Below are 274,224 nucleotides of genomic sequence, written 5' to 3' on the forward strand. Positions count from 1 at the left end.
AAATGTTCCAGTAGCGCAAGCGGAATGGAAGAGCATTCAGATCCTCACAAAGCTTGTCCCAGGTGGGCGCGCCATGTGCGATATCATCAATGTACGAGCTCCGACCCAAAACTGGACCCATCCTGTCTGGAGCAGGGATGTTCCTCTGGAACACCGTCGCCGTATCCGTCAATGCCAACACTTGGCCTTCGGAGTCACTCCTGGACGGGTCCAAACTCAGGAAGTCCAGAACATCTTGGTCCACCTCCACTTCTTCTTCCGGGGACAGTCTCATGAAACCCCACAGGCAGTTATTAATCACTGCCTGGTAGACGAGAGGGGCATTCTTGAGTCCAAACGGCATCTGAACCCACTGGAAGTGCCCGAACGGACAGACGAAGGCCGAGATCAGCTTCGCACGCTCAGTCATCCGGATGGCCCAGAATCCACTCGCCATGTCCAGACTCATAAACCACATTGCACGCTCAAAGCCAATCAATAGATCGTCAATCAAAGGCAGAGGATAATTGGACAGTTGAATGAATCCATTCACCACTCGGTAGTCGATACACATCCGGATGTCCACACCGTTCTTCTTCAGGACGATGACGATCGGGGAAGCCCACGGCGATTCGGAGTGTTATATCAGTCCTGTCTCCAAAAGCTTCTTCAGCAACTCGTAGACCTTGATCGCTAAGTGTGGGGCGATTGACCTTGGACGCTGAGCAACTGGTTTAGCATCACCGACATCTAGATCACACCACACCCCACGAGCCGGCGCGGGGGCAGCATTCCCGCCTACCAAGAATATCTTGTGGTGATACCTCAGGTGCATTCGAAGTTTCTCCTCTTCGGCCGAAGTAGTCCATCCAGGTTCTCCAACGTCAGCCTTCTCGATATCACACCTTGGACTATGCTCTTTGAGTTCCGGAAGCATGGCCAGTTCGTCGCGCAGCTGAGCCAGTAACTCACTACCTTCGTGGATGTACACGGCTGGTTCCAGGCTCAGCTCTTCCGCACTCATCTGCATGCATCGTTCGTACTCCACTTCGAGCCTTCGGACCGGAATAGACAATCGTTCAGGACTCCGTTCAACATTCGACTCGACCCCAACGGGGATTTCCGGAACGCACTTGGTCAGACACTCATCGTCAAAACTGATCGCGTCATAAAAGTCGTCCAAGTCCGAACCAGAGTCCTCATCCGGGTTCCTTTCAGGATCTTCGATCGTCTCCGGCTGAATCTTTGCGACTTCAGACACCGAGCTCGCATTCTCAACGTTCTCGCCTGGTCCGGTCACCTTACCTGAAGCAGCCTCAGGAACCGTGCGTTCTCTTTCGGACGCTCCGGAACTCTCAGTTTCCGAAGGTCGAGGAGTCTGACCCGGGCAACGACCTTCCGCCTTCACGCCAGGTTTAGGCTGCAGGCGCACCATGTGCACCTGCGCCGAATCAACTGGTGACCGAGTGAGTAACTTCGTGGGCCACGGGTAATCGGGAGTCTGGACACACGGTGGTTCAGAACTCTGATGCGCTCGAGCGAGTCGTTCCTCACGCTCTCTGAGCTCCCTCGAGTTGGTACTTTCATAGATCATCACTTGCCATTCTCGATACCTCCGTAATCCTGGACCTTTCCACCATCCGTACCTTTGGCCGGGCCCCAGTCGGAATTCAGGAGGGTCGTCCTAATTATTATCCCCCAGACGACCTTCTTCCAACCGAGACCGCTCCAAACGCTGTTGATCGGATAGGTACTTGTCGCTTCCCTCTGAAATCACAGTCATGCATTGATGGTTATCTTGGTGCTTGCTCCTCAACTCTGGTCCAATATACACTAGGACACACAATACCGGAGTAGTCTTGAGCCCGACGCGTTCTGGATCCCCATCCAGCGGGCTTGCTAGTTCAACTGTTGTTCCCCAGAATCGACGTCCCCATCCAGTAGTTGATTCCGGATAGCGGACGGGAGGTCCAGTGTACCTTGACGAGCGAGAGTCTTCACAGCTTGGAACTTCTTCCACTCTTCACAATGGTCTTCATGAAACTTCTTGCAGAATAGGCAGGGTCGAACTCTGCACAGGCGGGCGGGGTGCCCTTTCCGGCCGCAGCGATCACACTTGAGGTCGGTCCAGCAGCTCTCCGTAGAATGTCCAAAATCGTTGCAGCGCTCACAGAACTTGGTGCGGTTCGCAGTATCGAAACGAGGAGACCAAGGTGGTGTTCGGAAATCTCCGCCCGAATGAGGTCTCCAACCTGAGTTCCCCATAATCCGGAAGACAGTGCTTGAAATATCTTGCACGCGTTCTTCGTCTCGCCTGGAATCACCTCCGGTTGGCGCACTTCCAACAGCCCAGCTTGCCGTCGACGGAGTGGCAGGAACTTCTTCCACCGCATCTTGGAACCGCGCTTCCCGATCATCTTCACCTTCGGCCGACACATCTTCGTCCTGAACCACACACGCGCGTCCGGCACGCTTCGACTGGAACCGTCCGTGCTGAACATTGTCCGCCCGGAAGTCCCGCTTGGCCGGAAGAGCATCGTAGTCGTCGCCTTGGGTCATCTCTTCGTGCTGCTTTAGGACGTACTCCAAGTCACGTAATCTCCGGATGCGTTGGCCTTGCAACGTCGATCGAAGGCGTGAGTCCAAGAGCTTCTTCGTGAATACCTTCAGATGACGTTCCCGCTGCTTGGACGACGAGTCGAAGTCAATACCCGCCTTATCTGCCACCTTGTTCAGGCGATAGTAAAAGTCTAGCGGGCTTTCGGACTTCCTTTGAACCATCGTGTAGTAGCGTTCGGAGTCTGAGGTCTTTGCTTTGCAATACATCTCACGGAACTCCTTCAGGAACTTCTTCCAGTCTCGTCTCACCTTCGGACGAAGGTTCGCGCGCCAGTTCCGGACGGCGGCGGACAACTTGAGCTTCATCTCGTATATCTTGACCTTGTCCGTCCATCCGCCCTGAGCCGCGATGCTCTGGAATCTCTCCAGCCACCTTGTCCGAACCGCCAGCGACGCCTTCTCGTCGAAGTCCTCCAGGCTGTTCGCATTCACATACGGCCGGAACGTGAATAGCGTCCCTCCAGGTCCTGCAACAGTCGGTGTGTTCGGGGTGACATCTTTAAACGACGAGCTATCGGAGCTGTCGGAGTCCGAAGAACTCCCGTCGGAGCTTGAGCCAGAATCGGAACTATCCGGGTCACCACGGTGCTTGGGGGTTTCTTCGATTTCTCTCCACGGGACGAGGCGTCCCTTCCCCCTCGAACTGTCGACTTGCCACTCGCAGACCTCGCCGAACCAGCTTGCGCCTTGCGCTGCGGCACGCCCTCCGCCTGCGCCTTTCGTTCAGGGCGCGCGTCGGCGTGTCCACGTGCGGAGGCGTCGGGGGCGCTCTCGGTTTTGACGCGCGGCGGCGCGGCGTCGGCCTTGGTGGCGGCGCTGAGGGTCGCCCGAAGCTGGGCCGCCAGGAATTCGTCGAGGTTCGTCGAGGTACGTGTGACATCTCCTCTGATTACGTCATCACTGATTACGCCACTGGATTCTGGACGCCTGACCTGACGACTGGTCGCCACTGGATTTTCCGTTGTCGCATGAGGGTCCCGAGTTGCCGAATCAGGTCTGAATGCGAATGGTCGCGGAGGCGTCTGGGCGGATGTTGCACGAAGGTCGCGCAACTGTCCAGTCAGAAACTTCTGGACATTCTTGGCCGCCTCTTGCTCCTGGGCCCGCCCCGCGCACATGTCTTCTAGCTCGCGCTGCAAGGACTCCATCATGGCCGCCATGCGCTGCGCTTCTTCGGCCTGACATGCCTCCGTCTGGGCGCGATACTGTGCCAGGAGTGCGTCCGCTCACGTTCCAGACGCGCGGCTTCCAGCCGAGCGGCTTCCCGGGTCTCCGCCTCGCGGCGTGTCCAAGTGTCGTCGACCGGGCTCCGGGTGGACTCCACCTTCGTAGGTGGGTCCCGAGCCGGGGGTCCGAACCTCCGAGCGACTTCCAAGTCCAGCTTGGTGTTCAGCTTCTCGAGCGCGGAGTCTTGGTGCCTCTCCATCCGGGCGACCGCCTCCTGCACCTGGAACATGGCGTTCAAGGCGACTTGCGTGCTTCCAGAACTGGCTGAATCATGTGATCGTCCCGAGCGGTACGAACGTTCAGCCTGGGAGCGTCGGCTGGACCTGCGGCGTCGGCTACCATCGTCGCTGCTAGAACGCTCGGATGGCGACGGACTTCGACGCTTGGAGCGACGCCGGAATTCCTTCGACCCCCGTCCCCGGGCGTGCGATCGTTCGGACTCCGACATAACGACATCGTCCTGATCCACGCGCACCGGGTTCGGAGGGAGAGCTTCCTGGGTGACGTACATGGCCATCGCGGATTCGACCGGGGCCACACCACCAAGCGTTTGGGCAGTCATCGCCATCGGAACTGCCGGCATGTGTGATCCAGCGTCCTGACCCCAGCTCAGTCCCGAAGATCCGGACGAGCTGTCCCTCGAGGCTCGCGATCCTGACGTGGCACTAGCAAGCAACTCGTCCGAGCCACCTGACGTCCCGAAGAGGCTTGACGATGCTCGAGACTCCGACTTGACCGAGGCATCCAGACCGGACGTCACACTGCCAGGTCGAGCGCCTTCCAGACTTCGGAAAGCAGACGACGACAAAGACTGCGGAGACTCAGGCGTCGGGATGGCCGACGGAGGTGCGAACGCCGGCACACGTTGGACGCGCTTGGGGCCAGGCTCGCTCACCGCGGGGCTTCTTGGACTTCGCGGCGTCTGAAGTCCAGACACCTTGAGCATCTGGATGTAGCCACGTCCCAGCAACTCGACTTCGTGGTCGGTCATCTCCGCGTCATCCTCCGGCACAGCCAAGTCTGGACGCGGTCGTTCGGGGTGAGCCGTCTGCGCTTGGACTTCGGATGGCTTGGTCATCAGCTGCTTCAGCTTGGCCATCTCGATGGACAGCAGCAGGAGCACCTCTTCGACGACGTGGCGGACCAAGTCCGGGTGCGCCTTGTTAGCTCGTGTCCGGAACCAACCAGGAACCAAGTTCAGAAAACTGAAGCCGGACTCGAACAGTTGCGTCTGAAGGACCGCAACACACTCGCGTGGGGAGAAGGGTCCGACCGGAATCGTCGCAGCCGTCCAGTCTCGGGTGACTCCCAATGTCTGACGTGTCAGCTCCATCTCGGCAATCCAAGCGTCCGCCTACACGGCCATCGACGACCGCTTCCGTAAGTACTCAGAGGTAGTCAGGATAGCAGACATGTAAGCCGTTGAATTCAAATGAGCTTGAGGCCATTCATACTTGATGTTCGGAGGAACACTTCTTTCAGAGACGTCCCTCTCCCATCGTCGCACTTGGTCAGCTACATACGCTTTCACCTGAACTTCCGATGGAGACACCGGTGTCGATCGGACTTGAGTCGGCGGTCGGGCAGAAGCCGTTGCGGAGGACTTTGGCGAAGACACTTCCGTGTCCTCGAGCACTTGGTCTTCCTGAACCGTAGACAGGTGGGCTTCCTTCTTGACCGCCGGTTCGACCTTCACCAGCTGCACTTCGCCGTCCGGCTCGGAGTCAATTTCGACAACTTCGACGTCGTCAGCCGGACCCTCCAAAGGCTTCTTCGTCCCAACATATTGGACTTCGTTGCACACGTTGGACGCGCTTGGGTCCAGGCTCGCTCACCGCGGGGCTTCTTGGACTTCGCGGCGTCTGAAGTCCAGACACCTTGAGCATCTGGATGTAGCCACGTCCCAGCAACTCGACTTCGTGGTCGGTCATCTCCGCGTCATCCTCCGGCACAGCCAAGTCTGGACGCGGTCGTTCGGGGTGAGCCGTCTGCGCTTGGACTTCGGATGGCTTGGTCATCAGCTGCTTCAGCTTGGCCATCTCGATGGACAGCAGCAGGAGCACCTCTTCGACGACGTGGCGGACCAAGTCCGGGTGCGCCTTGTTAGCTCGTGTCCGGAACCAACCAGGAACCAAGTTCAGAAAACTGAAGCCGGACTCGAACAGTTGCGTCTGAAGGACCGCAACACACTCGCGTGGGGAGAAGAGTCCGACCGGAATCGTCGCAGCCGTCCAGTCTCGGGTGACTCCAAACGTCCGACGTGCCAGCTCCATCTCAGCGATCCAAGCGTCCGCCTCCACGGCCATCGACGTCCGCTTCCGTAAGTACTCAGAGGTAGTCAGGATAGCAGACATGTAAGCCGTTGAATCCAAATGAACTTGAGGCCATTCGTACTTGATGTTCGGAGGAACACTTCTTTCGGAGACGTCCCTCTCCCATCGTCGCACTTGGTCAGCTACATACGCCTTCTCTTGAACTTCCGATGGAGACACCGGTGTCGGTCGGACTTGAGTCGGCGGTCGGGCAGAAGCCGTTGCGGAGGACTTTGGCGAAGACACTTCCGTGTCCTCGAGCACTTGGTCTTCCTGAACCGTAGACAGGTGGGCTTCCTTCTTGACCGCCGGTTCGACCTTCACCAGCTGCACTTCGCCGTCCGGCTCGGAGTCAATTTCGACAACTTCGACGTCGTCAGCCGGACCCTCCAAAGGCTTCTTCGTCCCAACATATTGGACTTCGTCGTCGACGTCCGAAGCCTCGACGTCATGTTCCGGTTGAGGGGAGTCCGAAACTCGACCACCCACCGGGGGCTCAACCACATCGGCGCTTCCCGCAGACGCCTTGGCGGACATGTCCGGAGCGGACTTGTCCTCGTCGTCCGGACCCAGCTTCGAGTCCGCCGACATGGAATTGTCAGCATCTTCCAGAGCCGTCTCCTGGTCGCCGTTCTTGGACACTTGGTGCGCGTCTGGAACAGCGGGTCCAGAAGTCGTATCGCTTGGAGCCGACGCTTCCTTCGCTTCCTTGGCAGCCTTGCGTTTTGCCGCGTTGGCCTTCCGGGCGTCACGTTCGACGTCTTCCAGAGGTCGATGCGGCTCGACTCCCAAGTTCGCGACTCGGCGCGACTGCCGGCTTGGTTCAGACTCCGCCGGCTGCCGTCGCCCTTCCTTCTTCCTGCTTCCACTTCCAGCCATATCAACCACGGTTAGAAGATCGTTAGCAGTCAACACCCTAGATCTCAATCAATATAATATAAAAAACAACTCGGTGAAATTCCACGGACTACCAAATCCGGGCACGCACACCAGCTGTGGCGAGGCGGGTGAGCGCCTTTTGCCGCCCAGGTGTATAGCACGATGCCACGGGGCCGCCCGTCCGGAGAATTACTCCTCCTTACGGATTTTCCCAATGGGGTTAGACTCCGATAGCAGCACTAGGTGCTCCCAACGGAGGTGCCGTGTGACCTTGTGAATCCCTGTAGGTGTCGTTAATCTTCGATAGTACGAACTTCACCTGGTGAGTTGTCTTCACAATGATAAGGTCTTGGGTGTGGAGCGCTTACGTTACTTCAAACGTAGGTCTCCACGACTGGGGTTGAGATCACAAGCAGATCCTTCCAGCCAAACCTTCAAAATCAGAGAGTTAATATGCAAATATACAAATATACAGCCGCTACTTATTCTTTGGGGGGCCCTTGAGCGGGGGGCCCGTACACCGGTCTAGTGGGGTTTCTTCCGGGCCACCGGTCGAGTCCGAAAGCACCCTTCACTCACGCGCACTAGCTCCCGCAAGGAGATAATTAGCTCCAGGCGGAAGACTTTCCAAACGTTCAACTCCCAAAAGGAGAGCAACCTCCGGTCAGACAATATACAATCCTATCACACAGTAGTCAATCAATCGGATCTAGGGGTGACTACACACAACTTCCTAGAAACGCAGTTAATATGAAATGGGACCTCCGAACGAAGGACCAACAACTGGAATATGAAATAGGACAGGTCACCTCGGAGCGCGCGTCGCCCGATCACCGCCTAACTTGGTCTTAGCCTTTGGGAGAGTTCCACGGCGGTATTCGCGGTCACGACGCGTCCAAACGCAGGTCTTGTAGCTTAGGGCCGCCGGCAGGGTTAATCCCTCCGGTCGAGGCTTGTTCCTCTCGCTTACTTGACAGCACACCTCGGGACGGGGAAGCACTTGCGCCCTTCTTGGCAAATTGAACTCTCTGATTACCTTTTCTTAGGCTTCTGTATCCACTGTTCTCTCTGGAATCAGCTCTTTTATCTTGGTTTCACTATAGTCGGGGCGTGGCGTAATCACGTCGCATATCGAGCAGGTCATGGATAGGGCAGGAATCTGGTCAGTGCATAACATATCATGGTCGGTCGTTAACATCTTGGTCGGAGTATACTTGAAACTTGGAAGGCCTTTCTGGGTACAAATCAGGCTGGGACAGGGCGCGACCGGTCGCCCATCGAAGATCTTCGTCCGGAGCCTGGTGTCTGGAATCCTGCGTCCGGGGTCCGGAGACCAATGAGTCTGGAGTTTGACTTGACTTCACTATGGCGGGAGTCTGGACGATCTTGAGCAATATTCTTCGGCTCTCTGTCTGGACTTGCTTGAGCCTTCTTTCTCGCTTGTGTCTTCGCTCTTCTCTTGTGCTCTTCCGTCGCATGTTTTACGGGCCTGTCGCTGGCCGGGTCACTGAGCAGAGACTTGGGCAAATTTTCTGGAGCCGCTTCGTGTCATGAGCCAGAACTCGCTCAGACTGTTCGAGGTAGTGTCCGGTGCTAACGCAATATTTCGAACAGAAAGGTCTAATTCCTCGTGGACCACGCCGATACAATTCTATTGTGCCAAGATGCGCATTTGAATGCTTAGAGCGCTGTGCGAATGTAAACTTGTACTGGGCGTTGGGCTCATTCTGCACAAACCGCACTGTCTCGCTGGTTAGGCGTGTTCGCACCCTGAGTCAAGTGCCCAATAATCTTGTGGTTAGATACGTTTCACAATCTAACGGAAATAGATACAAGTTCCGCATTTTTTTTCTCGAGCTCAGTCAACATGCCGGCGAAAGCCTTCGTCGTTTCAGCATTCTCTTGATTGCTGTCCTCACCATGCTCTCCCATGTCCATGTCGCCGTCCGGTTTCTTACCCCCGGCTTGAGCCTTGACCGTGGAGTCAGCATTCACTGCGTTGACGACGGTATCCATTGGCTCGTATTCGTCGCTGACGGGCAGTGTGCCCTTTCCGAGGGTCACGGGCACCTCGAAGTTGCTCGGAGGCTGTCGAGCCATTAGGGCTGAGGTAGGAAAAGAGAGAGAACCGGAGAGGAGATCACAAGAAGGAAAGCTGGAAAGTGAGTGTATTTGTGTACATGTTAAAGGAGAAAGACAGTTGTACTGGGGCTTTGGAGATCGAAGCCTCGGACGCGTGGCAGCTCTAGGAACCACCAATTCCAATATATGTATTCCTAGAGTTTTGTACCCACGTCCGTAAAACGTCAATTATGCTTTGTGATGGTTTTACAATTTACTGCTTTGCATGGTGGGACTGATAACTGACAGCCTCTCTCGGGCTCAATTATGCTAAATTGAAGGACCGTAAATACAAATCAAAATAATTTTCTGAGAGTAACTGCCGCCCCGCCGGCCCGTAGCTGTGAGTTCGAGCCTGACAGAACAGCTTGCGGACAGGTCTCCGACTCATTGAGTGCCTTTTAAGGTTAAGGACATTATCACAACCTCTGTTTGCACAATGATGACTCGTAGTGGTGGTCGGACAATCGTATGCCAGAACCAGAGCGAAACGTCTGAAAAATATGCACTTTGTGTTTTATATGCTGCCAATGATTGTATGCAAATATATGGTTTTTTTACACTACTCTGGGCAGAATCCGTGAAAGTCGATGGAACCATGACAACGTTCGATTCGGCGGGTACAGAATCAACGCAGTACAGCCTGCGCTCCGGTTCCGATGTTTTAACCTCATCAATCTTGTGCGACCGGGGCGTGGGCCCCAAGGACTAAGGTCACTTCTCTTCGGCCGCGTCGCAAGCTCGGAGCGCCAGTGTCTTTTGCTCGTTGGCCTCCCGCTAGGCCACGCCGGTAACACTCGGCACACAGTGAGCCACGTGAGAATCAACGGAATATACTATATGTGTCGCCGAGGCTGCACTGCTTCTCCACGAGCCGCCAAATCACGTGCACAGACTCGTTCATTCGCGTGGTCGCGATTCCCTTGAAATCGCTCGGCAGCGTTCACATAGCAGCCGCTTGATGCACGGCGACTGTTGACTTAGCAGCGTCTCGTGCAAGTTGTGCTGCCACATCGCGTCTTTATCCTCTGTTGGAGGACGCGGCGGCTGGACCTCGAGCAAATCCTCGAACCGGGTCAGCGGCTTTGCACGCTTGTGCTGCAGCTCGTCCAGCGCGCGTTGCTCGCTCAGCGCGTTGAGGTGGATGATCAGCTTGCTCTTCCGTGAAGCGAAGCGCAGGGGCTTTCCGTTGAACCACAGCGAGTCGACCGAGCTCTTGTCAACTTGGGTCTTGCTCATTTTACTTGATATATTGAAATGAACCGAACACACAGTGCAAGTAACCCACTGCAATGTATTTCTCTTTGTCCCCTGTTCATATGCCTACTACTCTAGACCCGTGCTCGGTACCTAGAGGTAAAGAGGAAGTGCGCACGTCTTCGGGCTGTCCTCGACGGGCTCGCTCCTCGACCTCTAGTCGTCATCCCACTATGAATGGCAGGCAGCGCTCTGTCTGTATTATCCAGATCGCAGCAGGCGATCTGAACATTTTCCCTCGTAATTGCTAATGTAATATTAACGCCTTAAAAAATTCTCGACTGGCAGACAGACGTTGCTCTGCGAGTGGGGCGCGCTGCGCGTCTCCACGTTCAACACCGTGGTCGCGAAAATATCTTTCTCTTTGGCGACCGCGTTGAAATCAGGCTCTGGTAAATCACACTTCGCTCGAACACGGCCATATATACTAACGAAAAAGATGCTATGTGCCTGTTGCTTTTCCGTCTCGCTCTCTCTACTGTCTCCGAAGGCATCAAGTGCGGGTCCCGATGAAAATTCTTCACGGGAGGTGGTCCTACGCTGCCCGTATTTCCCTGACTACGGCAGCGTGACCTAGGCCATAGTGACCTCCGGGTGAACAGGCTTCTAACAGTCGAACTGGGGGCAATGCGGTGGGGAAAGTCTGGCGATACTACCATCTACTCGCATCCACCTAGTAGTCTTTGAATTTGCGCTTGTCGTCGACGGCAGGAGAGAGCGTCAAACTTGACAATTAACTTGAAGTTGCGTGAAAACCACCCGAGGCTTGCAACCCAGACCATTCATAATCGCAACTTAACTCTAGGTGACACATAGAAGTGCGATTCTAGCCATAATCTGATTTTAATTCGTAATTGATAGCTTTCGCGACAAAGACTAATTCGTTTTCAAAAAGCACAATTTTGTACTCGCCAGTTAGGGATCCCAATATTGGTACTCACCGCGCCTGAGCCAGAACTCGCTCAGACTGTTCGAGGTAGTGTCCGGTGCTAACGCAATATTTCGAACAGAAAGGTCTAATTCCTCGTGGACCACGCCGATACAATTCTATTGTGCCAAGATGCGCATTTGAATGCTTAGAGCGCTGTGCGAATGTAAACTTGTACTGGGCGTTGGGCTCATTCTGCACAAACCGCACTGTCTCGCTGGTTAGGCGTGTTCGCACCCTGAGTCAAGTGCCCAATAATCTTGTGGTTAGATACGTTTCACAATCTAACGGAAATAGATACAAGTTCCGCATTTTTTCTCGAGCTCAGTCAACATGCCGGCGAAAGCCTTCGTCGTTTCAGCATTCTCTTGATTGCTGTCCTCACCATGCTCTCCCATGTCCATGTCGCCGTCCGGTTTCTTACCCCCGGCTTGAGCCTTGACCGTGGAGTCAGCATTCACTGCGTTGACGACGGTATCCATTGGCTCGTATTCGTCGCTGACGGGCAGTGTGTCCTTTCCGAGGGTCACGGGCACCTCGAAGTTGCTCGGAGGCTGTCGAGCCATTAGGGCTGAGGTAGGAAAAGAGAGAGAGAACCGGAGAGGAGATCACAAGAAGGAAAGCTGGAAAGTGAGTGTATTTGTGTACATGTTAAAGGAGAAAGACAGTTGTACTGGGGCTTTGGAGATCGAAGCCTCGGACGCGTGGCAGCTCTAGGAACCACCAATTCCAATATATGTATTCCTAGAGTTTTGTACCCACGTCCGTAAAACGTCAATTATGCTTTGTGATGGTTTTACAATTTACTGCTTTGCATGGTGGGACTGATAACTGACAGCCTCTCTCGGGCTCAATTATGCTAAATTGAAGGACCGTAAATACAAATCAAAAATAATTTTCTGAGAGAGTAACTGCCGCCCCCCCCCGCCGGCCCGTAGCTGTGAGTTCGAGCCTGACAGAACAGCTTGCGGACAGGTCTCCGACTCATTGAGTGCCTTTTAAGGTTAAGGACATTATCACAACCTCTGTTTGCACAATGATGACTCGTAGTGGTGGTCGGACAATCGTATGCCAGAACCAGAGCGAAACGTCTGAAAAATATGCACTTTGTGTTTTATATGCTGCCAATGATTGTATGCAAATATATGGTTTTTTTTTTACACTACTCTGGGCAGAATCCGTGAAAGTCGATGGAACCATGACAACGTTCGATTCGGCGGGTACAGAATCAACGCAGTACAGCCTGCGCTCCGGTTCCGATGTTTTAACCTCATCAATCTTGTGCGACCGGGGCGTGGGCCCCAAGGACTAAGGTCACTTCTCTTCGGCCGCGTCGCAAGCTCGGAGCGCCAGTGTCTTTTGCTCGTTGGCCTCCCGCTAGGCCACGCCGGTAACACTCGGCACACAGTGAGCCACGTGAGAATCAACGGAATATACTATATGTGTCGCCGAGGCTGCACTGCTTCTCCACGAGCCGCCAAATCACGTGCACAGACTCGTTCATTCGCGTGGTCGCGATTCCCTTGAAATCGCTCGGCAGCGTTCACATAGCAGCCGCTTGATGCACGGCGACTGTTGACTTAGCAGCGTCTCGTGCAAGTTGTGCTGCCACATCGCGTCTTTATCCTCTGTTGGAGGACGCGGCGGCTGGACCTCGAGCAAATCCTCGAACCGGGTCAGCGGCTTTGCACGCTTGTGCTGCAGCTCGTCCAGCGCGCGTTGCTCGCTCAGCGCGTTGAGGTGGATGATCAGCTTGCTCTTCCGTGAAGCGAAGCGCAGGGGCTTTCCGTTGAACCACAGCGAGTCGACCGAGCTCTTGTCAACTTGGGTCTTGCTCATTTTACTTGATATATTGAAATGAACCGAACACACAGTGCAAGTAACCCACTGCAATGTATTTCTCTTTGTCCCCTGTTCATATGCCTACTACTCTAGACCCGTGCTCGGTACCTAGAGGTAAAAGAGGAAGTGCGCACGTCTTCGGGCTGTCCTCGACGGGCTCGCTCCTCGACCTCTAGTCGTCATCCCACTATGAATGGCAGGCAGCGCTCTGTCTGTATTATCCAGATCGCAGCAGGCGATCTGAACATTTTCCTCTCGTAATTGCTAATGTAATATTAACGCCTTAAAAAATTCTCGACTGGCAGACAGACGTTGCTCTGCGAGTGGGGCGCGCGCTGCGCGTCTCCACGTTCAACACCGTGGTCGCGAAAATATCTTTCTCTTTGGCGACCGCGTTGAAATCAGGCTCTGGTAAATCACACTTCGCTCGAACACGGCCATATATACTAACGAAAAAGATGCTATGTGCCTGTTGCTTTTCCGTCTCGCTCTCTCTACTGTCTCCGAAGGCATCAAGTGCGGGTCCCGATGAAAATTCTTCACGGGAGGTGGTCCTACGCTGCCCGTATTTCCCTGACTACGGCAGCGTGACCTAGGCCATAGTGACCTCCGGGTGAACAGGCTTCTAACAGTCGAACTGGGGGCAATGCGGTGGGGAAAGTCTGGCGATACTACCATCTACTCGCATCCACCTAGTAGTCTTTGAATTTGCGCTTGTCGTCGACGGCAGGAGAGAGCGTCAAACTTGACAATTAACTTGAAGTTGCGTGAAAACCACCCGAGGCTTGCAACCCAGACCATTCATAATCGCAACTTAACTCTAGGTGACACATAGAAGTGCGATTCTAGCCATAATCTGATTTTAATTCGTAATTGATAGCTTTCGCGACAAAGACTAATTCGTTTTCAAAAAGCACAATTTTGTACTCGCCAGTTAGGGATCCCAATATTGGTACTCACCGCGCCTGAGCCAGAACTCGCTCAGACTGTTCGAGGTAGTGTCCGGTGCTAACGCAATATTTCGAACAGAAAGGTCTAATTCCTCGTGGACCACGCCGATACAATTCTATTGTGCCAAGATGCGCATTTGAATGCTTAGAGCGCTGTGCGAATGTAAACTTGTACTGGGCGTTGGGCTCATTCTGCACAAACCGCACTGTCTCGCTGGTTAGGCGTGTTCGCACCCTGAGTCAAGTGCCCAATAATCTTGTGGTTAGATACGTTTCACAATCTAACGGAAATAGATACAAGTTCCGCATTTTTTTTCTCGAGCTCAGTCAACATGCCGGCGAAAGCCTTCGTCGTTTCAGCATTCTCTTGATTGCTGTCCTCACCATGCTCTCCCATGTCCATGTCGCCGTCCGGTTTCTTACCCCCGGCTTGAGCCTTGACCGTGGAGTCAGCATTCACTGCGTTGACGACGGTATCCATTGGCTCGTATTCGTCGCTGACGGGCAGTGTGTCCTTTCCGAGGGTCACGGGCACCTCGAAGTTGCTCGGAGGCTGTCGAGCCATTAGGGCTGAGGTAGGAAAAGAGAGAGAGAACCGGAGAGGAGATCACAAGAAGGAAAGCTGGAAAGTGAGTGTATTTGTGTACATGTTAAAGGAGAAAGACAGTTGTACTGGGGCTTTGGAGATCGAAGCCTCGGACGCGTGGCAGCTCTAGGAACCACCAATTCCAATATATGTATTCCTAGAGTTTTGTACCCACGTCCGTAAAACGTCAATTATGCTTTGTGATGGTTTTACAATTTACTGCTTTGCATGGTGGGACTGATAACTGACAGCCTCTCTCGGGCTCAATTATGCTAAATTGAAGGACCGTAAATACAAATCAAAATAATTTTCTGAGAGGTAACTGCCGCCCCCCCCCCCGCCGGCCCGTAGCTGTGAGTTCGAGCCTGACAGAACAGCTTGCGGACAGGTCTCCGACTCATTGAGTGCCTTTTAAGGTTAAGGACATTATCACAACCTCTGTTTGCACAATGATGACTCGTAGTGGTGGTCGGACAATCGTATGCCAGAACCAGAGCGAAACGTCTGAAAAATATGCACTTTGTGTTTTATATGCTGCCAATGATTGTATGCAAATATATGGGTTTTTTTTTACACTACTCTGGGCAGAATCCGTGAAAGTCGATGGAACCATGACAACGTTCGATTCGGCGGGTACAGAATCAACGCAGTACAGCCTGCGCTCCGGTTCCGATGTTTTAACCTCATCAATCTTGTGCGACCGGGGCGTGGGCCCCAAGGACTAAGGTCACTTCTCTTCGGCCGCGTCGCAAGCTCGGAGCGCCAGTGTCTTTTGCTCGTTGGCCTCCCGCTAGGCCACGCCGGTAACACTCGGCACACAGTGAGCCACGTGAGAATCAACGGAATATACTATATGTGTCGCCGAGGCTGCACTGCTTCTCCACGAGCCGCCAAATCACGTGCACAGACTCGTTCATTCGCGTGGTCGCGATTCCCTTGAAATCGCTCGGCAGCGTTCACATAGCAGCCGCTTGATGCACGGCGACTGTTGACTTAGCAGCGTCTCGTGCAAGTTGTGCTGCCACATCGCGTCTTTATCCTCTGTTGGAGGACGCGGCGGCTGGACCTCGAGCAAATCCTCGAACCGGGTCAGCGGCTTTGCACGCTTGTGCTGCAGCTCGTCCAGCGCGCGTTGCTCGCTCAGCGCGTTGAGGTGGATGATCAGCTTGCTCTTCCGTGAAGCGAAGCGCAGGGGCTTTCCGTTGAACCACAGCGAGTCGACCGAGCTCTTGTCAACTTGGGTCTTGCTCATTTTACTTGATATATTGAAATGAACCGAACACACAGTGCAAGTAACCCACTGCAATGTATTTCTCTTTGTCCCCTGTTCATATGCCTACTACTCTAGACCCCTTAACCAGCTAGGCCGTTGAGTCAGCGATGAGCGCATTTACAGGAAGGAAGCTCGTCTTGGGGGAGGGCGCGCGAAAGGAAGAGTGCCGCCCCCGCAGTTCAGACGGATGGAAGCTTCTAGAAGCTTCCACAGCCGCTCTACGACTGCCGTATGTATTTTAACTTGGTTTCACTATACCTACCGTAAGGTGAGTCATTCCTATATCTGCCTTCTGTTGGCTACTGTTTCTACGAACAGATACACTCACCCCTTCCTGGCTTGCGCGTCCCTTCAGAATTGTCATTCCCGAAAGAGATCGAGAGCCGCGAGGTGTCCCGCTGCTGCCTCAGGGATTCATCCGACGTCTCGTCTCCCACGCTGCGGTCTGGTTGGTGGAGGCTTGGGTAGGTCTCTGATTGTGATGGTGGTGCCTCCCGTAGCTGTTCCTGTTGCCGGCATGTCACCGCTTGCTCCTGATCGGTCCTCGTCGCCTCCGGCGACGCCCCCACCTGATGTTTCGGCGCGCCGCCTCCCTCGCCTGGTGCTGCTTCGCCGGTAGCATCCGCTGATTCCTTGGGCGTCGCTCCGGCTGCGCCGACTGTGGGACCTGCAAGTCCTTCCCGTGCCTCCAGTGATCTCGATTCCGTGTTTGGTGAAGAAGACGAGCGGGTGTGGGAAGACGTCGCTCCCGGCAGTCGACAGCCTGACTTCGCTGTTTCAACCCCGGTCCCATCAAACCCGGCTTCGTCACCTACTGCGTCTCCTCCAGCGTCGCATGTGGTTCCTGATAGTGCTGTAGCTGCGGTTCCTGCTGCTTCAGGTAGCTTCTCTCCGGTGTCGCGCCTTCAGGAGCTGATCTTCGAACTGGATGTTGAAGGATGGAGCGGTGACGAGATGACGGCTGCTGCTACCACTCGGCTTTCGCCGCTGAACCTGTGACTGACGATCAGGCTTCTCCTGAGGCTTATACGGGTCTCTTCCATGACAGTGATGATAAAGTGGACAAACCGACGATGTAACGCTCGCGTTTGCGTCGTGGTGACGAGACGTCTAGCTGGCACCCACCGCTTCCTCCAACGACTGACCGACATCCGTCGAGTAATCAAAAGAATCACTACGATCCGATTGCGCCGTGGGACTACAGCAAGATCGTCGACATCGTACGTTCGCTTGATTCTCACGGAGATCCTCCGCATCGCTGTTACTTAGTTCACTGAAGGGTCGTCCACTCCAGTTGCGCTCGATTTGGATGGAACAGCTCGATAAGCCGTGGCTACGTCGCATGGTGGATCAAGTTGACGCTTGGAAACGTGTGGGATCGCCAAGGACCCTCATGAGTTGGGCCAAAGAGCGTGACGAAGCGTCTGAAGCTGGAACCTGTTTCATGGACGCTTTCCTGACTGCGCTGTACTATCTTGGTCAGCCGGACTTGGTTAACATGGCGATGTGGGATGCCTTTGAAGACACGCGTCCCTCATCTATCCAGTTGGGTGTGTCGCGTGAGGATGTGACGGAGTTCATCAAGGTACTTCAGCGGCAGAGTGTGCCTTTGATCTACGACCACCTTCTCCAGAATGTTCTCTCAAGCTCGGGTTCTAATGTCGCAACGCTTGATGACTTTTGAAGCGATCTTCCCGCTGGTGTTTACATGGTGGGCACGGGTCAGGATGGCACTGCTTCGTCGTGGTGAAACGACGTCCTGAGAGTCGCGTCATTGCCCTCGATAACTTCAATGCTGGTAAAGACCCACCGATGGACGTGCTTCCTCTGAGCGACCAGCAATGGATTAAGCATGTGAAGTGGATGACTCGAGTGGAGATGCAGCCTGGATACAAGTGTCGTCACGCCAAGCGCAAGTCAAAAACGCAGCGAAAGCGGGAGAAGCACATGAAACAACAGGATCAACAACAGTAGGGGATGTAGTACGGGAATACATGTAGGCCTTTGAGCCCCCCCCCCTCAATTGCTCGCGCTTCACCGTTTTTGGCGTTTCATCTGTGGTGCTGCTTCAAACTCCGCGACGAGATCAGGGACTTGCGACAAGTTCTCAACTGGTACCCAGGTTTGCTTCTCCTCACTCACCCACTCCTCAAGATATTGGGTCCGTCGTTTACGAGTGCGTTTTCCCCGTAAATCCTTGATGATTTGGCCAATGCTACTGTCCGCTAATATTACGTCACTTGGCCCTGACAACCGAGTCGGCTCCTTGTACGGCTTCAATGACGCAGTGTTAAAAACAGGATGCAGATTGTTCTCACTTGGAGATTGAGTTCATATGCGTGGTTGTGTATCTGTCACACCACTGTGTGGGGTCCAATCCATTTCGGTCCGAACATGGTGGAGTTTGGCAAGCCTGAGAGCTTCGGGTCCAGGTTCTGCGTGCTCAAGTTCACTTTGTCGCCAACATGAAGACTTGTTCAACACGGTTTCGGTCGTAGACGTGTACATTCGTTCTTGGGCCTGGGCTAACGCTTCACGACAGTGTAAGAGGATGGCTGTTTGTCGCTCGTGAAACTCTGCTCCGCGTCGACTCTTTGGAACAGTTTTTCATATGCAAGTCGAAGCGGGTTCAGCGGGATGTAGACCAGATCAGCTTCGACCGGCGTGAGCTTCGTGCTGGAGTTAACTGTAGAGTTGACTGTAAACTCAGCATTGACGAGGTGGCTGTCCCAGTCATCTTGAAGTGGACCCACGAAACACCGGAGATACTATTCCAAGGTTTGGGTTTTGCGCTCTGTTTGTCCGTCGCCTTGCGCTCGGTGTGCTACGGTCATGCTCAGTTTCGTCCCGATGGATTTGAATACATGTTGCTAGAAGGCAGACATGAACTTCCGGTCGCGGTCAGAGACGATATTTGTCGGTATGCCGTGTAACTTCCAGATGTTGTCGATGAAGAGTCGAGCAACACCTTCAGCGTTCACCTTCTTGGTAGTTGGCACGAAATGGCAATGCTTGGTCAACCGATCGACGATAAATGGAGTCGACGCCCCGCTTCGTTCGCGGAAGATCGGTAATGAAATCCATGGAGATCGACCTCTGACGTTCGTCTGGGATGTTCAATGGTTCGATCAAGCCAAGAGGCTTCGTCAACCGCGGCTTGTTTCTCCGACAAGGTTCACAGTCGGCGATAAACCTCGAGATGGACTTCAACATCTTCGACCACGTGCTAGCGTCAAGTATGTGCGCTCCACACCGGGATGTCCGCCGTAGGTGTCATGACACTCGCTGATAATTGTCTGGTGCAACTTCACATCGTTGGGCACAACCATACGTGGAGCGTCATCTACAGGTATCTGGTACCAGACCAAATCATTTGCTTCGGAGTAGCATCGGTACTTTTTGTGATGTTGGTGCTCGCGCTTCGATCTCGAGTTGGACTTGCGTCGCTTGATGCTGTTAAGATTGTTTGAGCGTCACGATCTTTATTGTACGACTTCTTGATTCGAGCAACCAACTCGGAGTCACCAGTTACCTCGCTGACTGCCAAGCTGAAGCACGTGTCGTCAAAACTCGTAACACTCAAGTCGTGAAAGAACTCCGTATCTGGCTGCAAGTCTGGCCTCCGATTCAAAGCGTCGGTGATGCCGTTCTTCGCGCCGGGGAGATACGAGAACGTCGGCTAGCACTCCTCAAGGATATCATACCAGCGTGCAAGCCTTCGGTTCGCCATCTTCTGCGTGAATAGTCCTTCGAGACTTTTGTGGTCTGTCTCAACAATCGGTGGCTTGTCCAGGCAGTAGATTCTAAATTCTGCCAACGCGTGGATGATTGCTAGCAACTCCTGCTGATGGATTGGGTAGTTGAGCTCCGCTGACTTCATTTTGCGATTGGTATACGCGATCGGTCGCTCAACTCCGTCCACAACCTGGAGCAGGACTCCACCAACGGCGAACTTGCTTACATCAGTACGCAAATACATGGGTCGGCTGAAGTCCGGCAGGTGTAGTACTGGCAGGTTGCAGAGTTGCCGCTTCAGCTCCTTGAAGTTCTTCGGTTGTTGGTCGCTGAGATGGATCTTGGCATTCCACTTGTTCTTCTTCTTCAAGAGTGTAAACATGGATATGCATACCCTGGGCAGAATCGCAGAACGTAACCAGTCAAACAGAGAAGGCTCTTGCGTCCGCGCTGAAGCCAGTCCTTGATGGTCTGCACCTTGTTTGGATCCATTCGGACTCCATTTCGCCCTACGAAATCTCCGAGACACGGGATCTCGTTGGCGCAGAAGACACACATGGACAGCTTGACATACACCTTGTTGTTGCGCACGATGTCCAGCGTTTTACGCAGTACGTCCAGATGTCCTCGACGTTCGGTGACTTGGTGAAGATGTAAATGTCGTCGTAGAACAACTTCGTGTTCTTCAAGTCTCGCAACCGCTTCGATGTCAATCTGTGCATCGTTGCTGGTGCGTTGCAGATTCCCATTGGAAAACGAGATACTCCCAGAGTTCGTTTGGCGCTTGAAACGCAGTAAACTTGATGTCTTCCTCTCACATGCGCACTTGGAAGTATGCGAACATCATGTCTATCGTGGAGAACCAGTACACTCCGGATATGGCGTCCAAGATGTCCTCCTTCCTGGTCACTAAAATACTTGTCGTGCTGTGTTCAAGTTCGAGTAGCGGTAGTCGTGTACGATACGCCAACCGACAGGCTTCCGGACACAAAATGTTGGAGCAGCGTTAGGACTGATGCTCCGTCGTATGAGCTTCTTCTGCGCCATGTCTTCATCCCATCTCACGATCTCACATTGCTGCTCCGGTGACTGTCGCCACTGTATCCGATGCATGACCAGATTTGGATCCTTCACGTCAAGCCGGTGTTCGATTTCGCTCTTCTCTGGTAAACCTTCAGGTAGTTCGGGACGGAACACGTTGTCCTTGTACTCCGTTAAAAGATTAAAGCTGGGTTCTCTTGGAAGGTGTCTCAGTCTGTTTCCAGATAGCGATATGCTTTCGCACCCCAGCGTTGTCGGGTTCATCGCGCCGTTGCAGTGAACGTGCGACTTGCTTGATCGTCTCGTTCGATAGCACCAACATGAAGTCGGTCTCGTCGATCTTCTTGGTCTTGATTCTCAGGAACTTCCGTAGTGTAGTGTAGCGGGATCCGCGAAATCTGGGAGATAGCTAGATCCAACTTCCGAACAGCGCCCGGACACCGACTAACGGAGGGGGTCCCCCGATGATCCGTGATCTGTGCTGAACTGCTCAGCTTGTGTACCCGTTGGTAGGGCTGGATCTTGCTCCTCTGGTGTCTTCCGAAGAGTCCAAGCGGTGGAGAAGGAATGTCTTGGCGAGACGCGGGGATCCGGGTGGAGCAGTGCGGAAATCCTCACTCTGCTCACGGTATACGCTCCAGATCCAATACCCGTGTACTTGGATCCGGCCGAAGGGTTGCCTTGGGTGTGCTTGTGGCGCCTTCTCTTGCCTTCGCAGGTCTTCCTTTGTCGTACTTGCTGTCTCCTATGACGGGATCTTGGGTTGTGAGAGCTGAGTGGATCCGCCGGCCAAGTAGATAAATCCGGTGGATCTTGGATCTAGGCTTAGGATGGATCTCTAGGAAGTTGGATCTGGCCAATATACTATCCAGAATTAATTACTAACACTAGATCTCCTACCGCTAACCTCTCTACGCCGTGTCGGGCCAGTGTAGTTCCCGGATCCAGGTAAGGGAGGGAGGTCTTGCGATGTCCAAAGCAAATTCAGGTCTGATTACCGTTAAGTTCGGTCCAATCCCAAAGTCCTATCATCCCTATGGATCTTATCTTCCCATCACTGTCTACCGGCTCTACATGACCTGTCTACCTTCCTTGCGTGTCCCTTGAGTTCTTCCGCCAGGCCACAGATGTAGATCCAGCTCTGTCCGTCTTGCGGTTTTATGACGTGGTCCGGATCCCTCATTATCACATTTCCAAATTCTTCGAGAACCACTTCACCACAGTAGTTTCTTGCGCGTGATGTATTTAGTCTGCACATCAATTTCGTCAACAATACCCACTTCCACGGCGGTATCTTTGCCCCTGGTATCACTGCTTTCGTCAGCAGCTCGTGTGGTACTCTCGCGCTTTGACGTCGCAACGCTGTCTTCTCCAGCGGAACCCTTACCAGCCTGCGCATTTTCTTGTTGTCCGCGGACAACACTTGGAGCCTTCTCCTTCTGCACTGCGTCGCCAACAGCTTCAACCGTAAGCTTCACATCCGTTTCCAGCGCGGCACCTCGACAGGAATCGGGTCTTTTCGCAGACAGACCTTTCGCCTCGACGGATCTCCGAAGCCCGAAGGCAATCACCGGCCCACCATCCTCAATCGGCTTATAGGCCTCTCATGCTCGCTTCCAGTGCAGGGTCTTCGTTCTCGTTCCTTCGATTCGTCGACTTCTCCAGTCAAGCTGTGGTTGCATGTCCTCGAAGAATGGTATCCCAAGGATGCAGTCGAATTCGTATGGGATCTCGTAGACTACAACCACGCATCGGTAGGCATCATCTAGTCCAGAAACCCGAATCTCCATCGGCAGAACTTCCTGCTCTGCCTCGACGATTTGATTGCCTCCCAACTTGACACGGATTCTCTTGTCACAGAATTTCGTTGTCCAAAACTGATGTGCCTCGACCCAACATTTTGACACGTAGATTGCGGTGGCTCCGCAGTCCAATAACATGATTCGTGTGGCGAGACGTTTGTCACCGGCACTGATCTCACCAGTTACTGAAAACAGCGGCCGTGACTAGTACACCAGATGGTTTTCACTCAGAACGTTAAGGCTGATATTCTCAAACTTAAGTGTTCCGGTTACGCCCCCAGCCACGCCAGGACCCTCCTTCACTGACGTGGTTGCCCGTTTCCCTGCTTCTCTTGCTCCTTCTTCCAGATGAAGCAGTTGACTTTGACGTGACCAGACTTCTTGCAGAGAAAGCAGGTGTGACCTTCGGTGCGCTTGGAATCAAATGTCAGCTTGAAGCGCCATTGGTTACGGAAGGGTATCCCCTTCAATGGCATGTGTGGTGTAGGAAACGGAGCACCCAAGAGGAACAGCGTACCAAAGCCGCCTAAAAGCGGAATTGACGGTACTACTCGGCTGGATTGTTACATTGTACCAGTCAGCTGGGTTCACCAGGCTAGCGCGAGCCAGAGGGCCCGCCAACTCGGCTATGTGGACGAGAGAGTACCAAGACCAAAGGGCTAATCCGCGGCGACCGGAGGACGCGCACGGAGTCCACAGTCGAGTCCAGGAGGAAGCTCAGCCAAGATCAAGGCAGGTGTCAGCCGCCAGACTTGGCTCGTGTGGTGTAGAGAACATCAGATTTCGTGGAACAAGGTACCAAGACAGCCAGAAAAGCAGAATCGACGGAACTGTACGGCTGGATGGGTACACGGTGCCAGTCAGCCGAGCTCGCCGAGCTAGCAGTCTTCAGGGACGGACCACGCCCGGCTGACGAGGCCCAACAACCACCGGAGATCAAGGACGGGTGGCGCCACGCAAGGAGCGAACACAAGTACTGCGGGCGATGACTGGAAGCGCTAGGAGACGCTCAGCCGAGTCTAAGGCAAGTTCCAAGCCTCGAGCTCGGCTATCAGGGTTACCAGCCGTCCAGACGGGGCAAAGCACGGCCGAAGGTGGCACGGGTGGACCAAGCGTGAGTCCGGCGAGCCGGGCAGCGCTCAGCCGAGTCGGGGAAACTCCTCCTGGAGCTCGCCGGGTTATCCGGACAGCGTATCCGGCCCAGTCGAGTTCGAAGCGTCGTAGCGAGGGTGAAGCGTCGGCCGAGATCTGGAACCACTCCATTTCACTTGATATTTGTATAGGACCCTAGGAATAGTGGAGGCGCCCTTTCAGGGCGCCGGGAAACTTAAGAACAAAGTGAGCAGAATTTTCTAGGCCCACAACACGTGCACACTTTCCGGTAAGTCTCTGTACGGGGTCGGATAATACCTGCCGTCGGTACCCGAGAGGCATAGCTTGTAGGGTACTCGACTGGCAACGCCAAGAGATTAGGTCGGCCCGGGTTGGGCGTGGGTCTCGCCAAGTGCGAACGAAAGGTCTCGCTAACTCAGCGAGCCGGTACGCCGGCAAGCCCGGGTTCCGTTACTCTTTAAGTCGGGTTGCTTCTGCCCCGGCGGCTTGCAACAGCTCTCGCGCGCCGCTGTTCATCCTTTGGTGGAGGGCATAGGAGTTTGTGAACGGAGTCCGCTAGCTCGGCGGATCTCCGGAAGAGTGGACCTCGGTTGGCAGGTGTCGGCGAAGGGCAAGACACCCGCAGTCCCGGTTGGGCCGAACCGCGAGAGGACATCCCTGCGTAGGCCAACAAACGCCGGCCTAACTCGGCGATTGTTGTGATTTGAGCTAAGGAATTCACATCTGACGGTATTTGTGTGTTCTGCAACACCACGCTTGTCTCCTTTTGGGAGCTTGACCAGCTGAGATCTTCCTCTTGTCTTGACGAGACTGTCGATCGCGCACGTCTTCGACGAAGTGAGTATCTTCGTACTTGATGGCCAGGTCCGTGGCTTCACTCAGAGTCTCGGGGTTCTCGAGCTTAACGTAGCTACGAGTACGAGGCTTGAGACCGTTCGCGTAGCACAGGACTTGGTCGAGAACGCTCATGCCTTCAACCCGAAATATGGGAGCAGAGTACTCGCCGTTGTAGGTCTCCATGTCCACCGTCTGCTTGAGTCGCTGAAGCTTCTCACGCAAGACGGCCTGGTAGTTCGACGCTTCGAAGTGTTGGAGCACATTCTCACGGAAAATCCCCCCACGTGTGCTCTTCGCTTCTCGTCGTCGAAGACCAGTGCAGGAACCACCTGGAAGCCGGCTTCTCCATAGCCGACCCGGCGATTCCCGGCAGACGCACTCTTGCGTCGTCGATCTGGATGCCGTTGATGCGGCAGGCGTTCTCGATCTGGAACAGCCATTCGCGAACGTCCTCTCCCCTCTTGCCGGTGAACTTGGACAGATTGCTCGGCACTCGCGTGCGCTCTGCCATCGCTTGATTCAGCCGGTCGATCTCAGCATGTAGCTGGGCGTTCGTCGGCATGGGCTCCTTGTGGTCAGGTTGCTGGGACCAACAAGTGCTACCAGCTTTACAGGAAGGAAGCTCGGCGTGGGGGAGGGCATGCGAAACGAAGAGTGCCGCCCCCACAGTTCAGACGGATGGAAGCTTCCACAGCCGCCTTACGTCTGCCGTATGTATGTTAACTTGGTTTTACTATACCTACCGTAAAGGTGAGTCATTCCTATATCTGCCTTCTATTGGCTAATGTGTCTACCAATCAGATACAAGCGTTCCTCGAATCTTAGTGCTGAACAGTTTTGACCAATCATGCATCCTCTGTAACAATTATTGCCAATCGGATTTTCATTCAACCAGAACACGCCACCTCACTCTTTCGACCAATCAAACTCCTTACCCTTATGCACTCGCTAATTGGTCGTAAAGCTTTCTTGTGGTTCATCACGTAGGTAACTCGCAAAGCCCAGCTCGCGCTCTGTATCACTCAGCCCCCGCGTCCCAACCGCTCGAGGCGCTCTCTCCGTCGAGCGCAGTGGCTGTCGCGACCGCGTGCGCAGCCATGCAGAAGGAGGAGGCCAAGATGTCGCGCTCGCTGCCGGGCGGCTGGCTGGAGAGCGGCCACGGGGCCGTGGTGGTGTTCGTCAAGGACTTCCGCGACCCGCTGGAGCGCCGCAAGAAGCTCATGCTGCGTCCGTGGGCCAGCATCAAGGACATCAAGGACCAGCTGCAGGTGGTGTTCAACGTGCCGTCCAACGCCCAGAAGCTCTTCTACCAGGGCCGGGAGCTCAAGAACGCGCACAACTTGCAGCAGTGCGGCATCTACCAGGACAACGCCGTGGTGGACTTCGTGGCGCGACGACCGCAGAACCTGGCCATGGCCTACACGCGCGAGTGCGACGAGGAGCGCGTCAGCAACGCGAGTAGCGGCAGAAGTAGCGCCGATGGCAGCACTTCAAAAGGTGCTGTGCCCGGTCGAGTGGGTGGCAAGGCATCCCAGAACCTGCGGCCTGAGCAGATGCCCGTCGTCAACATTCACCCGTACGGCGCGCACTTGCTGCCCGTGGCCCTCATGAAGATCACGCACCAGGTACGTTCCCATTGGGCTGTGCTGTCTTGACGCTGCTGTGTGTGGTGACGAGTTGTGGTCGATCCGTGGCGTGAAGGCACTTCAAGGTCTCGCACTCGGGCTAGCACCGGTTTTGGCTATGGATGGCACCGGAGGGACGTATTTTTTCAAGGATCCATCCCACAGAAACGTGGGTTGCTTTAAGCCTCAAGACGAGGAACCGTTCGGGCCTAACAATCCGCGCGGGCTTGTCGGGCAATTGGGCCAGGTTTGTCACAAGCGCCATAAAGTTTTGAGCTATGTTTCATGCCTGGTCGAATTTATTTGATACTGACTCCTCCATATGTGCACTTATTCAACAGAGTGGACTTCGGCGAGGCATTCTTTCTGGAGAGGCCTGCGAACGCGAATTGGCTGCGTACATACTAGACAAGGTAACGACAACACAAAACTTGCTCGCACGGCAATTAATTTGATGATACCCATAGTCTACAGCTCCAATTTTCTCGTGGAGACAACGGCACTAACGAACGGCTTACGTATTGTCACCAACAGGACCACTTCGCTGGAGTTCCAGCTACGTCGCTCGTGGAGTCCCGGCATCCAGTGTTTAACTATACAGGTAGTGCGGGGGCTTTGCATTTCAAGGTTGGCTCGCTCCAGGAGTTTGTCCGGCACGATGATGTGGTGAGTGACCTGGCACCTAATCAGTTTTCGACTCATCAAGTGCACAAGATTGTGCTTCTGGACATGCGGCTCCTAAACACAGACCGCAACGACGCCAATATTCTCGTACGCAAGCGGCGGTCGCCAACCACAGGCCACGCCGAGTACGAATTAATACCGATTGACCACGGTTACTGCTTACCGCAGTTTCTGGAGATCGCTTGGTGCGATTGGTGCTGGTACAACTGGCCACAGCTTCAGCAGCCACTGAGCGCAGAAGACCGAGCGTATGTGCTGTCATTATCTGCGCAGGAGGACGCAGATCGTTTGTCAAAAAGGATCCCGTTGCGACGCGCATGTCGACGAAACATGATTATCGCAAGCATGGTAATGCAGAAGGGTGTGCGCGCAGACCTTGTACTATTCGAGATTGCTCGGATCATGTGCCGCGAGGACCTGGACGCGCCTTCCACCTTAGAGCAGATGTGCATCGAGGCTTTCCATCAGCTGCAGACTGTCAAGCAACGCAAGCAAAATGACGCACTCTTTCACCACGCACATTTGCAACCGACTATCACACCAGTCATCAAGGTAAATGAGCCAATTGAAGCAGAAGACGAGCAAGGCACTGCACCGATAGCGATACCATCGTCTCCTCGAGCAACATTCCGGAATTTGCGGGTGTCAATTGACCCTCCGTCACTTCGAGAATCTTCGTCCTTTGGACGTTCTCCTGTTGCAAGTGGTGCACGATCTCCTCCTGGATTCTGGGCAAGTTATGCTCCGTTCAGCTCGGACGAAGAAGATGAAGATGGGGCTTACTGTCCGAAGGATTCCTCGTCGAATGGGATCGGAAGACATTCCGAGATAAATGGGAGCAACAAGCCACGATTCTCACTTAATTGGGACGATATGGCGTCAAATGCTCTCTTCGACGCTGTTCAACATGTAGAGAATGGGTACTCTGGTTCGATCGCTACCCCTGTTAGTGCCCCCTCGAATGGCCACAAGATCTCAACAGAGCATAACGGTGCTCGATCTCCTACATCATCATTCATCGGCGCCGAGGAGGACAAGGATGAGTTTGAAATCCTGAACGACGCACTGGATGATGACGTGCAAGACGAAAATCTCTTCCTAAGCATCTTGGGTCGATTGCTTGATGAGAAGATTGAGGCAGCTAAAAGGCGGCAATTACAGGAGCAGAAGCGGAGGCAGCATGCGGAATGTCACAGCCGCAGCAGATGAGCTGACAGGACCCAACCAGGACTAACAAACAGAAACATCTTCCGCTAGTTTCCAGCCTTCCTGTATGGTGCCTCCGTGCTTGCTCATGCCTCACTTGGCTTCAAGCGCTGCAGCAAGAGCAGGCGTCGGCTACCCGTGTCGTGGTTGCTCCAGGTCTTCTGCCATATCGTCGAAGGGTTCTGGGAGATTGTGTACAGCAAAAAAATCTAACCACTCCTCGTGGTTAATGTGCAATGCATTGCGAAGGAAGGCGAGAACTTGTTGCACCTGCAGCAGTTCCAGATCATCGTGGTGCAAGTGTAATATTACCTGGAAAAGTTGTGTCGCCTGAACATCGCATCCATCGTTGGCGAATCGACGTACGGCTTGAATGATGAAGAGCTCTGCGGCATGTAGAGGCATGACTATTCCCCCAGTATTCGCAGTTGTTGTCCCAGTGCCAGAAGCACTCGCAACCTCTCGGGCAAGCAAGCGCCGCAGTAGTTCCGGATACCAATCTGCTGTTTTGGATAGCACCGCAAGTACTCGCTGCCCCCTATAACGCTCAGAACGCTCCCGCATCCGTCGTAGGTCCTCGACAGCATCGCAGCGCACGTGTAGGCTACGGAATTTCCCGGCCAGACACTCGTTGCGATCCTGCTCAAGTACTTCCAGAGCAGTGACCAGCCGAGCCGATTGCTGGTACTTGGTGGCCTCCAGAGCGTCCACTGCAGCTTGCAGCTTTTCAATGCTGTGCAATGGTGCTGACGGTGCCGGTGAGGGACATGCAGTAGTCATCGCAAACGGAGAGGACCCCTTGCTGCCAGCACCTGGGGATACTGTCATGTTGAATTCTTGGGTGTAGCTATCAAAACCCTCCACATTATTGAGCGTTCCACCAGCAGGACCCACGGAACTCCGCCTTGGTGTCGAAGATGTATGGTTGGATCTTGTCGTGCCAACTTGTAACTTGCTAGGAACCGGGCTTGGCTTGAGATTGCCTGATGCTCGATAGGGTCTTGAGGGTTGTTTTTCGTCACGTGCCCGAACTCGGAACTCCTCTAGTGACGGTAGACGCCGATGCGGAGAGCGCTGCAGTTGCCGAGTCGTGTATGGCAAGTACCAAGGGGCTTTACCGTCCTCAATTTCGCTGCATCGTTGAGAGACCTCTTCATCTCGGCTGAATTGGCCTTTATGCCTCGGCGTGACCTCAACATGCGTCTTGGCCCCGAGTAGCACTCGAGGACTCGTTCTGGTCCCGTGACCATTCCCACGGCTCATTAGTTGTGGTGTCTTCGTTCTAGCGAGGAGGTATTGCTCTTGTAGCTCCTGAAGTCCGTGAGGATCAGCCGGATGCAACTTTTGCAGAAAGCTCGTTCCGTTACGGGTGGAACGCAGCCTACTTGTGCCTTCGTCGATTGCTTCGCGCAAGAGTTGAAAGGATGTATCGCCGCGTGGACTCTGGTAACTATGCTCGCCACCGGTGAGTTCTTGGTCGTGCTCTTGAATTGGGGGCTTGCGTCGTTGAAGTCCGCGGACTTTCTCGGGCGAGAAGCCGCCCACGTTTGCTTGAAGCCGATGCGCGAGTTTGACTTGTCGGTCATCCAGCGGCCGCTTTCGGCTACTTAGCGACGTGACAAATTGGTCCACCAGCGTCGTGAGGGACGTCCCAGCGCCACCAGTGGACGAACAGGACGACGGCTCACGCAGTTCCTTGTCCTTTTCCGAGCCGGCGTTGGCTGCTGCCCCCGCGGCGCTAACTGATCCCCCAGACGCTTCGATGGCGCGTATTCGATGCGCATTCTGCATCATGGGGCTGACTCCGTACACGAGTTGCGGCGAGAACTTGAGATTGAGCTCGGGGCGACCCAACGGCCGGTAAGGCTCGCCGTTCGGGCTGCTCCACCCTCGCAGGTCCGCCTCGCCCCCCGCCGCCGCTCTGCCTGCCCCAGACGGCGACTGGGGCGACGGCAGCGTGATGTGGAACCGCGTGCGTGAGACTACGGCGCGTTCGAACGGCGGCGGCTCTCGAGGCCGGGAGTGACGGGGCGCGGACGCGGACAACGAGCTTGGTGCCGAGAAGGCAGAGATCTCCTCCTCTCCTCCGCGCGCGTTGATCGTGCCTCCATCAGCCGCTCGCGCGGGCTTCGACGCTGAGATGCGCTGCGCCTGGTGGGTCATGGCTGCGTCTGGCAAAAAAGGCAACTATTTTTTCCACTTCAACATGCTCTCCCTTAAGTACGAAGCGTACCTTATCGCACACCCCAGCCACAAACTATTGCGTCCTAACCGCCGGACGCCGTCAGTGGCAGAAATCCTGAGCATGGTGACCACGATGGCGGCCTAAGCGGCGCAGCGGAGGAGAGGGGAGAGGAGGGAAGAGGAGATCGCCAACCAACACCTGCAACCAGACCATACGGTGAGTCGAGACATGCAACCTGCAGCAACGCGCGACGACGAGCGGGCGGACCTGTGGGCCTGCGCGCGGACGCCCGAGGCGGCGCCGGCCCTTGCGCGGCTGCTGCGAGACGCGGCGCCCCCCGACGACCGCAACGACCTGGGCGAGACGGCGCTGCACGTGGCTGCGGCGTGCGGCAACGACGAAGCGGTGCAGCTGCTGCTGCGCCACGGGGCGGACCTGCTGGCGGCGGACTGGGTGCGTTAGGCAGCGCGCGACTGGGGACTCGAGGGGCGAGGGCGCTGACCTCTCTTTCTCTCTCTCTCTCCCTTGCGTTTCGAGCAGGAGTCTGGCTGGACGCCCTTGCACCGCAGCTTGTACCACCAGCATCTGTCCAGTGAGTGTGCGCTTGGCTTCTTTTCGAGTCGCTGTGTCTACTGGTGTGCTGACACGTTGTCGTGCGTCTCCAAGCAACGCTGCTGCTCCTGCGCCACGTGCAGACCCGCTTCGGCAAGACGTTTGTGCGTAAATACTTGCATGAAACACGAGATCATGCCCAGCAGAGCCCCATGCAGCTGCTGTCTACGAGGCTGCAGCGCCAGAGACACGTAAGTGGAGAGGTTGAGGCCACTGAGGAGGCGTGCGATGGTGGCCTTGTGTACACTTTCGGAAAGCGAGACTACCAGGTGCGCGTTGCAGGTGCTTTGCTTGCCCCGTCGCTTTGTGTCGCTCACCCTCGCTACTTGCTGCTCGATAACCTCTAGCTGGGCTATCATCTGCCTAATGCGGACGTTCAAGTCTCGCCGCGGCTTGTGGAACTTCCCACGATGTCACCGATTGTTCAACTGAGTGCCAGCAAGTACCATACGATCGCGCTCAATGCGGCGGGTGAGTGCTTTGTGTGGGGCTTCGGCAAGGGCGGACGACTAGGTACCGGAAATGAATTCGAGTAAGTATGCTGTCTGCAGCGTTGCCCGCCGAGTGTGTAGCTAACAACCACTTTGATCGTTGCCTCTGGACTATCGATAGTCGAATTGAGCCGACGCGATTGAGGTCATTGGAAACCACACCCATGAAGAAGGTGGCTGCGGGCGAGAACCATAGCATGGCTCTATCTCGTTCAGGTCAAGTGTTCACTTGGGGATCCAACAGCTTTGGTCAGCTTGGACATCCAGGGAAGTCAAGTTCTTCGCTGAGTCGCCTGACACCGAAACGTGTTGACGCCTTCCGCTTTCACGTGGTTGAAGACATCGCAGCCTCTGGTTGCCACTCTGCTGCGATTGACGCTGCTGATGGTGCTGTATACACATGGGGCAGCAATCGCCGAGGTCAGCTCGGGCGCAAAGAAGGATGTGGCACGGACCAGGCTGACGCAACTCCGCGCAGTGTTGATGCGTTGCGACCTCGGCATCCGATGTGTGTCGTGTACGGTGACTATGATTCCGTGCGCGCTGAGAAGGTGGCGCTCTCGGATTGGCACACGTGCGTTGTGCTGCGCTGCTCCCACAATGGCCACAGTTTTGGCCAAGTGTGGCAGTTTGGCTATGGATCGTATCGTCCTAGCCGTGTGAACATCCCGTTTGGTGTTGCTACTGGTAGTAGCGGCGCTGGTGCAATCATGTGTGATACGTGGGTGCCTACATGCAAGCAGCGCGGTATGGACATTGTGGAAGTATCGTGCGCGCCTAATCACTCGATCGCGTTGAGTGCCAGTGGCTCTGTGTATACGTGGGGACACAATGCTCCAGCACTCTCGCACCAGTCCAGTGCTACCTTACATGATCGACAAGCTGCTGTTACTCCGGGAAGCCATGCAACACCGTCGCCTAGTGCTCCACAGAAAGTGGAGCTAAGCTACTACGGCCCTGTGGCAAGTGTTTGTGCTTCCCAGGACCATTGCGCCGTGGTCACGCGAGAAGGCAATCTCGTGACTTGGGGCTGTGGCCAACAAGGTGTTCTGGGCCATGGGCGTGGCAACACCTGGCAACCGAGTCCGAAGCGTGTGTCTGGTGTAAAGAAGGCAGTGGCGGTGGCAGCAGGCCATCAGCACACGGCAGTGCTGGTAGCGCCCGTTCTCCCGGACTTCAGCTCTGCAGAAGATGTCGCGGCCCAGGATGCGGTGCCCTCTTTGCTGGAGCTCGTGGAGCGCAAGATCGCAGCGCATGTAGACGTGGCTAATTGTATGCTAGTGTGGCAGTATGCGGAACGCTACGCCGCGTTTCGACTGCAAAAGTACTGTGTTGGCTACATGCGGAACAATTGGGACGCTGTGCTGGATGTCGTGGGGCGAGACCGCTTGGATACACTATTTGAGATCATGTTGCCACCAATGGAGGAACCTGAACCAGAAGAGAAGGCACGTCTTATCAATCCGATCGAAGTGATGCAAAAGCCTACCAAGGATAGGCGAATTGGGAAGCAACCGTCTTCGACCAAGAGTACGAAAACAACTATGGTAACTGGGGCTCAGGATGAATGTGTGGTAGGTGGAAATGTGCTGGCAGCGGCTCGCGCAGATAACTCTGTCGGCAAGTCTCCCATTACTCCGAGTAAACCAAGTGGACGGCGCAAGAGCAAGAACAGCAAGTTCGTCCCGTTGAATTCGTTTGTGGAGAGCAAGTCTGTGACAACGCCCACACGTGATGCTAGTACCCCATGGGGGATCCAAGCCACTCACGCACACTTTGACGAGCAGAAGCCTTTAGCGTCCGAGGGCAAGTGTGCACCTCCCGCATCACCAGCCATCACCCCCAGTCCAGTCGCTGCGAGTGCATTCCCCGAGGCATTTCCCTTACCATCGTCATCGTTGCGTAAGAGCAGCTTCGACGGAGTTTCGCAGAGGCAGCGTAAGACGAGCATCGGAAGCCATCCATCCGCGAGCCCGCGACTGTCCTTTTCGCCGCTGCCGGTGTCGGGCAAGCACATGTTTGGCTACGACGGCGTCGAACACGAGCAAGTGACAGCATTCTCGCTGGATGCGTTCCTCAAACAGCCCGCGCGTCGTGGCGCTCGTGGGAAGGCAGCAGCCCCTGCTCCTCCTACTTGGAGCAGCCCCGCGGCAGAAGCAGGAGTCGCTACTGAGCAGAAGTCGAAAACGCTGAAGGAGATCCAGCAAGAAGAAGAGGCTGCGGCCGCGCGGGAGCGTGAGGCCAAGGCGCGTCTTGGAGGCGGCGTGGCTCCTGTTCGACAATCGCAGTCGACGGTGAATAGCTGGGGGCTGTTCCGGCCGCCCGACCATGTCTCCCTGGCGGATGTCCAGAAGCTGCAGGAGGAGCAGGAGTTCCTGGAGCAGCAGCGCCAGATTCTGGCGGAGATCGAGCGAGAGCAAGCGGCCAAGGCCCGGACTGCTGCTGCAGCAGCGGCGGCGTCGGCGGCAGGCACTAGTGGAGGAGGCCGCGGCCAGCGACCCAAAGCGAAGGACAGTAAAAAAGCACCAGGGAGCAGCAGACGAGCGCGGAAGCCAACGGCTGGCGGTGCGTCGGCTGCGACTGCAGCTTCGGATGGCGCCGGCGACAGCCAAAGCAAACAGAACAAGCAGAAGAAGGCGAAGGAGCGCAAGGCCGCGAGGAAAGCGGCGGGCGAGACGTTTGCTGCGGCCCCGGCTGCAACTTGTGCTGCTGCTGGTGTTGGTGTTGGCGGCAGTAGCTCGTCCGCTAGGCCCGCCAATAGGAAGAGAAGCGGGCCGCAGAATTCCGCCACTGCCAGCGACAAGAGCGTGGGCGAGACCTCTCAAGCGAACCCATCGTCGCAGCCGCGCCCCAGGCGGAAGAGCAGCAGGAAGCCTGCCGCCAGCGGCGCTTGACTGTCAGGTTGAGGGCATGTGTTGAGATCGTCCCGCCCCGCTGCGAGCGCTGTGATTGGTCAATGTATTCGTACCTTCCATGGAGCAACTTCAACTTGTCATTCACACTTGGCTTCAGTATGGTTCTGTCAAGCGACACCCCCAAATGGTCAACCTGGCCCAAGCGGCCGTGAGCTCTGCCGTCCATGGTACGAGGCGTTTGACCCGCGCTCCCACCACTACAGTGTATACCACTGGGCAGGGTACACACCTGCAGCCAGGCATCTGGGCTTTCAAACTTGCCGCGATAGCTGTGGTCGTCGCAAACGAAACCCTCTCGTTTTCGTTCTCGCTCATCGGTTTGGACAGGTAATAGAAGTTGTATGGAAGAAAGTATGGACCGCGCGTCCCACTGTCGGCTTCGCATTTCTTTCGCCTTTATCTTGTCTTTGGGGCTCGCCGACCTGCAAGGGCTCAAGCCACACGCGCTTTCGCCGGGTAGGGAGGTCACGACTGCTTCGCGCACCTCGCCAGCCACCATTGAGCTCACTACCGACTTCGAGGAGCTGAACCCGTGGCAGTGGGAGATGTCTCTGCTGAGCTGCTCGCGCCGGCACCGCTCCCTGGTCTGGTACCGGAGCGCACAGCGAGCGGTGGCTCGTCGCCAGCACCACCAGCACCGCCAGAAGCAGCAGCAGCAGAGCCGCTTCCAGCACGCGCCCGCGTCCAGCCGGATGCTCGTCACGCCCACCAGCTCCAACGCCGTCGTGGCGCTCGCTCAGCAGGCCCGGAGCTCGCACTCGCTCTCCAAGACGACGGCCATCCGCTCGGCCAGCGCCGCGCCTGACTCCTCGTCGTCCATGGGTGCGGTGGCTGCTGCCGCCGCCGCTGCAGCCGCGTCTTCGAGCGAGGACAGCGCTAACGCCACCGCGTTGGCGCCACCGCGGCTGACGCAGCCCTCAGCAGACACGCTCATGGCCGTACAAGACCCCGTTACGAGCGCCCTGCCGCCGGAGCACGACACTAACAGATCCGACAAGCCGCAACCGCCAGAGTCGTCGTGGAGCGCCATGCTGATCGCGCTCTTTGCCATGATCCAGCCTGAGTGGGCCAAGGAGAAGATCAATCTCGACGAGATCCCTATAGAGGAAATCCCCATCACGTCTGTGCCGCCGCAGCTTTCCGAAGTGCTCCCCAGCAACGACGACGCTCTCTTTTGGCGCTACGACATGGACAGCTATGCAGCCAACCGCAATAACGAAGACAGGTCGCAGTACGTAGTGGACTCCATCATGCGCCCCGGCAGAAGCTCCGAGACGCCCGTGTTCTTTTGCGGCTGCTACGACGGCCACGGCGGCGAGGAGGCGGTCGACTTTGTTCAGAAGAAGCTTTATGCTAACATTCGCAGCCACCTGACAGAGAATGACGAACCAGTGGCGCACTCGATCATGACAGGATTTAAGGACACAGAGGAGGAGTTCAAGCGCCGCAGCCAGATTAAGTTTGAGCGCGGCTCGTGGTCGTCCTGCTCGGTGGGGGCGTGCGCGGTGATGGCGCTGGTCATCGAGAAGAAGCTTTACGTCGCGAGCTGCGGTGATTGCCGCGCCATTATGGCCTATCGAGAGGCGGACGGATCGCTCAGCGTAGAGCAGATTACTTTCGACCATTCGGCGAACGAGGAGCGCGAGCAGCGGCGCCTGCGCGTGCTGTATCCAGAGGACTACGACATTGTGTGCGAGATTGGACAGAAGAACTTTTACGTCAAGGGTAGACTTCAGCCCACTCGGTCCATCGGCGATACGTACATGAAGGTGAAGGACGTGAACCGCTCCCCGATGCCCCGCGGTCTGCGCATCCGCGGCAGTTTCCGTCGACCTTATATCTCCGGTAAGTTTTGCACTGTTTTGAGTTGCTGGATGTATAAAATGTGTTCTGACTCGTGCATTTGTGATAAATCTGTAGCTGTCCCGGACATTTTCCAGGTCGACCTCAAAGACCGCAAGCCTGAGTTCGTCGTGCTCGGGTCGGACGGCCTCTTCGGTGAGCTGAAGAACGAAGAGATTGTGGAGCTGGTGGGGCGCTTCCGTGACGAGGGGGTGCAGAATGTGAGCCAGGCCCTGCGTGAGGCCGTGCTAGAGCGCATCGCTGAGATTTACGGCACGACCGCGGCGGACCTGGAGAACGTCCTGCCTGGCAACCGGAGGGACTTCCACGACGACATCACCATCGACGTGCTGCACTTCGCGCCACCACGCGCTGCTGCTCGAGCTGAGGCGGCGTGAAGCAGTTGATGGACGAGGCAGATGGATGTTGGATGTCAAGTGTCGTTGCGATGGGGTGCTGCGTCGACGCAGCGCGCAGTCCCCGCCGCCGTCCCATGTATTTATTGATACGAGCCCACAGAGCTAGTGAACGCTATGCAATACAATGTATGTACTTTATCGCTCAAAAAGCTGGTCTTTCGTGTTGTGTCAATCTTCTTGCACTTCCACTTCAACACACGTCGCCTCGACCGATCCCCCCGTCTAATTCCGATTTCCCACCAATCGGCGTCGTCGCTGATTTTTCTCCTTCTCTGGCCAATCGCGTGGTTTGAACATTCAAAAGAGCGCGCAGAGGCGCGAAAGTTAACGCAGGAGGAGCAGCCAGCTCCGTGTCATGATGGCGCCGCCGTTCGCCGCCGCGCCGTCCGCCTCGCTGGTCGTCCGCCGCGACAAGCGGAGGCGGCGGAAGGCCGCAGACCCGAGGTGCGTCTCCTTCATCTCTGTAGACGGCGGACGAGCGCGCTGACTGACTGGCCCTTTGTTCCCGCGTCGCAGCGACACTGGGCGGCGGCCCCGTCGAGGCTTCAAGTTCAGCGACAAGAAGGACGAGGACGCCGCCGAGGCGCCCGTGGAGGCCACGCCCGTGGGCAAGCGCAAGCCTGGCACGCCCGCCAAGGACAACACCTTCGTCTTCCGCGTGCGCAAGGACGACGAGAAGGACGTGGGCAAGCAGCACGCCGTGGACGCGGCCGCGGCGTCGGCGGCGCTGCGGGCCAAGCAGGAGAAGGCGGCGAGGGCCGAGATGCGGCGGCTGGTGCGCCAGAAGAAGCGCGAGGAGGCCACGCGCGAGGCGCTGAACGAGGAGGAGATGAAGCACAAGAAGCTGTCGGCCGACCAGGTCTCGCTCTACCACATGGTGCAGCGCCAGGTGAAGCGCGAGCTCCGCAAGGTGCGGAAGGAGTTCCTCACGTCGGCGGCTCGACGGGACATCATGCAGCTGAGCGAGACCAGCCTGCAGGCCATGAAGCAGGAGCTGATCTCCTTCATGGCGGAGCACCCGCCAGGGAACGTTGCGGTACGACCGAGGCCTCCTTATTGTTCGCAGTATTAACTACATTCTGACGGCTCACTTTGTTGCCGAACTACAGATCAAGGTACCAAACCCGGAAAACGCGCGGATGCGAGCAACGATCGAGACGTACGAGGAGCGGATTAAAGGCCTGGAGGAAGAAGAGAAGAAATGGCTTGACATGAAGGCGACGCTGGAGGCTGACAGATCCTCCGCACAGAGTGAGGCTGAGAGCGACGCCACTCGAGGGGAGAGTGAGACTGGGACCGACGAGCAGCAGGAGAAACTGCCTTGTGAGCTGAAGGTCACACAGAGCGTTGAAGTCCTCCAGCGCTCAGCGCTGCAGCAACTAGGGTCGACCACGGAACAGGTACATGGTGGCACGTTGAGCTTGTTCCCGCACCTGAATGATATGCAACTGACCACGTTTGTTGACCTTGACCTTGTTGCCGTTGCTATGGGTTACTGCCACGCCGATTTGCTCGATGCAGCTGACGCTTCTGGACGCGTCCATGTTGACTGTGAACCGGTTGATCGTGGAGGCAGAGATGAAGAAGGCCAAGCTCTTTGGCGCATACCACGACAGCGCCTTCAAGGGCTACGGAAACGTGGCGCAGCCCAAGGAGAGCCTGCGCGCGTTGCTCACACTACCGCCCAGGGGCGGCGTCCCGTAGGCTACAGTTTTCAGATAATTTTTAAAGATTAAGTGCGTTGGCTACGTTCACACGCGTTTGTCCCTCGGCGGGTTCGCTTCCTCGCAGGCTTTTGATGCTGCAGCTTCGGGTGTTCGCCACTCTTGATCACCGCTGCTTCAAAGCGCGGACTTGATCACTTGGCCCCCTTCTCTGACGACATAACGAGATGGCAGCGCAATTGGCGACGACAGCGCAGAGCTGGTGAAGATGGTGCCGACACTGACGTCGCTCCAGATGCCGCGCCAGATGTGAATGGCGCGAACGCGGCGACACGCCTGGATATTCACCCACGCGTTGTGCGCACGTGCGCCGAAACGGCGGCGGCGACGCCACGTACGCGCTGGAGCGACGACGGTGGGAAGCAAGCGAACTGCAGGCGAGCGAGCGGATTAAAAACGCGAAACGTCTTGATAAATATGACATCTATGGCGGCCGGGAGCGCCGCCAGCCTGCGCCGTCCAGACCTGTCGGGAGCGGCGAGGCTTAAATACTGGCTGCCATCTAAATCTACACGGGCCAGCGCACCCTTCGTCCGCGTGCGCCGGCCTGGCTCAAAGGCGGACGCGGCGCTGTCCTCCTGTCTGTGGTTGCCGCTGTCACTGCTGCTGCTGATGATGACGACGATGACGATGATGCTGTCGGCACCGCCGAGGCTGTGGGCGCGCTGCTCACCGCATCTTGGAGCTGAAGGAGAAGACCTCGTTCTCCTGGATCGTGCCGAGGCGGCCGAAGTGCGTCTTGCGGCTGCTGACCCAGCGGTTCGTGGCGCGCGGCGCGTGCAGCGGCAGCACGCTGGCGCCGAAGTCGTCCTTGTCCATGTCGTCCCAGCCGCGCGCCAGCTTGTACACGAGCACGAGCAGCACGGAGACCACGAAGACCGTGCCGGCCAGCACCATCATCTCCGTCTCGCTCACGTCGCGTCCGAAGGCGTTCGAGCTGCCGAACACCACGATCATGCTGCTGCCGGGCCGGGGGGCGTCTGTCTGCTGTGTGGGGCTCCGTCGTCGCGCGGGGCGAGCCCTTCCTGTCTGTCTGAGTGTCTCTGAGAGTGTGGGCGTCCTCCGTCACACCGGAACGGATCTGCCTGCTGCTGCTGTGGGGCCGCCGCTGAGCTGTTCGTGCGCGCTCCGTCGCCGCCGGCTCCTATTCAATTGTGGTCGCTGGCCCAACCCTGTCGCAATATTCGAGCAAGAGAAGCCAGCGGTTATTAGCCAACCAGCGCGCACCAGCGCAAACCGAGCCGCAAGCAAAGCATCGCGGCGCCCCTAACCGCGCGACTCCTGCGTAAACACCGGTGCAGAAAACGGCCGTCAGCTTCAAGCCGACGCCAAGGGCGTGGCTGCTGCTTGGGGAGGCGCCAGGCTTCCTCTTCCAGCGGCCGCGCCCAGCTCCGTCGCCAGCAAGGCAGAAATCTTCCAGCGTGGAAGACGAGCTCGCCCTCCGACAGGCCACCTTCGTTTCGCGCTCGCCCCGCAGCAACAGCGCTGACCAGCCGCCCGCCAGCTGCGGCGGCGCACTCGATCGGCTGGTCCGCGTAGAGGCGACTGCCACCAGCATTTGGATCCGCGGCGACAGCGATGTCGATAATACAGCAGCAGCTGCCAGGCTCGCGATATACGGGCACGCGGCGGCGGATTTGGGGTCTCGGGGTTGAAGGCGGCAGGAATCAAGCAGACCGCGCGGCGCCGCCGATCCACCAGGCTGGTCGTCTGCTTGATCACTGGAGGGCACTCTCGCTGGGACAGCGGCAGCTCGGTCCGCCCTGGCCCAGCGGGGATCCCAGCTGGCAGATGTCCCACAACGCCCAGCTTCCCTTGGTGCGTGCGCACATGTCCGCCGTGAAGGCGCTGGTCGCCGGTTGCAGTATCCGGGGCCGCGACGCGCGCAGAGCTCGGGCCGCCGCTGTTCGTCTGCCGCGATTACGGTCGCTGCGGAGTCGACCGCGCCGCCGACACCAGCGAAATTGCCGCCGGACTCAGCATCCAGCAGCTGAGCCGAGAGGCCAGACGCTCGCGATGATCACGGTGATCGGGTTTGTCCCGCTTCAACCTGCTCCGGACGCAGTGCTGCACTGCAGCAGCAGTGCCACTGCTGCTCCTTGTCTGCCGCCTTGACTGGACGCGAGAGCGCGCCCAGCAGTCTGCCGGAGCGAGGCCGGAACGCGCGCCTGCAGTGCGGTGGTGTCCCAGCAGTCCACCCACCATTCCGACGGCAGCCTATCCACCAACGCAGCAGCAACTTGCTCTTGCCAGGCTGGCAGCCAGCAAGTCGAGCGCTGTTGTTGCTGCTGCTGCGAGGCCTCAGGCCAGCACTACCGCTGATATATGCGTTCCGACGCGTGCCGCTGATTCTTGCTGAGCCCCTGCTACTGATAGGCAACGCAACCTGCAGGGCGCTCGCAGCCACCCAAGGCACGGGTGCCGGCGTTGCCGGCCAAACGGCTTCTTCTCGCCCGATGCTAGTCGCACGCGGCGTTTCGAGTGACGCACGTTGAGCAGAGGGGGTTGACGTCTATTGTGCGATTTAGCTTAGGTCTACTCACTACGAGCACGCTGCGGCTGCTGCGGCGCGCCGACACTGGGCGCTGTTGCTGCCGACTCACTGGCTGGCGCCCGAGCGCTTGGGCACCGCCTTGCCCTGGTCGTGGCACTGGCGGAACTTCTCCCACTCCTGCAGGAATACACGCAGCAAAAGACGCTGTCTGTCAGTGTACTGGCCGACCCCGTCGATGGCAGTCCGCACACACGCGCGACTCACCTCCGTGCAGGCCGAGACGCGGCCATTGTTGAGCTTCATGCAGGCTGGCAATCACCACGTGAACATGCGTCAGCAGAGAGCGAGTGTCGACCACAGCCACACTGCACTGGCACCGGCAACGGCGGCAAAACGCCCCGCGCAACGGCCACTCACCGTCCACGCGCAGGTAGCTCTGCTCGCAGCCCGTGTTCTCCACGGCGCTCTGGTGGTGCGTGTCGTCGCCGGGCTTGCACGTGAGGCACTCCTTGTTGGGCATGGCGGCGATAGTCAATTGCGGCTTGATCCGGAGGGTCAAGGCAAGTGCGCGCTGTGTGCGGCTGTGATTGCCTTCGTCCGTTATCATGCGGCGCCTTTTCATCCAATCGCGCGCCGGCGCTCTCGGCCAATCCGCTGACGCACGCAGCGCCACATCGTTTTTTTCCGCGCGGAAGAGCAATTCACTTGTCTTTTGTATGTCGGTCGCGGCGTGAATTTTTTTTTCCGACCGACAGAAGCGAGTTCGCACTCGCCAACTTAACAAGTAGCCGACGCGAACCGCAGCGCAGGCGACCATGGCGCAGGTGCACCGCCACGAGGACGAGGACGTGGAGTGGCTGGACAGCGAGCTCGAGGACAGCCCGCGCTCCAACGACGACATCAGCAGCATGTTCAGCAGCAGCCCGAACGCCAAGGCCGGCGCCTGGCGGGCCCAGGACAACCAGCGCCAGCACCAGCGCCCGCCCGCCGTGTCGGCCGCCGAGTCGCTGGACGTGGAGGACGTGGAGGGCGACATGACGTCCTTCTACGGCGCGCAGTTCGCGCCGCAGCCCGAGGCCACGCCGTACCGCCTGCCGGCCAAGTCCGTGGGCCAGCAGCGCTTCCAGGACATGCCCATCGGCCTCGTGGCCGACCACGGCGTGGCCGCCAAGCGCGTGCTCATCCGCCGCATCCACCAGGAGTCCATGACGCAGCTGGCCATGCGCTGCCAGGCCGTGCTCGTGCGCGGCGCCTCGGGCAGCTACTACGTGTACCACCTGGAGATCACGAGCGACTACTACAAGCAGAAGTGGGTCGTGTGCAAGCGCTACTCCGAGTTCTACCGCCTGCGCAAGCGCCTGCTGGCGCGGCTCGCGGCGCACAAGAAGCACCGCGGCTGCTCCGTGTGCGGCGCCGTGCGCGACCAGCTCAAGGACGTGGGCTTCCCTCGTCGCATCGTCATGTTCAAGGACCCCTCGGCGCTCGTGGGCAGGCGCACCGCCGGGCTCGAGGAGTTCATCGTCGCGCTCTGCGAGTACTTGGCTGCGGAGCAGGAGGTGGAGGCGTGCAGCGAGATCGCGTCCACGAGGTTCATGGTCAAGGAGTTCCTGCAGTTCCCGCTCGAGCACGAGCAGCAGCACGTCCGCTCCATCCGCCAGCTCAAGTACGTCGACCCACGCGACGTGCAGGTCGAGTCGGACTCGTGCCCCATCTGCCTCTGTGAGTGGGCCGAGCTCGACGGCAACGAGCTCGTGCTCTCGCCCTGCGGACACTTCTTCCACGAGCACTGCATCAACGAGTGGTACCGCACCCGCTTCGACTGCCCCATTTGCCGTACGATCTCGGGCGAAGAGGAGAACAACAATTACTACTAGTGAAGCAGTCAGGCAGATGAAGACTGAATGTGTACGTGCACCACAACCCGAGGCAAAGCGTGGCGCTGCAACGAAATATATAGTTATGCTTGAAATCGTGTTGTGAAATGTTCAAGCTCTAGTGCTCTAAAGACCATACTTGCGGGCATGGTTCGTCAGCGTCTATTGCTCGGGCGAGGCCATCGATGAGAAGCGCTGTACGTCGAAGCCCTTGTCCGAGAACTCGTGAAGATCGTCGCCGTCCTTGCCGATGATGACGGTGCGCATTTCAGGCGCGTCCTCGCTGAAGTACTTGCGGGCAACGTCCACAAGATCCTGGCGCTTCAACGAGAGGTACTGCTCGCGACGGTGCTGGCGCATATCGTTCGTGATGCCGCGGAGGAAAGTCATACGGCCCTTCATGGACGGAGTCTTCGGTGCGTCGACGCTGGCGAACACAGACAACAGCGCTTCCTGCACGTCACGGTCCGAGAACTCTCCACTAGCCGCCCACTGACGGGCGCCAGCGTAGGCGTTCAGCGTCTTGAATGTGTTCGGGTCGTAGTGAGAGCTCATCGAAAACGAGCCCTCGTTCTGAGAGACGCCCGATCCGTAAGCTCCGCCTTGCTCACGCACCTGCTGGTGCAGGTAGCACGATGACATGATCTGCGCCAAGACAGTAAGCGGCACATGATCCTCGTGCGTAAATGACACAGACTTCTGCGTCTCCACCACGAAGTTCACGGAGACTGGAAAAGCAAAGTAGTTCTTGGACGACACAGCAGGCAGCTTCAGCTCCTCCTTTGCAAGCGTGAGCGACGAAGCGTCTGGCAGCGACCAAGAACCCGCTAGCGGCTCAAGCAGCTTGGATTTGAGGGATTGTTCCACTTGAGACCGTAACTTGTCCTCCGTTACGACAGAGAGACGAAGGTTCTCGGGCGAAAACACAACGCGCGCGATATCCTGCAGCACACGAGCAATCTGACGCAGCTCATCGTCCGAGCACTGTGCCCACTTCTGAAGCTGCTCGATTTGCGTGAGTCCACTGTACAGTTCGTCATACATGCCTGCAGGTGTGAGACCAACGCGCGAGCGTGTTCCAGCAAGACCAGCGCCTGACGAGGAAATGCTGCTACTAGCAGTGGAGGCACTGCTCTGCAAAATGAGACGTAGTTGACGCAAATTCTCCTCGCTCAGGAACTGGGTGTCAGTCAGCAATTCGTGCAGCAAAGCCAGCGTCTCGTCCACCTTGTGCGGCAGGCACATCGTGCCCAGCAGCAGTGACTGCTTGCTGGGCTCACCGTGCACGTCTGTCAGTGATGGAGCCGTCATAGCCGAACACGACACACCACCGCTGCAGTTCGCAATCACCGTGGGCAGCTCATCGTACGCGTAACGCGATGTACCCAGCGATCCAAACACCGTCGTGAACACATTCATGTACTTGTGGTACGCTTGCGGAAGTGCTGCCAGGTCGAAGAGAAGACGCAAGTACGAGATCTCGTTGGTGGACGGCACACGCACAAACTCTGCGGATGTTGAGTTGAGCTGCGTGTTGTCGATGTGGTCAAAGTTACCTTCCTCGACCCTTGGGATGTCGTCCAGCGTCAGTGTAGGCAAGCATTCCACAGGCTGCTCCTTTTGCTGGTGACGTTCGAGTTTCTCCGTGGTGCGAGCAATGCGATCCAGATCGTCGTTGGACTGCTCGATCAGCTTAACAGCCAGATTCTCACGCTCACGACGTTCTTGATCGCGGACAAAGTCTTCGGAAGGCAGCATCAGCATTTGAACCTCGCGCAGATCATCACGCATGAGGTAATCACGGACATAGCTCTCAAGGAACTTCGGGTCCCGCGCCATCTCTTCGTTCAAGCGTTCAAGAAGCGGGTTTAGCTGCAGGTTTTTGATGAGGTCTCCACCATGGGCCCAAGTAGAGCTGATACCGTGCATCATTTGAAGACCAAAGTTTCCGGTTACGTGCTTCAGACTCAGCTCCAACTGGTGGAGAAGTCCTGCCACACGCTCCTTGTCGAAACCCTCCGCAACCACCTTCTCCAGCGCATCATGCACAGCCTTGCGAATAGCAGGCACAGTCGCCTCTCCGCCTTCAATTCCCTCAACACCAACACCAAAAGTAGGGTAGTACGTCGACGTATCAAATCCCGTCCCCACGGAGAAATCTTGCGCGAGGTTGGAGTCGATCAGAGCCTTAAACAGAGGCGACGCCGGACCATTCGTAAGCAGATAGCCTACAATGCGCAGCACGAAGGTCGGGAAAGGATCCGTGGAGCTCACATCCACGAACTTGCTCATGCAGAACTTGGTGTTCGGGTCGGCAGCCTCGCCGCTCATGTTGCTGCTGGGGCCCCGGATAACGATGAGCTCCGGGTCCTCCGACTTGGTCTTGAGCACGCTGAATCCTTCCGTGCTCACGCGCGTGGCCGCCGAGTCAGCACGGTAGTCAAACTTGCTGAGGACCTCATCGTCCAGGTAAGCCAGGTGGTCCGTGAGCGGCAAGTCTCCGTACGAGTAGAAGCAGCAGTTGGACGGGTGGTAGTTCTTGGCGTGGAAGGCGCGCAGGTCCTCGTACGTGAGCGACGGGATGTGCTTGGGGTCGCCACCACTCACGTGCTCGTAGATGGTGCCGCGCATGAGCTCCTGCTGCAGCCTCGTGCCGAAGAGGTTGTTGCTGTCGGAGAGCACGCCCTTCATCTCGTTGAGCACGACGCCCTTGTAGACGAGCTGTCCCTCGCCGTCCTTCTCCTCGTTGATCTCGAGGCGGTGGCCCTCCTGCAGGAAGTCGAGTCTGCTCAGGTTGGGGAAGAAGGCCGCGTCCAGATACACGCTCAGCAGGTTGCGCCAGTCCTTGGCGTTGGTGGTGGAGAACGGGTACATGGTGTGGTCCGCGCCCGTGAGCGCGTTCATGTACGTGTTGAGGCTGCGCTTGATCATGTTGAAGAACGGGTCGCGCACGGGGAAGCGCCTGGAGCCGCACAGCGCCGTGTGCTCCAGGATGTGCGCCACGCCCGTCGAGTCGCTGGGCGGCGTGCGGAACATGACGGCGAAGACGTTGTTGGGGTCCTGCGCGTCCAGGTGCAGGTACTTGGCCTGCGTGGGCGCGTGGCGCAGCTCTAGCGCGTCCACGCCGTACTCGGGCACGGACGCCACCCGCTCCAGCGTGAAGTTGTGGTACGTCTCGCCCACCTGCAGCGCCTTGCAGCTGTCGCCGCGCTCCAGGATCGGCACGCTCGAGAGGCTGCGGCTGCCGGCGAGGCGGAGACGCTGGGCGCGCGCCCGCGCGGACGCCGGCGCAGCGGCCAGCACGTGACGCAGCATCAGGACGAAGAGCTCGAGCCGCACGAAGTGAATGATGCCAATCACCTAACAACCAAAGGTGTAAAATCACAAAACAGATAATAAAACACAAAACAAACGGAAAAGGTACCGAGAGTGTTTTTTTGTGTGCGGGACACCATGCACATCAAGCAAGTTACGGTGGCGACGCAGTTTGAGCCGCCACGCCAAATCTGCACGCGGCGGCATCGTTGCAGTGGCGCGTAAGAACGCAAGATGAAAGATAAGACGCGTGTTATTTTAGTTGTCCACAGCACAGCGGTCGACCGGGGGCGACGGCCACACGCAAATCAGCTACGTCGCTGCCCAACCTGCCAAGGCAAGTAATAACTCGAAGTCTACGACAAATGGCGTGCACACTGCCGCTACACTCGGCTCTGGCCCTGACGGTGTTGATGCTGCTTCATGGGCTACTGCCGTTCGCGGAGGGCTACTTGGACCCTTGCGATGGCGACTGCAACGACGAATACTCACCGGTGTGCGTCACGAACGGCGTCACCTACCTCAATTTTTGCCTGTACATGAACGCCGCCTGCCGCGACCAGACATTGTCGCTGATGTCTACCGATGCCTGCAAAAACTATGTTCCCAAACCTGCAAGCAGTTCTGGCCTCGTCGGTACAGTCGCATCGACTTCCAGCTCCAAGTATGCGTGCAACAACACCTGCAACGACGAGCGATCCCAAGTGTGCGCTTCTGACGGCTTGACGTACACCAATCCGTGCCAATTCAATGCAGCCAGGTGCAAGGCGGGTGGCAGCCTCTGGGTGCTCGACTACAAGCCGTGCTCTCAGATCAGCATGCTGCGTCGGACTTGCGGGCTCGGTACGATCTGCACAAATTCGCAGAAGTGCCTGATGGAGTTGGAATCGGACACCACTAAGTTTTGCGTCGACACGTGCAGCACTGTTAGCTGCAGTAAGGGCAGCATTTGCAAGCTGCTGCGCTCCAAGTGTGCCTCCGAGCCGTGCCCGCCGCAACCAACGTGCGTATCTACCACGTAGGCAACAGCAACTCGACCAACTACTACGTAGTAAAAGAGTGAGCACTACTTTATTGAATATTAGCAACTTACTGAGATGACCTCTCCAATATCCAGTGCTGCTGCGGGACTGCTCTCACTGGAGACCGCGTTGCAGGCATGCCTTTCGCTGCGCGTTCTCTTGCATGACGAAGAGTTGCAGACCATTTTTTCGGTCAAAGTTTGACCCGCGGACACGCCTCTGCAGTCATCTCCATTTCGTCATGCTCAGACACTGCAGCACTGGCTCACCGAGACGAACCCGAGGTGACTGTTTCCAGGGATCCAGCAGGTCAGTCCGCCCGCGTGCGGCTCGTCAAGACGAGACTTGGATTCATGCAGAGACGGCGTGCAAGTACTGGTACATGTACTGTAGCACGGTGCAGCGCAGCATAGGGAGTTTTTCGCGTCCCGTCCTGACACTCTAATGAATACATCCTCAGATGTGCGCGTTGCCAACCCGCGCACACCTGGTGAATTTGGCGCTGTGATAAGGGCGACTTACGCAAATTTCTCCCTGGATGGGGCTGCTGTGGCGACTGCGTGGGTACGAAGCGCGAAGCAATGGGGAAGGTCCACATCCCGATAGGCAGAGGATAGTGTACACTTCACAATGTGTAGACTTGCGGTGGTGCTCGGAGCGCTGCTCGCGCTTGCGGTGCCCTCGCATGCCGTCGAAGTGAGCGTTTGCAGCGACGCCACCTACGACTTGCCAGAGGACCGAGGGGTGATCTGCGCGTCGGCGGATCCGATTCCTCCGGGCACGGCTTGTCCACTGAAGGGCGACAAAGCGAGCGCAGACTGCTTTAAGAACCTACCGTCGTACGCCAGCGGTGCCTGTGTAGCGCCGGAAGACGCGGTGTGTGCACTGGTGACAGGCTCGACATGGGGCTGCGTGTTTCCGTCGGTGGGGTGCGGAGGTAAAGCGCTTACCACGACTGCACCGGCAACGGAAGAGAAGGTTTGCGAGACCTGGGCCTACGACGAAGAAGACTCGGCGTCGAGAATCGACGCTGAATCGCTGTTTGACGGAAACGAAGACTACGACGAGAGCTGGTTTGTGGAAGTAACTAAAGTGACGGAATTGTATTCATGTGGTCGGGACAAACCTACGGCAGCGCCAACGTCAGAGCCCACGCCAGCACCGACTTCCGAGTCTTCCGATGCGTCTGCTACAGAGCCGACGCCAGCGCCGACTTCAGATTATGAAGCATCGACCGATGACGAGACTCCAACACAGACAGACACCTCAGACGCCTCGGCATCGGCATCGGAGCCAACACCAGCGCCATCGGATGCCACAGACGCGTCTTCGCCCGATGCATCCGATTCGTCCACGTTTGATGTACCGATTGACACTACGGACTCGTCGGCATCGCAATCTGACACCGAAGAGAGCTCGGCATCCGGTGCAGCAGATTCATCGGAAGCGGAGCCCACGCCGGCTCCGACAAATATCACGGACACGTCGGCATCAAATCCGACACAATCGGATATCGAGAAGAGCTCAGCATCCGGTACAACCGATTCGTCGGGAGCGGAGCCCACGCCGGCACCGACAGACATCACGCACTCGTCGAGTTCGGTATCCGATGCAACGGAGTCATCGGCAGCAGCACCTAAGCCATCTCCGACGTCCGATTCAGAGGACTCGGTCACTGAGCCATTGCCTTCAGACACCGCCGATACATCATCGGCAGACGGCACCGACGCATCAACGCCAGAAGTTACCCCTGCGGCAACGCAATCCAAGGCAAAACTAGAGGGCACGACTGGTGTTGAAGACACAGACGCAGAGAAATCGGAAGACACGGGACGAATTGCGGGGTCGACCGAGACAGGGGCGGAAAGCTCAACAACGAAGCAGTCGACGGCGTTCACAGATGTCCTGTTGTTATCGGAGCCTTCGAATTTCTTGGTTACACTCAAACCTGCGAGCATACCTGAAGAGCCAAAGGCATATGACAAACCTTCAAGAATCTAAGTAGGACGGATGGTACTAGCGTACGGGTCAGATCGGTGTGATTGTAGTGCTTAGAAGGGAAGCCTGAAGCGTGAAGTCATTAAATATTAGCCAGTCTTCCTTCCCCTGCTCCCAGTTGTCCATCAGCACGTGACGTTGTGCGCAACTTTGAGGTTTTTAGTGTTGTCCTTGCACGCCTCCAATACGAGTTCACACAGGTTGGGGTACTTGTTCCCGTCTGTGCCGCACACCGGGTCGTAGTTGTCGGGGCAGTACATGATCTCGCAGTCGAAGTCGGTCGCATCGCCGAGCTTGTGGGCTGCACTTGCCAGAAGAAACAGCACGAGCAGGTAGTAGCGTTGCATATTGATAACGTTAGTGTGGCAGAGGTGGCGAATGACCAACAGACAGCTCGGTATTTTGAGTGCTGCAAGTTGCAGTTGCTGCCTGTATGTATCTATAGCTCGAAACGTAGCCATTTTTAGACTGTGTGTCACAATGTCACCACCGAATGCCCCTTCGGCCTGTCTTGTGTCACCAGACGTATCTTGAGCTTGAAAGGTCGCGTCACCTGCTTGTCAAGCATATCGCGATCTTCTTGCACTTTGCATCTTCCGACTGTCGACGGCCCCAGCCCTGCCTGCTACCATGACTACACCAAACTCTGGGCGGCGCGGTCCTGTGCGAGCCGCTGCGTTGTTCGGCCTCGTATTCCTCGCTCTTGCTGCTCTCCAGCAGACTGGGGGTGGGCTCGTGCGCGCAGTCGAGCTAAAGGGGACCCATTGCCCTGGCGAAGGAAGCCAATGCTCGCACCACGGCACATGTGCGATCAACCGGCAGGGCGAGCACGTGTGCAATTGTCAGTGGGGGTACAACTTGCCAGACTGCTCGAGAAGTGCGTACGTCTATTGCTGTGCAGTCCTGTACAGATCTACTAACGCGAGTCTGCTGCTCTGTTTGCTTGATTTTACAGAGATGTGCCCGCATGGAATAAACCCGACGTCGTCCCAGCAAAACGACAAGAAGATCCGGCTGCGCATCGCGGCCACAGGAGGCGCTGAGATCACGGGTGGAGCGTTGACGATGACCTTCCAAGCACATACAGTCGAATTTGATATGCCACTCCCGCAGGTGACTAGTGACGTATGCACCTCGTTTTTCCGCCGTTTCCAGAATCTCGGAGACCTGGTAAGTGGTTAGCACTGTTTTCCTCGTTGGGTTCTATTGGCACTAACGCTTGCTTTCACCGCCCAGACGTGTGAAAGAGCGGCTTTAGAAACGACTTCCACGGCCTCCTACGATATCACGTTGCGCACGTTTCCAACATTCCCCATCATGAACAACCTGTTCTACCACGACGGCAATCCGCCGGTGTCCGAGTTCTGGTGCGACACTGCTAATGTTCAGCTTTCGTCTCCATCAGGATCAGTGCAGTGCGTGTTCGAAAGTTTATCGGACGCCAACGTAAAGTCCTACGAAGAGTGCAGTGGTCACGGTGACTGTAACACCGCCACGGGGATCTGCGCTTGCCACGAGGGATTCTACGGGGACCACTGTGGCAACAACAAGGACGACGAAGATGTGCTGGTTGCACCAGCACTGGGGCCGTTTTTCAAGGGGAACGTACTGCGTCTATCAGCAACGCGCGGGTTATCATCCGAGTTTTATGTCATGCGTGCCGACGTGGGTGGTCAAGCTTTATTTACAATGAACGGCCGTGGGGACACTACATGGCACCACGGTTCCCTCCAACTGCGTGAAGGGGGTTTGTATATGAGCGGTGGGGGTGCTTTTCAGATGCAAAAAGACAGCTCATTGGAGATGAAAGGTGGCCGTGCACGACTGGAAGATACACCCCTGCATTTGCAGCTACAAAGCGCCACTGAATCGTCCGCCAAAGGTGCCGCTCTGCTCAATATTGAGCGGCTCAGTCCTGCGTCAACCTCCGAATTGTCGGCTTTACCAGATTTTGTCCGCATCTCGCAGCCCAAAGGCCCCATTTTTCGAGTAAGCGGTGCAGGCCAGACAGTCATTCACGTCGGTGGCCTCGAGATTTTGAAAGGTGGTCTCAGGCTCGAGCGCGGTGGCATCCAGGTGCTTTCTGACGGCATTAAAGTCATGAGTGGAGGACTCGATGTGCAAAGCGGAAATCTAGCTGTACGCTCAGGCACGTTGAGTCTGAAGAACGGTCAGACAACTCTTGCTGCCCCCGCTGGCCCTGTGCTATTGCTTCAGCGTGACAACACCGAAGGTGCATCGCCGTCTAGTGCTCTCATTGAGGCAAGGGGAAGTAGAAATATCGACAGCAAAGTCTTTGAGGTACAGGATACGGGTGCTACACTTGTGCATGGTGGTGGGCTGCACGTGCTTGCAGGTGGCGTGACCATCGCGTCTGGAGGGCAGACAATTACGTCTGGTGGCTTACGTGTGGAGTCCGGTGGAGTGCATATCGAGTCTGGGGTTCTTACAACGCGAGATGGTTTCGCCATCGAGGACGGCGGGCTCGCGGTTCAAACGGACGAGGTCAACGGCAAGGCACTCCAAGTGGCTTCATCCAACACTAACTTCGCTGGGGCCTTGCTGAGCTTCGATCTATCACCCCAACACCGAGAGAGGCCGCCATTCCGCATCATTGAAGCCTTAAAACCCACCGATCCAAAACGATACGAAGCAGAATCGGAGACCATGTTTTCTGTTGACTCGATAGGCAATCTGGAGACTCATGGAGATATCACGACGACAGACGGTGGGCGTATTATTGCTAATGGTGCACTTGTCTTGCAAGCTCAGGCGGTATTTTCCAGTGTACAGCTTCGCGCTACGGAGAACCTCGTAATTCCGAGCACAAACAGCTACGTTCAGATCACAAGCGATGGTGTTGCATCTCCCAACACCGCACGAATTGACCGTGAGCATGCGTACGCCGGACAACTCCTTGTTATCCAGAACGACGACGAGCAACCTCTAGGGGGTGATCTAAACGTAGCGGCCGGTGCAGCAGCGATATTCGTTTTCGATGGCGGTGTGTGGCGCCCATTGACCGCCGCAGCCTTTGACACATCGTCGCTCACAGGGGTGAAAACGTTTGAGGCTGCAAACGATCTTAACTTGGGCGAGGTCACGCTGTCCGTGCAGTCAGTCCAAGTTGCTGGCCAGCGCGCTGGGTTTGTCGCCGTGTACGGCAAAGGAGGTGTTCTTGAACAGCATGATTCACTACGCTTCGAATCTGCTTCCGGTACATTTACTGCTGAAAGAATCGAAGCACAGCGCATGCGCGGCTCCATCGATATGAGCGAGAGCGAACTGCGCGGCGTTGACATCATAGGCGGACACATCAGCAGTGTCAATATGACAGCTATCGAGATGGTCGAAGTACAGGGTGAGCTATTCGTCGAGGACGAGGCGTTCTTCGGTGCCAGTGTGACTGTGGATGGTCAAGTCATGGGCTCCGGGGCTTACGTGGATGCATCGGACGCGCGATTCAAGACCGATATCCACCAGATCAGAAACGCCTCTGAAATTGTTTCACAGCTACGAGGTGTTGAGTACGCCTACAACGTTGAAGTGTTCCCAAGTAAATTCCCACATGACGGTCGGCGTGAATTGGGATTCATCGCACAAGAAGTTGAGAAAGTAGCGCCCCAAGTTGTGTCCACCGCCCCTGACGGATTCAAGTACGTGGCGTATGCGCGGTTGGTACCCGTCGTCGTTGAAGCCCTCAAGCGAGAGCAACAAGCTCGTGACGACATTGAAACTCGGCTTTTGCAGCTCGAGTCCGAGATGATCGAGCTCAAACGAATGCTAAAGAGCCAGCAGGAAAAGCTACTGCGAGAACCAGAGCACTCGCGTGCTTCCTACACTAGCGAAGCAGATAAGCTACTAGAACAACAGTGATTCCAATGCAATAATCATACCGATGTTGCAGCTTAGGCTCCCTTGTAGTCTTCTCCACCTCGGTGTGTATTCCCTCTACTGACTTGACTTACTGTGGCTGCTGCTGCACGGGCGGTGCTTGTAAATATTGACGCTCGGAGCGGATGTAAAGGACGACACCGAGGGCGATCGTCAGTACAAAGATGAGAAAGTTGTCGGACTGCAAAACCTCGCGCCAGTTGCTGAAGATGTCTCGCAACAGCGTCTCCGTGCTCATGTTGGCATCACCAGGCCACCACTTTTCGAGCAGAGATACGAAAGACGATTCCGCGTTCGAAGTCGCCCCAGCAACATCTGACTTGCTACTGGAGGCACTGCCCGACGGAGCAGTAGGCGGAGCAGAACGCTTCTTAGACGGTGGGGCATTGCCCACGAGCTCGTCCCACCATCTTCTCCACGAGCGCAGCGATTTGTGCGCCCGCAGCTTCCACAGTGCAAGCGTTACCGGCACACTAGCGTCGCTATGCGCTACGCGTGCCTTGTCAAAAAACCGCTTCGCCAGGTAAAAGTCCTGCTCCACGCCAATTCCGTGCTCATACATGAGCGCCAGGTTGAACATCGCCTGTGCGTTGGAGCGCTTGCTTGCGAGCGAATAGTGCGCACTAGCCTTGACAAAGTCCACTGGGTGACCACCCTTTCCATAGTAATAGTAGTCGCCAATCTTTAGGTTGGCATCCACATTCCCCTGCTGCGCTGCCAGTCTGTACAGCATGACAGCAGTCGAGGCTACAACGTCTTCGTCGAGCTCCATGCCCGAAGGGGTCAGCGACAGCATGGGCGAAAATGCTGATGGCGTCAAGAAGTCGTAATCCAGCAAGTATGCGGCGTTATGCTGAGCGACCTCATAGCCCTGCTGCGCCATGACAGCGTACTTCATGAAGGCCGCCTCGTAGTCCTGGCGCTTGAAGTCCTTGTACGCCTGGGAGAGAACTCGATCCCACTCGCCACGTTCCGCCACCATCTTGAACGACTCGGCAGCATTTTTGCATGAACGAGTAGTACCGATACCGTGGAGACTCATGTGACCAAGCTTGTGGCTGGAAATCGTGTGGCCCTGGTGCGCTGCAACCTGGAAATACCCGTGAGCGACCTCGTATTCAGGGTGCTCCGAGGCGAGCACAGCGCCCTTCGAGCCTCCGCCGCGCATGTGCAGGACGCCAAGGTTGTAGAAGGCCTCCATGCTTCCCTGCTTCGCTGCCGCCTTGAATAGTGACACGGCCTGCTCCTCGTCCGGCTCCGTGCCTTTTCCCTGCAAGTACATGTGCGCCAGCTCGTTCTGCGCTGCCGTGTTGCCCTCGTTCACCGCCTCCTGCAAGTACTTGAACGCCGTGGCGTTGTTCTGCGGGACGCCAATGCCCAGACTGTAGATGTGTCCGAGGTGGTACGCGCCGCCGCTGGCGCCGAGGTCGTAGGCTTTCTGGAAGAGCGCCGCGGCGCGTTCCACGTCTTGCGCCAGCCCGCGCGCGCCGTAGTAGTAGAGCGTGGCCAGGTTGAGCGTGGCGTCGGGGTCGCCCTTGTCCGCCGAGAACTGGTAGTAGTCCACGATGGCGCTGTCGCCGGGCAGGTTCTTCTTGTGCTGCGTCTCCGCCAGCGTCTTGAGGCGGCGGTGCGGCAGGTCGTAGATGGCCGGGCGGCTGGCGTTCTGCTCGCGCCGCGCGACGGCCTCGTTGGCCGCCACCTCGTAGTAGCGCACGGCCGACTCGCACTTCTTGGGGGCGCCGAGGCCCAGCAGGTGCTTGTGGCCCAGCGCCATGGCGGCGCCCACGTCTCCGCCCAGCGCCGCGAAGTAGAAGAGCGTCATGGCGCCGGCCTCGTCCAGCGGGAGCCCCCAGAGCCCGTAGCTCTTGGCCACGCCCACGTGGAACTGCGCACGCGGCGCGCCCAGAGCCGCCGCCTCGGCGTAGAGGCTCAGCGCCAGCGTGCCGTTCACGCGCGTGGCCAGCGAGCTGTTGCCGTAGAAGTACATGTCGCCCAGCTGCACCAGCGCGTCGCGGCGCTCGGCGCGCGGCACCAGCGGGGACAGCGCGGCGTCGCTCAGGTCGCGCACCGCCGCGTTGTCGGTCTGCACGCGCCGCAGCGCCTCTGCGAGCGGCGAGGGCGGCGCGATGGCGTCTGCAGCAGAGAGAGAAAGACAGAAGAGTCAGAGCGAGCGAGAGAGGGCGAAGCGCAGGGCGACAGCGGCGCGTACCGGTGGCGCGCGCCTCGGAGACGTCGGAGCTCGTCGCGGGGGCGCAGGAGAGCGCGAGCGCCAGGGCCAGCGCGCGGAGGAACGAGCGCCGCATCGGAGGAGCGAGGAGGAAGCCCAAGTGCTCGAGTTGGTTTCTGACGAGCAGCGCGCGGAGAAAGCGATCTGCGTACCCATATCGGTATGCGCAGGTATCGGATTAAACAGATGCCAGAGCATACAATGTGTGATAACCTTGCATTTCGGATTGATCTATGTAACGAGGGTACGTATTCATGAGGTTCCATGCGTAAACGAGGCCACGTCACGCCTTCAAGGCCTTGGCAGCCTTCAACCCGCTGCAAAGCAGCCAGCACGAATATACACACGCAGCCCCAATACACACGCAGCCCCAGGCGCTAAAAGCGGTGAGAATGCTGGCCGATTTGGGCGCTGGTGTAACCGCCGCATCAGACACCGAAATCTGATCCCAGCGCATTTTTGGCAAATCAACCGACAGGAACTGCTACAATGCCGCCCAACCGACAGGTGCAAGGCCTTCATGCCGCCCAAGACGCCCAAGCGGACGTTCCTGACCAACGCGCAGAAGCTGGAGCTCAAGCGGTTCTGGGGCGAGCACCCGGACGTGCAGCTGCTGGCCGTGGTGGACTGGGTGCGCGAGCGCTTCGGCGTGTCCGTGGGCCGCGCCACGCTCTACCGCATCTACCACGCGCCGGCCGAGAGCTTCGCGGCGGGCAACGCGCAGCGGAAGAAGGGCCGGCGCGTCAAGTTCCCCGAGCTGGAGAGGGACATCCTGGCCTTCTACGAGCAGAGCCGGCGGGATCATGAGAGCGGCGGCGGCGCGATGTCCGACGACGCGCTGCTGCGCGCGGCCGCGGAGCTGCGCGCGCGCCACGGCATCTCCGAGGCGGAGCTCAAGCTCAGCAACGGCTGGCTGCATCGCTTCAAGGAGAGGCACGCGCTGCGCGTCGCCCCTCAGGCAGCAGGAGGGGACACTGCGTCTATGGATGATGCAGAGGTGTTAGCACAGGCCGCGCCCGAGCCAGTTGACAAGTCGAGACCCAAGCGGAAGCCCAGAGCTACGCAGCGAGCAATTGACACCAGCGTAGCGGATGCTGACGTCGACACAGCAGATGCCGATGACGCCCCTGGTAGTGACGAATCGGAGCTGAGAACGGAGGCTGCTGGACCAAGCGTCGTCGCTGTCGGCGCCGATATTCAGGAGACTCTCGTGCGTGGCAGCGATACACCGGTTACGACGTTGGAGACGCCCGTGAGCCTTGCAACAGCTAGCACACCTGCTGTCATTCGTCCACTTACCTACGTGTCAGCAACCTCAGCAGACCCGGTGGCGGCGGTGGGGTTTGTGAAATGGAAACTCAACAGCGGGATGGCCCACGCCGACTATTTCTCGGTGGACAGCGACGGCGTTGCCATTCTGACCAGCGCGATCATCCAGCTCAATGTGGAGCTGCAGCATAGCGCACTGTCGGCTGGAACCTCGTCGGTCATTTTCAAAGTGTGGGCTGGAGTCGAGTTGCTGAGCCAGTGTGAATCATCAGCTCGAACTGAAGGCGACCGAGCGCTGAGTGTGCTGCAGCTGGAGTGTACGTTGCCAGCTCAGACAGTGATTCGAGTCGAGTATCATGGAGCGGGTGTCGTGCATAGCGGCAGTCGACTGGTGCTACGGTTATTGAATGAGTAACGGAGTCGCGGACCAGTATGGATGTTTCGTGATGGCTTCACGTAGCAGTTCGCCATCGTCTCCAGCTAATTCGAGGAGATAACATGTCTCCCACAGCGTTCCGAAACGGACCAAGTTTCAGCGAGGATGCAAGCGCTCACAACTTCGGTCGAGTCTGCAGTACTTGGGGGAATTGGAGTGTTGCGCTCTGGTATAATATCTGTTTCAAGAAGATAAGTGTGAGGCGTCCTTGTGGGCAGAGAATCTTAATGAACGTTTTGTGAGTTTATTCCCACGTCAGCTCGGCAAATGTCGATGAACACTGCTGTATGAACTTCTCGGCAGCAAACGGCAAACTCCCACCCCAATTCCGCTTGAGACTTCTCTTCTAGCTCCGATCGATGTCCTAGCTTCACTGTATTCTGCGCCTAAGCACGAGGCTGCTATCGGAGAAGGCGTACCCCGGCGCCAGGAACTCCACCTTCAGACTTTCTTGAGCATCTATAAGCAGGTTGGGGCCCATCCAGATACTGTCGGCCACGTCGCCTTGCTCCTGCGTCGGTGCCTCGCACTGGCCGGCCACACGGTCGCCACAATAGACCTTGAAAATGCAGCCTGCCGGCGATCCAGGCGGCTGAGCGCTGTGCCGCACCCTGACGCTGAGCTCGTACACTCCTGGCTGCAGCAGCAGGACGCCGTCCGCGATGATCGCGACCTGGTCCTGCTGCACGTCGCCGACGGGCTCCCAGTTGAAGAACCCGGGGGCTTGCACCGTCGTCAGCGCCCGCGCCGACAGCGTGACCTCCTCGGCGGCGGCAGCGGTTTCCACGGCAGCTGGGACGTCCACAGCGACACCTTCTCGCGGCGGCGGCGTGCTCGTGAGCTGGTGCCGGATCTTGAAGCGGTAGAGCCAGCCGTTCGAGAGCTTGAGCTCCGCGTCGCTGATGCCGCAGGCGGCGCGGCACTCGGCCGCGTGGCGCAGCAGCTCGTCGTCGGGCACGTCCTCGCGGCGCGCGCGTCTGTCCTCGTAGAAGGCCAGCAGGCGGCGCTCGAAGTCCGGGAACTTGACGCGCCGCAGCTTCTTGCGGCTGAGGTTGCCGGTCGCGAACGCGGCCTCGGGCGTGTGCTGGATGCGGTAGAGCGTCGTGCGCCCAAGTCGCACGTGGAAGTGCTCGCGCACCCAGTCGCCCACGGCGAAGCGCGGCAGCTTGGGGTTGGCCGCCAGGAAGTCGCGCAGCTGGGCCTTCTGCTGCAGCGTCAGGTGCGTGCGGGTGTCCTTGCGCTTGGGCTCCGACATGGCAAAACACTGCAAACCCTAAACAGAAGATGCACGTTGTGCTACAAGGTGTCGTCCAGTTGCTACTGGATGCAAAGTTCACTAGTAGTAGCTACAGCACCCAGCGCAACCTACGTGTGTGCTCTTCTCAATGGATATGCACCGGAACGGGAGATATCTACCGAAGGCCATGCGAGCTAAAGGGCGCGCGCTCCCTGTTCATTCGCAAACCTCCTTTGTCGGAGCACCATCGCATCAGCCGAGCGTCCGTCAAATATGAAGGGGGTGAAGTACGGCGACGACTCCATTCAAGACGATGAAGACGAGCGGAGCGAGCTTCTCGAGGTGTCCGTCGTCGACAATGAAGAAGTCGACCCGGAAGAGGACCCGGTGGAGCTCCAGACCAAGCTGCCGCATTTCGTGGTCGACGCCGACGTCTGGACGAAGCCGTGGATGGGGTGGTGCCTCACCTACGCGCTCGTGCTCCTCCTGTTCTCCATCTACCGGTGGTCCGCACTGGATGATCTCGTTGCAATGTACGCGAATGTCGAGGACGCTACCCTGACTCTGCGGGTCGGAGTGCTGTTTCTTGGCTTCATGGAAGACGTCGTGTGCGCCACCTACTTCGCGTGCGCGCTCTGGGTCTTCGACCTTGTCAAGCAGACTACTAGCGCGCGATGCAAACACCAAGGCGGCATACAGTATGCTGATTTCGAGAAGCGAAGACGCATTGCATGGATAACTTGTATGGTCGCTACGTTTTTGGTGTCGTGGCTCCTTTTTGTGGCCATGATGGCGCCGTTCGTTGCTGACATGCTCCTCGTGAAGCTTCGGCAAATGCGGTTCTCGTTTGATATCGTCACGATGGCTATCAACGAGAGGGAGTACATCAGTGCTGCTCCGATTGCGGCAGATGAAATCAACGCGGGCTATTCAAATGCGGGGGCTGTAGCCGTTGTGGCTACCTTATTCGCAACGGCGCGTGTAAAACTGCAGTGGACTGACTTGGCTTACTGGAACCCAACCCGTGCTGTGGTGTACGCCGTTTTCTCGCGAATATCAACACCACCAGGTCGAGCAAGTGGAGGCAAACCCGACAAATGCTCTGGCCGTGGCTACAAATACGATAAACTGGCCCCCGTTGAAGGCCGAGCTAATTCAAAGGCGTCCGAGTTTCTGAACAGGGACTCGGGCGCCGAGACCACGCTATATCGGCGTATTTCTCAAACTGCCGTCCTGCTCATGGGCCTTGTGGTGTTTCCAATCCTCGTTGTCGGGATAAGTTGCTCGAGCTCCCCGCTTGTTGCATACTCGGCGCTGAATGCAACACTAAATCAGCTGCTCAGCCAGGTGCTGTTGCCTTCTCAAGAAGAATTCACTCGAAAAGACATTGACCCCACAGGTCCTAAAGCTTGGGCGGAGACATACATCCATTACCAAACCGAGGAGCACGAACTATTCGACGACAATTCGCTCTTCCGACGCACTACGGGCTTCCACGGAGATCTCGCCTTCGACGTCACCGTTGACCCCACGAACCCGCCGAACGTTATGATCCTGGCCGTCGAGTCATTTCGGTATCATGATTCACACTATCTCGTGGGCCAAGAGGACCCGTCGAACCTGTTCAAGGGCTCAAACATCACAGTCACGCCAAACTTCGATAGGTGGGCGAAACGCGGAGTAACTTTCCGCAATATGTGGTCGAGTTCTCCAACGAGTCGCTCGCTGGAAAGTCTACTATTTGCGCAGGTCCCCTACGACAGCGTGACGTCGGGTACATCGGGCGGCAAGGAGGATACCGAGCTCTCTGGACTACCACAATTTTTCTCCGCTAAGGGATACGAAACGTACTTCACCACTGGCTGTGCTTTGAATTACGACGGATGGGACGTATTCATCCGTACGCACGGGTACGAGGAGGTATGGGGGCGTGTGAAAATGTGGGATTTGGCGGAGACGGATATGGGAATCACCCCCGATCAATGGGATGGTCCTGAGAAGCGCAGGTTCGGCTGGGGTGTGCATGACGACGTGAGTTTTCAGCTTGTCGGAGATCTGCTGCTGAACAAAACAAAACAGCAAAACGAACGCCTGGATCGAGGAGAACCCAAGCAGCCAATGTTCATCACTCACTATACCATTTCCAGCCACGAACCATTCTACGCTCGTCCAACTTGGTACGCCGAGTCCGTGAAGCCAGACTTTTCTGCTCTTTATGAAGGGCTAGATCGCGCCGATGCCGTCAAAAATTACCTGGAGATGCGGTACTTCACGGATATGGAGTTGGGGAAGTTTATGGACCGCATGCAAGCTGAGGGTGTTCTCAACGACACCATTGTTGTTATCGTGGGTGATCATGGTCGAGGACCCGAGGTTGTTAATAGTGACACTCGCGATATCTCCGTGACGCGAGTACCAGCAACAATCATTGCCGAAGGTCGACTGGGAAGCGCCGTAGGCCTCATGATTGACGATGCTGTCGAGCACTACGACATCCTCAATACATTGGCCGATATTACTGGGGTTCCTGACGGAGGGTTCGTGCAGGATGGCGTTGGACGATCTCTAAAGCGCAAGATCCCGTTTGGAGAACGAGTGATATTCAGCAACAACCCAACTCGCAAAATGTCGGTCGTGCGGGGGCATCAGCGTTTACAGTATGATCGCGTGGGTGACACCGTGCTGCTGCACAATGCTGACACTGACCACGACATGCAGGTCGATCTGTTCCCGAACCTGACAACTGACGAACAGACCGAGTGGCTGGCGTGGCGAGATATCGGCCGCGACGTTAGCCGCTACTACGTGGAGCGGTGGGACGGCAAGTGCCTAGTTGCCGTCAATTGCACAGATAGCTAGCCAAAGGTATACTGTTTGTTGTACAAATTGTACTGAGCTAGGAGGAAGATTTACATGTACAGATGAACCCACAACTCGTGGCGCAGATTTCTTTGAGCTTCTAACCGTGAAAGACGAATCCAAATTTGCCGTTCACCCATGTTGCAATGGGCGTAGTTGCGGTCAATGCTTACTGGGCAAGGCAAACCAGTGGCATGCTGCCAACCCGAGCGCAGCATTTATTGCAGCGTGTCGGATATTGCTAGCCTCGCAGTGCCTGTCACAGTGCCTCGTCAGCGAACTACGCACGCTTTTAACTACGTACGCATTTAACTCCTGTCAGTGCTTGGGCTCCGATTCAACCAGTGTGTCCGAGACCTCTTGAGACGCCCATAGGATAAGCCGGGTTAGCGGATGCCACGCCAGCCTGAGCCCTTCCGCCGACCCAGAATTCGCACCCAGCGCTAATGACCTAGGCCATCGTCTGTCCGGTGGATATGGTCGCGACAGGCAAATGGCGCCTGTAACACCTTACCCGTTACCAACTCTATGGACGACCCTCGGACAGCATGGAAACCATGACGACCCTTTCTGCAAAACGCTCGAGTGTCTGGCCCGCAGGCGAGTCGCCATGCATCAGTTCCCAATTCCCCTCGAGCGAGCTCCATCGATAGGTTGCGGCATGAAGCGGCGTGACTTGATTCAAGATGCCGACGAGCAGTGCAACCTCCTCGAGCTCTCCATCACGGACAGTGAAGAAGTCGAGCCGGAGGAAAAGCACGTCCTGTCCAAGACCAAACTGCCCGTGACAGAATGGGTGAGGCCGTGGTTCGGGTGGGTTTTCGCCTACGCCGTCGTGCTCCTCTTCTTCTCCATCTACCGATACCAAACTGTCGACGCTCTGATCAAGATGTACGGCAGCGCCGCCGATCGCACGCTGGCTGTCAGGGTCGGTGTGCTCGCACTCGGATTCCTCGAAGACTGCGTGTGCGCCACCTACTTCGTGTGTGCGCTATGGCTTTTTGACATTGTGAAGCAAGCTGCCAGCGATCAGTGCCGACACCAGGGCGGCAGGCAGCACGCCACTTTTGTGAAGAGGGAGCGCATGGCACGCGTGGTCAGCAAAATCGCAACGTTCCTGGTGTCGTGGTTCCTCTTCGTGTTCATGATGTCGCCGTTTGTCGCCGACATGCTCCTTGTCCGCCTTCGAGAGCTGCGCTTCACCGTCGAGATTTTCGTTTTGGCCTACAACAACATCGAGTACATTAGTGCTGCACCGATATCGACAGAGGAGTTCCACGAGGGTTACCTGCATGGCGCGATCATGGTTATCGTGGCTGCTGTCTTCGCAACGGTACGCACGAGAGCTCGTTGGGCGGATCTTGCGAGATGGAACCCCACGCACTTAGTGATGAACTTCGCCGTCTCACGAGCCAATGCACCCGGCGGCACAGATGTGGGCAAGGGCAGCTGCGATAAACTCGCCAAGGAAGCTCCAGATTGCTCGGGGGTGTCCAAGCCGATGAAGACAAGTTTTGACGACGAACCCGACGTTTACCTACGGGTCTCGCAAACTGGCGTTGTGCTCACGGCGCTGATTGTCTTCCCCATGTTCGTTCTGGGAGTAAGCAGCTCATGCTCGGCGCTGGTTGCGTACTCAGCACTAAACGCAGCACTCGACCAGCTTTTCGCCCAAGCTTTGGTGCCTGCGCCGGAAGCAATCACACGACAGGAATATGACTCAAAGTTCCTCGAGGCTTGGGCAGAAACGTACGTCCACTACCAAACCGAGGAGCACGAACTCTTCGACGACAACTCGCTTTACCGACTCACGAAGGGGTTCAAAGGAGATCTCGCCTTTGACGTCGACATCGACCCCGACAACCCTCCCAACGTCATTCTCTTCTCGGTGGAGTCGTTTCGATACCACGACTCGCACTATATCGTCGGGGAGGAAGACCCATCGAACCTGTTCAAGGGCACCAACATCACGGTGACGCCAAACTTCGACAGGTGGGCGAAGCGCGGCGTGAGTTTCCGCAATATGTGGTCCAGTAGCCCCTCGAGTCGCTCCCTGGAGAGCGTCTTGTTCGCGCAGGTTCCGTACGACAACGTTGCGAAAACCGGGATTGCTGGGGGCAGGAACGACACCAAGCTGTTCGGAATCCCGCAGCTCTTCTCAGCCAAGGGGTACGAGACGTACTTCCACACGGGGTCCTTGCTCAACTACGACGACTGGGACACGTTCCTCCCCACGCACGGGTTCGACACGGTGTTCAGTTGCTACGACATCATGGACTTGGCAGAGCGCGACTACGGCTATACCCACGACCAATGGTATGACGACGAGCAGCGCAGCTTCCCGTGGGGCGTCCACGACGACCTCAACTTCCACCTTCTGGGCGACCTCATGATCAACCGGACGAGGGACCAGCGCGAGCGCCTGGCTCGGGGCGAGCCCAAGAAGCCCATGTTCCTCATGGAGTACAGCACGTCCAGCCACGAGCCGTTCTACGCGCGCCCGAGATGGTACGACGAGTCCGAGAAGCCCGACTTCTCGCCCCTGTACGAGGGCCTGGACCGCGCCGACCAAGTGAAGAACTACCTCGAGATGCGCTACTTCACGGACATGCAGCTGGGCAAGTTCATGGACCGCATGGAGGCCGAGGGCGTGCTCAACGACACCATCGTCGTCATCTTCGGGGACCACGGGCGCGGGCCCGAGGTGTACAACAGCGACCATCGCGACGTGTCGGTCACGCGGGTGCCCACGACGATCGTGGCCGAGGGGCGCCTCGGCGCCTATGCGGGGCTCATGGTGGACGACGTGGCCGAGCACTACGACCTGCTCAACACGCTGGCCGACATCACGGGCGTGCCCGAGGGCGGCTTCGTGCAGGACGGCGTCGGCCGCTCGCTCAAGCGCAAGGCCGCGCGCGAGCGGCACGTCGTGTTCAGCAACAACCCGTCGCGCAAGATGTCGGTGGTGCGCGGCCACCAGCGGCTGCAGTACGACCGCGTGGCCGACTCGGTGCTGCTGCACCACGTGGACGCCGACCACGACATGCAGGTGGACCTGTTCCCGAACCTCACGGCGGACGAGCAGGCCGAGTGGCTCGCGTGGCGAGACGTCGGCCGCGACATCAGCCGCTACTACCTGCAGCGCTGGGACGGCAAATGTCTGCTCGCGGTCAACTGCACCCAAGTGTGAAAATTACAATACATGTAGCAATATTTCGTTGGATACATTTTTCCTTGATTGGTCGATTTGTTGAATTGGTTTTAGCCAATGGACGCAGCCCTGCGTCGCGCGCGAAGCCACCCACGCATTTTTCCATCACCGAGCCTCTTGCAGCAGGGAGAGCAGCCGCCAGCATGTCGTTCGGCCAGCCCGCGCAGGCCGGCGGGTACCTGAACCCGAACAACGACTACACCATCGGCGAGGCCATCAACGACGGCATCCAGGACCTGGCCTGGAGCCCCACGAGCAACGTGCTGGTGTCGGGCAGCTGGGACAACTACGTGCGCTGCTGGGAGGTGCAGCAGCAAGGCACGCAGTTCAACGCCGTCGCCAAGGCGCAGATCGCGCACGACGGTCCGGTGCTCTGCACGGCGTTCAGCGGGGTGCGCACGGCCGGGATCCACTGCAATAGCATTGTTTCCAGCGACTGACGCAATGCTTTTATTTTATTTTATCTTATTTTATTTTATATTTAATTTTTATTGTGGTAGGATGGCAGCACGGTGTTCTCCGGCTCGTGTGACAAGACGGCCAAGATGTGGACGCTGAACGGACCCGCGCAGGGCCAACAGATCGCGGCGGTACGCAAAGTATTGGGGAGGTGACGAGGATCAGGAGAGATGCTGACGTTGTGGTGCTGTTGCTTGACGCAGCACGACGCGCCGATCCGCAGCATTGCGGCTATTCAGGAGGCCAACTGCGTGGCCACGGGCAGCTGGGACAAGACGCTCAAGTACTGGGACACCCGGTCGCCCACGCCCATGGCGTCCGTGCAGCTCTCGGAGCGCTGCTACGCCATGGACGTCAAACACCCGCTGCTGGTGGTGGCCACAGCCGACCGCCAGGTGCACGTGTTCGACATCCGCAAACCCTCGCAAATCTACAAGTCCATCCAGTCGAACCTCAAGTTCCAGACGCGCACCATTGCGTGCTTCCCGGACGCATCGGGCTTCGCGATCGGCTCGATCGAGGGACGCTGCGCAATTCAGCACGTTGAAGACAAGGACAAGAGGTTCGTAGAGGCGACTTTTTTCATGGCGGAAGGTACTTGGTCGCACTAATGGTGCTTTGCATTGCTTTTCAGGAATGACTTTGCATTTAAGTGCCACCGCGACGGATCGGACATTTACCCGGTGAGCAACATTGCGTTCCACCCGTTCGGAACCTTCGCCACAACGGGCGGAGATGGCACGTTCTGCTTCTGGGACAAGGATGCCCGCCAGAAGCTCAAAACGTTCACCAAATGGTACGGCTGCGATGACTACGAATCGATGTTTTCTTCTGGCCTCGAAGACCCCAATCGCTAACCATAATGCTGTCATGATTGCATTCATCCAGCAACCAGTCCATCACGACGGGAAAATTCAATGCTCGCGGAGATATCTTCGCCTACACGTTGTCTTACGACTGGTCCATGGGCGCGGAGAAGTACAATCAGAGCCAACCGAGCGTCATTCGGCTGCACAGCGTGGCCGAGGCGGAAATCAAGCAGAAGAAAAAGCCAGGTACTGGGTCGCGGAATTCGTTCTAAAAGCGTTAGCCACAAGCCGCGGGCTCGAGCAGCGCTTCCGTTGAGGCGTGGCTTTATCTGTGTGCGTGTGTCTCGCGGCTGCCCTTGCTGCTGGTGTGGCAATGTTCGTCGACTTACTGTTTTGCTTGTCTTGCCATGTTTGTCGTTGCCAGCCTCTAGATAAAGTATTGATCTACCGCCATGTCCTCCGTCCACGCCACCGCCTCAACGCGATCTCTGCTGAGCGCACCTGTAGTCTCGAAGCCTGCTGCATACGACGTCTCGTTAATCGCGCGGGCTTGGTCCTAGCAGTGTTTTTTGCGAGGTATGAAGGAGCCAACAGATCCGGGAGAATGTCACGATTTCGTTCAACCGAAGAGAATTCAACTTCAACAGCAAAGCCAACCTGTGTCTATGTGTGTTGTTGTCAAGCAAGTTTAGCTGCAACGTCCGCGGTTGTTCTGTTCGTACAATGTGCTTGTACGCTCGTGCATGGGACTACCTACTTCTCCGGCTCGTGAGGTGCTCCGAGGCGATCCAGCGCCTGCGTGGCTTCCTGCAGTCCGCCCTGAGCCGCCAACTGGTAGTACTGTACCGCCTTCTCGCGGTCGGCAGGGATTCCCTGGCCATTCTCGAACAACTGCGCCAAGCACAACTGCGCCTGCGGCACGCCGCCCTCGGCAGCAAGGAAGAAGAACTGCGCCGCCTTGGTGTGGTCCTGCTCGATGCCGCGTCCGAGCATGTGGCACGCGCCCAGGTCGAACTGTGCCAGCGCGTTGCCAGCCTCCGCTGCGCGGCGGAAGTGCGTCACAGCCTGCTCCGCGCTCTGCTCCACGCCTCGTCCGTGCAGACACGCGTTGCCCAGCGCGCGGTGAGCTTCGGGCATGTTCTGCGTGGCCGCCTGCCGGAAGAGCAGCACGGCCCTCTCGTCGTCCTGGGCCACGTGCAGCCCCTGCGCGTACATGTAGCCCAGGTCGTAGCTGGCCGCCATGTGGCCGCTGTCCGCCGCCCGCGTCCAGTAGTGTAGCGCGCGCTCCAGGTCCTGCGGCACCTCGGCGCTGCCCTGGAACAGCAGCTTGCCGAGCTCGTGGCAACTGCCGTCGTGGCCGGCGTCGGCCGCCTGCTGCAGGAACTGCATGGCCAGCGCCACGTTACGCGGCACGCCGGCCTGGCCCTTGAGATACAGACTGCCCAGCGCCCCCTGTGCACGCACGTGGCCCATCTCCGCCGCGTTGGTCCAGTGCAGCACGGCGCCGTGCACCGACGCGGCGCTGCCGACGTCGCCGGCGCCGTCGGCTTTTCCCAGCAGGTACTTGACGCCCAGCGCGAACTCGGCGTCACCGCTGGCACCCGAAGAAGCGGAGGACAGTGCACGGCCAGGGGCCAATTGGGTGCGCGCGTGGCGGCGCTGGGCGTGCCGCTGCAGCGCGCGGAGCTGGTGTCGCCACGCACTCGGAAGCATCGTCGGATGTCTGCGGTTGAAATGACTGCACTCCGGTGGTACAGTGTACCTTGCGATGGAGTTTTGCTGGAGTTTGGGCGACCAGCAGTTGGAAGTGCCGCAGAATGAAGCAGCGCGATCCGCTGAAGGTGGCGACGCGTTGGGTGGGCGGTGGATGGATGGAAGCATTGAGTTGACTGTTGCAATGGGGCTGCGTTGCGTCAGGGCCGCGTGAAGCGACTGCTGAAAGAGCAGAAGGACATGGGCCAAGTGGCGGAGGCTGCCGTGCTCAGCTGCAGTGAGTTCCTGTGTAGCCATCTCGGAGAGCGTTAGGAGTGCAGATTGATTTAATCTTCTTGCTTGGCGTGACCAGCGTTGGCGGTGCAAGTTTTCGTGCGGGACTTGGCGAGCAAGATGCAGCAGCAGGCAGTGGGCGGGGTCGGACTCACTCCCGTGGAGCTGTACGTGCTCAAGTGTTGTTGAAATGTGTGATGAGTTAGTTTACTGGTTGATTGGTCGGGCTTACGTGCAACAGGAAGAAGAGCGTGTTGGCGAGTGGAGAACTCAGGTTCTTGCACGAAAAAGTGAATGCTATTGACGAGAGCGACGCGAAGTACCACAAACCCGCTCGCGGCAAGAAGAGGACACAGAAGACGGCAGCCAAAAAGTGAGTCGCGCCAAGTTCTAGTGCAGCATCGAATGCAGTGGGTGGTTGCTGGTATTTACTCATGAATGTGTCTAGGTCAACGACCAAGAAAGCACGGACAACTAAAGCAGCAAAGGCAACAACAGCGACTGCGGCTACAGTGGCTTCTACAACAAAGAAAATGGCCGATAAGGGACGGATACAGGGCGACGGCGCCTTGCTCAAAGATCGCAGTGAAGCTGACAAGCCAACACCAGTGATTCCGACAGCACAGGCAGTGCAGGTTGAAGAGGACGACGACTACGATGAAAGCGACAGCGATGCGTAAATCGCTTGCGAATCGTGCTAGGAAACATCATGCTATTGTGTATGTTTTCTATTGCCATTCGAGTGGTGCTTTCAAGAGCAACGGCCGTCGAGGGCTTCTATCTACATGAAATACAACTGACCAGGTATTTGCGCCACCACGTTTGGGGATCAAACGGTCAGCTTGCTTAAGCAGTTTTGTTGGGCTGCGTAGCATCGAGCAAATGCTGCCACGTGGGGCCGAAGAGCGAGTCACGTGAAGGCGACCGACGGATAGTTGCTTGCTGGAAAACGGTGGTGACCGGTGCAGGCGGCACAGCAGCACTTGTCTCGCCATTTGTTGCGGCAGAACCTGTGGCCGGGTGAGGAGGAAGAGGTGGCAGAGCTCCCGAAGACTTCGCCTCCGTGGGCGCAGCCTTCGCCGCTGTGGGCGACACGTGGTCCTCACCAGGGAAGAAGAAGCCGTGCATGCGAGCAACAACATCGTCTGCCTCCTTCTGCTGCAGCACGAAGGAAAGGTTCAGGTCCTCCGCGGATTCACTCAGCAGCAAAACGTCGTAGTTCTCGAGCACGTTGAAGACGCAGCCGAGCTCCGCCAGTGCCTTACGCAGGCCGCGGCCCACAATCGAGACAACCGAGCAATCCTCGAACACGCGCACCTTCGAGTGCTCGTTCAGCGCCTCGAGCAGCTGCTGGAACGGTGCGCCCTCAACACCTCCGGGGATGTGGTCCAACGTCACCGTCACGGAGAACTGCGACGTCGCGATAAGATCAACAGAAATGCCGCATGCCTCGAACGGGGTGAACACCTTGGCCAGGAAACCCGACGTGTTGTACATGTCGAAGGCCGTGATGCTGAGCGTCGTCATGTTCTGGCGCTTGACCACAGCCAGAATCTTCGGGCTGCCGTGATGGGCCTTGTCCGCCTCGGTAGCGGGGTGAATTACAGTCTTCTCGCCGGTCGGGTCGTTCGTGTTGCGGATCTCAAGCGGCACCTTGCCCCACTGCGCCGGGATAATGCAGCGCGGGTGGAGCACCTTGGCGCCCATCGCGGCCAGCTCCTGCGCCTCGCGGTAGTCCAGGCTCTTGATGAGCCGAGCATTGGGCACGTAGCGCGGATCGGTGGTGAACATGCCGTGCACGTCCGTCCAGATCTCGTACTTCTCTGCACCCAGCAGCGCCGCGAAGAGCGAGCCGGACGTGTCGCTGCCTCCGCGGCCGAGCACGCACGTTGCGCCCGAGCTCGTGCTGGCAATGAATCCCTGTGTGAGCACCACGCGCTTGCCGTGCGCGGCGTTCTCGGCCTGCTCGCGGTCCAGACGGGGGTTCACCTCCGCCTGCAGATAGCGGTCCTCCTCGGACTTGGCGCTGGTCGGGTCGCTGACCAGCAGGTCGCGGGCGTCCACCCTCTCCACGTCCGTGAGGCCGTTGTGGGCCATGATGCAGCGGCCCAGGTGGGTCGACAGCAGCTCTCCGAAGGCCAGCACGCGCGCCTGGATGCGGGGCGACGCCTCCTCCGTCAGCTTGATGCCCTCCAGCACGCGCACGAGGTTCTTGAGCTCCTCCAGCAGCGGGTGCAGCTCCTTGGGCAGCAGCGGGTTGATGGGCGCCGTGGAGAAGGACGAGCCGTCGTCGCCGTGGCTCAGCACGCTGTCCAGCCAGAGCTGCTGCCAGCGGTCGTGCAGCTCCACGCTGCCCTCGACGCCCTCGAGCGCCGGCAGCAGGCCCACCTCGTAGGCCAGCGCGAAGTGCTGCAGCGCGATGTTGGTGGCCAGCTCCGTGTGGCTGCTGCCGCGCTCACTGGCCAACGCCAGCGCCCGCGTGAGCTTGTTGGTGATCTGCGACAGCGCCGAGATGGTGACCCACACGCGCGGCGCGGCCGGCGCCTCCAGGTGCGAGCGGATCTGGTCGCAGATGCAGCGCCAGCGAGCGGCAGTCGACACGCTCGTGCCGCCGAACTTGAGCACCACCCACGGGGACGACGAGGCCATTGCGCGCTTCCGTCTGCTGCTGTGGTGGGGAATCGGGGAATGACGCACTTGGCTCGAGACCCCATCCACTGAAAACCGGGGATTGGCGTGTTGCGGCTGGGGCGGTTGGCATCGGACAGGCTGTCAAGGTGCTGCACGAACAGTGGGAGAAGAGGACACTTGGCGCCGGACAATGATTAGACAGAATTTTCTCATGGCGTGTTGAAATGTTGAAATGGCATCCAAACATAAGATTAGCGCTGCTCCGCTGCGTGCACATGTAACTTGACTCCTTCCCTCGTGTTGGTTGCGGCAAAATACGGTAGTTGCGTTCGTGTGCCAATGCACTGGACAGCCGGGGGAGCTTCAAGCAGGAACTGCGCTCGAAACCGGATTTGAGATCCACGGGATCGACCGTGGTTAATGTTGAGGCTAAATTCACGCGGCAAGTGGCTTCGGAGAGAGATGCAGTTTGGATTTCCGTCGACCGATTTGTCTTTCGTACTCCTGTCACTCGACCAGAACCTGCACGAGTATCCCGGAGCTGATGACGGAGGCGTAAGCCCCGTTCGCACAAGAAGCTGACGTCCGGGCTAAGTAAGAGGCAAGGGCCTACATCGTAGTATTAAAGTATGCACACTACATGAAGTACGTTTTTGCTGGTACTGTAACGCCATCCATCTCGATCTTTGGTACAATATTCGCCTTAGTACATGGTGGTGTCGAAGCTTTCACTTTATCGACAAACCAAGACCAAATTTGACATGCTATGACACCGTCCAGCGCTATCGTTTCGAAACGAGTTTGCGGTCACGCGCATTTGACGTGGCGTCACCCACATCGTAGTCTCACTTGTGCCTTCACGAGCCTATCCTGTTGTATTGTATTTGGTGCACATTTTTATAAGGGTGTCCCGCTGGCTGGCAGAAAGTAGTGCTTCTGCTTTACAGGAGCGAGCTGGAGGGGGTCTCTACCTCTGAGTATGCTATTTTTCTCGTCTGGGAGTGGAATGGGTGGCAGCGGCCATCTCGGGCGGACCGGTGTGAATAAAATATGAAAAGACCAAGCAGGTTGACTGGCTGGTTGGCTGGCTGCGTCCTACGCGCAATGCTCGCTGGTTCGCCTCTTTTCGTAGTGGTAGCGCTCGCACTTGAGCGCAGTATATGTTTCTGCTGGTGGCTAGCGTTCATTGCAGCGGACGGCTTCATCACTCGAAGTGCGCCACCGCTTCAAGGTTCTTGTGCTCTGCCACCTGCACGCCGAAGATGTCAAGCATGAGGAAGTCGCGCAGCACCGGCAGGTTGCAAATACGGCGGTCTAGCTGCAGCAGCAGCGCCTCCAGCGACCGCTCCAGCTGAGCGCGCCGTTCCTCCAGGGCACTGTTCTGGGTCACGCGGAACCACGTCTTGGCCGGCAGCTCCCAGCGGAAGCCGTGGGCGTCCTCCGACATCGCCACCTTGCTCTCCTCGTCGTCTTCCAGCCCCGCGCAGCAGCGTGCTGCAAAGCCACTCGCGAGTTGCGCGTTGACCTCCGCCGCGCACGCCACGAACTCGGAGAAGCGGCGCTCGAGCTGGAACGTGTGGTGGGGTTCGTCACACGTCGTCAGCTCGAGCGTGTAGGTGACGAAGCCCTCGCACGTCTCCTGGAAGGTCGGGACGTGCACCGTGAACGTCCTGCAGTCCGGTTGCAGCTTGCGCGCGCGGCAGTAGGCTGGTTCCTCGCCGCGCGGCAGGAAGACGGAGCAGAAGTCGGGCATCGTGGGGCGGCACACGAACACGAGGCCGGCGTCCTCCTCCTCCTCGTCGTTCTCGCTCTGCGACGTGGCCTTGTCGCTGGAGTTTCCGCCCGAGTCGGACAGCGCCCGGAGCTGCTGGCGCTTGGCGTCTTCGTCGCTGTCGCACTCGGGCGTGGGCGTCGGCGCGCTGGGGTGGCTAACGTTGGCGGCTCGCAGCGCCGCGCGTTTCCTGCGGCTGCGCGCACGTTTGCCGGAGAGGATCGGGCGCTTGTCACTTGCCATGGGGTGGGTCGAGTCCGCGGAAGAAGGTCGATGAGGGAATGACGACGGGGAACGCCCATGCATGCGCGTCCGAGGAGTCAGATGCAGTGACGTGTCGGGTGCAAGTTGAAGCGCCATACTGAAGCCAAGTATAGGAACCGAAAGTATCATCTGAGAATCCCTTCTCTCGGGGTAGGGGCCAAACTGCCGTCGGCGATCGCAATATCGATTTGCCGACGCGGGACGACGTCACCACGACAGCTCCCACAACATGGCTGCACCCAGGCACTGCTGGTCTCAGAGGCCATCGTTTGGTCATCACCTAGTAAGTATTAATACGACCGCCAGCCTCCTGTGTCTAATAGTGAGGCGGGTCTGGCCGAAATTTCGCCTCCCGGCGAATTCAAATGTACCAAACGACAAACGACCGGACGCTTCAACTACAACAAGTCGGCGGAATCTTCTACTCGAGCTAGATTCATAGATTCCGGTCCTCTATCCGCGTCGCAGTTTGCATAGTCGGCCGCTTGAAGCAGCTTGCTTCAACTTCATCCGCGCCCGCTGAGCCCCCACGGGTCACAAGCTCCTCGCCGGCGGTCAGGTGGATCGCGACGCAGTGGTCGAAGTTGGCCTTGGTGGCGCCCATCTTGACTGCCACGCTGAAGCAGAATCTCGTCGGCGACCATGCCGATCATGTGCAGCCCCACGACCTTCTCCTCCTTGCCGGCGCACATGAGCTTCATCGCCATCTTGGGTTTGTCCTTCGGCTCGCCCGTCGCCTCGCCCACCTCGTTGATCAAGTCGTAGTACATGTTCACGCAGCGGCTCGTGTACACCTTGATCTCGTCATATGATACATTCTCCCGTCCGTAGCGTCGCAGCGCCAATTCCTCCTTACAGCTGAGGTCGGCGGACGAGTCCTGCGCACAGGCCTCCTCGCACGTGAACTCGCGGTGCTCGCAGCCGACCTCGCGCACGCGGCGGCGGCCCTCGCACTCGCAGAAGCCCGAGAGGCCGCCGTTTCTTGGGCACGCAGCCGACGTTGACGCAGGTGCCGCCGCGCGTTCCCGGGTAACTGGCGGCTCGACGCGCGCTATCCACGCCCTCGCAGCCGGCACCAATCACCAGGTAGTCGTACTCCGTCTGCAGCGCGCGGGAAGCGCTCAGAGCAGGCGAGGCGTGTGCGAGGTCAGCTTCGTGCTCAGCATCTTGAACTGATGAATTGGGGTGAAGTGGAGGACATTTTCTTCCAATGAGACAGCGAAAAAGGGAATTTTCCAGCCAATGGGCGAGCATTTGACTGTGAAATGTAATTTTTGGCTCGAAATAAATTAGCTGCGCGGGCTCCGTTTAACAGTAAACCATGGGAGACCAGTTCACCCTACCTACCTTACCTTCCTCACATCAACACCAACAGCTTACACTTCTCGTCCCGGGCGCACGGTACTTCAAAATGCCCTTGCATAATTACTTGTCACGCGCAGGAATCTTGGGCGGGCTGCCGCTCGGCGCGAGCTTCGAAGACCCGGGTCGCCGAGCTCCCACTGGCGGCGAAGTTGAAGGCGCTGCAGGTGGTAGTGAGGACCCCGAGGCCATAGCCGCTTGGAACGCCGCCTGCTGCGCTTGGAACGCCCCGAATCCTGCCACCGACAAGTTCAGCAGATACGCAGGGAGTTGCGAGGCTCCCTCGGGGAAGCTGCCGCTGCCGGTCGAGTTGGCCCAGTTGTACGCCTGCATGTGGAGGTGCAGCTCTCGCTCCATCTCCCCCAGCACGATCGTCCGCGCTTCCGAGCGGAGGTCGTCCAAACTGCGCAACCGAGTCTTCTTCTGCATGTGCTGCAACAAGTCTTGGCCTGCGGCGGCAGTCACACGCTTCTCGACACGAGACTTGACCTCTGCGCGGAACGGAGCAGAAGTCTGCTCCAAATACAATGAAAGCGAGTACCCGAAGTGGGGTGGCAGAGCGCCCATGAGTCCCATCGGGTTCGATGCCGTCGGGAGCGGGTTGGGCTGGATAGGCACATGCTTCGTCGATGAGCCAGAGCTACTTGTGGAGCGTCTTGACGGCGAGCGATAGGCGGGCGATCCTGCCAAGCCAGGACTCATGGGTCTTGGCATAAGTGGCGGGGTGCCCATGTGCGGGGAGGGCGACGTTGACACGAACGAAGAAGGCGTGTTCATAGGAGTCTGTCCACTGGAACGCCCGCCGTTGCCGTTGCTAAGCGCTTGGTGGGAATAATCAATCTCCAACAGGTTCCAACACACGGAGCAAGACCGTCCGTGCATACTGCCCTTGCTGTTACAGGAACCGTAATGCAGCAACATAGCCTTGGCATCGTTGCATGGCTGCTTGCACTTGCCCACCATTAGTTCGCATCCCAAGCAGTGGTTCAGCACGCGACGCATGACACTGCAACCCGAAATTTCACATCCACTTTCGCATTGGGCAGCGTGAAGCAACAGCCACAGAGATCCCGCCGTTTCGGGTGCCTTTGCTGGGAAAAACAACGGTGATTGCATCAAGTAGTTACGCTCGTAAGACGACAGCGATGATCCAGCATCAGAGTTTTGCACCGAATGTACCAAAATCTGATGCAAACGTGTTCGCATGGGAACGCACCCCGACGGCGGCATCCCCGCAGGAGGCGCTGAAGAAGACGAGTCCAACGAAAGTGACCGTGGTGCACCATGCGGACTCTTCTTGTGAGATCCAGGATGAAACGGGGGGCTGGCTGTCGTTTTCTTCCCGACCAAAGGCATACCGCTCAGTTCCTTCGTTTCGATCGGCGGCGGGATTTGGTTAGGCTGTTGAGGTGGTTGCTCGGGCGAGGGTTGCGCATCGATGGAGTCCATCGCAGAACCAGGCGATTCGAAGTCACGGATAGCATCAAATAGGTTCGCACGTTCGTTCTCCGACAGCAGCATATCCAACTCGGACACCGGTTCAACCTCCGCCGACGAAGAAACCGAGTTATCGCCACTGGCATCAGTAATCGACGTCATGGAATCTTGTTGAAGCTGTTGCTGGTGACGCTTCTGGTGCGCCTGTTGCATGTAGTTGCCACCAATTGCACCCGGCGCTGATCCATAGGCGACTGGAGGCCAGTTCGGATCATCCGACTGCATGGAAAACTCATCGATAGAGAACCCGATCATATCGCTATCGGGCGGTCTGCAAGCACGCAACCACCGTTAGTAAACCATCCTCACGTCATCCAGAAGAAGGCACATCACACGAACGCACTCTTGCAAAAGCTGGTCTGGTGTGGGGTTAGACGAGCTCAAGGCGGCGCCGAACGTCGAATTCGGGTCGAAGGTGAAAGGCTCGGAAATGGGCGTGGTGGAGTCGAACGACTTATGGCGCTGCAGCTTCATCCAGCGTTCAGTGCCTTTCTTCCTCTTGCTATTAGCTACATAGGCCACACAACACACCTCGTCAGCCCCTGCATCAACATCAACTCAACCAACCTCGACGACAGGGAAACTGGACGCACCGTTCATGCGGTTGTACTCGGACTCCATGCTGGACAGGCTGGTGAACGACTGGGAGCCGTGGAACCCGCGTCGTCCCGCGGGCATGGGCTGCTGCTGCATCAGGTCCATAGGCTGCCCCATCACTTGCTGGTGCGGGAACTGGCGCTGCGAGGCGTTCTGGTAGTCCTGCTGGAACTGCAGCAGCATGTCGTAGCTCTTGTCCCCGGGGAACGGCGAGTCTCCCGCAGGCCCCAGGGCGTCCACGAGCGGCTCCTGCGCGCCGAAGGGGAAGCCCATGAGCCCATTGGCCGCACTCGCGCCGCCCATGAGGTCGTCGGCGTCGTCCAGCCCCGAGAAGGACGGGCAGGACGCGGAGTAGGTGAGTCCAGCCTGCGCGGCGCCCTGGGTGGCGCCCAGGAAGTTGTTGGCGCCGTGCTGCGCGCGCTCGTCGCCGCCGTCCGCCGGGTAGAAGTTGGCGGACTCGAGCAGGTCGGCGTCGGGCCAGTCGCCGCCGCCACTGCCGCCGTTGCGCGGCTGCGGCTCTTCCGGCCAGGCCATCATGGTGGGCGGAGGGGAGGGAGGGGCAGAGGACGCGAGGCGCGGAGGGGCTCACGGAAGCCGGCGCTTGCTGCTCGCCTACGAGTTTCTGAAGTGACAGGGAGGCGAAGTAATTCGCCGAGGAGAAATGGGGCGATTTGTTAGAAGCGGAATCAAGCGGAGAAAGGGTCGCACAGGGCAGGGCCGCGCGACCCAAATGGAGGACCCACTTTCAATGGCGCCCGGCTGGCGACAAGCACCAGCTCCAGCACTCGAGCCAGCACGCTGCTGTGGACCACTAGCTTCCAGTACCTGTCTGCCTGTTCTGCAACCAAAAGCGCTGGTAGGGTGAAATGAGTAACTTAGGCCATTCGAGACTGGCGAATAGCGGAGACCTTCTTTTATTGAAAACTCGCGCCCTCAGACTGTTTGAGACCGGCGGCGAATAACGGGGAGTTCACAAGACGTTCATCTCGGCGGCCAACATATCGTACTTCCTAGTACACACATCTCGTTCACCCCAGGAAATGCGGTCCCCTCAAACGTGGAGCAGTCGTAGCCGCCTACCTAGTAGACTGGACAGCACCACAGTCTACGCTAGCTACTCAACGACGCAACTACTACGAATTCAATGAGGTCGCGCCACCGCTTCTCTTTTTGCCACTGGCGGTTCGGCCTTGCATTTGCTGCGGTACTTACGCTACCATTCTGTTAGTTATTTCACGCAACCTGCCAGGCTCCGATTCAGAGCAGGTCAACTGGAGGCAAGGTGGGCAATCAGAATTTTCAGCCAACGACGAAAAAGAGCAGTGAGTTTAGCCTCTGTGCGATGCCGACTTACCGCTGGCGAACCCAGCTCTGTTGGCGCTCCGGTTGAAGCCCTAACGTTGCGGTCCTAACCGAGGCCCACACCGGAAAAAGGTGCAAAGCGATGCAAGGTCCGGTGACCACATGCACTTTTCAACATGGCTAAAGTGCCCATTTTACATCATATTTGACAGGTAGATACTTCAAAGTATCTATTTCTGAAGGTGTATGCACGTACCGTATAGTACATGGCTTCAGTTTGGGGCTCATCAAGTTGGTTGGTGACACCAAGCCACCATTTGCATTAACCAAACACCTGCCTCTGCTCGAGGCTCACCATGAGGCCTGAGTTGGTTTTAGCCTCGACGACGACAGGCAGGTGCGCTTCTGGGCCGGACTCCAGCTCGCTCAGTCAGTGAGCAACTCGCTCCCACCGTGGTGATGGGGAGGTGGCGGACGGCAAGTCTATGGACCCCTGCAAAACAGCCAGGACTCTTGGCAGGAGGGAACGCTCCATACGAAGGCCAAGTGCGTTTCCGTATTGCTCCCGTGCCAGATGTATCAAAGGAGACCGTCAACGCCCAAACCGTTTGCCCGCGGCTCGCAATTTCTCTCGGGCAGGGCGTGGCGCCCTGCCCGCCGCCGGCGCATGAGCTCGAGACGCCAACACCTCACACAGTGCATTTTTTTCGCAAGTTTTACATTCGTGCGCACAGCCGATCACCAGGGAAGGTTTGCACCGCACTCGGTCTCGGCAGTAACGTGGTGAGGATGGTCTCTGGCCTGCGTGTTTTTCTGGTGATGCAGCGGCCGGTTCCAGTCCTCGACCTGAGAGTCGCGGCATCCTGTACAGCAGCATCACTTGACTGGGCTGATGTGACGCCATGTAGTCCTTACATCATGCAATGGAGAGGGAGCGTACGTCCACGCATCAAGGCTCACGCCAATCAACAAAACTCCTCGCGTAGATTCTTTTACCTCCTGATCCTCTGAATCATCGTCATGAGCTCGGAGGACCGCCCAACCCAGAGCCGGCAACCGGCAGGTTGACCGACACGTGCCAGCGTGCGCCCGATTATCTGATCGACCCCGAGCACGACGCGATTCCCGCTCGAGCGCTTCAATTCTGAAGTTTCTGCGCGTGATCGTACGGTTGAGTCGTGTAAATTGAGTGCATGCAACGGCCGTGCTCAACACTCCCTCGTCCAAGGCAATGTATATTGTACACTATGCTACTGTTCCTATCTCTAAGTTAAATACTAGTATGTTAGTACAGTCAAAAACTCGAATCCGGGCCGGCTGCACCCGTTTCATTGTGGTTGTGCGGCCTCCGTCCGCCTGCCGCTGCTGGGGGAGCTGGAAAGCAGGTAAATGCTGCGCATCAGCTCCACTTCGTCCTCCTCGTCGCCGCGCATGCGTCGCAGCATGACCTCCTCGACGGCGAGCTGTCGCTTGCGGTGACGCCGGTAAAGCATGGTCACCGCGCTTCCAACCAACAAAGCTCCGAGCACACTCGAAACCACGATAAGCGCCACTTTATAGCGATCTCGAGAGCGCTCCAGCGCCGAGATGCATCGGTTTAGGTCACCAAGAGCTGAGCCCGTGGATCCAGCGCTCTCCGAGCCTCCGCCACTACTTCCAGTACTGCCACTGCTGCTTTCGCTGCTATTTGTGACCACGAGAACGCCATCGTATGGATCTGCTACTCCAAGTACCAGCAGACTCGACGTACTAGAGATGGCGAGACTCGGTGTGGGCAGATCGTCCATACAAGACGCGTCATATGCACTCAAGCTTCCCGAAGCCCGAACATAAGATGCCAACACGCGTCTGGCGCATGCAGTACCGTTCGACAGTAGAGCTGTTTGGACCACATTGTGCGTACCATTGGGGACCACAAGTAGCGCTTTGTTGTCTGTTTGAAGTGCACCAAAAAGCGCTGCTGCGGACTTGGGGGGTGAAATGGGATCCAGCCCTCCACTGAGCACAAGTACGCTGGACGAAATCATGATCGCGCTGACGTTAGTCGAGTCCTTCGTCGTGTATGAGAGCGTGCTCTGGACCGCCGAGGCATTCGACGCAGAGGCGTTCGCGCAAGCGTCTGACGAATTGTCACTACTGAACAAACAGTAAGCCTGGAGTTGAGTGTACACCCGACCCGAGCTAATTGTTGCGTCAGTAAACCGCCTGGTGAGCTCCGTTTGGTCCGGTGAAGGCACCTCCCATAGCTCGCTGAAAGCCTGGATGGCATATAGCAGGTCTGGTGTGTCCGCATTGTCGCTGGTCTCAAATGTGCTGTTGACAAACTCCGTAAGCACTGCAAGGTCTTCAGATCCGCAGCGATGAAAGCGGTACGCCACCACTGGGATGAAAGGCCACAAGGTCTCGCTTTTCATCATTAATCCGAGCAATTGGCGCAGCAGAAAAGATGGCGGCGTCGTGGTGTCTATAGCCGAGTTCGTATTCCCGCTCGAGTCGATATCCATTAGAATTCTGGCGCACATGGAGGCGGTGTCAGCGTCAAGTTGAGCGTACACTTCTATAAGTGTCATGTTGAGTGTGCTCACGTCCGAAAACATTATGGAGCAATTTGTGTTCGTCTGGCACCAAGCAAGGAAGTCGGCGGCCACCTCTCCAAAGTCCTCATCACTTTTCGACACCTGGTATGAGGTTGCCTCCAATGCCACGGACATCGAGCTGGTTAAATCCGCAGGTCCTCCTAATGCTCCGTCCAAAGCGTAGCCAACGATCTGTGATACATTGCGCTGCATGAGCTGCTGGGCAACTAGCGTCCCGTAACCGAGGGCGTAGACGACAGCTTGCGAATCGGACTGAAACTGGGTGATGACCTCTTCGACATCCCGAGCAGCGCTGGCAAGTGAAAATGCTCGTAGATCCGTGTATCCCAGCTCCTGTAGCCGGCTTGAACAGCCCTGAACGTCACTAAGATTCAAGACGCCGTCGTTTCTAGCAAAAATGGCATCCTGAAGTGGCGATCCGTCCGATGTATTGCAGGTAAGTGCGGTGCTGTTCCCACTGCCGCGTAGGTATAGTGTGTAGATGTCCACCTCACCGCGAAGCTCCACGAACAAAAGTGTCATCTGCAACTCGGCTTCTTCGCGGGTCTGCACGTCTGGTCGATCGGAGAGGTACCACACGGTCTGCGCACTGATACTGCTGTTGCTCGCCCCGATTGCAGGAATCCGCTTGAACGACACGCTAATGGTGTGGTTGTTGTCGTCCGTCTCGCAGATGCCCTCGTAGCATAGCGGCAGCGTCACGGTTGCGCACTGCGCCGAGAGGTTGTAGGCATTGGCGACGACGTTGTCCAGCTTGCACGCGCTCCAGTGTATCGCGGTCTGGTTGGTGCCGCCAGGCAAATCCGATGAGTCAGCACTGCTATGAGCGTTCGCGAGGTCTTGCACTAGCAGCACCACCAACGCGATGAGCAACGCCGTAGGTGGGACCAACGGCGAGTACCGACGCAAGACGCTGCGGGTGCGACCGGGCCATGGCATGGGCTCCGTCTGAGCGTGCTGGTGTCGCCGTCTCCAGTTCGCGAGCTCCTCGGACGACACGGAGAGCTCGATCACTTGGTCCGCTGTCGCCGGCGGGAGTGCGCTCGACGGTTGGGGCAGCAGCACCTGGCTGTTGGCGGAGCTCGAGTCGCTCTTGTGCTCGCTGGACGAGAAGGACGAGGGCAAGGACGAGGACGAGCTAATACCTGCACTGGCGCCGCTGGGCATGGCATTGGCCTCGGGGGTTGTGGCGCACGGAGCAGGTTGGCAATTGAGTTGAGGGCGGCAAGTAGTCAGTGGCTACCGCTCCGTGCCCTGCTGGCACAACTGCCGCGCCGCGGGGACGGGGTCAATCAGATGTATGTACATCGGCATAGAGCGAGCAGGTGGCGACTCGTTTCTGCTACAATGACTCGCGCTCCGGGCTGGAGCTCGCGGCAGGTAGCTCGGCTACGACATCTAACTTTTGTGGAAGGAAGCGTCGCCTCCAGCGCCGCCAAGCGCCACGCGCGACTCGGCGGTGGACGCCGGCCTGGGCTGCCGGTCCGGCGCCGGCGCTGGGGCACGCCGCGCAGTGCAAACCATTGGTGCTGAACTGTCGCCAGTGGTGATTTGAGTGCGCTGTGCTTGTCGCAGTGTAATTTCCCCACAAAGTCAAGAACGTTCCCACTGCGGCGAGTGGAGGCGGTCTCCTGCTATACGCTGCCACGCTGGCTGCGGCGCTGGGATCCAGCGAAGTCGCATCAGAGGAATCGCCCCGGGCCCACATTGACGTGGATGACTCCGCTGAACCAGCGTGCCACTATGGACACTCGAGGTCGCGCTGTGGACGACATGCACCATCCGGTCTCCAGCCTGCGCAACCATCGCATGGCTGGTTTTCTCAGGCGCCGCTGCGAGCTAATGGGTCAAATGCCCCGGCGTGCCCCCGCACCGAAGTCGACATGCCAGCGCCGAGCACGTTCGGTGCACAGCCTCGCGGATGCAGGTCAACTGCAAGGCGGACCGAGTCGGTCCGCCCTCAGCTGAGCGGCGGTGGTGAAACTTTGCCGAGGGGATCCCGTAGGCTGGACCGCTGGACTGATGCCGGCCAAAATCCATGCCGCGTGTCGGCACGCTGGGCCCACGTAGCGCGCCGAGTTCTGTTGCGTTCGGGGCATGGCTGTTGCTGCAGCATGGGGACGGGGGGCGGACCAAAATCCATCCTTTATCCCCGGCTGGAGCTCTGCGCATGACGCAGGGAGCTCGCCAGCCCGCAGCTGGTTCCAGCGGACCATCGTGAACCGCAGAAGAGGATTTCTCATCTGCGCTGTTCACGGCCGCAACGCGCGGCTCTCGCTTCGGGTGGTGTGCGTCGGCGACTCCGACATCGCCTTTTGACACGACGCCAAGGAAGGTATTGGCCTACGACAAAGCTGTAGCGTGGACAGCAGAGCACAGACAGCGCTGAACGTACGATTCAACGGAGAGAGCCGAGCGTTTCAGAGCTCCAGTCGCCATGGAGCGCTCTAGCTAGTCGTCGTCGGCTTGAAGCCATATACTGTATCGCTGGAGGACAGCCCCGCCGCGCACGATCTATGAACGCGCCCCGAGGCTGCAGATGAAGGCGGCGGCGGCGGCGGTGCCCCGCCCGCCAGCGACGCGGGATGCGGGCTGCGGGCTGCAGCGCAATGGCAGGCTAGCACCGCCAGCGCTCAACTTGAGCCTCAAGCGCAGCAATGAAGCCATCTGCCGTGCTGCGATCTTTGAAAAGATCTCTGGACCGTCGTCGGCCAATCAGCGCGCGCGCTCTGAAGGGTCGCAGGTTCAACCGGTGGCGCAACGCGTGCGGAGTGTGCCTCTAACTGTGCGCGCCGCGTGGCGCCCATTCCTCGATACAACTCTCAAGCCAAAAGCGACCTCTGAAGGGGCGCGACTCCGACGTTCGGTGGCAGCAGCCCCCTCTCGACTGGCGCCACCGAAAGCTGGCAGGAAAAAGATTTTCTTCTATTTTCCCCGCTTTTCTCCTTGCGCAGGTAGCGGCCGATGGACGTGTGCCATTCCCCGCGTCCACTGCTACGAGCGAGATAAACGTGAAGCGCATGGCGGCCCAGATGGAGCAGCAGCGCGCGCCCGAGCTGGCGGCGCCCGAGCCCGAGAGCAGTCTGCGCGTCGAGTCGGCGTCCAAGGCCCCCGAGGAGACCAAGCCCGCGCCCGTGGACGGGTCGAGGGCGGGCCTCGCGTGGCCCGACCCGGGGCTGCAGCCGCTGCGCACCAAGCCCACGACGCCCGGCGGCTCCAGCCTCAAGGTGGAGACGTCCCCCACCGTGGTGCAGACCAGCAGCCTCGGCGCGGGCCTCGAGGACGCCAAGCCCAGCGACGGCCTCCCGGTGCCCAACTTGAGCTGCGACTCGGTCTCGCCCGTGTCGCCCACCGTCATGAAGGACCTGCAGTTCGACTCGCGCTTCATCTCGGACGCCTGGTCCTACGAGGCCCCGCAGAACATGTACGCGCTGCTGACGCAGCCGACCAGCCAGCTGGACCCACTGGGCGGCGGCGCGGGCCTCGTGACGCCGTACATGCAGCTGCAAGCCCAGCAGCAGCAGCACCTCCACCTGCAGCAGCAGCAACAGCTAGAGCAGCAACTGGAGCACGGCCTGCCGCTGCAAATGTCCCCCATCCATGGCTCCGGACTGTCGTCGCTGTACATGTCGGGGGCGCCCATGGCCATGAGTCCCCATCAGATGATGATGCAGCAGCCTCCCAATGGCTACCCCACTACACCCACCGCAGTGAGTCTCAGTGACATCATGATCTCGGGCGATCCGAGCATGTACTTGGCGCCGAGCGGTAGCCCGACGAGCCTGGTCAAGCAGCACATGATGCCGCCGATGCCGCACGCCGGAGGTGCAGTCAACGTGAAGGATCTGACGCTCAACGAGCTTCGCCCGCACTTCAACAAACCCATGGCGGTGGTGGCCAAGGAGCTGGGAGTGTGCATTACCCTGATGAAGAAGATCTGTCGCCGCAACGGACTCGTGCGATGGCCGCACAGACGCATCCGTAGCCTCGTAAACCGCATCACGTCGCTCCAAGTTCTGGCGGGGAACGCAGCAGGTGCTGAGCGCAAGCGCTTCCAAGGACAGATCGCTGGTCTGCGCGAGGAGCTATCGGCGGTAATTCAGAATCCGAACGAGAAGAGTCGCAAGGCTCAGACGGACACCAAGATCCCTATCAAGATGGATCCAATGATGCTCAGCGACGTGAAGGACGAGTTTCCCATTACTCAGATCACGGATGAGATGGTGGGGCCGGCAGAAATACCTTCTGACAACAACAAGAAAGGTGACAATGGCAACGATAATCGTGCCGCTGAAGACATCGCCAACGCCTCCACAACAGAAAGACGGGCCAACACTACGAAAAAGACGAAGTCCAAGAAAACCAAGACGGTTAAGACGGAAACTTCAACCGTAGATGGTGATATGACCGTAGAGCAGCAGAAAGTCAACGAAACCCCTCGGGCTAAGAAGCGCAAGCCATCGTTTGGACTGCATGCGCACCAACCGCCGCCTATCAAGATCCCTCGCCATGAAGAGCTGCCATCCATGAGCCGCCTGCGCAGCCAAAGTGTACCCGAGAGACGTCTGCGCGGCGATCGGCGCTACGGACGGGGACGAGATACTGGCGCCGCATGCGTACGGCCGTCGACCACTACCCACCGCAATGGTAGACGCGGCTCCATCTCGTCTATTTTGAACGATATCCCGGAGTAGCGGAAGTCAGAGCAGCACCTACCAGCCTCTGATGCTCCTCGCCGGACGCTTGACTGCGAGGAAAAAATTGAGCTAGTACCTGTAAGTAGGAGAAGAAGTCGTGCATCTAAGAACACAGACCAGAGTCATATATCGTATATACAGTACGCATCAGCTACGTTTTCTTGGATAGAAAAACAGTTCGAGAACCCGATAGCGATCTTGTTCCGGGATGTACATGTACGTGCAGTTCAAGGTAGAGGCTTAATGTGCGTGCCCGAGTGTTCTTCTTCATCACTCGGGCGTCCTTCGTAAATCATAATTTCCAGAATGACTTGGCTGCAGTATCCTGGTACACCCCATGCGCGCCCGCACCACACTCGCATTGAGTATGCCTGCCGCGCCGCACTCGGAGTTCCGTGCAAAAATACACGAAGGTACACAGCTTCAGTCTACCCCACCAGACCACCTAGCGCCAGATTCTCGGTGGCAGCACCACTGGCCAACCGGTTCCATATACTAGTACATGTACCAGCGCAACAACACCATGCTGTCGGTGCAAAATGAGGTCACACGCGACACGCTCCGTCGTAGGCCCTCATCACATGTCGTTGCAATTGTGTTTTGTGAAATGTATTTTTTTCTCGGCAGTCGGCCCGATACCATGCATACGTACGTCTTACCCCAGCCAGGGGGTTGGAGTCCTAGCAGGGTAGTCGTTGTCGGCTCTTGGGTCTCCGGATGTGATTTTGTTGCAGCCCCCAACAATGCTGCTACAGCTAATAGTGCCGAGCGAATTCAAAAAGAAGTCCCGAAGGAAGACGCGTAGATTCTGTGCGGTTGTCGGTGTTGCCGCCACTTGCCGGCGTGGCGCTGTAAGCAAAGAAGAGACATCACTGTGCTATCGTGACGCATGAGAGCCGCGAATTCAGCCCTTCCCAACAAATTCGGCACGCACGCGATCGAGACAAGGCCGAAAATGACCAACTGTACGTCGTACAAGTCCTGTGACTTGTACGATGCGCTTGAAACTGCCAACTCTATCCAAGACGTCTGCAACTAAATTTCACGTGCGTCTACTGTGTAGCCTGCTGAAACGGTATTGTATTTGTATTAGCATGACACACGCTGAAAATACTTTGCCCCTGTGCATGGACACAAGTGCTTGGCTTTCTCAACGAATAGGCATCTATAATATATCGATACATGGCACTCATATTCTAGGAAACTGTATGGACTGCATGCTTGTTAGTGGAGACCGTCCACGTGATGAGCACATACCACCGACAGATTCGCTTGCGATACATGCCTCCGTCATGAACGACAAGTGCCACGGCCAGAGTTGAAGTTACAGTTCCGCGCCCCAATGGGGGGGCACCATCAGGGATGGCTTTCCAGTTCTTGAAGACTACTTTCACATCGATACATCAAGGAGCCTTGCATCCCCAATTACTGCCGGGTGGAGTTGTCTGTCAGGGCCACTTTGTCCGCCGCGGAGCTAGCCATTCTCATCAAGGCCAGCCATCGTTGTGGTCAAGGCGCCAGCTGGGGGCATGTGTCCCAAAACTCCCATCCAACGTCTCCGGACCGATGCACCCGATCCGAGTCTCAAGTTGGCTGTACTCGTGGGAGCTTGTGGCAGGTACATGTATTGCTATACTTTGTACCCATGGACACTAGTCGGTCATGCCTGTCAAGCGCCGGTCAGTTGATTGACTGATCGGACTGATCATGCTGATGGAACTCAGATATCACACCTGACCGAGCACTTGCTAGATTTCCGTGGCCGACTCAACAAGTGGCGGCGGCTTCCCGGAGCGACCACGTAATTAGCCTGCGGGCAAGCGATCTCCGAGTTGCGAGGCAGCCCAGCATGGAGCTCCGCTTTGACCGCGCTATGTTGCCTCGAAAAGTTTACCACGATACACATAATCGGCGACTCTACATACCCTTTCAGACACGATTCCATCCGCTACATGTACGTCAAGGTATCAAGTCTCGCGCCGCATCGTCCATACTCATGTGCAGTAAACGCCACAACTCAGTAATATCAAGTTTTTGAGACCGAAGTGTTCGAGGGCCCATCCCCCCTTCGCAGTCACCGTCACACTTGCCCACATGGTCGCGAGTGGTGGAAGCATGCCAGTCGCCTTCGACGTCTCGCTCACTTCCCTTTCAGACGAGCTAGCGCTACGCTGGACCTTTTGACCGGCGGCATGCGACTCTCGCTCGTGCTCAGCCTCGTGGCGCTGGGCGCCGCGTGCGCCGCCGCCGCGGACGTGAGCGTGTGCGGCGACGCCACCTATTCGCTGTCCGAGGCCCGGGGCGCACTGTGCTCGGGCGCGGGCGCCGCGCCTGCGGGCACGGCCTGCCCGCTGCGGGGCGACGTGGCGGTGGCCGACTGCCACGACTACCTCCCGTCCTTCGTAGAAGGATCCTCCTGCGTGGCGCCCGAGGACGCCGAGTGCCGCATCGTCACAGGGTCCACCTGGGGTTGCGTGCTGCCATCCGTAGGCTGCGGCAGCAGCGCGCCGGCGGCCACTCCGGCAGCGACGGCGCCGGCAACGACCACCGAGGAGAATCACGTTTGCCCGACCTGGGACTACGACGGAGACGACGTCGTGGAGAGCATCGACACCAGCCCCGCCTTCGACGGCAACGAGGACTACGACGAGAGCTGGTTCACGCAGACCACGACGCTCACGGAGCTCTACGACTGCGGAGAGGTGCCGGCCACGACGGAGGCGCCGACCACCAGCACACCCGAGACCCAGTCGCCGGCGACAGAGTCTCCCGTGACGCAGTCCCCCTCTACGGAATCCCCCACGACGGAGAGTCCGGCGACGGAAAGCCCGGTGACACAGTCGCCAGCAACAGAGAACCCGACTACGGAATCACCTGTGACGAACTCTCCGACGACCGAGTCTCCAGTGACAGAGACCCCGACAACAAAAGCACCAACCACGCCGACTCCGTCGACAGAGACCCCAGAGTCCACAACGCAGACACCGACAGAGACACCTGTGACGACACCGCCAGCAACGACTACTCCGACGACGACAACGCCTGCTACAACGACTCCAGCTACGACGACGCCTGCAACAACTACACCTGCAACGACGACTCCAGCTACGACGACGCCTGCAACAACTACACCTGCAACGACGACGCCTGCAACAACTACGCCTGCAGCGACGACTCCAGCAACGACGACTCCAGCAACGACGACGCCTGCAACGACGACGCCTGCAACAACTACGCCTGCAGCGACGACTCCAGCAACGACGACTCCAGCAACGACGACTCCAGCTACAACGACGCCTGCAACAACTACGCCAGCAACGACGACTCCAGCTACGACGGCGCCTGCAACGACGACGCCTGCAACGACGACGCCTGCAACAACTACGCCTGCAACGACGACTCCAGCAACGACGGCTCCAGCAACGACGACTCCAGCTACGACGACGCCTGCAACGACGACTCCATCTACGACGACGCCTGCAACAACTACACCTGCAACGACGACTCCAGCAACGACGACTCCAGCTACGACGACGCCAGCTACGACAACACCAGCAACGACGACTCCAGCTACGACAACACCAGCTACGACGACGCCTGCAACAACTACACCTGCAACGACAACGCCTGGAACAACTACGCCTGCAACGACGACTCCATCTACGACGACGCCTGCAACAACTACACCTGCAACGACGACTCCAGCAACGACGACTCCAGCTACGACGACGCCTGCAACAACTACGCCTGCAACGACGACTCCAGCTACGACGACGCCTGCAACGACGACGCCTGCAACGACGACTCCAGCAACGACGACTCCAGCAACGACGACTCCAGCTACAACGACGCCTGCAACAACTACGCCTGCAACGACGACTCCAGCAACGACGACTCCAGCAACGACGACGCCTGCAACAACTACGCCTGCAACGACGACTCCAGCAACTACGACTCCAGCAACGACGACTCCAGCAACGACTACGCCTGCAACAACTACGCCTGCAACGACGACTCCAGCAACTACGACTCCAGCAACGACGACTCCAGCTACAACGACGCCTGCAACAACTACGCCTGCAACGACGACTCCAGCTACGACGACACCTGCAACAACTACGCCTGCAACGACGACTCCAGCAACGACGACTCCAGCTACGACGACGCCTGCAACAACTACGCCTGCAACGACGACTCCAGCTACGACGACACCTGCAACAACTACGCCTGCAACGACGACTCCAGCAACGACGACTCCAGCTACGACGACGCCTGCAACAACTACACCTGCAACAACGACTCCAGCAACGACGACGCCTGCAACTCCTGAGCCTACGACCCCGGAGCCAACCACGCCGGAGCCTACGACACCTGAGCCTACGACGCCGGAGCCGACAACTCCTGAGCCAACAACACCTGAGCCTACGACTCCACAACCTACGACCCCGGAGCCTACGACGCCGGAACCTACAACCCCGGAGCCAACCACGCCGGAGCCTACGACGCCGGAGCCGACAACTCCTGAGCCTACGACCCCGGAGCCAACCACGCCGGAGCCTACGACGCCGGAACCTACGACACCGGAGCCTACGACGCCGGAGCCAACCACGCCAGAGCCAACCACGCCGGAGCCAACCACGCCGGAGCCTACGACACCTGAGCCTACGACGCCGGAGCCGACAACTCCTGAGCCAACAACACCTGAGCCTACGACTCCACAACCTACGACCCCGGAGCCTACGACGCCGGAGCCAACCACGCCGGAGCCAACCACGCCGGAGCCTACGACGCCGGAGCCTACAACGCCGGAGCCTACCACGCCGGAGCCTACAACGCCGGAGCCGACAACTCCTGAGCCTACGACCCCGGAGCCGACAACTCCTGAGCCTACGACTCCACAACCTACGACCCCGGAGCCTACGACGCCGGAACCTACAACCCCGGAGCCAACCACGCCGGAGCCTACGACGCCGGAGCCTACGACGCCGGAGCCGACAACTCCTGAGCCTACGACCCCGGAGCCAACCACGCCAGAGCCAACCACGCCGGAGCCAACCACGCCGGAGCCTACGACACCTGAGCCTACGACGCCGGAGCCGACAACTCCTGAGCCTACGACGCCAGAGCCGACAACTCCTGAGCCTACGACTCCACAACCTACGACCCCGGAACCTACGACGCCGGAACCTACGACCCCGGAGCCGACAACTCCTGAGCCAACAACTCCTGAGCCAACAACACCTGAGCCTACGACTCCACAACCTACGACCCCGGAGCCTACGACGCCGGAGCCAACCACGCCGGAGCCAACCACGCCGGAGCCAACCACGCCGGAGCCTACGACACCTGAGCCTACGACGCCGGAGCCGACAACTCCTGAGCCAACAACACCTGAGCCTACGACTCCACAACCTACGACCCCGGAGCCTACGACGCCGGAGCCAACCACGCCGGAGCCAACCACGCCGGAGCCTACGACGCCGGAACCTACAACCCCGGAGCCAACCACGCCGGAGCCTACGACGCCGGAGCCGACAACTCCTGAGCCTACGACCCCGGAGCCGACAACTCCTGAGCCTACGACTCCACAACCTACGACCCCGGAGCCTACGACGCCGGAACCTACAACCGGAGCCGGAGCCGGACCTACGCCGGAGCCTACGACGCCGGAGCCGACAACGCCTGAGCCGACAACTCCTGAGCCTACGACCCCGGAGCCAACCACGCCGGAGCCTACGACGCCGGAGCCTACGACGCCGGAGCCTACGACGCCGGAGCCAACCACGCCAGAGCCAACCACGCCGGAGCCAACCACGCCGGAGCCTACGACGCCGGAGCCTACGACGCCGGAGCCGACAACTCCTGAGCCAACAACACCTGAGCCTACGACTCGACCCCGGAGCCTACGACGCCGGAGCCAACCACGCCGGAGCCAACCACGCCGGAGCCTACGACGCCGGAGCCTACGACGCCGGAGCCAACCACGCCGGAGCCTACGACGCCGGAGCCGACAACTCCTGAGCCTACGACGCCAGAGCCGACAACTCCTGAGCCTACGACTCCACAACCTACGACCCCGGAACCTACGACGCCGGAACCTACGACCCCGGAGCCGACAACTCCTGAGCCAACAACTCCTGAGCCAACAACACCTGAGCCTACGACTCCACAACCTACGACCCCGGAGCCTACGACGCCAGAGCCAACCACGCCGGAGCCTACGACGCCGAAGCCTACGACCCCGGAGCCGACAACTCCTGAGCCTACGACGCCAGAGCCGACAACTCCTGAGCCTACGACTCCACAACCTACGACCCCGGAACCTACGACGCCGGAACCTACGACCCCGGAGCCGACAACTCCTGAGCCAACAACTCCTGAGCCAACAACACCTGAGCCTACGACTCCACAACCTACGACCCCGGAGCCTACGACGCCGGAGCCAACCACGCCGGAGCCAACCACGCCGGAGCCTACGACGCCGGAGCCGACAACTCCTGAGCCTACGACCCCGGAGCCAACCACGCCGGAGCCTACGACCCCGGAGCCGACAACTCCTGAGCCTACGACGCCAGAGCCGACAACTCCTGAGCCTACGACTCCACAACCTACGACCCCGGAGCCTACGACGCCGGAACCTACAACCCCGGAGCCAACCACGCCGGAGCCTACGACGCCGGAGCCGACAACTCCTGAGCCTACGACCCCGGAGCCAACCACGCCGGAGCCTACGACGCCGGAGCCGACAACTCCTGAGCCTACGACCCCGGAGCCAACCACGCCGGAGCCTACGACGCCAGAGCCAACCACGCCGGAGCCTACGACGCCGAAGCCTACGACCCCGGAGCCGACAACTCCTGAGCCTACGACGCCAGAGCCGACAACTCCTGAGCCTACGACTCCACAACCTACGACCCCGGAACCTACGACGCCGGAACCTACGACCCCGGAGCCGACAACTCCTGAGCCAACAACACCTGAGCCTACGACGCCGGAGCCAACCACGCCAGAACCTACGACCCCGGAGCCTACGACGCCGGAGCCTACGACGCCGGAGCCTACGACGCCGGAACCTACAACGCCGTGCCCTACGGAGGAGCCAACACCAGCGCCGATTACGAAGAAGCCGAAGCCACCGACACCTGCGCCCACTACAAAAAGACCCAAGCCGCCGACGCCTGCGCCTACTACGAAGAAGCCTACGCCAACCCCGACGACGAAGAGGCCGAAAACGCCGACGCCGACGCCAACTCCTACTACAAAGAAGCCGACCCCCACGACGAGGCCTCCGTACAGCCAAGACCAGCAAGGACAGTACGGACAAACTCAGCAGACTGTGCAAACTACCGCCGCGGGTACGAGTCAAGCTGGCGTTGAGACGACGTCCTCTAGCGCGGAGGACGACACCAAGTCGGTCTCGTTTGCGAGCTCTCAAACTAATGGGCAGTCTACTGGGACGGAGGGGGTGTTGATCGCAGTCATCGCCTGCATCGTGGCAGTCGTCGGAATCGCCGGGGTGGCGCTGTACGCGAGGAAGAGACACCGTAAGCACGAGAACCGCGCGCCCAGCCCCAGCAACGAGTTCGGCATGCACCCGATCGAGACACCTCCGTGGTACAAGATGGACTGAGCAAACACAACAAAGGCAGCCACGCTTTAAAGTGCCTTATCCTCGGATATATGAAGTAGCTGCAGAAGATAGCCGCACCGAATGCTAGGTAGCGAGCAGAATGACAACCTAACCGTATTGAATGTCAGTCTGCAGCCAAAGTGTTAATATACTACTGTACTACCTCGAAGTGTCCGAAGCACTCAACTTCGACAAATGGCAAGGGCTCACGGTGATCGAATGTTTCTTGGTCCTCTGCGCCATCCAATGCGTCCTAACCCACAAAAGACGTCATTTTATATCGCGGTGGCCCGAGTTAAGACGATGAAAGAACTCGTATCTAATGGAATGACTCACACTGGCTTTGCTACAATACTTCACGAGCAACAGAGAGACTGTGTAACTTAGAAGCAGAACCTACTTCATCATAAATTCCAGAGCTTCTACGTGCTTTAGCACGGCTGCGATAAATACTTCACCACGTTCAAGAAACACAGCATTTTACGGACCGACGTTGCAAGTTCCGTGACGGGCGTTGCAAGTTGGCGACCACCCGAGTTCAACGTATCCAAAGGCGAGCGAGTCTCTTCAAGACGAGCTCTGCGGTCGAGGAGGCGTCATCTTCGCTCGCGTCTCCTGCAGCCGCCAGGCCCCCCTCGTCGTCATGAAGCCCCGCGCGCTGCTGCTCTTGTCCCCGCTGTGTCTGCTGCTGCTGGCGGCCGCGCTCTGCTCCGCAGCGGAGCGGATCGTGGACAACGCGCACGCGACGCGCTGGGAGCGAGGCCCCCGCGCCGCCCCCGAGCTGCTGCTGACCCTACGCGTGGCCCTCACGCCACGCAAGACCGACGGCCAATTGGCGGAACTCGTGGCGGCCGTGGCGGACCCCGCGTCGCCGCTCTACGGCCAGCACGTGACCAGCTCCGAGCAGCTCCGGAAGCACTTTTCGCCGTCGGACGCCAGTCTCCGGAGCTTCCAGCAGGTCGTGCAGGACGCCAACGTGCTGCGGGCCGAGCCTGCAGACGCGGTGCAAGATCTGTGGCGCCTGCAGCTCGCGGTGGCCACGGCGGAGCGCCTGTTCGGCACCACGTTGTTCCACTACACGCACCGCCAACGCTCCGGGCTGTCGGTGGTGCGCCCCGAAGAGAGCTACAGCATCCCAGAGGAGCTGGAGGGCGTCGTGGCCTATGTGGACGGACTGGAGAGCTTCCCGACGGAGATGCAGGCCAGGTTCATGCAGGGCGGAGTCACGGACGACAAAGACCCGTTCGCTGTCAACCACCAGCCCTTCGCGAACGATTTCCTAGTCGGCTCGAGCGGAGCGACGCCGGCGGTGATTCGAGAGCAATACGACATCCCGGAGAAGCTTGCGATTAACGCGAGCGCTTATGGCGTTGCTGAGGAGAGCGCGCCGATGGACCAGGTGGACCGCAACAAGCTCGTGGTGGGCACGTTCCTGCACGAGTTCTACAACGAAATGGATCTGAAACAATTCCTACGCACGATCGACGGACAAAGCCAAGCTGTCAAGCTGCCGAAGACAAGCGGACCGTGCACTTCGCAGTACGGGCCAACGGGCGAGGCCTCGTTGGATGTCCAGGTGACGGCCAGTCTAACGGCGCATGAGACTGGTGACGCCTCAACCATAGAGATGCTGTGCTACACGCAACTTCGGGACCCAACGAGAGAATATGCAGCGGACAACCAGGAACCATTCTTTACTTTCATGCAGGACGTAAACGCGATGTACCCCCCACCCGCCGTCGTGTCCATCAGCTACACGGACGACGAATGCAGTGTGCCGATCGCGTATGCTGAAGCGGTGAATCGTGAACTCATGAAAGCAGCTCTTCGTGGGATCTCTATCCTGGTTTCTGCAGGCGACGCCGGCGTGCGAGGCAGCCACCTTGCTGACGGCTTCTGTCGCGTGCCAACGTGCTCGAAGTTTATGGCTATGTTCCCAGCTTCGTCACCGTACGTGACAGCGGTTGGAGCCACTACCATCGCCTCCGGTTCAGCTAGAGAAGCCAACGGTAAGTGGAAGGAGGCGGTGACGTCTACTGCTCAAGCTCGCGCCCTCATCACATCTGGCGGTGGCTTCAGTGACATCTACGACATGCCCACGTACCAACGCGAAGCGGTGACTCCTTACTTGAATTTTGCCAACTCGTCTGGGCTCTCACCATTCTTCCGAGAGACGGGAAGGGCGCTTCCTGACATTGCAGCCGTCGGGCACGCGTTTCCTGTGGTCGTCAATGGCGAGGTAGGCGCAACGGATGGCACGTCCGTGTCTGCTCCTGTGGTGGCCTCGATGATAGCGCTGCTCAACCGTGCGCTACCCAACCTGCCACCACTCGGTTTTCTAAATCCGCTGCTCTATCGGCTGTACGATGTGTGCCCACAAGTATTCGCCGACATCACACACGGCGACATCTCGTGCGGTTCCAGGGGAATGCAATGCTGCAGCAAAGGACACGTGGCCACTACCGGATGGGACGCAGCCTCAGGTCTCGGGACCCTGCGCTTCTCTACAATGCTGAATGATCTCCCCGACTGCTTGGCACGCATGAAAGCTTCAAACGATTTTGAGGGAGCCGAGCAAATGTCTTTAATGTTGCTGGACGAAGAAGCCGAAGAAGATTCGACCATCTACGCGAAGAGCTGGACAGCCGGTGAGCAGCGAGCGACTCGTTTCCTGGGCCTTATCGGTCTGGTTGGCGCCATCACTCTGATCGGTGTACTGGTGGGTCTGCGAGAAAGACTCTTTTTGGACTCCCGCGATCCCCAAAGAGCAGGCTCAAGGCGGTATGGCTCTTGTGCTGCACATGACTCAGCACGCGAATATTTGCTTTCTCATTAATCCGAAGCAAGAATAAAGGAGCAACATCGCTACTTGAAATTCCATTTTGATCCTTAGAAATTGGTTCGTGATCGCGTACTAATCACTATCCTCTTGTATCTCGATAGCTTCTTCGATCTCGTCGTCCTCGTCGACTTGCTTCGTTTTCATGTCCTTCGCGGCGCGATGAAGTCCGTGGGATCCCTTCGCCTCCGATGCGTCCTCAGCAACGAGATGAAGTTTCTGAAGCCACGTAGCGCATCGCTGCACGCATCGTTCGGTGGTTGTGGCATTGTGTTGCTGCAACCAAGGTGAAGCAAGGAGTTCCTTGACTGATGCACGCTCTGAAGGCTGGGACAAAATACACTGGTTAGTGAGCTGATGTCACTGGAAATGGAAGCTAAACTGCCTAACCTCCTTTTTCAGACACCGGCCAATAAATTCGTGAAACTCGGGTGTGAACGCCTCGCCATCGGCATCAACTTCAGGCAGGCGAGGTTCTGGACTCTCAACGATGCTTTGGACCACCTACAACACCATTCACAACCATTTCGCTCGAGTTAAATCTCTCGACGAGACGCTTACAAGTAACAGCACCACATAGCTCATACGTCGATATAGCTCCGCGCGTTTGCGTACGGGAAAGTTTGCGTCGCACATTCAATGAGCACTAGACCGAGACTCCAAACGTCCGACTTGTAGCTGAAGTCGAAAATCATGGCGTACAAAGCAAGAGTTGAGTTCGACGGCAATCAGACACGACTAATAAGGTTGTAAGACTTACTCGTAGGGCTCGTTTTGCACTCGTTCCGGGGCCATGTACTTGAAGGTGCCCACGAATGTCTGGGCCATGCTGGTCGAGGAGCACAGCTCCCGAGCAAGACCGAAATCTGTGAGCTTCACTGACCCATCTTGCTGAACGAGTATGTTCTGGGGTTTGACATCACGGTGAACGTGGCGAACACGCTTGAGGTGTGCAAGTCCCGTGAGCACTTGCATTGCAATGGCAGCAACAACTCGTTCTGGCACGACGTCCGCAGCTTTGGGCAGCTTCGCCAGCAATTGGTCCAAAGACCCCAACGCACAGAACTCGAGCACGATACTTAACGCGTGGTCCTGGAAGTACGCGCCATAGAACCCCACAAGGTTCTCACTTTCAATGCCGTACAACGTGCGGATTTCCGTGAGAATTTGGTCGCGCCTCGGTTTGTCAAACACGTTGGTCACCACTTTGACTGCGTACAGCGCGCCTGTTTCACAGTGCCGTGCTTTGAAAACTTGGCCGGAACTGCCCCTCCCAATCATGCTGCACGTCTCTAGCTGGCCCAGCGCTACGAGTTTCCGTGTCGAATGGGATGTCACGACATTCTCGCCAACCTCGTCTTCATCGTATTTGTGCCCGGGCTTGCCATCGGCAATTGTGACGCCGGAGCTGTTGATGCGGAGTCCTGCTTTCTGCAATGTCGTCTCGCCGATATCGCATGACGCCTCGAACTTGTCGTCCTCGTCATCCTCTCGGTGCTTGTAGTCAAGGTCTCGGTCAGACGCTACGACCGTCAGAGCTGGCCTTGATTTCATAGCGCCAGTTGTCCAAGTCTGAAGTTTTGCACAATGATCGAAGGGAGTCACTCCCCGTGTAGCTTTCAGATATGTCAAGATGGATGAACACCGAAGTCTAAGTATGTTTCGTTCTGGTCTGCAAAAATAAAGTACCGTACAAGCTAACTGACGAGTGGGGCGATCATTTAACTCCTGGGTGGAATTTCCACCAAGACTGAAGTGCGGTCGGTGCGGTCTTATCTCCTCCTCGTCATGCAGCTCTCGTAGGTCGGAATCATGTACTTCATGTTGACAAAGGCATCGGGCCCGCCGTGATTCTCAAGAATGTTCAGCGTTTCGAGGATGAGGTCGCCCACATTTTCTTGTCGTCGCTGAGCGTAGTCGATCGAGTCGCCGCAGTTCACTCTCTTGGTGATGAAGAGGTTAAAAATCGACAACAATTGTCGGTAGTACGGCACAAGCGCTTCGCCCGTGTACGGACAGCAGAGCACGAGTCTTTGTAACACCTTCATCTGCAGACACAGCACGGCTTGGTTGCGCGTCATGAGGTTCGCCTTTATCGGCGGTATCAATTGCGGCAGACATGGCAACACTCGACTTCCTCCTTTCTCGAGCATATCCAGCGTCCCATTGAGCGCCAAAAAGTGATACGGCTCCTCCAGTTCGCGCAGACCCTCCATGAACACCGGCAAGTAGTGCGCAAAGTCCAACAGCGAGAGATCTACTTGCCACTGCAGCTTTCGCACGGCTCCGGCAAAGTTCACACGCACTGGGAGATCGCCTCGATCATCTGTGAGCGACAAGATACAGCAATCCGAGTTAGTTTCGACTCTTTCTCGAACTTATAGGCATTGATTCGTACGTACAAAAGTAGCGAAAGCGCGTAGGCTCCACCTTTCGGGCCTTGAAGGCGCCGGCCGTGTGCGGCCGCACGATAGGAGGTACTAACACCTTGACAGCCGCTAATGATCCTGGACGAGTGCTCATCGTGAGCGCGGTCTGACTTGTAGACGGCGAGGTTTCGCCGGACTTGGCCGCCGTCGAAAGTTTTGCCATTTGCCGCACGTGGTGGACGGACTGAGGGTGAGCTCGTCGGGTGGGCTTAGCGGACTGGATAGCCCTCGCGTTGATTCTTGCAATGGGCATGGTGCTGCCTTCATTGCTCATGTGCAGCATCCTCAGCTCCGACACCAGCGTGGACGTCGACCCCGTCACCATGGTCACTGGCTGTCGCTCCGTGGGCTTTCTGCGTCTTCAACTAGATGGAAATGACGCCGGCGAGCATATCTTGGTGAAGGTAGACCACCATCTGCCTCGATGTCTTATCTGTGAGGGGGAGCATAGAGGAATAGGAAGTGCTGGACTGTAGATGCCAGCTACTAAAAATTGCTGTGCTTCAGTGGAAGACGCGGCGCCAAAAACTACATGTAGTCGACAGCACCACGAATAGCTCGGATTGATACACATGACATTGAAGTTGTTGGGATCAGAACGAGCACTCGCATACTCAAGTCTGAAAGCAAAGAGGCACCACATTGCTGTCGATATCGTCACAAAAATCGATACTGGCATGACCTACCCCAAGGACCCAACAAATCTTTTAGATCCTCAAACGCGAACCCCCTCCATAATGGCGTCCGTCTCGCAGTCTCTGGCCGATGTAACTATCCGCCCGTACTGCGCTGCCGATCACAAGGCGGTAGTGCAGTTATACGTCGATGGGATGATCTCTTACTCATTCGAGGGCGAGGACGAGGCCAGCAAGGCGCTATGGGCTCGGGTCCGCCAGGCGTCGGTGGACAGCGACCTTGCCGACATCGAGGGGGTCTACTTTGCCAGTGGAGGGCAGTTCTGGGTGGCGGTTGTGCGCACTGACGACGGAGAGGAAGAAGTCATTGGAATGGTAGGTATTCAGCGCCACCGCGACGATGTGGGGGAGCTGCGCCGCATGTCCGTCAAGGACGTCTTTCGACGCATGGGGCTGGGTCGGAAGCTGCTGCACCACCTGCAAGACTGGGCCAAAGCTCGCGGCTTCAAGCGCCTGGAGCTGTCGACGGGGCTGACGATGACGAGAGCCGTCCAGTTCTATAAGTCCCAAGGCTACACACTCACGCACACGAGCGTCTTCACGCCCGGCATGCCGCACCAGGAAGCCCACATGTCCAAGTCTATCTAATCTAGAACACTAGTTTGTGCCGGAACGTCCAGATACATGTATCTAAAATCTAGATCCGCCGCAATCATTGTGATTCCGTAATCATGCCGAAAATGGAATACTGTAATCAGTGATTCCGTAAGCATGGAATAGGAATATTACAGTACACAGTATGCTCTTCGAGAGGTACAGTTGCAGTGACGTCACTTCTCAACTCACGTCAATAATGGCGACCGTCCAGCAGCAACAGCCCGAGCTCCGCATCCGGCAGTATGCGCCGCAGGACCAGGAGGGCGTGAACGCCGTCTTCGTGGACGGCTGCGAGTTCTACCGGGACAGCTTTCCCCCGCACGTGCAGGACCACTGGCAGCACTTCATCCAGGAGGGGCTCGACGGGGACCTGTCCTGCATCCCGAGCGCGTACATCGCGCCCGGCGGCAACTTCTGGGTCGTCACCACACCGGACGCTGACGCTGGCGGTGAGAAGGTCGTGGGCATGGTGGGACTGCAGGCCCAGGACGATGGCGTGGGCGAGCTACGGCGCATGGCCGTCTCGAGCGCCTTCCGTCGCCACGGCCTCGGCCGCCGCCTCGTGGCGGAGCTGGAGGCCTGGGCTAAGGCCAGCGGCTTCTCCAAGGTCATCCTCCGCAACGGCGGCCCCAAGGAAGACGCGCGCGCCTTCTACCGGGCAATCGGCTACCGGGATGTCGGCACGAAGGTGGTGTCGGTAGAGCCGCACGTGGAAGTCTTCGAACTTGCCAAGCAGCTGTGACCTTCGACTCCTGCGGTCCGGTGTTGCAAGGACACGAGGGCGGGCAGAGGATGTGCAGCGCTCGAATCGACTCGCCCTTGCAGCACCGGCACGATCTCTTACAGTATAGCAAAATGCACGTGTCTCGCTTTCACCAGTCAGTCCCGATTTTACAGTCGTCTGCACAGGGCCTCTGCATTACAGACCACACAACGCCAAGTAGACCATGGCCCCAACAGCCTCCGCCGAGGTGGTGTCGCCGCCGGCGCCATTGCCAGCCCACGAAACCAAAATCGTCCTCCGCCAGTTCCGCAAGGAAGACCTGGACCAAGTGATTCAGCTCTTCAAGGACGGCATGCTTACCTACCCCAAGAACCAGCAGGATCCGCACCTCCACGAGTACATCGACAACAGCCTCAAGACGGATTTGAGCGACATCAAGGGCACGTACATCACGCCCGGCGGGAACTTCTGGATTGCCACTCCCCGCAACGAGCCATCGCTCGTGGTGGGCATGGTGGGCCTTGAGGCCAAACCCAACGCTGAAGGCGAGCTGCGGCGCATGTCGGTGAAGAGTACCCACCGACGCTACGGCATCGGGCGCCTGCTGATCTCAACGCTGGAGAAGTGGGCAGTGGAGCACCAATTTCGCAAGGTCTGGCTCACAACGGGCGGCGTCATGAATAAGGCGAGGGCCTTCTACACGTCCACGGGCTACACGGAGACCGAAGTCATCATCGTTCGGGAGGATCCGCCCTTCGAGGTCATCAAAATCGAGAAGATGCTGACCCCCGCAAGCTATGCCTGAGTGGTGCGTGGAGAAGCAGAATATAACCATATAATATTCACGCAAACCGTTATCCACAGTTGACAAGTTGCGTTTGTTCTGCACAAACTCGGCTCATCTAATCAAAGTCATCTAATCCTCATCTCATTGCGGCGCGATGTTTCGCGGAGACGCTGGTATATGTAGTATACTCATCAACACTTGGATGGTAACGTGCTGGCTGCGCTGGTGTGGACTCCTCTAGCGCATTCCGACTTTGCCTTTCGACTGCTCACGGCACGACTGGTAGACAGACCGCCCCGCTATGGCTCCGACCGTCTCCTCCATGATGGCGTCTCCCCCGACTGCAGCACCAATTCACGACTCGACCAAAATCCTCCTTCGCCAGTTCGAAAAGGAAGACCTGGACCAAGTGATTCAGCTGTTCAAAGAAGGCATGCTCTTCTACCCTGGCCAGCGGAACAACGGTCGCCTGCATCAGTTCATCGCTGAAAGCCTCGAGACAGACCTCAGCGACATCGAGAGCACCTATATCACACCCGGAGGCAATTTCTGGATCGCCACGCCTCGCAACGAACCTTCGCTCGTCGTGGGCATGGTGGGGTTGGAACTGAAGCCCAACTGCGAGGCCGAGCTTCGCCGCATGTCGGTGAAAAGCTCGCACCGGCGTTACGGCATCGGCCGACTGCTCCTCTCGACACTGGAGCAGTGGGCTGCGGAGCACCAGCTCCAGAAGATCTGGCTCACCACGGGGGCCGTGATGGATAAGGCGAGGAACTTCTACGTCTCCGAGGGCTACGTTGAGACCGACACGTACTTCATGAGCGTGGACCCTCCCTACGAAGTGGTGAGGATCGAGAAGGTATTGGCACCAACAGCGGACAAGAGCGCATTGTAAGGCGGTGACCCTTATCGTGCCGAGTACTTATCCTGTCACACGGGTTGTTGCCACTTGCAATGAAAAGACCCACTGTGCACCTGTCAACTTTAGTTATGCTAACAAGCTGAGACATCGAAGTCAGTCACGTGTGCAACACTTCTGCTTCATGGGATGTGCATTACAGTAATACACATGACGGGTGCATAATGAATGATGGCGCTTGGATCTGGGTCTGTAGATGATAGCGCAGTACGAGTACTGTACAAGTGCGGGATTACGAAAGCAACCATGCCGCTGGTGGAGCTGCGCGAGCTTCTGGACTAGTCTGCTCTGCTCTGCCAGCCCGCCACTTTAAAATTCGATCTCCCCCGCGCTCTCGAGCCATCGAAAACAGCCATGGGCGTCTCCGACGACGTCGTTGTGCGCCCGTTCCGGGCCGAAGACCTGCCCCAAGTGAGGGAGATTTTCAAGGCCGGCATGCAGTCGTACGCGGCGTTCCAAGCGATGCCCGAGCACACGGAGGAGTACCTCCGAGAGAGTTTAAGCAGCGACCTGAGCGATATCGAGGGCACCTACATCGTTCCCGGCGGCAACTTCTGGGTTGCAACCCCCAAGACGGCCCCTGCGCAAGTGGTGGGCATGGTCGGCCTCGAGCCCAAGGACAACAAGGAAGGCGAGTTGCGGCGCATGTCGGTAAAATACACTCACCGACGCCTCGGAGTCGGCGGGAAGCTCATCGCTGCTCTCGAGCAATGGGCCCAAGAGAACGGGTTCCGGAAGGTGTGGCTTACAACGGTCGGAGTCATGGACAAGGCTCGAGCTTTCTACCCGTCGATGGGGTACGTCCAGACCGCCATCACCGTGATGAGCGAGGACCCGCTCTTCGAGATCTACACGTTTGAGAAGCACCTTAGTGCATCCGCAACGGAAGACATCGCGATTCGCCCGTTCCGTGCAGAAGACATGGAACAGGTCGTCAGGGAGGGCATGCTGCATTACCCCGCGCACAAGACGAACGCTGAAGTGTTAGAGCAACAGATGACTGAAGCAGTGACGACGGGCGATTTGAGCTGCATCGAAGCAACATCCATCGCACCCGGAGGTAACTTTTCGGTGGCTATGGCTCGATCAGAGCCAACCGAAATCGTGGGGATGGTCGCTCTCGAAGCCCAGGCCAACACTGTTGGGGAGTTGCGTCGCATGTCTGTGAAGGAGAGTCGTCGACACCATGGGGTACTGGCGCCGTAATGGACAAGGCACGAGCGTTCTACTCGTCCATGGGCTACGCACAGACGAAGACAATTGTTGTCAACAAGGATCCCTATGTCGAAGGCATCGACTGTGAAAAGAAGTTGGCTGACGCAGGGTCTGTGTGATGTTTTGCTGGTCGGTGACATCACATCACCGCTTGCAGAAGTACATGTGAACGCTAGGCAAAAGTGTTTGGGAGCGCAAGCTTTGACGCGACATTGCATTCATGAAGCGACACCAGCTCCTGGTGTTCATAAACCAATATATAACTTACAACTACTATCTAATTCTTTACGCTGGCCATGTCAACCATGGCCTTGAGGTTGACAACCATGGCGTAGACAAAGAACACGACGAAGATAATCCAGATCGCGATGTTGGCGAGATTGCTGTATCCACCGTAGACGCGCATCTGTTGGGCGTCAAGCTTCTGACGAGGCAGCAACAGAACCGAGAAGAAGGCCATGGCGTGCACAATGTACGTGATGATCAGCAGCAACAGGAGGCGGCTCGTTCCGTCGCTGAGACTCACGGGGGCCAGGTCGGACATCCAGTCCGAGCTGAACGTGCGCAAGGCAATAGCGATCGTACTGCGGAATGACAGCAGCATGCCCTGGGTGGCACCTTCCGAGCCGTTCTCGGCGATCTCAGTGGCAGGGATCAGGGAGAAAATTGTGATGATACCGTCCGTGAAGCCCATGATGCAGCCGATGGTGTCGTAGAATGCCTGGGTACGCATCGAAGGATCGTAAAGCATGACGACCGCGCGGATGGTCTCGGGGATAACCATGACCGCGATACCCAGGCACACACAGCGCCGCCAAGACGAGTTGGACCAGAAGATCTTCCACAGAACCATGGAGGCCATGGTGGTCAGGTATTTGAGCGCGTTGGTCACGAGCGTGATGTTCGGGTTAAGACTTGCCAGCCGGACGAAGACCGAATTGGCCGAGCCAATGTAGAATCGGGTGGTGGCCAGCAGAACGCACAGGAACAACACGAGCTGCCACACGGCGCGCTGCTGGCACATACGGAAGAAGGCACCGACGCGGGCACTGACCGTGGAAGGCGCCGTGGTGATCATGGCGACGCTGCCCTCCTCCGCGACAATCTCGTTCATGAAGCCAGCCTCCGACTGCTCCACCGTGCGCTCGTGGCAGTTGCGTAGCACGAACGGCACCGGCAGGAGGCTCAGCAGCGCCAGCACGGCGTAGGCCCAGAACGGGTCCACGCGCAGCGCGTAGTTGCGCTTCTCGTCGTCGAAGCGGGTGAGCGCGGCGGTGAGCCACAGACCGATCCACTCGATGCCCGTGCGGAAGAGCAGGTAGTTGATCTGTAGCTTGCCGCGTGTGGTGAGCGGCTCGCGCTGGGACAGCTCGATGATGCGCGCGTCCGTGGCGATCTTGCTGAGCATAGTGCCGAAAGTGGCGCCCATGATGAGGATCATGTAGTAGATGATGTAGTTGCTGAGCTCGTTCTCGGTCGAGTGGTTGACGTCCACGGTGGCGGAGAGGATCATCAGGCCCATGCACATCAAGAAGCTCATGAGCGTGCCGGTGATCATGTAGGACTTGCGGCGGTACCCGCCGATGGGCAGCACGTCCGAGAGCAGACCCAGGAAGAAGCTGAGCGTGGTCGGGATGCTCAGCAGACACTCGATCACGACGGAGCTCTCGGAGCGCTGCAGCAGCAGCGAGTGCATGAGCGTCGGGCGCATGCAGTACCTGAGCGCGGCGTAGATGAGGCTGCTCTGCGCCGTGGCGAACAGCAGGCCGCAGTACGAGGACGAGAAGAGACTCACGCCGCCGCCCTCGCGCAGCGCGCCGAACTGCTGGTAGTTGAAGAACTTGTTGCCGGCCACGAAGCGGTTGTTGCCGCCCAGCATGGCGGACGGCTCGAAGCTGTCGAAGCTGCTGCGGCCGTCGGGCCCGTACGTCATTGTCATGGAGTGGCCGTGGTCCATGCCGCCGTCCTGCATCGAATTGCTGTAAATCGAACTGGCGCTGTAGAACGCGCCCTCCTTGTGGTTGGTCGGCACCCCCATTTGCTGCTGGGAAATCAGCGCGCGAAAACCTGTCGTCTGCCCGGGGAATTCCAGAGTGAGACCGAACCGATCGAGCGAGTCCGCAACGGCGCAAGCAAAGTATGGTGGCAGGGGGAAAAGAGGAGGCCGCGCAGGCTCGGCCGCTGATGGAAGTGATCGAAACTGCTGAAAGAGATCCGACTCTATGGAGTCTCTGTTGTGCCAGAGTGGGACCAAAGTGTTGACTCGGCGCTTTTATGGTCCAATTTAGTCATCTGGACTGGGTAATTACGGATATCGAACTGGGCGGTTATCACTTTGTTTTTGTATGCGGGCGCCGGTGGGAACGCAGGCAAAGCCCGCTCGGCTCCCGCTTGCAACGCACGCAGGTCTCCCGGATCGCAGCCGGTTGCAAGAGCCACACCACTATTGTCGTGTTGCCTCGGCGAGCCTGCAGCTCACGTCCGCTCGAAGAGGCAAAATGCAAAGTTTGACATGTAAACGCTATAATTCGTCGCAGCGGGCCCATTTTCCGGATAACCAATCGGCTTCGTTTGAAAGTCTAGTGGCGATCTTCTTGCGGCACCGCCACGCTTTTTGGTCAGTCTCCGTTCAGAAATCAGCTTGGCTCAGACGAGAGCGCTAGTGGTGCGGCCCGCCCACCTCAGCCGCCAAACCAGAATCGTTAGAGCTGCCGCTGGCCTCAATGTAGTGTGATTCAAGTCGAGTTAAGCGCTGATGCTCGCCGCGAGAAGTGCAACGTCAAGTGAAGAACGTCGACCAGATGCGGTCAACGTGGCGTGGCGTTTGTCAGGCAGGGCTGGCCACCTTTACCGACGCGCGGACGTGCTTGTTCTAATGTAAGCGGCAAACAGGGTGAAGCATACGACGCGGTGATACTGGTGCCAGCCGCGCCAGTTAAAAAATAGTAAAATATCAACAAAAAATGCCGGATAAAACCAACATCGGCTGTTGGTCGTTTTTGCATGCCTTTTCCACCATCTTGATGTCAAGACCTGCGTTCCGTCTCCCCACATGACCATCATGTTCAGCGGGTTGGGTCTCCGCCCCACAGCAGCGCCAAGATCGGTGAACACACACCAGCGCGCCTGCAAGCACCTTCCATTCCGGCTCGCGCTGCGGTCGTTGCTGGCAGCATCAACTTGCTGGGGATGAGTGCGGTTCGCCCGTTGAACCAACAATGTCGGCTTTACGACAACTCTGCGCTGCTGCCAGACAGTGGGGCTATCATCAACGAAACGAACTCGTCGTGCTTGGCAGCGTTATTCGGATCCCTTGCACGAGGTGCAGCTCGCGCCAGCGTGGCCCCGAAAGGAAAGGAAATGCATTCGGTGACAGGCGTCATTCGGTTACGACCACGCAAAACCGCGCATAGGTACATTTGTGTATTGAGCAACGCTGCCGCGCTGACATGTTGTCCTGCCGCCCTATGCCTGCTGCTGACACTTGATCGATCTCCAACAACATAGGCGACAATGAGCACTTGAGTTCAACGCGCAGGTCTAGCGACATTGCGCTATAATACCAACGGGATGCATGTCTCCGCCAGCAGTGCGACCGCTGCTCTCTGCTCGACAAGCGAACACCAGCGGGGCCGCTGCAAATTGCAGCCTGCAATTCCATGCAAACACTTGCCACCCAGCAGCAATGCCATCCGGTGACGACCAGCCGGCGACTACGAGCCATGGGGATGATCCGTTTCCAACGCTGCATACATATCGATGCATCGCAGTGCTTGACTCGTTTTGATGTGCGCGCAGCCGTTATTTGGCACCTGCACCTGCACCCCCACCCCACGCAGGAGCTCGGCGTGGTCATATGTCGCCCTCGTGAGGTGCTCACCCGCTGCGCACTAAGTCGTGATTAGGTTTCACCTGGTCAGGTGCACTGGTATTACATGTAAGCGCCTGAAGGCCTGAGGTCAGCCCAGATTCTCCTGGCCTCGGTCGCCTGGCCGATTCTGCTTCGTAGGTGCTTCAAGCAAGCGCCAACTGCGAGCATGTTCAGCTTCTCCAGGGCCACGCAGCCGTTAGCTAAAGTCTGCATTGTGTAACTTACCTCGTTGCGCTTCAAGCACTTCAACTTGCCTGCTATTTTACCTGGTCGGCCCGCACACTTGAAGTTTGTATGTCTTACAATATGTCATACAAACTCGAGTCATTTCGTGCTCTGAAGAACGCTAACCCAGCGTCCAAGTCTGCCGTCGACGCCGCTCCCCACGCCAGCTCCAGCCCCCGCAGCCTGCGCGCACCCACCCACCCATACCTCCTCCTCTCTAGACAGCCCCGTTGAGCCGCCATGACGTCGATCTTCAGCGCGGGCCAGTCCATCTCCAGCATCGGCAAGTCTATGACGGCCATCGCGCGCGTCGAGGAGCACCTGGCCACCTTCATGAAGAAGGTGGGGGAGTCTACAGCCGACCGGCACCACCACTCTTGCAACTACTATGAGGGTAGAACGCTCTAACTCAGCGTGCTGCGACAGGTGATTTACTTCGAGAAATTCTTCCAGCGCATGGGAGCGAATCTACCAACATGTGCGTCAGCTCGAGTTGCCTTCCGAGTGCATTGTAGCTGTAGTATTGAAGCAGTGCTCCTCGTACTGGGTGTGCAGGCGTGATGGACACGGCGGACCTGCTCTTCCAGCGCTGCTACGAGTATCGAGACGAGATTCGCGACGAGCTAGAGTGCGTCTACCTACGACAAAACTCTCCACAAGAGAAGTGGACTAAAGATATTATGTGCATTGCTGGTGGTGCAGATCGAGCGTCGCGTACGTGGCGGACGCTGGTCGCTGGGTGGTCGGCATGGGAGACTGGAACAGCAAGATGGAGAAGCGTCTGGCCCAGATCAGCGAGCTGGTGATGCTGGCCAACACGCTGCTGACCGAGTACGCGGTGACCGGCGAAGTGGGTGCTGAAGGCTGCCGCGATGAGCTAGACGCGTACCTGCAGATCTTGTCGGCTACAGTCACGCTGAAGAACGCACCCGTGAATGGTAAGGGCGGCACAAGTACTACAGATGGCCGACCTCCTGTTGTTCGGGCTCAGCCGACCACGGCGGCAGAATTCAGCTCGGAGATGTCAGCACTTGGCACGGAGATTACTGGGGCGTTCACGGAGATGTTCGGCAACAAGGACTTGAGCAGGTCGGCGTCGTCTGGAACTATTGGGCAGACGTCAAATCCACAAAGCGCCATTCGTGCCAGCAATGACAATGATGCTATGAATCCATTTACGGCTTCCTATCGACGACCGGTAGATCCGTACGCGAGAGCAGCGAGCAGCGCTGGTGCTTCCGTCAGCAGCAGCGTGCAAAGCTTGCCCGATCCATCAGCTGGAGGCGCAATGGGTCCAGATTATCCGCTCTCGGACGGAGACACCCCGGAAGGTCCACTGAGTCCCGTGAGCTTGGGTGAATATGAGTGCTTGGAGATGGATTCGATTCCCAAATACGCTGCGTTCAAATCTTCTGCTCAACTCGCGGCGCGACGTCAGTATACACCTGGCAGTATGGCCAACAGCATGACAAGTGACGGTGGCCGAAGCGCGTACAGCGAGTCTAGTGCCGAGTACCATGAACTCTTCCCGTTACCGCCATCTTCTGCCCAGGCAGTTTCCAAAAGCTTGAGCTCGCTGGACACGGCTCCAAATCACAAGAAACCAGCGGCAAAGCCGATCATGGACATGAACTACTCGTACGATTTCCAGTGCGAGGTGGCACACAACCCGTTCCTATCCCCGAACACCCCCGGGCCGATGGCAGCACCTCCAGGAGTAGCTTCCATTGGCCATGTATCGTTGTCGCCGGATCAGCAGCTAAACCCATCGGTTGGTAATCGCTCAGAAATCACTGCGCTACCGACGGCGCCAGCCGCTACAGCCACAACATCCATGAGCGCCACGCCGGATCACCCACATACGCTCGGCCCTGTTGCAATTCCAAGCGAGCCTGTTCTTGGGACCGTAGCGCCGACACCTACGCTGCACCCTGCTATTGACTACACCCATGCACAAGCTCATGCAGCACCCATCAGCGGGCACGTTGCTGCCGTATCTAATTGGAGTGCAAATGCAAACAGCACGCGGGTCCAAACCATCTCCGAAGAAGACGAGACTGAAGTGCTGGTGGCAGCGCTGAAAGCCTCTGCAACAGAGCAGGAGCACCACCACGACAGTGACCATGATTTTGATCTTTTTGGAGTAGGGAAGCCGTAAGTCGGCAACATAGGTAGCTCGGTAACCTATTGCGTAACGCACCCTCACCTTTTTCTTACTTCTGCTTCAAAGCGGTTAGTGCTGATCGTCCTTGTGGCGCTTGTAGTGCTCCGACGAGTCTGGGAGCGGAGGAGCGACTTCAATGTTCAGGCGTTGACGCAGCTCTTCGATCGGCGTCTCGAACTCCTCCTCGTACATGACGCAATGCAGTGAGTGCGCCTTCTTAGACGCGCGGGTGGCCCACGGCACGTACACCTTCATGAGCAGACATCGTTCCTCACTGGATAGCCGCAGCGGGCCCACAAAGGCGCTGAGCGCACTGACAGGCAGCTGGGAGTGCGCCATCTCGACGTACTTGAGCGCGATCTCGCCCAGCACCGTCGGAGGCACGCCGAACAGCGTGTGCCAGAAGTCGTGCGACTCGCGGTGGCGCTGCATGACGTAGGCCAGCTCCGGGTCGTCCACGAAGCGCACGAGCGAGCGGCCGTCTGCGTCGAAGCCGTGCGAGTCCATGAACGTGGCGTAGTGGTGGCCGAAGGACTCGGCGGGTAGCGCGCGCAGGTACTCCATGTCGATCTTGTCGTTGCGGATCACGGGCTTCTCGGCCAGGATGCGCGCGCCCACGGGGTTGGCGCACATGCGCGCGTGGATGCGGCGCAGCGCGTCACGGCCTGTCACCTCTCCCAGCGCGGCCAGCATGTCGCCGCGCTCGGGGTTCGCGAACACGGTGAGCGCTGACGTGACGGACAGCACCAGCTTCTGCAGCGGCGTCGTAGGCATATGCGAGTCATACTGGACGCGGCGCTGCGGCTCGCCTGCCACGGGGCCCAGCACTTGGCCCGCGGAGGAGGCGGAGCGTGCGGCCATTGGTCCGATGGGAGTGGTGCGTACGAGCACGCGCGAGGCGGCGCGCGCCGCGGCGGACGCCAAGCGAGAGCGCAGCATCGGAGCCATCGGGCGAGGAGCTCAGGAATGGCTCTATTAGGGTCAGGGTGCGCGTGCCCATGTGGCGTGTACCACTGTGTGGCACACACATCGTTTCTTTCTCTTTTCAGCCAATGGATGAACTATTTCTCTTGTATTGGTTGAAATCAAGCTGAAAGGGAGATGGATACACTACGATCTTGCGCGCTCCCGCTTAGGTGCGAGCGTGGTCGTCCGCCGCCGCAAAAGAAGGCAGCAGTCCGAAGCGAGCAAGGGGCGGCAGGAGGCACCGCACCGCACAGCGCGAGCGGACGAGCGAGAAGCGGCGATGGCGGACAGCAGACGCGTGTTCGTGCAGCTGGCGGGTGCGCGCGGGTCGCGCGTGGAGGTGGGCGCGCCCGTCATGGCGTTCGTGATGCCCACGGACTCGTGGCTCTCAGTCGTCAACGAATTTCTCATGGTCGGTAGCTACACCTCGCGCGCTTCTTATTTGCTGCTTTGGGAGGCGTCCTATACCCCCAGCCAATCGCCAGACGCCCAATTATAGCTACAGTCGAAGCTGACGTAATCTACTCGTCTGTGTGACGACGCAGAGCTGCAATGACGACGACATGGAGGTGGAGCAGCGCCCGCCGGGGCTGCTGGAGGCCTGCGTCGTGCTGCACGCGGCCACGCTGGAGCAGGTCTCGGACCCGGCCAGCTGCGAGGACGGCAAGCAGTACGTGCTGTGCATGAGCGCGGACGACGCCGTGCGCCTGCAGAGGCAAAAGTTCGGGGACAGCAGCGCCAGTAGCGTCACCGGGTCTAGTGACGTCGACACGCTGGCGCGCGACAGCATCGCGCTCACAGACCAGCTCGAGTCGCTGGAGGAACTGGACTACTACTTCGACGACGCCGGCACGCTGCGCCACTGCCGCACGAACCAGGCCGTGTATGAGCTCATGAGCGACGAGCGGCGTGCAGGCGAGCTGGATGACATTGTGAAAGCCGCCATCTTCCACATCCAGATGGAGATGCTGGCCGAGCTGGCCTTCAAGCAAGCTCGAGTTCCGCTGGACCCGCGCCTGGACGAGCCTAAGGATGCTCGCTCCAGTGTGTTTCTGACGTCGGACTGGCGCAGTAACGCCAACTTGCTAGTGGTAGTAAACGGCGGGCGTGGAGCGCAGCCTGGAATCTGGAGTCGAGACCTGCTGATTCAGGAAGGCTTGGAGCTGGGCTCCATGCTGCCGGTGATGCGACGCGCTGCTACCACCAACTTCGCTGTGGCCGTGCTGAACCCCTCCACGAACAATGTGACCATCGGGAACGACACATTCCCCATCCGCGGGAACTCGTCACCGGACGAGCACATGCTCTACGTCTGGGATAACATCATCTCGCGTGCACAGGCTCGCAACGTGTATTTCTTGGCGTACTCTTTCGGTGCCAAGTCGGTGCTGACGCTCATTCAAAAACGTGAGGAACAAGTTGTCAAGCGTGTCAATGCGCTCGTGTTTGCAGAGGGCGCGTACCGCATGGACCCGTCAACTACTCCTCCGAGTGTGGCTCAGTTTTTGAAGCAGCGGGCGATCAATTTCAAGGGCGACGCTCAAATTTCTGCAGGCGGACATATCCCTGCAGAAGAGGAAAAACTATCATGCAGTTGCTTATCTGTCGGAGACCTCACAGCATCGGCGGATGGCAAGATGCCACCGGCGGCTCCTACATCTGCGCTATCGAAGCGTAGCAGTAGCAACAAGGCGCGCACCATCAGTCTATCGCTAGAAACGACATTCACGTACTTCTTAGCCGCGCGTGACCGTGGCTGCGGTGCGGCGCAGTTTATTTCGGAGTCAGAAGCCAAGACACGAACATGGCTTGGAAACGTCATCCGCCATCGTTTGGACTCGCTAAAGCCTCGAAAACAGAGTCGTCGCCTCAGCACAGCAATGGGCGCGAACGCGAGCGAGTCCCCGCACCACAGGAAAACTGCTCGTCGATCGTCATTGGACACGGACGCGAGTTCTTCATCGGCAATGCGCGCATCGATTGCTAGCAGTCGCAGTAGCAACTCGAGCCACCACTCCCACGGAGTGTCCGTAAGCGACTTTGACTTGATTAAGGTGATCGGCAAAGGATCCATCGGCAAGGTTTTCCTCGTGCGCAAGAAGGACACGCATGTTGTGTTTGCCATGAAGGTGCTTCGCAAGAAGAACGTGGTTCGCCACGGCTTGGAAGAGCACATCAAGACGGAGCGGCTCATTCTCGAAGAGATTGACCACCCCTTCATTGCGCGGCTTCGTTACTCGTTCCAGACCAAGGACAAGCTGTATCTCGTGACTGACTATTGCTCTGGTGGAGAACTGTTCCATCATATGTCGGATGATGGCTTCTCGTACGATTTATCTCGATTCTACGCAGCTGAGCTGGTGCTAGGACTCGAGCATCTTCACCGACTGAAGGTGGCGTATCGTGATCTCAAGCCGGAGAACATTCTTGTCGAGGCCTCTGGTCACCTGCGAATTACAGATTTTGGACTGTCGAAGCTCAATGTGGTTTCGGACAAGGGTGCGCAGACGCTCGTGGGTAGCCCCGAGTATCTGGCCCCCGAGGTGTACAATATGCAGAAATACGGCTACGCCGTGGACTGGTGGTCGCTCGGCGTGTTCCTCTACGAGATGCTCACCGGTACGCATCCATTTTTCGACGACAACCGCGAGATTATGGTGAAGAAGATCATGACTCCCGGGTCAGTGAGCACGATGATGCCCCCCGAGATGCCTCCCGAGGCCGCGTCGTTAATCTGCGGGCTTCTCACGTTCAATCCGACGGAGCGGCTCGGCTCGCGTGGCGCGCAGGAGCTACGTGACCATCCGTTCTTTGCCGGTATCTCCTGGGACGCGCTGATGCGGCGCGAGGTGACGCCGCCGTGGCGCCCGGTGGTGCAGGACGAGCTGGACGTGGGCAACTTCGACGCTGAGTTTACGTCCGAGCCCGTTGTGGACAGCGTGTGCACGCACCAGTCCATGGCGCTGAGCTCCACGTTCACCGACTTTACATTCAACCCGAGCATCTCGGACTCCATGCGTAAGCGATAAAAAGCTTAGAAGTAAGATGATGAGCTCACAGCGGCGAGCTGGCCTGCGCGTTTTTCTTGCATTCTAGACACCCTCTCGAAATGCACTCAGCTCCCCCAGCCTAAACGCTTGCAAGACAATGAGTGGATAGTTGTGTACGTGCGTGTAGTGGAACATCAATCGCAGTTTCGATCTTTGTGGACGCTTCCAGCGTAAGGGTGACAAACGCGCAGCAGCAACTCTCGCACACCACTCAGTCATCGGCAACGGGCCGAGTCCAACGCGCATGAGCGCAGCGCTCGTGGCTGCCCTTAGTGCCGGTGACCGGCCCCGTTGGTCATCTCCGCCGCTGGCCACCAACCAAAGCGATCGGAACACCAAAGCACGCGTGTAACGGCCTTGGCGACGTTGAAGTGGACTGACCAATCGCAGTGCCCGAATCAGGGAACTTCAAGCCCGTAACGGCTGCACCCAGGTCATGAGACCTGCCGGCACGAGAGCCATGGTACTCGGAATGCGGCAGACTCGCCCACTGCGGCGCCGACAGCTGCCAGCAGCGGCGGACTTGGGCTGACAGGCGGCGGTAGACCTCCGAGCGAGGGCCGCCACGCCACGTTGGCACGCTGGGACGCCGGCGTGGCGTGCGTCGAGCGCTGGCCGCTTGGAAAAGGCCCCATGATATCCCATTGCTATTGCAGACTATTCCTGGTGGTTTCGAAACGGCCAGCCTTCCGCCGCGTTTGCCGGCTTCTTCTCCCGAACGCCGCCGACGGCAGGCAGGCGGCGGCCTGCGCTCCGCCCGCCTCGCCCGGCGTCCAACATACCATTTAGCGCCGTCAACTCAACAGCGCGCGACAGCTGAGCTCGATCACCGACCGAGAAGCAGCGAAAGACCGAGGACGCGCTCCGCCAGCCATCGCATTGCCGCCGCAGGTACCGCGCCCTTTCACGCCGTCACTAAGATCGCGCGCCATGCCGGAATCTTATTCAGACGTTCGCCGTGTGTGTGCAGGCCCGAGAGATCCCGCTCTGAGGCTCACAATCCGAGCGGACGAGTCCCGCCCACACGAGCAGCAAGTACGCCCCAGCAACTGCGATGCTGAACATCCAGCTGCCCGAGCACTCGACGGTCAAGAGCGACAGCGGCTCGCCGTCGTCGCCGTCGCACGCGCCACAGGCCGACGGCGAGCAGGACTTGGCCGCATTCCTGGAAATCGGCTCGCCCTACGGCTTCAAGCACGACGTGCACATCCACTACAACTTCCAGGAGGCCAGGTTCGAGGGCATCCCGGACAACTTCGCCGACTACCTCGTGTCGGGCGTGCTGGAGCGGGGCCGCGCCGACACGCTCTGCACGCCGCTGGATGCGGCGTCTCCCGTGCTCAAGCCGGGACGCCGCGCCAAGCGGACGCGTACGAGCTCGGCCCCGCCAGGAAGTCTGAGTCTCTCCAGCATGTTCGGCAGTTTGGACCCTGTTGGCAGCAATGACCCCGTTAAGATCCTCAACCAGCACTTCAAGCTGCCGTTCCGACAGGTTCCCCGCGTGGCGGTGCCCGGCTACGAAGAGAGGATCCCGGCCGTGCTGGTCATGCTGCAGCAGCACTTCGTAGCCAAGCAGGGCTACCTGACGCCGCACATCTTCCGCGAATCGCCCAGTAAGGCCGAACGCGACCAAGCCATGATCGACATCAACTGCGGCGCCTTCCGAGGAGCCAAGCACGACGTCCGCGTGCTGGCCGACCTGATCAAACTCTGGTTCCGGGAGCTGCCCGTGCCCATTCTCCACGAAATTCCTGCAGGTGAGATGGAGCGCCTCGCGTCAGCCGACAACGTCGAGCTCGAGGTGTTGAGCCTGCTGGGGGACCTCGAGCGCACCATTGTGCTGTGGCTGGCTGACCTCCTGGCTTACGTGGCCGAGTACCAACCGCACAACCACATGGGCGTGGACCAACTCGCCATTGTTATCGCACCGAACCTCGTACGCCTCGAGACGGAAAACCCCATGGTAGCCGTAGCCCTCTCGAAAGCTGCTGTCGACCTGTTCCGAGGAGTATTGCGGGCACGCTTCCAGCGCCGACGCGAGTTGAAGGCAGCTGGAGCCGTCCAAGACGCGCCGATAGAAGCGTAGTCATCTTCCTCTGTATGAACTTCAAGCGTGTTCATGTATGTATAAGCTCGAGAGACTCTCGAGCAGGGAGGTGTCGGACCCGGAAACAGCAGCAGAGTATCTGACTGCATTCGATGATCATAATCTAGTTAATTAGCGTGAATCTGTTTCAAGTTGACAATTAGCTTTGCCACAGGTGGGCAGTGAGTGAATTGAGGAAGCTGGGTCTATCGTGTGCGCGATCTGTTCCCCGCTACCCAGCTAAACGCGAGGTGACAGGCAATGCACGACAAGATCATAGGGGACAACTATGCTACTACTTACAAGCTAGGCTGCCAGGCAGGTGCTATTTCTCTATCTATCCGAGCTCGGATGTCGCCATCGAGCACTCCCGGGACGCGGGTCTCTAGTACAGATAGGGCTGTAATTTCTCGATTCGGATCTCGTCCTGGCAGAGGCTCTCCTCTAGTGCAGTCATTGCGTTGAGGAAGTAGGCACGGTCCTCGAGGAACTTCGCTCGGGACCGTCGGCCCATCCGTTGACGCTCCTCTATGGAGAGCAGCAGGATCTGCTCCACTCCTCGCTCGATGTCAGCTACGTCCACTTGCGCCAGCGGCATAAATAAGTCTCCTTTTGTCTGCCACCACCACGGGTGCGGCTCTCCTACGAGCACGCCGCTCTTCTCGTCCACCAGCTCGTTCATCGGCGGCACGTTCGTCGTCAGGATAAGCGCGCCGACACTGCGAGCCTCGTTAATGTAGTGGCCGAATCCCTCCGTCTCGCTCGGACACAGGTGGAGGCCAATCTCGTTCTGCAATCGATCCTTCTCTTCAGCAGGCACCGAGCCGCACGCGTAGTCCACGTTTTGCAGTCGCCACGTCTCCTTCGTTCCGAACTGCTCCTCGATCCACTCGCACAAATCAGCCTTAATCACCCGGATGATCAGCTGCGGCCACTCCGGGTGCAGCGCCCACGCCTGCAGAATCACCCGCGTGTTCTTGAATGGACTCCACCCTGCAAGATGCAGGAACGACGTCCAGTCGCGCTGTACCGCCGGCTGATACAAGTCGCGGCTCGTGTGCTTGGTGTAGAAGACCGAGTACGAGAGTTGATGTCGATGCCTGTACTCGAGCACTTTCTTGAGCCCGATGCGGTTCTTGACCATCATGACTCCGACCGTGGGGTTGGCCAGCTCGTGGCGGTCGAAGAACTCGACGTTCTGCATCATCCAGATGGTTTTCTCCTTGGGCGCGTGGAAGTCCGGGTAGTACTTCCTGTCCACGGGGTGTCGCTCCAGGTAGATGTCAATCACTGAGGGTGGCATATCCAGGCGCTTGGCCGGCTGGCCGTCGCCGTCGCTGTAGGTGTCACTCTCCTGCTCGCCGTTACCCCTGTAGGCGTACACGGGTCTGGCCGAGGGCAGCGCGTTCAGGTACAGCTCGAAGTCCAGCAGCACGCCGGGCGAGTCGCTGGGCGTGACCACGTTGATGCAGTAGGCGGACTTGGAGCTAATGGCCTCGTGGCCCTGGCCTCTTGTCTGCAGGAAGAAGCCCGCGGGCAGACTCATCTGGCGCTCGCGCTCAGCCTCCTCCTCCTTCTCGGCCAGCAGCTTGAGGCGCAGCGCCTGGTTCTCGGCCAGCGTCTCGGCCTGGAAGGTCTCTCCCTGGCCGTCGAGCCGCTGCTGCTGCTGGTCCTGCGGCTTGATCTTCTGGCCGCGCATGGTCTGCTTGGGCTCCTGGGCCGCCGCCTCGTTGCGCCTGCGCTCCTCCTCCTTCTGCTGCAGCGCCAGCTCGCGCGGCGACACGTACAGCGACTGGAACAGCAGCTTCATGGGCGGCGCCAGCTCGGCGCTCGTGGGCGTGGGCGCCAGCAGCGAGCGCGAGGCCAGCGTCGCGTTGCAGAACTCCGAGTGCAGCTGGATCTGCGGCAGCAGCGCGAAGAACACCAGCTGCAGCAGGCTGCCGATCAGCACCAGCAGGAACACGCAGGCGCGCAGCAGGAAGCGCGGCCCCGACGACTCGCCCATCGTCGGCCGCGGGAACTGAGAGCAGGAGCCGTTATGCTGAGGGAGCTCTCAAAAAATAGTCCGGCGCAAAATTTGTGTCGTCTTACCATGTATTTGTTGACGCCACCAAAACACCCAGATTTTGCGCCAGACTATTTTTTGCGACCACCTGATTGGCCCATTCTGATTCAATATGTGGGAGCCCCGACGCGTCTCGCTGCTGCAGCTGCTGGGGCTGGCGGCGGCGCTGCTGGCGAGCGCGCAGGCCGCCGTCCATCGAGGAGGGGCGGCGGCGCAAGACGCGCCCCTGCCGCCCGCGCGCGCGCACTGCCGCGTGTTCGTGGTGGCGTCCCGGACGCACACGCGCGTGCTGGCGCTGCAGAACGCCTACGAGCAGGACAACATCAACGTGTTCGACCGGTCGCCGCCACTGCTCTCCGTGCTGCGGGGTGTCGACGCGCAGGACGCGCAGGACGAGAAGACGCGCGCGGAGAGCGCGTATGAGGCGCTGCGCCCCGCGCTGGAGCAGGCGGCCGAGTGGCTCACGCCGCGCGTGGATCCGGCGCTGTGCTACGCGCACTTCGTCCTGGCCGACTCGGAGCTGATAGGCGCGGGCTCCAGCGCGCAGGACGCGGCCAAGCCCAAACCCGCGGCCGCTGCGCGCGTCACGCGGCGCCTGGACCAGCTGCGCGACCGCGCGCGCAGCGACGGCCGCTTCCCCTTCGCGCTCAACGCGCCCGCCGCCGCCGACGCCGACAGCGTCACGCCCAGCGGCGACCTGCGCGTGGTGACACGCGCGTGGCTCCGCTACTTCTCGGTGGTCGGCACCAACTACTTCTCCGGCCGCGTGGCGCCGTCGCTCAGTCCTGGACAGGTGGAGGTCTTCGGCGTGCTCCATGTGGACGCTGGGGGACACGAGGGGACGGCAACGTCCGCGTCGGACGCGGACGCGGCGGAGATGGTGTTCGACGTCCGCGAGCGCTGGCGGCGCAGCAAGAGACAGCGACAGGTCAACGTGGCGCTCAACACGAGCGACTTCTACGGGCGCGAGTACCCAGGATTCAGCCGCTGCCAGGTGCGGCAGGCGGTGGTGACGCTGCAGCAGCAGCAGCAGCGGCAGAATGAACAGGCAGAGACGGACGCGGTGCAGCACCCGTGCTTTCTAACTGGCCAGTCGGCTGAAGTGGTAGGGATGAACGTCACGGTGCAAGGCGCTGGCGACTCGGACAGGTGTATGGCGCTGCTGAAGTCGCATGTCTCCTCGAGCAATGCGAACTGCCCTCCTCAAAACTTTTGCTTTCTGGGCAGTGCGCCACAGCCTCAAGGGTTTGGATCTTTTTACGCGTCTGGGGTTCTGAGAGAAGCGGTGATCACTGCGACGCGAGTGCTGGAGTACGTTGGCAACAAGCGCGAGGAAAATAATTTAGCCCAGTTGCAGTTACCCACGCCCACCCTGCCAGCTCTTCGGGATGCTGCCAAGAGTCTTTGCGCGCTGCCATTTAAGGATGTGATGGCTGGTACAGCGTCTTCACAGGTATCTGCGACCGAAACTTCCTCACCAGTGGATAGCGAGATGGGGCAAGCGAGTACGCTATGCCTTGACTTGTGCTACACAATTGTGCTCCTAGAGCAGATGGGCGTCGAAGACGTCGATGAGCGCATCCACTTCGTTGAGCACTTCGAGAAGCAGCCCATTTTGTCTCGACATGGATCCAAGGCTGGCGCAGATCGTAGCAGCCCGCCGGAACTGGTGGCGTGGCTCACGGGCGCCTTTTTGTACTTGGAGGCACTTCAACGGAAGGTTACATTCTCTATAGAATCCGAGCTGCTGGCGGAGCAACTCAGCGCAGGGCTGCCTCTTGGCTGGAATATGAGTCTGATGCTGTTGGTGGCGGCATGCGCGTTCTTGTACCTTACGACTGGCCGTGGAGTTGTCACGAAGCGAAATGGTCGGGGTTCCAGTGGCTATCGTCGCGTGGTGAATGGTGGCGCCAAGGCAAAATACAAGGACACAACGCAGTCTATCGTATTTGTTGACGATGCTCGGGAGTAGCGGATACCAACGATTGTGTTCTAACTCCTGCGATACTCGAAGTAGCGACTAAATTACTTTTGCACTCTAACGTGGTAATATATTGATGTCGAAGTGAGTGACTCGCCCCAGGAAGCACGCTCACCTATTTCTGGTATATTACATCATGGTGCTAATATGGTTTTCTCGCTCTGACACAATCTGTTGGCAGGATGTTGAACTGGCTCACGTCACTGACCTGTTCCGCATCGAATGCAGCCTCCGTATGCCTTCCACCTCTGATGCTCGCTCTAGAGACGCTCACACTAGTTCTGCGCAACTCGTTGCTGTGTATTGCCGTCGGGTGGGTGTTCAGCTACTGCTTTACCGTGGGTAATGTTTTCACGGGGCTACCTCCCGGCCAGCAGTCGTACGCAAACTTCAGTGCCGCCAACATCGCATGGTTCTATGGCGTATTTTCGACGTGTGTGGTCATTCTGATGGCAACGAAGCTCCTACCGGAACAGTTTGTCGGGCGTCCACCAAGCCAGGTATTAGCTGCATCACACATGGCTCGACCTGTGAATCGCAGATTAAATATACTACAGTGCACCACCAAGCTTCTTGCCCGTGTGGCTCCGCACATCGTGCTGTCAGCCGTCGTTGTCGTGGGCGGCGACTTTGCAATGTATTCAAACGTTCCTTCGTCATGGCATCGGTTCAAGCCGTGCGTATACATCGCGGCTTTCTGGGGATTCTACATCATGGTGATCGCTGATGTATTCGTGCGGCACATATTTCAGACTGAAACAGTGCGTGGATTGCTTGCCAGCAGACAAGCGCCGAGATCGCCTGCTAAAAACCAATCGTCGACGCTCAATCCTGGAGACGCAATACATCACAATGACGTCATGATTCAGCAACACAACCACCGTCGTCACTGGAAACCACCATTTCGACGATTTCTAAATGTCTATGCCCGCAATCTACCAGTCATGTTCTTCGCCCTTATTGCTATCGTGTACGTGCACGCGATCAGCCAGTTTGTTACTCTTCACGGCCAATGGCAATTGCTGGCGTTTGCTAGCGCTAGCATCGGACTCAAGTTGCTCTTACAAGAGCTAGCGAAGCATATCATGGTCACAACTCGTCGACCTGTGTCACGAAGAGTAATGGTCATTCTCGTAGCGACACCGACCATTCTCGTGGATACACAAGTGCGAATGCTGCTGCTTCGGCAAGCGAACACAAATGTCTCGGTCGCAGGAACCGTGTTGTTTGCTGTTTTTAAGATTGTTGTTCGAGCTGCAAAGGCATTCATCATACAGAGGCAGACACGTGGTTCACCGATTGCCAGGGATATGACGGGGCGGCTTTCCACCTTTTCTAGCGCACCGCCAAGATTGACAACCAAGAACTACACAAATGCAGTGCAGGTGGTGCCTGCACCGAAGCCGGAATCCACCAAGCGAGTGAGGAGTGGAACAGCTTCCATGAAGGCACGCAGAGACGCTGAAGAGCATCGACGGAAGTGTCGCGCACTTTACGCAGCGGAAATCTATTCCGACATGTACGCGGAGTACATAGCAATCGGTTGCTCATATGCTATTCTGTTTTTCTACCATAATCACCCGCATTTCCAGTTTAGTTTGCTACTTTCAGCTTCGTCGTCGTCAAGATACGACTCAAATGGTTCGGTAGAAAACTCAATGGCCTTACGGGAGCGTCAGATGAGATATATGAGCGGTCTCCAAATGGGTGTTGAGGTGGTCGTGGATTTCCTGGCATGCGCTCTTGAAGCTGCTGAGGGCGTGGAATTTAAGAGTTTTGATCAGAACGACCCGTTCCTCGTGTTTTACCTGGCACTATTGTCATTCGCTAATGTCGCTATTTCTGCCGGCCTGTACATGCGGTGAGAGTGGTCACAATTTCGCGTTGTCGGGAAACACGATGCAAGATAAGATATCGGCGATTTTGGCCATGAAAAATGAGTACACCAGTACTGTGCTCACATTTTTTTGGATTTGATTGCCGAAGTGCTTCAGATGGAGCGTATCGGTGCATTTCTGCCGATCTCGATTAGCTTTGCATGTTCAACGAGTTGGGGGTAGCTATCCAGTGACCGTAAAGATCACTGGGGGCTCAAGCTTGAGTCAAAGACACCATCGTACACGTCGTTGGTACTGAAGTACATGGTCTGGTAGTCCACTGATAGGTTGCTTTCACGGGGTTACCTCCCGGCCAGCAGTCGAACGCAAACTTCAGTGCCGCCAACATCGCATGGTTCTATGGCGTATTTTCGATGTGTGTGATCATTTTGATGGCTACGCAGCTCCTACCGGGTGGATACCCCGTGCAATTTCGTAAGGAGATTTCCTGATGGGTCAACGACGTAGGGGCTCATAGTGGGCAGACACAACCACACTGGACCCCATAACAAATAGATCCCAGAGCGTTGGACAAGCAGTAGACAACAGAGCTCGCAACCGGGACATCTCGGGTCCACCTGCCCCACCCGGGGACCTGTCCTAGGGTTTTCGGGTACCCGAACGGAGTGTTTAAGGAACTCCACGCTACGTATGGTTCAAGACCTCATGATAACGAAAAAATGCATTTGACAAGGAGAAATCAGGGCGTTAAAGCTCACGACGGCGAGTTCCAACCTGTAACGATGGTGGCGATGTCGCCCATAACGAATCCCTACGTCAAGTACTACAACATTTAGCCACTTGACGGCAGGGTTTGGTAGTAGTGGGAATATCGGCTAGTAGTCACACTACTATCCAAATTCGAATAATAGTATAATGTTAGTATTAGTAGTGCGGCATTGACGGTACTATTATGACTACTAATATGATTACTAATACCACTGAGTTCAAGCTACCATACCGTCAAAATTCCAACGGGTCTGACCAGCGTCCAACCCGAACCGGTACTTTGTGTACCAAAACACTGGTACAGAGTGGGTTGCGACGGCTGGTGAGGCGACAAAGAAATCCCCCTTCAGACGACAACGGCGGCGAAGACGGCAGCCGTGACGGGCAACGACCCCGTGGCGGTGAAAGACAAGGAGGGCGGCGATAGCAAGGCAGCAGCGACGAGGGTGGAGGCCTCGGAGGCAGCGCGACAGCGGCTTGTCGTCCGCGGCCACATGGCGTCGCCAAGTGTCCTGGCCGGTGAAGCCCGACGTCTACTGTATCGTTAGTGCTTCCGTGTTAGCGGCACTCGCTCATAGGAGAAGGGTATTTGCGGGATACTGACGCTCGTCATGGTGATGCCTACCATGCCGTGCCTACCGTGATGCAGCTGCTGGTCTTCAAGCCCGCAACGGGCGTTGATGTCCAACAAGGCAATTGCGAGGAGGTGCTGGCGACGCGTCGGGCAAGAGAAGCTAGCTATAGCATGTAGCGCCACGGCTTCGCGCGATACGATGAAGACGCAAATATTATGCTGAAGATGGCGTAGGTTGCACTGATCCTAGCGTGGACGCGAGATGCTGGTAAATATTATGCTCAATTAACTGGGGAATTTCCTCTTCTAACTTCATGGTTGTGGCAGTGTTATTTGTAATACAGTAGCTATCAAGTGCAAGTCAATATACGAAGAGCTTCATTGCAGACTGTGGTGTTGTGATATACTTTATGCTGGTGTCCCTTGATGAGCGAAGTGCGTTATGCTATAAGGGTGCTTTAACTGTGTCTGTGGCAGTATGTTATGTTGTGTACTGTAGTTTCAGGTTAACCTCGCGCGGGCTTCAGTCGAATGAATGCTGGTAGAGCTGCAGGTGGCGTAGGATCGACTACATCGCCACGCTCAGCACGCTCGTGGAACTGTGCGATATGGCTGTCCAGCTTTCCAAGTTTCTGCATCTGCCGGAGCGCCTTCAGTGCTGTGCCTGCTGCGACCGCTGAGGAGCCGTGTGCCTTCAAGAAGGCAAGAGTGTTCTGCTGCGCTGTGTCCCCAAGCTCTAACACCTCGCTTTTGTAAGCAGGTGACGAAGTGTCAAGCTTGAAGCCCAAAGGTAAGAAAAGCATCAGGTACCCGGTAATATGTCGGTACTCGTACAATGCTGTCTTTTTAACAGATCGCGAAGCATACACGCGAGGTTCTGCCGTGAACCATTCAAACCAGATTGCAGACAGCGACTGAGCACCTTTCTTCTTCGAGCGTGGGGCCTTGGTTTCAAGAGCAGACTGTTGCTCGGTTACTGCGTCCGTCACCCCATCGCACGCCGTTTCAGATGATGCTGTACCATTGGTAAGGATATGTAGCTGCGCTTCTACTGCTAACATCCTCTCGTCGAGCCGTTTGTTTTGTAGAATCAAGACATCTCTCTGCTCGGACTGGCGTTTGAGGAGATCCATTAGCGCAGGCGAAGGCTTCTCTTCGTTGTCAGCCATGACAGGTACAGCAGCGGGAGGGACTTGGAAGGCCCGGCTAATCGTAAGACTCCAAGCAAGCAACTCCGACTCGCCGATACCCAGTGCTGCTAATATTTCCCGTATCTTTGTGATGAATGGGCTGCTGTCACAGAGTCGCAGCATGTCGAGGTAGTGCATCAAGAGCGTTGCGGTAAGAACATCCGCGACACCTGCATCGAGGTTGAGTTTTGTGTCTGCAAAATCCAGGGTGTTCGAAAACAACAACTGCTGTAACTTGCGAGCGCGAGCAAGCACTGGCGCGTCTAAGGCTGTTAGCGGTGGTAGCCGCGCACCGTCTTTCGGTTTCCACCCGCTTAAGACGCGGGAGACCTTCTGGTCCGCCTGAGTCGTGCCGAGCATGTAACCGAGCGCCTTGTTCAGCGGTCCAGCTGCCAGCCGCCGCGCTCAATTATCCAGTTCTCTGCCAGACTGCCGTCATTGGCGTGCATAGCTCCTCCACGCCGGAACGAATGCGAGGTAAGATCAGGGGTCATTCTAATCCTTCGTAAATCTGCTATCTCTTTAACTCTAACCAGCAATCTGTTCACGTATGCTTGTGCACCAGGGACACGTTTTGACGAAGGTGCTTGAGTGTCCTCCACAGAAGATAGATCGTCGTCAACTTCTAAAAGTTCAATAAGTGTGAGTTCCTGTACATCTTGAATATCATCTGAACTATGTTTCTTTTTGATGAATTGGGGAAACATGCGTTGACTTGGCGACTTCTGCATTACCAGTGCCGCAGCTAAAGCGTTGAGCGGGCATGTCAAGAAATTGGTGGGATCCTTGAACAAGGATATTCCTTGCAGCAAGGCTGTCTTAACCCTTTTAAATCGGAGAAATAAAACACCACCTAATATACGTGAATGCATTGTTAGTCTCAGTCGCTGTGACATCAAAGCCAAACCATACTTACCAGGTAAAATGGATAATTGCCGTTTCTCCACCGTCTCTGCGTCGGAGCTGCGGCCATATAGGTACCACATCATGACGACGAGTGCCGCGTCGAGATATTCACTCTCCGTAGAAGCCGTCGAGTACAGTAGATGCACCATAGCTGCTAAGTCTTGTTTCGAGCACGGTGGTGCTTTTTTCTCGTCACCAGCCTCCTCTCGGTTGCTGCAATACTTACCCAGCCCAGATAGAATTTTTTGGAGCTGAGATTTAACTAACGCTCCCTGCAATGGGTATTTGTCGACTAGCCAGTTCTTTACGTTTCCATAATATGCTAGACAAGTATTCGTCGCCCTTACCTTATTGGCTGAAGTGGCTAACGAATATGCATACTTGTCGAGTATAACACGCAACACCTTACCTGTCTTATCCTCGCCAATAAGTTGGTGGGCGGCGTCCAGTGTCATGCTCTCCGCGGCCAGGAACGTCGTGAACGAGTTTATCGCCGTCGCCCTGGCCTTCTTGCTGTTAGCAGGAGCGAGGGATGCAATCGACATGCCCGTTTGCTTCCTGTTGTCGCTCTAACACCAAACTCTGTGTACCGACCACCTGGGTTGGAAACTGAAGGATATCTTTGGAATATGTATTTATATAGGTATTTGTATGACATTAAAAATATTCTGTCAAAATTCCAACCAAATATGGTTGGAATGGTTGGAAAAGTGTATACCATTTGAGGGGAATGCCATTGGCTATAATTGATCGAAATCATGTTGTTCATTGGATAAAATCGGTGTTATTCGATCTGCTTAGAATTGCAAAAACGAGTAGTGGTTGGAACCAAGTGGATATTACTCCATATCATCACGTCTCCGACCGTGAATGCAACTCCGACCAGAATCCGACCATATCACAGAACTTTATATCGAACTAATTTGGGAAGGTTTTCGTAAATAGGATGACAGCAGGTAATTACGCGCGTAAATAACCTAACAAATGAGTGGTGCACGCGTAAGTTTGACTGCGCCGTTTGCCCTGCGCACTCAGTGCTCGATTGACCACCCGGGAGGGTGAATTGAGGGGGTTGTGCCGCGCATCGGTGCACCTAAGAGGGTTGTCGCTTCCACGAAGAACTGTGGTCGTTAATTCCCCGTCGAGCACTCCAGTGTAAAGTATCCTGCGATGTTGTTGTCTAACCCCCACCGATGTAGCTCAATGGAAGAGCCCCCGAAAGGGATGAAGGTGGTTCGATTCCACCCATCGGTAAAATTTCTATGATTGAATGAACGATGCAGACCTCCACGCAAGCGGCATCAACGGAAGCAAGAACAACAAACACGAGGAACAATGACTGTGCTATTGTGTTGGACTATGGGACTTGTTTGAGTGTGTTTTGATGGTGTGCTGGTGCAGGATCTACAACTCTTCCGATGGCAAGGCGCTTCCGATAGTCTCCGATGAGAACGTTCAGGCTTCCTTCGCGATGCAGCTGCCGAAGCGCTTTCAACACAGCGCAGGATCCTGATGAGGGTACGTTTCGCAACCGCAAGAACGCCATGACCTTGCCTGATGCTAACTCCCCAAGCTGACGAACATCGTCCTTGTAGCTGGGTGACGATTCGTCGAGCACGTATCCATCTTCGATAAAGAGCTTCAAGAAGGCCACAAGCTGCTTGGCGTCTGATTTTTTGTGCTTGTCGTTGCATCTCCAGCCGCGCGGATCTCCTGCATACCACGCAAACCAGGTGTCGGTTAGCGGTTGCAGCTTCGAACGGCGTCTGCGCTTCTGGGGTACGTTTGATTCTTCTTCTCTCAGTCGCTTCGATCCTTGCTCACCTCGTCGTGCGATTATATCGTCTTTTTTACTGTCGTTTGCAGATTCTAACGAGTTTACGCGTGCTTCCAGTTGTCGATTCAGCTCGATTAATCGTTCAATCAAGGCCGTTTGATGATCGAATGCAGCTTTCGCTCCTTTACTTCCTTCGGTCATGTCTTCAGTGACTCCGTTTGCTTGGTTTGATGATCTTGCGAGCTGCTGTGACCAAGTGAGCAGGTTGGTCGTCGTCACTCCGGATTCCTCGGCGCAGTGCTCAATCTTCGCGACTACTGTACCGCGTGGGTTAATCTTCAACAGCGACGGATAGTGAAGGATCAGCGTCGCAGTCAGCACTTCTCGCACAGCAGCGCTGATGTTGAAGGCCGGATTTCCCAGTGAGTGGCTTGCACTGAATATTTTATGGCTGACTTCATGGATCTGATCTTGCGTAGTCGAGTCGAAGGCTTCCAGTGACGGCAGCACAGAGGTTTGCTTTGGTGCCATACCACTGAGCACCTTCGCAACTTGGTGGTCCTCCTTCGGTGTATTGAAGACGTATGCAAATGCCTTGTTTGTCGTAGTCATGTTCCAGGCTCCGCGGTCGAAGATCCACTGCGCTGTCAAGTCCGAGCAAGCGTTTGCATGCTGAGCACCTCCTCGGCGAAAGGAGTGCGAGCTCAGCGGTTCTTCCACTCCAGCTGGACCCGCAACTCGATCGAGGAGACGATTAACTTGAGCGTGGATCCCAAGAGGTGATGGTGCCCTGGATGAATTCGACTGAGCTGGTGCACTTGAAGGAGTTTGGTCGTCGCAGCCCTCGAGCATCTCCAGGAGGGGGACAGAGGCAGTCAGCTCAACTGGCACGTGGGCCGTTAGCGCTGGAAGATGGCTCAACAGCGCAGTCGATGGAGCTTCCTGAGATGCCAGCGCAAGCGCAAGAGCCAGCAACGGACACGACCGGAAGTCAGCGTCGGGGAAAAGCGACAGCGCTTGCTCATCAGACGTCTTCATCCGAATGAAGCGAATGAAGAATACCCCTCCAGCACCGATGGAGAGCTGCTGTTTGCGGACGAAGGTCAAGTCCGAAGCGCGGCCAAACAGGTACCAGAGCAAGCATAGCAATGCAGCATCTTGGTAGTCCTCTGCGCAGCTAGCTGTTGAATACAGGTATCCCACCATCTTTTGCAAGTCGGTCTTGGTGCATGCCACCGCCTTCTTCACGAAACCACCGCTTTCGCGCTTAATACAGTGCTGCTCCAGAGTGCGACCCATACTTAGCAGCTGCCTTGCAACAGCACCACCAGGGACGGGATATTCATCGAGCAGCCAGCACTTCACCTGTCGGTAGTACTGTGCCACGGAGTGCCGTGACAGATACTGCCCCTTCGAGCCAGCGTGGAAAGCAAGATAAACGCCAAACTTGTCCATTATCGTCAGGATGATGGCGCTTGCGCGGCTCGGTTCGGCAAAGATCATGGCGCCAACGTGCTCGAGGCTGGTCCCTTCTCTCGAGAGGAAGCGCTCAAACGCCTTTAGAGCGGTTGAGCGCGCGCGCTTGGTGTTGGCGGGCTTGAGATCGTTGAGACTCATCGTAATGGGTCGGAGAGGGAGGTAATATCTAAATGATATGTGGCTGGGCGGCCTTCTCTATACAGATATACATATCTGAGGCTTGCTTCCGACCTGATACGTCGGAGTTAAGGTGGTTCCGACCTCTGACTGATACTGAGCTTTTATTGGTAAAAAATACGAGCTATGTCTCGAGTGGATTGGTAGAAACAGAATCAATGCAAATCATTAGTCAATATTCACGAAAAAACGCCATACAAAAGATCAGTGAGGTCGTAGAGATGATGTTATTCATCCATATCGTGACCGTTCCGACATCCCAACAGTTTCCGACAGTTGGGATGGCTACAAAATTGACCAATCAGAGGCGGTCCCAAGCAGAAGGACTGGTTCGGACCGGTTTAAACCGGCCCAGCTGATTGGGCAATGAGATGTGAAAAAGAAAATCCTATTTTTGCTACTCAATTCAGCCCACAAAGCGCCCTCTGCAGGCGCGAGGAAATGGCCTGAAACGGCGTCTAGGCCAAGAAATTGACCTTTTTCGATTTTACTGCATTTTTGGCTCGGAGCAATGTGCTTACGAGCGGGTGAATTCATTAATGAGGCCGCATTGCCTGGTGAGGGTCCACTAATAGGGGCATCTTGACAGCCAGTCTGATGCGTGACAATGATTGGGTGCTCATCTACCAATACAAAACCCTCAAAGTGTGACAAAGTCGTTCGGTGATCTCTAGTTGGCCTTTTTTCAGCCAGTAGGATGGCGCCAACTGTCGCGGCAAGCACACGCACCTTTATTCGTGGCTGTGAGGCGCCCCATCTGTCTAGGGGCTCCGACAGAGCCTCCCCTCTCTCAGTCTTCATTTTTTCTTAACTGGTGCGCGGACCTCCCCCTCCGTCCCCAAGACCGTGCCCACGCACAGCTCGCGCTCGTTTGCCCGCCTGCCCCCCCCCCCCCCTCAGCGCCATAGCTCAAGGTTAGAGCGCACAGTTTCGGCTCTGAGGCTGTCGGTTCAAGTCCGACTGGCGCTTTCGTTTTGTTTGGGGATGGCGGGATGGCGGGTGCTGTGCTGTCAAGCTGCTGATAGACGACGTGTGCTGGACGACGTGCTGAACGACGTACTGGACGACTTGGTGACGGTGCCGATGGTTGCCGGCGTGCCGCTGCTGCTGCTGGAGTATGGCGTACTGCGTTTGGACAGCGAGCTGTTGCGGCTCAGCGACAACGTGGAGGCGAAGGGCTGCTGCTGGACGAAGGCTGCTGCTGCTGGACGAGGAGCTGCCGCTGGTGAGCTACGCGGCTCGCGGCAGAAGCTAATGGCAATGCTGGTGAAGCAGTTGCGGTGCGTCTATTGTATTGATAGCATGTTCTAACACAACCTATACGTGGCCTACTACTGTTAGGATGTCTTGTGTATCCAGTGGTGCAGGGTCCACGATTCTTCCGATTGCGAGTAGGCGCTCGTACGCCGTGACGCGCTCGTCGAGGACGCCAGCCTTGTGCAACGGACGAAGCGCACGAAGGACACTCCCGGATCCCTTCGCGTTGACACCCCGCGACTTCAAGAAAGCTAGCACAGCCTTCTCAGCACGGCGCCCGGCGTCGAGGACTTGATCCTTGTAGTCCTCCGCCTTGACATCAAGCGCCCAGCCACCGACGAGGAAAAGCTTCATGAAGGCCACAACATGGCGCGATTCCGACTTCTTCTGTCGGTCGGTGGAGCTCCAGACCGGAGGTATTTTTGTGTACCACTCGTACCAAGAAGTCGACAGGTGAGTGGCTTGCTTTTTCCTGCGTTTGGGCTTGGGCTCGGGATCTGGATCTGACGTTGCTTCCCCTTGTTCATCTGCAGCTTGTGTAACCGTCGTGCTTGCACCTTTCAAGAGAGCAGCCTCGAGGACCGCCAGGCGAGCGTTCAACGTGCGATTCATCGCAATAAGCTCCTCAATAACAGCGCCGTGGTGACACCCTCTGCATTCCCTTGCCTCATCGTGTTGCTTGTTGGAGCCCTCAGAACTAGTCGACGGTGCGCTGTTCAAGGCAGATGACCAAGCAATCACGTCGGCTCTAGAGATCCCAACCTCGTCCAAGCACTCCTCCACGCGGACTACGATTGGTGCGCAAGGCGACAGCATCTTCAGTTGAGGGAAGTACTTCACCAGGTAAGCGGTAAGTACTGCGAGAACCTTACCTTGTGGCTGACGTTGAATCGGGAGTCATTTAATCCCGAGCACGAGCTGTAGAGCAGGTCTTGAAGACGCGTAAGCCGCTCCTGCGTGGAGTGATCCAAGGCTGCTACGTCCACTACGCTGGGCACGTCGTCGACACTCCACCCGCTCAGCACGCGTGCGACCTTGCGGTCTTCCTGCGGTGTGTTAAACACGTATGCAAAGCCCTTGTTTACTTTGCTCATATCCCAGGCACCCCTGTCGAAGATCCACTGCGGAGCAAGCCTCTCGTCTGCGTTCGCTGTTGGGCGCCACCACGCCGAAAGGAGTGTGACGAGAGGGCCTCTGACGTTCCAGCAGTTTTTGCGACGCGCTTGAGTAGACGGTTCACGTAGGCTTGGACACCATCTTCTCCACGAGCCGATTCTGCTGAGCGTGACGGCGCTGGCTGACTTGGGCTTGCAGCTTGCGGAGATGAAGCAGCGGTGCCTTCTGTGTTCCCGGTGGTGCACGCGCTCCCGGACGAGCTTGCAGCTGCCGACGCAAAACTTAACGAGGTCGGATCCGCCTCCAGCAACTCGGCCAGCGGGATACCAGGGCAGCTTGCGGCTGCTTCGGTGGACACAAGATCGGGAAGCTGACTGAGCAGAGAGCCGCACGGCGCATCCTGCGTGGCCAAGGCGACAGCCAACGCGTGGATCGGACAGGTCAAGAAGTCCGCCTTGTCAGGTACGAGCGTCAGTCCTGTTCCTCAGCGGTTTTGACGCGTAGCAAGCGTACGTAGAAACTCCATCGGCGGATACTGACACGTGCTGCTTCTTGATATACCCCAGGTCCGAGGAGCGTCCAAAGCAATGCCACATCAGGCAGGCAAGAGCTGCATCCTGATAGTCGGCGTTCACTCGAGCGTTGCTGTAGACATACTGAGTGAGTGCACGTAAGTCCTCTTTAGTACAAGGAGGCGCTTTGTTAACAACACCTCCTTTTTCTCTTTTCAGACAGTCTTGTCCAGAGTTTTACTTTGTTTCAGAAGCTGTAGTTCCGTAGGCACCCTTAGGTGAGGATACAGATCGAACAGCCAGAGCTTCACGTTTCTGTAATACGAAACGGCAGTATTGCGAGCAAGCTTGCCCTTCTTACCTTCATGTGTAGCCAGGTAGAACCCAAAGCGGTCCATGATTGAGGCAAAGCGCTTACCAGTAGTATCCACCGCAATGCTAGCCTGTACGTATTCTAGGCTCACTAGCTCATCTTGAAGCATACGCTTAAAAGCGCTAACAGCGGTGCTGCGCGCTTTTTGCGTGTTCGCTGGCACGAACGCTGTCAAGCTCATGTCTGCTTCGTCTGCTTTTTAATTGTGAGCTGTCCCAGCCACCAACAATCATGTCTTGCCTATTTGCTGCCTATTCTAGGACAGTGCCGAGATTTCGGAATATTCGAAATCTGCCAATAATATATTTTAGTATTATTGTTTGTATGAGCATATTCATATTTTGATGCTACATGTAGTTCCGACAAATATTTGTCGGAATTCGTCGGAACAGGATACCCTACCCCTACCGATTTTAATTGGTCAAAAGTGAATTTGGCTAACACCTCATTTGACAATATTCATCCTTTTACATTAACCAAATTCACCTCTGTCGGAAAAGTAACTATATTCATCCGTATCCGTCTCGAAGGTGGAGACGGATACGGTGAATATATCCAGGTGTGTTGTTGTAACATGCGTTATTTTGACCAATCACAACTCAATACAGGTGTCCTGCAACTGCCATCGGCTATCTGCCGCGAACACAGAGTGTGCGGAGTCTGCCAGTGCACAAGATTTGCCCCAGCTGTCTGGTGAGATGTACTGAATTAGTTAGATCATTGCGGGAAAATGTCTCTCTGCGGGAAAGATCGAGATGCTAGAACACGGTAGCAAATGAAAGGCCCACAACGAACATTATATCTTGCAGGACATGCAGCGTGCACCACAACCAAATCCATTTACCTAAAGTCCTCATGACGAACCAGCCCAAAATTGACAAGAAGGCATATGTGCGCCTGACGCTGGGTGAGAAGGTCATGGTGTGCGAGATGGCGCACAAGCAGACCGGCAACCGATCTTTCAGCATGCACGCACTTGCTGACTGGGCAACTCGAGCCTTCGACTTGCCCCAACCTCCGTCTGAGCGTACTTTGTATTGCATTATTCGGGATGAACCAAGGTTCAGAAAACTACAAAAGAAACATTCTTCATTAAAAAGCAGTACATTAGTGTCTATAAAAGCAGTACATTAGCGTCTATGCGGAACCTGTTCAGATATTGTAACCTCGCAGTCTTTTTTGGTCTCACCTTTGCAGATTCAGCGGGGACACCTGTATATTTTTGCTTTCAGGGCCATCTTCATCTCCAGCTGCGTAGCCAACACGCTCTTAGAGCGTGTTGGCTACGTACTTAGGGATAAAACAGCTCTTTGCGCATATTTGTGTTCGACTTTCACGTTTATGGTTAAATTGCGGAGCAGCTGGTTATGCCTCAATCCAGTTATTATCCGCACAAGTTGAACACGGTCTAAAAACAGGCACCAGTTGGTCGCTGTGCGTCCGTAAGAGCCCAGAGCTCAGTCTCAACCACTTCTCAATTTGCTTTTAACAGCTCAACTCCTCTTCCAACCCGTCAGTCCGCCAGCGCGAGGACCCTGGAACCCGCTCACCGAGACCTTCCTCTCCGCTACTGTGACATCTTCTCGCCGGGAAGCGTAATTCCTATTCCAACCAACGAATAGCGACCAAGATTGTCGACAGTAGCCAAGACGCTCGGTGGCAGTTCTTCCATGGAGTTTTGCTCACTACGAAAGCGTACATTGGCGCTGTTTCTAGCTTGGTACTTGGTTCAAGTGGTGAAGAGCTGCATTCACGATTCGCTGGACCACAAATACGTCACAGGGGCCCAAAACTACGACGACAATCACCCCTTTTACGGGAACGAGCGGAGGCGGAGACTGCAGGATCAAGACAATACACAACGGCAGCTGGAAAATGCAATCTACCAGCCCATGCGCATAACGCCATACTACGACAACTCCAGTCTGGGCCACCTTACAGATGCCACCCGCGCACGGGTCTTTGAAGTCGTTGATGAAGCTATCCGGCGTATCAGCAGGGCCCTTCAAGTCGTTCCTGTTAGTGGCAACCTTTTCGCGGAGCGCTTATGCACCAGTTCATTTTCTACCACCCCTCCAGTGTGCCATTCGATCTCGCAGAACCAGCTATGCTTGGAAATGCCGATTCCAGACCAGCACCTCGCCTCGCTGCGGTACTGCGACAAATGCACCTCGAACGGCTGCACGAACGATGCCTGCACAATTTCCCCAGCAGGAACAGGAGTTCCAAACTCGGACTTTGTGATCTACGTTCGAGCTGAAAACACTGAAAACTGCAAGAGCAGTAGCACGCTGGCGTATGCGTCCACGTGTCAGCAAGACCAATACGACCGCCCTACGTTTGGTATGGTCAACTTTTGCCCGTTACAGATCAGTACGGCAGACTCTGCATTCGAGCGCCTGGTCTCCGCGGCTCTCCACGAGTTTTCGCACGCTCTCGGGTTCTCGGCGCGCTTCTTCCCTCTAATGCGAGATGAAAAAGGAAACCCGCGAACGCCTAGAGACGCGCAAGGGAACCCGCCAACGTATTTGGAGGGGACGTGTCCGAATAACCGTAAGATCGACTCCTACGTGGAGCCTGCCGACACAACAATAAAATATTCTACAGAACGAGGCCACGTCGTGGCTAAGATGGTGACCCCGCGCGTTCGGGCGTTTGTACAAGATCACTTCAACTGCTCGACACTGGAAGGCGCTGAGATTGAGTCGCAGGATGAAGGCTGTCTGGGCTCTCACTGGGAAGAACGCATCTTTGAACCTGAGTACATGTCCCCGGTCGACAGCTACCGCAATGTCTTCAGTGCTCTCACCCTCGCATTTTTCGCTGACTCGGGCTGGTATCGAGTGAATGCCTCGACTTCCGAGGTCATGCACTTCGGCCGGAAGAAAGGTTGCGCTTTCGCGACCCAAAAGTGCATAGATCCGCTTACTGAGGTTCCGGTAGCAGCAGACTACTTCTGCACCTCCAGAGACTACCAGGGTTGCTCCGCCGACGCTACATCACGCTCGGTTTGCTCGCTAAGCACCAAGGATCAGGTCATCCCTGAAGAATACCGATACTTCTCAAGCAACCCGGGAAAAGGAGGGGAAAATATCTTTGCGGACTACTGCCCGCTGAACCTCGGGTATGAGGGTGGAGATTGCACAATATCTACGAATCTGCCCACGGGTATCAATGCATTTGGTGAGACCTACTGCCCCACCTGCAAGTGCACGTCCACTTCGTTGCGAAGTGTTGATTCCTCGAACTGGAACATTAGCCCAAGCAGACAAACGGGATGCTACGCGATGCGATGCGTTGTCGACGCTTCCGCTACGGTTATTGAGTTGACCATCCCACGGAGTAATTCGGGCGACACGGTGACCGTCAGCTGTGCCAAACATGGAGAAACGCTCTCAGTACCAGGCTTTACGGGTACCATCACCTGTCCTGACCCGCTTGTTGTGTGCGGAGTCGACGATCCCAGTCGAATTCTACTAACGTAGAATACGGAATATTGTACTGGCCATAATAGTTGATACCAAACTTTACCCAAAATTTGCACAAGGGAGGTGATGACTTTCCATATACGATAGTTAGATATAAGGGTAATGTTCACCCGTAGAATACGATTCTGCGGTCAGATTTGGCCAATTCAGCGTCGTTTTTGAGTTATAAACAGTTAAAAACAAAACCTCTCTCAGCTGTTCAAAAGTTTGGGGAAAGGGCTTCGACAGGGTTAAAAGATCATCAGTCACAACGCAGTATTTTTATTGGCTCATTTGACAATACATACGGCGCTACACATGCAATCGAATGCCGGCCTCGGTCTAAGTAGAATTCCGAAATTCGTCCCGAAAAAATCTCGCTTTTGACTGGCCAAAACTAGGCGTAGCATTCGGGACGTGTTGCACCGTTCTGTATGGTGTTCTCAGAATACATCGGCGACATATTCCGAAGTGAGAACGAATTTACTGCCTCTACCAGGTGGTCTATGCCAGTCGTTGCCCCCCCCCCCCTCCTTCGTGCGCAAAGAAGACCATTTTCTATCTGGCCCACCTTCATCTACCCATCGCACAATGAACAACAAAGCCAAGGTGGCAGTTCTCTATGTTAAAGAATGTGTTTGTGCCACTATCTCCGCTCTCTGTAGTGACCGCAGACGACTCGGGGGGCTGCCTCGAACACACGCCAACACATTTTCGTCTACTGCATTCGAGAGGGCCATGAAAAAGGAGAGAACGAAGTGGTTCCACAACAAGTTGCGCTGTGACAAGCGTGCATTTCTCGCAGTTGTGGCGCTGGTTAAGTTGAATTGGGTTGGTCGACTGCGTTATAATGCAACGTTCAACATTACGAAGCGTGTTGCAGTGACGTTGTTGTATCTCTCCACTGGTGGAACTGTCGGTAGCGCCGCATTATTGATGGTAATGTGGTGTAGCAGACGTGCCAAAATCGTTAGCTTCCCTCTCCCACACCAACAACACCTACGATCGTCGAGCGTAGGCTTGACGCATAGCGACCCCAGATTTTCGCTGACGACGAGCCGCCACTGGTTTGACTTGGAGTCTATATTGAGTTGTGATTGGTGGAGAGAGAGGATGCGGTGCGGCCGTACCCGTGTGACATGAGTGACGACACGGATGGGGCGTGTTCTTGTGGAAGGAATCTTGCGCCTGACCGCAGATGGGCCCAACCTACTGGAAATGTGAAATCCTGGGCGTGCACACCCAGGATTCAACAGTGCATTCTGTCCAGCCACCGGACTTTCCCTGCCTAAAGGATGGCGGAAGTCTCTGGAGAACGTATCCCAGAGTACACCTCGTCTTGGTGAGGTCCAGAGCGACAAGATGGATCAAGTACCAAGAAACACCCACTACCACCACTATGGACACGCGCTGGAAGCCGTACAAGTTGATGTTTGTGGAGATACACGCTAGTCTGTGATGAAGAAGAATTTGCACCCAGAGTGCACCACGGAAACCCAAGATTCAATTGTGTGAAGACAAGTGCCCCAGGATTTCAAGATGGAAACCTGGGATTAGATCGTGAATCCAGACGCCCTATACTAAAACCAAGTATCTCCCAAGCCGACATCCAAGATTCACCAAGTTACGCCAAAGTTCCAAGAATCACCCAAGATACCAAGTGGAATCCTGAGTGTGAATGCAAGGCAAGTTTGGAGCCAGTTTGAGGCCAGTTTAAAGTCAAATGAGGTGTGGCTTGAAGAACAGTCGAGAATCCACCAAGACCTGTCGACTCGACGTTTTCGAAGAGAAGAAGGAGAGTGCTCACACTATACTGTAACCAAGACAACGGACTCGCTGCATGGTGAAACCAAGTCATTTGTTAACCCACGACCAAGGTGTGACGACCAAGTCGTCACTAGTCAGGACCTCTGAACCCAAGGTATACTGAAGCCAAGATACTCGACCCGAAGCATAGTGAACCGAAGACATTTTCCCGAAGAAGAGTGCAAAAGAGAGAAGTGATAGTGTAGTCGATAACCAAAACAGAGTTCAATTTTCCCTGTAACGCGCAAGTGACTTCGGCCAAGCCTGCCGACGGAGATCCGGAGGACCCGAGACTACTACCGCGGGACATTTAGGGCACATCGACTACAAGGACGAGTCGTCTGTGTGAGCTCCACCTACTCGAAATTCAGTTAGGTGGTGACCAGAGACGCCTTGTGCTTCCTGGGGTGATCCATCTATTTCTTATCCTAGTTGGGTCACTTGCTGTGCTCGTGGTAGCCCATTTCATGTTCCCGATTGTGTTCTGGAGTGTTAAGTAGTCGCCTCCAGGATATTGTATTGACTGCTGTGTGACGGGAAGATTAACTGATAGTGATTGTATTTTCCCTCTTAATTGAGGGTGGTGCGCGTATTGGCGAGTATTCAGGCGAGCTAGGCGCCTGAATTTCAGACTCGAGTGAGCCTAGTGTGTGAGTGACCCACCGTCCGAGGGTCCAAAAGAATAAGTGACGGCTAGTTGTAGTGCTGTATACTCTGTATTTGTTGGTTATTGGACTAAGAGAACACTTGGGTAAGGTGCCTTCTGAGTTCCAAGCTCCACCCAGAGTGGAAGTGAAATCCTGGATCCTGAATTCGTGATATTCTGGGTTCGGGTGATCTGAAATTCTGGGTTGCCTTCAGCATCGAGGACGCGTTCTGGATTAGACGTGCACCTCCGTGCTTCTTCAAAGGCTATATTTACAACTCCGGTGGAGTGCCGTCCCGTCGAAGATAAACGAGCCGACACGGATTACGCAAGGTTCTCACGCAAAACAAGGAGGGGTGAAATTTAGGGTTTGCTTTGAGGCACTCTGGGTTTTATTCTTCTTCTGTTGACTCCCAGTATTTTCCTGGGCTACGCTATACACAACCCCCTGGGCGATCAAGGTTTCATCGTCCTCGCCTCACGCTTGCCGGATGATCCGAAGATCGCCCAGTACGTTTACAGCGGTGTAGTGGCTCCTTCCCAGACACCTGCCAAGCCCTTCCGTGAGCCGTGTCACGAGCACACAGCACGCTCCCCTTACTTCTCCCACCTCTTCTTCTTCTTCTCCTTCTCCTTCTCTTCCTTGAACCCGTGCTCTCCACCAACGGATGGACGGCGGCTTTCGCCTTGACAGGCCGTCGGTGCAAAGTCGCACCGACCTTAATTCGCTGGCGGGCCGAAAACCCGCGCTCGTGCGTTCCTCGAGCTCCTTGCCCTGGGGGAAGATGTCCAGAAACCAGCACACACTCACACACGATTCTTGGACTTGCCGGGTGGCCGAGACCACTTCCGTCACTGCGGTAAGCCGATCTCAGCGGTGGGCATGATCTAGTTCTACGGGGACGGTCGTACCTCGAAGAGTCGCCGCGTGTCGCTTGTGTTGGACCCCGAAAATTCCACTCTGTATTTATGTTTGCTTTGCGGGGCTCAACGACCCTCCGTAAGGTCCCTATACAAATATCTAATGAAAATGGGCTGTTACGGCCTCTCCCATACTAAAACGAAGTACCGACCTTTAGCTCGCCGATCTCCTCGGCGAAACTCCTCAGGTCGGTGTCATGTGTACAAACTTGGGTCGGACTGGTGCTGGTCACCGAATTAAGTGCCTTGATGTAGACTCAGAGATCGCTTCACCGCACAGGCTTAGCTCGCCGACGTTGGAACATCGGCGAAATACTTGACCTTCGGCTGTAGGCAGCCTCGACGACGGGCGACAAATCACTTCACCACAGTAATGTCAAAATTGGGTGCTGTTTCGTATATTAATCAAGTAATGATGGTATTGACGAAAATGGCCAAGAAAACCGTAGTGATGCTCTCAACGCGAGCGGATATCGAGTGGATGCAACCGGGTTGAGACTGCTAGTGTTTTGCTGATACATGGAGGATGAACCAAAGACCTTGACTGGGGACTGAGCTGTTAAATTCAAATGTGAGACCACAGCTATCGAAGCCTGAACGCGGCATTCATCACACTCTTATCCATCGCATTCATTTTGAAGCCAACGCTCAGAACTTGTTCTGACCAGGCTGCCGACTCAGCACTATTTCTAGCACGTCTCTACTTCGACCACAAACTCGTTCTGGTCCACCTCAACCCCTCGTTAGAATCTCAGTACAGTTTTTACTTAGACCAGGGCGTTAGGGCCGTTCTTAACGGAGCGTGTGTGCGGTAGGCTCGGTAGGCTGTGTAGTGGGTCTAACTTGACTCACTACTTTAGCTTACACGTTGCGCAACGTGTATGAGGAAGCGTAAGTACTTAATAATTACTTAGGTTAATTATATTTGAATACACAAATATAAGTTAACTTAGATAAGACTCCAAGTAGCTAGTTTAAGGTAAAATGAGAACTGTATTGTTTGTAAATTGATCTTCCTCTAAAATCTGCTAAAACTGTTTATCATCTATGAAAGGGTTGGCAGCGGCTGGCTGTCAGAGCCCCGCTAATATGCATGTCTCTGATTGGTAGAAAGATGCTGCTTTCTACCAATAGGATCTTTGGGTAGGTGTGGACCACTCACTGTGGTGGTCCACTTCAATGTATCCATCGGTGTGTCTTACACCAATGTGAGGAAGTTTCCAAAACGTTTAACAGATAACCTATCTGTTAAATTCACAAGTGGCTTGCAGCCACTTGTACGTGTAACCCCGTTACACCATCCCCCCCTTAAGGTTAGACGCGCGGGGTCCCCGCACGTCAATCTTTTGGAATTGACCATTCGTCAATTCTCCGCGTTTGGAGAAGAAACCCGCGCTCATTCAACGATGAGCGCGCCACAAAAGAAGACCTCGAAGTCGGTGGGGAGTCATCTCTCCATCGACGACTACTTCGAGCGTCAGAAGGCGAAGTACGGCGACGTCGTCGACTTCGACGACGACGATGAAGACATGGAGGGCGAGGAGGACTCGCCCTCAAAGCGTAAAGACTCAGTGTCGAGCGAATCGCTCGACCCTCACGCCAAGAACGTTAGCCCGCGTGAAGGGGACGAATCGGACGCTTCGAGTTCGAAGCGTTCGCGTACTGAGAGCGATACCCCACTCGCTTCCGCTGGGGCTCTCAGTACTCCGCGCGCTGCTGCTGCTGCAGCGCGCGATCCATGGATGCCGTCCGCGTCCGAGATCGCGGACCGGTTTGGGAACTCGGTACCTCCGAATGAGGTGCCGTTGTACGTATGCAGCGCCATCAAAGATGACGCTGTGGCTGCCGAGCTGCACTTTGATGCGGAAACGCATCAAAGGCGCGATACTACATCGGACTCTTTCATGAGCTCCGATGGTTTCCAAAGCAAGAAGACCTCTTCTCGCAGCAAAGTGCCCGAATGGCAGGCACTTTGTCAAAGCTGGAACGCCTTTGTTGAGAACTTCAACAGGAGGCCGAGTGCTTACCGTGATCGGATTAAGCAAGCGCGTGATCGCTTCGAGACGTACTCGAAGCGTGGAAAGCTGGAGCAACTTCATGTTGCTGCTGAGGAGGCAAATGTGCCGTGCGCTGTGCCCGAGGGCTTTCAGTGCACGAAGTGCTTTCCAGGCGCGGTCCGCTTGAGCGACCGCGACCTGAACGGGTACACGTCGTTCCGTGTGCCCGAGAGTCTCAAGAGCTCCGTGCTAAGTTCTTAGCACGTGAGGGTTCGGGCGCTAGCGATGATCGCAGCGCTCGTGTTACTTCCGCTGCGCCAGCGCGTACTGCTCTTCGTACGCCCTCACCATTTCCGGAACGTCCTCCAGCAAGACGTTCCGCGGCTCCCATGTATCTCGATGGGGAGGAAATCCTCTCCAACGAATACGAAAACGAGCCCCTTGAGGGTTCGTTTTCGGGATACTATGGTCAACAATCCGCTCAACAATCCAGCGGGTTGAGCCGCGGGCGTCACGGATCGGCGGTGGCGGGGGTGGGAACACGCCCCGGGTATGATCAGCCCCGGGCTGATCAGTATGCGCCTCTCCACGACCGGGTGACCGTCGTGGAGCGTCTGCAGGGCGCTGAGTTCGCCGCCCTGAAACAGGAGCTGGCGAACCAGAAGGCCCAAGTCGCGGCGGTCTCGCAGACCGCCTCGAATATCCAGGTCGAGTTGGGGACCCAGATGAAGGGGTTGCTCCAGCGCGTCCGCGCGCTGGAGGAGAGGTTGCTCGTCGCCGAGGCCAAGTCCTCCGCTTCTGCCTCGGCTCCTGCCGAGGCTTCGGGTCAGCCGAGCTAGATGGCTCGTGCTGCCGGTATGGCTTCAGCCGTCCGACGTAAAAGGTCGGATGGAGGCGCATGCTAGACGGTATGTCTAGCGTGTATGCGTTGCCGTGCCGTGCCAACACAGTGAACGGCCCGATGAAGCGCGGAGCAAGCTTGCTTGCTCCGAAATCCGAAACTGCATGTCTAGGCAGGTTTTGTGTAGCTAACAAAACTAATGAACCAACTTTAAATTCATTTGTGTTGCCTCTGCCCGCATTGTCTGCGTTCAGCTTCTGTTGATCAACAGAAGCTGCTATTGTGTCTTGGACAAACCGAATCACGGCTTGTCTTTTGGTGATGAAACTGATTGCATCCGAGCTGAAGTCATTCAGCTCGCTCTCCGCTAGAGGCCCGGCCTCTGCGTGGTTCTTTGCGGTGTCTGCGCCCTGCGCAGACCCGTGGTCGTTGGCCATGTTGTTGGGGGAGTCTGCGCCCTGCGCAGACTCATGTGGTTTGTTCATTGTTGCAGTTGACACTGTGCAAGTGTCAGCGGTTTTCTGCGGCTGCTGTATTGCAGTCGTAGATCCTCCCCAACTTAAAGTGGGAGCCATCACTCCGAGTAAACTCGGTAGGCGTGGATGCCGCATGGCATTCACGTAGAACGGTGTATGCCCGGTCGAGGCATGCACTGAGTTGTTGATGGCAAACTCTGCCATCGATGAGCACTCGCTCCAGTATTGGAACGAGTGAGCGTAGCTCTTCAACATATCGACGACCACGCGATTCACGCGCTCGGTTTGACCATCCGTCCGCGGATGATCCGCAGTCGACATGGAAAGCTGGGCTCCCAAGAAGTGTACACACTTCTTGCCACAGGTGCGCTGTGAAGCGCGGGTCTCTGTCCGACACGATGTCGGACGGCATGCCATGGTGTTTGAACACCATGTCGACGAGCAGACGGGCCGTCTGCTTCGCGGTCACCTCTGCTGGCACCGCAGCAAGATGTACCATCTTGCTGAAACGGTCTACAAAGACCACAACACCGGTGTTCCCTCCGTTATCCGGGGGAAGACCAAAGATGAAGTCCAAAGACATGGACTTCCAACACTCCGACGGAGTCGGTAGTGATTGCAGTGGAGCCTGCGCGAATGGCGCAGGCTTTACGCGTTGGCATACCTCGCAAGCACGGATGTACTTGCGCACCCACTTATACTGGCGGTGCCAGTAGAAGTCGCGCGTGAGAAGGACGTAAGTCTTCTCACGTCCGAGATGTCCCGCAGTCGGGGCATCGTGATACTCGTACATGATCCTGAGTCGCAGGTCATGGTCATTTGGCACGACAACGCGATCCGCGTTGTCGTCGACTGCGTTGTAAAGTAGCAGTCCGTCGTGCACACGAAAGCGGTGTGCACGCGCTTGAAGGTGCTTGGGCAGCTTCTGACGGGACTTGTCAGAAGGCGCTGTGCCATAGGCCAGCAAGAGCTTCGCGTCCGCGTCGTGCGCGTACGCGGCCTTCACATCATCCAACAGAGATGATGTGGGTTTGCTCGATCGCATGACGTCAATGGCATTGACGTCAACAGCTTCTGCATAGTCCGGCCGACGTGATAACGCGTCGGCCACCACGTTCAATCTTCCGGGTTTGTATTCGACCCGGAAGTTATACTCCGCAAAGAATGAGAGCCATCTCGCCATTCTTTGTGAAATGTGTGGCGACTTCACTGCGGTACGCAGTGAAGCATGGTCGGTGTAGACCACAAATGGTCTACTCCCAAGCAAATACACTCGGAACTTTGCGAGTGCATATTTCATGGCAAGGAGTTCCTTGTCATGCACCGGATAGTTGCGCTCAGCTGGCTTCAGCTGACGCGATTGGTAGACGACACGATCACGGCCCTCGTGATCGTGCTGCATCAACGCGCATCCGATCGAGAAATCGGATGCGTCACATACGACGTGAAATGGACGGTCTTGGTCAGCCACTGCCAAGATCGGCGCCTCAGTCAAGCCCCGCTTGACTGCATCGAATGCCTTTTGGCAATCGGGTGTCCAATTCCACACAGCTTCTTTCTTAAGAAGCTGTGACAGCGGGCGGATTTTGCCCGCATAGTCCTCCACGTACTTGCACAAGTACGTGGCCAAGCCAAGGAACTGCCTCAGTTCCTTGACACTTGAAGGCGTTGGCCATTCATTGATCACTCTGACCTTTTCCGGGTCAGGGCGAACACCATTCTTCCCTACGAGACACCCGAGGACGGGTATCTCGCTCGCCCCGAAGATACACTTCTTCAGGTTCGCGTAGAGCTTATGCTTTCGCATAAGCTCAAGTAGCTTCCGGAGATGCACCCTGTGCATCTCTACGTCGGTCTTCCCGTCCACAGCCCGGCTGTGGATGAATACATCATCGAAGTAGCTCGGTGCGAAGTCGCGCACCGAGCGCAACAAGTGCGTCACGCACCTGTTGAAAGTCGCAGGGGCATTCTTAAGTCCCTGTGGCATTACTAGCCATTCCCAGAGCATGCCGCTTGGCGTGCTCACTGCCGTGAGCGGGATACCGCTCTCACGCATTAGGATTTGATAAAATCCATCTCGCAAGTCGAGAGCACTGTAAACGGTGCTCCCGGCCATCGAATCGATGATAACATCTTTTCGTGGTATCGGCGTCTGCGCCGGTACCGTCGCATCGTTCAGCTTGTTGTAGGCATGAACGATGCGCCATCCGCCCTGTGGCTTCTTGACACAGAACGTCGGAGCACTGTGCGGGGACTTTGATTCCCGCACTTGTCCTGCTTTACGACGACTTTCAAAGAAGTCGTCGATCGATTTCACTTGCTCTCGCGGCAGTGGCCACTGCCGCGTGACACAGTACTTCGTGCCCGGCACGAGATCAATCTCGTGCTGAATGCCCTTATCCTGCGGAAGCTCCGCAGGAATCTCTTCCGGGAGTACGTCTTTGTACTCCCTCAATAATTTGTAATAGGGACTCGACTTTAACGAGTCCCAACCTTGTTCCTCGATGCGCTCTCGCTTCGTCTTCGCACTGAGAGTGTCTTCACCCTCAGTGGTACTTCCCATTAAGAGTTGTGTCAGCTCTTCGCTCTCACGCTCCGTTTTTTCGCTGTTCGAAAGAACGCAGACTTGTTCGATGCGTCCATCGCGCAGGTCGCGCGTGATGCGCTTCCAGCTCATGGCTGGAAGCGAAGTCAACTCCGACGCCGTCGTCGGAGGACTAGCGAGTTCCATGTCACGATACTGGAATCCAGTATCGGTGCGCGTCAAGACGCTTAGCGTCTTGACATTCGGCGTCACCGCCGCAGTCTGCCCAGCAGACTGCTCTTGTTGCGTCTCGGTCCCGGACCGAGACTTGCGCAGCGTTTTCCGCTTGCGCCGTCTTCTTGTTGTGCGGAGCCCGGCTCCGCACAGTTGTTCTTCTGGTCCAGGCCCGGCCGTGGACAGTTGTTCGCCGGCGGACCCTGTCCGCGGGCGCGCGGTATCAAGCCCGGCTTGACCGCATTTTCCTTCGCGCAGCCCGGCTGCACGGTAATGTGTCCCTTCGCCGGCAGACCCTGTCTGCGGGCGCGCGATATCAAGCCCGGCTTGATCGCATGGCGCTTCGTCGTGCAGCCCGGCTGCACGACAGCATGTAATTGCGTCAGTGCGGTACGTTTGCAACCGTCCGCACTGTTTGCAGCGTCAACCCCCGGAGTTGACACGCCTTTGTCACCTCGACGCCATTCATTGGCGGAGCCCCTCATGACCGAGGGTGCGTCGGCTCCCGGAGCCGACGCGTCGTTGTCGACCTGACCTCTTCGGGTCAGGGACTGTCCCTTACACGCTTGAACGTGGGTGTTGGTTCCCGGAACCAACACATCTTTTTCTTCCGACGTCGGCAGCATTGCCGACGCGGGTTTCACTTGTGCGCGCCCTCGCGCACTCCTTGGGCACTCCGGGACAGCGGCATAAAGCGCTGTCTCGACTGGTGAGCCGCGCGCACCTGTTGATGCGTGCGCTGCGGTAACAGGGCCATCGCTCTCTGTTCCGCTGTCGCGGCCGAAGCGCACGAGCATGCGCTTCTTCCAGTCTATCACCGGATCATGCCGTGCAAGCCACGGCATGCCCATTACTACGTCGAACTTATCGTCCAGGTCCAGGACGATAAAGTGTTCGACAAACACTCGTTGTGTGTACGAGAAGCGCACGTTCACGACGCGCTTCTCGGTCTTCACGATGGCACCTGTTGCCAGTCGTACCTCCAGAAGACTTCGAGGTGTATCTACCTCCTCGAAGTCAAGTCTCGACAGGCTTCGTAGTCGAACAAAGTTGTTCGACGCGCCTGAATCTACCAAAGCTCGAAGAGAGTCACTCGCTCTCTTCGAGTAAACCTTCAAGATGACTAGGTTCGGCCTGTCATCTTGTTTCTTGCAGTGAGAGCTGGTCTCACTGGGGGCTGCAGTCCTCAGTGTCGCGTGCCCGATGTCGGCACGCGCGACTGCATTACCAGTAGGGCGCCTCGCGCCTACTGGATGTTCGCGTTTTTTGTTGGTCCGCGGCGATGCTTAACATCGCCACGACGGCCACCTCCAGGGGGTATGGGAGCTGTGCACTCCCGTGCAAAGTGACCGATCCTTCCGCAACGGAAGGATCGCACGTTACCTCCCTGCTACTGGTAACCAGCAGTTGTTGCATTCGAGAGGTCCATTGGTTCTGGACCTCCCGGCCTCGCTACCGGGCGCGGTTGCGGCCTCGGCACGTTCACATGCAGTTTAGCCTGCCGCAGGCTAAACTCCTCTTGCATGGCAAGAGTAATCGCAGCTTCGAGAGTACTCGGGTACTCTCGGAAGAGATAGGTCTTCACAGGCCCATCTCTAAGCCCCTTCATGAACGTGACGACCTTGGTCGCCTCGTCAATCGGGTTGGTCACGATATTTGATACCAAATATCGTGCGCGCTGCGCGTAAGCATGGACATCATGCTTACCCTGCTGAAGGTCGAGGAACTCCGCCCTCGACCGGAACTCGTTTTGCGGGGGCTCAAACGCTTGTTTGAGCTCCTCTTTGAATACTTCGTACGTGCTGAAGCACGTAGGATCGGAGAGTCGGCGTCCATACGCCCAACTCCTTGCGCGTCCGCCAAGGCAGGACATGGCGAACGCGACCTTCGACAGCGGGTCGACGATGCGTCGAGCCGCTATGGCTGTGTCGAGTTCGACAAGCCATCGGAGGAGAGGCTCGCCCTCTCTTCCCACGTAATTGCTTACGCTCAACGTTAATGGTTGAGCACGCGGTGTCGTCCCTGACGACGCCGTCACTGAGGAAGCAGCATCACGCTGCTCCTTCATGATGAACCCCAGAGCAACACCATGTTGTTCCGTCAGCGATAGCGTACGCAGCATTGTAGCTATCGCCGCTTCTCCAATGACTGTTGACAGTCGTTGGAGGGCTTCCCACTCTGGGTCAGACAGGTGGGGGCGGTCAGCGCGTGCAACATGCGTTGCAGGCGTGTTGGAGCTCTCCATGGGCACCTCCGTGCTCATGTGGTTCTCGGCTCCGCGTTCGTACACCGCGTACGAACGTCAAGCAGTCGGTCGTTGGACGGACTACAAAGTGCTACCAGGTGTAGTGGGTCTAACTTGACTCACTACTTTAGCTTACACGTTGCGCAACGTGTATGAGGAAGCGTAAGTACTTAGTAATTACTTAGGTTAATTATATTTGAATACACAAATATAAATTAACTTAGACAAGACTCCAAGTAGCTAGTTTAAGGTAAAATGAGAACTGTATTGTTTGTAAATTGATCTTCCTCTAAAATCTGCTAAAACTGTTTATCATCTATGAAAGGGTTGGCAGCGGCTGGCTGTCAGAGCCCCGCTAATATGCATGTCTCTGATTGGTAGAAAGATGCTGCTTTCTACCAATAGGATCTTTGGGTAGGTGTGGACCACTCACTGTGGTGGTCCACTTCAATGTATCCATCGGTGTGTCTTACACCAATGTGAGGAAGTTTCCAAAACGTTTAACAGATAACCTATCTGTTAAATTCACAAGTGGCTTGCAGCCACTTGTACGTGTAACCCCGTCACAGGCTGGGGTAGACTGCGCACCGCCTCTGTGCAGCAATCGGGACTACCTCGAGGGAATTTTCGATCACGGATCGGTAGGCCCCCTACGCCCTACGCGAGGGGGGGGGTCGCTTTCCGTGATAGGCTGCCCAGATTCCGACTCTCCATCCAAATGGAACGCCCTCGAGAGTTGCTGCGCACCATAGTCCAGCCCAGCGCAAGTTCCTCTGAATAATCTTCTCTAATGGCAAGCACCTGCGTCGCTGCAGCGACACACACGGCAATGTCATTCCTCTCTTCATCACTGGACGAACTGCTCCATTCCTCGTCGTCCGAATCGACTAGCTAAGGGAACATACGTATTAATAGTATCTGTCACATGGGGTTCGGGGCGTTTTGTGAATGATACAATTTCTCTGACACAGGTACAGTCTGGTACAGCGGCCTACCGCCCAACACTCCGTCGTTCTTAACCTTTACTCTCCAGGTCGAAAGTGTACAGGTACACAGGAGCAAAGCATGCTAGTATGCTCAGGCAAAGTTAGTTTGTATGGGAGTTTGTATTGAAAACCATATGTTGCTCAAGAAAAAGGTCAAGCTGAAGTGGAGAGATGCCTGGTGAACCAATCGCGTGTGGATCGCGGGCCGCAGACGCAGAAGTAAACACCACGAGCCGTGTCGGAACAATCCAAACAATGATACGATGCTATCCGGTTACACAAGTTGCATTTACGCTGGGCACGGTACTACTTCTGTCGTGTTGCTTTGTACTGAGGCATATGGATGAGCTGCTCGATGGAATGAGGTGTAGCTACGTTGTCTTCAACTGTTGAGCTATCAGCGTTGCTGCGGGTTGTTCTAGCGGAATGATATTCGTTGAATATGAGCTGGTGGGCGAGTTGAGAGACAAAAGAATTAAAGTCCAGTACGGTGTTGTCGGAATGGCGGCTTTCACATGCCTCGTAGCGGTAAGCAAGATAAGCGTCGACAACAATCATGCCAAGAAGCGTGCTAAACAAACGATGCCCCAAAACATTGTTGCCCACTCTCTATCTAGCGCTAGGCTCCCTTGACGCATGTGATTGTGCACATCGACCGTAGAAAACTTTGAAAAGAAGTACTCTATCATTTACGGGCGTGCAATACGTTTTTCAAGCCGCACCGTCTCCACTACTCCATCATGCTCTATCAATCGGTGTCTTGGTCGAACTGCATCTGTACCTGGCAGAGTCGTTCCACGGTTTGCAATAATTGTTTCTGGTTTCCTATCTGCCCAACATGCTGCATACTTTGAGGTACCCATGTCCGTCGTGCTCGATAAAACTTTGAACGCGCCTCGCTTAGGACTTGTAGCGAACCAGTCCTTCAAATGCTTCATGGGAAACTCCACTGTGGCTGTCTTTACCATACCCATGAAGAAAAATCCAGTTCGTGCCCCAATTGAACGAGCGTCTTTACAGATGCGAATGCGCTATCAGCTACAACGGTACGACCAGTTCCTCTGTATGGTTCAGCGAGGCGCAATACAACTACCGTCCCTTCACCATATTCTGCTGCGTAGGCCTTCTGACGTTGTTGTGCTGATCCTTCAACGAGTTCTAAACCTAATATGATACCTGTATCGCCATCGGCGATAGCCTTTAACTCCACACCCAAGCCTTCAGGCTTTCGAACAAGTTTGGTCTTGTGCGGCATGCCATCACGGCAATACTTGCCTTCTCTATCCTTCCACGCGCTTATGGACTCATCGACGCAAAGCACACTTCCCGGAGAAACGACTTGTCGTCGGCGCTCATTGTGTCCTTTTAGGAGAGGTCGTATTGGCACCCAGGGATCGTTTGCTGCGATTGATTCGCCGAACGCCATACAGCTCAAAATTTCTTCAAAACAATGCATTGTCATTCCAAACCACTGTCCAAACTTGGCTGCGGTATCAACGCCACCGTCTTGTGAACGGTGCTCCCAGTACGTTGGAAGTGGACCACGACGCGGCTCAAAAGCCATCGCTAATCGAATTCCTATCCACTTGAACCAGTCCCCCGCATTGATACATCGACATTGCTTCTTCTGGAGGTTGCGGTTTGTAGACGACATCGCACTTGGCAATGTAGGCATAGGATACATGAGATAGAAGTACTTAGCCAACGTACGGTCGCCTAGAGTCAGAGGTTGAGGCCACAACAGCCAAGCCGGACGGGGTCGGACGTGGGCTCCTGGGTCGACCAGAACTGGTTCACAAGGTGTCCGGGTCCTCCCGTTTGCAATAATAAGTCCTTCCTCATGCTCAGTGCTCTCCTCGCAATGCAATTCATCTTCATCGGACGACGACGAGGATTCAATATCTACTGAAGCACCTTCGTTGAAGTCGAGTAGAATATCGGTGAAGATTGTAGTTGATGTATTTGGGGCAGTTTCGCTCTGTGACTGTGTTTCTTGTACTGCAGCGAGGGAAATTGACCGTGCTGCTACGGTCTCACGTGTACCACATGACCATTCGACGTCAAACTTGCGTTGGCGGCCGTCTGTGCTCACGTCAAGGATGATGCCAATCCTTCCGCGTGTTCGCTTGGTTTTTCCAACAACACGTGATCCGACCTGCATCATCGTGGGCTTCGCGTGTGCGTTTGACCCCCCCCCCCCCAAAAAAAAAAAAAAAAGGAGAATGCAGTGGTTTTCTTCGTCTTCATTGCTAGGATATTAAAAGCAGTCTAAAAGCGGCCATTTTCCCATAAACTAATTTTTAGCCGATCATACTGGTATGCTCACGATCATACAGGTATGCGCACTTGGAGAGTAAAGGTTAACGACGGCGCGCAGAGTGGTACGCTCTACGCCCCACCGCACTCCCAGCCTACCGCACCGTTAAGAATGGCCCTGAGGATAAATGGTACAGTCTGGCGGGACAGACCCAAAAATGATGATTGCAACACTACAAATCAATGCTAAGTTATGTGTATTATTTTTTATAGACTCTCTTCTTGACTATCACCGCAGGGTTGACCACGGTTCACATCTTGTACTATTAATTTATAAAGGTAAATGTTACTTAACGTTAAGGATCACCAGCAGCGCGCACCTTGGGACTTCTCGAGACTTCTCCTGTTGGAATGCCTTCCAGACACGGGCAACCGTGGCTTCTGGAATCGCAATACACTTACGCTTGTCTCGAAGGATTCTTCGCGCTATGTTAGGAGTAGTTGTACACGATCACTATCATATCCCGCTAAGATACGCTCAGCTTTTTGCCTGTGGACATCCTTCCAGAGCTCGTTTGGCAATGCAACCCACTATTACCTCATGGCGAGACCCTTAGCGGTAGTTAGCCGGTGGTTTCATTATCAGTCGAGTAATATTAGCCGAGCAATACTTCAAAAGGTGCCTTTGTTACAATTCTACAATTCCTGGTATCAACTATTATGGCCAGTACAATAGTACACGGCAGACTATTGCTATAAACCGCTCGTCAGCGGAAAGGGTTGTGCCAGAACCAGAAACTAGAGCTTCTGGAAGCATGTAACGAATATAAACCATGCAACGTTTTATTACGCTGTACTGGTACAGCGTAAACAGAAAGGTACCCTTTAAGCTGTTGACGTGGAAGTTCTCTGCCATCTCATTGGCAGACGGACGTCTACTTCACATGAGAGGGTTCTATACGAACACTCACATACCGCAAAGTAGATTCTAGCACACAGTTTCCAAACGCTACAAGTATCTACTGCACACCCTAAACTAAATTTAAGTGTCTGCAAATTCTCTAGCGATTGTGCGAATACTAATTATGATATCGATATCTTGCTTGTGCTACGCTGGACAACTGCACTAGCTGTTAGTTCTTTTCCCAAAACACGATTTCTGTTATTGATGGCTCAATCGAAAGATCTTGACCCGCTCAATCCAAGTATGTAGTTCTTGCTATTTAAACCTAGACGCAGCCGCTATGGAAGATTTGGAAGTTGACATTTTTCTGAAGTTGGTTTTTGTTGTTTACTGGCTGCTTAGGGGTAAATTCCACCTAAGGACTCTGGATAAAACCCAGAGAATGTTGTTAGGATTTCCAGTAAAACTATGTGTAATCTTATTTTGCTGTGTTTTTCTGGAATTTGTGTGCCGAAACGTAGTTTTCGTTGAATTCTAGTGATGGCCACTGACATAGAATGGGGTTGTCCGTTCTTTGGCCGGTATCAAACCTGAACACCACACACCTAACAGAGAGGTCTAACGTAGAATACCGAATTTCGATCGGTTTGGGGGTGGAAGATGAAGCTGTATAGACGAGCCTCCTGCCGGGTGAGGCGAGGGGTATTCTTACCGAACTAGTGGAGCTGTTCTGGCTGCAGGAATGCAATATGCACAATGAGCGAACCTAGACTACTTGAGCTCCCCCGCGCTGTGACGGATGCTTCCTGGCGCACGATTGAGGCGATTAGTCGGCAAGAGCTTTTACTGGCCAATATCAAGAATAACCATGATTATGGGACGAGTAAACACGGAGTTTCATGCGACCGCGTTGGCTATAAATCCTTGAGATGTGTAAGAATCAATTTTCAAGCTGGACATTTGATTATGGGACGTAAGTCACAAATTTGGATCAAGGTACGGTTCGGATTAGTAGATTCTCATTGGGAGATCAGGATATAATTAGGTTCTGAGATAGATAGGCTTTAGGATGGGATCTGGATAGTCCAGGTCGACAAGAACTACAGGCTGTGCGACGGCAATGCGCCGACAGCAATGTAATGAGTCAATCAATCACTTTTCAACTGCCAATCTTCCGCTCAAGTGTTTGACGGGCGCCCGCCACTGCGCCCTCAAGCTTCGGGTCTTCGGGTCTTCGGGTCTTCGCATCGGTTTGTGTAACATCTGAACGCATCGCAATGCCGGGCAGGTTGGACTGTGGGTTTGTGCTTCACGATGAGCATCACTGGTCTCGTTGACGTGGATGTCTTTGGTGCAGCCCAACGTGGGTCAGTACCAACTTGGGGAAGGCGAATTCGGCTAAAACGCAATAACACAAGTAACGACTTTGCAATTCGCTACAACAGGATGGTAAACAGGTAAGCACATTTGCAAACGTATATATTAAAATTTTCAAATTTTTCTACGCAGTACGTTATGTACGGTGCATCACTACGTTGAGTAAGACGTGAGGACTAAGCTGGGTGCTAGGCTCCAGCTACACTACCCCTGCATGGAGCAGAAGGATGATGTACATCAGCGATGCACATTTGAAGATCAGGAATATGAGAATACTGTTACAGTACTAATGTAATACTACCTCTCTAATCATTGAGTCAGTCGTTTACCATTTCCACAATCGCTTTGACGAATCTCAGTGAAAATCACTGATGTATGGAAGTTCCTCGAACACTAACCATAATCCTGGTATCGACATCTTGAGTTCGGTATTCGTATGGATGTCTCGAATTTTGCCATAGCGGAAGTTTTTTATTTACAACGAGGTAGGCTTGGAGCATCCGATTGCATACGTAGGACGCAACATAAAACCAGCGCAACTCAACTACCCTGTTCGTGAGCAGGGGTTACTGACTATCATGCATGTTCTCCGCGTATGGAGAGTTTATCTTCTCGATCGCCCATTTACCGTAGAGACAGACCGCAAGAATATCGAGACTATAGTGACGCAAAAGACCACCAACCGTCGTGTTGTGCGCACGAGCTAGCTGAATTGCAATCGCAGTTCAAGTGTATTCCAGGAGAAAGTTACCAAGTGTCGGATGCAATGTCTCGAAACCCACTCTTTGAGCATAAAGCCTCTCAGGTTAATCTCAGTGAGCGCATCGAAGCTGGTCAAAACCGTGAAATTATGACTAGTATCCAAACGGCAAGTGCGATTGTGACGCACTCTGCAACAATAACTGTACTCAACCGACCGGAGAGTTCAGGAGAGTATTACTAGTGGTAAAGAGGTACCACGCTACTATGTGAAAAATGGACTGCTATATACCATGCGAGAGATGATGAAAATGCTCAACTGGTAATTCCAGATACTGAAGATCTGACGAGCCGTGTTATTTGTGAGTACCACGATGTGGTTACGACAGGTCACCCAGGATACTTTAAAACATACTTGGGTGTCCAGAAAAAAGTATTACTAATCCTGTCGAGGTACATTCAACGCTGTGTCAACATGTGTGAATGTTGCCAGCGGAATAAGGCACGCCATACAAAGACGCCCGGACTACTTCAGCCTTTGGAGATCTCAGGAGGTAGATGAGTTGATGTGTCGATGGATGTGTTTGATTGCACCACCGAGCACAGAAACCGGAAAAGGTGCCATTATGGTTATTGAGGCGAGGCGGGTGAACGCCTTTATCTTCCAGATGTATAGTGCGAGTGCTGTAGGGACAATGGAAATCTAGATACGGAGTACGTTTGGTTGCTGTCACCGCGATCTAGTCACCAACACACTGAATGAGTTGGAACTGGACTACTGGATCGCGGATCCAGTATTGACGTGTATCCTTGTGTCAATCCCTATCGGTACGTTTGTCTTTGGCGGACAGGATTTGCCACCTGAAGTTGTTAATAATATGCAATTGAGCATACAGAAATGTAAGTACCTACAGAACCGTCCTGAATGGAGTATGATCAGACAGAATGGTGGGAGTCACAATCAGACCCGTAATCCAGAATAACCAACCCCACAGAAATACAATGCCGAGCTAAACGTCACACAATATACAGCCACCACTTATTCTTTGAAAATCTATACACCAGTCAACAATCGAGTCTTCAACCAGTACACTGGTCAGTACTGGATGTGCACTCAGCGTTCGCGCACCACCCTCACGAAGCAAAGGGAAATATAAGACAAATAAAACTGTAGTCCTATCACACAGCAGTAAATCAATTCAGTCGGAGAGGTAACCGCTAACAACCAGCTAAAACAATAGTAGGGAAATGTGAAATGGACGTCCGGAATGGACGTGGTAAGTTGGTTATGAAGCTAGAGCAGATCACCCCAGGGAGCAATACCCCAGTCCTTGCCCGCCTCGGCTTGAAACAATCGAGAAGCCACTCACCCAACGCTCACAACGTCGGGGAGGCCTCAAACGACCGTCGTCTTGAGCCCCCGGGTAATGTTCCGGGTGGCTTGTCCTCCACGCGGCACTAGATGTCGTCCTCCGGGTCCACCGAGCTGCTCTCGGCGGGGGAGGGGGGGGGGGGGGCTTGTCTCGTTCTCGGCAAATTGACTTCTTGTTTGTTCTTAAGTTTGGCTAGCTATCTTTTATCACTTCGTTGACTTTTAATAAATCTTTCAGTATGCTTGACTTGACTTGACTATGCTTCGACTTGTTGACGTCGACCATCTTCACGGCATCACTCATCACTTGATGACAGCGGTATCTGGGTACATTGATCGAACTGGCCTTCGGTATCCACGTGCGGCTAATACAGTGACAACGGGTATGTCTCGGTCTCATTTAGGCTGGGAACAGGCTCCACACTAATATTACAGGTAGCTTGTACTGGATGGGTATTTACTGGACTCCATCCAGGGTGGTCATCCGGGGGATCAACTCGATTCAGTGTGGCACTTGGTCAATCAGTGTCTCACGATCCGGGATGCCACTATCCAATCTGATTAACCGTGAATCTTCGTCGGTGAGGTGCTTAATGCGCGGGGTCATGTTGTTGGAGGGATCATTTGGCATTAATCCAGTGTCTTGAACGGAGCCAACGCAGGCTGTAGCCGGGATACATTCTCCGACTACACTTTTGCGCCTTAGGCTTTTTCTGATGTTAGGGTGTCAGCGGACGGATAGGATGTGTTACTCCACGCTAAATATGAGCGCAGATCTAGGGGCACATATCCGGTCGTATGAGCCCATACTAACTGCAAGCACTGGTAGTACGAAATTTTCACACAAGCAATCACTCCCCACGTGTCACACATCACGCCACTGGATTCCAATCCAGGGCGACAAACAATCCTCCATCGTATCAATCCAGTTCGGCAGTCGGATGTGACCGCGGGAAAAATTCCCGAGTCGCATCGTGACTACCGCCCCTCTGATGGAAGCCTTTCACAGAGGATCTTCCCACGGAGGCGACAGGCAATGAGCAGACCAACATGCGGTGCTGGCCACTCTGAATGGCGGGCGGCACTGTATAGCAATGCTGTTAGTAATAAGAGTTTGCGGATGCAGAACAGTCTGTGTTCTGTCTCCACATTAGGTCAAGCCAAATCAAGAGGGCATCACCGTGACATGCAACGTCAACGGCGCAATGCATTCTCCATCGAAAAACTCATAAGTGCGATGACGGAAGTGGGCGATGACGCGCGGGCACCTCGCGACGCATCATCAAGCCCGACATAACTTCCGCACACGCCACCATCGGGCGGCGGTGAGGCAGGTGCCAACTTGGGTAGAGGCGGTGGGAACGGCGGCAACTCCAGCGGCAATTCGGGAAATCCCAGCACGAGCGGCAAGGGCGATGACTCCACGACCGACAACAAGCCCACACATGAAGCGGGCAATGAAAATCAAGGGTCCTCCGACAACCAGGCGTCACTGGAAGAGCGTGGCAAGCGCTGGAGGCTTCGCTGATCGAGATGACAGCGGAAAAGGAAAATCAGGACGACGAAAAACGCCAGAGAAGCCGCAACGCGGCGTTGGAGGAGCTCTCGGACAACGACGGCGAGACTAAGCAGCCCAGCCAGGATCAAGGCCCATCGTAAGCAGAGGCGGCGGCTGTAACGGGGTTACACGTACAAGTGGCTGCAAGCCACTTGTGAATTTAACAGATAGGTTATCTTTTAAACGTTTTGGATACTTCCTCACATTGGTGTAAGACACACCGATGGATACATTGAAGTGGACCACCACAGTGAGTGGTCCACACACCAAAGATCCTATTGGTAGAAAGCAGCATCTTTCTACCAATCAGAGACATGCATATTAGCGGGGCTCTGACAGCCAGCCGCTGCCAACCCTTTCATAGATGATAAACAGTTTTTAGCAGATTTTAGAGGAAGATCAATTTACAAACAATACAGTTCTCATTTTACCTTAAACTAGCTACTTGGAGTCTTGTCTAAAGTTAACTTATATTTGTGTACTCAAATATAATTAACCTAAGTAATTACTAAGTACTTACGCTTCCTCATACACGTTGCGCAACGTGTAAGCTAAAGTAGTGAGTCAAGTTAGACCCACTACACCTGGTAGCACTTTGTAGTCCGTCCAACGACCGACTGCTTGACGTTCGTACGCGGTGTACGAACGCGGAGCCGAGAACCACATGAGCACGGAGGTGCCCATGGAGAGCTCCAACACGCCTGCAACGCATGTTGCACGCGCTGACTGCCCCACCTGTCTGACCCAGAGTGGAGGCCTCCAACGACTGTCAACAGTCATTGGAGAAGCGGCGATAGCTACAATGCTGCGTACGCTATCGCCGACGGAGCAACATGCTGTTGCTCTGGGATTCATCATGAAGGAGCAGCGTGACGCTGCTTCCTCAGTGACGGCGTCGTCAGGGACGACACCGCGTGCTCAACCATTAACGTTGAGCGTAAGCAATTACGTGGGAAGAGAGGGCGAGCCTCTCCTCCGATGGCTTGTCGAACTCGACACAGCCATAGCGGCCCGACGCATCGTCGACCCGCTGTCGAAGGTCGCGTTCGCCATGTCCTGCCTTGGCGGACGCGCTAGGAGTTGGGCGTATGGACGCCGACTCTCCGATCCTACGTGCTTCAGCACGTACGAAGTATTCAAGGAGGAGCTCAAACAAGCGTTTGAGCCCCGCAAACGAATTCCGGTCGAGGGCGGAGTTCCTCGACCTTCAGCAGGGTAAGCATGATGTCCATGCTTACGCGCAGCGCGCACGATATTTGGTATCAAATATCGTGACTAACCCGATTGACGAGGCGACCAAGGTCGTCACGTTCATGAAAGGACTTAGAGATGGGCCTGTGAAGACCTATCTCTTCCGAGAGTACCCGAGTACTCTCGAAGCTGCGATCACTCTTGCCATGCAAGAGGAGTTTAGCCTGCGGCAGGCTAAACTGCATGTGAACGTGCCGAGGCCGCAACCACGCCCGGTAGCGAGGACGGGAGGTCCGGAACCAATGGACCTCTCGAATGCAACAACTGCTGGTTACCAGTAGCAGGGAGGTAACGTGCGATCCTTCCGTTGCGGAAGGATCGGTCACTTTGCACGGGAGTGCACAGCTCCCATGCCCCCTGGAGGTGGCCGTCGTGGCGATGTTAAGCATCGCCGCGGACCAACAAAAAACGCGAACATCCAGTAGGCGCGGGGCGCCCTACTGGTAATGCAGTCGCGCGTGCCGACATCGGGCACGCGACACTAAGGACTGCAGCCCCCAGTGAGACCAGCTCTCACTGCAAGAAACAAGATGACAGGCCGAACCTAGTCATCTTGAATGTTTACTCGAAGAGAGCGAGTGACTCTCTTCGAGCTTTGGTAGACTCAGGCGCGTCGAACAACTTTGTTCGACTACGAAGCCTGTCGAGACTTGACTTCGAGGAGGTAGATACACCTCGAAGTCTTCTGGAGGTACGACTGGCAACAGGTGCCATCGTGAAGACCGAGAAGCGCGTCGTGAACGTGCGCTTACACAACGAGTGTTTGTCGAACACTTTATCGTCCTGGACCTGGACGATAAGTTCGACGTAGTAATGGGCATGCCGTGGCTTGCACGGCATGATCCGGTGATAGACTGGAAGAAGCGCATGCTCGTGCGCTTCGGCCGCGACAGCGGAACAGAGAGCGATGGCCCTGTTACCGCAGCGCACGCATCAACAGGTGCGCGCGGCTCACCAGTCGAGACAGCGCTTTATGCCGCTGTCCCGGAGTGCCAAGGAGTGCGCGAGGGCGCGCACAGTAACCCGCGTCGGCAATGCTGCCGACGTCGAATAAAGATGTGTTGGTTCCGGGAACCAACACCCACGTTCAAGCGTGTAAGGGACAGTCCCTGACCCGAAGAGGTCAGGTCGACAACGACGCGTCGGCTCCGGGAGCCGACGCACCCTCGGTCATGAGGGGCTCCGCCAATGAATGGCGTCGAGGTGACAAAGGCGTGTCAACTCCGGGGGTTGACGCTGCAAACAGTGCGGACGGTTGCAAACGTACCGCACTGACGCAATTTGCATGCTGTCGTGCAGCCGGGCTGCACGACGAAGCGCCATGCGATCAAGCCGGGCTTGATATCGCGCGCCCGCAGACAGGGTCCGCCGGCGAACGACTGTCCACGGCCGGGTCTGGACAAGAAGAACAACTGTGCGGAGCCGGGCTCCGCACAACAAGAAGACGGCGCAAGCGGAAAACGCTGCGCAAGTCTCGGTCCGGGACCGAGACGCAACAAGAGCAGTCTGCTGGGCAGACTGCGGCGGTGACGCCGAATGTCAAGACGCTAAGCGTCTTGACGCGCACCGATACTGGATTCCAGTATCGTGACATGGAACTCGCTAGTCCTCCGACGACGGCGTCGGAGTTGACTTCGCTTCCAGCCATGAGCTGGAAGCGCATCACGCGCGACCTGCGCGATGGACGCATCGAACAAGTCTGCGTTCTTTCGAACAGCGAAAAAACGGAGCGTGAGAGCGAAGAGCTGACACAACTCTTAATGGGAAGTACCACTGAGGGTGAAGACACTCTCAGTGCGAAGACGAAGCGAGAGCGCATCGAGGAATAAGGTTGGGACTCGTTAAAGTCGAGTCCCTATTACAATTATTGAGGAGTACAAAGACGTACTCCCGGAAGAGATTCCTGCGGAGCTTCCGCAGGATAAGGGCATTCAGCACGAGATTGATCTCGTGCCGGGCACGAAGTACTGTGTCACGCGGCAGTGGCCACTGCCGCGAGAGCAAGTGAAATCGATCGACGACTTCTTTGAAAGTCGTCGTAAAGCAGGACAAGTGCGGGAATCAAAGTCCCCGCACAGTGCTCCGACGTTCTGTGTCAAGAAGCCACAGGGCGGATGGCGCATCGTTCATGCCTACAACAAGCTGAACGATGCGACGGTACCGGCGCAGACGCCGATACCACGAAAAGATGTTATCATCGATTCGATGGCCGGGAGCACCGTTTACAGTGCTCTCGACTTGCGAGATGGATTTTATCAAATCCTAATGCGTGAGAGCGGTATCCCGCTCACGGCAGTGAGCACGCCAAGCGGCATGCTCTGGGAATGGCTAGTAATGCCACAGGGACTTAAGAACGCCCCTGCGACTTTCAACAGGTGCGTGACGCACTTGTTGCGCTCGGTGCGCGACTTCGCACCGAGCTACTTCGATGATGTATTCATCCACAGCCGGGCTGTGGACGGAAGACGACGTAGAGATGCACAGGGTGCATCTCCGGAAGCTACTTGAGCTTATGCGAAAGCATAAGCTCTACGCGAACCTGAAGAAGTGTATCTTCGGGGCGAGCGAGATACCCGTCCTCGGGTGTCTCGTAGGGAAGAATGGTGTTCGCCCTGACCCGGAAAAGGTCAGAGTGATCAATGAATGGCCAACGCCTTCAAGTGTCAAGGAACTGAGGCAGTTCCTTGGCTTGGCCACGTACTTGTGCAAGTACGTGGAGGACTATGCGGGCAAAATCCGCCCGCTGTCACAGCTTCTTAAGAAAGAAGCTGTGTGGAATTGGACACCCGATTGCCAAAAGGCATTCGATGCAGTCAAGCGGGGCTTGACTGAGGCGCCGATCTTGGCAGTGGCTGACCAAGACCGTCCATTTCACGTCGTATGTGACGCATCCGATTTCTCGATCGGATGCGCGTTGATGCAGCACGATCACGAGGGCCGTGATCGTGTCGTCTACTACCAATCGCGTCAGCTGAAGCCAGCTGAGCGCAACTATCCGGTGCATGACAAGGAACTCCTTGCCATGAAATATGCACTCGCAAAGTTCCGAGTGTACTTGCTTGGGAGTAGACCATTTGTGGTCTACACCGACCATGCTTCACTGCGTACCGCAGTGAAGTCGCCACACATTTCACAAAGAATGGCGAGATGGCTCTCATTCTTTGCGGAGTATAACTTCCGGGTCGAATACAAACCCGGAAGATTGAACGTGGTGGCCGACGCGTTATCACGTCGGCCGGACTATGCAGAAGCTGTTGACGTCAATGCCATTGACGTCATGCGATCGAGCAAACCCACATCATCTCTGTTGGATGATGTGAAGGCCGCGTACGCGCACGACGCGGACGCGAAGCTCTTGCTGGCCTATGGCACAGCGCCTTCTGACAAGTCCCGTCAGAAGCTGCCCAAGCACCTTCAAGCGCGTGCACACCGCTTTCGTGTGCACGACGGACTGCTACTTTACAACGCAGTCGACGACAACGCGGATCGCGTTGTCGTGCCAAATGACCATGACCTGCGACTCAGGATCATGTACGAGTATCACGATGCCCCGACTGCGGGACATCTCGGACGTGAGAAGACTTACGTCCTTCACGCGCGACTTCTACTGGCACCGCCAGTATAGTGGGTGCGCAAGTACATCCGTGCTTGCGAGGTATGCCAACGCGTAAAGCCTGCGCCATTCGCGCAGGCTCCACTGCAATCACTACCGACTCCGTCGGAGTGTTGGAAGTCCATGTCTTTGGACTTCATCTTTGGTCTTCCCCCGGATAACGGAGGGAACACCGGTGTTGTGGTCTTTGTAGACCGTTTCAGCAAGATGGTACATCTTGCTGCGGTGCCAGCAGAGGTGACCGCGAAGCAGACGGCCCGTCTGCTCGTCGACATGGTGTTCAAACACCATGGCATGCCGTCCGACATCGTGTCGGACAGAGACCCGCGCTTCACAGCGCACCTGTGGCAAGAAGTGTGTACACTTCTTGGGAGCCCAGCTTTCCATGTCGACTGCGGATCATCCGCGGACGGACGGTCAAACCGAGCGCGTGAATCGCGTGGTCGTCGATATGTTGAAGAGCTACGCTCACTCGTTCCAATACTGGAGCGAGTGCTCATCGATGGCAGAGTTTGCCATCAACAACTCAGTGCATGCCTCGACCGGGCATACACCGTTCTACGTGAATGCCATGCGGCATCCACGCCTACCGAGTTTACTCGGAGTGATGGCTCCCACTTTAAGTTGGGAGGATCTACGACTGCAATACAGCAGCCGCAGAAACCGCTGACACTTGCACAGTGTCAACTGCAACAATGAACAAACCACATGAGTCTGCGCAGGGCGCAGACTCCCCAACAACATGGTTAACGATCACGGTTCGCGCAGGGCGCAGACACCGCAAGAACCACGCAGAGGCCGGGCCTCTAGCGGAGAGCGAGCTGAATGACTTCAGCTCGGATGCAATCAGTTTCATCACCAAAAGACAAGCCGTGATTCGGTTTGTCCAAGACAATAGCAGCTTCTGTTGATCAACAGAAGCTGAACGCAGACAATGCGGGCAGAGGCAACACAAATGAATTTAAAGTTGGTTCATTAGTTTTGTTAGCTACACAAAACCTGCCTAGACATGCAGTTTCGGATTTCGGAGCAAGCAAGCTTGCTCCGCGCTTCATCGGGCCGTTCACTGTGTTGGCACGGCACGGCAACGCATACACGCTAGACATACCGTCTAGCATGCGCCTCCATCCGACCTTTACGTCGGACGGCTGAAGCCATACCGGCAGCACGAGCCATCTAGCTCGGCTGACCCGAAGCCTCGGCAGGAGCCGAGGCAGAAGCGAGACTTGGCCTCGGCGACGAGCAACCTCTCCTCCAGCGCGCGGACGCGCTGGAGCAACCCTTCATCTGGGTCCCCAACTCGACCTGGATGTTCGAGGCGGTCTGCGAGACCGCCGCGACTTGGGCCTTCTGGTTCGCCAGCTCCTGTTTTAGGGCGGCGAACTCAGCGCCCTGAAGACGCTCCACGACGGTCACCCGGTCGTGGAGAGGCGCATACTGATCAGCCCGGGGCTGATCATACCCGGGCGTGTTCCCACCCCTCCACCGCCGATCCGTGACGCCCGCGGCTCAACCCGCTGGATTGTTGAGCGGATTGTTGACCACAGTATCCCGAAAACGAACCCTCAAGGGGCTCGTTTTCGTATTCGTTGAGAGGATTTCCTCCCCATCGAGATACATGGGAGCCGCGGAACGTCTTGCTGGAGGACGTTCCGGAAATGGTGAGGGCGTACGAAGAGCAGTACGCGCTGGCACAGCGGAGTAGAGCGAGCGCTGCGATCATCGCCAGCGCCCGAACCCTCACGTGCTAAGAACTTAGCACGGAGCTCTTGAGACTCTCGGGCACACGGAACGACGTGTACCCGTTCAGGTCGCGGTCGCTCAAGCGGACCGCGCCTGAAGCACTTCGTGCACTGAAAGCCCTCGGGCACAGCGCACGGCACATTTGCCTCCTCAGCAGCAACATGAAGTTGCTCCAGCTTTCCACGCTTCGAGTACGTCTCGAAGCGATCACGCGCTTGCTTAATCCGATCACGGTAAGCGCTCGGCCTCTTGTTGAAGTTTTCAACAAAGGCGTTCCAGCTTGACAAAGTGCCTGCCATTCGGGCACTTTGCTGCGAGAAGAGGTCTTCTTGCTTTGAAACCATCGGAGCTCATGAAAGAGTCCGATGTAGTATCGCGCCTTTGATGCGTTTCCGCATCAAAGTGCAGCTCGGCAGCCACAGCGTCATCTCTGATGGCGCTGCATACGTACAGCGGCACCTCATTCGGAGGTACCGAGTTCCCAAACCGGTCCGCGATCTCGGACGCGGACGGCATCCATGGATCGCGCGCTGCAGGCGCAGCGCGCGGAGAGCCTTGAGCTTTAACATCACGCGCTGCAGCAGCAGCGCGCGGAGTACTGAGAGCCCCAGTGGAAGCGAGTGGGGTATTGCTCTCAGTACGCGAACGCTTCGAACTCGAAGCGTCCGATTCGTCCCCTTCACGCGGGCGAATGTTCTTGGCATGAGGGTCGAGCGATTCGCTCGACACTGATTCTTTGCGCTTAGAGGGCGAGTCCTCCTCGCCCTCCATGTCTTCATCGTCGTCGTCGAAGTCGACGACGTCACCGTACTTCGCCTTCTGGCGTTCGGTAGTCGTCGATGGAGAGATGACTCCCCATCGACTTTGCGGACTTCTGAGGCGCGCTCATCGTTGAATGAGCGCGGATTTCTTCTCCAAACGCGGAGAATTGACGAATGGTCAATTCCAAAGATTGACGTGCGGAGACCCCGCGCGTCTAACCTTAAGGGGGATGGTGTAACGGTTACACGTACAAGTGGCTGCAAGCCACTTGTGAATTTAACAGATAGGTTATCTGTTAAACGTTTTGGATACTTCCTCACATTGGTGTAAGACACACCGATGGATACATTGAAGTGGACCACCACAGTGAGTGGTCCACACACCCAAAGATCCTATTGGTAGAAAGCAGCATCTTTCTACCAATCAGAGACATGCATATTAGCGGGGCTCTGACAGCCAGCCGCTGCCAACCCTTTCATAGATGATAAACAGTTTTTAGCAGATTTTAGAGGAAGATCAATTTACAAACAATACAGTTCTCATTTTACCTTAAACTAGCTACTTGGAGTCTTGTCTAAAGTTAACTTATATTTGTGTACTCAAATATAATTAACCTAAGTAATTACTAAGTACTTACGCTTCCTCATACACGTTGCGCAACGTGTAAGCTAAAGTAGTGAGTCAAGTTAGACCCACTACAGCGGCGCAGCGACTGGCGGCCAAGCAGCGCAGAATTTGGGGGCGTATTCTGTCAGCTACAGAAGCGCTCGGTATAGCGGGCTGTCTCTGCAGCGTAGCTTCTCAGCGTCATCCAGTCTCACCCCACCTGCGCACTGGCAGGCACCACCCGACCCCACCCCGGATGGGGCGTATCGTTGGGATTCCGGCCAGGATAGAGCATATCCATCGACGTCCCTACGTTCGTGAGGCTACGCCGGCATCGAAGTGCGGGTAGCTGTGGAGGGGCTCTCGGCGACAGACTTGGCGGACCTGAATGAGTTGGTGGGTGAGGCCGACGACGTGAACGAGTATTTTCTGCGTCCGCGCACTGGATCGCCACCCAGTGACGCAGAGCAGGAGACCATTCTCGATTCAGTCCAGACTCGACCGGAGTTGGCTTCGTTCTTAATGGCGTTCGAGCCACGCGACTTCGCGCAGTGAACATTCAGTATGACCACTTTCATGCGTCGTCTGCTCATCAAGTACCGCCTCATGCGCGATGAGGTCCAGACTCTCGGTTCGTCCGCGGTGGAGTAGTTGTTCCAGGTGCAGAAGGAGAACGCACAGCTCAAGACTAACTTTGCGCAGCTGGATGGACAGTGGGAGGCGATCTGCGAGGACCTGCAAGTCACAGCCGATGCGACAGCGGAGAGGTACCGGTTCGACTTCAAGCGGCTCATGGCGGAGTACGAGACTGAGGCGCGGGCACTCCGGGATCAATTCGCGAAAATGGAGCGTCAACTGAAGACCGCAGGTCTGGTTGCTGACTCGCTGGAGGCTAGATCGCTTAACATGGATCCGGCCATGACCTTCATGAATTGCCATCAGACTCAAGTGACTGGCAATTGGCGTCGTCTGGAGGACTTCCCAAGCACCACAAGGTTGGCACATTTCCTCCTTCTGAATGGAAGACGCTCATCAATGCCACTTGAGCCGATGACCAGTTCGCTATTCCAGGGCCGTACGTCTCCAAGAGTGGCGGCGACACCGACACAGAAGAAAAAGGTGACGGCGGTCCTGACTCAGGTTGTGATGACGCTAGATCTCACGGCAAGCACACAGCGTTCCTGGATCTTACAGGGGACCCTTCATCCGGCGACTCTTCACACGAGGAGCCTCGAGCCACGAAGGCAGGCCGGGCTCTCAAAGCTTCAGCCTTCATCCCGTCCCGTCCAACTCAATGGGGCCCTACGCAGCAGCGTGCGCGTCCTGCGGACTAACATAATCTCGGCGTGCGTGCGCGTCGCTCGCCCGTCTCCCAGTCGTGTGGCGCAAGCTACGCACTGACGTCCCGTTGACCACGCGTTCTGGAATGACATATCCTGCCAGCATGAAGTTGCTCGAAAGCGGGAACACAGCTCACACTCGCTTCATGGCACACGATCTGGCCGACATGCTGGCTCGCATGATGTTCTGGAACATACTGGATGAGACCGACTGGGCGCGTTTCGTACCCGAGATCTACTACCTTCGGGCGGGGAACGTACCAGATCAGTACGAGAGAGACCACAAGCATTTTTTCGGAACTCTGGCCCGACGTGGTGGATCCGACTCCGGGCAACGGCGACTTCCTGCCCCTCGGATCAGACGGTGAAAAAGAGGTCGTCAACGAGAAGCGAGACGCCACGCGGACTCCAAGCAAGAAATCGCAGGCCAAGATCGCTCAGATGGAACGTCGTGAAGCTGAGGTGCAGGAGGCAGGACTTGATGAAGATGTCGACGACGAGGAAGAAGAAGTGTCGTCCACTCCAACTCGGCGGTCCAAGCGCAAGCTCGATTCAGCGTCGTCGCAGTCAGACTATGCACCCAGCACACCAAGGTCCACGAAGAAGAAGAAAGGTCGTCCTGGAGAGACTCGGCGGCAGTCGCCCCTCGCTCGCAAGGCCATGTCTGAATTGAGTCTGGAGGAGATGACCACGATCGCGGTTCAGGGTCCTGGCAACTACCCTTGGCGTCACAAGGGCATCCTGACTACCTTCGCACCCAGTACGGCACACGCGATCGACCAATCTCCATCCTTCCCAGACTACGCCCCCAAGAAGAACAGTCCTTGAGAAGCACTACGACTCCGCAGCGTACAAGGCCATTAAGAATTCAGGGCCTGGCGACAAGAAGTTCCGGCACTGGACTACCCAGCTCCTGTTCCATGATCGGGACGACGTAGATGATGCCGTCCTGGATGTACTGGACGACATGATCAACTTCATGCAGAGGAACGTGTTGCGATTCTGCTCGCGGGCCACTGGGTGACGTTCGAATTGGAGGTGGATGCAGACGAGCAGGCTGAGCGCAAGCGTCTGTGTGATGCTGCGGCCATTCAATGCGCGGCCAAGCTCAAGGCACTCAAGTAGGCCAGCGCCTCTGACACCATGAAGTACGAACGAGGTATCTTGGTCTATCCGGCCAAGGTATGCAACTGGATCCTGAATGATAAGTCCGAGACGAAGTCCGATGGCAAACCATACTCCATGGCTGAGCAGCTCAAGATCCTGGACCGGCGTAAGCCAGCACGTATTCAGTGGACCGGGTCCAAGACCGTCGACGAGTGTATCAAGCACCTGCCTGAGCACATTCGCAAGAAACTACTTCCGGCTCACAAGCGCGTGACCAACTGGGTGTCCGAGGATTTCCGCGACTACGTACCACCTTAGTGAAAATCACTTAACTCCATAATCCACATCCCCCATGATTATTACTTCATCTCCTGCTCATATCATTCACCGCTCGATTCAGGATCTCATGAATCAGCATTCAACATCGTTCTCCAATTGAGTCTGCGTACACATCCAGTGTCGCATTCGCAACGACTTCCATAATTCAGTTTCACAATTCAACAATCACAATCATATCCAAAATCCGTGATTGTTTGAACCATACCGGCCGGAGCACATCGGGATAATCCATCCGATGGACCCCATGTCAACACGATACACTGTACATTCTTATAAGGAAATGACTGTTCTCTGGATTTTATCCAGAGTCCTCGGACGGATGCCACTCAGGTGTCATTATTCTCCTATCGAAATACCTGCCGAATAAGATTTGTTCGGTTCGTCGACGGGCGCTTGACGGGACTGTGATGATGAATTACCTGTGCTCAAACCAAATTATGCTGGTGTGTTGACCCATCCAGTTTTTATTAAGATAAAAAACTATTATTTCAAATAACTTGTACTTCAGTACAATACCTGTGACAGGTAGTTTATCTGATCACTCAAGCGACATCCGCGGATTTTTTCCGCGTTCAAGCAACATGCCGTCCTCGTGGAGGTGAGGGGTAGTCGCCTCCGTTCATTAAGACAAAAGTCGTGCGCCACACGAAGAGAAGCTCTGGAATTTCGTGGCCTGAATAAGCTATGACAAAGCTCTGTTTCGACGGAACAGCTCTGGATTTAATTTGCGTACCGCACAGCACAGCAATAGATATGTTCTTGCTGTATTATAGTACTGCTCGCATCTTTTTTTTTATTGACAGGAAATAAACAAATTGACGCCTTGCCTCGCTTTTTTGTTTTCTCGTAGCTTACGTGGCGTCAACGCGGTCACAGGCAGGCTCTAACAAAGCCGTGCTTCCCCCGCGCACCCTCGTTCCAAATTTGTGAGGCCATGTGACGTGGATGCCTGTGGCCCAGCCAGCTCCGACAAAAGCATTAACACCAGCAAATGCTGCTATTCTCTCAGTGATCATCCTGTGTACAAAAACTTTAAGCTCTGCTGTGTCCAAAGCTGCACGATCAACTTCCCGTGCATTGTGAAGTAGATAGCAAGTGGGCGGCTGAACAAGCAAAGCGAACGTTTATTGTCGTTGAGGCCAACTGGCTGCATTTCGCGTCCTCCACCTCGTCGATATCGTCATTCGCTTCAGCATTAGATTCATTATCATTAACATAACTCTTGGATTCCACTTGACGCCGGAAACGTTTCGACGGTCAATTCGGCTGGAATACACACTGTAGCACACAAAAACTTCAAAATAGGGATATTGCGAAATTCTCGTCCACTTCTACCGCAGCTCATCATGGCGGTCACGCACCAGTTACAGATTACCAAACTAGGCAATCCATGATGGAGGTCACAGTTTCATCTTGCCAAACTAGGCAAGAACCGGGGATGTCACGCACCATAGCGCTCTTGCGTATTATGCATATCATCCAATTCTATTATTCGGGAAAGACATATTTCGGGAAGAATTTTGAGTATACTGCGTTTTGTATGCATCTGATACACGTCACGCCGGTACGTTAACCATGGGGTACGATACATTCCCTACTAAGTACGTTCATATAAACACCGACATCACAATATCTCCCTCCAGGACGGCCGACGGAGACACCTTTGCACGCTGTTGCTCTGCTTAGGCGCATGAACCTGCTTCCTCATCCTGCGTGCGGCAGCGTTTTCCTCTTTCGCTTTCCGTGCTACCGCCCTTTTTAGTATCAGCTTTGTTTTCTCGGACTGACCCTGTGGTTTGTCGTGCAGGTTCACTGCTTGCCAAGCAGCTTTTTCGTTTGGAGCAGACTTTTTGTTGGCCTCTTTCAAGGCTTTTGCGTCAGCTTTAGCATTGATGGCTGCAGCCATCATCTTGTAGTTGAGAACGACGCCGGCCGAGTAGCTTTCATCCACACAGACCCCTTTTTTCGCTTCTGCGGGATTAGTGCGACTGTCGAGGAACGCAGCCGATTAACCACATTCAACGCGTCCACGTCTCCCGTAGAACGTTTTTGCCGTTCTGTAACATTTACCAAGGACGGAGGGGGAACAACTTCACCCATAATCAAGGATAGTTGCGGACGCGAACCACTTGATACGGGAGGTCCGTAGCCCACAATCTTCTTCATCATCACGTAGAGAGACAGCGGAAATATTCAGGACTTTGCAAATCCTCTCTTCGTATTTTCAGTACTGCATGTGTTAATCAGAGGATCGCGTGAAATTCCAGTGATGTTATCCTTCGTAGGCAACATATTGCTGTTCGTTGTGGGGAATGGCCTCAAGGCTTTTAAGTACCCTCGTTTAAAGGAGCCAAACACTGACACATCCAATGGTTGGAGGAAGTGCGAAGTGTGCGCAAGCAGCACGAATAGATACACATTGTTTCCCATGCCATATTGCACGACTTCGAGCTGAATGTGTGCGAAATGGCCACCCAGTATCGGTAGTTGCTGCCGTTCCGGCGGTAAGAACTCGATAAACGACTTGAATCAGTGTAAAAAGAGCTTGCCTATCATATTTGATCTTTTACTCATTCCACAGTGCACCTCATCTTCCGCCTCTTCCAACTAGCTTTGCATACGATTTACACCCTTGAAAATGTACATTGGTGGCATCCGGACACCAGACGCACTGATACAAGGCATAATGCTGGCATATTCGCGGTCGCTGGTAGCCTGGACGTTGGAACGAAGCCCTTAGGGCAAATAACACGTTCGCCACCGTACCCTTGTGGACAGATTCCCGTCTCATCACAGTTCCAGATGTGCTCGGGTTTGTCCAGCAGATCCAGCTCCGTTAGTACTGCTTTCAAATGGTAAAGTACCTCATGACAGCGTCAGCCGATGAGCTTTCAGCTCGTTTCACATCCAAAAATTGAGATCGCCGAACGGAAATATCTGGGTGCTTCGCGATCCATCGAGTGACGTACTTGTCGTTAGGAAAATCGTCTGGTAATGGGCGAGTACCAGTTGCCTCCGCAGTTTGACCAACACACATCGTAGCTCGTCGAAACTGATACCCATTCCGTGAAGAGCTCGATAGTAGACTATCTCAAGTAGCCATCGGTCGCCGCCTTATGAAATGTACAAAAGTTGGTGGCCTGTACGAGCGTCTATAGAGGCGAGGCCCTGGTAGCGCTGCATGAATGGCTCCCTATACGTAGACAGCTGCTGCCTTTTTCAGTGGCATACCGCTGTTGACTGCAGCGAGCGCGGTAGCCCAGGTGTCGGCTGAGACTTTCTTTCGCTTGACCTGCTTCTTTGCCGTCTTCATCATAAAGGGGGTTCTTCTTGGGGACGCTGTGAAGGCTACTGAGGTCGGAGTGATTTGCGGAATGGCTCATTCGAAATAGGATTTTCCAGTCGTTTCGTACAGTACGTGCATCGACGGATATCTGGATGGTTTTGGATCTACTGTACAACAACTTTGACGCCTTTTCGTCCATATTGGCTAGAATTTGTATGTGGAGACATGAACCTGAAATGTGGCTGAACCTGAAATATGTATTTTCCGGATAGCAACTGTCGGATAAATAGCTCAATCGAGCAGCCTTCTCGATCTAGTATTGTCAATCTCGGCCAAATTTGTCTGTCCTGCCCGATTGGTCAAATCGCCCCCAAATCTATGACGCGATGTGATTGGTCAGAAGAAGTTGCAGTTGATTCCGCACTATATCACCGGAATCGCAGATCACTGCAGCATAGCTCTCCCCAAAGTCTTCTTCCGTATACTCTTGCGCAAAACGCGCGCCCCTCTCTTCGTCAAGATACGTAAGTGCATACTTCTAAATTAGCTCCCACGTCGTGTCTGGTCAGTTGATCACTGTCTGAATGCAACCCTTCCTGTTCTAATGATGTAGATTACTGGTGTTCCCTACCCTCACAAAGCGTCAAGATACCGTCACCAAGCATCATGCGCATCCGAACACAGTGCTACATCATCGGTATGGGTTCTACAACCTCGGATTTCTCGTAAGGAGCTGTACCGCCAACGCGATCTGTTTCTTGGGGTCGAATACACGCTGTCAAGAACGTGTCCAGAGCCTTCGCTTTCGTAATCGCCAAACCATATTCAAAACCAAGAAGCTTAACCGTTTTGCCATGCGATGAAACAATCCACTGGTTTCAAACCATATCAGTCTTGGTGCTGTCGACAAGTCTAAGTTGAGCTCCGTCACCTTGAACCACTTCTCCTCTGTAGGTAATCACCTGACCATTTACCACTGTGTTTCATGGCTTGTCCATTAACGCGATGGCCAAACTTCTCCCACATATTGTGCGCAATTTCCGTGAAAGTAGCTCCATTCATTGCAACATCCTTGAGAATATCACCTGATGAATCTCGCTGGCTAACCGTAGATTTAATGATAGGTTGAACCACTAACCGAAATTGATGCCATCCAGTCTGTGATGCCGTTGGTGCAACCAACGCTGGGTGACGGTCGGGTTATTCGACAGGTCATGCAGCCCTTGGGGACGACCCGACGAGAGAAGCTTGTGCGGTTTGTGCTGTACTTGCAGCTGGAGCTGGGTGCACTAAACCAGGCGCATGAGAAGAGCGTGATGGACCAGGACCAGAAGCTGGAGCTATCATTCTTCGAGTCGGACCTTGAATAGAGCGTATTGGGTCAAGCGATACCGATTCTGGGCGTGAACCTTGCACTCGAGAAGAACGCGCTGTACTAGAACTTGGGGTTCGTTGTTGTTGAGAGTGCGCTGGACCAAATACAGAAGTAGGAGTGGTCTGGACAGGAGCTGGTGATTGTGCTGTACGGGCGTTGCAGCTGTCGGAACTCGAGTACTCTCTCGCGTAGACCGTGCTGATCCAAGTGCTGGGGTCAACCGAGTGGACGAAGGTGTTCGAGTTGGTGTGCGTGTTGGGACTGAAGATGTGCTCTGCTGAGGCGTGGATCAGGCTGGGGTAGGAGCTATACGTCGTCAAGGTGGGAATGAATTTGCAGAGGCCGGCGGTGTACGTCGCGTTGGTGTACTAATACGCGCAGGATAAGGCGACACACACGGCGAGAGTTGCGTCCGACCATCGCTATGTGAAGTTGTTCCGCCACCGCGTGGTCTCGCTGTCGTCCTAGACGACGCTCGAGGTCGTGTTGCAGCAGCCATGGTGCCACGTGCGAAATACACTGACAACCTCTCTTGCATAATGTTCTCTATGTTGGATGATAGGTTGATCGATTGCCCGAGCGATTTGCCCGGGGCGGTTAACAAATCGCCCAATCCAATTTGGAGTAGAACGCATAATATTATCATATACATCTGTTCGCACGCTCACCGCAAAATCTAGAGCTGTCCAGGCGAAGCGGGGGTTTGTATTCTAATATTAAATATTATTTTATGTATCGTGCATAAACAGAACGTAAAGCGAGCGGAGCGAGCCGAACCCCACGCCGGTTCTATGCCTTACTATTAAATTTTCTAGTTTAGGGTAACTTCCTTCACAATTCCGGTCATTAGGGTCAAGGAACAGTCCATTCACAATGTTTAGCCAAGGACTCGGAGAGTCAGGTCGAGGGGCGTAGGCGAATCGTGGCATCGGCCTAGAGATGGATCGTACAGGCCATCCCCCAAATAGAGGCGTACATATGAATGGACTAGGACGTAGACCTATGTGACAGATATCCATAGTAGTGAGTAGCGTGAGTGTCAAGGATACGTAAGTGGCTCGCGTTGGATGTCGACGTGCTGCAGGGTCGTTGTAAATGGGCTAGTGAACTGCTTGAGCTGCTGGTACTGCTTGGGCATGGGTAGCCGGCCGCAGGCGAGACTCCTGTGTGAGATCGCGAGAACAATACCGGCGAAGTATACTCCTCTTCGTAGAAGCACCGTCACGTGACGAAAACCAGGTACACTCGGTCGCCTTCAACACAGTCGGTATGACGGACGGTGGCCGCTAACAGACCCAACAGTCGAACAGCGCTCGCATAGCTATCGTCACCAGCAACATTCCCCCGCGCAACACGGACTTGCTCTTGGAGTGGTGAGATTTCGTCGTGGGTTCGCGAGCAACCCCCAAATATAGTGAGCGAGCGCGAACGCGGAGGAGGATAGCCAAGCGGGCCGCTGAATGAACTTGATCGTTGTGCCGCCAAAGAGCAAGTGACCTCTGAATGGCTGTTCCCAATATCCTTCCTACCGTTGGGAAAGCCTACCCGCCAGGGGACTGAATGCTACAGATGTGTGTGTTGGGTTGGAAACCAAGGCGCCTAAATATACAAACACATAACCATTCGGCGAGGAGGAGATTAGATCCCGGTCGAAGCACTGACGCTCGATCTTCTCGTTCTGGGACGGCCTCCACTCAGCGGGAAAACGATTTTCCCCTTCGCCTTCGGCTCCTTGGAAAATCCCCATAGTCAAGTTCCCGACTTTATCCGGACATACATTGCGACGTTTAACACAGTGTACAAAGATGTCGATCGGTTGCAGGAGTTCGCACTGAGACTCGGTCCATACCAAACATACTTTTCGACAAGAGCAAAACACTTCTGGGCCGCGAGCAAACACATAAAGTCGGAACAAAAACCAAACACCTATGCAGAACAAAACGATCAAATTCAGAGCTAAACCAAACAAAAAACTGGTCAGAAGCAAACACGCCTACACTAGGCTTCAATGGAAAGTATATTCCTGTAGTCCACTTCACGTTAGGCATCCTAGGCGATAATCCAGCCAAAAGTCAGTTTGTTCTGCTCGCAGGATCGCAATAATCGGACCATTGGTCAGTTTATTCTGCGCGCTGGTTCACAATAACCGAATCGATAGGACATCATTTGCAATTCGCTCAAGCCTAGCAACAGCGCTAGCTTCACTCATCGTCGACCTTAACGCAGATGGACGCAGAAAAAGCCGCAAGTAGATCCCTCCCGCGTGGACCGTTTTCTCTCAAGGCTCCAATCCGGACACGTTCACGACAGCGCGGCTTGCAGCAATCTGTTGCTCTGTCGCGTACGTATAGCGCGTGCAGCTATGTCAGATGTGCCCAGGAGATCACGAGATGATGGAATGGCGCCTTCGAAGTTCTAGCACTACTTGCACGAAGCTACTGCAGCCCCAAGGAGCTAAAAAGCCACGATGCAGCACAGTGTGGAAGGTCTGGCAGTGCACAAGCTCCGGAGCGTGGCGGATTATGACGACTTCAGTTCCGCACGCATGGGGGGACACCGATTGTGCAGACCAACATCGGGCTATCATTTCCCCTGCTATCAAGAAATACATTGGTGATATGGATGAAACGGGGCTTGCGCCGAGGCACATTTGGTCTGGCCTACGTCGTCACAGCGCTGCTCCACCAATTAACGGTACACCTTCCTCTATACAGGTCGGTCGATGTGTGAGGCATTTGCGGACTAAAAGTGGAGATCGCAACTCAGTCGAGTCGTTGAAAGCTTTGGTGGGTGAATTTCATCTCTCAGCAGCGATTGATGCGGACGAAGCGTTTATGTTTTGGCCCTACTATTGATGACGAAGGTTTCCCGCGTATTGGTAATGAAGATGACCACGATTCGTTGGTTTTAGGGGTGACTACGCTTAGTCTTCTTGAGAAAGTTAAACATTTTCAGCAAGATGACATGTTTGGTTTATTCCATATTGACGCTACATTCAAGGTGAGCGAGATCGGGTATCTGGCAATTAAGTGTGGATTTAACGATTGCTCTCGAAAGTATCATTTAGCAGCAATGTTCGTTGTCAGTCGAATTACTCAGAGCGAGTATGCTGGCGTTTTATCAGCACTGCTCCAAGTCTATGAAAAATACTTCTCAATCAAACCCAAAATTGACGCAGTGTTGGGCGATGCTGAGAGAGCGCAGAACTATGAATTGCATAGTACACCTCAATTTCAAGAGGCAGCGTTTCTAATGTTTTTTTCTTCATATTTTGTACAACGTGAGAAAGCGCACACGTCAACTCGACAATTTCGCGGGTGCGATGGTGTACCGAGGCATAATCGCTATGCATTACGCTCGCAATCTTTTTGAATTCTACCGGATTCACGACTCGATTCTGTCGTAGTGGAGAAATGTCTGTGTGCTTAGGTCCTTTGTGGATTATTTTGAAACCCAGTCGCTTAAAAGTCAGTTCTGGCGATGGCAGTCCTTTCATACCCCAACTGGTTACGCTGCAACGAACAACCCGTGTGAAACATTTAACGCAAGTGTCAAAAGACACGTCATGCGCAAAACGTTTGATACAGCTCGTTTGTTAAGAAAAATCGTGGTGTTTACCGATAAAGTGGCACCTATGACTACATGTAGCAACCCCTCTACGACACTGGTGAATACTACGAAGCAACTTCTACAGACCCGACAACTCGCCCTATTTGATACCGACAATCCGGATGTAGTCCCAGTTGTTCAACTCGGAGCATCTAGAGGTAAATCACGACGACTAAATGATGCGGTCAACCGCGGGTTCGAGCAACTTATCACCACCAAGACTACAAATCAACTTCATCAACCGCTTTGCAGAAGGCAACGGTGGAAGGCCTCTGCCCTGCACAATAGTGCTATGAAATGGCCTTTGTATTTGTCTCATCGAATGAGCATGCCGGCATCAGGTTGGACTGTAAACGCAACGTCGGGGTCATGTGAATGTCGCTACTATTTGAAAATGGGGTACTGTTGCCACAACATTGGAGCGAGGATGGTAAGAGGTACAATTACATACACTGGAGCACGATTCTGCATCCGGCTTAAGGACCATAGGGTGAGAAACCCACGTCAGGTCCAAACCTAAGGAAATGAAGGAACAACAGGTCACAACCGGGTAATAAAACCCGTTCGCACACCTGCGACGCAGCCAACTCCGGCTTCCTCAAGTACGCGCGACCAAGACTGTAGAAATCCCTTGGAGATATTCAATTTGACGTATCAGCGCAGTTGCGCGAGCTTACAGCCGGATGAACCCTTCCTATTCCCCGCAGCCACTACAGAAACTGACGTGTCAACCAGTCTAAGCGATCCGGTTCCTGACATCCAAGTACTTATTCAATATCAATCATTGCAAGCAATCGGTCTAGCTTTTCAAGCCACACAACGAAGAGACCTTGAAGAGTTCCCTGGAAGGATATGTGGCGAGGCGGGTGAGCGCCTTTTGCCGCCCAGGTGTATAGCACGATGCCACGGGGCCGCCCGTTCGGAGAATTACTCCTCCTTCCGGATTTCCCAATGGGGTCAGACTCCGAAAGCAGCACTAGGCGCTCCAAACGTAGGTGGCGTGTGACCTTGTGAATCCCTGTAGGTGTCGTTTATCTTCGACAGAACGAACTTCACCTGGTAAGTTGTCTTCACAATGATAAGGGCTTGGGTGTAGAGCGCTTACGTTACTTCAAACGTAGGTCTCTATGACTGGGGTTGAGATCACAAGCAGATCCTTCCAGCCAAACCTTCAAATCAGAGAGTTAATATACAAATATAAAAATATACAGCCGCTACTTATAATTTGGGGGGCCCTTCAGCATAGGGCCCGTACACCGGTCTACTGGAGTTACTTCCGGACCACCGGTCGAGTCCGAAAGCATCCTTCACTCACGTACACCAGCTCCCGCAAGGAGATAATTAGCTCCAGGCTGAAGACTTTCCAAACGTTCAACTCCAGAAGGAGAACAACCTCCGGTCGGACAATATACAATCCTATCACACAGTAGTCAATCGATCGGATCCAGGGGTGACTACACACAACCTCCTAGAAACGCAGTTAATATAAAGTGGGACATCCGAACGAAGGCCCAGCAACTGGAATATGAACTAGGACAGGTCTCTTCGGAGCGCGCGTCGCCCGATCACCGCCTAACTTGGTCTTAGCCTTTGGGAGAGTTCCGCGGCGGTATTCGCGGTCACGACGCGTCCAAACGCAGGTCTTCGTAGCTTAGGGCCGCCGGCAGGGTTAATCCCTCCGCTCGAGGCTTGTTCCTCTCGCTTACTTGACAGCACACCTCGGGACGGGGAAGCACTTGCGCCCTTCTTGTCAAATTGAACTCTCTGATTATCTTTTCTTAGGCTTCTGTGTCTCTTGTTCTCTCTGGAATCAGCTCTTTTATCTTGGTTTCACTATAGTCGGGGCGTGGCGTAATCACGTCGCGCGTCGAGCAGGTCATGGATAGGGCAGGAATCTGGTCAGTGCATAACATATCATGGTCGGTCGTCTTGGTCGGTCGTCTTGGTCGGTCGTTAACATCTTGGTCGGGGTATACTTGAAACTTGGAAGGCCTTTCTGGGTACAAATCAGGCTGGGACATGGCGCGACCGGTCGCCCATCGAAGATCTTCGTCCGGAGCCTGGTGTCTGGAATCCTGCATCCGGAGTCCGGAGACCAGTGAGTCTGGAGTTTGACTTGACTTCACTATGGCGGGAGTCCGGACGATATTGAGCAATCTTCCTTGGCTCTCTGTCTGGGCTTGCTTGTGCCTTCACTCTTCTCTTGTGCTCTTCCGTCGCATGCCTTACGGGCCTGTCGCTGGCCGGGCACCTGAGCAGAGACTTCGGCAAATTTTCTGGAGCCGCTTCGTGTCAGATATCGGATGAGCAGTGCGTCGAAAAAAACAGACAATGTCACTTCTGGGAGCCCCGCAGGAAAGGACGGTTGCCGTTGGCACAACGTGCCTTAGATATCCAATATCTTCATAATTAATTTACTGTTAGAATTCACTACTAGTAGGAAACTATAGCAACGTACGATCATCGCGGTTTTGAATCACACTTGTCCCAAGAACCGAGCTTATTCATTTATCTAGACTTCATGGAGAAGAACTACGACGTCGTCTAATTAAACTGACCACGGCTCATATTAATATGATCACCGCGCACAATAACATGACCTGGTCAGATTATTGTACGCCACTGGTCACAATAACGTGACCTGGTTAGATTATTGTGCGCCACTGTTCACAATAACATGGCCAACGGACCGGTTCACACGATCCGAATAACCGCCAGTCCGATTCATAATAATCGGACCGGTTAGAAATCAGAGCCACTTCGATTCACGTGGACCATGCAAAATCCTCACAATCCGTTCTCCCTCTTCCCACTCCCACCCCTATCATGAAAAAAAAAACTCTGTCCTGGAGCAGTGGAAATCTGTCCAGCCTTGGAAACATGATGGGTGGGCGACTAAGGAAGCTGTGCAGCAGTTGGAAGGGTTAAACCCTACACTGTTAAGCTGGAAAAAATACTGGAGCATGCCTACCCCCCCCCCCCCAGATGCAGAGGATCGCTTCCGTCTCAAAGGAGGGGGCCGGAAATACAGGTTTGCCCTTATGAGTTGCAATTACTAACGTTCTATGACGAATGTTCGCGTGAAAGGAATGTTGCTACATTCGAGGAGATGATGGAATTTTGTCTCAGATTCCCATCATTCACTATTCTCAACGGCAGTACACAGCGGACACGAATTCGTCGGTTCATGAACCGCTACGACCCAAGAAATGCGGAGACGTCATTGGCTCGAGCTGCGCTCACGGAAACCGCAGCCTCACTGGAGGTGGAGACCACCCTACAGGCGCCTGGCGTGGTTGCAGTGGCGGAGGGGCCTGCGGCGCACAACGTCGAGTCGCCAGACAAGGCCAGCGAGGCGGAATAAGCTGGGGAGTTGGCCGGTTAATCAGGTGTGGAATCAGAATTGGTAGCAGACGATAACCAGCCACGAATCGTGGACCCATCAACAGGAGACTCGACGGCTCGCGAGAACGGCTTGGGCCCCCATGGTACGCACTGAGGCACCGCCAAGACCCCCGTGTTCCTGTATCTGTCCCTGTCGACGTTGCTAATAGTGAGCGACTCATCACTGTTTTGGTTCCGCTATTTTCGGAAGACCTGGCGAGTATTAAGGCGGGGAATATGGTGACGGGGTCTGTTGTCGACTATTGTGTAACTCGTTACACAAAACGAACAGAGGTGATCGTGTTTCCTGTCATGGCGGTGGTGTTCTGTGAGATAATGGGCACCTACGAGGATCACAGCAGCGTTTCGCGTAGGGCCGACGCAATCACCGGAGACATGACGTGGGAAAGATTCCAGTACTTTATGCTTCCTGTCCACCTCGATGACCACTGGAGCTTGCTGGTAGCTGAACGCACTCATTCTGGGGAAAGCGTTTTTTATCATGTGGACTCTGTGGATGATGTGCACGACTCCGACTATTTTTTGGCATTCTTGAGTGGTTTTTCGCAATCGTCCATTCGGAATGGTCGGCAGCTCGAACGTTCGCCTACGTCAGCAAGCCATGCCAAGCGAATAGCGTCGATTGTGGCATCTACATGCTTCACTACCTCTACAAGATCAAAAGATACGTTGACAAGCACAAGCCACGGTCGCTCGTGGAGGTGATGTGTCTGCTGACGACAGGATCGTTCTACGTGACAAGCGCAGAGAACGCGAGGGCGACGCTGTTCAGCAAGGTCACAGGTTCGGAGTAGGCAGACATCTAATGCATACTTTCCCAGTAATTACTACGTGCATTCGTATTGTTCGTATTCTAATTGTTTGTCTAGTTTCATGAGATCGTCAATAAGCAACCAAACTTCCGTAGTCGTGTACCTTTGCTTCTGGTTCGCGCCCAGGTCCAGCAGGTAGTCGGCCGCGTTGCGCTTGGACGGGTATGGGAAGCCCAGGCTCATGGCCTTCTCACTCGGGCCGTGGTACATGATCCCACCCAAGTTCGGGATGATGATGTCGACGGAAACGTTGAATACCTCAGGCGCCGGCAGCGGCAGCGCGACGACTACCGTCGTCGGTGCTGCACTGCGCCTTAAAGACGTCGAGCGCGGCGGCGCTGTAGAGATCCGTGCCGATCTCGTCCACGAGCTTCACGTCCTCCATGCCGAACTTCATCTCGCCGCTCGACACGCCCCGCATTATGCCGCTTCTGCAGCGGCGAGATGTCCAAGGTCACGCCCGAAGAGAAAAACGCTGCGCTGGACGCCGCGATGTAACTGTGTGCGCACTACCCGGACGTATTAATAGTGATCCAGCACTGCTGGCGCGGTGACGGCGAGGGGCTGCGGCTGTAGTTGTGGTCCTGCTGCGTCTGGCGGGTGGCTGGTAGCAGCCCGGCTTCGTGAACAGGCGTGGTACGTGTGCCTTTCTACGCGTTAGTTTGCTTTTGATCTCTTCTGGATTTGATTGCGGCCGGTACACGTTTTGATCGCGTACTTTACTCGTTCGCGCTACAGTGATTTACTGTGGGTGGCAGCAGCACGTGCCTGCTCATTATCTTCAATGCACAGTTGAAGATATATATAGTGCTTTGCATCGTAAATAGTTAGTTTCCTCAATTTAATATAAAGAGAGGTCGATTTAATTATAAAGCGGGGTGTAGACTACCCCAACGTTTGAAAGGTTAACCCAGTTTTGCTACACTAGCATCGACCCAGCATCAAATTCGCAGTTCTAAAAACTGTCGTTTGGGGCTGTTTTTCGGATGTCATCAAGTAACATTGGTGCAACATTCTCCTACTCCAGGGATGTCATCGAGTAACATAGGTGCAACACCAGCCAACTCTGGAATATAGGGCGGTTAAACATCAACAGCGCCTGCAGTCGTCCAGAGATCTACGACTACTTCGGCATTCGACAACTCGTGGGTAATGGTTAGCCTTAGCTGTAGACCGTCAGTTTCGAAGTGAGGGTGACTGCAGTGGCGGCGCCACGCGTCCTCCTCCTCCTCTTCCATCCCTCGGCAGGTTGTTTGTAGTGCACACAAGTAGATGACCTGTACTTTTCCTATTGGCTAATTTAATAATATATTTAGACCCAATTAGAGTGCATCATATCTTCCCGTCATAACGATATCATAACACTCACTAAAAGTTCTGGCACATCCGATCTCAGATCGCATCTTGTGTTCACCACACGGATTTCCACCCTTTCTTAAGACGGCTGTTAGCCGATCCTTTGTTTACCTCAGATTACTTTATATACTTGATTTCTTACGTCACATGGCATTACAGCGTCCTCTTTTACACTTCTATTTACAGATTTCCCGAAATTATTAGGACGGCTGGGATCTGCATCGTAACTTACCCATTAGAAATATTTTTTAATACTTTTCTCACAGAGCCAGAAAAACATATTTTTGGCTCATATGATCGTTCACTATATGACAATATTTCTGTATATCACAAGATTTGATCGCAGCCAAAACATACGTCTATTCTGAAATTATAATTCGGACACCCCACTTTTCATATGACTTCCTGGATTTCTTATGACTTCTGCCTATTGCTTAATTGCTTCTGGGGCTCGCAATGGCCTCCTTGTTGGCCATTCAAGCTCTCCACTCTCCTCACTATCAATTTTGCTTTAAAGTTTCGGTTCGACTTTGCACCCATGACCGCAATTAAACCTTCGGGGGGCTAGGACAAACACGGTTAAAAAGCCCAGGAGCAATCCTGTGGCGCCACCATCCAAAGGCTGAGGCGCGCGCGTGGCAAAGTTCCTATTCGCCGCATAAACTCGGCTGCGGTCAACGGTGGCTCTGGCTGTGCTTGGGCCAATTCATATTGGTTCGTCCTAGTCTAGTCTTTAACCAAAAGCTTAAGCATCTGAGAGTCTTAATAATACGATAACGTTGCGACTTATTGTTTAATCGTATCGCATACTACTCCGTCTCAAAATTGATGTCTCGTCCCACTCTTTTTTAGTCTCGAAAATGATGTCCTCAAACTGTATTTGATTTAACTATGGTGAGTAGTCTGCTCCCTGTAATGCTGCGACACAATTACGGCTGTTTTGGGGGAGCACTGAAGGCTCAGAGGCAGTCTTCCCTCCCGCTGAAGCTTCGCTTTGGCCATGTGAGGAGGATTGAACGTGTTGACTCCTGTATCCTGAATTCACAAGTCCATCGACCCTTGTAGGCTTAAGAACGCGGCATTAATAATCGATGGCGGCAGCTCCCAATACGCTGCTGTAACGGCATCAATGAGCTTATCAAAGCTGCGAGGTGTGCGCAGACGTTGGCGGGCTTGTATGGCTGCGAATAAGCCTAAGTCCAAGCAGTTGAGATCCGGGGAGTTCGGCGGTTGGCAGCACAGCTCGATATCCAGCTCCTGCTGCTGCACGGTGTCGGCAAACTGAGCATCGTCGACGCTAATATGCGCAGGAGCGTTGTCTTGCTGCACGCGCACATGCGCGCCGACTCTTGCGGCCAGCCAGCGCTCGCGGACAGAAGGTAGAAGCTTCTCAATCAACATTGCACGATAGGTACCTTGGTTTACGCGGCCTTTCTTGGTCACGATTGTCCCCGCCGGACGTCTGGTACTGCTGCGGACAGCAGCTTCCCGCACGATAAAGGGCCATATGCCTAGATTTCCGTCGAGAAAGGAGCCCGAGGCCTCATCTCATCTTGGTCTTCCTACCGCAGCAAGCATCATCACCTTTGTGATGTAGTGCTTGACTGGAACTTGGCGGTGGGGCTCTGTTTCGTCACGAAGAAGATAGTATCGACGCCGGACGGCTGCCATGTAGAATAGTTTTTCGTCTACATGAATGGTGTCATTCATGTCTCTGAACAGCAAAGACAATGGCTCAACATGCCCGATGTACCAGGTACCTTGTTCGCTTCCGTCAGAAGTGGGTTTACATTGCTAGTGTGTGCCACGAGCTGCTCGTCCTTAACACGACACTGCAGGGTTGCTCTCGACACACCGCATGACAACGGCGAAGAGCGCAACGTGCTGCGCTGCTCCAGCGGGATAATCCGCAGCCGCTCCAGCTTGGCCGACAAATCCGCCATTGGACGGTCACGATCATGGCGGCGCGACTCAGCACACAGTCGGTCCGACTTGGCATTCTCCTCCTTCGCGAGCCGCCATAACCTTGATATCGTGCGAGGGTTGACTTGGAATTTTTCCGCCACCTCCTTCACGGCGCCTCGCCGAGGAACGCCGTTCACCGATCGCTGCAGCAGCGACACAATGACCTGCTCGCGCTCGATGTCGGTGAGCTCCCGCCTTCCCGGCGTGCTTGAAACCTCCATTGGACTGGGAAAGTAGGAGAATGGGCGGAGCTGGACGCTTGATTTGAGGAGGAAGGGCGACATCTGCTATCTGCCGCCCTGTCCTAGCTCTTAAATCACCTCCGAGGCCATTCCTTTCGTCACGCTGCTGTCAAAACTAACCGTGCTGAGTAAATAAGCACACAGTTCAAACCGTGAGAACGCGCCGCGTCGAATTTGCCAAACCGCGCTGCAAAAGACGAAATATTAACAAAACGCGCATGTGTTCTACAACAATTGGACATCAATTTTGAGACGGAGTGGTAAGGCTTTGTCCTTTACTTGTCCTTGGCTCAAAAGTATCTTTGCACTTCAACTTGAAGCCGGCTGGCTTGAACTTTACCACACGGTGGATCTTAAAGACATACTAGCGAAAGATCGCAGACCCGATGGTTTCTCACCTTCAAGTGATACCAAAACGATCGCAAGTCACGAGTTACCCATGCTATGTTGCCGTGGTATGGGTAGACTTAGGTCCTTAACCCCCATGATGTTCTTCAGCTTCTCAAATTGAGTTTGAGGCAGTGCCTTGGTGATGGCATCTGCAACCATATCATTAGTACTGCCGTATGTTACTACTATTCTTCCATCGTCATGTACTTCTCTCGCATAAAGCCCTTTAATATCAATGTGTTTTGTGGAAGCACGGTTAGCTGGGTCCTTTATTATACTAATTGCTCGTTTATTATCACACCAGCATACCATCGGTTGTTTTTGCTAAAAGCCCAGTTCCTCCAGTAGGTACCACAACCATTCGCTCTCTTTTATTCCCTCACTTGCTGCTATTAATTCAGCATGTGCTGTGTGGAGACTGACTGTATCGTGCCTCGAACTTTTCCATGTAATACAGGCATCGGTCATAACACTCACATGCCCAGTCACTGACTTTCGATTCTCAATCGCATTCGCGAAGCTCGCGTCTGTGTATAGCTCATATAATATTTCTTTACTTTTTCCGTCGAATATGAGGCCATACGTCGACGATCCTTTCAGATACTTTAGTACTCTCTGGGCCGCCCTGTAATGACTTTAGATATAGCACGACAGGAACTTGCTTAGTTCTCTGACAGCATTAGCTATATCAGGTCTTTTTTCACGAACAAGATACATTAAAGACCCCATTAAACCTCTGTAATCGAATGGCTGAGCTGCTATTTGCTCAGGACTCATATTTTCTTCTTTCTCAAGTACAACACTTTTGGCCTGAGGCGTCGGCTCCGGAACGCACTCAGTCATATTAAACTTGTGTGATAAGTCCATGATGTATTTAAGTTGGGGCATACTGAGAATCTTATTGATCCTGTCTCTCTTAATCTCCATTTTTAAGATGTATTGGACCTCGCCTAGGTCGTTCATAGTAAACCGAGAGGCTAATTTAGCCTTGACCTTTTCCATGAGAGTCATATTACTCGCAGCAATTGTGATATCATCCACGTACACGCAGATAAGTACTAAATGACGAACTCCATTTACCTCCCACTTTTTCCGGTACAATCAATATTCCTTTTCGCACCGGGAAAACCCAAGTTGTATCAAACACTTATTGAGGAGCGCGTACCAGAATCGGGATGCCTGTTTGAGTCCGTATAGGCTCTTCTATAGCTTACACACGGTCGAGTCACTTCCGTGTCGAAATCCATGAGGTTGTTGCATATAAATGCCCTCAAACAGCGTTCAATTGAGGAACGCCGTGGACACATCCCTTTGGTGGACATGTAGGTCCTGAATAGTTGATATTGCTAGTAGCAATCTCAGTGACTCGTATCTCGAAACTGGGGAGAAGATCTCATTGAAGTCTACTCCATGAATTTGTGTATTTCCTCTCAATACTAAACGCACTTTAAATCGCTCAACCGTCCCGTCGGGGTTGTACTTTACATCAAATACCCAGTGATACCCTAGTAATTTGCGTCCTTACGGTAATTTTACAAGTTCCCAAGTATCATTCGCAATTAATACTCGGTATTCAACCTGAAGTGCTGCCTCCCACGGTTTGGCGTGTGGTCCTCGTAGACCCGCTTTGAGTGACCTCGGAACCGGTATGACTTTAATACATCGTATAACAGTGTTGATGACTACTACGTAGTCTTTGAGCCGAGAATTTTGCTTGCGTTTGCGGCGGGGTCTCGGAATCGAGGAAATTACCTCATGTTCAGCCTGATTTCCCACTGTTCCTATACTCAATAGAGCCACAGGTGAGGATCCCGTAGTTCTACACTGTTTTTCCGGAGTGTGTGTCCCTGCTGTTCGCACCCTTTTACCTAGCCCACATATCTCGTTGAGTGTGTCCTCACTGACTTCAATATTTGCTGGTGGAAGGGACCTCGTGATCAAACTGGCCGTGGATGTGACATCAAACCTCACCACGCGGGCAGTGAGGTACCTGTTTCCCTTGATATCCAGCAGCCTATATCTTTTGTAGTTATCCGACAGTCCCAGGAGTTTGCACTCAGTTGCCCTATCACTTAATTTTTTGTTAGCTCTTTTTGTCTTTGGTACATGAGCATAGCATTTGCTACCCCAAATTCGCAATGCTAGTCTCTTCGGTTTCTTCCCATATAGATCTTCATAGGGCGTTTTGCCTTTGAGTCGGGCTGCTGGCACTCTATTAGCCACCGCAGTCATATACATTAAGGCCTCTGGCCACCACTTGCCTGCCATTCCAGAACCGGCAAGTGCACATCGAACATTGCCCATAATGGTTTGGTGTGCCCTTTCAGCGGACCCGTTCTCTTGTTGGGACTCCACATTGGACCTCTGAAATAGCAATCCGTTCTTAGGCAGCATTTCTCTAGTACATTGAATACAAATTCAGTACCTCCGTCAGTTCAATTTTTTTGTATTTTGTATTGGAATTGCCTTTCCAGTTGGGTAATGAGAGTTGTTAATTTTGCTCCCACCTCTTTGAGTGATTTCATCACAAAGTACCATTTGTATGCGGTGGCATCATCCACGACCGCCAAGGCATACTTAAACCCTGGCGCACCATACAGCCCTTCAGGCTTCATTTTTTCCAAAGGGTCCATGTGTAGAGTATGGAGCGGTTTGGTCGCCTTTTCTCCTATCATATTCCTGTATGACATTCGCCGAGATTTAGCGAGTGCACATGTGTGGCAAAAGAAAGCTACACTTGCCATGTCTTTCCATGCTAAGCGTGGTGCCCCGTCAAGTACCTCCTTCGATAATATCCTCATGAGGAGGTCTTTCCCAACATGACCTAGTCGCAAGTGCCACTCTTTCATAGTGTTATGGATAAATGTTGAATTCATACTTTTGGCAGATAATACTTTAGTACTACCGCCCGCCCTCTTACTAGGTAAGTAGTAAACTTCATGAATTGCTACAGCAGCAAATACGAATCTATTGGTTTTATCCAAAAAAATATAGGTATTTTCCATTAATGGCCTGAATATGCCGATATCCCTGAGTAGCAAGGTAATATGCACTTAGCAGATTACTGCTACACTCCTTATCGAAGTCAACATTCTTTATTGAGATATCACTATAGTAACCCTGTGGTTTGAGTATACTAAATCTAACCGTGCCTTGCTGTGTACTCAATGAGGTACCCCGGTTCCCGTACTCAAACGTATGAGGTTGTCCCCGACCAAGACTACTGAACCAGTATCGATTGGGGCTTACTGCGTGTCCTGCTCCAGTATCAACAACCCACACGTCATCAGTTACCTCTAATTCCATTAACATCGATAAGTACACTCCAAAATGCTTCCTTACCTCAGCATCGATGTCCATCAGGTTGAACGCCTTGTCCTCGGCTTCCTCTCCCTCACTCACAGGTACATTCTTGTCGAACGCGAACTCATCTGCGTCCTCAATTGCTTTCGCCAGTTGTTGGCCGTAGGCGTGGGCTTCCGCCGTCGTCATTTCCGAGCCCTTTTCGCTGGCTGTTTTCTTCTTCGGAGTAGGTCCCCTCTTCACCGCCATCAAACGTTTCTTCTTCGCACTCGGAGCAGCCCGGATGTTCGAGCGGAACAACGCTCCACCCGGTCTCTTCGGATCGCGATCTTTCGCCATAGTCAGGCAGTCCTTCTTACGATGACCGTCCTCAAAGCAGTAGAAGCAGCTGCCAGGCTCAGCACTCGTCGCTTCAACTTGGGTGCGCTTCTTCCCTGTGAATTTCTTCGCAACATTGATCATGACGGGACGCTTCTTTTCCGTGAGCATGTTGATTTCCTTCTTGGAGCGATCACCAAAGACGCGTCGCAAGCTTATTTCGACATTCTCGATGGAAAACGATTCCGCCGTCATGCTGATGGAGCTTCCCCAAAACTCGCTGGGCAGCTGAGCCAGCACCTCCATGAACAGCCAGTGTTCCGTCACAATCTCCTTGCCGACCAATCCCGTCATCTTCCGGTTCATGCCGCTGTGAAGCTGCTTCAACTGGGCGAATAGGGTCCCCCAGTCACTCCAGTTCGAGGCGATAATCCGATCCCACTTTCGGCGAAGCTCGATTACTTCTCCAGCGTCCCCAACCCCATACGTCTTCTCCAGCAGCTTCCAGATGTCGCACGGCCTCATGCTTGACACCGGGTTTGGTAGTCCCGAGAGGAACATGTTGGTCACCGATTGGTTGAGTAGGTTCAGCATAGCCGAGTTAGCCCTAGTCCAATGCTGGCGGAGCCAACGCAACTCCTTTGCCTCTTCCCTTGTGGTGGCTTCACCGACCGTAATGATCGGTTCTTCCGGATGTCCATTCAGGAAGTAGACCATCAATACAGAGGCGGGGCTTTCGTCCTTTTCCAAAAGCCCGCGCTCGTAGATTTGGTCCTATTCCTTAATGTAGGTAAGGAACTTGTCCTTCCACATGGTGTACTCTCTTTCCTTGTTGTTCCCCATGAACTTCTCCAGCCCAATCGTTGGAGCGCCCCCATTGCGACCAGAGCTCATAGTGCGTGGAGATCTTGAGTACGTATCTGAAATGTCAACCTTAGCTGTAGGCCGTCAGTTTCGAAGTGAGGGGGACTGCAGTGGTGGCGCCACGCGTCCTCCTCCTCCTCTTCCATCCCTCGGCAGGTTGTTTGTAGTGCACACAAGTAGATGACCTGTACTTTTCCTATTAGCTAATTTAATAGTATATTTAGACCCAATTAGAGTGCATCATATCTTTCCATCATAACGATATCATTACAGGCACGAGGGACGTGCTGTTCTCGTCGTTGCAGGGAGAGTGCGCCTTCATGATGCCTCCGCCGCACCGGCTACGCCTCCCGCTCACTACGTCCACCAGGCCTGTTTCTTTGCAAGGGAGTTTCGTGAATATTAAAATGTAAATGCTGGCGATAGTCATCAACATGTTCGGTATTCTAAAGGATGCGCAGGATACAATTCATTTTCCAATAAAGGGTACTGTTGTCACTTCATCTCTTGGCACGACAATGAAGCAGTCTTCTTGATACTGAATATAAATAGCGAGGACTTCAGGTTTTTGTAGGCTGCATTTCGTTTCCAAAGAATTTACTCAATCAATTTTTATTTGTATCCATGACTGCGTGAATATAACTGTGTTGTTGCTGGGGTACGTCGCGAGGATTTTGTGGTGCAAGTGAATGATGATCAAATTGTGGGTCGACAACAGGAAGTGCCTGAACCGCGATATGACGCACACCTCCTTCGCAATGCAGCCTGTATAATAGACCTCTTGTCGAGTTGTCTGTAAAATTGGCATAACCGGGATAACCCGGGGGGTCTGAACAAGATCCCGCTGGAAGTCCTGACAGATGTCAAGGCACTCTATCTAACGGGAAAATCCTAGTTCAACACGATGAGGTTAATCTTCTTCGGGAGAGATGTCCAACCGCGATTTGGCTCATCTCTCCCGAGCGCATGAGGTTCTTGGCGATAGTTTTGTTCATTCACCGAGTTTCGCGGTCTCTCTCGGGTCCACATACAAGACCAAGTCAAAAATGCCGCGTCGGGCATCCGGAAATCGCCAATCCGCTCGAGATCGAGTCGAAGCTGTTCTATTGGAGCTACAGGAACGTCGTATTGAGCGAGAACAAGATCTCAACCAGTACGCCAACGCACCTCTACATGAGATTGAGAACGAAGACACCGACACGCCAATAATGGACCCTTTTAGGGATCTCGGTGGCCCTGCTGCAATCAAAGACATGACAAATTATTCTCTCCGCGAGTTCAACGAGCTGTGGCTCACTGTCCGCGACAACGTTTTCATGAATTACAATGTAGGGCGAGGCAGGCGATCTAAGATCAAGCTCAAGGACGCATTCTTCATGACAATCGTGATGCTGAAAGAGGGAGGGACCTGGGACAGCAACGCCAAGCGTTTTCGGTTAGCGACAACGACTTTCACCGACGTTGTTACGAAGTTCATCAAAATGTTGGCCCCAAAACTCTACGTTGACTACGTTGAAGATCGCTGCGATGAAGCAACAATGCGGAGGGCGTGCACAAGGGATAACACATTTGACAACTACCCGTGCGCCTTGTACGCGGTAGACGTCACCTTTCAGCAAAGCTGGCGTCCGGGCGGAAGCATCCGTGAGAATGGCAAGTTCTATAGTGGAAAACACCACCTATACGGACTCAAGGCCGAAGTTTCCGTGGACAATCGAGGATTCGCGATCAATTGCACGCAGCACGAGCCTGGGGCCACGCACGACCTCACAATGTTCAAGGAGAACATGCCCTTCCATCTTCAAGAAATGCAAAAGCTGCCGGGGGATGAATCACTGCCGGATGATGGCCCTCTGTTGGATGCCCATCCAAATGAATGGGCTATTCTAGCCGACAGATGATACCAAGGCGCAGCAGATTATCTTCGCTGCATCATACCGAAATAAAGCAGAAACCTCAGTCGTGTAGACCAAAGCAACAACGACAAGATCTCGCACGACCGTGTGATCGTTGCAAATTACTTTGGTCGCCTCAACGAACTTTGGCGAATAACGGCGGACAAATACCGACTGGCAAGGGAGCTGTACGACGACGTGTTTCGACTGTGTGTGGGACCGACCAACGTGCACGTCTCTCATTGTCGTCTTCGGCGCGAAAATGGGGATTGGTACAGACGGTCGCAAAACAAGCTCATTGAACTCGGCATCAAGCTCAAACAAAAGCGTCGACTGGGTCAGGAAAAGTACAGGGCTAAGAAGCGGCGCCGGCTTTCCTCCTCTTTGTCTGATTTAGGTGGGGAGGAGGATGCGAGAGAAGATGCTCTCACACAGCTTAGTCAGGCGTTTTGAGCCCTGTCCAGGTGGTGTCCGAGTTGCTCGAGATAGCGGAGATGCTTGGATTGGACTTGATATTGAGTTTAGCCGAAAAGATCGAGAGTCACGGGAAAAGGAGTAGTTACCACCCGAATTGATTGTTCCTTCACAGACGCGTCTGTCGCCCGTGTGCTATACCATTTTATACGAAATCCAACATGCAATTTGGTGAAGATTTGATATTTAGCTGATTGCAAACGAACTAGTTAACCGACCTAATGTAGATGATAGTGATGCTGCAGAAGCTGAGCCAGTCTTGTTCAGATTCATAAAAGAACGTACGCAGGTTACGAGGTCGCATATTGCCAGGATGTTCGCGGCTTTCACCGATAAGTCACATTGGCAGCCAGTAAACGGAGATTTCCACCGCATACGCCTCACATTCGGAGACCCGGGTGGTGCACCGGTAACCTCCAGTTGGGGTCATATACGGTACAGATCAGGTATAGGATCAGCCAAACTTACTCTAGCAGTGATCAGGCAGCTCATCCAGGTAAACAAACGTGTATTACTCTCCTCGATTAGGTCTACCAGCTTGCTATAGCACCTCCTCATTCAGCCCGCCAGGTTCCTCATCGGGCTCGGAAGGGCTGTCAGTTGGCAGCTCGACTGCTGCAGGCTCCTCATCCTCAGAGTCATCAGCAATGTCATTTGGTATCTCAACCGGCACAGATAGCTCAATTCGTTCGCGTGGTAGGCGGCAGGCGCGCCCATGAGGAACGTCAACAAGACGCTGTACATACTGTGCAGATAGCGTCTTAATGACACCCACAAAGCTCGCCATACTAGGGCGAGGCTTAGGAAACTGACTATTGAGCTCCCTATTAAACCTCTCAAGAGGATTATTCTTCCGCGCAATGAGCTCGTTGTTTAGGCCGGCAACATTCCAGACACTCACATCGTAATACTCCAGCCACGTTCGCTGAAAATACCCCCAGAACCCTCGCCACTTAGCTTTCGAATAGGATATCCCAGCCTCACCGCAACGTTGGCGAATTTGACGCTTCACCCACTTGATAGCTTGCTCTATCAAACAATGCTCAACGACAGTCAGCATGTCAACGACACCACGTGTCATAGCGATGCAGCACACCTCCTCAGGAATCAGAAACCTCTTCATAGCGCGTCTGAGCGCCTGCTTAAGGTGAAATAGACACCCCAGCACAATTGCGTTGGGAAATTGCGTCTGAATCGCTTCAATTAAGGCACTCTCAAAATCGCACACGACTTCGGCAGGCTATAGTTGCTGATCTGTACCTTGCACTACAAAATGCACCATGTCCCAAAACGAATCGCCACTACAAGAAGTACTCAAAACGTAGTAAACAGGTACAAAACGTCCTGAAGCTCCGTCGTGTACCATGAAAACTACGCACGGTTTGTACCTGACGGTACACAGCGAAATGTACCGTCAACAAAAATCGTAGTTCCATTGTAGCGTAGGAGGTTGATAAGGGTAGGGTGCGCCCAGCCGATCAGTCGTGCAGGTTTGCTGAGAATCTCGCGGTTCATCGTGATATAATGAAACTGAAAGAACGAGACAGCTTCGTTCAACGCCAATGGAAGTGGTGGAATTTCAATCGCTACATGTACATCTCCACTGAAGTGCCCGCTTCTTGCTTGATAAACACGCCGAAGCACTTGGGTCTCAGACAACCCACGCACCACATGCTCATTATTCGCACCATAAAACTCATTGCGGAGGTCTTCCCAAATACGTCGCACAGGTAGCGCAACCTGATCAATTGCTAGCATGTCCGCTCTATCCTTCATCAGAGTACCGATCCCCGTGGGCCAGTGGCCAAACCCTGACGCGGAGACCGGGAGGTACCGGGATCGATCCCCGCCGAGTGCGGGACTTTCCACGGAGGCCGGAGATAGGCAATATCTTGGACGAGCAGCCACTCCGTGGAGTGGTCCGTCCTGCCAACCCGCACCCCGGTGGAGGATAGTTGGGTGGGCTGGAGGCCCCAAGTGCCGAAAAATGCCCCATAGTGTAATGAGGGGTATCATAATCCGGTACCGAAATGGGTCGGATAGCCACAGGCATCCCCACCAGAGCAAGCCTCATGCCTGGTGTGTGGGTTCTGGTGGCTTAAATCCCTATCCTTCACCAGACCGGTGACATCCACAAGGCTACTACCAGCAGCATCAACCTGTCGACAGGTGTGAGGGCGTCCTGCCGTGTAGCCCATGGTACCGATGAAGAAAGCCATCGTGCCACGGCAACCTTAGCGCCAATGAGAACAGCGGTAGGATATCTTCCTGGACGACGCCCACTCGCGGGTGTACTTGAAGCCGCGAAAGTAGCACGTGGTCTTCTCGTGCCGCACTTGGTCCCTCGGGCGCCTTGATATGACGCTGGACAGCGTCCCCACGTCACCGGGAGGTTCAGCGTTGCCCGCGATAGACTGAGTAGGTGCCTGCATGTTGCCGAATGAGCGCTACTTCATAGCGGTCCCGCAGGGACCACCTTTCCACGTGGTCGCCTTAGGACCGTGCATTTTCAGATCTCACACCTCATCATTTCAAAACCTACATCTGTTGACAAAGCAGATCTGTACCGTATATGACCCCAACGAGGTTTTACCGGTGGACCCAAGGGGAGGCGCAGTTCGAAGGTTGAAACAAACGACATATAGACTGAAAAGGAATAGATTAATTGGTATTAAAAGATTGCAGAACGGCAGCGAATAGAGCGCATAACCGTTTTTCTTCTTGCAATGCTGGACCGGAAAACAATTATTATCTGTTATTCTCCCTGCTCGTCTGTTGGGTCTCCACAGTCACTGCTCGCCTGTTGCAAGCACTATTTATCTGTTGCATATCGACAGAGGATCAGCACTGCATATCTGTTGACCTAAAAACCTGTTATCGAAAAGCCTACCATGAGCACAATGTAGTAGATATACAGTGTACCTTATGTATATTGTCACCGTGTTCGGATGAAGTATATCATATACTTCATCCGAACATGGCAACTAAAACATTTAAGCAGTGGTCAGTGAGGACGAGGGTGGCGGTGACTAGCACATGTACGAGAATAAATATCAGGTGTGCACAGCTCGCACAAATTAAGGTCCTACCAAAATTTGGTCAATACTGTGTAGGCTAGAAACAGTAAAAGAGTTGCCGCTACATATTGCTGTTTCTTAGCAGCAACATGACAAAAACGTAGCCTATACACATTAAACAAAGTTGCTTCACCTTGGCTGGGAGACCATTTTTTTCTCTCGTGATGTCGCGAACCTGTCGTGTTATTAAAACTAGAGGCGATGCTATGGTGTGGGAGGCTTCCATTGTGCAGGTTGTAGAGCAGGCTAGAGCTTTACAAAATGAAATCTGCTCGTGGGATAAGTTTCAAACTCTGATGCAGCACCTCAATGCTAATACAAAAATACCGCCGAGCTTGTCGCTCTAGCAGCGGGGGTTCGAGAACAGGATCGTGGAAATGTCGGAGCGCAGCTTGGTTTAGGGATTTCACAGCGTCAAGTGCAGTATAGAGATCGACAACAAACACCAAATTGCTTAATACGATTTCGCTATGGTTGCACATTGCTACTGTTGCTCACGACGATAGTGAAGCTGGAAGGGGTATAGCCAGTGAGTGTGAATGAGAGGGTATGGGATGAAATTGAAGTTGTTGATTCAAATTTAATTGCGAATAACTGGGTAGAAATTGCGGCTGCAAAGTAGTTGCATTATATGTCCGTACTTAGAATCATGTATTCGTGTTTCTTAACGCGATTGCTGTGCTAGATAAAGCGTGTGCGGCTAAACCACTACACCATTGCACGGCGTCATTGTCATTAAGTTCGTGAGGCTGGTAAACCAGCAAGCTGGCCTCCCAGGACCAATGTGTACATGCGTTGACTACAAATAAATCGAAAAGAAAGCGCCTAATCCAGTATTGCACATCCCAATTTGCGCGAAAGCTTCATCGCATTTAGCTAGAGGGCGTCTAGTACTCTCCTCGTTGTTCAAAATGATCTCTCAACATTAACCACCGAGATACTGCCGCTGCCTGAACAAGAATTTGAATCATTCGGGGAGGCTGAGGCGAATACGGTGTAGTGAACACCTGGTCAATGCGGTGTAGTGATCACCTTCTCGCACTTAGAGCAGCGCGCTTGCGCTGCGCCAATGGTTTATAAATCACACGTAAATTCATATAAAGTACTCAATCGCATGTGAAATACAAAAATGAAATCTATTGATTGAATATGATGGGCTGGTGAGTCCTTGTTGTCCTTTCCACGACTTTGTCTGCCGGCTTTTTGTGTCTGCCGACTTTAAGGATGTCGCCCACCCCAACCGCGGTATCTCTCGCGCGCGTCTCTCACACATCACTCGCGCCGAAGAAATCCTAAATCTTATACCCTATGACATACAACACCGGACCTGAACATGCTGGCTACTGCGTGTGTACAACTCCACGATCTGTACCTTACAAACTTCAAGGTGGCGATGGTGTACATGTAGCGGTTGCACTTCGTTGTCTGCTCGACTGGATCCGTACCGCGAGGCAGACGGTATGTGCGTGCTGGCGCGTGGCTCCGGCGGTTGTGGTTGAAGATAGCTGAATGTCGCAACCTGATTGACTGGACTACCCGGAATGTGCTTTGACTAGGCCTCTCAACGTTGATTGGCTCAACGTTCGGTCAACGGACTTAACCCACAAGTTGTCGGTTGAGGTTGAGAGGTTGGTAAAGCGCTGTCAGCCTCACATTGCCTAGCCTAGAAAATCTGACAAACTCCGTCATCTACCTGCGGAACGCAATAGAAGCTCCAGCTGCGAATACCATGAACGAAGGCCCTCACAGTTCTCCTGTCATACCTGCGGCTATTCGTTCTGCGTCGACACTGTCGTTCACTTCGCCGATTCCTTCTCGAGCTCGAAACCGAGCGCCAACTCCCAGAAGCTAGTCGTCCGCGAGGTCTTCTCGCCCACCTATCGCCGTCAGACGGTCGCCAAGATTGAGTGCTCCAAGCCCCTCACAAGTTCATGCTGAGCCTCCCCTGCCCAGAGCGCCTGAGCCGAGCAACCTGTTCAAAATGTGGTGCCCAAAGTACCCCGAAAGGTGGGAGTTTATCCGCCTTGTTCCCGGTGACCAGTGGGCCTAAGATCAACTCTAAAATGGCATCTTCAGCATACTGCACAAAATGCCACTCTCTCGTGAAGTATTCGCATGGCTCGACCAATGCAGATAAGCTGCATATGCAGAAGTATCATATGGATGTGCATCTAAGAGCTGAACAAGATCGCCAAGAGATCAGGGCTCGTACGGCGAAACGGCAGCTGCAGAATGCATTTGATTTGGTTCCAGAATCGACCAAGCGACAGGTTACGGCGGTGACAAAGGCTCAACAGAGCTATGCCAACGGACGACTTGCTAAGTGGGTGGCACAAAGCATGCGGCCGCTAGCCATCATTGAGGATCCCGGTCTCCTGGAATTTATTGTTTTATTACGCAGGAACTGGGTGGTGTAGTGTTAGATATACCGGGTCTCCGGTTACGAGCTGATATTGAGCGAGTTGCGGCTGAGTTGAGAGCTTCATTAAAAGCTCGTATCCACACGAGTTGTCAGTACTTTTGCATTACAACGGACATTTGGACAAGTCGCTGGGCCCAAAGTTATATGGCGCTAACCCTGCATTACCTCGAAGGAAACTTCACAATGTGTAGCTGGACGCTTGAAGTTGAAGTAATTCCCGGTATGCATACTGGTGTTGCTATAGCGACCGGGTTGGAGAAGATGCTGGAACGGTGGGAGCTTACCTTGGCGATGTGCACATTATTGGTTCACGACGGCGCTTCAAATGCCGTTTTCGCTAGTGATATATTAGGTGTAAATAACATCTCGTGCATCGCCCACTCGCTGCATCTAGTTTTGGGTGGCGCCTTGGCGCGACAGAAAGGATCTATTGGTGAAACTATGGTGGCTAATTCCATTACGACAGCTACCATCGATGTACCTTATCATGGCGGAACTCTACAAGAAGATGAAATTGTTGCTGCCTCCGAGGAGAAGCAACAAGAGGTGCTGAGTGAGATCGAAACAAATCTACGTAAGTTACTAAAGAACGACACAGCTGCAAAACGTGCGTTAGCCGACATTCGTGACGTTGTCAAGCGATTTCGCACCCTCGCAACGTATTTTCGCACGTCGCCAAAAGCGACAAATCGCTTGGACGCTATACATAGCGAGGAATGGAAAAGACCACCGCTGCATTTAATCACAGATTGTCCGACAAGATGGAATTCGTGTCGTGATATGCTGGAGCGACTTATTGAGCTCGAAGCACCTCTAGATACCTTATTTTACTTATCTTGAGAAGCCAGAGGGGAAGACGGAATTTAGGGATCTCAGTCAAGACAAGTACCCAGTGCCTAGGAATTGGTTTATGATTAAGTGTATGGTAGCGCTGCTGGACCCTATCGCCGCTGTTACCAAAGTTCTTGGAGGTAATTACTATCCTACATTAGCATTGGCCTTCCCCATGCTCCGCAGGATCAAAAAAGTGCTTAGTAGCTCAACTATCTTTGATAAACAGGCGCGACTTGAGGACCGCCATGACTTTCAAGCCGATACGCTTTCAAAAATGCACGTGGTTCGTAAAGCCATTTTTTTCGCTTTTCATGGAGCTTTTTCAAGGGCTGAAGTTTGAGCTGGTTTGGATCACGTTTCTGGATCCGCGTTTCTACAAAATGAATTTGGTACAACCTGATGAAGTTGAGGCAGCAAAAACGCATTAGTTGACGCTGCTGCATTAGCCACCTTTGATTTTGCAGAACAACCACGTACACCGGCCCAGCATTCACGCAGAAGCTCTTTGCAGCGATCTCCAAGTGATGATAAAACTGGTGTTTGGGACGACGTGTTGGGCTCTGAAGACGAAGAAGAAAATTTGCCTTGTGGTGATGGTCTGTTGCTTCAAAATATTCGGCTCACGTGCGCTCAGGAATTTGTTTCTTATCTCGATGCTGCGAAGATTGTCCCCCGTAAGCAGGATCCCCTTGTATGGTGGTCTGTGAACGGTCAACAATAAGCTATTGGCACGAAAGTGGTTAGGATGCGTCGCTACATCAGTGCCACCAGAACGGGCGTTTTCCACAGCAGGCAGCACAATGACAGCGAAGCGCTGTCAAATGGATCCTAGCCTAGTGCGTGATATAGTTTTCATGGCTGAAAATGCCGACCGCAAAAAAAAATTGTGTGAAACTAATTCATAAGGATTTTACTTGCTTATTGATGATATCTTTGCTTGCGCTTTTAACGCCTCACACCGCGCACCGTCGGCCTTCATCGGCTGCGTACCGATCGTGTTATATAGCAGGTTGTTGTCCGTCGTGGCCCAGCTGTCGGTGTCGGTGGCCGCGGCGCCGAAGGCTGGCTGCAGGCCCGTGGTCGTTGGTGTCTGCACGAGACGCGCGCGGCCGTCATGTTCCAGCATCTCACACAGACGCTGGCAGGCCACGCACTTCTAATGCGCGAGGCCCAGCACTTGCCGCAGCACGAAGCGCAAGTCCACCATCTGCGGCGCAACTGCCTTCCCTCCAATAATGAGTATAAAATGTGCAATGAAAGTGTACAGACATAGGCTTTAACCTCAACCTCTGATTCTTGACGTTCGGCTCAACCGCGAGGTTGAAATTAACGTTGGGGGGACTAGCTTTGACGACAACTTCAATTTGGGAGCCTATGATTTGCGTGTGTTTAGCCAACCGTTTGAGCCGCAACCTCGACCGTTTGGACCAGTCCTATGATTGGCAAATTCGTTTGGACCGCATCCTAGACTGTTTGGCCCACATCTACACTAGGGGGACATTGCATAGAGTAGGGACTGCAAGCAGGAAAAGACACTAACGTAAATCGAGCTCACATTCGGATTTCCTCCCAACTTCTCACTCGATTACCTAGCCTCAATTGTATACTCTCGATTTGTGATTGCTCGAAACGATTCGTCGTTGGCCCATCACGACAATAGTCTCATCAGAGCATTCGGAGTCTTTATCTAACTTGACAGGCTGTTTTATCTTCGTGATACCGTATCGCGAAGCCGATTCACCGCCTGGAGAGGATATTTCCAGAGTCTCATCTTTGTACTCGCCTCAAACGGTCGGTACACCCTTCACTCTGATTAGTCGAGCTTCGAATGTACAGATACCGCTGAGAAACTTTGGCATCTTCGACTTTTTTTGTTCATAGAGGGTATAGATAAGCCAAGAGTAATGTGATATAACAGTGTAAAATAACTGGTGCCTTTTAGAGCAATGGTATCGGCGCTTACCCCCTCCCCCCTACACACACACACACCTCATCAATCCAATCCATTGCTCGTTGTTGCTCAACGTGGTAGACGCTCTTACCAGAAGGTGCTCGCTGGGGCCGGTCGTCAGGTGAATGCGTGCATGTTTACGTGCACCTCCCTAAAATGATTTAATCACAGAGTTGGTGGTATTAGCTGATCGTGTGCCAAAGTTTATCAGCGGTATCTGTAGTCGGGCTTTCGTATGTAAGCGCTATTCCGGCCGATACAAAGTTATTTTGTTCAGGCTCAAATCGCAACAAAAGCACCAGTTTTGGATAGCTCTCGGTCAGGGGAATTCGGAGATAGTCTTGTGCCTTGCTTGTTTTCTGTCTAAACAACGACGTAATTCGTTGTTTTAGCAAATCATGGCGATAAGCCCATCATTGAGTTAGGAGGCTAACTCGTCGATTTAAGATAGAATAGCTGCTAAGACAACGAGTTAACGTTGAGTTATGCCTATTTTCGTTGAATGGCTGGAGTAAATCCGACAATACTACGGTCCTGACATTCTAACTCGCTCGCTTCGTCTGATTGCTTTTCAGTCGATCATGATATCGATTGACAAGCGCTGGCGATCTATCGTACTAACCTACCTCTACGATATTGATCTAACGGTTGTGGCTTCAGTGATGGGAGTGTCAACGCGGTCCATCTCTCGCTGGGGCTATCTGTTCCGTCGGCGTGGTAACGTCATTCCGAACACTCGAATCGAACGGAAGACGCGCTGACCTCCAGAGACTATCAAGTTTGTGAATGGCTTCGTCGAAGAACATCCCTGCTTTTATATCGAGGAGCTGCAAGCAGCTTTAAAGCCAGCGTTTCCTGCACTACCAAACATTTCTACTGCTACTATATGCCGTGCGCTGAAATTTGACCTTGGTTTAACGCGCAAGGTCCTGACGAAGAGAACGAGAGAAAGTGTCCCCGCCGAAATCGATGCTTACTACAAGAAGTTCTATTCTTACAGCCATTCTTGCAGCGACAACCGATCTATTCTTGTAGTGGCAACCGGTCTAGTCTTGTTCTGCGTGGTGGTTGGGAGTGGCGGTTGATTAGCTTATTTTTAACCTAGAGTTAGGCTGCGATATATGATCATCGCGAAGGAATTGCTCGTTGGTTTAGAGCCCTTGATCGCATGCCAAAGTTCGTGCAAAGCACAATACATTCTCCGAACTGTAGGTTAATGAAGCAGAAAAACATTTTGAACATTTGTTTTGCCTGGCGAGAATCGTACACCATTATTAGTCGTGGTCTGACTAATTAGAGTGAAGGGTGTAGTGTGCTGGGGTTGAGCCAACTGAACATGCATCACTGAATACCTTGCGTATGTCGCTAAGGCGCAGAAGAAGTTGCGTGGTCGAGTTTATTAGCGCCAAACTCACAATCTAACGTAGAATAGTAGAATACCGAATAGTACACGGTGGACTATTATCACCATAGTATCAACCGCCTTTCAGTGCGAGGGAGGGTGCTATACACGATAGGCGTTCAATTAAGACTGTGCTATATTGATGGTGTTGTATTAGTGGTGTTGCGAGATCCGGCGGCGTCCGGGTTCCAACAAGTTGGCGGCGCCAACATCCAGAAGATTTGTTCATTTAGGCGTTGTGGTATTCCTGTAGCCTTTTCCGTTAGTTTGGCCAATGCGATATTATCCACGAACGAGAGCAGTGTGAATAACTAAATTCCCTATGGTAGCTGTTGTCATTGTCCACACCTCGCTTACTGTCCTCACCTACGGACATCTTGCTCCTCACCAGGCTGCATAAATTGTCCTTGGGGTCGCCACTCAAGAGTTGTGTGAAGTACTGATTCAGCTGCATTGTTTTTGTCTTAAGACAATTTATCGCGCAATGCAGCAAGCCACGGTCCAAGGATTCCCACCGCGATGTGATCCTAGTCAAAGTGTGAATCCGTACTACAAACGTGAAAATTGTTTCGTCTAATTGCATCAAAGACAATTCAGCGACTGTGAATGATCAGATTCGTGCGCAAAAGTGTTAACCCAGATCACCATTCCCGAGAGTGTCATCGTAACGACGTTTGCTCCTTCTCTTGAGTTCATGCAGGCTAATCAAAACACTGGGACCGAGATCACGAATCTTATCAAATTTCGGTTGCGGCTCACTACATTTCGGCAAATTCTGTTCTGAACTATATAATGCGAACAGGCAACCCAAGTTCACTCCGGGGTGCTAAACGAGGTATTCAAAAGAAGCCTTGCACAATTTAGTGGTAGCGGACAGTACTTCCAGCAATGCGAGCCGTGCTGAGTTGGAATTCCAACGTACAATAACCTCAGTGTACGATATGCTGCAGCTCGAGTTGTACATGAAGATGAAGGTTCACCAATCCCAAATTCGCGTACTCGTCTCGCTGGCATTCTTCTGGAGAGGCAAGATTTAGGGATTTTTAATGTAAGATGTGAGCTGGCGGCAGCGAAAATCCGCAAAAGTGACTACAAATCGGGAGTTGAACTGAGAGCTCTGAACTTAGTACTTCAAAAGCACCGAACTTCGAAAAAAAACGTATACGAAGTGGCACCTCAGTGCATGTCTTAAGTGCATCTAATGAACTCGTTGTGTTGAGAAGGGCGTTCCCAGTTCTGGAGACGACGAAGTTGCTTCAGCTGGCGTTGAAATATCGATGTTTTCTGGTAAATCATCGGTCTCTCTATTGCCTGATTTCTGCTGCTTGAGATGGTGCCATCGGTACGCAAAGAAAGTAGCAATCGTCGAAGCCACAACAAAGAGCACCAGGAACGCGATGAAAACCGTTTTGTATGACGCACTTTCCTTGGCCGTTGTTGTCGTGCCGGATCCAGCTAGGCTAGAACTTGAACTGGTTACCCGGGCAGCCAAACTTGCATCATACACCCCATCATAAACGTTGTCTGTGCTCAGGAAGTAGTACTGGTAAGCGAGCGGTGGTGTCAGGCTAAAAGCAGGCATCTCACCAACGCAAGTCTTGTCCAAACTAGTCAAATCGCCGTCGCTGCTCACATATGACATTAGAAGCTTCATACCGCACGTCTCGCTGTTCTCATCGCTTTCATTCAAAGGGGTAGTCCACAGTGTACCATGAGTAGCATATTCGAAGGTGACCAGTTCCTTCTTGCTGCCGTCAAGCGCGTCCAACAAATACTGGGCGTATTTGTGAGGCGTCTGTGGATCCAGCTTGCTGCTCAGCAACAGCACACTTGCTTGCGTCGGTATGGCGGCACTCGTGTTCCAGTACTTGTCCCGCTCGTAGATAATACCGTTTGCACCATAGTTTCCGACATCGAGTTGATCGCATGCTGTCGAGCTTTCTTTCGAGAACGCGCAGTACTGTGGGATGTCCGTGTAAGTCCCTCCATTTGAGATTCGTGTATTAGTGAATCGAGCTAGCATCTCGGAAATGGACGGCTCCGGTTGCTCCCACATTTCAGAGAATACGATGAGGTAGTAGAGAAGAGTCGATTCGAAGGCGTTTTCCTCATCTGGGTAGTTCTGGAACTTGTTCAAGTACGTGAAGAAGTGGATCAATACGTCCATATCCTCAGAAGAACAGCGGTCCAATCTGTACACAACGGGTGGGATTAACGTCCGCGTTTTAGCGCTTTGGAGAAGCGACCCCAATGCTCGCCGTAAAATGTAAGACGGCGGGTCACTGCTCTGATCGCTGTTCACGCGGCTTATCAAAGCAGCACACGTTGACTCGGGATTGTTGTCAAAATTCGTGAGGAGGTTCTGAAGCGTAACGGGAAGACTGTTCTCCTCAAATCGGCTGTTGCATTCATTTTGCGTCGCACACAGTGCCAGGAACGCGTCGCCCACGTCGCCAAAGTCAGAATCCCACGTTGAGAAGTACTCGAATTTATCTGCAGATGCTCCTGAACTCGTTGCGACGCCATCCAATACATACCCGGTAACTTCGGGTGGGTCGAGGTGAATCACACGTTCCACCAACGCTGTGCCGTAGCTCACGCCGTACACGATGGTATTCGCACCGTTCGAGTAGTTTGAAATGAAAGTTACAACGTCTGTCGCGGCGGTTGTGATCGAGAAAGAGGAGAGGTTTCCATACTTTTTGTCCAGAGCTTCGGCACATGCCGGGACTTCTGACGGCTTAATGGAGCTACCCCAAGGCGAACCACTTGTGGTTGCTTGAGCAGCAACGCAATCCAGCAATGTGCTGCGACCTGTGCCCCGATGGTCCATGGTATAGACATTTACGGCACCATTCAACCGCGTATGGAGCTCGACCATGGCCGATTCCACTGCATAGAGCACAAGCAAATTAGGTCAGGTTGCCCAAAAACAACACCCTGAGAGCTGTGGAACCTACTGGCGGTAGATGAAGCGCCCGGGCCGCCTTGCATCAGCCAAACATTATTTGCAGTGTTAGGATCGCTTGCAGCAGGCACTCGCTTCACGAAAATGTCGACTGTCGAGTCGATCAACTTTGCAGTCTCGCAGATTCCAGGATAGCATAAAGGAGCTGAATACACCGCGCATTCAGCGGCTTGGTCAGCAGAACCTCCTTCGTCCGCAAAGGTCCACTCTGAACATGGGTACCATCCATTTAATTCGCTAGACGAAGACGAAGATGATGATGCAGCCGAAGCCTGCGCGAGCGTGGTTGCCAACGAGAAAGCCTGGTAAAGCTTCATCTCGACTGGAGCTGTGGGGCGCTTTGTGTTGTTAGATAGTCGAGTGTGTTGCACGTGTCTAGCGCTTCTTGAGGCCAGCAAAGCTGCGACAGAATAATTTCTGGACTGAGCTGGGACTAGCATGCGTCGTCGTCCGTTTTGGGTTGATACGCGATGCAGCTAGCTCTAATTTTGAGGTCCGGTTGAAGTCTGAGTGTATTTGGGTGCTCGAGAGATCATTATTTTCCAGCTTCATCCCAGCAAATTGCCGACGCACATAGAGCTAAGGCCCGTACCAGATCACACAAGAATCGAGAAAACATACCATTCGTCGTAAAAAGAAAGCAAAAACAACGACATACCATTCGTCATAACAAAATGAATCGATGTTATGCATTTTCAATTCGCCCCCAGTCTTGTTAGGAAAGTTCGGAGTAGAAATTTGAAGTTTCTCCACGCTCATCCTGTGCCATGTTATTTTCTCTCACCCTTATTTGACTGGTGACGAGATTTCGATGTGGTCTGGCAAGTCCTCAGTCGTTCGTTGATTTTCCTTCTCTTGCTTGAGCTTGTACCAGCGGTGCACGAAGAAAGCAGCCAGCACGAGCGCCACCACGAAGAGCACAAGAAATACGATGAAGACGGCCTTGTACTTCGACTTCTCACTTGTCGTAGAGCTCGCGCCGTTTGAGACTGATCCGCCTGCGCTCAAGCTGGCGTCAGATACACCGTTTTCGACGACCTTGTACTTCGACTTCTCGCTTGACGTAGTGCTCGCGCCGTTTGAGACTGCACTCAAGCTCGTGTCGTACACACCGTCGTAGACATCATTGGTACTTAAAAAGTAGCGTTGGTACCCGCGTGGCACCGTCAAGTTGAATGCAGGCATACCTCCAACACAAGACTTGTCCAGTCTGCCCAAGTCGCCATTGTTGCTTACGTACGACATGAGCAGCTTCATGCCGCAAGTCTCGCTTGAGGAGTCCCCATCAACCATCGGAGTTGTCCATAGCGTTCCATGAGTGGCGTAGTTGAACGTGATCAAAGCCTTTTTGTCGCCGTCAAGCGCACCCAGCAGATACTCAGCATACTTGTGTGGCGTCTGGGGATCCAGTTTGCTGCTCAACAACAAGACGCTGGCTTGGCTGGGGATTGTAGCGCTCTGGTTCCAGTACTCGTCCCGCTCGTAAATGATACCGTTGGCAGCATAGCTCCCCACCTTCAATTGAGCGCATGTTGTCGAAGTCTCTTTTGAGAAAGCGCAGTACTCCGGGATCTCCGTGTATGTCCCTCCATTCGAGATGGTCGTATTCGTGAACCGCGCAAGCATTTTCGACGCCGACGGCTGTGGCTTCTCCCACATCTCTGAGAAGACGATGAGGTAGTAGAGCAGCGTCGATTCGAAGGCGTTCTCTTGGTCTGGAGAGGAAAGATCTGTGTTCAAGGCTTGGAAGAAGTGCGTCAAGACGTCGATGTCCTTTGAAGCGCAACGGCTCAAACGATAAACAACGGGAGGAATGAGTGTTCGCATGCTTGCGCTCTGCAGGAGGGACCCGAACGACTCCCGCAAAATGTACGAGGCTGGATCGGTATTCTCGCTGTTCAATTTGCTCACCAGTGCAGCACACTTCGACCTTGGGTTCTTGTCGAAGTCGGTGATCAGCTTCCGGAGAGTTGTTGGAAGATCGGTCGACTGGAATCGCTTTCTGCACTCGCTTTGCGTCGCGCAGAGTGCCAGAAATGCGTCGCCCACTTCCCCGAAATCAGCGTCCCACGTCGAGAAGTACTCAAACTTGTTCCCAGGTGCCCCCGAACTCGTGGCAACACCATCCAACACGTATCCAGTCACCTCGCGGGGATCCAAGTGGATAACGCGCTCCACCAGCGCAGTGCCGTAACTCACTCCGTACACGATGGTATCAGCTCCGTTTGAGTAGTTCGAGATGAAGGTGGCAATGTCAGTGGCAGCGCTCGTTATGGAGAACGAAGATAGGCTCCCGTACTTCTTCTCCAGAGCTTCGGCGCAGGCAGGGACCTCTGATACATCAACAACGCTGCCCGACGGAGAACCAGTAGTCGTGGCTTGCGCTGCAACGCAGTCAAGAAGAGTGCTGCGACCCGTGCCGCGGTGGTCCATGGTGTATACGTTCACTGCGCCATCCAGTCGCGAGTGAAGCTCCACCATCGCCGATTCCACTGCACCGAAAAAAAACGCAAGGCAATAAGGTTAGCGTGTGCTCGGGCTATGACAGCACAAGTATATACGTACTGGCAGTGGAAGAGGCACCCGGACCTCCTTGCATGATCCACACGTTCGTGGCAGTGTCCGAGTCACGCAAAGCAGCAACCCTCTTGACGAAGATGTCAACAGTTGAATCGACATCTTTGGGGGTCTCGCAGATACCAGGGTAGCACAGGGGAGCCGTGTAGACAGCACACTCCGCGTCTTGGTTTCCAGATCCGCCTTCGTCCGAGAATGTCCACTCCGAGCAGGGATACCATCCGTTGAGCCCGCTACTTGACGGTGGGGAGCTGGAGGAGGCCGTCGCCGCTTGAGCGAGCAACGCTACCGTCGAGATGAGATAGTGGAGCTTCATGGTGCGCGGTGAAGAGGAACAAGTGCTTGGGGCCAGTGTGCTAGACGAGCTAATTTCCGAAATGAGCCAAGGTGTTTGCTGTCCGCTTTGCTTTCGGAATGCATATGCCTTTGGTACGCGCTGTTGCTGGTCTCCCCTCGGTGGGCAGAGGGCTAATTATCTTGGCAAACCTCGAACCCGTACATATACCCAGTTGCGCTGCATGCATGTTGTCGTGGGCATACATGCAGGGCAACGGTCCGGCTCAGTTCGTATACAAGGTCGTACCACAGTTGTCACGACCAGACCGCTAACTCACCCATGTTCAGGTGCAACGCATTGCTGATCAAGAGCGGGCGTCGTCATTCACGAGCGGATGTAGAGCCCCGCGGAGATCGACACGTTGGCGAAGGCCAATATCGACATGGAGGAGGTCAGGAACGGGTCGTTTTGGTTGAAGCTGCCGAAGTCAACCCCCTGCATGGCCTCGATATTGCAGGCCACAAAATCCACCGCGACCTCCACGCACACCTGGAAAGAGAAGATGAGGAAGTAGTGCAGCTTTTGAGTGGCTTCGGACCTCGCGACAGAGACCGAGACGAATTGGTACTGTGGGTGATTACCGAAGAAGAACATGATGGCGTACGAGCAGCCCATGGCCATGTACTCTGCGTACATATCCGCGTAGATCTCGGCAGCGTGTACCACGATGTGTCTTTGTCGGTGCGCTCCCGCGTCGTCGGTCAGAGGGCGTGCAGGCGTTGTCGTTCGTCTCTTCGAGACTGGGTCAATATCATGGCAGACGTTTGAGACCTGCCCAACTGTGTCGGGCTTTCGCAAACGCGGGGGTAATACGATGTTTCAGAATAGGGTGACCTTGACGATGAACTAGCATTGATTTGAGTGCTATATGTTGATCAGCCACTTACCTGCATCGGAGCGTAAGTACAAGCCAGCGATGTACATGAACGCGTTCTGGAGCAACTTTGTCTTGGCCAGCGCCGAGTATTGTGCCCGTAGTGTTTTCAACTCAGAGACCGTTCGGGGTTTGACGCGTGGACAGTTAAGGCACTCGAACCAACAGGGACAGCACGACAGCGAGCCGCATACGCACCACCGCCCGACACAACGCCGATTTTGTCGGGTCTCATCAATACGGATATTCGTGGTGATATATCTGCAAACCCTCCCTGGAATTGTGTCTTCTCTGATCGCTATTGTGTACTTTCACTCAATTAGTCTGTTCGCAACGATCGATCGCCAGTCGGAGCTTTTGGCTTTTGCAATCGGCAGTATGGCTCTGGAGCTCACACTACAGGAGGCGGCGAAACGTCACTTGCTAGCTACGAAAGAGCCTTTACCACGACGGACAATGATCGTGCTGATCTCTACTCCAACAATTCTGGCTGATACCCAGGTGCGAATGCTGTTGATGCGGCTGCAGAACGTAACGATCTCCGTCCTGGGATCGGCACTGCTGGCATTCGCTGAGATTCAGTGCGTGCAGCCGACAGCCTCCGCCGTCGTGGATAGTGCTAGGTACGGCAGCATATACCAAAAAAGCTTCAGGCTGCACTGCATCAATGACAAGCTTTGGGGGACGGAATCGTCCGGAACAGCCGCTTTGCGCGTTGAGCGAGCAAGAAACTGCTCTGGTGTCAGCCGGAGCGCATACATGATCACCATTGTCGCCGAAAACACTCCGTGGAACCAGACCCCATTGGCCGTAACATAAGCAGCATAGTCCTGCTCTGTTGGCGGCCTCCCGGGCGTGATATTGCCCGACGTGTAGACGAATCCGAACAGCCAGCCCACGAGAATGCTGAATCCGACGTTGCGCAGCACTCGAGTGAGCGTCAAGCCGGCGGTTCTCGCTGTTCGCAGCCACGTCGAGCCGGGCAGTTGTGCAACGTTCCCCGAGGCCAGCACCGTCGCCGCTTCTGCTGATAGTGATAGTGCTGATATTGCTGTTGCAGTTGATGCCCAAGCGGTCTTACCAGAACCCCCTCGAGCGCTAGGGTTCTGGTCGTTGAGCCGCTTGAATCAAGCGGCTCAACGACCTCGACTTGTTCAACATTACCGGCTGACGGACCGGAGCACGCGCCGATGACGAAGTGCACAGCGGGTGAATGCGATTGGGAGCTGGTCGGAGAAATGAGGACCATCGCAACGTCGCGTCCAAAAACTCGTCCAAGTTGAAGTGGTCGCGGTAGGAAAAAAAAATCCAAAAATAATCGACTACATAAACCTCCGAGAACTTATATATCATCCAAAAATATCCACACCGATAAAAAAGTAGCCATCTCCACCTCAGCGGAGTTCCATTCCGAGTGTGTCAATGCGTCCGACCCGCAAGCTGCTGCGCGTGCTGACGCTGCTGAGTCTGGCCCTGGGCGTGGCGCTGCTGGGGCTGGCGCTGCACCTGGTGCTGGCCACGAGCTTCGGCGCCAGCGCGGCGGCGCTCGCGGCGCTGGGCGGCTGCGTGGTGCTGCTGTCGGCGCTGGGCTTCGTGGGCGCCGGGCGCGACAAGAGCCGCCTGCTGCTCGTCTTCTTCTTCGCGGACTTCCTGCTGGTCACGGGGCTCTTCGTGGCCTGCTACGCCGCCTTCTTCCTGCAGGACGCGCTCGAGTCGTGGGTCAAGCACCACTGGGCGGCAAGAGTGCTGGCGGCGCTGCGGGCTGAGGCCTGCTGCACATCGTACGGCGACGCTGTGCAGTACCTGGAGCACCGCGTGGCGGTGGCGGGCGCCGTGGGCGTAAGCTGCATGCTGCTGGTGCTGGCCTCCATGTACTGCGTGGTGCGCATCGTCACGGTGCCCATCGTCATGCGCAGCATGCTGGCGGTCACGAACGCCGCCTTCTCGCTGCTGGGCACGGGGCTCTTCGTCTTCGGGCTGTCGGTCAAGGTGCACGACGAGATGACGTCCGGGCAGCGGTGGATCGGTGCGTGCTCCTGCGGTTGTGCTAGGGAAGTGTTGGGGCAAACAGAACTGACTGGCTGGTGTTGTGGTGACTGCAGCCATCATCTTCATCGTTGTCGGCACTCTGATGGTCGCGCTGTCGGTGCTGGGCATCATCGGATCGAGGGCGAAGAGCAGATCGCTGCTCCTCATTGTACGTTCAGATGGGTGGGAGGTTGCGGGGTGAGGTGGTGCGTGCTGACGTCGAAGTTGCTTTGTTGTTTTTGGACAGTACATTGTCGGTCTCGGGGGCTGCCTCGTTGCGCTTCTCGTGTGCTCTGTAAGCGCTTTCTCATTCTCGGACCATCTAGCGTCGACTTACAATTCGCACACGAGCTCAACCTTGGCCTGCGACATCGGGCTGACGGGCTGCACCAACTGCACCGATGTAGTGTCGGAGATGACCCCGTGCGAAGGCGTCATTCAAACCTCCGACAACTACTGGGTCTCGTGCGATGCCACTTCGTCCAGCGGCTCGAACAGCACAGCAGACAGCGGCTGTATTGAAGGCATGACGGTGCTGAACGCTGAGGCCGACCAGGGTTATGAACAAAACGACGTACGTTGTGATCCTCGACGGAGCATGTTGCTTGTCAGACTAACCTGTACACGTAATGCTGCGTATAGATCGCAAGCTGTGGAAAGTGCCCAGAGTGGTCAGCGTCCGACGTACAGGCTTATCTGCGAAGCACTCTGCATCTTCTCGGGCTCTTCGCAGTTGTAGTCGTCCTTTATATGATCGTAGGCTTCGCTGGCGCGTTGATTCTACGCCGAAGTCTGGCAGGATACCAGACAGATTCCATCTAGCACAAGAGTTGCCCGCTTCGACAAGGAAAGCAACAATCAGTACGAAAACAATTCAAAATTAATCATCTCGTTACCTCACGCTTCGTGGCCTTTGATTCTTGCGTACATGCTTGGCCTACACCGTCTGGTCTACTTTTCGAGCTGTGCGAGCTGGTCCTTCAACTGTAGGTTAACCTCGTCCGCAGAGTCGCGAGCTGCAAATGCGACCTGTGCCGCGTACCTTGCTGCCTCCTCGCTGTCGCGCGCAAGCTGCACCGACTGCTCTAGCGTCTGCACTTCTTCGCGAAAGCTCACCAAATCAGCCTTCAGACTCTCGTTCTGGGCGGTGAGCTCCTTCACTTGGTTCTTCGCTTCCTTAGCCTCCTTCGCCGACGTAGCGTCGTTAGCGTCCTGCTTGGACTTAGCCAGCTCTGCACGAGCCTCAGCAGCTTCCGCGGCAAGCGATTCCTGCTTCTTCTCTGCTGATAGAATCTTTTCCTGTGCACAGGTCTGCTCCTCTGTGAGCCGAGCCTTCAGCTGCTCCAGCTCCTGCTTGAGCGCCTCCAGCTCTGTGTCTTTCATTGAAATGGCACTCGCGGCCGTCTCCAGCTTCAGCGCAAGAGCTTCGTTCTCTGCGACAAGACGCTCGTTCTCTTGGAGAAGCTCCGGTGACGGCGCGGCGGCCTCTACGATAGCAGTAGCCTCGATTTCATGTTCCTCTGGGGTTTCATCTTCAGGTGCCTCCTCGACATCAACGTCCGCGGCCACTTCCTTGGACGCTCCCACCTGAATCTCTTCCACTGCTTCATCGTGCACCTCAGGGGCCACCTCCTCAGCTTCTGCAATTTCCTCGGCTGCCTCCTCGACCTGCTCGACCTCGGGAGTAGCCACGTGCTCCTCGCTCTCAGCTGAGATGGCGACTTCCTCCTTCTTCACAGAAGCCTCTTCGTCCTCAACAGGGGCGACTTCCTCTTCCACTGCAGGAGACTCACCTTCAGTAGAAACTGCCTCCTCCGCTTCCACTGCGACGAAGTCATCCTCTTCCTCCTCCGGAGCAGCGACTTCTACCTGCGGCGGGGCCACGCTAGCCGGTTCAACGGCTTGCAAGAAGGCAAACAGTTTGGAGCTCGAAGGTGGCTTCTCCAGCGGCTCGTGCACTGCCTCGACGTCGGGCTTCGCACTCTCTTCTTCTGCAGGGACCTCCTCCTCAATGGGTGTGTGTTCAGCTTGCTCCTCCGCCTGGTTGTCCTCGATAGTGTCATCCTCAGGCGTGGCCTCCACAGCGGGCTCCGGCGCCTTCTTATCCTGGGAAGGAGCGCTCGAGGCAGGTCCCACCGACGATGACGGCTCCACACTGCTCAGGAACGCCGACAGCTTCGACAACGACTTGGGGGCGGCCGGGACCGCACTCGTGAAGGCCGAGGGGATGCTCACTCGGTTGTGTGGAGAGGCCGGCGGCGACGACGGCGGGGTGTTGTGGTCTAACTCTCCGGCCGACGGGGTTTTGGGCGTGGACTGCGGGGCTGACGCGTTGGACGACGCCGAGTGGCTGCGCGAGAAGGCCGAGAGCTTGCTGGACCAGGAGCGGGAGCGGGACTCGCTGCCCTCCTCCTTGGCGGTGGAGGCCGTGGACGACGGGTTGCTGAGCACGCTGCTGCGGGGCGTGGCCGACGCGTTGCCGTTGCTGTTGCTCTTGAAGATGGACGGGATGCGCAGTCTGGACTTGCTGTTGTTGTCCTCGTCCGCCGGCACGGGCTCCTCAGGGTCCGGCCGCGGGGACGGGTTGCTGCTGGCCACGCTGGACGTGAGCGACACGCGGTGGTTGACGGGCGGCTTGGTCTGCGCGCCGCCCTTGGTGGCCACCACGGGCGCGGACGGGAACTTGTTGAGGAAGGAGCTGAGGCGGTTGGAGTTGTTGGCGCTGCCGGTGCTGGTGGTGCTGCTCGTGGACGCGCGGCCGGCGGCGCTGGCGTTGCTGTCGCCGTCGAAGTAGTACTGCGACAACGGGTTGGAGGCCTTGAGCCCGGGGCGCGTCTTGTTGCGCAGCGCCACGATGGTCTCGGACACGGCCGTCTCGTTCACCTCGTCCAGCAGCTGCACCGTGGTGAAGACCTGGTGCTCCTCCAGCAGCGCGCGCGTGCGGCACCACTTGATGAAGAACTGCACGCGCTCCAGCGCGTGGAACTTGCTGAGCTGCTTGAGCGAGCGCTGCAGCTTCTTGGGCAGCTCGTCCTGCTCGCCCTCCAGCACGGCGTTGGTCAGCAGGCACAGCGCGCGCCCGTCCGTCACGAACTCGCAGAGCGACTTGGTGTCCGCGAGCGGCGGGCTCAGCTCCTTGAGGTCTCCGTGGGCCTCCAGCTCGTCGCGGATCCACTGGATGCACGCGGCCGACGCCATGGCGACAGGGGGAGAAGGGGGAGGGGGCTGTAAGGGGGGGGGGGGGGTCTACTACAGCAGACTGGGGCTGCTTTGAGTCTCGAGGGGCGCGTTCCGCACTGTGCTTCGGCCGCCGCAGAGTTTCTCGGTCGGTCGGGCTGCTTTTTCGCGTCTCGCGTTGTGTTGTATGGGGGCTGGCCGCCTGAGTTTCAAGTCGCGTGTGAGTAACTACCGGTGAAAGTACCGGCGATTGGTACCGACAGCGCTATGCCGCTCTTCGGAAAAGTATCCGGAGGAAAGCGAAAAGACCCTCTGCGACGGAAGGTATCGTGTTCGCATAAGTATCTGCACTCGCTGCTCTATGCCAAAGCGAACTCTGCAACCATACGACTTCCGGGTGGACGGCCATTTTTTCAGCGGCACAAGAGCGTGAACGCGCTATTCCGTTGCTGGCCGACGCTGACAGCTCGCGGACAGGCTGGCGGACAGACATGCGAGGCGCCAGTTGCTAATGCGGCGGACGGCCAACGGCCAACGCCTTGAGAAGAGCCGAGCGATACCGAACAGTACCGGTATTGACCGATAGACAAGCAGGGCTGCTTAGGTGGACGTGGGCGCAGCAGATCACTGTATCTGCCATACTGTCGAGGCTCGGCATTGAGATTAGGTGGCCGTCCTTGGCTGAATGTCTCCATGCCACGGTAACTACTGTTTATCGAGTACATGTACGCCGTATACTCTTCTTAGTTAGCACCTTTACGTTCCTTTTGAACCATCGCAGAGGAGGACATTGCCACATGTACCTATCGCGAACATGGAATTAATTATAATACACATTGGACCGAGTGGACACCGCCCCATTTACAGCCTAGAACGCTCGCAACTGTGCTGCTATACACATAGTGCCAAAGCCCATTTCACAAGAAGGTGATGAAGCACAATAGTGACGACAAGGGCAAATATGAAATAGCGGAGCCCAATCATTTCGACAAACTCTATATATATTCTGAATTTGAGTGTATTCATGCCGAGCGCCCTTCCAGCGTTTAACTTATCCCTTCCCAGTGGACACTGCGTTGCATTTCTGTTGTGCTCAACTACGTGCTTTCACACTGTACATCTGTGCAGCAACTACGGTGGAAATATATCCACTGGCAAAATTGTCAGTGGCGATGCGTACTACTTTTCGATCTCCACGAATCACTAGACCTCCAAATCAGAATTTGACAACTACGCGGTGAGCTGTGCAATCAGGGAAAACGAAGGAGCGACATTTTAGGGTATTCATCTCTCGGACCAAGGGATCGATATTGAGAGAGCTGAGAAGATATGATCAGTCGTTCACTTGGTCGTCTCCTTCGTGCGTGCACGAATCGCGCGAATTCTCTCTGCTTTTCACTCAGTCGCTGCATGTCATTCTTCAAAATCCCATCTCGCTACCGATCATCATGGCTCGCTCCACTCCCAGCACCCGATCCTCGCTTTCTTCAGCCCGCTCTGGCCCGACTTCGAGCTTTCTTCGTCCCGAGGAAGCCTCGGAAGTGAGGCGCAATGCTCGTCGGGGTTTCTTACAGCTCCAGGAGCTGGAGAGTTTACGCGCGAGCAAGCGCGCGCGTCATCACTTCCATCCATTGCCTGATAGTGACGAAGATGAAGACGCGGACCACGCCATTTTGGACAACTTCCAGGCGCTTGGGTACCGCGTACCGGAGACCACAAGATATTTGTCCGACCCACAATTTTTGTCCGACGTGTAAAAAGTCGAATACTATAGATTTTCAAAGGTACAACCGTAACTTTATGCTAAAACTTGCACGAAAAAGCTCATTTTTATTCCGTCTTGTTAATGACAAATGCACCGGTGTCCGAGCGTGGGCCGACTGGAATGAGCCCAGCCTTGACGAAACCACGTCGAATCACATCGACCGGCACAGATTCCCACGCAGCAACCACGATGTCTGTGATAAGACTGCGTCGCTGCGTGGGATTGGTGCAAAAATCGTTATCTACATGGTACCTCACATACATTTCCCTAGTAAAGTGCTTGAACACACGCATTACCGCGACATCCATCGGCTGGGAAAGGCCTGTGATGCCAGGAGGGATGAACTCAGGTTCCGTACAGCAGGCTGCGAGCGATGCTCGCGTTGAAGCCATCTTGTGGACCTTCAAGCTGTCGAGCAGAAGCACTGATGGGCCACAGACCGATGGCCTCCACACCTATCATACAAATTGTAAGTCATACAGTAGGCACCGACACTGAAATAAAATCACGAACCTCTTGGATCCACTCCTCCATGACGTGCTGGTCGCAATACGCGTTCGCCTGCACCGTGAGCACTACCTTGTTCGAGCGGTGGGCAGGATGACGCTCGAGCTCGGCTTGGACGTGGTAGCCAGGCTCGCCCTTGAACACGACTAACGGGGGCAGCTTACGCCCCGTAGCCGACGCACACAGAAACACGGAGGCTCGGAACGAGTTCGCTGACATAGCTAATCAATACAAAAATTGATTTAAAGTAGTACACTGCGCATTTAAATGGTTAGAGACTTACATTGGACAACGTCAACATGACGTTCGCCCCGAAAAGAGATCGTGGTGCTCGGGTTCATGTCGATGTAAATCGACGTTTGGTTCATATTGTATACATAGTTGTACTTATCGTCACCAGCCGTGATGGACACGACACTGTTCATCTCGAACGCGTAGCGCATGGCGCACCCGAACGCGTCGGCCACCAACTGGTTCATACAAATATCAATATAAAATATCAGTACTGTAAATAAAATCGAGCACACGCTGGCACAGTACCTGTAGCTCCTCGCGCTGCTTGACGCCGCGGTGGTTGATGCGGCGAATGGACAGCTTGTTGCGGTCTCGAAGCCGCCGCAAGTACTCGTAGGCAGCGCGCTGAGTGCGCTCACCTAACAGCCGCGGCTCAAACCGCGCGCCCATGACTAGCAAACACTGGCTCGTCACGCATCTTGCTCTATTTTTTCTCATTTGATGCACCCATTCTAGCAACCTACAATAAACAGATCAAAGGTCAGTTAACTCATAGCCGTACAGTAGGATGTGACGAACTTGCCTCCTCTCCATATCAGGATACAGTATCGACGGCCCTCGTCGTGCGGCGCTGCGGACGAATTTCCGCGAGGGCGGAGCAGCCGCGATCGCAGACGCAGCTTTTCGCCAGCGCAACAGCGTGCGCGGCGACACCTTGTACTCAGCCGCCACGTCGGCGAGGCTGCTGTCGTTCGCAACAGCATCTTCGCTCGCGGCGATGGCCTGCATACAGTAGAGTAGATGATTAGACGTGGTGCATGCGTCTCGTTTCGCGGGTGAACTCACCTTCGCCTTAACGCTGTTCTTTTGGTGGGGGCCTCCTACCATCCTGCAAATAACTGAATGGTGGCCGCGTGGCCAGCAACGAATTAGTGGCGACGATGCAGTGCTCCCGCGCGCTGAATGACAGTTTTTACCATACTTTTTACACAGTATTTTATATTTTACGATCGGACAAATATCTCGTGGTCTCCGGTACTAAGTTTTACCGTCACTTTCACTGCACGAAAATCACGATCTGCCCATTTAATCAGAATCTGATCTCCAACTCGGAATCTTTCGTATTGTGCTAGCCGTAGTGGAATAAATGGAGTAGCTGAGCTCGTGTCATCGTCATGGTGCTCTCGATCAGTAGCAGGCGCAAAAGGGAACAAAGGTTGTGCTTGGGCAACTAGGCCCTACCGTACAGGGTAGGCAGCTTCTGACCTCGAGGTCTACTGGGACTAGCTCAGAGTCTGAGTCAGACTGGCGTTGAAGTCACCGTCGTACATATCAGTTGTACTAAAGTAGCTGTGCTGATACGCGATCGGAGCCGTCAGATTAAATGCAGGCATTTCGGCACCGCAGGACTTGTCCAGGCCCATCAGGTCGCCCTTGTTACTCACCTGGATCGATGAGCCGGAGCAGCGCCCTTACAACACCACGTTCGTCCCGTGCAACCCGTCTGCTGCGCTCTTTGTCCCGGCTGGTTCTTCGCGCGCCGATGTTGGTCGTCGAGTGTTCCAAGTTCGTCGCTGCAACCGGGTGAATTGAGCTCAGAATGGGTGGCCGAGTTTGGTGATGCTCGCGTTCCTGATGCGTCCGAGTCTTCGCCGAATGCTGCGTCTGTTCCGGGAGGACAAGCTCCGGATGCTGGTGGCGGCTCCGACGACTCGAGTCTGCTTGGTGTCTTGGCTCGGGCAGCTGTTGCCTCCGATCCAGATTGAGTTGAAGTCGAGTTCAAGCGAGTCGTCGGCAGCGTCTTCTATCCATTTGGCTTTCATTTCCAATCTCGCTTCTGAGTTTGCGTTGATTTAGCTGTCCGTCTTGGTGGTGTTTTAATTTGTTAATGCAAAAGATAATGCCGCAGTAGCTGTTTTCGTCTGTGGTCTTGGTCTGCGTTGCCCCAAGTACAGGTCATCATAGCGGTGACTCATAGCCGCCTAGTCTTCGTCAGCGACTTGAACTATCTGCAGGCGCTGTTCACTTCTTTTTCGGCGCAGGTAATCATAGAGGAGCCCGCCGCAAGAAAGGTTAGCGGTTGGCTCCCACGTTGGTTCATCGTAACCGACCCATTTGACTCTAAACTCGCGCACTGCTCTTTCAGTTCCCGTGGGCAACGGCACACGGTCGTCGAGGATGGCTTCAACTTCATATTCTCCTGCCACGTAATCCGGTCTTCAGGGAGCAGCTCTTCGTCAAAGTCTAGCCGCGTGTCGTCGACAATTCCGGGCGCGAGGCGAGTCTTCGGACGATCTCCAAACTCATCAACAAGCTTCAGTCGGGAGATATGGACGACTGGATAAAATCGGTATCCACTGCGGTCCGGTAACTCGAGTTCGAAGGCATAGTCTTCGATCCTCTGTTTGATCCGGAAGGGTCCATGCCACCGGTGTGCCAGTTTCTTGGTAAGGCCGGGCTTGACTCTCTCCATGTACAACCAGACCCTGCTGCCGACATCAAACGGGACCGGCAGCATTGATTTCCGGCCTGCTGTCGGCTCAATCCTGCCAGTCTTCGGTGGATCCACCCTGTCCCAAGAGACATGTCCCCCCTGTCCCGCAAACGGTTGGTTTTGGGCACTCGCCGACGACTCGCGAGTCGGCGGTGGCTCATGCGTACTTGGTTTGAGCGACAGGTGACTTGGGACGGGGGTGTCTTGTCCCGTAGACGGTTGGTCTTGTGCCGCCGCCGACGACTCGTGATCCCGAGTCTTCGCCAGTATCGTCTTCTCTTTCCTGCTGAGTTTGGCGTTGTGTTCCCGTGCTCTGCGAGTCTTCTCGATGGCTTGGTATTCTCTTGCCATTTCCATAACAATCTGGTGTTGTTTGTTGACCTCGCGGCGCCACGCCAGTGCGTCTGATTGCTTCGGCGTGCCGCGTCGGAGCGAGGATGACATGGCTTTCAGCGTTGACTGGGCATCCCACCCGTGCACCAAGTAGAATGGTGTTTCCTTCCGAGTCGTGTCTTGTGAGTTGTTGATGGCGAAGACTAAGCGCTCCACGATCTCGTCCCAGTCTTGTTGGAGCGGGTCTTCGGCGTATACCTTGAAGGATTGCATTACAGTTTTGACTGACCGTTCTTGCTGTCCGTTGGCTTGCGGCCGGTAACTCAGCGTTGCTCGGGACCTTGACTGAATTATTTCTGCAAACGCTTGGAACACTTCGCTCATGAACCGTGGGTCGCGGTCATGACGGATAAGTGATGGCGCACCGAATCGTCGGTATATGCATTCTTCGAATGCTTGTGCCGCCTTGAGTGCGCCCGTATCCGCCATGGCGTTCGCAATGATAAAACCCGTAAAAGAGCATTGGAAGAGCAGCAAGGCTGTGTTGCCCTTCCGGGGCTTCGGCAGTGGTATCACGAAGTCCATAGACACTATCTGGAACGGCCGTTCCGCCAGCACGTTGCCAGGAGAGTATCCTTTCAGTTGGGGGCGGCTTTTGCTGGTGCTGCAGTCGGGGCACGATCTCACGTTCTTCTCCACGTCGGTGTAGATTCCCAACCAGTAGTAATCTCGCTTGACTCGCTGGTAGGTTCTCACCACACCCTGATGGCCACCTTCCAGCGAGTCATGACAATTCTGGACCACTTCTTGAATCATCGCGGTGGGTACCACCGGACGCAGCGAGATCTCCTCTTGCGACTCAGCGTCGCGCCGACGACTCGTTCCCATGTAGTGTAGCAAATTGTCCTCCGACAACACGAACTTATCTGCGATTTTCCATTCATCTCTGGCGGCTCGGTATCCAAGTTTCTCGACATCTCCACGTAACAAGATCTTCAGGTTAGCCCATCGTAATTCTTCGTCTTGCGCAGCAGCTATGCGCCGTTGTCTCTCCTCTTGGACTTCCACAGGATCAATGTCTTGTGCGTTAGCTGGTGGTGGAGCTTGAGTCGGTTCTGGAGGTTGAATCTCGGGAGGTTTCCGGTTAGGGCGAGTCTTCGGCGGTGGCTTCGGCTTGTCGTGTGTGAATCGGACATGTTTTATCTTGCTCTTGGTCTGCGCCCGAGTCATCGCCAGTAGCATTCCAGGTTCTGGACGTACGAAATCAGCAAATGTTTTGCGTTTCACGATTGAGACGCTGTTGAGAATTTGAATAGAGCCTCCTGGAACCAGGTTTTGTGCTTCTGATCCTTGCGGCGGCGACTCGTAGATCACTTCTTGTATCCGATAAGTCCGGTCAACTATGCTTTCCGGTTTTCACTCAGAATGACCTTGGAAACCTTTGGCTCCAAGGCTTCAGTTGCGAACGGGTCCGCGGCAGCGTTGTGCTCACGAACAACGTGCAGGTACTTGACAGATCGCAATCGTGCCGTGATCTCCTTGAGAAAATTTAGCTGTGTCATATGTGATTCCTTCCGGCAGGCTATCTGTAGTGGGCCTACTTTGGCTCACTACTTTTGCTTACACGTCGCGCTACGTGTATGAGGAAGCGTAGGAGTTTATTAATAATTTGAATTAAGTATACTTGAGTCCACAAGTATAATATAAATCAAATAAAACACCAAATAGCTAGTTTAAGGTAAAATGAGAACTGTATTGTTTGTAAATTGATCTTCCTCCTAAATCTGCTGAAATTGTTTATCATCTATGAAAGGGGTCGACAGCGGCTGGCTGTCAGAGCCCCGCCAATATGCACGTCTCTAATTGGTAGAAAGATGCTGCTTTCTACCAATAGGATCTTTTGGATAGGTGTGGACCACTCATTGTGGTGGCCCACTTCAATGTATCCATTGGTGTGCCTTACACCAATGTGAGGAAGTATCTAAAACCCTTAACAGATATTTATCTGTTAAACCATAAGTGACAAATGTCGTGCACAAGTGACAGTTGTAACTTGCGACCATTGTCATGCACAAGTGACTGTTGTCACTTGTGTGTGTAACCCTGTTACACCATCCCCCCCGGTTAAGCTTAAACGTGTCGGTCTCGACACGTCAATTAATATTGACTGCTTGTCAATTGTTTGTGCTGGGGATTTCCGTGCTCATCCGCAATGAGCACGATCAAGCTGAAGACCACCATTGCAACAGCGTGTAAACTCTCTGTTGCTGAGTACAATGCGCGGTAGCGCGAGGTGCGCCGCTACCACGGGGACAGACAACACAGTGTCTGTGTACGATTCTTCGATGTCGACCGCGTCTGTGCGTCGATATCTCTAAGCGAATTTTTGTTGCTTACCGTGATCGGGTAAGCGAGCGCCAAAGCACTTCGAGTCCTTCTCGAAGTGAGGCAAGTATTAGCAACTCCACGCTGTTGCGGTGGAGGCTGGTGTCCGTGCGTCGTGCGCACTGTCCGTCCAGGTGGCGGTGCGTATTAGCAACCGCGACCACAACACGTATACTATATGTATACCTGAAAGCTTCAATGATCTCCGTGCTAATTATCTAGCACGCGAGTCGTCAGGCGTTGTAGATTACTACAGCGCTCGCACTACCTTCTTGCTAGTAGTGCGTGTTGGGCTTCGTATTTCTTCACCATGTCCGGAACGTCTTCCATCAGGACGTTCCGTCGTTCCCATGTGTCGTGCTGGGGAGGGAAACCTCTCCAGCGAATGCGAAAACAATCCGGACCTCGGATTGTTTTCCTATGATCAACAATTCGCTGGACGATCTAGCGAATTTCTCCGCGTGCGTCTCGCAGCGGTGGCGGAGGTGGTGGAAACACGCCCCGATGGTCAACGCCGTGTTGACCTTCATTTCGTGTTGCTCCACGACCAGGTGACGGTCGTGGAGTACATACAGAGCGCGGCAGTTGCCGCTCTGTACCTTCGTGTCCCGGCTGTGGCGGTCTCCCAGACCACCTTGACCGTGCCGGTCGGGCTGTAGGCCCGACTGTATTAACTGCTCCAGCGCGACTACGCGCTGGAGAGGAGGGTTTCCCCTGCCGAGTCTGTCTCTTCGGGTCAGACGAGCCACTTGGCTCGTGCTGGAGGTATGGCTTTAACCGCCCGACATAAAATGTCGGGTGGAGCCGCATGCTAGATGGTATGTCTAGCGTGTATGCGTTACCGTGGCGTGCCATCACCGTGAATGGCCCGATGAAGCGCGGAGCAAGTTTGCTTGCTCCGAAATCGGAAACTGCATGTTTAGGCCGGTTTCGAGTAGCTAACAAAACCAATGAACTAACTTTGAATTCATTTGTGTTGCCTCTGCCTACACTGTCTGCGTTCAGCTTCTGTTGGTCAACAGAAGCTGCTATTGTGTCTTGGACAAACCGGATTACGGCTTGTCTTTTGGTGATGAAATTGATTGCATCCGAGCTGAAGTCATTCAGCTCGTTCTCCGCTAGAGGCCCTGCCTCTGCGTGGTTCTTCGCGGTGTCTGCGCCCTGCGCAGACCCGTGGTCCTTGTTCCTTGTGGAGTCTGTGCTCTGCACAGACTCGTTTTCCTTGTTCTGGGGGTCGGCGCCCTGCGCTGACCCTTGGTTCTTCCGGCCAAGGTCTGCGCCCCGCGCAGACCAGGTTGTCTTGTTCCTTGTTGTCGCGGCTGACACTGTGCAGGTGTCAGCGGACTTTTGCGACTGCTGTGTTGCAGTCGTAGATCCTCCCCCACTTAAAGTGGGAGCCACCACTCCGAGTAAACTCGGTAGACGGGGATGCCGCATGGCATTCACATAGAACGGTGTATGCCCGGTCGAGGCATGCACCGAGTTGTTGATGGCGAATTCCGCCATCGACAAACACTCGCTCCAGTATTGGAACGAGTGAGCGTAGCTCTTCAGAATATCGATGAGCACGCGGTTCACGCGCTCGGTTTGGCCGTCCGTCTGCGGATGGTCCGCAGTCGACATTGAAAGCTGGCTCCCAAGAAGTGTAAACACTTCTTGCCAGGTGCGCTGTGAAGCGCGGGTCTCTGTCCGACACAATGTCGGACGGCATGCCATGGTGTTTGAACACCATGTCAACGAACAGACGGGCCGTCTGCTTCGCAGTCACTTCTGCCGGCACCGCAGCAAGATGTACCATCTTGCTGAAGCGGTCGACGAAGACCACAACACCGGTATTCCCTCCGCTGTCCGGGGGAAGACCAAAGATGAAGTCCAATTACATGGACTTCCAACACTCCTAAGGAGTCGGTAGTGATTGCAATGGAGCCTGCGCAAACGGTGCAGGCTTTACGCGTTGGCATACCTCGCAAGCACGGACGTACTTGCGCACCCACTTGTACTGGTGGTGTCAGTAGAAGTCACGCGTGAGAAGGACGTAAGTCTTCTCACGTCCGAGATGTCCCGCAGACGGGGCGCCGTGATACTCGTACATGATCCTGAGGCGCAGGTCATGATCGTTCGGCACGACAACGCGGTCCGCGTAGTCGTCGACTGCATTATAAAGAAGCAGTCCGACGTGCACCCGATATCGGTGTGCACGCGCACGAAGGTGCTTGGGCAACTTCTGACGAGCCTTGTCAGAAGGTGTTGTGCCATAGGCCAGCAAGAGTTTCGCGTCCGCGTCGTGCGCGTACGCGGCCTTCACGTCGTCCAACAGAGACGACGTGGGTGTGCTCGTTTGCATGGCGTCAATGGCATTGGCGTCAACAGCTTCTGCATAGTCCGGCCGACGTGATAACGCGTCAGCCACCACATTCAATCTTCCGGGTTTGTATTCGACCCGGAAGTTATACTCCGCAAAGAATGAGAGCCATCTCGCCATTCTTTGTGATATGTGTGGCGACTTCACTGCGCACCGCAGTGAAGCATGGTCGGTGTAGACCACAAATGGTCTGCTTCCAAGCAAATACACTCGGAACTTTGCGAGTGCGTACTTCATGGCAAGGAGTTCCTTCTCATGTACCGGATAGTTGCGCTCAGCTGGCTTCAGCTGACGCGATTGGTAGTAGACGACACGATCACGGCCCTCGTGATTGTGCTGCATCAACGCGCATCCGATCGCGAAATCGGATGCGTCACACACTACGTGAAATGGGCGATCTTGGTCAGCCACTGCCAAGACCGGCGCCTCAGTCAAGCCCCGCTTGACCGCATCGAATGCCTTTTGGCAATCGGTTGTCCAATTCCACACAGCTTCCTTCTTAAGAAGCTGTGACAGCGGGTGGATCTTGCCCGCGTAATCCCCCACGTACTTGCACAAGTACGTGGCCAAGCCAAGGAACTGCCTCAGTTCCTTGACACTTGAAGGCGTTGGCCATTCGTTGATCACTCTGACCTTTTCCGGGTCAGGGCGAACACCATTCTTCCCTACGAGACACCCGAGGACGGGTATCTCGCTCGCCCCGAAGATACACTTCTTCAGGTTCGCGTAGAGCTTACGCTTTCGCATAAGCTCAAGTAGTTTCCGGAGATGCACCCTGTGCATCTCTACGTCAGACTTCCCGTCCATAGCCCGGCTGTGGATGAACACATCATCGAAGTAGCTCGGTGCGAAGTCGCGCACCGAGCGCAACAAGTGTGTCACGCACCTGTTGAAAGTCGCAGGGGCGTTCTTAAGCCCCTGCGGCATTACTAGCCACTCCCAGAGCGTGCCACTTGGCGTACTCACTGCTGTGAGAGGGATATCGCTTTCACGCATTAGGATTTCATAGAATCCATCTCGCAAGTCGAGAGCACTGTAAACGGTGCTCCCGGCCATCGAATCGATGATAACATCTTTTCGCGGTATCGGCGTCTGCGCCGGTACCGTCGCATCGTTCAGCTTGTTGTAGGCATGAACGATGCGCCATCCGCCCTGTGGCTTCTTGACACAGAACGTCGGAGCACTGTGCGGGGACTTTGATTCCCGCACTTGTCCTGCTTTACGACGACTTTCAAAGAAGTCGTCGATCGCTTTCACTTGCTCTCGCGGCAGTGGCCACTGCCGCGTAACACAATATTTTGTGCCCGGCACGAGATCAATCTCGTGCTGAATGCCCTTATCCTGCGGAAGCTCCGCAGGAATGTCTTCCGGGAGTACGTCTTTGTACTCCCTCAACAGTTCGTAATAGGGACTCGACTTCAGCGAGTCCCAACCTTGTTCCTCGAAGCGCTCTCGCTTCGTCTTCGCACTGAGAGTGAAGACACTCTCAGTGGTACTTCCCATGAAGAGCTGCCTCAGCTCTTCGCTCTCGCTCTCCGTTCTTTCGCTGTCCGAAAGAACGCAGACCTGCTCGATGCGTCCATCGTGCCAGTCGCGCGTGAAGCGCTTCCATCTCATGACTGGAAGCGAAATCAACTCCGACGCCTTCGTCGAAGGATTAGCGACATCAATTTCACGATACTGGAATCCAGTATCGGTGCTCGTCAAGACGTTTAGCGTCTCGACATCCGGCGTTACCGCCTCAGTCTGCCCGGCAGACAGTTCTTGTAGCGTCTCGGTCCCGGACCGAAACTTGCGCAGCGTTCTTCGCATGCGCCGTCTTCTTGTTGTGCGGAGCCCGGCTCCGCACGGTGGTTCTTCTGGTCCAGGTCCGGTCATGGACGGTTGTTCGCCGGCGGACCCTGTCCGCGGGCGCGCGATATCAAGCCCAGCTTGATCGCATGGCGCTTCGTCGTGCAGCCCGTGTAGTGGGTCTAACTTGACTCACTACTTTAGCTTACACGTTGCGCAACGTGTATGAGGAAGCGTAAGTACTTAGTAATTACTTAGGTTAATTATTTTTGAATACACAAATATAAGTTAACTTATGCAAGACTCCAAGTAGCTAGTTTAAGGTAAAATGAGAACTGTATTGTTTGTAAATTGATCATCCTCTAAAATCTGCTAAAAATTGTTTATCATCTATGAAAGGGTTGGCAGCGGCTGGCTGTCAGAGCCCCGCTAATATGCATGACTCTGATTGGTAGAAAGATGCTGCTTTCTACCAATAGGATCTTTGGGTATGTGTGGACCACTCATTGTGGTGGTCCACTTCAATGTATCCATTGGTGTGTCTTACACCAAGGTGAGGAAGTATCCAAAACTTTTAGCAGATAACCTATCTGTTAAATTCACAAGTGGCTTGTAGCCACTTGTGCGTGTAACCCCGTTACAGCCCGGCTGCACGACAGCATACAAATTGCGTCAGTACGGGACGTTTGCAACCGTCCGTACTGTTTGCAGCGTCAACTCCCGGAGTTGACACGCCTTTGTCACCTCGACGCCAGTTATTGGCGGAGCCCCTCATCACCGAGGGTGCGTCGACTCCCGGAGTCGACGCGTCGTTGTCGACCTGACCTCTTCGGGTCAGGGACTGTCCCATGCGTACTTGAACGGAAGTGTTGGTTCCCGGAACCGACACATGCTCATCTTCCGACGTCGGCAACACCGCCGACGTGGATCCCACTTGTGCGCATCCTCGCGCACCCCTTGGGCATTCCGGGACAGCGGCATTAAGCGCTGTCTCGACTGGCGAGTCGCGCGCACCTGCTGGTGCGTGCGCTGCGGTAACAGGGCCATCGCTCTCTGTTCCGCAGTCGCGACCGAAGCGCACGAGCGTGCGCTTCTTCCAGTCAATCACCGGATCATGCCGTGGCTTGCACGGCATGCCCATAACAACGTCGAACTTATCGTCCAAGTCCAGGACGATAAAGTGTTCGACAAACACCCGTTGTTTGTACGAGAAGCGCACGTTCACGGCGCGCTTCTCGGTCTTCACGATGGCACCTGTTGCCAGTCGTACCTCCAGAAGACTTCGAGGTACCTTTACCTCCTCGAAGTCAAGACTCGGTAAGCTCCGCAGTCGAACAAAGTTGTTCGACGCGCCCGAATCTACCAGAGCGCGAAGAGAATCGCTCGCTCTCTTCGAGTAAAGCTTCAAGATAACCAGGTTCGGCCTGTCATCTTGCTTCTTGCAGCGAGATCTGGTCTCACTGGGGGCTGCAGTCCTCAGTGTCGCGTGCCCAATGTCGGCACGCGCGACTGCATTACCAGTAGGGCGCCCCGCGCCTACTGGATGTTCACGTTTTTTGTTTGTTCGCGGCGATGCCCGGCATCGCCACGACGGCCACCATTGTAGTACACGGGAGCCGTGCACTCTCTGGCAAAGTGACCGATCCTTCCGCAACGGAAGCATCGCACATTACTTCCGTGCTGCTGGTGACCAGCAGCCGTTGCATTCGAGAGGTCCATTGGTTCCGGACCTCCCGTGCTCACTACCGGGCGCGGTTGCGACCTCGGCACGTTCGCATACAGTTTAGCCTGCCGCAGGCTAAACCCTTCTTGCATGGCAAGAGTGATCGCAGCTTCGAGAGTACTCGGGTACTCTCGGAAGAGATAGGTCTTCACAGGCCCATCTCTCAGTCCCATCATGAACGTGACGACTTTAGTCGCCTCGTCTATCGGGTTGGTCACGATGTTCGAGACCAAGTACCGTGCACGCTGCGCGTAAGCACGGACGTCATGCTTACCCTGCTGCAGGTCGAGGAATTCCGCCCTCGACCGGAACTCATTTTGCGGGGGCTCAAACGCTTGTCTGAGCTCCTCTTTGAATATCTCGTACGTGCTAAAGCACGTAGGATCTGAGAGTCGGCGTCCGTACGCCCAACTCCTCGCTCGTCCGCCAAGACATGACATGACATGGCGAACGCGACCTTTGACAACGGGTCGACGATACGTCGAGCCGCTATGGCTGTGTCGAGTTCGACAAGCCACCGGAGGAGAGGTTCGCCCTCTCTTCCTACATAATCGCTCACGATCAGTTTTAGTGATTGAGCACGCGGTGTCGTCCCCGACGACGCCGTCGCTGAGGAAGCAGCATCGCGCTGCTCCTTCATGATGAACCCCAGAGCAACACCACGTTGCTTTGTCGGCGATAGCGTACGCAGCATCGTAGCTATCGTTGCTTCCCCAATGACTGTTGACAGTCGTTGGAGGGCCTCCCACTCTGGGTCCGACAGGTGGGGGCAGTCCGCGCCTGCAATATGCGTTGCAGGCGTATTGGAGCTCTCCATGAGCATCTCCGTGCTCATGGGGTTCTCGGTTCCGCGTTCGTATACCTCGTACGAACGTCACGTAGTCGGTCATTGGACGGACTACAAAGTGCTACCAGGTGTAGTGGGCCTACTTTGGCTCACTACTTTTGCTTACACGTCGCGCTACGTGTATGAGGAAGCGTAAGTACTTAGTAATTACTTAGGTTAATTATATTTGAATACACAAATATAAGTTAAGTAAGAAAGGATTCCAAGTGGCTTAGATTAGGTAAGATGAGAACTGTATTGTCTGTAAATTGATCTTCCTCTAAAATCTGCTAAATCTGTTTATCATCTATGAAAGGGGTTGGCAGCGGCTGGCTGTCAGAGCCCCGCCAATATGCACGTCTCTAATTGGTAGAAAGATGCTGCTTTCTACCAATAGGATCTTTTGGATAGGTGTGGACCACTCATTGTGGTGGCCCACTTCAATGTATCCATTGGTGTGCCTTACACCAATGTGAGGAAGTATCTAAAACCCTTAACAGATATTTATCTGTTAAACCATAAGTGACAAATGTCATGCACAAGTGAGAGTTGTCACTTGTGACCGTTGTCATGCACAAGTGACTGTTGTCACTTGTGTGTGTAACCCCGTTACACTATCACCCCTAGGGATTGCTGGATCGCGAGTCTCGAGTCTCCCACGACCACTAAGTCTTCGGCACCGTGTTCGATCGCGGCGAGAACACCGTTGTTCATGCCGGTGTACTCGGCGATATTTACGGTGGTCTTCTCGAGGTAAGCGTTCGCTGCAATCACTACTTTCCACTCCGGAAGGCTCCATACGATCCAAGAACAGCCGCCGTAACAACCGTACTTCTCAGTCTTCGCTGACCCGTCGAAAGAGACCACGAAGCCTGTATGAGTCGTCGGTAAGCGTGCATAAAGCAGGGTCGGGTCCATGCGAGTCGGCGGTGAGCCTTTAGTCGGCGGGGCAACCCGTTCCAGTGAGTCATCGAGATCCACGAAGTTGGTCACCGTCGACAGGAGCAACTGGGTGAAGGCACAGTCCTTCTCCTTGACTCGTCGGACGATCAGATGCCACGGGGAGAGCAATACCGCGAACTGTACAGCTCTCCCAAAGAGCGACTTCGACTTGGAAATCCACTCCAAGGTGGAGAAGCGAGCGTAGACTCGTATTGTCCGGGGTGTAGCAAGTCTTCAGCAGCAGCAGCAGCGCAAGCACTTCCTTTTCAGCCGAATGGTTGTTCATCTCGGCTTCCTGTAATACTCGTCCGCAGAAGCGTACAGGGTGCAACTTGTCATCATGCAACTGTAGTAGTGTGGAGCTCAATGGCCACTCATTTGCGAACAGCATGACGTGCACTTCCTTGGTGCGGTCGAAGTGGCGGAGTATCGGCGCTGCCGCAACCTTGTCTTGGAGAGCTTGGAAACTCCGGCAGGCAACTGTGAGGTCACCCTCCGGTGCGAAATCGCCTTCCTTCAGCTGGTACAGCGCCGCGCCGTAGACAGCGAAGTCTTAGATGAAGCGGCTGTAATAATTCAGTGCTCCTAGTAAAGACTGCATTCCCTTCTTCGTTCGTGGGAAAGACAGCTTAGTGATCGCGTCAAGCTTCTTCGAGTCGGGTCGAATGCCGTCTTTTAACACTTCATGGGACAGGAAGTCGACACGTCCTTGCACGAAAATACTCTTGGTAAAGCTAACGCTGATCCGGCATTCTTCAAGACGACCGAGGAGTCGATCCAGCATCGCTAAACAACTGTCGAAGTCATCGCCACCGAAGCAGATATCGTCCACGAAGGATCGTCGGTCGAACACAGGCACCAGCGACGACTCGTCGGCTTCGTTGGTCGTAAACATATCGGCCTCTGGGCTATTAATGAGCCAAGTAATTGGTTCAGTCATCCCCGAGTCATCGCGGGCGGCTGCAAACTTGGTTCGAGTCGTCACTGTAGTGCCTGGTAGGCGAGGTGACGACTCGAGTCGTCGGCAGTGCTCTGCCGAGTCTTCATCGGCATTCATCTTTGCTCCAATGGCGTCCCAGCCGCCCTTCGGTTGCACAAATCCCCATAGCGCGTTGTCTATCATCCGTTGGTAGATCATCGGCGCATTCTTGAGGCCGAAAGGCATTCGTAGCCACTCGAAGAGCCCTAGAGGGCACACGAAAGCCGAAATCTTGCGCCCAAGTAGCGTCATCAGGATGGCCCAGAATCCGTTGGTCGCGTCGAGCGAGCAGAACCACAAGTAAGTCTCCAGGTCCGTGAGCAAGTCGTCGACGAGTGGCATGGCGTACTCCAGGATTGCCGTTACTGCGTTGACCATTTTGTAGTCGATGCAGAGGCGGATGTCCTGGCCATTCTTCTTGAGGACAATGACGATCGGCGAGGCCCACGAGCCGTCCGAGAACGCGATGAGCCCCGCCTTGAGTAGTCCCTTGAGTAGTTCGTACAATTTCTTGAGATGCTTGAATGGGATCCGTCGGGCCCGTTGTTTGACCGGCGCGTGCCCCTGCACGTCTATGTCGCATACAACGCCATATGCTGGTGGCGGGAGTGCATTCCCGCTTGCAATCATGATATTTTCATGGCGTCGGAGTACTTCAATCAGACTCTCTTGTTGGTCTGCCGACAACTCGGGATTCTTGACGTTCGCCGCCGAGTAGTCGAGTGTCGTCGGCGCCGGTTCCGATAAATCGGGGAGAAATGCTAATTCATGCGCGTAGTCCTCCAGTTCGATGTCTGCCGCCGGGTGCTCAGTCGTCTCGTCGTCTCTGTCGGCGGTACCTCAGTGACCAGTATGCGCATTACTGCTTTGAACGTCTGGTCGAGAGTCGTTGAAATGTCTCCGGCGTCTCGACTGGATGCAATCTGAGTCATCGGTGGATTCCCCTGCGGATTGTACTCCAGTCCTTGGTCTTCGTCGCGGCTTACCGTCGACTCGGTGGTCTCTAGTCCTGATCTAGCTGCCTCTGGAGTCATGGCTTCATCGTCAGTCATCGTCACCCCCGTCGTGTCGCCGGTAGTAGCGTCGAGTCGTCGGTGATGTTCCTCCGCCATCAATTCTGAGTCATCCGTCACCGACGAGTCGTCGGCAGTGTCACATTCACTGCTGACGTGTGTTTTCTCGGCCGAGACTTCGTCAGATCGCTGCAGGATTCCTTTAGGCGTCGGGTAACTCGGTCGTTCCACCGCTGGGGGCTGTCTGGCTAACCACGGTTGGTAGAGTTCGGCCTCCCACTTGAGTAGTGTCTTGTCTCGTGCGGCAGCGTATTCGAGCACCTGCCACTCCTTGTACTTTGCAGAATCTAGCCGCACGTAGCCTTCAGGCTTCGGTAGCGACCCAATCGGAACCCAAACTATCACGGGAAGTGCACAGGACAACTCGCCAGCCGATCCGTGGCGTTGGTTAGTCGAATCCTGACCGGACGTCCCCTGTAGAACTTTGTGACATTCGGGATGAACGTCTCAGTTCGGCGAATCCACGGCATGTGAGGCGTCGGCTCGGGTTGTCGCCGCTGTAGCTTGAACTCGTCCCATTCGTGGCCCGCTATTTGCATTGGTTCCGTCGGAATGTGCGCGACGCGGCTTCCTTCGGCCTCGTCCATCATGTTTTGAGTCTTGATCAGCGGGATCATTACCTCGTCGGGAAGCTTGGCTGTCGCGTTAAGGAGGTCCAGACGGATACCGACTGGGATCACAACGTCGGTGCCAATCACCACCTCTACCCCGGTGCAGTGGTCCATAATCCAGACCTCGAAAACATAAACGCGCTCCCATCCAAGGGAGACTTTCACCTACGCTCGGCGAGTCGTCATCATCTTGCCCTCGGTGATCCCTTGGGCATCCATGCAACGTCCATGCCCCACTACTTCGCGGAGTCTCAGTCGCCTGGCAAGTTTCTCAGATTCGACACTGACGTTTGCCCCAGTGTCCACTAATATCCTTGTGCGCGAGTCGTTCACGGCTCCATTCACCATTGTCCGCATCCTTACGTGCTTGTCAAATTCTGCGCCGACCACCATCCCATCCGTTCTCCGGCTAAGAGTCGTACCTCCGGAGCGAGTCGTCGGCGTGAGTGTTCCTGCACTGCACTTGTCAGCCAGTCTTCAGCGGTATCTCCAACCTCTTCCTTGTCGTCTTCTTCACATAATACACCTCCACCGAGGCAGTCGCCTCTCTCCTTTTCCAGTTCCGTCGTTTTCATGTCGTTATCTTGTTCAGTCTTCGTCCATTCGCACTCGCCCACAAATGCAAAGATGCACTCTGCTTCAGTTGCGAGCTCGGCTAACTGTGGCAGCCCGATTGGTACCAACCCAGTCGTAGTTGGCGGGCTGCCTAGTTTAAATGGTCCGAAAACAGTAGTGCTTGGAGCTCGGGTGTGCAGTCTTTCTTGTCCACCTTGGACTTGACGATCTTGGTGATTTCTTGGAATACTTCACATTTCCCGGCGTCGTGCTCTTGTTTGCACAGCTTGCACCGGCGCCGGCAATAGTGTGCTGAGTGATAGAGGCCTCCGCAGGCTGCACACGGCCCGTACCGGCGAGGTTTCTCGTCGCGGTAGCCGCGGTTCTGGAACCGATTGTCCCGGCCTTGGCTGCGGCCCGCTGAGTCACCCCTGGGTTGTCGGTTGTCAGACCGGGCGTACGTGCCTTCAGCGGCGACGCGGCGTTCGTTGTCGTTGGCTGCTGCAAGGTAGTGGTCGCTTCCATCTGACGAATAGCTATCACCCCAGTCTTCGCCGTTACGATGTGAGTCGTCGCTGCCGTGTTCACTTCCATCTTCGCTGTTGCTGTCGCCATTATATCTGTGGCGTTGTTGCTGCAGCTCGCTCCGAGTGTCTCGCGTGTCCCGTCCATGAAGTTCGGCGATTATGTCGGCGACAGATGCTTCGGCTAGGCTCACGCGAGGCATGTTGCGTGAGTCTTCACGACGACGCTCATAATCTCGTTCGCGTCGGTCGCGACGGTTGTAAGCATCTCGCGAGTCGTCGCTGCGGCGGTCATCACGTCGGCGAGAGTCTTCTGAGCGCTCGTGGCGGCACGAGGCATCGCGACGTCTGTCATCACGTCGTCGGGAGGCATCCCGATGTAACGGGGTTACACGTACAAGTGGCTGCAAGCCACTTGTGAATTTAACAGATAGGTTATCTGTTAAACGTTTTGGATACTTCCTCACATTGGTGTAAGACACATCGATGGATACATTGAAGTGGACCACCACAGTGAGTGGTCCACACATACCCAAAAGATCCTATTGGTAGAAAGCAGCATCTTTCTACCAATTAGAGACGTGCATATTGGCGGGGCTCTGACAGCCAGCCGCTGCCAACCCCTTTCATAGATGATAAACAGATTTAGCAGATTTTAGAGGAAGATCAATTTACAGACAATACAGTTCTCATTTTACCTAATCTAAGTCACTTGGATCCCTTTCTTACTTAACTTATATTTGTGTATTCAAATATAATTAACCTAAGTAATTACTAAGTACTTACGCTTCCTCATACACGTAGCGCAACGTGTAAGCAAAAGTAGTGAGTCAAGTTAGACCCACTACACCTGGTAGCACTTTGTAGTCCGTCCAACGACCGACTGCTTGACGTTCGTACGCGGTGTACGAACGCGGAGCCGAGAACCACATGAGCACGGAGGTGCCCATGGAGAGCTCCAACACGCCTGCAACGCATGTTGCACGCGCTGACTGCCCCCACCTGTCTGACCCAGAGTGGGAGGCCCTCCAACGACTGTCAACAGTCATTGGAGAAGCGGCGATAGCTACAATGCTGCGTACGCTATCGCCGACGGAGCAACATGGTGTTGCTCTGGGGTTCATCGTGAAGGAGCAGCGTGATGCTGCTTCCTCAGTGACGGCGTCGTCAGGGACGACACCGCGTGCTCAACCATTGAAATTGAGCGAAAGCAATTTTGTGGGAAGAGAGGGCGAGCCTCTCCTCCGGTGGCTTGTCGAGCTCGACACAGCCATAGCGGCTCGACGCATCGTCGACCCGCTGTCGAAGGTCGCGTTCGCCATGTCCTGCCTTGGCGGACGCGCAAGGAGTTGGGCGTATGGACGCCGACTCTCCGATCCTACGTGCTTCAGCACGTACGAGATATTCAAAGAGGAGCTCAGACAAGCGTTTGAGCCCCCGCAAAATGAGTTCCGGTCGAGGGCGGAGTTCCTCGACCTTCAGCAGGGTAAGCATGATGTCCATGCTTACGCGCAGCGCGCACGATATTTGGTATCAAATATCGTGACTAACCCGATTGACGAGGCGACCAAGGTCGTCACGTTCATGAAAGGACTTCGAGATGGGCCTGTGAAGACCTATCTCTTCCGAGAGTACCCGAGTACTCTCGAAGCTGCGATCACTCTTGCCATGCAAGAAGAGTTTAGCCTGCGGCAGGCTAAACTGCATGTGAACGTGCCGAGGCCGCAACCACGCCCGGTAGCGAGGACGGGAGGTCCGGAACCAATGGACCTCTCGAGCGCAACAACTGCTGGTTACCAGCAGCAGGGAGGTAACGTGCGATGCTTCCGTTGCGGAAGGATCGGTCACTTTGCACGGGAGTGCACAGCTCCCATGCCCCCTGGAGGTGGCCGTCGTGGCGATGCTAGGCATCGCCGCGGACCAACAAAAACGCGAACATCCAGTAGGCGCGGGGCGCCCTACTGGTAATGCAGTCGCGCGTGCCGACATCGGGCACGCGACACTGAGGACTGCAGCCCCAGTGAGACCAGCTCTCACTGTAAGAAACAAGATGACAGGCCGAACCTAGTCATCTTGAAGGTTTACTCGAAGAGAGCGAGTGACTCTCTTCGAGCTTTGGTAGACTCAGGCGCGTCGAGCAACTTTGTTTGACTACGAAGCCTGTCGAGACTTGACTTCGAGGAGGTAGATACACCTCGAAGTCTTCTGGAGGTACGACTGGCAACAGGTGCCATCGTGAAGACCGAGAAGCGCGTCGTGAACATGCGCTTCTCGTACAAACAACGAGTGTTTGTCGAACACTTTATCGTCCTGGACCTGGACGATAAGTTCGACGTGGTAATGGGCATGCCGTGGCTTGCACGGCATGATCCGGTGATAGACTGGAAGAAGCGCACGCTCGTGCGCTTCGGACGCGACAGCGGAACAGAGAGCGATGGCCCTGTTACCGCAGCGCGCGCACCAGCAGGTGCGCGCGGCTCACCAGTCGAGACAGCGCTTCATGCTGCTGTCCCGGAGTGCCCAGGAAGTGCGCGAGGGCGCGCACAAGTGAGACCCACGTCGGCAATGCTGCCGACGTCGGAAGAAAAAGATGTGTTGGTTCCGGGAACCAACACCCACGTTCAAGCGTGTAAGGGACAGTCCCTGACCCGAAGCGGTCAGGTCGACAACGACGCGTCGGCTCCGGGAGCCGACGCACCCTCGGTGATGAGGGGCTCCGCCAATAACTGGCGTCGAGGTGACGAAGGCGTGTCAACTCCGGGAGTTGACGCTGCAAACAGTGCGGACGGTTGCAAACGTACCGCACTGACGCAATTACATGCTGTCGTGCAGCCGGGCTGCACGACGAAGCGCCATGCGATCAAGCCGGGCTTGATATCGCGCGCCCGCAGACAGGGTCTGCCGGCGAAGGACATTACCGTGCAGCCGGGCTGCACGAAGGAAAATGCGGTCAAGCCGGGCTTGATACCGCGCGCCCGCGGACAGGGTCCGCCGGCGAACGACTGTCCACGGCCGGGCCTGGACAAGAAGAACAACTGTGCGGAGCCGGGCTCCGCACAACAAGAAGACGGCGCAAGCGGAAAACGCTGCGCAAGTCTCGGTCCGGGACCGAGACGCAACAAGAGCAGTCTGCTGGGCAGACTGCGGCGGTGACGCCGAATGTCAAGACGCTAAGCGTCTTGACGCGCACCGATACTGGATTCCAGTATCGTGACATAGAACTCGCTAGTCCTCCGACGACGGCGTCGGAGTTGACTTCGCTTCCAGCCATGAGCTGGAAGCGCTTCACGCGCGACTTGCACGATGGACGCATCGAGCAAGTCTGCGTTCTTTCGGACAGCGAAAGAACGGCGAGCGAGAGCGAAGAGCTGAGGCAGCTCTTCATGGGAAGTACCACTGAGAGTGAAGACACTCTCAGTTCGAAGACGAAGCGAGAGCGCTTCGAGGAACAAGGTTGGGACTCGCTGAAGTCGAGTCCCTATTACGAATTGCTGAGGGAGTACAAAGACGTACTCCCGGAAGACATTCCTGCGGAGCTTCCGCAGGATAAGGGCATTCAGCACGAGATTGATCTCGTGCCGGGCACGAAATACTGTGTCACGCGGCAGTGGCCACTGCCGCGAGAGCAAGTGAAAGCGATCGACGACTTCTTTGAAAGTCGTCGTAAAGCAGGACAAGTGCGGGAATCAAAGTCCCCGCACAGTGCTCCGACGTTCTGTGTCAAAAAGCCACAGGGCGGATGGCGCATCGTTCATGCCTACAACAAGCTGAACGATGCGACGGTACCGGCGCAGACGCCGATACCGCGAAAAGATGTTATCATCGATTCGATGGCCGGGAGCACCGTTTACAGTGCTCTCGACTTGCGAGATGGATTCTATCAAATCCTAATGCGTGAGAGCGATATCCCTCTCACGGCAGTGAGCACGCCAAGCGGCATGCTCTGGGAGTGGCTAGTAATGCCGCAGGGGCTTAAGAACGCCCCTGCGACTTTCAACAGGTGCGTGACACACTTGTTGCGCTCGGTGCGCGACTTCACACCGAGCTACTTCGATGATGTGTTCATCCACAGCCGGGCTATGGACGGAAGACGACGTAGAGATGCACAGGGTGCATCTCCGGAAACTACTTGAGCTTATGCGAAAGCGTAAGCTCTACGCGAACCTGAAGAAGTGTATCTTCGGGGCGAGCGAGATACCCGTCCTCGGGTGTCTCGTAGGGAAGAATGGTGTTCGCCCTGACCCGGAAAAGGTCAGAGTGATCAACGAATGGCCAACGCCTTCAAGTGTCAAGGAACTGAGGCAGTTCCTTGGCCACGTACTTGTGCAAGTACGTGGAGGACTATGCGGGCAAGATCCGCCCGCTGTCACAGCTTCTTAAGAAAGAAGCTGTGTGGAATTGGACACCCGATTGCCAAAAGGCATTCGATGCGGTCAAGCGGGGCTTGACTGAGGCGCCGGTCTTGGCAGTGGCTGACCAAGATCGCCCATTTCACGTAGTGTGTGACGCATCCGATTTCGCGATCGGATGCGCGTTAATGCAGCACGATCACGAGGGCCGTGATCGTGTCGTCTACTACCAATCGCGTCAGCTGAAGCCAGCTGAGCGCAACTATCCGGTACATGAGAAGGAACTCCTTGCCATGAAGTACGCACTCGCAAAGTTCCGAGTGTATTTGCTTGGAAGCAGACCATTTGTGGTCTACACCGACCATGCTTCACTGCGTACCGCAGTGAAGTCGCCACACATTTCACAAAGAATGGCGAGATGGCTCTCATTCTTTGTGGAGTATAACTTCCGGGTCGAATACAAACCCGGAAGATTGAACGTGGTGGCCGACGCGTTATCACGTCGGCCGGACTATGCAGAAGCTGTTGACGTCAATGCCATTGACGCCATGCGATCGAGCAAAGCCACATCATCTCTGTTGGATGATGTGAAGGCCGCGTACGCGCACGACGCGGACGCGAAGCTCTTGCTGGCCTATGGCACAGCTCCTTCTGACAAGTCCCGTCAGAAACTGCCCAAGCACCTTCGAGCGCGTGCACACCGCTTTCGTGTGCACGAAGGACTACTGCTTTACAACGCAGTCGACGACAACGCAGATCGCGTTGTCGTGCCAAATGACCATGACCTGCGACTCAGGATCATGTACGAGTATCACGGCGCCCCGACTGCGGGACATCTCGGACGTGAGAAGACTTACGTCCTTCTCACGCGCGACTTCTACTGGCACCACCAGTATAAGTGGGTGCGCAAGTACATCCGTGCTTGCGAGGTATGCCAACGCGTAAAGCCTGCGCCATTCGCGCAGGCTCCACTGCAATCACTACCGACTCCGTCGGAGTGTTGGAAGTCCATGTCTTTGGACTTCATCTTTGGTCTTCCCCCGGATAGCGGAGGGAACACCGGTGTTGTGGTCTTTGTAGACCGCTTCAGCAAGATGGTACATCTTGCTGCGGTGCCAGCAGAGGTGACCGCGAAGCAGACAGCCCGTCTGCTCGTCGACATGGTGTTCAAACACCATGGCATGCCGACCGACATTGTGTCGGACAGAGACCCGCGCTTCACAGCGCATCTGTGGCAAGAAGTGTTTACACTTCTTGGGAGCCAGCTTTCCATGTCGGCTGCGGATCATCCGCAGACGGACGGTCAAACCGAGCGCGTGAATCGCGTGCTCGTCGATATGTTGAAGAGCTACGCTCACTCGTTCCAATACTGGAGCGAGTGCTTATCGATGGCAGAGTTTGCCATCAACAACTCAGTGCATGCCTCGACCGGGCATACACCGTTCTACGTGAATGCCATGCGGCATCCACGTCTACCGAGTTTACTCGGAGTGATGGCTCCCACTTTAAGTGGGGGAGGATCTACGCCTGCAATACAGCAGCCGCAGAAAACCGCTGACACTTGCACAGTGTCAGCCGCGACAACAAGGAACAAGACAACCTGGTCTGCGCGGGGCGCAGACCTTGGCCGGAAGAACCAAGGGTCAGCGCAGGGCGCCGACCCCCAGAACAAGGAAAACGAGTCTGTGCAGAGCACAGACTCCACAAGGAACAAGGACCACGGGTCTGCGCAGGGCGCAGACACCGCAAAGAACCACGCAGAGGCCGGGCCTCTAGCGGAGAGCGAGCTGAATGACTTCAGCTCGGATGCAATCAGTTTCATCACCAAAAGACAAGCCGTGATTCGGTTTGTCCAAGACACTATAGCAGCTTCTGTTGATCAACAGAAGCTGAACGCAGACAATGCGGGCAGAGGCAACATAAATGAATTTAAAGTTGGTTCATTAGTTTTGTTAGCTACACAAAACCTGCCTAGACATGCAGTTTCGGATTTCGGAGCAAGCAAGCTTGCTCCGCGCTTCATCGGGCCGTTCACTGTGTTGGCACGGCACGGCAACGCATACACGCTAGACATACCGTCTAGCATGCGCCTCCATCCGACCTTTACGTCGGACGGCTGAAGCCATACCGGCAGCACGAGCCATCTAGCTCGGCTGACCCGAAGCCTCGGCAGGAGCCGAGGCAGAAGCGGAGGACTTGGCCTCGGCGACGAGCAACCTCTCCTCCAGCGCGCGGACGCGCTGGAGCAACCCTCATCTGGGTCCCCAACTCGACCTGGATATTCGAGACGGTCTGCGAGACCGCCGCGCCTTGGGCCTTGTGGTTCGCCAGCTCCTGTTTTAGGGCGGCGAACTCAGCGCCCTGCAGACGCTCCACGACGGTCACCCGGTCGTGGAGAGGCGCATACTGATCAGCCCGGGGCTGATCATACCCGGGCGTGTTCCCACCCCGCCACCGCCGATCCGTGACGCCCGCGGCTCAACCCGCTGGATTGTTGAGCGGATTGTTGACCACAGTATCCCGAAAACGAACCCTCAAGGGGCTCGTTTTCGTATTCGTTGGAGAGGATTTCCTCCCCATCGAGATACATGGGAGCCGCGGAACGTCTTGCTGGAGGACGTTCCGGAAATGGTGAGGGCGTACGAAGAGCAGTACGCGCTGGCGCAGCGGAGTAACACGAGCGCTGCGATCATCGCTAGCGCCCGAACCCTCACGTGCTAAGAACTTAGCACGGAGCTCTTGAGACTCTCGGGCACACGGAACGACGTGTACCCGTTCAGGTCGCGGTCGCTCAAGCGGACCGCGCCTGAAAGCACCTCGTGCACTGAAAGCCCTCGGGCACAGCGCACGGCACATTTGCCTCCTCAGCAGCAACATGAAGTTGCTCCAGCTTTCCACGCTTCGAGTACGTCTCGAAGCGATCACGCGCTTGCTTAATCCGATCACGGTAAGCACTCGGCCTCTTGTTGAAGTTCTCAACAAAGGCGTTCCAGCTTGACAAAGTGCCTGCCATTCGGGCACTTTGCTGCGAGAAGAGGTCTTCTTGCTTTGAAACCATCGGAGCTCATGAAAGAGTCCGATGTAGTATCGCGCCTTTGATGCGTTTCCGCATCAAAGTGCAGCTCGACAGCCACAGCGTCATCTTTGATGGCGCTGCATACGTACAGCGGCACCTCATTCGGAGGTACCGAGTTCCCAAACCGGTCCGCGATCTCGGACGCGGACGGCATCCATGGATCGCGCGCTGCAGGCGCAGCGCGCGGAGAGCCTTGAGCTTTAACATCACGCGCTGCAGCAGCAGCGCGGAGTACTGAGAGCCCAGCTGAAGCGAGTGGGGTATCACTCTCAGTACGCGAACGCTTCGAACTCGAAGCGTCCGATTCGTCCCCTTCACGCGGGCGAACGTTCTTGGCGTGAGGGTCGAGCGATTCGCTCGACACTGAGTCTTTACGCTTTGAGGGCGAGTCCTCCTCGCCCTCCATGTCTTCATCGTCGTCGTCGAAGTCGACGACGTCACCGTACTTCGCCTTCTGGCGTTCGAGTAGTCGTCGATGGAGAGATGACTCCCCATCGACTTTGCGGACTTCTGAGGCGCGCTCATCGTTGAATGAGCGCGGATTTCTTCTCCAAACGCGGAGAATTGACGAATGGTCAATTCCAAAGATTGACGTGCGGGGACCCCGCGCGTCTAACCTTAAGGGGGGGATGGTGTAACGGTTACACGTACAAGTGGCTGCAAGCCACTTGTGAATTTAACAGATAGGTTATCTGTTAAACGTTTTGGATACTTCCTCACATTGGTGTAAGACACATCGATGGATACATTGAAGTGGACCACCACAGTGAGTGGTCCACACATACCCAAAAGATCCTATTGGTAGAAAGCAGCATCTTTCTACCAATCAGAGACATGCATATTAGCGGGGCTCTGACAGCCAGCCGCTGCCAACCCTTTCATAGATGATAAACAGTTTTTAGCAGATTTTAGAGGAAGATCAATTTACAAACAATACAGTTCTCATTTTACCTAATCTAAGTCACTTGGATCCCTTTTGTTACTTAACTTATATTTGTGTATTCAAATATAATTAACCTAAGTAATTACTAAGTACTTACGCTTCCTCATACACGTTGCGCAACGTGTAAGCAAAAGTAGTGAGTCAAGTTAGACCCACTACACCCGAGCTCGAGAGTGAGGTAGCGACGGTTCGCGGGACGAACTACGCTCGTCAATCTTCAGTATCTCTTGGATCATCTCTTCCAACTCATGTATGTCTGAGATGCGCAGGTGGCACAGGCGCTGTTCGAGTCCTCGGTCGCCGCAAGCCTCGAGGAACCGCTTGACGTGGTCGCGTGCTTTGCGGCCGTTGCTCTCAAACCGAATTCCGGCGTTCCTGGCATAGCCATTGAGCCGGTTTAGGTAGTCGCAAACATGTTCCTTGTCTTCGCGCTTGGCTGAGTAGTAGCGAGTCTCTGCTGACTGGCTGAACTGGGAGCAATAATATTTGAAGAAGGCTTCACTTAGGAGGCTCCACGTTCGCTTGGTCTTCTTGGGCAGTTGTCGGTACCAATGCAGAGCGCCGTCCCGAAGACTCAGCTCGAAAGGCATGCACCATTCATTGGGCGATGCTCGCGTCCCTTTCATCTCGTAGACAAAGGCGCGAAGCGATTGCATCGAGTTCTCGCTCTTGTCCTGGTGCCCGAGAACGCCTTGATCTGTCCCAGTGGGCGATGAGTTGCCACCTCGATCCTCGGAGTCGCGTTAAGCAGCTCGGATTCGGTCACCTCACGGATTTGACGCAGGTATTCGCCCATTTGCGCCCCTCCATCACCGGTAACGTCCGCTTCTTCGTCCGACGAGTCGTCGGTCGACTGGTAGCGGCGGCATCTGCTCTGTCCTGAACTGCATGCTCCTGGCCGATTTTGAGTCATCGGTGATGCGTCCGGCGCGGTCTGAGTTGCTCGTAGGTGGTGGAGTCACCATGTGGGAGTCTTGAAAGTACGGGGATCGCACCCCTGACGTGCTAAACACCCCTCCGGTGGTTTTCGGCTGGGGTTTTCGCGGATTTCCCTCTTCGGAGTCGTCGGCAGCGGTACGCTAGCTGGTTCGACCACTTCGCGAGTCGCACGAGTCTTCCGCGAGTCGTCCAGAGTGAACGCGTTCACGTCAAAGGCTGTGCGGAGTCGCCTCTTCCATTTCCAGAGCTCCGTGCCCGCTTCGGCCGGCACCCAGCACTCCAGAGTCGACGGCGAAGGGTGCTCCAGAGGCCGAAGCCCCAATGCTTTCAGAAATCGCTCGGTTTTCTTCACCACTTGTTCGATTGTCACGGAACTCACTGGGCGAGCCAACTCGTGACACAAATCGGCCCAGACCGCTTGGCGAGTCATCGTTGGCTCGAACAGCTCACCCCAGTCACTCTTCTTCGTCTCTTCGTAGAGGCGACCGAGAACCTTGTTGGCCGCTGGCGTGTCACCGTTGAGTGGCGGCCGGTTGCCGGAGGTTTGCTCGGTCACTTGAGTCGTCAGGACCGGTGGTGACCTTGAGTCGTCGGCAGCGCCCTCAAAGTCTTCCAAGTCGTCATACGCTGGCCCTGGGCCATCCACATCATCCAGTTCGTCCGCGAGGTTGCGCGTCACGGAGCGCTCGTCACCGTCAAGCTCACCCGCGAGGTTTCGCGACAACGAACGCGTGCCCGCGCTGCGTCCCGCAGACAGCACTGCCTCTTTCGGAGTCTCGGGTGTCAGTACCGCTGGCGCAGGTGCCTTCTCTTCCAGGTAATCGTCGTAGTCTTCATCCATCTCTTCGTCCTTGGCGTCGGATCCAGTCATCGAATCGTCGAAGCTGACGGTCCGCTCAGCAATCGGGTCGAGGTGCGGCGTGATCAAGGCCGCAGTCGAGTCGTCGCCACGCGTTCCGCCAGTCTTCATTGGGGTTGCTGGAACCGCTGAACGTGATCCTTTCGCCATGTTCTCCTTTCTTCGTCCTTTTGTTGTTCGTCTTCTTCATCTTGGTTGTTGCTCGTAAAGTCGATCGACCTGCAGTAGCACGAAACACAGAAGGTCACACCAATCCCGGGTCGCGGCACCAGTTGTCGTGTAGGAACACGCGCTAAATTATATATTGGCACACTTTCCCCACCAACAACACCCACCAAGTCACCGAAGACTCAATGGGCTTGTTAGGGTTAGAAGCTGAAGGCCCAGGAACTTTCCCTTGCACCGGGTTGGTGTTTCCTCTGTGCACCGAACTTCCGCTAGTCGACCGACGGAAGACTCAGCGTCACGACGAGCAAAGGCTAGCACGCTCTCACACACAAAATATACCTCGCAGGCCCTCAGAAGGAAGGGTCCCGGCCTTTTACGGCGTGATACGAGGGTGCCGGAGCTATACTCCGGCGGGAAGAAATAAATGGAGTGCGCTCTCGCTCCTCCAGTTCCTGGCGACGACTCGTCGCTACCAATACACCGGCCACTAACTCTTGGCCCTGCCAAGGATGAACACACGCTACACTAGTAGATGTGCCCACCGACAGTCATAATCCTACCTGCCAGGTTTACCTTGAGCTACAGGTCGTTCACTGCAGGCACCGGTGTCGGACTTGCGTGGTTGGGTGGAAAAGCTGTTATGTTATTGTTGCCCGAAGGCTTATCTTGTCTTCTCTTAATTTTCCTATCGATCAATACAAATATCAATTATAAACGCGTCCGTTTTTGGACCGCCAAGTGTAACCCACGACTCTCCCGCCATTTTTCTACGACGTGGCGGTGCTACCGACGACTCAAACGGCCGCCGAAACGCCACCGACGACTGGGGACAGGCGCCGGCGACTCATAAGTTCGGATCTTGCCAGTAGGTTCGCATCGTACTTAGCGAGCTGCAACCGCTCACGCTTAACTTGGGACCGTCGACGAGTCATCGTCACCGACCAATTTAGGCCAATCAGCGACCGGGGCGTTTGGTCCAATGACTGGCGATGGGTTGTGCCTTGCCAGTTGGCGCCGGCGCCTCGAGTCTTCTTCGCCCCTTGTCTCGGCTTTGGGTTTTGGCTTCGGCTTCATTTCCCGATACCACACATGATTTATTAGTACGGACTCGGAATTCCCAACGCACGCAGCCTTGATGAGGTTCTGACAGCATGCGTCCGTCCAGAACACACTGATCGCGCTGGTGCAACTGCGGAATTATCGCTTCGAGAAGTACTGTCCCGGCTACGGGAGGTGTGGGGCGCAAGATATCAGGGCAACGCTGTAGTTTGGAGAATGTGGGCCAACGATATTACCCAGAACCTTGACCGTTCTACCTGGGAGGTTTCTATCCTTGACCCTCCGACAGCTCGAGTAGAACATTTACTTCGAGCTGCTGATTCTGAAGTGGAGCTGCATATTGGGAGGCTAACGCGATCATCGTGTATGGCGCTTGATTGTGTCAATGCTGCAATGGCAGATAACGAACGACTTCAACGCGACTGGAAAGCATTCAACCTGCGCTTCACAAACCAGCGGCAAGTAGTTGCAGCTCGCAAAGAGTCAATTGAAGGTTTTCTCGAAGAGCTGCCCCTTCCAGCTGCAAAGACGTGGTAAACCCGCTTACCAACATCGAGAACGTCGAAGACCCCGAGCATCAAGAGTAAATCTGCGATAGGAGCTTTCATGAATGACTTAGTTTTCCGTATCCTGCATCTGCCTCGTTAAAAATCCTAATTCATCTTCTCCATCACTTTCGCTCAAAGCTAAATCCTCGCTATTCGGCACTAGTCTACTCTCCTTCAACAATGGTCCAGTCGGGTTGAAATGACCTTGAATCGTCCAGCCGCAGTGCTCATATACTCTGGCCATGTCGAATTTCTCGAACCTCTCAAATGTTTCCACAACGAACCGATGCAGATCGCTGTTGTTCGACTCGACGTAGTGCCGCTGAAAGGATTTCTTAATGTCGCCGAACATGTACTCGATGGGGTTGAAAAAGGGCGGTATGCCGGAAGAAAGATCGGCACGATTCCTATACTGCGTAGGAAGTGGACGATCTCGGGATGTCTATGGATCGATGCACCGTCAAGAATCCACACTGAATTAGAGCCCGGATACTGCTGCACATTTCCCCTGTCGAGTATGCAAAGTCGCTACAGCACTTTATGAACTCGACGCGATCAAATATCCCCAATGTATCGTAGTAATCGATGACACCAGTGACGCCCATAGATGCCAACACCGATACTCTAGGTTTGCGCTGGAAATCCCCGCGGATCGCGATAGTTTGGCCTTTAGGTGAGTAGCCCCTTTTCCGGATCATTCCACGATTATCGAACGAAACTTCGTCTAGGAAGACGAGGTCAGCATGGCACCAGTTGATAAGACTGAGCTCCTCGATGAATCGAAACACGTCAGCCTCCTTGATCTGCATAGCTCGCCTCTCGAGTGCCTTTCGTGTCAGGCCGCACTCGTGAATAAGCCGCCACACGGTTGACTTGGAAATGCTGATTTGGTGGGCACTTCGAAAAGCACCTTGGGCTTCATCCAGGTAGGCTAATGCGTGTTTTGAATAGAAGTTACACAACCACTGCCGATGCGCAGCTGTAAACGTATTATCGCGACCACTGGGAGCGCGCTGGTAGGTGCCGGTCTCTTCGTAGGTGTTAATCCAGTTCCCGATCGTCCTCACGGCTTTGTTGTAGATGATGGCAATGTCAACACGCGAATACCCGAGACAATAAAAGCCGTAAAGGCAATGGAAGACATTATTCGGGTGGGCGTGTTGCCTCGTGACTGCTTCTTCCATCTTGGCGATATAGAAGTTTATAGCAGTTGAAAAGTATGGTCTGCTGCTATTCACAATCAATTCACATCGTCAACATTGTGTGAGCAAATAGTCTTAGCAAGAATAAGCTGCAAAATAAATAACACACCTTTTATCGTCCATTGCTTGCACATATAGCTGTTATTGCTCAAGCTGTCAGTTCGTCTAGCACTCCCTTCGGCCACCTGTTGCTACTGGAGTTCGTCGAGCGAGGTGGTTCTTGGCGGTGGCTGCGGCAGCGATAAGAACGGCGGAGGCGACGATACTCTCGCTGCGTCTTGAAGCCTTGGTTTTGTTGCTGGTGTGGCGGCAGCGTGGAGAGAATATTGTTTTGTCCAATCATAGCGAGCGGTCTATTTGCTGGTGGTTTGTCAAATAGCGCGAAAGCGGCAAATTTGGATGGAATTCACAATACCAGTATAGTTATGTCATTCACGAAATATTGTGTTTCCCTGCCAAATTTGGATTTTCTGCTCTATACGTCCAATCCCCATAGAACAGAACGCGCGGCTGTCATTGGATAAAAAAGGTCTAGTCCGCATTGATCGTGGCGTAGGCCCGCATTGAGCGCGACGTGCCCGCATTGCGCACTGGTGACGATGGAGCAGGCTGTCTTCAAGCAGCACGCCCATCCGAACACGGTCTTTCACTGCCTCTACGGATTTTATTGTCTGGGTTACTCTCGCAAGGAGCTTGCGCGCATATATGCGAAGACACAGCAGACAATTTGCAACTGGATAAACGAGTATGAAAGGACCGGGACTTATGAACGAGCAAGTGCAGCTACGCGTAGAAGATTTTCAGTGGAGCACCGACAATGGTTGTGCGACTTTTACGCACAGCAACCGCTAGCTTATTTGGACGAGGCCCAAGAAGCCTTCGTACGCGCTCATCATATCAACATATCCAGATCGTCGGTGTGGCGTTTGATCCATGAATGTGGCTTGACACGGAAGGTGCGGCGAGCCATGCACATCAAGGAGCAAGATTTGTTCCGTTTTGTCGAAGAGCTGAGCAGCATTAACTGGTCGCACCACAATCTTGTCTTTCTAGACGAGGATTCGTTTGATAATCGTGGAATGATACGAAAGAGGGGCTACTCGCTGAAAGGCAGGACAATTGCGATCCGTGGCGACTTCCAGCGCAAGCCACGAGTGTCTGTTTTGGTTTTCATGGGTGTGAATGGCGTCATTGATTGTTTCAATACCGAAGGCACTTTCGACAGAGTGGAGTTTGCTAGCTGCTGCAGCGATTTTGCGTATTCAACAAGAAACAAAGTTCATCAGTACCCAGGATCCAACTCGGTGTGGATTTTAGATTGTGCTTCTATACACCGAGATCCCGAGATTGTCCACTTCCTCAGAAGTTTAGGTATCGTTCCTATTTTCCTACCGGCGTACTGTCCATTCTTCAATCCTATCGAGTTCCTATTTGGTTACATCAAGCAGTCGTTCCAGAGGCACTACGTTGAATCCAGCAACCCGGACCTACTGCCGTTTGTTGTCGAAACCTTCAACCGATTTGAAAAGTTTACTATTGCAGGATTCTTCGAGCATTGTGGTTGGAAAATTGAGGGGTATTTCGATCCAAGTGGACCGCTCTCAAAGGAAAAACGCTGGTACCTGATCGGGCGAGTGGAACAGTGCGCGAGGCAAACGACGAAGAAGAGCTTGGATTTATTGAACGGCACATGCCCGATTCTCAAAACTAAAATAAAAATCTCGTCCGAAGAAACTAATCCGGGTAGATTGGGACTAGCAGATACGCTAGTTAGATAACGCTCTTCAATTCACTCACCAAAACATACCACACATAAATCACTCCTGGTGGTCTGTGTCGTCAACGTTCTCCACTCTCATCAGCTGCTCCACAATATCGGCTCGCTCGGGAAGCGGAATAGCTAGAAGTATGCCCTCATTCATTTCCTTGCGGCCCAATAAAGCGTGTTCTACGCACTCCAAACGCCTGCCAAGTGCCTCCCAATCCTTTTTTAAGCACTCGTTCTCTCTGAGAGATGCCTTCACGCAGTTCAAGGCCAAATTCCCTGTCTGCTCAAGGTCGTTCAAGTGTTCCTCGACCCGAGCGTCCGCCGCTCTGAGATTGCGCAGGATTCGGTCGGTTGGGAGGTCCAAGATAGCAGTATCCCAAGTAGAACGATCGAGATTTCGCGTTATCTCGTTGGCCCACATCCGCCACGTTGCTGTGGTACCTTGGTAAGTCCGTCCCCATATATCTTGTAGCTTCTCCACCACCTCACGAACCGACGACTATGCAGTTGCTCCAGAACGTCGGTGTTTTCAGGTCTGACGCAGGTTCTCAAAACGTCCTCGTGTACGCGAGCATTCGGTATGCCCAGACCATATTCGTAAATCAATAGCATCACGGTCTCTCCTCGGAGTGACACAACCCAACGGTTCCAGGCCTGTTCCGACTTCGATGTTGGGACAAGATGACGATCCAATTGAATTGCACCACACGATTCCACGCATGCTCTGTCGGAGGGGCAATAGACCAAGTGTCATCCTGCTTCGTTGCTACGCCTTTAACGCGATCACTAAACTTCAGCCACAGTTTATGCATCTTAACCCCCAGCTAACCGAGTCTCCAGTCTGTCTGTCTCCTGTCCGTCGTATCCCGCCCTTGGGGCATCAGCCTGCCATAGAGCATAGTCCTACCGCCCTGCATTAGGGCATTAGTAACCTGCCCTATGGCATCTCACCATCATCTCGACTGGCTTATCTTTACCCGATATTACAACATAGCCATGCGTTATTTTTATTCGTCCTGTAATTGGCCGATTTCGGCTCCGCCTTTACATTTCCTTTTTGAATTCCGCGCGCGGCGGAGCGAGGAAGTGCTCGGACGTCGGGCGCCGCTGCGAGCCCCACAGGACGCGAGCGCCGCACAGCGACGACGGTGCGCTGCGTGCGCGATATAGCAACCCGTATATGCGCTCTAACGTAAAGAGAGGACGACCTTCTGGGCGTGAGCTAAATACATAATATATTATTTCTGCTCTGTGATTGGCCGAAACCCTCTCTGTTAGAATATATTGCTATTCGGGGTGCCACACACATTTCGCGATACAGCGCGCGAAATACAAGACGTGCGCTGGACAGGGGTAAACCCGGACCTTCAAGCACTCCCTCCAGGACCTTCAAGCATCTCTTCATACTATACCTCCAAGGACGTCAGACAGGACCTTCAAGCACCTCTCCTCGACCTTCAAGGCCATCCGACCTTCAAGCGCGACCTGCCGGACCTACAAGAACGCTGGACCTTCAAGCACTTCGGACGTTCAAGCACGTCGGACCTTCAAGCCCGCAGGACCTTCTAGCACGCTGGACCTTCAAGTACCGAGCGCGATCGCGTAGTAGTGGAGCGAGCTGGCACAGCGAGCGTAATGGGTTGCAACTGTGGAGTAGCGCCCTCACAAAAATCTGCAAAGTCGTCCTCGCACAAACCCGTCGCGTCCGCTGTCGGTGGGCGCGTCGGGTATTTCCCCGGGACTTGAGTAGCGTATCTCAGGATAGGGTAACGAGTAGCTCAAACTTGGAGCGTGAAGTCTTCCTTACTGGGACGGTCTTGTCCTTGATCCGTCTTTTCTCCTTTCTTGCCCTTGAGCACGTGCAGTTATCGGTGCGTCGCGTCCTTGGGGTGCGTGGCGTTATCGGGGCCGACGCGGTCTTGTGCGGCGTTATCGGGGCCGGCACGGGTCTTCGCCTTCAGCGACGCGTTATCGGGCGTGCTTGAGCGGTATCGTTTAACGTGTCCCTCCTGTTGGGCACGGATCTGAGGCGACGACTGAGGGACGGGGGGCCGCGTTATCAGGGCGGCTCTGCTTGCCGGCACTCGGAAGCCTTGGACCGAAAGGGAAAAATCCACTTGAGCGGCGCAAAGAAGATTCGGGACTGAGCCTTACACCTATCCTATGCTACCGACTGACTACTTGAAGATTGCTAAGCTACGGTTCCATGCTTAACCCTACTTCGATGACACATACCCTGATTTATGATGCTTGATCTCTGAGACGGGGTCCTCCAGACCGCGTCTCAGGGGTTCCTAGGACGGGGTCGTCCCAGACCTGGGACGGGGTCACTCAAGCGGAGTGTCACTAAAGAGAGGTCGTCCTAGAACCCTGAATGACGGCTCCGACCCAGACTTGGCATCTGAGACGTCTTTCACCCCTTTCCGCAGAAGATTCCGTACAGATCGCGTTCCTTCACTCTGGGCAACGGTCCTCTGGCGCGCCTCGCTCGTCACTTCTCGTCTCGCGGTCCGCTTCACCACACAACGAACGGTATGTTCAGTAGTGGAGCGAGCTGGCACAGCGAGCGTAACGGGTTGGGACGAACGGTATGGCAAGTAGTGGAGCGAGCTGGTACAGCGAGCGTAAGGGGATAAGACGAACTGTACACCCGCCGGAGCGAAGCGGAGGGGGCTATGACAAATAGTGGAGTGAACTGGAACAGCGAGCGTAATCGTCTATGAGTAACCACACACACACACCGCCGCGAAGCGGCGGCGATCGGCTAGTGATAGCATCAAACGTAGCACCATTTGCCACGAAGTCTTCTAGTGTCTTGCCCGACGTGTCTCGCTGTCCGACCGTGCTCTTAATGATTGGCTGAACGATCAGCTGTAGTCTGTGTTCATCGGCTTGGGGAGAGCCCTCCAGTGAAACACGGGCCCGTTGTCTAGCAGGAGGTGGTGTCTGGCGCGCAACTTGCGGTGTCTGAGAAGGAGCTCGCGGTGTCCGAGGTGCAGCTTGCGGTGTCCGGCATGCAGCTTGTGGTGGATGACACGCAGCTTGCGGTGACTGTCGTGCAGCTTGCGGTGTTCGGCGTCCGGAGGATGATGAAGATGGCGTTGAAGTTGGCGTTCTCACACGCTGCGGATACGGCGATGTACGCACGTTCCCTTGTGATGATGAAGGAGATGTCCTCGTCATGGAGCCTTCGAATAAGTCTCAAGAGAACTTGAGGAACCCCTGCTAGTGTCTGGCGGTACGTCAACACGATGCTCTTCGTCCGAAGTTGCCGCGCTGGCGTCTGGTGCAACCTGACGTTGCCGCGCTCCTCAAAACCTGTCGAGTGTCATTAATTTATGCGCTTACGAAGGCTATCGATTGCCTGCACGATTGAACCGCCCAATCAAATTTTGGGTAGAACGCACAATACGTGAACCACACAAAATATGCCCCATCCATCAGCAAGATGGCTACATTTGGCAGCTGCTGGCATGACAAGACACCAAGCGCAATAGATTGACGGGCGCCCCGCTCACCATGGTGTTCGCCTCCAGGCTCGACGGGCATGTGCATGTATCGCGCCAAGGGCGTTGCCGCCGCAGCCGTGACGTGTCAGCGGTCCACTGGTCGACTTGCAGCTGATCCCTTCAACTCGACGAGCCGACGAACGCCGCCCCGCGAGCCCACCGAAGATCAAGACATGGCGGTGCAACGCACCGGCGCTGCCACTGGCAGTGCCAGCACTGCTGGTGCCGCGCTGCGATCTGAGACACTGGCAGGTGGTGGCGTCGTCTTCTTGGCATGAAGTTGCTGCTGCAGGATGCGCCTTCACAATCGTGCCCCGTGCTCGACTAACGAGGCTGTCTCGGCGTCTCGATCTGTTCACTGCCGCCCAACACCAGCGAGACTGCTGCCGCCACCAATGCACTGGGGTGCTTGCATGCGGTAACCGCACGCGGCAGGGACTCGTGCAGGGCGCGAGCGCTGAGGCCAGATAGTTGGCTGCGAGGATAGGACATGGCTTTGGCGGGCAGGGCGATGCAGTGGCGCCCCCTCCCTCATTTGCGGCCAGTCTCAGCGTGGATACAAGGTGTACCTTGATCGAACGCCAAGAGATCCGATTGATGCCGAAGAGCGGATGGATGCCCGAAATGGCAAACGCACTGGACGGCCCCGGCCGGGCCCAGGTTGATTGCCTTGCAGCAATCAATCGAGCCATGCGATCGCAGCGCAGGAATGGGATTTGCCCGCCCGCGGCTTTTTTCGCCAGCGTAGAGCCGATGGCCGGCGCTCATCTGGTGGAGCAGAGAGAAGATGGCTACAGGTGGGGTGCAATGCGCGACTCGGCACGTTGAAGCTGCCGCCTGACTGCGTGAAGAAGTATTACACCAGCCACCGCGGCGGGCGATTAGCGCCCTGGCGAAAGCGCGGATCGATGGGTGGTCAGCAACGGCTGCAGGCAGTACAGGCGTCCTGTTGGGGCTCGCGCCGCTCGCTGCAGACCCCACGTTCTGGACATGACATCCGATACCGCGTCAACTTGTCTTTGGAGCTCGTGCGGGGCCGGCAGCCAGCTGGCGCGCTGCAGACGCACGTCTCGCTAGCGGACCAGCACAAGTGCAAGCTCGTGGGACACAGGCAGCTGGGCGGGCGCACAGGCGGTAAGCGCGCGCAGCGTACAGGATACCTTGGCATTCCGCTGGTCCCAGCCAGCACCGACGGAACCGAGCGTGTCGACACCCGCCGCCCCATGCATGTGCAGAGCCATCTCCGCCGCGTTCGGCCTCGACGTCGGGCTCGCGTGCCGGTGGCCGAGCCGAGCGGCGGATGGATACGCACGGAGTGCGGCACACGAGCTGTTTCGCCCACCCATCTCGTCGTCCCGTTGCACAGTCGTGAGTGACTTGCGCCCAGTATGGGCCCCTGTCGCTTCCGATCGCACTTAGTCGGGGCGCGTCCGTTTTGCGCCTCGCCGGCCACGTACCCGCTCCCCACTTTCGATTTTGCGGGGCGCGGCGTCGAGCGGCAGCGGACACCAAGAGAGCACCAGCAGCAGCTGCAGACCATGTGCAAGGTGGAGAAGAGCAACCTGCCGCCCATGGCCCCCGTGGAGCCGCAGGCCGCCAAGCCCAAGTTCGTGCTGGCCCACGAGCCGCAGCACGACTTCCACTGGACGCCCACGGACGAGCCGCACGCCACGCGCCGCAAGCTCATCATGGCCAAGTACCCGGAGGTCAAGAAGCTCTTCGGCCACTGCTGGAAGACCAAGTACATCATCGCCGCCACCGTGACACTGCAGACGTACCTGGCGCTCACGGCGCAGTACATGTCGTGGCCCACCTACCTCTTCATCATGTACACGGTGGGCGGCACGGCCAACCACGCCATGATGATGGGCATGCACGAGGTCTCGCACAACCTGGGCTTCAAGAAGCCCTTCCACAACAAGCTGCTGGGCATCTTCGCCAACCTGCCCATCGGCGTGCCGTCCTCCGTGTCCTTCAAGCGCTACCACCTCGAGCACCACCGCTACCAGGGCGAGGACGGCGTGGACGTCGACCTCCCCACGGAGCTCGAGGGCAAGATCTTCTCCAACAAGGTGACCAAGTTCCTCTTCATCGTCTTTCAGCTCTTCTTCTACGGGGGCCGCCCGCTCCTTGTGAACCCCAAGGTGCCCGGCGTCTGGGAGTTCTTCAATGCCACCGTGTGCCTCTGCTACAACTACGCCATCTACACGTTCGGCGGCCTCTCGGGCCTGCTCTACCTGCTCGTCGGCACGCTGCTCGGCTGCGGCATCCACCCGGTCGCGGGCCACTTCATCGCCGAGCACTACGAATTCGTGCTGGGCTACGAGACGTACTCGTACTACGGCATCCTCAACCGCGTCACGTTCAACGTGGGCCTCCACAACGAGCACCACGACTTCCCGTTCGTGCCCGGCTCGCGCCTGCACCAGGTGCGCGCGCTGGCCCCCGAGTTCTACGAGAATCTGCCGAGCCACAAGTCGTGGGTCAAGGTGCTGATCGACTACGTCATGAACGACAACATCAACGCCTACTCCCGCGTCAAGCGCCACAACCTCACGGACGACGTCAAGGAGAAGATGAAGAGCGACTAGATGGATGGACGGACTTGTGGACGAGCGCTCGTGCGCGAGGGGAGCTCCGACAGCCCCCGCCCGCTGCAATATCGACCGACTCGCGTTTTGTATCGATCCCTGTCGCTAGGATTTTGTGCTAACAAACATCAATAACAACGGCAATTGTATCTCTTGAGCTCCGTTGCATTCATTGCCTGCTGTCTGTGGATCTCAGCCGTGGATCTCAACCGTGGATCTCAGATTGGCATTCTCGTCGTCGATTTGAACTGCCACACCACCAACCGCCAGCTGCTGTCATGTCCTGCATAGACGAGTGCCACGAGTGGCGGGGTCTTTGCGGCACTTGCTTGCTGCATTCTTATTTTCCTGGTGAGCTACCGCTACAACCTCCGAAATGCAAACGACATGCACCTATCATCCCTGCCTTCAATACACTTGGCCTGGCCGCCTACGCACCCCGACGCGGACGCTATTTTCCTTCTCTACGGGCGATGATCTGTGTCGCTGACTAACCCTGGCGAGTCTTCGGCGCGTTCGGGTTGCCCAGCGTGAACAAGCGCGGCGCGATCGACATGGCCATGAGTTCCTGGAACAGCAGCTTGCACGAGTACGGGATGTGGACCTGCGAGATCTGCGTCTTGTTGCGGCAAGTGCGGCACTCGAACGTCATCTTGCGCAGGTTGGCGATGGCGATGATACCGCAGATATCGCACACGTGCACGCGGTACGCGTCCGAGTTGGCGAACAGGCGGTCCATGAGGAAGTTGGCCGAGCCGTGCGAGATCAGACAATCGCGCTCCATCTCTCCCATACGCAGACCACCCTCGCGAGCACGACCTTCCATGGGCTGGCGCGTCAGCATCGTCACGGGACCACGCGAGCGCGAGTGGATCTTGTCGTCGACCATATGCTTCAGGCGCTGGTAGAACGTGGGTCCGATGAAGATCTGCGCTGTCAGGCGACGACCAGTGTGGCCGCTGTACATAACCTCGTTACCGTGCTTCTGGTAGCCCAGGTTGTGCAGTGTGTCGGCAATAGCTTGGACAGTCACATCCGTGAACGGAGTGGCGTCACCCTCATCACCCGTTTGCGACGACACTTTGCCGAGCAAACACTCGACAAGATGCCCCACCGTCATACGCGACGGAATAGCGTGAGGGTTCACAACGATATCGGGCGTGATACCCTCCACCGTGAACGGCATGTCTTCTTGGCGGTACGTCATACCAATCGTACCCTTCTGTCCGTGACGCGACGCAAACTTGTCACCAATCTGGGGAATGCGAATGTTGCGGAAGCGCACCTTCGTAAACTTGAAGCCGTCGGCGTTAGTCGTCAGCATCACACTGTCGATAATACCATTTTCATGTGAACGCAGGGCCGTACTGGCATCACGCTTCTGGTGGCGCTGCTCCAAAGAGGAGTCTTCCGACTGGGGCAGCGGCGACGTCTTACCGATAATAATATCGTTACCACTGACACGCGTGCCAGGAGCCACCAGACCGTCGTTGTCCAGCTTGTGATAGCTGCCGTGGCGCAGACCCAGGCAGTTCTCGCGGGAGGGCTTCTCGAACTCCTCGCAGTTGGCTCCACCAGCACCGCCACCGGGGCCGCCGTGCGGGCTCTTGTTACGCTCTTGGTCAATGTAACAGCGGTAGAAAGTAGATCGGAAGAATCCACGGTCAATCGCACTCTGGTTCATAATCAAGGAATCTTCCTGGTTGTAGCCCGTGTACGACGCGATACCCACGATAGCATTGATACCCGACGGCAACTCACGGAAGTGCAAATATTCCATGGCACGCGTAGTGACCAGTGGCTTCTGCGGATAGTTCAGCACGTTGGCCATGGTGTCCATTCTTGCGCGGAAGTTGGAACAGTAGATACCCATGGCCTGTTTACCCATAGCAGACTGGTATGTGTTACGCGGCGACTGGTTGTGATCCGGGAACGGAATAATACTGGCACAAATACCGAGGATCATGGACGGGTGAATCTCGCAATGCGTGTGGATCTGCGAACCAGTACCGACGTCCTTGGGCTCCATGGCAATCATACACACTTCCTCTTCCTCCGTATCAATTAGCTCCACGACACCATCCGTCAGCAAGTTGTGCCAGCGGTAGTTAGTGATCTTGTGGTTCTGAAGCTTCACGACCTGCTCCTTCTGCAGCAACAATTGGTTGTCCTCCACAATAAACAGCGGGCGGCACACACGGCCAGCGTCAGTGTAAATACGCAGCTCCTTGTTCATCAGGTCACGAATGACCGACACTTCAGCATCGATATCCACGCAACGACGCAGTGACCGCAGCGTGCGGATCAGCTCGTTCGGTTCACGGTGCACACCCACCCAGTTACCGTTCACGAAGATCTTAGTGGAGTGCGGGATAATCTGCGGCTTGATTTCCTCCAAGTTTTCTGTTGCCCACTCTTCCAGGAATTCTAGAATAGGAGCCTGCGGCGAACCCACAGAAATGTAGGCCATCAAAGCCAAGTTCTTCACGAGGCCGACAGCCTGGCCCTCGGGTGTTTCGGCGGGACAAATCATACCCCAGTGCGTGTTGTGCAGTTGACGAGGCTGGGCCTGCTTGCCTTCACGGCCGAGCGGTGTGTTCAAACGACGCAAATGAGACAGCGACGATGCGTACGTCAGTCGGTTCAGCACCTGCGAGACACCAGCCTTCGAGGCGCTCTTCTGCATGCCCCAGTTACCAGTGGCCAGCGAGTACCGCAGACCGTTGGTGATCGTGCGCGAGCGGATAGCCAGCGTCAAGTTGAAGTCCTTGCCGTTGTCCACACACTTCTGCAGGAACGACTTGACGTCCTTGGTCAGCTTCTTGAACAGGATGCGGAACAGGCCGCCCAGCAGCGGACCAGCCAGATCCAGACGCTTGTTACCGTAGTGGTCACGGTCGTCCTCGCCGATACGGCCCAGCGAGCACATGAGCAGCTTGTGCACCACGTAGCCAAGGAAGTACGCCTTCTTGGTCTCGTTGTGGTCCTCCACGCCGACGTGGGGAAGCATCTCCTTCTGCAGAATGTCCTGCGCGTAGCGGATACGGTCAGCCTTGCTGACGTTGATGGCGCTGCCACGACGGCCGATGAAGTCGAGAGCCACCTCCTGCTCCTGGATCACGAAGGCCTCCTCCAGCGAGGACTTGAACCTCTCCATGAGTTCGGCGTCGGAGAAGTCGTAGCAGATGTGCTCGAGGATCTCGCGGTCGGCCACGAAGCCGAGCGCGCGGAAGATGATGACGACCGGGATGTCCTGGCGGATGTACGGGATCACGGCGCGGATCTGGTTGCCCGTGATGGCGCTCTTGCCGCCGCTCTTCTGGTACATCTGCACGTACATGGTGCTGGTGGGGCGCACGCCGTGCTCGACGTGCGAGCGCGTCTCGCAGACCCAGCTGTACTTGGACGCGGCGTTCTTGCGGAAGCAGTACACGTGGTTGTTGCTCATGCGCTCCTGCGCGATCAGCACCTTCTCGCTGCCGTTGATGATGAAATAGCCGCCCTGGTCGTACACGCACTCGTTGAGCTCCGTCAGCTCCTTGTCCGTCTTGTGCGTGAGCACGCAGTACTGCGAGCGCAGCATGATGGGCACCATGCCGATGAACTCCTTGGGGGTCTCCACCTGGTCGTACGGCTCCATGTCCTCCAGGTTGGCCGGGCCCGAGGCGGGCGCCTGGTACTTCTGGCACACCACGTCCACGTAGAGCGGCGCCGAGTACGTGAGGTTGCGCAGGCGCGCCTCGTGCGGGAACATGACGCTCGTGGAGCCGTCGGCCTCCGTCATGGTGGGCTTGGACAGGTAGATCTGGCCGAACGAGATGTTGTAGATGGTGTCCGTGTTGGCCTTGGCCTGGCCGGGCGCGTACTGCGCCTCCGGGTTGATGCGGATGGAGCGCGAGTCGTCCACGAGCTCCTGCATGGTGTTCTGGATGAACTCGTCGAACGAGTCCAGCTGCTGGCGCACCAGGCCCTTCTCCTCGAAGTAGCTGGAGATCACGGCCCACGCGTCCTCCTGGGACACGGCCGAGCCCGCGGCCAGGCCCAGGTCGCCGCCGTCGTCGCGCTCCGTGTCGCTGTCGATCGGGTTCTCCCAGCTCATGATGGCACGACCGCTACAATCGCCAAATGACTCGAGGGGGCCGTTGGCCGCAGGGTGGAGTGGACCACATGACTGGGGGCCGAAACGGTACGGTACCGGTACGCTTTCAGTGTCGCTACTACTGGTGCAAGCGAACTTTCGACTTTTTACTTCATTAGCAGCCAAATGCTGTGGTTTTCCTAACTTTTGTTGATGTTATTAGCAACCTAATGATATTAAGCAAATAAATATTAAGAGATGAAAGAATAGTGAGTCGATGCCGTGGACATGGAAGGTAACCTACGTATGGCGAAGCTCTTGCCGGCTTGCCGGTCGCAACACCATTGCGATTGTGCAGTGCAGTCGGGGCTGATTTGGCCAAATTCTGCAATCGTGAAATTGTTGGCATCTCGACGCGTTTGAATTCAGAATACTTTTACAGATCATTATTTTAATAAAATATTGGTATTGTTTCGGTGATTTTTCAGATTACTTTTTTTAAAGTAATCTGAAAAATCACCGACACAATACCGGTTTTGGCCACAGTTTTTGCAGCTCGAAAGGTCGTGGAGCTCGTTGAAGTGCGCTGCAGCGCAATGGTCGAGGCTGCCACCACGACGCCGCACGTGGTCGTGTTCGCCGACCTGAGCCCGCGGGCGAAAGTGCGGTACACCCGCTTTCTCATCGAGAATGACGTGAAGGTATGGAGCCCGTATTCGCACTGTCGACTGTCCTCGGCGAACTCCTGAAATCGTTGTGCAGTTCCACCAACGCTCTTCGGACCAGCGCTTCGTGGCGAACATCCGCCTTGTGAGACCACCGACCACCGATCAGAGCGGGACCCAGGACATCAGCAACCAGGCCCTGGATGACGAGGCAGACGTGGAAGTGGATCCAGTCGACAAGCGCCTGGCAGCGGTCCCCGAGGCCCTCCACGTGTACGCGAACCTCATCTACCTGGTAGGACGCGCGCTGGCTATGCTGACGCTTCGACGGGTATAGTAGTAGGACACTAACAATATCTGCTGCGTGCAGATTGGAGAGAGACCTACTCGATCCATCGCTGACCCAGGCACGTACGCCAAGGAGGCCAGACTGGTGCGCTTCATCAACGAGGTCTATGACGCCCGATACGAAGACCTGTCCGCGTCATGCATGAACAGCTGCGGAAGCGTACGTGCATGGCGAGAACTGCATGTTGGCGGTTGTGCGCGAACTCACTCCAGCATTGACGTCCTCTCCTTGCTCGTAGTTCGCCAAGTTCATTCGGCACTACCTCACGAACCGCTTCGGGCTCAAGCGTTTGGTGGACCAGCAAGCATGGGATCTCATCGAAGGGCTGAATGCTCTGCAGCACGTAAGATTATCCTACGTGCGTTGTGTCCACAGCAACCAAGCTAACCACTTCCTTGCGTGCAGCGAGTCGATGTGGAGCTCTTTGCTTGCTTCTTGCAGGGCAAATACCCCGAGCGCACGCTCTCCTTCTTCCTTTTTGCACGTGCCAGTTTGCAGGTACGCACAAATCTCGCCGTATTGAACGAATAACCGTATAACGACATATCGCGTTGCTTCTTTTTGCAGCGTCTGGTCTCCACTCCTGCGTATCGACCCATGTCTGTCAAGACTTCGTCCGTGCCTGAGAGAAAGCGCAAGTCCACACCGTCAGCCATCACCCTTCAGGTGTGGCTTTCAAAGACACAAGCCGAGACTCTTGCCGAAACCGTGTTCGGATCCAAGACAGAGGACACGTACATCGAGGTAATTACAGCGCTGCGTGAACTCAGTAATCCAGTCACCCAAGTGGAACTGACCTGCTGCTGTTTTCAGTTCATGCATGCAATGAAGGCGTTCTTAAGCTGCGACTCGAGCATCGTGAGGGCGCGCACTCCGGCACGGTTAGTGGATGCCAACGAGTTCCTCTTTATTGCCACGGAAACATACCACAAGTCTAGTGGTACCTCATTCCCGAGCACTGGTAAACGCGAATATGCAGTTGGCGAAGTTCCCCGCGCAAGTCCGAAGAAACAGCGTGCCACATCGTCGGTGTTCGACGAGTTCCAAGCAACTGTGTTGAGGCCTGTGGTGCTTTCGGAGCCGACTCCGACAGGTCAAGATTCATTTTATGATGCTCCGGATACGCCTTCAAGCACTGGAGCTGCCGTGATCGATGACGATAGCGATGGCGACGAGGAGGCGCAGTTGCAGTCGAGACTGGGGTCCCTGTTGGAGCGTATGAAGAAGCGCCAACAAGCCAGCGGATCGTAGGAAAAACTGGTTTGTAAGGGGGATAGTCTCAAACTCAAAATAGAGGCACAGACCAAATAGCACTTACTTTACTTTTATTAAGTACGTAAGTAGTTCACAGCACCTCAACAGTTCGATGATTTGGATGTCGACACAATGTGATGGTAATGGTAGGTATCCAGACATGCAACAGTGACTAATATTCTGGCGACAGCAGCTCCCTGATCTCTTCGGAGGGAGCAATTTTGGCCCGAAAGCAGTCACTATCGCTTTACGCAGAAGTGTACTTACAAAGAAATCGGTGCAATCGCCACAATTCTGATCGAAGCGTTTCAAGACAAACACGAAAGGATTTGGGAACGATGGAGACGATATTTTATCTAAGTACACAAGCTCTTGAGGTCTCTAACGTTGACAATCGCAATTGCATATGTACAAGCTCCCACCAACACCATTTTATTCTGACTTGTCTGGAGAAATTGCACCGTGTACAGTTCCTGTAAATACCATGTACGACACACATTTGGGACAGCCTAATTATGTGTGGCCCACATATGAAAACCGGTACTGATTGCACAAACCGGTAATTTACCAGCTGATCGGTGGGTGAGATACGGAGTGGCCGTTTCGGTGCCCGGAAAAATCTCCTGGCCAGCGACCAAGCACCGCAAGAAGATACCCTCGCCGCCAGCATCGCGGCTCATTACGCCCGCACCGCTCGGCCGTCGACTCAACCAGCCATTGCAGCGGCGAATGCGTGCCTCGGCGGCCCATGCTCGGAGCCGGAATCTGACCCTGGAAGCACTCATGCATGCGCTCGGCAAGTCCGCCCTGTTGCTGCATTAGGGCCAGAGGTTGCGCCTGCACTTTTTGCTGTGCTGATACAAATTTACAATACCCGCATAATATCATTGGGGTGGCGTACATCATCACGGAAGCAACGTTAGCCTGTAGCATTACGCTTCTGTCATCCGGTACCCCTCCCAAGCCGATTGGCCACGCCCGTCCACCCACTTGTCGGAATACCGGTTCTCGCCAGTTCCCCGCCTTTCTTGTTTCGACATCAAGAGTACTTCCATTCCGGAATTGGCACCAAGGAGCCTAGCCAACCACACAGCACAGCCCCATGGCGTCCTCCTCCGCAGCGCTGCAGCAGAGCCTCGGCGAGTCCGAGGTGTTCGACCTCGTGTGCGACTACCTGCGCACGCGCCAGTTCTTCGAGGCCGAGCGCACGCTGCGCTCCGAGCGCGAGCAGGCCGAGGCCACGGGCTCCCCCCGAGCCGAGTCGCCCGTGGCCGCCAACCAGCAGGACGCGTCGCCGTCGGAAGACGCCGCCGCGCCCTCGCTGGCCTCGCGCCTCGAGTTCATGCTGGAGCGCAGCTACGTGACGCAGCTCGTGTCCGGCTCGGGCCAGGCCGAGCCCGAGAAGATCTTCGTGCCGCGCCACGAGGTGGAGGCCACGCCCAAGCGCGCGCGCGCCAACCTGGACGGCAACGAGGCGCTGGAGATCGAGGACGTGAACCGCAACACGCTGGAGGAGGGCGACGAGCACGAGTTCAACATCAGCACGCGCATCGTGAGCTTCGAGGCCTGCAAGGACGACCCGCACGGCTCGGCCACCATGCCCATCTACCAGACGTCCACCTTCGCGCAGCCCTCGGGCACCACCTTCGGCGCCTACGACTACACGCGCTCGGGCAACCCCACGCGCGCGGCGCTGGAGCGCCAGATGGCTGAGCTCGAGGGCGGACACCGCGCCTTTGCCTTCACCAGCGGCATGGCCGCGCTGTCCGCCGTCTCTCGCCTGGCGCACGCCGGCGACGAGATTGTGCTCTCCGACGACTCGTACGGCGGCACCTACCGCCTGCTCAGCAAGGTGGCCACCAAGAACGGCGTCGCCGTCAAGTACGTCGACCTCTCGGGCCCCAACGGCCCCAAGAACCTGCTGGCGGCACTCTCGGACAAGACCAAACTGGTCATGATGGAGTCCCCCACCAACCCCATGCAGCGCATCTGCGACATCAAGCGCCTGGCCGAGGCTGCGCACACTGTCGGCGCCCTGCTGTCCGTGGACAACACGATGATGAGCCCCATCCTGCAGAACCCGCTCAAGCTCGGCGCCGACATCGTGGTCCACTCGGCCACCAAGTTCATCTGCGGACACAGTGACACCATGTCTGGTATCGTCATCGCCAAGGACCCGGAGCTTTGCCGTGACATCTACTTCTACCAGAACGCCGAGGGCACGGGCCTCGCGCCGTTCGACTGCTGGCTGCTGCTGCGCGGCGTCAAGACCATGAGTCTGCGCGTGCTGGCGGCCCAGAAGAACGCCGCCAAGGTCGCCAACTTCCTGAACGACCACCCTCTCATCCAGAAGGTGCACTACACCAGTCTGCTGCCCGAGAGCTCGCCCGACCGCCAGATCCACGACTCGCAGGCCCGTGGCTGCGGCTCCGTGGTGTGCTTCCGCACCGGCTCGCTCGCCTTCTCGCAGCACCTGCTAACGGTGACCAAGCTGTTCAAGATCACGGTGAGCTTCGGCAGCGTCAACTCGCTGATCTCGCTGCCCGGCGCCATGTCGCACGCCAGCATTCCGGAGGAGGTGCGAAAGGCGCGTTCGTTCCCGGAGGACCTGGTGCGTCTGTCCATCGGTGTCGAGGACGCGAAGGATCTCATCAAGGATCTCTCGCAGGCGCTGCAGTCGTACGTCCCTCTCCAGGAGGCGGCCCAGTAAGCAAGTACTGCTGTAGTCGGCGATTCCGCGGGACCCTCCGAATTCGGGTGGGGGCTGGTAAGAAGCCTAGCCACCCTTCATGGGGTCAGCGCATTCACAGAGAGCTGCCTAGGCTGACCAAGCGCTGTCATTGCAGACAGCACTTCGTTGTGTCAGGAGTCTCTTTGTGGTGCGTAGGATCACAAACCCGTAGCACACGACGGTGTGCTGCGCACTTTGAATCCACGCGTGAGTTTTGTCGAGATGTTCGCGAATACGGTGCAACGTCTCCACACAAGTTAGAATAAAAGAGTGTTGAGAGTTTGCGATTCCGACGTCAATGTTAGAAAACTCAAGAGCTCATGGTGGCGATTGTGTTCGTGAATAAAATATCGTCCTCACCATCTCAACGGCGTTGAGTCAACACTTTTCATGTTTTTCTTGAAATGCTGTGATCAAGAGCTGTGGCCTCTGGGGAGAGACTACTGCGTTGTCTTGGTGCTTCAGAAAGTGAACGCCTCACTAATCCTGTTGTTGTTGTCGTCGTCGCCACAACACCTGACATCAGCTTCACAGCATCGACACTCAATCTTCAAACAGTTTTGAAAAGGTGCTGTGTATCCAGAACTCTTATGCGTACGCTTATACTACCGGTACTATACTGTGTTGTTTGGTCTGTGCGTGCCTACAGCTCTCTTTTCAGTTTGAAACCATCCCCCTTACAAACCAGTTTTTCCTACGATCCGCTGGCTTGTTGGCGCTTCTTCATACGCTCCAACAGGGACCCCAGTCTCGACTGCAACTGCGCCTCCTCGTCACCATCGCTATCGTCATCGATCACGGCAGCTCCAGTGCTTGAAGGCGTATCCGGAGCGTCATAAAATGAATCTTGACCTGTCGGAGTCGGCTCCGAAAGCACCACAGCCCTCAACACAGTTGCTTGGAACTCGTCGAACACCGACGATGTGGCACGCTGTTTCTTCGGACTTGCGCGGGGAACTTCGCCAACTGCATATTCGCGTTTACCAGTGCTCGGGAATGAGGTACCACTAGACTTGTGGTATGTTTCCGTGGCAATAAAGAGGAACTCGTTGGCATCCACTAACCGTGCCGGAGTGCGCGCCCTCACGATGCTCGAGTCGCAGCTTAAGAACGCCTTCATTGCATGCATGAACTGAAAACAGCAGCAGGTCAGTTCCACTTGGGTGACTGGATTACTGAGTTCACGTAGCGCTGTAATTACCTCGATGTACGTGTCCTCTGTCTTGGATCCGAACACGGTTTCGGCAAGAGTCTCGGCTTGTGTCTTTGAAAGCCACACCTGAAGGGTGATGGCTGACGGTGTGGACTTGCGCTTTCTCTCAGGCACGGACGAAGTCTTGACAGACATGGGTCGATACGCAGGAGTGGAGACCAGACGCTGCAAAAAGAAGCAACGCGATATGTCGTTATACGGTTATTCGTTCAATACGGCGAGATTTGTGCGTACCTGCAAACTGGCACGTGCAAAAAGGAAGAAGGAGAGCGTGCGCTCGGGGTATTTGCCCTGCAAGAAGCAAGCAAAGAGCTCCACATCGACTCGCTGCACGCAAGGAAGTGGTTAGCTTGGTTGCTGTGGACACAACGCACGTAGGATAATCTTACGTGCTGCAGAGCATTCAGCCCTTCGATGAGATCCCATGCTTGCTGGTCCACCAAACGCTTGAGCCCGAAGCGGTTCGTGAGGTAGTGCCGAATGAACTTGGCGAACTACGAGCAAGGAGAGGACGTCAATGCTGGAGTGAGTTCGCGCACAACCGCCAACATGCAGTTCTCGCCATGCACGTACGCTTCCGCAGCTGTTCATGCATGACGCGGACAGGTCTTCGTATCGGGCGTCATAGACCTCGTTGATGAAGCGCACCAGTCTGGTCTCCTTGGCGTACGTGCCTGGGTCAGCGATGGATCGAGTAGGTCTCTCTCCAATCTGCACGCAGCAGATATTGTTAGTGTCCTACTACTATACCCGTCGAAGCGTCAGCATAGCCAGCGCGCGTCCTACCAGGTAGATGAGGTTCGCGTACACGTGGAGGGCCTCGGGGACCGCTGCCAGGCGCTTGTCGACTGGATCCACTTCCACGTCTGCCTCGTCATCCAGGGCCTGGTTGCTGATGTCCTGGGTCCCGCTCTGATCGGTGGTCGGTGGTCTCACAAGGCGGATGTTCGCCACGAAGCGCTGGTCCGAAGAGCGTTGGTGGAACTGCACAACGATTTCAGGAGTTCGCCGAGGACAGTCGACAGTGCGAATACGGGCTCCATACCTTCACGTCATTCTCGATGAGAAAGCGGGTGTACCGCACTTTCGCCCGCGGGCTCAGGTCGGCGAACACGACCACGTGCGGCGTCGTGGTGGCAGCCTCGACCATTGCGCTGCAGTGCACTTCAACGAGCTCCACGACCTTTCGAGCTGCAAAAACTGTAGCCAAAACCGGTAGTAGGTATTGGGTCGGTGATCTTTTGTTGGCATCCAAACGTAGCGATTGCAGAATTCGGCCAAATTATAGCCCCGTCGTAGTAGGTATTGGGTCGGTGATCTTTTGTTGCCATCCAAACGTAGCGATTGCAGAATTCGGCCAAATTATAGCCCCGTCATAGTAGGTATTGGGTCGGTGATCTTTTGTTGCCATCCAAACGTAGCGATTGCAGAATTCGGCCAAATTATAGCCCCGTCATAGTAGGTATTGGGTCGGTGATCTTTGTTGCCATCCAAACGTAGCGATTGCAGAATTCGGCCAAATTATAGCCCCGTCATAGTAGGTATTGGGTCGGTGATCTTTGTTGCCATCCAAACGTAGCGATTGCAGAATTCGGCCAAATTATAGCCCCGTCGTAGTAGGTATTGGGTCGGTGATCTTTTGTTGGCATCCAAACGTAGCGATTGCAGAATTCGGCCAAATTATAGCCCCGTCGTAGTAGGTATTGGGTCGGTGATCTTTTGTTGCCATCCAAACGTAGCGATTGCAGAATTCGGCCAAATTATAGCCCCGTCGTAGTAGGTATTGGGTCGGTGATCTTTTGTTGCCATCCAAACGTAGCGATTGCAGAATTCGGCCAAATTATAGCCCCGTCGTAGTAGGTATTGGGTCGGTGATCTTTTGTTGGCATCCAAACGTAGCGATTGCAGAATTCGGCCAAATTATAGCCCCGTCGTAGTAGGTATTGAGTCGGTGATCTTTTGTTGCCATCCAAACGTAGCGATTGCAGAATTCGGCCAAATTATAGCCCCGTCGCCCCGTTTCAGCGCGCGATAAAACAAGCGACCGAGATTGTGCGACTGCATCGCGCAAACGCAATGTCCACGAGAGCTTTCTGGTGGCGGAGGCGCTCTCAGCGCCGACGATCGCCAACGCAGCGTCCTGCTGCTCCATTCAGATGTCTAGAACAAGAATTCAGAGACGTACCGTGCTTGGACTGCTCACACCCTTCTTATTTATGATGAGTACCGCGGCAACTTCAACATCCTCGAACCGTGTTCGCATTGAAGCCCCTATGAAAGAGTAACGCTGGTCACAGACGAGAGCAGTCTGCGTTGCCGGTGCTTGAGTTTCCTCCACAGAAGTTCTGTAGCGGGGATGTTTGGTCCTTTCAGACTCGCTGCAGATATCGGTATACCGATTCATCAATGTGACTAAACGCTCGCCGTCCAATCGCAGCGCGTTAATTTCGGTGACGCGAGCTACGTCACACCCGACTGGGCTCCAATTTGGTCTCCCCCTTTTTAGCGACATCCAAAATATGCATTTTCAAATCCTCGGTATGCATTAAACCTATCGTTTGTATTGCTCAGAATCGGTAAACCGGTGGTCCGTTCCAGACGCTAAACGCCCAGATCAAGAACGTTCTTGTGGAGCGCAGCCCGGCTCTGGCCGCAGCACACCTTATCAGAAGCCCGTCGTCCAAACACCACACCCCTTCAGTCTGCCACCTCAGCCTCCTCCTCCACCACTTCCACATCGACGGTCTCCGACGCAAGACCCCCCCCCCCCTTCATACCAGGCACATAGACACACAGACGCCATGTGCGGAATCGTCGCGATCCTGCGCTCCATGATGCCCGAGAGCGAGCTGCGCCAGGCCGCGCTGGCCGCCGGCAAGAAGATCCAGCACCGCGGCCCGGACTGGAACGGCGTGCGCGTGTTCGCCGAGCGCGGCATCGCCATCGAGCACGAGCGCCTGGCCATCATCGACCCGGAGTCGGGCGCGCAGCCGCTGGTGAGCAACGACCCGGAGCGCAACGTGACGTGCAGCGTGAACGGCGAGATCTACAACTACCGCGAGCTGGCGCAGACGCTCAAGACGCCGTACAAGTTCCTGACCAAGTCGGACTGCGAGATCATCATCCCGCTCTACCTCGAGCACGGCCCGGACTTCGTGCGCCTGCTGCGCGGCATGTTCAGCTTCGTGCTGTACGACCACCGGAAGGACTTCTTCCTGGCGGCCAGGGACCACATGGGCATCACCCCCATGTATTACGGCTACGGCGCCGACGGCAGCGTCTGGTTCGCCTCGGAGATGAAGGCGCTCGAGGACGGCTGCGTGCGCTTCGAGGTCTTCCCGCCCGGCCACGTGTTCACGAGCGACACGGAGACGTGCCGCCCCTGGTACACGCCCGACTGGTACGCGCCCGGCCACCTGGGCACGACGCCGCTGGACCTGCCGGCGCTGCGCGTCGCCTTCGAGGCCGCCGTCAAGCGCCGCATGATGGCCGACGTGCCCTGGGGCGTGCTGCTCTCGGGCGGCCTGGACTCGTCGCTCGTGGCCTCCATCGCCGTGCGCGAGAAGAGGAAGCTCGTGGCCCAGGGCGGCGAGTGGATCAACAAGATCCACTCGTTCACCATCGGCCTCGAGAACTCGCCCGACCTCAAGGCCGCCCAGGAGGTGGCCGACTTCCTCGGCACCATCCACCACTCGTACACGTACACGATCCAGGAGGGCCTGGACGCCGTGTCCGAGGTCATCAAGCACCTGGAGACGTACGACGTGACCACGATCCGCGCCTCGACGCCCATGTTCCTCATGTCCCGCAAGATCAAGGCCATGGGCATCAAGATGGTGCTCTCCGGCGAGGGCGCCGACGAGGTCTTCGGCGGATACCTGTACTTCCACAAGGCCCCCAGCGCCGAGGCCTTCCACAAGGAGACGGTCGCCAAGCTGCAGGCCCTGCACCAGTACGACTGCCTGCGCGCCAACAAGGCCACGAGCGCCTGGGGCCTCGAGGCGCGCGTGCCGTTCCTGGACGCCGACTTCCTGGACCTCGCCATGAACATCGACACCCGCGAGAAGATGATCGACGCCAAGGCCAAGAAGTTCGAGAAGTACATCATCCGCAAGGCCTTCGACGACAAGGAGGACCCGTACCTGCCCGAGCACATCCTGTGGCGCCAGAAGGAGCAGTTCTCGGACGGCGTCGGCTACGGCTGGATCGACTCGCTCAAGGACCTGGCCGAGCAGATCGTCACGGAGCGCCAGATGAAGCATGCCGAGCGGCTATTCCCGTACAACACGCCGCAGTCAAAGGAGGCCTACATGTACCGCAGCATCTTCCAGCACCACTTCCAGCGCGAGGTGGCCGCCCAGACCGTGCCCGGTGGCCCCAGCATTGCTTGCAGCACCCCCGCTGCCATCGAGTGGGACGCCGCCTTCAAGAACGCCGCTGATCCGTCCGGCCGCGCAATTGCTGGCGTGCACGTGGATGCCTACGCCGAGTAAGTCAACCGTTTAGATAGTCGCTGCTCTCCTGCCGCCAACTGCATCAATCATACAAGACTTTGATCCCTTTACACTCAGTTGTGCATGTATCGCCGACACCAAGGTGCCCGATCTCACGTGAAGAAACGGCCAGCGTGATCCCGTATAACGACGCGAGTCGACCATTATAGGCGTGGTGTCGCCCAACCCAAGGAAGCTGCGTAGCACAGTTCGTTGCTCTGGTGAAACAGCACAGTTCTTGTGGGGGCAGAGCTGAGCTGGTGGCAATGAGCTCCATTCTTCCGCGACTGCAAGACGGAAGAGCAAAAAGCCCGAGTCTCGGACTGCTGCCACCTTTAGTGAATGAAGCTGCTACATCGTCCAGCAACAATCAACGCAGTCGTCTGAAGCAGCCGCACCAGCGAAGTCTGCCACCAAAGGCGTCTTCATCGTCCACTGTCAAGTTTCCAGCGCTGGGGAAGCCCCAGCAGCTTAGCGCTCTACCGCGATGCAACCAGGAAGAAGACGAACAAGGTCGTCTTACGGAGCGCGATAATAACCACGAGGAAGATGAAGAAGACGACAAACGTCATGGGTTGTCTAGCAGCCGGACGTCAGCATCCTCTCGGTCGTCTTTGAATCACACGCACGATGTCAAGGACAAGAATCGAGATTTTATTAAAGAGTTGGAGGAGAAGAAGCGCAAGGAGAAAGAAGATCGAGCACGACAAGAGAGACGCAAGCAGAAGCTCCACGAGAAGATGACGCGAAAAATTCTGCAGGACGCCGACGCCCGGCAAAAACAAGCAGCTACGTCTCCGGAGGTGGATGATCTCACCAGCGAACTACTACGTCATGACGAACCCCAGGAAGACGAGGAGGTTGATCCTGCTGTAGTTGAAAGGCGAAAGGAGAAGGCAAAGCGACAAAAGCGATTGTTAAAGAAGCAGCAGGCCCACCTGGCACGAATCCAAGCTAAGCAGCGTGAAGAGCAAGAACAGCAAGAGCAGGAAAAGGAGCGTGAGCAGCGCAAGCGTGAAAAAGTCACTCAAACGGTTCTGCACAAGATTCAAGACGCTATCAACCGAGATCAAGATACAGACGCCGAAGGTGGTGCGGATGAACCTCTTCCGACGGTGATCGAGGAGCAAGATAACCCTTCGCAAGACACTGAACGGAGCTCAAACAATCAAGCTCTTGTCGACGAACAAACGGAGGAGCAGAAACAGCGAGCGAAAGAACAGCGAGACGCATTTCATCGCAAACAGCAGAAATATCTGCAAAAGCTGGCCGACCAACGCAAGCAGAAGCAAAAAGAGGAGGACGAAGCGCGAGTCCTGCAGGAGAAGCGGAAGAGGAGGATTCAAAAAGAGGCCCAGCAGCGACTACAGGAAGCCGCTACCAGGCAGCAAGCGCTAGCCGAAGCGAGAGAAAAAGAGGAAGCCGCAGCCGCTGCAGCCGAGAAAGCAGCAAGCACAGGTCCACCGGTAGATGTGGAGGCGATGATCGCTCGACTGAGCAAACTGAAGGACCGAGACGCACAAATTATCCCCGAAGCTCGGGACTTTGCATCCTGGAAGAAGCGGCACGGAGTCGGTCCAGACCAGAAGGTGTTTTGCATGACTGGATGGTACCCTGTCATTCGAGAGGAGCTGGAGAAGCGCGGGTGGTTCTATAACCAAGAGCGAGTGTCGCCGTACTTTGACTTCAAGTGGACTCTGAAGAGCGACGAACTGAGGGCGTTCAAGCTCGAGAAGTACCAGTACGTGAACCACTTTGCTCAGAACGCGGCCATCACGACCAAGGTGGGGCTGATCCACAACTTACGCAGTGCCGTGTGGCACCAAAGCGTCGACATCGATGCGATGTTTCCTCGCGCGTATGATCTGAACGACCCCATGGACATGGATAACTTCATCCAGGACTTTCGTTATGGCGTAGCAGAAGGACTTCTCAAGCAGTTGGCGAGACGAGGGTTGCAACTCAAAAACAAACTGCCAGGGTCAGCTTCGTTGGGCGCCAACGAGGCTCTGGTAGATGTGGTGCTGGACATTGCAAGGAAGAAGGTCAAGAGTAAGCGGCCGGAGAGCAACAATATCGGGTCCGTTGGTGTCCTTGATCCGCTAGAAGAGAGCGTTGACAATCCACTATCTACGGGCGTGAACGAGCTCGTGACGGAACTTCAATGGGAAGTACTGACGAATTGTTCGCTGGATAAACCAGGTCGTCTTCGCGCTTCGTTGGTGTACAAGAAGAAAGTCTACGCAGAAGATAGGGATGTCGTGGCTGGAGCTGATAGCAAAACCACTGACACCGTGCTATCAGCCCGTGAAAAGCGAATGCAGCGGCATGCTGAAAAGCTGCAGGCGGACGCGTTCAATCGAGAAAAGGCTCGGCTAAGCGATCTCATTGCGCACGTTTCGTTAGTGCGTGAAGAAGCGTTTGACGAGGCCATCCGACTAGCGCAAGAGCTTCAGAAGTTGTGCGCGCAGTTCCACATCAACGGTGGTGCGGAGTTTTTGCTGGAAGACGAGCACTCGGCTGCAGCTACCAGTACAAGTCAGAACGTGTGGATCGTCAAGCCTGCAGGAATGTCCCGGGGTCGCGGCATCCGCGTGTTCAACGACTTGGACCAATTGCTGGAGTATGTTGACGTGGAAAACCACAAGGAGTGCCAGTGGGTGGCGCAGAAGTACATCGAGAACCCGTTGCTGCTGTGCAAGCGCAAGTTCGACATCCGGCAGTGGGTCTTGGTGACGGGGTGGGATCCGCTCACTGTGTGGTTCAACGAGGACTGCTACCTGCGCTTTTCGTCGGAGGAGTACTCCATGGATGACCTGAGCGACCAGTATGTGCACCTGACCAACAACTCGATCCAGAAGTACAGCGACAAGTTCAACGACGTGTACGCCACGGACGACGGCGAGATGCAGGTGGAGGGCAACATGTGGCACTCGGACGACTTCAAGAAGTTCCTGGCGGCGAAAATGGACAGGCCCGACGTCTGGGAGTCCCGCATGCACCCGCGCATGAAGGAGATCGTGGTGCAGTCGTTGCAGTGCGTGCAGGACATGGTGCAGCACCGCAACAACAGCTGCGAGCTGTACGGCTACGACTTCATGGTGGACGAGAACTTGACGCCGTGGCTCATCGAGGTCAACAGCTCGCCGGCCTGCGACTATAGCACGCCCATCGCGCAGCGCTACGTTGAGTCGGGCCTGTCGGGCATCATCAAGGTGGTGGTGGACCACCGAGAATACGAACAGAAGAAGCGAAGTGGCGCCGCGAGTGTGGAGGAGCCGGACACGGGCTGCTGGCGGCGGATCCACAGGGCTGAGTATATCGGCAAGCCCATGTCGTCGTACGCCGTGGACTTCCAGGTGAAGGGCTCCAAGGTGCAGCGCAGTCGACGCGCCGCCAAGCTGCACGCCAAGGCCAGCAGCAGCAAGGCGATGACTGCAAGCTGCAGCTCGAGCAGCGTGGCGTCCGCGGCGCCGACGACGGACTCTGAGGCGGGCGGCGGACGAGTGACTCCACTCGCGGATAGCGACGGAGACGACGCCGATGCTGTGCAGGACGATCACGACGATGGAGATCGAACGGAAGAGCACGCGGATGCAACCGAGGACGACGAGGATGTCGGCGGCGGCGACTGCAGCAGCAACGGCAGCGACGACGACCGAGAGCTCCAGGGAGACGATGCCGTCGAAGAAGCAGAAGACGAAGAAGAAGCGGGAGGAGTCCGGATCGGCGCGGAGGACGATTCCATGATGGGGGAGACACCGGGGGACGAAATCGACCCATTATTGTAGACAGACAGATCCGCAGAGACGGGGCAGTTTAATCAATCGTGACGTTGTCGAATTGCGATCTTCCCTCGGGCTGGTCGACTTGTGGCCCAGGCCAGGCTCCTGCTGCTGTTTACGATGGGCCTTCAGAGACGGGAGGTTTCCGCTGCAGCGTAAGCGATTTGCACGCCGCCGCGCCTTCAGCTGCAGCATACGCGATTTGCACACCGCCGCGCCTCCAGCTGCAGCATACGCGATTTGCACACCGCCGCGCCTCCAGCTTCCGGGTTGTGCGAGGCGGCCATTGCTTGATGCAGGTGCGCACCGACTCTACTGTCGGTGCGCCGCGGAATTGAGAGCTGCAGCTCGTCGTCGTCTTAGTCGTTGTACACTGTGGGTGCACTGCTGCATGCTGCCTGCTCTCTCTGTGCGTGCGTTCTGACCGGGGGCGCGCAGCTGATTGCAGAGCGGGGGGATCGCAGGCTCGTCACCCGCTGACTGTCAGCGGGTCGGCCGGGCGTTGACGCAGGCCGGGCAAGTTGCAGCCGGAGAGCGCGCCGCGGTCTCTGCTCGCGCTAATCCATCACCGGTGCCGAAAGCCGAGCCATCTCGGCCATTACTACGGCCGCAGCCTTTCCTACCAGCGTTGGCTCTCTCGTGCGACAGCTCCCCGCCGCGTTGCCGCCGCCGCAGAGGAGCAAGCCGCACGCGCGCACGCCAGGAGACATACTTGGGGGCGAAGTCGGCAGTGAAAGCTCTGCACGACGGCAGTTCGTTGAGGGACGTGCCGACTGTAAGAGACATCCGCGCGCGCATTGCACGCAGATTGCACACCAACCAGTGTGGCACGGCGCTCGCCAACTGCCGGCGTGGAGCTCCGCCAGCGCAGATGGCGGGGGCAGGCGCATGAGCTCTTGGCGCCAGAGTCACTGACGGCCGTGGCCTGATGCACAGACACGGCTAGCCAAGATAGTCCCTCTGCCCCCCTACCTTGATGCCCTTGATCGGGTTAGCCCGCAGTATACGATAGTCTAGACTCATCTTTGTCGTCGAGCGAATCCACGCGCGCTGAGCAGCTTCAGATACCCTCATAGCAACGGTTACCTGCGGAAATTCATTTTGGTTCTGAATGTATCTCATCAATTTGTAGAGGTAAAAGTGTCGCCCCATCGAGGAGCCGGTTTTCGACCAATCACGCGCCGTCCCAGTGTGCATAGAACGGTCCCGTAGAGGCCGAGCCAGTCCATGTCTGTCTGACTTCCCCTTCCCCACATTCCGCCATATCTCCACCTGCCAGGCAGAGCGTCTCGGCCGGGTCCGTGCATTTGCCGTCGCTGCCTCCGCGTGCCGCTTCCACGGGTCCTCGGAACCCCGCAAGCGTCTCTCTGCGTAGCTGATCCCCCCGCGTATCGAACGCAGTGCCGCACGCGCCCCCGATCCGAACTCGCCGCACTACATCGATCTTTGTGCAGCATGCAGGTGTTGCGCCAGACCCTCGCGGCCTGCGCGCTGCTGCTCTCCGCGCTGGCCGCGCATAGCAATGCCGCCTCGTGCGACACCGCGGGCACTGTGGTGATGACCGTCGGCGCCGACAACACGCAGGCCATCGTCGTGGACGCCGACTGCAGCGAGACGGAGGTGGACGTGAGCAAGAACGCGCTCACGGCCAGCAGCATGGGCATCCAGAAGGTGCTGAGCGCGCCCGATGTCAAGACAATGTACGCGGCCCACAGTAGTTAGTGGAGGGGCTACCTGACTGGTGGACTGACGGGGCTTTTTGTCTGAACTCTAGTGACTTGTCGCTGAACAACATCTCCTCGTTGGCGCTGACGAACCTGACGACGCTCAATAAATTGTGCGTCGAGCGGCTCTGTGTGTGTGGTGGTGAGGGAGGGGAGACTGACTTTTGTGGCTGCTTGCTGCCGCCTGCAGGACGCTGACGTCGAACCTCTTCACGAGCTTCGGCAAGCTGACGATCCCCGACTCGGTCACGAACCTGGACCTGAGCTGGAACGAAATCTCGTCGTTCGACGGCATGAACCTGCCCGACACCATGACGCAGCTCTTCCTGGGCGGCAACCCCATCAAGTCCGTGTCGGGCGTTACCTTCCCGTCCTCGCTCACGCTGCTGTACATCCACAACCTGCAGCTGAGCACACTGGAGGGTGCCACCTTCCCGGACACCGTCCAGTATCTATCCCTTGTGCAGTCGGGACTCTCCAGCTTGAGCGGTGTGAGCTTCCCGGCTAGTCTGCAGTACATGTACGTCCGCCCGCACTGTAGCCTTTGAATCGTTGGAGAAGCGTACTAATCAATGATCCCTCCCTGCCCCCCTGCAGTGACTTCTCGTACAACACGATCACATCCTTGCCTGATGGATTCCCCTCCACCGTGATACAGATCACAGCCACGAACAACCAGGTCGCGGAGCTGTACAAGTACTCATTCCCATCCAGCGTCACGACGCTGAACTTTTCAGGCAACCCCATCGCGTCGATCAAGGGAGTGTCGTTCCCGCTCGCGCTTACGAAGCTGGATCTAGGCACCAACAAGATCACGAACTTTGAAATCTCACGCTCGGACTACTCCACGTTCAAGGATCTGGAAACGTTTAACGCAGTGGTCGCTCAGACTAGCTGCTCCACCTCTGGCGCTGAGCTTGTCGCCGTTTCTGGCTACAGCATTTGCGTCATCTCAGACGAGCTGTTCCAGTCGACCTACGGCAACTCGTCAAGTAAGTCGTCGTCGAGCGCGGAGAGCGCGAGCACTACACCGATTGCCGAGAGCAACAGCAACAGCACCATCCTCATCGTGGTGATTTGCCTGGCTGCTGTTCTGGCCGTGGCTCTCGCTGCGTTCGCTTTCCGGACGTACCGTGTGCGTCAAACGAAGGATATCTCTCAGCGGGACATGGGAGACAACTTCTTCGCCAATGGTACGCTCATGGATACCCAATCACACTCAGGCCAAGGCAACCACCCCAGTAACCCGAGCAACCCCAGCAACCAGCAAAACTCGGGCTCGTACAACACGATCTTCAGCGGTGGTAAAATCACCATGATGGGCGGAACGGCGATTGAGTCGGCCCTCGTCAAGTACCGCGTTCCCGCGAACGAGGTGCAGATCGAGCGGTCAATTGCTAAGGGTGGCTTCGGCATCGTGTTTCTCGCGACATACCAGAGCCGCCCCGTGGTGGTCAAGAAGATCCTGCCGGAGAAGGCTGCTGACGACCGTTGTTTGAGTGCGTTCATCGACGAGATCAAGCTCATCTCGTCCCTCTCTCACGCGAAGATTGTGCGTTTCATTGGTGTGAGCTGGAGCATGCTCTCGGACATGGCTGTGTTGATGGAGTACATGCCCAACGGCGACTTGGACATGCTGCTGAAGCAGCAGCACGAGCGTCAAGAAATGTACCCGAAGGAGTTTGACTGGTACCAGAACTCGTCCGTGCTGCCGGCCAAGGCTGCGATCGCGCTGGACGTGCTGGAGGCCATCGTGTACCTCCACTCGTTCCCGTCCCCGATCATCCACCGTGACCTCAAGTCGAAGAACGTGCTGCTGAGTGCGTCGTACGAGGCGAAGCTGAGCGACTTCGGTGTAAGTCGCGAGTGGCAGGTGGACATGACTATGACTGCGGGCATCGGCACGATGGCTTGGATCGCGCCCGAGGTGCTGCGCGGCGAGCGATACACGGAGATGGCCGACATCTACTCGTTCGGCGTGATCCTGTCGGAACTGGCGACGTGCATCAAGCCGTTCGACGGCGTGACGAACGCGCTGATTGTCCTCAAGGTCACGAGCGAAGAGAAGCCCGACCTGGGATCCAACTGCCCCGAGGACATCCGCGAACTGGCGGACCGCTGCTTAAGCTTCAACCCCAACGACCGTCCAAGTGCCAGCGTTGCACACTACGAGCTGCGTACGCTGCTCAAGCTGCACTCGGCGTTCGAGCTCTAGGAGTAGATGTCCCCGTATCTTATATGAAAATAGTAAGCCAAGACGGAAGCGCGAGAAGTGGCCTGGTGGGAGGGAGCAGGAGAGAAAGCGACGGCGTGGCTCGAGCATACGCACGTTGCACCCACGTTCCTGGGTAGTGTCATTAGTAAATCTGTTAACAAGTGTTTGTTTGATCTCTTTTCCTGTCTGTCGTCTCCACAAAGATTTACAGTAATGGGGTCAGTGCATTGAACGAAGTTGTGTAAGCATATTGGTTGTCCACCTAGAATATTGTTTTGGGGACAACCCTTTTCTGGCACATTTCTAAGGAGGAATTATCTTAAGTGAGTGGAAGTCCACTCACTCGTTTCCTGGACGGGAGTTCTGTTCCTTAACCCATGACCACCATTTGGCGATGTGAAATTTCACACTAGAGCACAGTTTAGGACTTCACGAAGTATTAATAGTCACTGGCTAGCACAACAGTATTCCGTCTTAGCTATGGGCAAAAGCCTGACTTCGGGTCCGTGCCCTTCGTTCTATTATAGATCAGCCGATTTGACCGCAGCACGATCGTTCGGGCTACTTGACGATGCTGAACCCGTGAATACGACGACTCGAAGTCTTCTCTGTACGGTGTTGCTCACACTAAAATAACGAAACATTAGTGAGGGCGAATTTGAATCACAACCGGCTATTCAACAACGACGCGAGGGTTTTGCCAGTTCGTGCGGCTTTCAGCTGATTGTACATGGCAGTAGCTCAGTAAACGCCAAATAAGGGCACCGGTAGCAGTAGTGCCCGTGCCACCAGTTGTAGCCACCTCACACAGCATGCTTTCAACTTCAACTTCCATAGTAAACCTAAGTATAATGTACTTTGATTACCAAAAATACTACGGACCGGAATTGTAGTGGGTCTAACTTGACTCACTACTTTAGCTTACACGTTGCGCAACGTGTATGAGGAAGCGTAAGTGCCGTCCGCGTCCGAGATTGCGGACCGGTACGGGAACTCGGTACCTCCGAATGAGGTACCGCTGTACGTATGCAGCGCCATCAAAGATGACGCTGTGGCTGCCGGGCTGCACTTTGATGCGGAAACGCATCAAAGGCGCGATTATTACATCGGACTCTTTCATGAGCTCCGATGGTTTCAAAGCAAGAAGACATCTTCTCGCAGCAAAGTGCCCGAATGGCAGGCACTTTGTCAAAGTTGGAACGCTTTTGTTGAGAACTTCAACAAGAAGCCGAGTGCTTACCGTGATCGGATTAAGCAAGCGCGTGATCGCTTCGAGACGTACTCGAAGCGTGGAAAGCTGGAGCAACTCCACGTTGCTGCTGAGGAGGCAAATGTGCCGTGCGCTGTGCCCGAGGGCTTTCAGTGCACG

At 55.4% G+C, this 274,224-nt stretch overlaps 59 protein-coding genes across 62 annotated transcripts; 33 read left to right on the top strand and 26 right to left on the bottom strand.

Moving 5' to 3' along the window:
• Positions 1–10,037: 10,037 nt before the first annotated feature.
• IUM83_05097 (uncharacterized protein) lies at positions 10,038–10,376 on the bottom strand (the record flags this gene model as incomplete). Its single annotated transcript, XM_067929212.1, has 1 exon — positions 10,038–10,376. One exon carries the CDS (start codon positions 10,374–10,376, stop codon positions 10,038–10,040), a length of 339 nt encoding a protein of 112 aa, XP_067794574.1.
• Positions 10,377–25,598: 15,222 nt separating this feature from the next.
• On the top strand, positions 25,599–27,042 carry IUM83_05098 (the record flags this gene model as incomplete). Of its 2 annotated transcripts, XM_067929214.1 has the most annotated exons (5): positions 25,599–26,126; positions 26,278–26,373; positions 26,468–26,539; positions 26,661–26,935; positions 27,027–27,042. In XM_067929214.1, the coding sequence occupies 5 exons, from the start codon at positions 25,599–25,601 to the stop codon at positions 27,040–27,042; spliced, it is 987 nt and encodes a 328-aa protein (XP_067794570.1). The 2 variants fall into 2 exon arrangements, with proteins under 2 accessions (XP_067794570.1, XP_067794571.1); XM_067929213.1 differs by lacking the exons at positions 26,661–26,935; positions 27,027–27,042 and adding an exon at positions 26,594–26,632.
• Positions 27,043–28,148: 1,106 nt separating this feature from the next.
• On the bottom strand, positions 28,149–30,179 carry IUM83_05099 (uncharacterized protein; the record flags this gene model as incomplete). The annotated part of the gene is made up of 2 exons (XM_067929215.1): positions 28,149–28,198; positions 29,468–30,179. 2 exons carry the CDS (start codon positions 30,177–30,179, stop codon positions 28,149–28,151), a joined length of 762 nt encoding a protein of 253 aa, XP_067794572.1.
• A 250-nt stretch (positions 30,180–30,429) lies between these two features.
• Positions 30,430–34,198, top strand: IUM83_05100 (regulator of chromosome condensation (RCC1)-like protein; the record flags this gene model as incomplete). Its single annotated transcript, XM_067929216.1, has 5 exons — positions 30,430–30,654; positions 30,742–30,793; positions 30,868–31,082; positions 31,161–31,345; positions 31,426–34,198. 5 exons carry the CDS (start codon positions 30,430–30,432, stop codon positions 34,196–34,198), a joined length of 3,450 nt encoding a protein of 1,149 aa, XP_067794893.1.
• Positions 34,199–34,572: 374 nt separating this feature from the next.
• On the top strand, positions 34,573–36,459 carry IUM83_05101 (putative protein phosphatase 2C 38; the record flags this gene model as incomplete). The annotated part of the gene is made up of 2 exons (XM_067929217.1): positions 34,573–36,064; positions 36,140–36,459. 2 exons carry the CDS (start codon positions 34,573–34,575, stop codon positions 36,457–36,459), a joined length of 1,812 nt encoding a protein of 603 aa, XP_067794692.1.
• Positions 36,460–36,835: 376 nt separating this feature from the next.
• IUM83_05102 (rab2 family gtpase) lies at positions 36,836–38,184 on the top strand (the record flags this gene model as incomplete). Its single annotated transcript, XM_067929218.1, has 4 exons — positions 36,836–36,924; positions 36,997–37,516; positions 37,590–37,880; positions 38,002–38,184. 4 exons carry the CDS (start codon positions 36,836–36,838, stop codon positions 38,182–38,184), a joined length of 1,083 nt encoding a protein of 360 aa, XP_067794894.1.
• Positions 38,185–38,873: 689 nt separating this feature from the next.
• On the bottom strand, positions 38,874–39,161 carry IUM83_05103 (uncharacterized protein; the record flags this gene model as incomplete). Its single annotated transcript, XM_067929219.1, has 1 exon — positions 38,874–39,161. The coding sequence occupies one exon, from the start codon at positions 39,159–39,161 to the stop codon at positions 38,874–38,876; it is 288 nt and encodes a 95-aa protein (XP_067794895.1).
• Positions 39,162–40,803: 1,642 nt separating this feature from the next.
• Positions 40,804–41,218, bottom strand: IUM83_05104 (uncharacterized protein; the record flags this gene model as incomplete). Its single annotated transcript, XM_067929220.1, has 3 exons — positions 40,804–40,875; positions 40,963–41,006; positions 41,116–41,218. 3 exons carry the CDS (start codon positions 41,216–41,218, stop codon positions 40,804–40,806), a joined length of 219 nt encoding a protein of 72 aa, XP_067794896.1.
• Positions 41,219–41,513: 295 nt separating this feature from the next.
• Positions 41,514–42,572, top strand: IUM83_05105 (zinc finger-containing; the record flags this gene model as incomplete). Its single annotated transcript, XM_067929221.1, has 1 exon — positions 41,514–42,572. The coding sequence occupies one exon, from the start codon at positions 41,514–41,516 to the stop codon at positions 42,570–42,572; it is 1,059 nt and encodes a 352-aa protein (XP_067794693.1).
• A 162-nt stretch (positions 42,573–42,734) lies between these two features.
• On the bottom strand, positions 42,735–45,887 carry IUM83_05106 (putative metalloprotease family M16C; the record flags this gene model as incomplete). The annotated part of the gene is made up of 1 exon (XM_067929222.1): positions 42,735–45,887. The coding sequence occupies one exon, from the start codon at positions 45,885–45,887 to the stop codon at positions 42,735–42,737; it is 3,153 nt and encodes a 1,050-aa protein (XP_067794694.1).
• Positions 45,888–49,032: 3,145 nt separating this feature from the next.
• IUM83_05107 (protease inhibitor Epi3) lies at positions 49,033–49,254 on the bottom strand (the record flags this gene model as incomplete). The annotated part of the gene is made up of 1 exon (XM_067929223.1): positions 49,033–49,254. The coding sequence occupies one exon, from the start codon at positions 49,252–49,254 to the stop codon at positions 49,033–49,035; it is 222 nt and encodes a 73-aa protein (XP_067794897.1).
• Positions 49,255–49,537: 283 nt separating this feature from the next.
• Positions 49,538–52,783, top strand: IUM83_05108 (Epidermal growth factor-like domain; the record flags this gene model as incomplete). Its single annotated transcript, XM_067929224.1, has 4 exons — positions 49,538–49,784; positions 49,863–50,077; positions 50,144–50,572; positions 51,680–52,783. The coding sequence occupies 4 exons, from the start codon at positions 49,538–49,540 to the stop codon at positions 52,781–52,783; spliced, it is 1,995 nt and encodes a 664-aa protein (XP_067794690.1).
• Positions 52,784–52,871: 88 nt separating this feature from the next.
• Positions 52,872–55,104, bottom strand: IUM83_05109 (Sel-1 family protein; the record flags this gene model as incomplete). Its single annotated transcript, XM_067929225.1, has 2 exons — positions 52,872–54,934; positions 55,011–55,104. 2 exons carry the CDS (start codon positions 55,102–55,104, stop codon positions 52,872–52,874), a joined length of 2,157 nt encoding a protein of 718 aa, XP_067794691.1.
• Positions 55,105–55,548: 444 nt separating this feature from the next.
• IUM83_05110 (uncharacterized protein) lies at positions 55,549–56,712 on the top strand (the record flags this gene model as incomplete). Its single annotated transcript, XM_067929226.1, has 1 exon — positions 55,549–56,712. The coding sequence occupies one exon, from the start codon at positions 55,549–55,551 to the stop codon at positions 56,710–56,712; it is 1,164 nt and encodes a 387-aa protein (XP_067794854.1).
• A 391-nt stretch (positions 56,713–57,103) lies between these two features.
• Positions 57,104–57,988, bottom strand: IUM83_05111 (uncharacterized protein; the record flags this gene model as incomplete). Its single annotated transcript, XM_067929227.1, has 1 exon — positions 57,104–57,988. The coding sequence occupies one exon, from the start codon at positions 57,986–57,988 to the stop codon at positions 57,104–57,106; it is 885 nt and encodes a 294-aa protein (XP_067794853.1).
• Positions 57,989–63,278: 5,290 nt separating this feature from the next.
• IUM83_05112 lies at positions 63,279–64,019 on the top strand (the record flags this gene model as incomplete). 2 transcript variants are annotated; one of them, XM_067929228.1, is made up of 1 exon in its annotated part: positions 63,279–64,019. In XM_067929228.1, the coding sequence occupies one exon, from the start codon at positions 63,279–63,281 to the stop codon at positions 64,017–64,019; it is 741 nt and encodes a 246-aa protein (XP_067794878.1). The 2 variants fall into 2 exon arrangements, with proteins under 2 accessions (XP_067794878.1, XP_067794877.1); XM_067929229.1 differs by having other exon boundaries at positions 63,438–64,019.
• A 164-nt stretch (positions 64,020–64,183) lies between these two features.
• IUM83_05113 (putative WD domain-containing protein) lies at positions 64,184–65,580 on the top strand (the record flags this gene model as incomplete). Its single annotated transcript, XM_067929230.1, has 5 exons — positions 64,184–64,432; positions 64,541–64,630; positions 64,703–65,061; positions 65,134–65,295; positions 65,388–65,580. The coding sequence occupies 5 exons, from the start codon at positions 64,184–64,186 to the stop codon at positions 65,578–65,580; spliced, it is 1,053 nt and encodes a 350-aa protein (XP_067794667.1).
• A 481-nt stretch (positions 65,581–66,061) lies between these two features.
• On the bottom strand, positions 66,062–67,021 carry IUM83_05114 (Extracellular protein SEL-1; the record flags this gene model as incomplete). Its single annotated transcript, XM_067929231.1, has 1 exon — positions 66,062–67,021. The coding sequence occupies one exon, from the start codon at positions 67,019–67,021 to the stop codon at positions 66,062–66,064; it is 960 nt and encodes a 319-aa protein (XP_067794880.1).
• A 104-nt stretch (positions 67,022–67,125) lies between these two features.
• IUM83_05115 (Transcription factor CBF/NF-Y/archaeal histone) lies at positions 67,126–67,974 on the top strand (the record flags this gene model as incomplete). The annotated part of the gene is made up of 5 exons (XM_067929232.1): positions 67,126–67,149; positions 67,226–67,298; positions 67,374–67,461; positions 67,536–67,667; positions 67,743–67,974. The coding sequence occupies 5 exons, from the start codon at positions 67,126–67,128 to the stop codon at positions 67,972–67,974; spliced, it is 549 nt and encodes a 182-aa protein (XP_067794738.1).
• Positions 67,975–68,140: 166 nt separating this feature from the next.
• On the bottom strand, positions 68,141–69,943 carry IUM83_05116 (putative aspartokinase; the record flags this gene model as incomplete). Its single annotated transcript, XM_067929233.1, has 1 exon — positions 68,141–69,943. One exon carries the CDS (start codon positions 69,941–69,943, stop codon positions 68,141–68,143), a length of 1,803 nt encoding a protein of 600 aa, XP_067794855.1.
• A 1,186-nt stretch (positions 69,944–71,129) lies between these two features.
• IUM83_05117 (Acyl-CoA synthetase short-chain family member 3) lies at positions 71,130–71,939 on the bottom strand (the record flags this gene model as incomplete). The annotated part of the gene is made up of 1 exon (XM_067929234.1): positions 71,130–71,939. The coding sequence occupies one exon, from the start codon at positions 71,937–71,939 to the stop codon at positions 71,130–71,132; it is 810 nt and encodes a 269-aa protein (XP_067794879.1).
• Positions 71,940–72,466: 527 nt separating this feature from the next.
• Positions 72,467–75,953, bottom strand: IUM83_05118 (uncharacterized protein; the record flags this gene model as incomplete). The annotated part of the gene is made up of 5 exons (XM_067929235.1): positions 72,467–72,941; positions 73,390–74,143; positions 74,681–75,090; positions 75,163–75,328; positions 75,413–75,953. 5 exons carry the CDS (start codon positions 75,951–75,953, stop codon positions 72,467–72,469), a joined length of 2,346 nt encoding a protein of 781 aa, XP_067794876.1.
• A 2,093-nt stretch (positions 75,954–78,046) lies between these two features.
• On the bottom strand, positions 78,047–80,482 carry IUM83_05119 (uncharacterized protein; the record flags this gene model as incomplete). The annotated part of the gene is made up of 1 exon (XM_067929236.1): positions 78,047–80,482. One exon carries the CDS (start codon positions 80,480–80,482, stop codon positions 78,047–78,049), a length of 2,436 nt encoding a protein of 811 aa, XP_067794737.1.
• Positions 80,483–82,335: 1,853 nt separating this feature from the next.
• Positions 82,336–84,009, top strand: IUM83_05120 (RWP-RK domain; the record flags this gene model as incomplete). Of its 2 annotated transcripts, none has more annotated exons than XM_067929237.1 (1): positions 82,336–84,009. In XM_067929237.1, one exon carries the CDS (start codon positions 82,336–82,338, stop codon positions 84,007–84,009), a length of 1,674 nt encoding a protein of 557 aa, XP_067794582.1. The 2 variants fall into 2 exon arrangements, with proteins under 2 accessions (XP_067794582.1, XP_067794581.1); XM_067929238.1 differs by having other exon boundaries at positions 83,044–84,009.
• A 2,195-nt stretch (positions 84,010–86,204) lies between these two features.
• On the top strand, positions 86,205–88,342 carry IUM83_05121 (Serum response factor-binding protein 1; the record flags this gene model as incomplete). The annotated part of the gene is made up of 2 exons (XM_067929239.1): positions 86,205–86,980; positions 87,073–88,342. 2 exons carry the CDS (start codon positions 86,205–86,207, stop codon positions 88,340–88,342), a joined length of 2,046 nt encoding a protein of 681 aa, XP_067794698.1.
• Positions 88,343–92,285: 3,943 nt separating this feature from the next.
• Positions 92,286–94,494, top strand: IUM83_05122 (Tripeptidyl-peptidase 1; the record flags this gene model as incomplete). Its single annotated transcript, XM_067929240.1, has 2 exons — positions 92,286–94,361; positions 94,453–94,494. The coding sequence occupies 2 exons, from the start codon at positions 92,286–92,288 to the stop codon at positions 94,492–94,494; spliced, it is 2,118 nt and encodes a 705-aa protein (XP_067794697.1).
• Positions 94,495–94,556: 62 nt separating this feature from the next.
• IUM83_05123 (STE/STE7 protein kinase) lies at positions 94,557–96,035 on the bottom strand (the record flags this gene model as incomplete). Its single annotated transcript, XM_067929241.1, has 4 exons — positions 94,557–94,808; positions 94,872–94,985; positions 95,069–95,159; positions 95,242–96,035. The coding sequence occupies 4 exons, from the start codon at positions 96,033–96,035 to the stop codon at positions 94,557–94,559; spliced, it is 1,251 nt and encodes a 416-aa protein (XP_067794756.1).
• Positions 96,036–96,253: 218 nt separating this feature from the next.
• Positions 96,254–97,235, bottom strand: IUM83_05124 (uncharacterized protein; the record flags this gene model as incomplete). Its single annotated transcript, XM_067929242.1, has 2 exons — positions 96,254–96,807; positions 96,884–97,235. The coding sequence occupies 2 exons, from the start codon at positions 97,233–97,235 to the stop codon at positions 96,254–96,256; spliced, it is 906 nt and encodes a 301-aa protein (XP_067794700.1).
• Positions 97,236–97,647: 412 nt separating this feature from the next.
• On the top strand, positions 97,648–98,193 carry IUM83_05125 (putative acetyltransferase (GNAT) family; the record flags this gene model as incomplete). Its single annotated transcript, XM_067929243.1, has 1 exon — positions 97,648–98,193. One exon carries the CDS (start codon positions 97,648–97,650, stop codon positions 98,191–98,193), a length of 546 nt encoding a protein of 181 aa, XP_067794584.1.
• A 205-nt stretch (positions 98,194–98,398) lies between these two features.
• On the top strand, positions 98,399–98,944 carry IUM83_05126 (N-acetyltransferase CML2; the record flags this gene model as incomplete). The annotated part of the gene is made up of 1 exon (XM_067929244.1): positions 98,399–98,944. One exon carries the CDS (start codon positions 98,399–98,401, stop codon positions 98,942–98,944), a length of 546 nt encoding a protein of 181 aa, XP_067794699.1.
• Positions 98,945–99,149: 205 nt separating this feature from the next.
• Positions 99,150–99,731, top strand: IUM83_05127 (N-acetyltransferase-like protein; the record flags this gene model as incomplete). The annotated part of the gene is made up of 1 exon (XM_067929245.1): positions 99,150–99,731. One exon carries the CDS (start codon positions 99,150–99,152, stop codon positions 99,729–99,731), a length of 582 nt encoding a protein of 193 aa, XP_067794583.1.
• Positions 99,732–100,014: 283 nt separating this feature from the next.
• Positions 100,015–100,608, top strand: IUM83_05128 (N-acetyltransferase-like protein; the record flags this gene model as incomplete). Its single annotated transcript, XM_067929246.1, has 1 exon — positions 100,015–100,608. The coding sequence occupies one exon, from the start codon at positions 100,015–100,017 to the stop codon at positions 100,606–100,608; it is 594 nt and encodes a 197-aa protein (XP_067794701.1).
• Positions 100,609–100,986: 378 nt separating this feature from the next.
• IUM83_05129 (N-acetyltransferase-like protein) lies at positions 100,987–101,838 on the top strand (the record flags this gene model as incomplete). Its single annotated transcript, XM_067929247.1, has 1 exon — positions 100,987–101,838. One exon carries the CDS (start codon positions 100,987–100,989, stop codon positions 101,836–101,838), a length of 852 nt encoding a protein of 283 aa, XP_067794702.1.
• Positions 101,839–102,124: 286 nt separating this feature from the next.
• Positions 102,125–103,885, bottom strand: IUM83_05130 (putative transmembrane protein; the record flags this gene model as incomplete). The annotated part of the gene is made up of 1 exon (XM_067929248.1): positions 102,125–103,885. One exon carries the CDS (start codon positions 103,883–103,885, stop codon positions 102,125–102,127), a length of 1,761 nt encoding a protein of 586 aa, XP_067794890.1.
• A 2,298-nt stretch (positions 103,886–106,183) lies between these two features.
• IUM83_05131 (uncharacterized protein) lies at positions 106,184–108,101 on the top strand (the record flags this gene model as incomplete). Its single annotated transcript, XM_067929249.1, has 4 exons — positions 106,184–106,285; positions 106,370–106,421; positions 106,499–106,571; positions 106,646–108,101. 4 exons carry the CDS (start codon positions 106,184–106,186, stop codon positions 108,099–108,101), a joined length of 1,683 nt encoding a protein of 560 aa, XP_067794889.1.
• Positions 108,102–108,176: 75 nt separating this feature from the next.
• On the bottom strand, positions 108,177–109,055 carry IUM83_05132 (Ubiquinone biosynthesis protein coq4; the record flags this gene model as incomplete). Its single annotated transcript, XM_067929250.1, has 1 exon — positions 108,177–109,055. One exon carries the CDS (start codon positions 109,053–109,055, stop codon positions 108,177–108,179), a length of 879 nt encoding a protein of 292 aa, XP_067794892.1.
• Positions 109,056–109,353: 298 nt separating this feature from the next.
• Positions 109,354–112,102, top strand: IUM83_05133 (AGC protein Kinase; the record flags this gene model as incomplete). The annotated part of the gene is made up of 2 exons (XM_067929251.1): positions 109,354–109,485; positions 109,619–112,102. The coding sequence occupies 2 exons, from the start codon at positions 109,354–109,356 to the stop codon at positions 112,100–112,102; spliced, it is 2,616 nt and encodes an 871-aa protein (XP_067794891.1).
• A 1,075-nt stretch (positions 112,103–113,177) lies between these two features.
• IUM83_05134 (Rho GTPase-activating protein gacA) lies at positions 113,178–114,209 on the top strand (the record flags this gene model as incomplete). The annotated part of the gene is made up of 1 exon (XM_067929252.1): positions 113,178–114,209. The coding sequence occupies one exon, from the start codon at positions 113,178–113,180 to the stop codon at positions 114,207–114,209; it is 1,032 nt and encodes a 343-aa protein (XP_067794886.1).
• A 385-nt stretch (positions 114,210–114,594) lies between these two features.
• Positions 114,595–116,214, bottom strand: IUM83_05135 (RxLR-like protein; the record flags this gene model as incomplete). Its single annotated transcript, XM_067929253.1, has 1 exon — positions 114,595–116,214. The coding sequence occupies one exon, from the start codon at positions 116,212–116,214 to the stop codon at positions 114,595–114,597; it is 1,620 nt and encodes a 539-aa protein (XP_067794885.1).
• A 172-nt stretch (positions 116,215–116,386) lies between these two features.
• On the top strand, positions 116,387–163,840 carry IUM83_05136 (leishmanolysin-like peptidase; the record flags this gene model as incomplete). The annotated part of the gene is made up of 8 exons (XM_067929254.1): positions 116,387–117,710; positions 117,822–118,219; positions 118,292–118,320; positions 118,437–118,568; positions 127,990–128,244; positions 132,279–133,455; positions 163,158–163,501; positions 163,663–163,840. The coding sequence occupies 8 exons, from the start codon at positions 116,387–116,389 to the stop codon at positions 163,838–163,840; spliced, it is 3,837 nt and encodes a 1,278-aa protein (XP_067794888.1).
• Positions 163,841–164,047: 207 nt separating this feature from the next.
• IUM83_05137 (uncharacterized protein) lies at positions 164,048–164,971 on the top strand (the record flags this gene model as incomplete). Its single annotated transcript, XM_067929255.1, has 2 exons — positions 164,048–164,606; positions 164,832–164,971. 2 exons carry the CDS (start codon positions 164,048–164,050, stop codon positions 164,969–164,971), a joined length of 699 nt encoding a protein of 232 aa, XP_067794887.1.
• Positions 164,972–164,989: 18 nt separating this feature from the next.
• IUM83_05138 (uncharacterized protein) lies at positions 164,990–165,271 on the top strand (the record flags this gene model as incomplete). Its single annotated transcript, XM_067929256.1, has 1 exon — positions 164,990–165,271. The coding sequence occupies one exon, from the start codon at positions 164,990–164,992 to the stop codon at positions 165,269–165,271; it is 282 nt and encodes a 93-aa protein (XP_067794884.1).
• A 4,470-nt stretch (positions 165,272–169,741) lies between these two features.
• On the top strand, positions 169,742–169,948 carry IUM83_05139 (uncharacterized protein; the record flags this gene model as incomplete). Its single annotated transcript, XM_067929257.1, has 1 exon — positions 169,742–169,948. One exon carries the CDS (start codon positions 169,742–169,744, stop codon positions 169,946–169,948), a length of 207 nt encoding a protein of 68 aa, XP_067794883.1.
• An 8,090-nt stretch (positions 169,949–178,038) lies between these two features.
• IUM83_05140 (uncharacterized protein) lies at positions 178,039–181,321 on the bottom strand (the record flags this gene model as incomplete). The annotated part of the gene is made up of 3 exons (XM_067929258.1): positions 178,039–178,210; positions 180,720–180,823; positions 180,896–181,321. The coding sequence occupies 3 exons, from the start codon at positions 181,319–181,321 to the stop codon at positions 178,039–178,041; spliced, it is 702 nt and encodes a 233-aa protein (XP_067794715.1).
• A 5,942-nt stretch (positions 181,322–187,263) lies between these two features.
• On the top strand, positions 187,264–188,118 carry IUM83_05141 (uncharacterized protein; the record flags this gene model as incomplete). Its single annotated transcript, XM_067929259.1, has 1 exon — positions 187,264–188,118. The coding sequence occupies one exon, from the start codon at positions 187,264–187,266 to the stop codon at positions 188,116–188,118; it is 855 nt and encodes a 284-aa protein (XP_067794716.1).
• An 11,352-nt stretch (positions 188,119–199,470) lies between these two features.
• Positions 199,471–201,153, bottom strand: IUM83_05142 (putative serine protease family S33; the record flags this gene model as incomplete). The annotated part of the gene is made up of 1 exon (XM_067929260.1): positions 199,471–201,153. One exon carries the CDS (start codon positions 201,151–201,153, stop codon positions 199,471–199,473), a length of 1,683 nt encoding a protein of 560 aa, XP_067794717.1.
• An 873-nt stretch (positions 201,154–202,026) lies between these two features.
• IUM83_05143 (putative serine protease family S33) lies at positions 202,027–204,133 on the bottom strand (the record flags this gene model as incomplete). Its single annotated transcript, XM_067929261.1, has 2 exons — positions 202,027–203,732; positions 203,806–204,133. The coding sequence occupies 2 exons, from the start codon at positions 204,131–204,133 to the stop codon at positions 202,027–202,029; spliced, it is 2,034 nt and encodes a 677-aa protein (XP_067794718.1).
• A 345-nt stretch (positions 204,134–204,478) lies between these two features.
• IUM83_05144 (uncharacterized protein) lies at positions 204,479–204,859 on the bottom strand (the record flags this gene model as incomplete). Its single annotated transcript, XM_067929262.1, has 1 exon — positions 204,479–204,859. One exon carries the CDS (start codon positions 204,857–204,859, stop codon positions 204,479–204,481), a length of 381 nt encoding a protein of 126 aa, XP_067794711.1.
• Positions 204,860–206,450: 1,591 nt separating this feature from the next.
• On the top strand, positions 206,451–207,878 carry IUM83_05145 (uncharacterized protein; the record flags this gene model as incomplete). Its single annotated transcript, XM_067929263.1, has 4 exons — positions 206,451–207,054; positions 207,131–207,225; positions 207,304–207,630; positions 207,699–207,878. 4 exons carry the CDS (start codon positions 206,451–206,453, stop codon positions 207,876–207,878), a joined length of 1,206 nt encoding a protein of 401 aa, XP_067794712.1.
• On the bottom strand, positions 207,803–210,254 carry IUM83_05146 (Calponin homology domain; the record flags this gene model as incomplete). The annotated part of the gene is made up of 4 exons (XM_067929264.1): positions 207,803–207,822; positions 207,882–207,893; positions 207,985–208,034; positions 208,099–210,254. 4 exons carry the CDS (start codon positions 210,252–210,254, stop codon positions 207,803–207,805), a joined length of 2,238 nt encoding a protein of 745 aa, XP_067794713.1.
• Positions 210,255–212,472: 2,218 nt separating this feature from the next.
• IUM83_05147 (Cytochrome P450) lies at positions 212,473–213,189 on the bottom strand (the record flags this gene model as incomplete). The annotated part of the gene is made up of 3 exons (XM_067929265.1): positions 212,473–212,726; positions 212,789–212,975; positions 213,046–213,189. 3 exons carry the CDS (start codon positions 213,187–213,189, stop codon positions 212,473–212,475), a joined length of 585 nt encoding a protein of 194 aa, XP_067794714.1.
• A 35,956-nt stretch (positions 213,190–249,145) lies between these two features.
• IUM83_05148 (fatty acid desaturase family, Zn-binding site) lies at positions 249,146–250,348 on the top strand (the record flags this gene model as incomplete). The annotated part of the gene is made up of 1 exon (XM_067929266.1): positions 249,146–250,348. One exon carries the CDS (start codon positions 249,146–249,148, stop codon positions 250,346–250,348), a length of 1,203 nt encoding a protein of 400 aa, XP_067794719.1.
• Positions 250,349–250,838: 490 nt separating this feature from the next.
• On the bottom strand, positions 250,839–254,447 carry IUM83_05149 (DNA-directed RNA polymerase II 135 kDa polypeptide; the record flags this gene model as incomplete). Its single annotated transcript, XM_067929267.1, has 1 exon — positions 250,839–254,447. One exon carries the CDS (start codon positions 254,445–254,447, stop codon positions 250,839–250,841), a length of 3,609 nt encoding a protein of 1,202 aa, XP_067794720.1.
• Positions 254,448–255,022: 575 nt separating this feature from the next.
• Positions 255,023–256,691, top strand: IUM83_05150 (NPP1 protein; the record flags this gene model as incomplete). The annotated part of the gene is made up of 7 exons (XM_067929268.1): positions 255,023–255,127; positions 255,189–255,386; positions 255,462–255,599; positions 255,679–255,783; positions 255,846–255,938; positions 256,008–256,184; positions 256,254–256,691. The coding sequence occupies 7 exons, from the start codon at positions 255,023–255,025 to the stop codon at positions 256,689–256,691; spliced, it is 1,254 nt and encodes a 417-aa protein (XP_067794908.1).
• Positions 256,692–257,796: 1,105 nt separating this feature from the next.
• IUM83_05151 (cystathionine beta-lyase) lies at positions 257,797–259,404 on the top strand (the record flags this gene model as incomplete). The annotated part of the gene is made up of 1 exon (XM_067929269.1): positions 257,797–259,404. One exon carries the CDS (start codon positions 257,797–257,799, stop codon positions 259,402–259,404), a length of 1,608 nt encoding a protein of 535 aa, XP_067794907.1.
• Positions 259,405–260,119: 715 nt separating this feature from the next.
• IUM83_05152 (NPP1 protein) lies at positions 260,120–261,788 on the bottom strand (the record flags this gene model as incomplete). Its single annotated transcript, XM_067929270.1, has 7 exons — positions 260,120–260,557; positions 260,627–260,803; positions 260,873–260,965; positions 261,028–261,132; positions 261,212–261,349; positions 261,425–261,622; positions 261,684–261,788. 7 exons carry the CDS (start codon positions 261,786–261,788, stop codon positions 260,120–260,122), a joined length of 1,254 nt encoding a protein of 417 aa, XP_067794906.1.
• Positions 261,789–263,439: 1,651 nt separating this feature from the next.
• IUM83_05153 (asparagine synthase (glutamine-hydrolyzing)) lies at positions 263,440–265,131 on the top strand (the record flags this gene model as incomplete). The annotated part of the gene is made up of 1 exon (XM_067929271.1): positions 263,440–265,131. One exon carries the CDS (start codon positions 263,440–263,442, stop codon positions 265,129–265,131), a length of 1,692 nt encoding a protein of 563 aa, XP_067794641.1.
• A 407-nt stretch (positions 265,132–265,538) lies between these two features.
• IUM83_05154 (putative tubulin-tyrosine ligase family) lies at positions 265,539–268,922 on the top strand (the record flags this gene model as incomplete). Its single annotated transcript, XM_067929272.1, has 1 exon — positions 265,539–268,922. The coding sequence occupies one exon, from the start codon at positions 265,539–265,541 to the stop codon at positions 268,920–268,922; it is 3,384 nt and encodes a 1,127-aa protein (XP_067794905.1).
• A 1,449-nt stretch (positions 268,923–270,371) lies between these two features.
• On the top strand, positions 270,372–272,855 carry IUM83_05155 (TKL protein kinase; the record flags this gene model as incomplete). The annotated part of the gene is made up of 4 exons (XM_067929273.1): positions 270,372–270,616; positions 270,691–270,753; positions 270,831–271,160; positions 271,238–272,855. The coding sequence occupies 4 exons, from the start codon at positions 270,372–270,374 to the stop codon at positions 272,853–272,855; spliced, it is 2,256 nt and encodes a 751-aa protein (XP_067794904.1).
• Positions 272,856–274,224: the final 1,369 nt, after the last annotated feature.

Source organism: Phytophthora cinnamomi (genome assembly GCF_018691715.1).
Source record: "Phytophthora cinnamomi strain GKB4 chromosome Unknown Contig23, whole genome shotgun sequence".
Lineage (NCBI taxonomy): Eukaryota > Oomycota > Peronosporomycetes > Peronosporales > Peronosporaceae > Phytophthora > Phytophthora cinnamomi.